Below are 270,697 nucleotides of genomic sequence, written 5' to 3'. Positions count from 1 at the left end.
GCACACTGAGCCATGGCCAGGTCGTTCCCACAGACAGCTTCACCGTCCAGTCGTCCAAAAAGCCCTCGCCGAGGCCTCAGGTAGGATGGTTCCTGACGCTGACCAGGTGAACCCCTCCCTGGAAGCCCGCTCCGCTCCTGCCAGGCACTGGGGCTCCCCCAGAGGGGCTTTGCCAAGCATCCAGTGGAAATTAAAATGACAGCCCGGGCAAAGGCGCTTCCCGCAGGACCGCTCCTGGCCAAGGCCACCGGTCCGTGCCAGTCAGCCCACTGACCGCCCGCAGTGGGGGGGGATTTTCAGGGGCACGCTTCCAGCTTTTATTCTCCAGAAACTCCAGTTCTTTCTGGCACCGCTTGCCAGAAAGTCTTCCCCTCTTGGAAGAGGTCACTTCAGTCTTTCGAGGGGCCAGATTGCCAAAGCCCGGCCAGTCCATTCCCACGAGGAAAGGCAGCTTTGTCTTGTACAGGATACTGGGGGGGCGGGGGGGGAGACACAAAATAAAAGTTTAATTTAAAACAACTGCCTAGAATAGAAAGCAATTCAAACATAAGGCAGACAAGACTCGTGCAAAACTGAATTACATTTGACTTCAAAGGAGAATTATTTCCCTCTGCACCTCAGAGAACGCAATTTTCACCCAGGTCCTGCTTACCATCGTCGCACAAAACGTGCTGACAACATTTTTCGTATCAATTTGACAGACACTTAGTACGGTAAACTCTTCAGCAGAGGAATTAATTGCTGCCTATTTGAACAGCAGGGGAGAGAAAATGACAGTCAAAGGGAAGACAGGAAAAGCAGACCTGGAATCAGCAGACTTTTCTTCCATCTCTCCCGAGAAAGTCGTATTTCTCTGTTCTAATGATTCTATGCCCTTTTCTACACAAAACTTAGACCAAGGCTGAAAAAACAACTAGGAAACACGGAGAGAAGCTTTTTAGAACGTCACGTGATTTTCCCAAACCGATCCCAGAAAAGCAGAACTCGGTAGAATGTACTCAACCCCCTCCAGGCCTTTGGTCTTTTTTTCCGTAAGCTTCGTCACCTGATGGAAAAAGCAGAGCAGACCTGGGATTTAGGCTCACAACGGGAAAACTTCCCCTTCCTTTCCTAAAAGAAACTACATTAATTTGCACAGCTGCAGGTGCGTATCCAGATGTTAAAGTCTTCCAGCTTTTCAGAGGGGGAGAATGCCCACCTAAGGAAGGCTGAAAAATGCTCGGAGCCTGCCCAGGTCAAAGACCACCTTGATTTTGTCTGTGTTCCAGTCCCTGGCTAAAGAAACGGTAGAACAACCGCAGTTGTTCCCTGGCTTTTCACTGAGGGGTTTTGCCAGGTGCTGGGCCAGCCCGGGCGCTCCGGGGGAAGGCCGGCAGGGCCAAAACACTGCCGCTTTCCCACGGGCGTCGCTTCCAAGCGCGCCCCCCAGCGCCGGGCCCTGCCTCACAGTCGCCGCCTGGCGGACACGGCCGGGAGCGGCACTGCAGCCGCGCGCGCCACTGCAGCCGCGCGCCCCCCCCCCCCCCTTGGCGAGACGCGCGGCGCTTTTCGCGAGTACGGGCCTTTCTTCCCTAAAACCTGCCCTCGCCTAGGAAAAGCTGAGCAATTCACAGAGTTGCTGTTTCCACCCCAGCTTCCCAAAGGATTTCTCTCTCCCGGCAGCACAGACAGGGTCCCCGAGGCAGCGCAGACCCTCCCCGCGACGGGGGGGGGAGTGGGGGGGGGGGGGGTGTGTGTGCAATGCCAGAGCACATCCGAACCCGGCCCTGCGGCGGCACGCAGGTGCAAGTTTCTCCGCAGAGGCGAGAAACTTGCCTGTCGCTTCCCCTGCCCGCGGTCCCCGCTGGCCGCGGGAGAGGCAGAAGAGCGGCGGCGCCCCCGCCGCGCCCCCGCCGCTTACCCCGGGGACGATCTCCGTCGGATCTGCCGCCGTGGGTCGCTTCCGGGGAGAAAAAGCGGCGGCGTAGCCCCGAGAGCATCTCCAGGGCACGGCGGGACCGAGGGGAGCGGGAGCGGGAGCGGAGCGGAGCGGAACGGGGCGGCCGGGCAGCGCCGCGTGCGCAGCTGGGAGTCGTCGCGCGACCGCCGCGCGCCGCGGCGCCGAGAGGGGGCTGCCCGCGCCGGTGCCTGCCGCCGCCACCGAACCTGCCGCCCGCGCCCGGAGCCGCCGAGCGCCCCGCCCTGTCCCCACAGCGGGAAGCGGCGCGGCGAGACGGCGCTGAGGGCGCGGGGCGGGGGTCCGGGTCGCGGCGGAGGTCAGGCAACAGGATAGACGCCTCTCTGAGGCAACAGGTCCTCTCGCCGCCATCTTGAGTGTGGTCTTCGGCTAAGTTCCGGTCCTGGCGGCGCCATCTTGAGAGTGGCCTGAGGCAAACTTCCGGGCCGGGGCCACCATCTTTAGTGTGGTCTCCGCTAAGTTCCGGTCCTGTCGTCGCCATCTTTACTGTGGGCTTGGCGGACTTCCGGGCCGGCGGCCTCGGAGGACTTCCGGTCGCTCTCTACTTCCGGCGACCGACTTTACCCAAATTAGCGTCCCTCGCTAATTTCTGCGCTTTCACCGCTAAAAATCTTCATGATATTCCCCCCACACACCCCCCGGGAGAGACGGGAGACCGCAAGTCCCGCCGTGCCGCCGGAACCGGCCCTTAACTCGAGCAGGGAGCGCTGCACCGGCACGAGAGCCACTGCGCATGCGTCGCCGGTCCCGCGCCTGGCCGCCCTTACTTTCCACGTGATCGCCGGCGTCTTGCCAACGACTGCGCAGGCGCCGGCGTCGCCACCTTGGCTGCCCCGCCGCCCGACCGCCCGGCTTCGCTTTCTTACTGCCGCTCCCCCTCCACTTTTTCGGCTCCCTGGGGTTCCCCCACCCACATTTTGGGGTCCCCTTCTCACATTTTAGGGGTGACCCCGCAATTTACGGTTCGGAGGGGGGGGAAAGGAAACGGGGTGCCCAAGAAGGGGTTTCTTTTTTTTTTTTTTTTCTCTTTTATTTCATTTTCATTTTATTTCCTTTTTACTTTTTGGCTTTTAATTTTTTTATTTTTCTTTTGTATTTTATGTTTCCTTTTTTATTTCGTTTATTTTTTATTCTCCTCTCCCAGTGCACCCCAGTAACACCCAGTGCTCCCCAACAACCCCCAGTAACACCCAGTGCTCCCCAAAAATTGACCCAAAACCCACCCAAATCGCCCCAAAAACTGACCCAAAACTGACCCCAAAATCTGACCCAAATCATCCCAAAAGCTGACCAGAAACTGACCCAAATCTCCCCAAAAAATGACCAGAAACTCACCCAAATCACCCCCAAAAATGACCAGAAATTGACCCAAATCACCCCAAAAAATGATCAGAAACTCTCCCAAATCACCCCAAAAACTGACTCAAATCTCCTCAAAAAATGACCAAAAACTCAACCAAATCTCCCCAAAAAATGACCAGAAACTGACCCGAATTACCCCAAAAAATGACCCCAAACTGACCCAAATCACCCCAAAAAATGACCTAAAACTCTCCCAAATCACCCCAAAAAAGGACCCAAAACCTCACCCAAATCACCCCAAAAAATGACCCAAAACTGCCTCAAATCTCCTCAAAAAAGGAACAGAAACTGACCCAAATCACCCCCAAAAATGACCAGAAACTGACCCAAATCACCCTAAAAAATGACCAGAAACTCACACAGATCTCCCTAAAAAATGACCCAAAACTGACCAAAATCACCTCAAAAATTGACCAGAAACTGACACAAACCTCAACAAAAAATGACCACAAACTGACCCAAATATCCCCAAAAAATGACCCCAAACTCACCCAAATCTCCCCAGAAAATGGTCCAAAACTGAATCAAATCTCCTCAAAAAATGACCCAGAACTCACCAAAATCTCCCCACAAAATGACCCAGAACTCACCAAACTCTCCCCAAAAAATGACCCAGAACTCACCAAACTCTCCCCAAAAAATGACCAGAAACTGACTCAAATCACCCCAAAAAAATGACCAGAAACTCACCCAAATCTCCTCGACAAATGGCCAGAAATTGACACAAATCACCCCAAAAACTGACCTAAAACTCACCCAAATCACCCAAAAAAATGACCAGAAGCTGACCCAGATCTCCCCAAAAAATGACCGCAAAGTGACCCAAATCACACCAAAAAATGGCCAGAAACTCACACAAATCCCCCCAAAAAATGACCCCATATTGACCCAAATCACCCCAGAAAAAGGCAAGAAACTGATTCAAATCTGCCCAAAAACTGACCCAAAAACTGACCAAAATTTCCCCAAAAAATGACCAGAAACTGACCCAAATCTCCCCAAAAAATGACCAGAAACTGTTCCAAATCACCCCAAAAAAGTACCAGAAACTCACCCAAATAACCCCCAAACATGCCCCAAAAACTGACTCAAATCTCCTCAAAAAAGAACCAAAAACTCAACCAAATCTCCCCCAAAAATGACCTGAAACTGACACAAATCACCCCAAAAAATGACCAGAAATTCTCCCAAACCACCCAAAAAAATGACCCAAAACTGCCTCAAATCTCCTCAAAAAAGGACCAAACTCACCGAAATCACCCCCAAAAAAAGCACACAAAACTCACCAAAATCTCCCCAAAAAATAACCCAAAACTCACCCAAATCTCCCCAAAAATGATCTGCAACTGACCCAAATAACCTCAAAAAATGACCAGAAACTGACTCAAATCACCCCGAAAAATGAAAAGAAACTGACTCAAATCACCCTAAAAAATGACCCAAAATTCACCAAAAACCTCCCCAAAAAATGACCCAGAACTAACCAAAATCACCCCAAAAAATGACCAGAAACTGACCCAAATCACCTCGAAAAATGACCAGAAACTGCCCCAAATCTCCTCAAAAAATGACCAGAAATTGACACAAATCTCCCCAAAAACTCACCCTAAAATGACCCAAATCACCCCAAAAAAATGACCAGAAACTCACACAAATCACCCCAAAAAATGACCAGAAACTCACCCAAATCACCCCGAAAAATGACCTGAAACTCACCCAAATTACCCAAAAAAATGACCCCAAACTGACCCAAATCACCCCAAAAACTGACCTAAAACACACCCAAATCACCCAAAAAAATGACCCAAAACTGCCCCAAATCTCCTCAAAAAATGACCAGAAATTGACACAAATCTCCCCAAAAACTGACCCTAAAATAACCCAACTCTCCCCAAAAAATGACCAGAAACTCACACAAAACTCCCCAAAAAATGACCAGAAACTGACACAAATCTCCCCAAACACTGACCCTAAAATAACCCAAATCTCCCCAAAAAAATGACCAGAAACAAACCCAAATCACCCAAAAAAGGACCAGAATCTGCCCCAAATCTCCTCGAAAAATGACCAGAAATTGACACAAATCTCTCCAAAAACTCACCCTAAAATGACCCAAATCTCCCCTAAAAAATGACCAGAAACTCACACAAATCTCCTCGAAAAATGACCAGAAACTCACCCAAATCTCCACAAAAAAAGGACCCAGAACTCACCAAAATCTCCCCAAAAAAAATGACCAGAAACTGACTGAAATCACCCCAAAAAAATGACCAGAAACTCACACAAATCTCCTCGAAAAATGACCAGAAACTGACCCAAATCACCCCAAAAAAATGACCAGAAACTGACCCAAATCACCTCGAAAAAGGACCAGAAACTGCCCCAAATCTCCTCAAAAAATGACCAGAAATTGACACAAATCTCCCCAAAAAATGACCCTAAAATGACCCAGATCTCCCCAAAAATGACCAGAAACTGACCCAAATCACCTCGAAAAAGGACCAGAATCTGCCCCAAATCTCCTCAAAAAATGACCAGAAATTGACACAAATCTCCCCAAAACCTGCACCCTAAAATGACCCAAATCTCCCCAAAAAAATGACCAGAAACTCACACAAATCTCCACAAAAAATGACCAGAAACTCACCAAAATCTCACCAAAAAATGACCAGAAACTGACTCAAATCACCCCAAAAAAAATGACCAGAAACTCACACAAATCACCTTAAAAAATGACCAGAAACTGACCCAAATCACCCCAAAAAAATGACCAGAAACTGACCCAAATCTCCACATAAAAATGACCAGAAACTGACCCAAATCACCTCGAAAAAGGACCAGAAACTGACACAAATCTCCCCAAAAAATGACCAGAAACTGACCCAAATCTCCCCAAAAAAATGACCAGAAAGTGACCCAAATCTCCCCAAAAAAATGACCAGAAACTGACCCAAATCACCTCGAAAAAGGACCAGAATCTGCCCCAAATCTCCTCAAAAAATGACCAGAAACTGACACAAATCTCCCCAAAACCTGACCCTAAAATGACCCAGATCACCCCAAAAAATGACCAGAAAGTGACCCAAATCTCCACATAAAAATGACCAGAAACTGACCCAAATCACCTCGAAAAAGGACCAGAATCTGCCCCAACTCTCCCCAAAAAATGACCAGAAACTGACACAAATCTCCCCAAAAACTCACCCTAAAATGACCCAAATCTCCCCAAAAAAATGACCACAGACTGACCCAAATCACCCCAAAAAAATGACCAGAAACTGACCCAAATCACCCCAAAAAAATGACCAGAAACTGACCCAAATCTCCCCAAAAAATGACCAGAAACTGACACAAATCTCCCCAAAAACTGACCCTAAAATGACCCACATCTCCCCAAAAATGACCAGAAACTGACCCAAATCACCCCAAAAACATGACCAGAAAGTGACCCAAATCACCTCGAAAAAGGACCAGAATCTGCCCCAAATCTCCCCAAAAAATGACCAGAAACTGACACAAATCACCTCGAAAAATGACCAGAAACTGCCCCAAATCTCCTCAAAAAATGACCAGAAATTGACACAAATCTCCCCAAAAACTGACCCTAAAATAACCCAACTCTCCCCAAAAAATGACCAGAAACTCACACAAAACTCCCCAAAAAATGACCAGAAACTGACACAAATCTCCCCAAACACTGACCCTAAAATAACCCAAATCTCCCCAAAAAAATGACCAGAAACAAACCCAAATCACCCAAAAAAGGACCAGAATCTGCCCCAAATCTCCTCGAAAAATGACCAGAAATTGACACAAATCTCTCCAAAAACTCACCCTAAAATGACCCAAATCTCCCCTAAAAAATGACCAGAAACTCACACAAATCTCCTCGAAAAATGACCAGAAACTCACCCAAATCTCCACAAAAAAAGGACCCAGAACTCACCAAAATCTCCCGAAAAAAAATGACCAGAAACTGACTGAAATCACCCCAAAAAAATGACCAGAAACTCACACAAATCTCCTCGAAAAATGACCAGAAACTGACCCAAATCACCCCAAAAAAATGACCAGAAACTGACCCAAATCACCTCGAAAAAGGACCAGAAACTGCCCCAAATCTCCTCAAAAAATGACCAGAAATTGACACAAATCTCCCCAAAAAATGACCCTAAAATGACCCAGATCTCCCCAAAAATGACCAGAAACTGACCCAAATCACCTCGAAAAAGGACCAGAATCTGCCCCAAATCTCCTCAAAAAATGACCAGAAATTGACACAAATCTCCCCAAAACCTGACCCTAAAATGACCCAAATCTCCCCAAAAAAATGACCAGAAACTCACACAAATCTCCACAAAAAATGTCCAGAAACTCACCAAAATCTCACAAAAAAATGACCAGAAACTGACTCAAATCACCCCAAAAAAAATGACCAGAAACTCACACAAATCACCTTAAAAAATGACCAGAAACTGACCCAAATCACCCCAAAAAAATGACCAGAAACTGACCCAAATCTCCACATAAAAATGACCAGAAACTGACCCAAATCACCTCGAAAAAGGACCAGAAACTGACACAAATCTCCCCAAAAAATGACCAGAAACTGACCCAAATCTCCCCAAAAAAATGACCAGAAAGTGACCCAAATCTCCCCAAAAAAATGACCAGAAACTGACCCAAATCACCTCGAAAAAGGACCAGAATCTGCCCCAAATCTCCTCAAAAAATGACCAGAAACTGACACAAATCTCCCCAAAACCTGACCCTAAAATGACCCAGATCACCCCAAAAAATGACCAGAAAGTGACCCAAATCTCCACATAAAAATGACCAGAAACTGACCCAAATCACCTCGAAAAAGGACCAGAATCTGCCCCAACTCTCCCCAAAAAATGACCAGAAACTGACACAAATCTCCCCAAAAACTCACCCTAAAATGACCCAAATCTCCCCAAAAAAATGACCACAGACTGACCCAAATCACCCCAAAAACATGACCAGAAACTGACCCAAATCACCCCAAAAAAATGACCAGAAACTGACCCAAATCTCCTGAAAAAATGACCAGAAACTGACACAAATCTCCCCAAAAACTGACCCTAAAATGACCCACATCTCCCCAAAAATGACCAGAAACTGACCCAAATCACCCCAAAAACATGACCAGAAAGTGACCCAAATCACCTCGAAAAAGGACCAGAATCTGCCCCAAATCTCCCCAAAAAATGACCAGAAACTGACACAAATCACCTCGAAAAATGACCAGAAACTGCCCCAAATCTCCTCAAAAAATGACCAGAAATTGACACAAATCTCCCCAAAAACTCACCCTAAAATAACCCAACTCTCCCCAAAAAATGACCAGAAACTCACACAAATCACCCCAAAAAATGACCAGAAACTGACACAAATCTCCCCAAAAACTGACCCTAAAATAACCCAAATCTCCCCAAAAAAATGACCGGAAACAAACCCAAATCACCCAAAAAAGGACCAGAATCTGCCCCAAATCTCCTCGAAAAAGGACCAGAAATTGACACAAATCTCTCCAAAAACTCACCCTAAAATGACCCAAATCTCCCCTAAAAAATGACCAGAAACTCACACAAATCTCCACAAAAAAAGGACCCAGAACTCACCAAAATCTCCCCAAAAAAATGACCAGAAACTGACTCAAATCACCCCAAAAAAATGACCAGAAATTCACACAAATCACCTTAAAAAATGACCAGAAACTGCCCCAAATCTCCTCGAAAAAAATGACCAGAAACTGACCCAGATCTCCCCAAAACATGACCAGAAACTGACCCAAATCACCCCAAAAAATGCCCAGAAACTGACCCAAATCACCCTAAAAAATGACCAGAAACTCACACAGATCTCCCTAAAAAATGACCCAAAAGTGACCAAAATCACCTCAAAAATTGACAGAAATCTCAACAAAAAATGACCAGAAACTGACCCAAATATCGCCAAAAAATGACCCCAAACTCACGAAAACCTCCCCAAAAATGACCCAGAACTCACGAAAACCTCCCCAAAAAATGACCAGAAACTGACCCAGATCACCCCAAAAAAATGACCAGAAACTCACACAAATCACCTTAAAAAATGACCAGAAACTGACCCAAATCTCCTCGACAAATGGCCAGAAATTGACCCCCATCACCCCAAAAGCTGACCTAAAACTCACCCAAATCACCCAAAAAAATGACCAGAAACTGACCCAGATCTCCCCAAAAAATGACTGCAAATTGACCCAAATCACCCCAAAAAATGGCTAAACTCACACAAATCACCCCAAAAAATGACCCCATATTGACCCAAATCACCCCAAAAAAAGGCAAGAAACTGATTCAAATCTGCCCAAAAATTGACTCAAAAACTGACCCAAATCTCCCCAAAAAATGACCAGAAACTGACCCAAATCACCCGAAAAATGACCAGAAACTGATCCAAATCTCCCCAAGAAATGACCCAGAACTCACCAAAATCACCCCAAAAAATGACAAGAAACTGACACAAATCACCCCAAAAAAATGACCAGAAACTGACCTAAATCACCTCAAAAAAGGACCAGAATCTACCCCAAATCTCCCCAAAAAATGACCAGAAACTCACCCAAAATTACCCCAAAAAATGACCAGAAACTCACCCAAATCACCTCAAAAAAGGACAAGAATCTGCCCCAAATCTCCCCAAAAAATGACCAGAAAGTGACCCAAATCACCCTAAAAAATGACCAGAAACTCACACAGATCTCCCTAAAAAATGACCCAAAACTGACCAAAATCACCTCAAAAATTGACCAGAAACTGACACAAACCTCAACAAAAAATGACCATAAACTGACCCAAATATCCCCAAAAAATGACCCAGAACTCACCCAAATCTCCCCAGAAAATGGTCCAAAAGTGACTCAAATCTCCCCAAAAAATGACCAGAAACTGACTCAAATCACCCCAAAAAAATGACCAGAAACTCACCCAAATCACCCCAAAAAAATGACCAGAAACTGACCCAAATCACCTTAAGAAATGACCAGAAACTGACCCAAATCTCCTCGACAAATGGCCAGAAATTGACACAAATCACCCCAAAAACTGACCTAAAATTCACCCAAATCACCCAAAAAAATGACCAGAAACTGACCCAAATCACCCGAAAAAATGACCGCAAAGTGACCCAAATCACCCCAAAAAATGGCCAGAAACTCACACAAATCACCCCAAAAAATGACCACATATTGTCCCAAATCACCCCAAAAAAGGCAAGAAACTGATTCAAATCTGCCCAAAAATTGACCCAAAAACTGACCAAATTCTCCCCAAAAAATGACCAGAAACTGACCCAAATCACCCCAAAAAATGACCACAAACTGACCCAAATCACCCCAAAAAATGGCCGCAAATTGACCCAAATCACCCCAAAAAATGGCCAGAATCTCACACAAATCACCCCAAAAAATGACCCAAAACTGACCCCAGAAACTGACCCAAATCACCTTAAAAAATGACCAGAAACTGCCCCAAATCTCCTCGAAAAATGGCCAGAAATTGACTCAAATCACGCCAAAAAATGACCAGAAACTCACACAGATCTCCCTAAAAAATGACCAGAAACTCACACAAATCAGCCCAAAAAATGACCCCATATTGACCCAAATCACCCCAAAAAATGGCAAGAAACTGATTCAAATCTCCCCAAAACCTGACCCAAATCACCCCAAAAAATGACCCAAAACTGACCCCAGAAACTAACCCAAATCACCCCAAAAACTGCCCCAAAACTGACCCACTTTAATTAGGACACTTTCAAGACCCTGTCCTTAGGAGCACACTGAGCCATGGCCAGGTCGTTCCCACAGACAGCTTCACCGTCCAGTCGTCCAAAAAGCCCTCGCCGAGGCCTCAGGTAGGATGGTTCCTGACGCTGACCAGGTGAACCCCTCCCTGGAAGCCCGCTCCGCTCCTGCCAGGCACTGGGGCTCCCCCAGAGGGGCTTTGCCAAGCATCCAGTGGAAATTAAAATGACAGCCCGGGCAAAGGCGCTTCCCGCAGGACCGCTCCTGGCCAAGGCCACCGGTCCGTGCCAGTCAGCCCACTGACCGCCCGCAGTGGGGGGGGATTTTCAGGGGCACGCTTCCAGCTTTTATTCTCCAGAAACTGCAGTTCTTTCTGGCACCGCTTGCCAGAAAGTCTTCCCCTCTTGGAAGAGGTCACTTCAGTCTTTCGAGGGGCCAGATTGCCAAAGCCCGGCCAGTCCATTCCCACGAGGAAAGGCAGCTTTGTCTTGTACAGGATACTGGGGGGGAGAGGGGGGGAGACACAAAATAAAAGTTTAATTTAAAACAACTGCCTAGAATAGAAAGCAATTCAAACATAAGGCAGACAAGACTCGTGCAAAACTGAATTACATTTGACTTCAAAGGAGAATTATTTCCCTCTGCACCTCAGAGAACGCAATTTTCACCCAGGTCCTGCTTACCATCGTCGCACAAAACGTGCTGACAACATTTTTCGTATCAATTTGACAGACACTTAGTACGGTAAACTCTTCAGCAGAGGAATTAATTGCTGCCTATTTGAACAGCAGGGGAGAGAAAATGACAGTCAAAGGGAAGACAGGAAAAGCAGAACTGGAATCAGCAGACTTTTCTTCCATCTCTCCCGAGAAAGTCGTATTTCTCTGTTCTAATGATTCTATGCCCTTTTCTACACAAAACTTAGACCAAGGCTGAAAAAACAACTAGGAAACACGGAGAGAAGCTTTTTAGAACGTCACGTGATTTTCCCAAACCGATCCCAGAAAAGCAGAACTCGGTAGAATGTACTCAACCCCCTCCAGGCCTTTGGTCTTTTTTTCCGTAAGCTTCGTCACCTGATGGAAAAAGCAGAGCAGACCTGGGATTTAGGCTCACAACGGGAAAACTTCCCCTTCCTTTCCTAAAAGAAACTACATTAATTTGCACAGCTGCAGGTGCGTATCCAGATGTTAAAGTCTTCCAGCTTTTCAGAGGGGGAGAATGCCCACCTAAGGAAGGCTGAAAAATGCTCGGAGCCTGCCCAGGTCAAAGACCACCTTGATTTTGTCTGTGTTCCAGTCCCTGGCTAAAGAAACGGTAGAACAACCGCAGTTGTTCCCTGGCTTTTCACTGAGGGGTTTTGCCAGGTGCTGGGCCAGCCCGGGCGCTCCGGGGGAAGGCCGGCAGGGCCAAAACACTGCCGCTTTCCCACGGGCGTCGCTTCCAAGCGCGCCCCCCAGCGCCGGGCCCTGCCTCACAGTCGCCGCCTGGCGGACACGGCCGGGAGCGGCACTGCAGCCGCGCGCGCCACTGCAGCCGCGCGCCCCCCCCCCCCTTGGCGAGACGCGCGGCGCTTTTCGCGAGTACGGGCCTTTCTTCCCTAAAACCTGCCCTCGCCTAGGAAAAGCTGAGCAATTCACAGAGTTGCTGTTTCCACCCCAGCTTCCCAAAGGATTTCTCTCTCCCGGCAGCACAGACAGGGTCCCCGAGGCAGCGCAGACCCTCCCCGCGACGGGGAGGGGAGTGGGGGGGGGGGGGGGTGTGTGCAATGCCAGAGCACATCCGAACCCGGCCCTGCGGCGGCACGCAGGTGCAAGTTTCTCCGCAGAGGCGAGAAACTTGCCTGTCGCTTCCCCTGCCCGCGGTCCCCGCTGGCCGCGGGAGAGGCAGAAGAGCGGCGGCGCCCCCGCCGCGCCCCCGCCGCTTACCCCGGGGACGATCTCCGTCGGATCTGCCGCCGTGGGTCGCTTCCGGGGGGAAAAAGCGGCGGCGCAGCCCCGAGAGCATCTCCAGGGCACGGCGGGACCGAGCGGGGCGAGAGCGGAGGCGGGAGCGGGAGCGGGAGCGGGAGCGGAGCGGAGCGGAACGGAAGGGGGCGGAGCCGCGCCTGGGGGGTCCTCGCGCTCCGGCGCGCGCCGCGGCGCCGAGAGGGGGCTGCCCGCGCCGGTGCCTGCCGCCGCCCACGAACCTGCCGCCCGCGCCCGGCGCCGCCGACCGCCCCGCCCTGTCCCCACAGCGGGAAGCGGCGCGGCGAGACGGCGCTGCGGGCGCGGGTCCGGGTCGCGGCGGAGGTCAGGCAGCAGGATAGACGCCTCTCTGAGGCAAGGGGTCCTCTCGCCGCCATCTTTAGTGTGGTCTCGGCTAAATTCCGGTCCTGGCGGCGCCATCTTTACTGTGGGCTTGGCGGACTTCCGGGCAGGGCCGCCATCTTTAGTGTGGTCTCGGCAAAGTTCCGGTCCTGGCGGCGCCATCTTTACTGTGGGCTTGGCGGACTTCCGGGCCGGCGGCCTCGGAGGACTTCCGGTCGCTCTCTACTTCCGGCGACCGACTTTACCCAAATTAGCGTCCCTCGCTAATTTCTGCGCTTTCGACCCTAAAAACCTTCATGTTAATCCCCCCCACACACCCCCCGGGAGAGACGGGAGACCGCAAGTCCCGCCGTGCCGCCGGAACCGGCCCTTAACTCGAGCAGGGAGCGCTGCACCGGCACGGGAGCCACTGCGCATGCGTCGCCGGTCCCGCGCCTGGCCGCCCTTAGTTACCACGTGATCGCCGGCGTCCTGCCAACGACTGCGCAGGCGCCGGCGTCGCCACCTTGGCTGCCCCGCCGCCCGACCGCCCGGCTTCGCTTTCTTACTGCCGCTCCCCCTCCACTTTTTCGGCTCCCTGGGGTTCCCCCAGCCACATTTTGGGGTCCCCTTCTCCCATTTTAGGGGTGACCCCGCAATTTACGCTTCGGAGGGGGGGGAAAGGAAACGGGGTGCCCAAGAAGGGGTTTCTTTTTTTTTTCTCTTTTATTTCATTTTCATTTTATTTCCTTTTTAGTTTTTTTGCTTTTAATTTTTTTTATTTTTCTTTTGTATTTTATGTTTCCTTTTTTATTTCGTTTATTTTTTATTCTCCTCTCCCAGTGCACCCCAGTAACACCCAGTGCTCCCCAACAACCCCCAGTAACACCCAGTGCTCCCCAAAAATTGACCCAAAACCCACCCAAATCGCCCCAAAAACTGACCCAAAACTGACCCCAAAAATGACCCAAATCATCCCAAAAGCTGACCAGAAACTGACCCAAATCTCCCCAAAAAATGATCAGAAACTCTCCCAAATCACCCCAAAAACTGACTCAAATCTCCTCAAAAAATGACCAAAAACTCAACCAAATCTCCCCAAAAAATGACCTGAAACTGACCCCAATTACCCCAAAAAATGACCCCAAACTGACCCAAATCACCCCAAAAAATGACCTGAAACTCTCCCAAATCACCCCAAAAAAGGACCCAAAACCTCACCCAAATCACCCCAAAAAATGACCAGAAACTGCCTCAAATCACCTCAAAAAAGGAACAGAAACTGACCCAAATCACCCCAAAAAATGACCAGAAACTGACCCAAATCACCCTAAAAAATGACCAGAAACTCACACAGATCTCCCTAAAAAATGACCCAAAACTGACCAAAATCACCTCGAAAATTGACCAGAAACTGACACAAACCTCAACAAAAAATGACCACAAACTGACCCAAATATCCCAAAAAATGACCCCAAACTCACCCAAATCTCCCCAGAAAATGGTCCAAAACTGAATCAAATCTCCTCAAAAAATGACCCAGAACTCACCAAAGTCTCCCCAAAAAATGACCCAGAACTCACCAAAATCTCCCCAAAAAATGACCCAGAACTCACCAAACTCTCCCCAAAAAATGACCAGAAACTGACTCAAATCACCCCAAAAAAATGACCAGAAACTCACCCAAATCTCCTCGACAAATGGCCAGAAATTGACACAAATCACCCCAAAAACTGACCTAAAACTCACCCAAATCACCCAAAAAAATGACCAGAAACTGACCCAGATCTCCCCAAAAAATGACTGCAAATTGACCCAAATCACACCAAAAAATGACCAGAAACTCACACAAATCACCCCAAAAAATGACCCCATATTGACCCAAATCACCCCAGAAAAAGGCAAGAAACTGATTCAAATCTGCCCAAAAACTGACCAAAATTTCCCCAAAAAATGACCAGAAACTGACCCAAATCTCCCCAAAAAATGACCAGAAACTCACCCAAATCACCCCGAAAAATGACCAGAAACTCACCCAAATCTCCCCAAAAAATGACCAGAAACTGTTCCAAATCACCCCAAAAAGGGACCAGAAACTCACCCAAATAACCCCCAAAAATGCCCCAAAAACTGACTCAAATCTCCTCAAAAAAGAACCAAAAACTCAACCAAATCCCCCCAAAAAAATGACCTGAAACTGACACAAATCACCCCAAAAAATGACCAGAAACTCTCCCAAATCACCCCAAGAAATGACCCAAAATTGTCCCAAATATCCCCAAAAAAGGACCAGAAACTGATCCAAATTACCTAAAAAAATGCCCCCAAATTCACCCAAATCTTCCCCAAAAAGGACCACAACCTCAGCCAAATCACCCCAAAAAAATGCCCCAAAAAACTGACTCAAAAAAAGACCAGAAACTCAACCAAATCACCACAAAAAAATGACCAGAAACCGACACAAAATCACCCCAAAAAATGACCAGAAACTCACAGAAAGCTCCCCAAAATATTACCCAAAACTCACAGAAATCATCCCAAGAAATGACCAGAAACTGACCCAAATCACCTCAAAAAAGGACCAGAATCTGCCCCAAATCTCCTCAAAAAAGGACCAGAAACTGATCCAAATCTCCCCAAGAAATGACCCAGAACTCACCAAAATCTCCCCAAAAAGACCAGAAAACGACCCAAATCACCCCCAAAAATTGACCAGAAACTGACCCAAAATTACCCAAAAAAATGACCAGAAACTGTTCCAAATCACCCAAGAATATGACCAGAAATTCACCCAAATCTCCCCCAAAAATGACCAGAAACTCAAACAGATCACCCCCAAAAAAGACCCAGAACTCACCCAAATCTCTCCAAAAAATGATCCAAAACTAACTCAAATCTCCCCAAAAAATGACCAAACTCACCGAAATCACCCCCAAAAAAATCACACAAAACTCACCAAAATCTCCCCAAAAAATAACCCAAAACTCACCCAAATCTCCCCAAAAATGATCAGCAACTGACCCAAATAACCTCGAAAAATGACCAGAAACTGACTCAAATCACCCCGAAAAATGAAAAGAAACTGACTCAAATCACCCCAAAAAATGACCCAAAATTCACCAAAAACCTCCCCAAAAAATGACCCAGAACTAACCAAAATCACCCCAAAAAAATGACCAGAAACTGACCCAAATCACCTCGAAAAAGGACCAGAAACTGCCCCAAATCTCCTCAAATGACCAGAAATTGACACAAATCTCCCCAAAAACTGACCCTAAAATGACCCAAATCTCCCCAAAAAAATGACCAGAAACTCACACAAATCACCCCAAAAAATGACCAGAAACTCACCCGAATCTCCACAAAAAAAGGACCCAGAACTGACAAAAATCTCCCCAAAAAAATGACCAGAAACTGACTCAAATCACCCCAAAAAAATGACCAGAAACTGACCCAGATCTCCCCAAAAAAATGACCGCAAATTGACCCAAATCACCCCAAAAAATGACCAGAAACTCACACAAATCACCCCAGAAAATGACCCCATATTGACCCAAATCACCCCCAAAAAAGGCAAGAAACTGATTCAAATCTGCCCAAAAACTGACCCCAAAACTGACCCAAATCACCCCAAAAAATGACCCAAAACTGACCCCAGAAACTGACCCAAATCATCCCAAAAACTGCCCCAAAACTGACCCACTTTAATTAGGACACTTTCAAGACACTTTAATTAGGAGTACACCGAGCCATAGCCAGGTCGTTCCCACAGACAGCTTCACCGTCCAGTCGTCCAAAAAGCCCTCGCCGAGGCCTCAGGTAGGATGGTTCCTGACGCTGACCAGGTGAACCCCTCCCTGGAAGCCCGTTCCGCTCCTGCCAGGCACTGGGGCTCCCCCAGAGGGGCTTTGCCAAGCATCCAGTGGAAATTAAAATGACAGCCCGGGCAAAGGCGCTTCCCGCAGGACCGCTCCTGGCCAAGGCCACCGGTCCGTGCCAGTCAGCCCACTGACCGCCCGCAGTGGGGGGGGATTTTCAGGGGCACGCTTCCAGCTTTTATTCACCAGAAACTCCAGTTCTTTCTGGCACCGCTTGCCAGAAAGCCTTCCCCTCTTGGAAGAGGTCACTTCAGTCTTTCGAGGGGCCAGATTGCCAAAGCCCGGCCAGTCCATTCCCACGAGGAAAGGCAGCTTTGTCTTGTACAGGATACTGGGGGGGAGAGGGGGGGAGACACAAAATAAAAGTTTAATTTAAAACAACTGCCTAGAATAGAAAGCAATTCAAACATAAGGCAGACAAGACTCGTGCAAAACTGAATTACATTGGACTTGAAAGGAGAATTATTTCCCTCTGCACCTCAGAGAACCCCAATTTTCACCCAGGTCCTGCTTACCATCGTCGCACAAAACGTGCTGACAAAATTTTTCACTATGCCAGTGGAGAGATATCAGAGCACGCTGCACAGGGAAGCCGAGGCTGCCCCTGGATCCCTGCAAATGTTCCAGGCCAGGCTGGATGGGACTTGGAGCATCCAACCGGGGATGAGAGGGGAAGGTGTCCCTGCCCACGGAAGACAGGGTGGCCTTTAAAGGTCCCCTTCAAAACAAATCGCTCTGGGATTCCCCTCCAAAATCACTACCAAAGAGACACAGCAATCAAAGCGGAGGGACTGCACTCCCAGCTTTTCTTACCTGCAGGCACACGGCACGCCGGACCTTAAAGCCACAGGGTTAGTCCTGCCAGAGGCGTCCGGCACGTCCACGGCGACCGAAGGAAAAGAGGGAGCCTGGGAACACGGAGTAAAAGACACTTTAATTAGGACTACACTGACCAACAGCCAGGTCATTCCCACAGACAGCTTCGCCGTCCAGTCGTACAAAAAGCACTCACCTACCAGGGCCTCAGTTAGGGTGGCTCCTGACGCTGACCAGGTGAACACCTCCGTTTGCCCCGGGGGGTCAAGAATAACATCCCTGGTAAGAAGTCACCCCGAACGACAAAAAGGGAAAATTAGTGAAGCACGGGGTCCTCTTCTGACTAGATTGCCATCGGCATTCAATAGCAAATGCCACGGCTGTTCTGTTACCGACGAGAAAACCCTGTTCTCCCAAACAAACAGCGAGGAGATTTATGGGCACGCCTGAAAATTTCCTGTGAGGAACTTTTTGTAACTAAGGAGCAGGTGCTATCTTGAGTTGAAGGCATCAATTTGACAGACACTTAGTACAGCAAACTCTTCAGCAGAGGAATTAATTGCTGCCTATTTGAACAGCAGGGGAGAGAAAATGACAGTCGAAGGGAAGACAAGAAAAGCAGAACTGGAATCAGCAGACTTTTCTTCCATCTCTCCCGAGAAAGTCGTATTTCTCTGTTCTAATAATTCTATGCCCTTTTCTACATGAAACTTAGACCAAGGCTGAAAAAACAACTAGGAAACACGGAGAGAAGCTTTTTAGAATTTCACGTGATTTTCCCAAACCGATCCCAGAAAAGCAGAACTCGGTAGAATGTACTCACCCCGAGGCCTTTGGTCTTTTTTTCCGTAAGCTTCGTCACCTGATGGAAAAAGCAGAGCAGACCTGGGATTTAGGCTCACAATGGGAAAACTTCCCCTTCATTTCCTAAAAGAAACTACATTAATTTGCACAGCTGCAGGTGCGGATCCAGATGTTAAAGTCTTCCAGCTTTTCAGAGGGTGAGAATGCCCACCTAAGGAAGGCTGAAAAATGCTCGGAGTCTGCACAGGTCAAAGACCACCTTGATTTTGTCTGTGTTCCAGTCCCTGGCTAAAGAAACGGTAGAACAACCGCAGTTGTTCCCTGGCTTTTCACTGAGGGGTTTTGCCAGGTGCTGGGCCAGCCCGGGCACTCCCGGGGGCAGCCCGAGCTTTCTGCGGTGGCCCCTTTTCCCCGGGAGGAATCTCCGTCCCTGTTCGATTCTGGGAATCGGACTGGCAATGCAAGCCAAGTCACCGGCAGAATTCTGGACCTTTGGTCTCCTCAGAGCGCCCACGGCGAGGGGAAAAAGCACCTTTGGGTCACTGTCCCGAGGATGGAAACAAACAAAAAACCACGACACCGGACTGAATTCCCCCGCAGAAGCCCAAATTCACCGAACGCCTGCTGAACTCAGCAGGGACACACTCCCTCGACGCCTCCGACTCCGGCTTTAAGCTCGGAGAAGCCCGGCAGGGCCAAACCACTGCCGCTTTCCCCCGGGTGCCGCTTGCGAGCCCGCCCCGAGCGCCGGGCCCTGCCTCACAGTCGCCGCCTGGCGGACACGGCCGGGAGCGGCACTGCAGCCGCGCGCGCCACTGCAGCCGCGCGCCCCCCCCCCCCATCTTCGCGAGACCCGCCTTTCGCGAGTACGGGCCTTTCTTCCCTAAAACCTGCCCTCGCCTAGGAAAAGCTGAGCAATTCACAGAGTTGCTGTTTCCACCCCAGCTTCCCAAAGGATTTCTCTCTCCCGGCAGCACAGACAGGGTCCCCGAGGCAGCGCAGACCCCGCCCCGCGGAGGGAGGGGGGGTGTGCAATGCCAGGGCACATCCGAACCCGGCCCTGCGGCGGCACGCAGGTACAATTTTCTCCGCAGAGGCGAGAAACTTGCCTGTCGCTTCCCCCGCCGGCAGTCGCCGATGGCCGCGGGAGAGGCAGAAGAGCGGCCGCGCCCCCGCCGCTTACCCCGGGGACGATCTCCGTCGGATCTGCCGCCGTGGGTCGCTTCCGGGGGGAAAAAGCGGCGGCGCAGCCCCGAGAGCATCTCCAGGGCACGGCGGGACCGAGCGGGGCGGGAGCGGAGCGGAACGGGGCGCGCAGGCGGCGCTGTGTGCGGGCCGGCGGCGCTGTGTGCGCGCCTAGGGTCCTCGCGCGTCCGCCGCGCGCCGCGGCGCCGAGAGGGGGCTGCCTGCGCGGGAAGCGGCGCGGCGAACAGTGCTGCGGGCGTGGGGCGGGGGTCCGGATCGGGGCGGAGGCCAGGCAACAGGATAGATGCCTCTCTGAGGCAATGGGGGGGGGGGAGAGGGGGGTCCTCTCGCCGCCCTCTTTCGTGTGGCCTCGGCTAAGTTGCGGTCCTTGAGGCGCCTTCTTGAGTGTGGCCTCGGGGCGAACTTCCGGACCGGGGCCGCCATTTATAGTGTTGTCTCGGCCAAGTTCCGGTCCTGGCGGCGCCATCTTTACTGTGGGCTTGGCGGACTTCCGGGCCGGGGCCTTGGAGGACTTCCGGTCGCTCCCTATTTCCGGCGACCGATTTTACCCAAATTAGCGTCCCTCGCTAATTTCTGCGCTTTCGACCCTAAAAATCTTCATGTTATTCCCCCACACACACCCCCGGGGAGAGACGGGAGACCGCAAGTCCCGCCGTGCCGCCGGAACCGGCCCTTAACTCGAGCAGGGAGCGCTGCACCGGCACGAGAGCCACTGCGCATGCGTCGCAGTTCCCGCGCCTGGCCGCCCTAACTTACCACGTGATCGCCGGCGTCTTGCCAACGACTGCGCATGCGCTGGCTTCGCTACCTTGGCTCCCCCCACCCCACCCAGCCGCCCGACCGCCCGTCTTCGCTTTCTTACTGCGGCTCCCCCTCCACTTTTTCGGCTCCCTGGGGTTCCCCCACTCACATTTTCGGGTCCCCTTCTCACATTTTAGGGGTGATGACCCCGCAATTTACGGTTCGGAGGGGGGCGGGGGGGAAGGAGGAGAGGAAACGGGGTGCCCAAGAAGGGGTTTCTGTTTTTTTTCTCTTTTATTTCATTTTCATTTTATTTCCTTTTTAGTTTTTTTGCTTTTAATTTTTTTTTATTTTTCTTTTGTATTTTATGTTTTCTTTTTTATTTCGTTTGGTTTTTATTTTGTTTATTTTTCATTTTCTCTCCCAGTGCTCCCCAGTGAAACCCTGTAACACCCAGAGCTCCCCAGGAACACCCAGTAAGACCTGGTGCTCCCCAGTGTCACACAGTAACTCACAGTGTTCCCTAAACATTGACCCCAAACTGACCCAAATCACCCCAGAAACTGACCCAAAATCCCCCAGCTGGGGTTTTTTTATTCTAACGCTAAAACTGTGGGAAAAATCCTGAAAGAGGAACAACACAAACACAAGGTTAGAATACTACATTACACACACCCAACCCCTCCATCCCCACACCTCCACTGCTCCTTTAAACCGCAAGCCAGCCCTGAATATCGGTGCACGCTCAAAATGCTGCCTCGGGAATGTGGTTCCCAGGAAGCCTCAAAAATCAAAAAATCAGCCTGCCTGACAAAACCCGGGTCCCGGGACAGCCTGTGCCCAAACCTTGGCGATGAACATCGCCTCGCAGACCGTCCGGGACCTGGGAAAAAGAACCCCAGTCGGGGGGGAAAAAAAAAAATCCCCCAGCTGGGGTTTTTTTATTCTAAATCTTAAGTTATCTAAGAACAACCTGAAATAACACAAACACAAGGTTAGAACCACTGCCAAACACACACAAACCTTTTCCATCCTCACTCACATTTCATGTGATGGCACCTACAACTGGAAAAGTTCGAGCCTTAATTGATGAGCCTCGTGGGACTAGGAGATTACTCACAAGGACACCTGAAGACCATCAAACCTAACTGGAAGGTGGCTCCGGCCCTCTGAGGCTGCACACATTCTACTGTAAAGTAAAGAAACCAAAGGCAAATGCACATACTGAGATACTGCCCAAAAGGATGGTTTTCCTGTGGTAACTCCTACCTACCTCTCCTCCACAGTGACCCCTTACCAGCAGGGGCCCTGAAGCCTTGGACTGTCTGTTAGAAGGTGGCAGACCCCCTGGAAAACACAAGAAACAAAGCATATGCACAGATTCACCACAACACCTGTAAGAGACCATCTAGTCCTGTCCTGGAGTCAGTGCTCACCTTGCTCACCGGTACTCACCCGGATCACCTCCCACCCGGTGCCTAGAGCCTCCTGGGCCCAGGGCTCTGCATCTGAAAACAAAGGAAAAAGAAACCCAAACAATAAAATCCTTAACACATGGAGTAAACATGGAGCCAAAAGCCACATCTTTGTGCTGATGTCAGGTGATGACCCACCTTCTTGCTCTGCTCCTCTGGCCTCTGTTCTGTTCAACTCTGCTTTACACCCTGTGCCTCTGACACTGTAAAGAAATGATTTACCAAAGTCACCCAGGTGCACAGGGAGAGCTGAAGGAGTCTCCCTTCTCTTTAGGCAAACCACCCAGGGTCACTGCCTGCAGCTGAAGAATGCGGCCATCATCACAGAGAATATCTGGATGAATGAAAGAAAAACCTTAGTGGCACATATGAAAACTCCGTGGATGTCTTCACAGGCACTTAGAGGGCTCTTCCTGGACACTGCTTTCTACCCATACTACCTTCAAAACACCCCTGGCAATTCCTAACCTGATACCCCAGCCCTCACTCTCTCTCTGGGCTGTAACCCCCCACTGACTACTTGAAAACCTGCGTGTCTGTAGCCATCTTCAACACAGAGCAGCTTCACTTCGGGGCTGGATCACACTTGTGAAAAAATGCCAAGCTGCAGATGAGATGATCAGGAGATCCCAAAAGATACAAGGCTCCTAAGGAAAAGAAAAAAGATAACAAATTACAAAAGCACCTTACCATCTCTGAACACAGGACACAAAACGATTAAATTTAAAAACCTTGCATTTGAGTGTAATCCTCTTCATTGCCATATACAGCTCTGCTTCTTTGGATACCAAAGCTGATGCTTCAATAAAGCAGAAATAGCTTCAGAAGTCCCATTCATTGAAAGAAAGGGACAGCTCTCACCTCATTAAAGCCCAGCTGCTAAATGAACTCCCTGAGCAAAGGCTGGGGTTCATATACCCCTGGCCTTGCCCACCTCCCTTCCCGTGAGGCCCCGGGGAAAGGGAGGAGCCCAATCTCAGAAGGTATAAAGGCTCTGGGAGCAGCAGCACCTGGTTTGCATCTCTGACTTAAAATCAGGATGGTACGGGCTTAACAGAGAAGAGGACTCTTAATGAGAACAGGTATTGTAGTGGTATTAGAATTCGTATTTGGGATTGTAATCTGTAAGAAAATGAGTATGTGTTTCCTGCACGTGTGTCTGTGGGTGCGTCTGTACACGTGTATGTCCTGCTCACGTGTATCTGTGTGTCTCTTGCACTCGTGTGTGAGGACATGCTAGGCCCATGTGCACTCACGTGTGAACGTGCCCACACATACGATGGGCTGACGAGCAGCTGCACAGAGGTACAGAGGCCGTGTGTGCCCTTGCTCACTCACACACACTCACATGCCATTGCACACTCACACACATGTGCCAGTGCACACGCACACTCGGGCACATGCATTTGTACACTCACACTTGCTCGTGTGCCATTGCACACACACACGTGTGCCATTGCAGTAATTCTCTCTCATACCCACCTGTTCTATTGCACACACACATTTGGGCACGTGCCTTTGCACACACACACACGTGTGTCATTGCACACTCATTCATATTCGTACATCCGTATGCTGTTACACGCTCACACTTACATGCCATTGTACACTCATTTACACACACACGTGTGCGACTGCACACTCGCTCTCACACGTGTACTGTTGCACACTTATTCACACGTGCCCACTCACTCCTGTGCCATCGCCCAACGACATCGTCCCACACTCACCCACCCCGCGGCCCCTTTAAGAGCCTCCTTAAGCCCCGCCCCACTTTGAGCCCCGCGTCCCGAAGGGGAGGATCCCCCCCCCCCCCCCCGCGCGGGGGTCTATTTTTAGCGCACGGGCGCCGTCACGTGACCCTGGAGTGACGTCACCGAATGTTGTTGTCGGGGCGGGCGGGGCCGCGCGGCGAAGATGGAGGAGGAGGGGGGGGCGCGGCGGGGCGCGCGCCGGGCGGCACTGGGGGGACCCCAGGTACGAGGGGGGCCCGGGGGGCCCGGGAAGGGGGGGTACCGCGCCTGGGGGGGGGCCGTGGCGGAGCGCGAGGGGGTGCGGTACCGGGGTCCCTCCTGTGCGCGTCCGGGGGGGGCCCCCCGTGCATTGGTGGGGAGGCTGCAATGGGGAGGCGCATCGGGGGTCCGGTGCGGTTTAGGGCGGGGGGTGTGTGTGTGCAGTGGGGAGGGGGGGTTGTAATGGGGGCTGCTGTGTGGTTGGGGGGGCTCGATGTGATGGGGCTTTGCACCGTGCGGGATGGGGGGGGGGGGGGGGGCTGCAATAGAGGACCCCTGTGCGGCCTTGGGGGGGGCTGCAATGGGGGGGACCCTCCTGTGAGAGTCGGGGTGGTGCAATGGGGGGGGCCCGTGCAGCGCGAGGAGGGGGTTGCAATGGGGTGGTTTGGGGGGGCTGCAATGGGGTTCTCGGTGCGGGTGGACGGGGGGCTGCAATGGGATCCCACTGCGGTTTGGTGCGGAGGCTGCAGTGGGGGACCCCAGTGCAAGTCGGGGGGGTCCTGTGCGTTACGGGGTCCCGGCATGGTTCGGAGGAGGGTGGGCCCACGCAGTGGTGGAGCCCTGCAGTCTAGAGGGGTCTCTGTGCAGTTCGGGAGGGCTCTGCAATGTTGGGGGTCCCGGTGCTGTTGGGGGGTCCTGGTGCGGTTCGGCAGGGCCCTGTAATGAGGAGCCCCGGTGCGGTTCGGGAAGAGGTCGGTGTAGGTTGGGGGGTCCCGGTGCGATGGGCTTTGCTCTGTGCAATGGAGTGGGGTGGTCTGTGTAATGGGGAGATCCTGCGATGTCGGGGGGCCCGTGCGCCAGCGCGGCGGCAGCTCCGCAGCGCGGCCCGTTTGCAGCGGGGGGGGCCCCGCTGCACCGCGACAGGCTCGGGGCTGCCGGCAGCCTGCGTGTCCTGTCCCCCCCTCCCCTCCGTGGGGTCCGTCCCGCCGCGTGGCCCCTATGCGTGGCACCCTCCGACTCCCATCTCGGGGCAATGCCTCGGTTTGGGGGGGCGGCAGCACCGGAGGCCTCGTGGTGTGGGGGGCAGCCAGAAGTGAGTGTGTGTGTCCCCTCCATCCATGTCCTTATGGGGGTCCCACCCGAGTCCTTTTGGGGTGGTACCGGGGGGGGGGTACTTCTGGGCTCCCCCTTCGTGCTCCCCCTTCTTTTCCTGCAGAGCTTTGTGTAATGCTGCCACCTCTCCCAAAGCCCCCTCAGCCCTCCCAGGTCCCTTCTAGGGGTGCCCACAGGTCCCCCCATCCCTGGGGGCAGCAGAGCAGAGCAGGGCCACATCCTGCCACTGGCGGGTGTTCAGGGGCTGGAGGGGGGCTCAGTGCTGGCTCCAACCCCCCTCTCACTTGGTGCTGGGGGGATTTTGGGGGTTCCGGGGTGCTGACAGGGCGCTTGGTCCCGCAGGGCTCCCAGGTGGCGCAGGCACAGCCGTGGTGCCCCGGGCGGCACTGACGGGCTCGCCGGACACGTGCCTCTCCGCACCCCCCTGGCACCCGCCACCCACCATGGACCCCCAGAGCGACACAGGTGAGCCCTGGGGACCCCGGGATGGGGGTGTTCCCCTCTGCTAGGTGCCGGTCACAGCCGTGTCCTCCCTGCACATTGTCGCGTCTGCACTGTAGCCCCAAAGCCCCTCGCCATGACACCCATGGGGTGTTGGGGTCCCACAGGGTGCTGTGGCAGTGTCCCACCCACCACGGCACGTCTGTGCCCGCTGCCGTGGGGGTGTCACTGTGCCAGACACCGGGGCGAGGGGGGGGATGGGGGTTCTGCCAACCACCCCCCTCCCCCAGGTATCCTGGGCCATGCCAGGTATCCCCCTTCCTGGTTTTCCCAGACCCCCGGCATTTCCCACCCCCAGGGGAAGCTGAGGCACAGCTCCTGTCACCGCCGTGGCACGGCCTACGTGTGGCTCTTTGCGCGGAGTCCCTGCGGTGCCAGGCGTGGGGGCAGCTGTGGTGACCATGAGGGCTGTGCCTGCGCTGTCCCGGCTCCTGCTGGCTCCCTGGCAGAGCCGCCCTGTAATTATCCCGGTGGGAACTCCAGCGACATCTGGGGGGGGGGGTTGGGTTGTCCTCTCCCCCTTCCCGGATGGGGACACGCGGCACCACCGACTCCCATGGGCTCTGAAGGGGAAACTGAGGCACAAGAGCCGTGGCGGAGCCCCCGTGTCCCCTGGATGGACTCGCCACCGGTTGGGGATGGGGATACGTGTATCCTCTCTGCCCCCAAACCGCCCTGGTTGCCACCAGCTGGTATTTTTGGAGCAGCCGCAGGGCTGGAGCATCGCCCGTCCGTGCCTGGCACGAGGCTGGCACGGGGACACGGTGGCATGGGGACACGGCCTGCCCGCCTCTGCCATCCCCGGGGCGCTTTGCTCGGGGTCCACTCCTGGCTGTGGCTTTGGATTTGCCTCTGGAAGGGGGGTTTGGGGCCCCCCCAGAGATGCTGTGACTCTCTGGCTGCTGTGATGAGTTGGGCAAGTCTCAGCTGGGCTAGGTCAATCACGGGGACGTGGCAGAGCCCACCCCTGAGCTTCGGGGTCCCCAGTCACCCCCTGGGGGGCTCTGTGCACCCTTTTCCCATGCTCATCCCAAAACGGGGTGGGGGGGTGGGGGGGTGTGTCCTTTGGGTGCCGGTACCATCCCTGGGTGCAGCCCCCCCGCCTCCCCTCCATCTCTCCAGTCATGCCTGGGGGTCCCCACTATTACTCTCCATCTCCTTGAGGGCCCCCCCGTCCCCCAGATATGCCACCACCTCTGGATGGGGCTCCATGGGGAGCCAGGAAGGGGGTCTAGGAGCTGTAATGGGGGTCTGGCCACCAGAAAAGGAATCCAGGAGCCGGGAAGGGGGTCCAGGAGCCAGGAGGGCCCATTCCCGTGGCCTCCTGCCCGCTGGCAACACCAGAAATATCCGGGCTGACGTCAAGCCCCAAAGCACCCTGTGGGGGGGGACGATGGGGGGGGCGGGGGGTGTCCCAGAAATATCCCAGCTATTAAAAGTCTTGGCTTGGGATTAACATGCTGGTAAATAAACGTGGCGGCTACCGGGGGGGTTACGCACGGCTGGGGTGCCGGGGGGGGGTCACCGTTCCCAAAAGGGGGGTCTCCACACCTCAGCCCGTTGTCATCCCCTGCTCTGATTTGTCCCCGTGGAACTGCTTTGGGGCACTAATCCCATGGGAAATGTGCTGAGTCGACATCTGCACCCCCCTGCACCCCTGTCTCCTTGGGGGGGGTCTTGTTGGGGGGAGTCACAGGGTCCTGGGAAGGGTGGGGGGGTCGTTTGCTTTCATTTTCTCAAAGCGGGGCTAATCGTTCTCTGCACATCCCAGATTTTATTCCTGGCAGTGCTGATGCGGATTAATGTCCCCAGCAATTAGGGGGATGTGGAAAGGGGGGTGGGATGAGGATGGGAGTGGTGTGGTGGGATCCCAGGCCCCCCACAGCCCCCCCGTGCAGGACAGCCACTGTGCCCTGTCCCCGGGGCAGTTTGGGGATGCAGCTGGGTGTTGGGGGGGACACAGCACACCCCATCCCACAGGATCCGCTGTGACACACCCCCCCCCCGGCACAATTCCCTATTTATAGCCAGCTCCTCCCGTGCGCCGGCTATTTCCAGGAGTTGGAGAGAATAGCCTGGATGGAGGGGGCTGTGGGCAAGGGGGGGCCCCTCAGCCCTACCCTGCCTAGAATGGGGGGGGGGGCCACATCCTCTCCAGTCACCCCAAACTCCAAGGGATGCTCTGTGACCCCTATCTCTCTGTCCCCCCTGCTGAGAGGGTGATGGAGGGGTAGGTTTGAGGGTGCGTGTGCCCCCCAGCCCCTCTGTGGTCCCATTGGGGGGGGACACAGGTCTCTCTCCGCAGAGGGGGTGTCGGGCCGTGAGCCCCCCCTGGAGCTCCTGCCCTGCACCCTGCTGCACACCCTAGGTGAGTGGGAGAACCTGTTTCCCTGTGCCCCCAAAACCCTGTGACACCCCCCCTCAAAACCCTGTGACATCCCCTCTCAAAATCCGGTGACATCCCCCCGCAAAAGCCGGTCATGCCCCCCCAGTGAGGTGTGAGTGTAGCATGGTGGGGGGTGCGCAAGGGGGAGAGCTGCTTTCCTTGCATGAGTGTGCACAGCTGTGCAAGGGGAGAGCTTCTCTTTTGACGCGAGTGTGTCAGGGGAGAGCTGCACCTGAGCGTTCAGGTGTGCAAGGGGTAGAGCTGCTTTCCTTGCATGAGAGTGTTCAGGTGTGCAAGGGGGAGGACAGCTGCTCCCCTTGTGTAGGTGTGCAAGGAGGAGAGCTGCTCTTTTTGCATGAGTGTGTAAAGGTGTGCACAGGTGTGTCAGGGGACAGCTACACGTATGTACAGCTGTGCAAGCATCCCCTGTCCGTGGGGGGGGGGGGGCACAGGGTGAGGGTCCCCTCACAGGGTGGGGTGGTGGCCCCAGCCTGGTGCCAGCCCAGAGCCACCACTGAACCCAAAGTGTCGGGTTGGCTCCTCTGGGGGCTATTTTTAGCCCCCTCGGGTGCTGCCCCCTCCCCCCTGAAAGGGCTGAATGCTGACCCCCACCCCCCCCATTGCACCCCAACACCCACCGGGGGCCTTTGATTACCCCCCAAACTGGGATGTGTCAGGTCTGGGGGACTGCAGGAGTACCCCAATGCACCCCTAAAAGTATCTCCCCCCCGAGATGTGACTTGGGGTGGGTAGGGGGGGCTGGGGGTTCCCCTCTTGCATGTCAAGGTGGGGCTGGCACTGACTGGGGGGGGCTGGTTGGTGTCTGGGGGTGCTGGTTCGGTTGGGGGGTTGCTGCCTGGCTTGGGAGACTGGCTCGTACTGGGGGGACTGGTTGGTTAGTGAGGAGCTGAGGCTGGTTGATACTGGGGGGGGGGGGGGCTGGTTGGCACTGGAGTTACTGGTTAGTTTGGGGGAATACTGCCTGACTTGGGGGTCTGGCTCATACTGGGGGGACTGGTTGAGATGGGGGGCTCGGGGGACTGGTTGGTATATTGGGGGACTGGTTGGCACTGGGAGGGACTGGTTATCTTGGGGGATGCTGCTTGACTTGGGAGGCTGGCTCATACTGGGGGAGACTGGTTAGTGCTGGGGAGGGAGGACCGGTTGAAACTGGGGGTGCTGCTTCGTGTGTTGGGGGTCTGGTTGGCACTGGGGGGACTGTCTGGTACATGGGGGGCTGGTTAGTTTGGGGGGGCGTGCTGCCTGGTTTGGGAGGCTGGCTCATACTGGGAAGGGGTGATTGGCACTGGGGAGGTGGGGCTGGTTGGTTTGTGGGGGCAATGGTTGGCACTGGCAGGGCTGGTTAGTTTGAAGGGGAGAAGCTACCTGGCTTGGGGGGCTGGTTAGCTTGGGGAAGGGGGGGTACTGCCTAGTTGGGGGGCTGGTTAGCTTGGGAGGGATACTGTCTATCAGGGGACCTGGTTGGCAATGGGGGGGTGCAGCAGGGTACTGTGCACTGGCAGGTTTTGGGGGGCTGGCTGTCCTCGGGGGGGGGCTGGCATGCCGCGGAGGGGTCTGTCAGAGCGGGGAGGGGGGCTGGGGGTGCCCCACCCGCGCGCACGGTGACGTCCGTGGGTCCGTCCAGGCACACGTCAGTACCCGACGTGCGACCGCGCCAGGTTGAGGGGGCTGCGGGGAGGGGAGGGGGGGGCCGCATTAACATTCAGCGCGTGCCCCCCGCCCCCGCCTTCCTGTTTGCGTGGGGAGGGGGAGGGCTGGAGGCGGGGGTGGCTGCGTCCCCTCCCCGTGTCCTTTGCTGATGGAGGTGAGGGGGGGATGTCTGTGCCCCTCGGTGATCGCTGGGGAGTTTAAGAGGGATGTTTGGGGGTGGGGGGGCTCGGTCTTGCCCCCCCCCCCCCGGTTGCCCTTTGGGTTGGTTGTTCTGTGTTGCAAATGCAGGAGCTTGGACTGGGGGGACCTCCATGTGTTTTTTTCTGGGGGGAGAAGGGGGGAATCCCGGGCTTATCCAGTGGGTTGGAAGCTGGGGGGAGACCCCCAGGAGCTTCATAGGAGGGGCTGATCACTGACCCCCCCGCGGCAACCCCCCAGGTGCCCCTGAGCTGTCCCCTCCCGTCCCCCCATCTCTGGGAATGCCCAGCCTCTTCCCCCATCCCTGGTACACCCCCAAACTGCCCCTAACACCTCCCCTCATCCCCAGGACACCCCCAAACTGCTCCCAGCTACCCTCTCCACCACTGGGACACTCCAAAACTGCACTGGGTTGACACCCCCATCCCTGGAACACCCCTATATTATCCCTTGAAGTTCCAGCTGCCCCCCATCATCACTGGGACACTTCCAAACCACTCTCAGTTCCCTCTCCACCACTGGGGCACCCCCAAACTGCCCCTTAAACAAGTCTTATCACTCCCATCATTCCCGGTACACCCCCAGCGCCCCCCTCCCATCATACCCGGGACACCCCGAAGCCACTCCCATTTCCTCTCTCCATCCCTGGCGCACTCCGAAACTGATCCCAGCTCCCCCCCGTCCTTAGGACGTCCCCAAAATGCCCCCAGCTTTTCCCCCTCTCACTGATGCTCCCAAACTGCCCCTAATTCCCCTCCCCCATCCCTGGGACACCCCAAAACTGCCCCTTAACAAAGTCCCAGCCCACCTATCATTCCTGGGACACCCCCAAACCACTCTTGTGTCTCCCCCACATCCCTGGGACACCCTAAAACCGCCCCTTAAACAAGTCCCTACCCCCACCATACCCCTGGAACCCCTTCCCCAAGCCGCCACCCCCCCCCCCCCCCCCCGGTAACCCGGTGTGGCCCCGCAGGGCCAGAGGGGCCGGGGCTGGAGGGGCCGGGGCTGGAGGCGGCGGGGCCGGAGGCTGCAGGGTTGGACGCGGGACTGGCAGCGGCACGGGAGCGGCAGCTGCAGCGGGAGCTGGTGGCCCTGAAGCAGCAGCAGCAGCTCCAGAAGCAGCTGCTCTTCGCCGAGTTCCAGAAGCAGCATGAGCACCTCACACGCCAGCACCAGGTCCAGCTCCAGAAGCACCTCAAGGTGTGATGGGGGAATGGAGCTGTTGGGGGAGATACTGGGGGTTGTGGAGCCGTGGGGAGGTATATGGAGGGTGATGGAGCTTTTGGAGGGGGGATAATGGGACTGATGGAGCAATGGGGGGTGATGGAGCTCTTGGGAGGGAGGTTGCGGGAATGGAGATTTGGGGGATCACTAATCTTGGATAATGCAGCTGTTGGGGGGATACTGGGGGTGATGCAGCTGTTGGAGGGAGGTTGGGGGAATGGAAATGTGGGAGATCACTGATCGAGGGTGATGGAGCTCTTAGGAGGTGATTGAGGATGATGGAGCCACAGAGGTGGATGCTGGGGGTGATGAAGATACAGGGTGTCACCTGTCTGAGGTGCTGGAGCTGTGGGAGGGGGATAGTGGGGGTGATGGAGCAGTTGGAGGGTGATGGAGTGATTGGGAGGGAGATTGGTGTGATGGAAATACGGGGTGTCACTGATTTGGGGTGGTGGAAGTGTTGGAGATGATAGTGGGGGTGATGGAACCAGGGGGGTGATACTGGAGGTGATGGAGATAAGGAGCAATGGAGCTGTTGGAGGGATATTGGAAGTGATGGAGGTAAGAGGTATCACCTATCTGAGATGATGGAGCTATTGGAGGGATATTGGGAGTGGTGGAGTTGGAGGTGAGATTGGGGGCGATGAAGCCACAGGGGAGGATACTGGGGTGATGGAGCTACTGGGGATGATGGAACTGCAGGGGATCACCTCTGTGGGGTGATGGAACTGTTGGGGGAGATCGGGGGGGGAAGGAGCTGTGGGATACCATTTAGCTGGGGTGATGGAACTGCTGGGAGGGTTGCTGGGGGTGATGGAGCTATTGGGGGTGAGGGAACTGTGGGGTATCGCCTCTATGGGGTGATGGAGCTGTTGAGAGGGAGGTTGGGGGGATGGAGCTGTGGGGTATCTGTAATCTGGGGTGATGGAGCTCTTGGGGGGCAGTTGGGGGTGATGGAGCCACTGAGGGGGTTTGGGGTGCCAGAGCCATGAGGCCATCATGTTCCTTGGGGTGCTGGAGCTGTGGGGTGTTATCCTGGGGTCCCATCCTTGTCCCCCCATGTCCCTCTGCCCTGCAGCAGCAGCAGGAGGCCCTGGCCGCCCGCCGGCAGCAGGAGCTGGAGCAGCAGCGGCAGCGGGAGCGGCAGGAGCTGGAGCAGCAGCGCCTGGAGCAGCTCCAGAGCCTGCGACCCAAGGACAGGGGCCGTGACAGTGAGCGAGGGAGCATCGGGGGCTGGGGAGGGGGCTGGTAGCAATCGGGGCTGGGGGTGGGTTGGAGGCACTGGGGGCAATGTGCTCAGAGGGGGCAGTGGGACTGGGGGGAATGGTGTCAATTGAGGGTGGGGGGTGTTGTGGGCTGTGGAGTGGATTTGGGAGAATGGGAGGCAGCAGGATCTGGGGGGGAAGTGGAGCTGGGAACATCTGTGGGGAGCTGGTAGTGATGGGGGGCTAGGGAGTGGGTGGAAGAACTGGTAGGGCAGTGGGCTCTAGGTGGAGGCAGTGGGACTGGGCACATCTCGGGGGGGACAGGTAGCAGTTGAGAGGCTGGGGGCAGTGGGGACGTGGAGGGCTGTGGGGGGAAGGGGGGCAATGGGGCTGGGGGCATCGGGGGGGGCCATGGGAAATGGGGACTGGGGGCATCTGGGGTTGGGGGGCTGGGGGCTGGTTTGGGGGGAAGGGAAGGCAATGGACCCTGGGAGGGTTGGGGGCTCTGGCAGGGACTGGTTGCAATTGGGACTGGGGGAGTCAGGAGGGTCTGGGGGCAGTGGAGTCTGAGGTGGGATGAGGGGCTCTGGGGTGGGTTGGGGGCACTGAGGGCAATGTGCTCAGAGGGAGCAGTGGGACTGAGGGTGCCTGGGGGCATCTTGGGGCTGTAGAGGGGATGTACTACCCCTCTGACCCCCCCGTGCCCCCCAGGTGCCATCGCCAGCACTGAGGTGAAGCTGAAGCTCCAGGAGTTCCTGCTCAGCAAGACGAAGGAGCCAGGCCCCGGCCCCCCAAACCATTCCCTCCCCCAGCACCCCAAATGTTGGTAGGTCCCCCCCCAACCCCACACGACCCCCCCAAACCACCTCGGGAGGGGGGACCCAGGTGTCCTAGCGGGGTCTCTGCCGCCTTCCCCTCCCCGCCCAGGGCTCACCACACCTCGTTGGACCAGAGTTCCCCCCCGCAGACAGGCAGCCCGGGGACCCCTCCGTCCTACAAGCTCCCTCTCCTCGGCACCTACGACAGCCGGGATGACTTTCCTCTCCGGAAAACTGGTGGGTACCGGCGGGCGGGGAGGGCATGACACACCTCCAGGGGAGGCGACACGTTTCGGGGTGACACGTTTGGGGTCCCCCCAGCCTCTGAGCCCAACCTGAAGGTGCGGTCGCGGCTGAAGCAGAAGGTGGCGGAGCGGCGGAGCAGCCCTCTCCTGCGGCGCCGCGACGGCTCCGTGCTCAGCGCCTTCCGCAAGCGCCACGTCGAGATCACCGGTGCGTCCCCCGGGGGCGGGTGTGATGGCATGGGCCACGCGGGAGGTCACGGGTGGGGACACGCCACCTGCCTCGCTTTCCCCAGGTCACCCGGTGGTTCCCCGGAGTGCCCAGGAGGGACCCGCGTCCCCGTCCTTGTGGCTGCACAGGACTGTGGGACACGTGTACTGCTGGACACGTGGGCACGTGTGTGCTTAGACACTCGCTGTCCAGAAGGAGTGTGCGTGTCTGCACACACGCTTGTGCATGTGCGTGCTTCTGCACATCTGTGTGCAATGTGGGGACACGCTGATGCTGCATTTCTACACGCGTGCTTGTGCAACATGTGTGCTCGTGCACGTGTTTGCAGCATGAGTGTGCACATCACACGTGTACTTGTGCAACAGGAGTGCATGCACTGCTGCTGCGCACGCTTGTGGAACATGTGCACACACGTGCGCTTGTTCCTGTGGGAGATTTTTCGCATGTACTTGAGCAACACTCATCCCCCCCAAGGCAAATGCTTGTGCAACAGGAGTGCGCGTCCGCGCACACACTTGTGCACGTGTGTGCTTCTGCGTGTGTGTGCTTGTGTGACAGGAGGGCACCATGCTGCTGCACGTGTGTGGAACATGCACACGCTGGTGCACACATGTGCTTGTTGCTGTGTGAGTTTTTTTACACGTGTGCTTGTGCAACATGTGTGCACACGCATGATTGTGGACACGCTTGTGCAGCATGAATGCATGTCCGTACGCACCTGCCTGTGCAGCACAGGTGCTTGGGCACGTGTTTGCAATGTGAGTGTATACGTGACCCCTGTGCTTGTGCAACAGGAGCACGCGCAGTGCTGCTGCACGCGCTTGTGGAACACGTGCACGCACGTAGGCTGGTTCCTGTGGGAGGTTTTTAACGTGCGTGCTTGTGCAGCACGTGTACACACGTGTGTTTGTAATGTGAGTGTGCACGTCTGCACGTGCTTGTGCACGTGTGTGCTTCTCTATGTGTGTTCCTCTGCAACACAAATGCACGTGTGTTCATGCACGCACTAATCCATGCATGTGCCTTTGCGGTGGTGCCACACGTGTGCACAGGTGTGCTGGTGCCCTTGCACACCTTTGTATCGCCCTGAGGTGGGTGGGGGTCCCGGTGTCTCCATCCCCGTGTGTGACACACGCATGTGCTGCAGTGTCCTCGGTGTGCAGCAGTGCCCCCGGGTCGGGGCCCAGCTCCCCCAACAGCTCCCACGGTGCCCACAACGGCCTGGCCGCCTCTGTCCCCAACATCCACGCCGAGGTACAGCCCGAGGGGAGGGAGGGGCACTTGTGTGTGCAGGTGTGTGCTGGGGGTGTGCTCAAGGTGTACATGTATATTCGGGTGTGTGTTGGAGATGGGCTCAGGGGGCACATGTCTGTGCAGGTGTGTGCTGGGGATGTGCTCAGGGTATACATGTACATTCAGGTGTGTGCTGGGGGTGTGCTCAGGGTGTATGTGTGTGTGCAGGTGTGTGCTAGGGGGGTGCTCAGGATGCACACGTATGTGCAGGTGTGTCCTAGGGGGGTGCTCAGGGTGTATGTGTGTGTGCAGGTGTGTGCTAGGGGGGTGCTCAGGATGCACACGTGTGTGCAGCCAGCATGTGTGGGTACACATGTGTGCTCAAGTGTGCGGAGCCGGTGTGTCCATGTTCAGGGGGCACGTGTATGTTCAGGTGCGTGCTGGGGGTGTGCTCAGGGTGCACACATGTTCAAGTGTGTGCAGCCAGCATGTTTGCGTGCACACATGTGCTCAAGTGTGTGCAGCCAGTGTGTGCATGTTCACAGTACACGTGTGTAACCAGGTATGTGCTGGAGGTATGCTCAGGGGGCACATGTGTGTGCAGGCGTGTGTTGGAGGTGTGCTCAGGTGTGTGCTGGGGGTGTTCTCAGGGTGCACGTGTGTTGGAGGTGTGCTCAGGGTGCACATATATGTGCAGGCATGTGCTGTGGGTATGCTCAGGGTGCACATGTATGCTCAAGTACATGCTGTGTGTTTAAGGTGCACACGTGTTCAGGTGTGCTATAAGTGTGGCTGGTGTCAGTGGCATGTGCTGGCACACACGTGCAGGTAATATGTCACTGATGTGCCCTGGCTCACACATGCTTATGGCAAGTTTTGCCTTGGCACACGCATGCCAATGGCATGACCTGCCCCCTACAAATGTGCTGATGACGTGCTGTGCCCTGGCACGTGTGCTGATGGCGTGACATGCCCCCAACACACGTGCTGATGACGTGTCATGCCGTGTGGTGCCGCAGCAGCTCCTGCCCCAACCCCATGCCCTGGCCCTGGATGGGGCCCAGCTCAGCCTCTACACGTCCCCGTCGCTGCCCAACCTGTCCCTGGGGCTGCAGGCCACTGTCACTGTCACCAGCGCCCACCTCCCCGTGAGTGGGGGGCACAGGGACCCTCTGGGGGCATGGGGGGCGTGGGGACCCCATGGAGTGGTCGCACAGGGACCTGGAACCCCATGGAGGGGATGTGGGGATGCTCTGCGGGCATGGGGACATGAGGACTCCATGGAGGGTGGCACAGGGACCTGGCGCCCCATGGGGGGGATGTGGGGACTCCCTGGGGACATGGGGACCGCACAGTGGGTGGCACGGGGACCTGGCACCCCATAGAGGGGATGTGGGGGTCCCCATGGGGACCTGGCACCAGTCCATAGAGACTGTGGGGGGACCCCAAAGAGGATGGCATAGGGACCACATTAGGATCAGGAATCCTGTGGGGAGGGATGTGGGAACACAACAGGGGGTGGCATGGGGACCTGATACCCTCCTATGGGGGGGACCCATGGGGACCATGTGGGGACCCCACGGGGGTGGCACTCCAGGGGGCGGTGTGGGGATCCCCCCGCTGCCACCCGTGTCCCCTCAGGCATCCCCCAAGCTGTCACCGCAGGCTGAGGGCGAGCGCCCGGGGGTGCCCCCCCTGCGCCCCGGGGCCACCCTCACCGGGAAGTTCCTGAGCACGTCCTCAATCCCGGGGTGCCTGCTGGGGGTGGCCCTGGATGGGGACCCCCCGGCCGGTCCCCCGTCCCTGCTGCAACACGTCCTGCTGTTGGAGCAGGCGCGGCAGCAGAGCACCCTCATCGCTGGTGAGGCCCCACTGCCCCCCAGTCTCGCCCTAGTTTCCCCTCAGTCCTTCCTCAGTTCCCCCCCAATTTTCCTCCAGTCCTTCCCCAGTTTTCTCCCAGTCCTGCCCTGGTTTTCCCCCCCCCAGTCCTTCCCCAGTTTATCCCTAGTCTTGCCTCAGTTTTCTCCCAGTCCTTCCATAGTCCCCCCACCCAGTCCTGCCCCACTTTCCCCTCAGTTTTCTCCCAGTCCTTCTCCAGTTCTTCTCCAGTCCTTCTACAATTTCTTCGCTGTCCTGCCCTGATCTCGCACTGGTCCTTCCCCAGTTCGCCCTCTGTGCTCCACTTTCCTCCCAGTCCTTCCCCACTTTCCCCCGCAAGTCCTTCCCCAGTTTCCCCCCAGTCCTACCCCAGTTTCCCCTGCCTACAGCCCCCCACCCTCACCCCCAGCTGCACTGGGGGTCCCAGGGGTTGTCGGGTGCCCCACTGACCCGGTGCCCCGCAGTACCCCTGCACGGCCAGTCCCCGCTGGTGACGGGGGAGCGCGGGGGGGGTCCCCGTGGGAACAAACTGCCTCGGCACCGGCCCCTGAGCCGCACCCAGTCGTCCCCACTGCCCCAGAGCCCCCAGGCCCTGCCCCACGGCCCCCTCCAGCACCACTTCCTCGACAAGCAGCAGGTCCAGCTGGGCAAGGTGGGCTAGGGGCAGCCCTGGGACTGGGGGTGGGCGTGGGGTGGGTATGGGGTGCGAGTGGGGCTGGCGGTGGGGTGGGAATGGGGTGTGTGTGGTGTGGGAAATGGGGTATGGGATGGGTGTGGGGTGGTAATGGGGTGTATGTGGTGTGGAGAATAAGGCATGGGATGGGTGTGGGTGGGCACGGGTTGAGCATGGGACTGGCGCTGGGAGGGCATGGGGTGAGCATGGGGTGGGAATGGGGCATGGGGTGGAATGTTGGGTAGCTGCGGGGCACCCTGACACCCCACTAACCCCCCAGATACAGCTGGGGGGGGTGAGGTTGCAAGCAGGGGAAGCTGAGGCAAAGGAGGGGGAACTGGGGGGAAACTGGGGAAGGACTGGGTGGGGGTGGGAGTGGGGCTGGGGGGAGTGGGGTGGGGCATAGGGTGGTTGCGAGATGGGAATGGGGTGGCTTTGGGGCACGGGATGGGTGTGGGGTGCATGTGGGGTGGGAATGGGGCATAGGGTGAGCATGGGCACAGGCTGCATATGGGGTGGGTTCCAAGGGGACCATGGGGTGGGTATGGAATTACTGTGGGGCAGGGGGTGACTGTGGGTTGGGCACGGGGTTCAGGCAGATGGGGTGTAGGGGTGCAGTGGGGTCACTAACACCCCCATGCCCCCCAGCTGCTCCCCAAGGCAGGGGAGCTGGCACGGCAACCCCCCACCCACCCTGAGGAGACGGAGGAGGAGCTGACGGAGCAGCAATCACCGCCCCCAGGCGAGGGGGGGCCCCCTGGCCCCCCCCTCGGTCCCCCCCTCACCCTCATCTCCCCGGAGGCTGAGGACCCCCCGGAGCAGCTGCAGGACCCCGAGGGCTGCCAGGGGACAGGGGACAGCGGGGATGAGGCTGAGGGCGCTGGGTACCCCAACGTCACCGAGCTGGGCGTCACCTACAAGCAGGTGAGATTTTGGGGGGGCCCAAATCCCCCCAGACTCCTTAATTCCCCCCCCACAAGCATCCTGTGCATCCCTTGCCCCCACTCTGCACCCAACTGTGTGTCCTCCCCCCATTTTTGGGGTGATGCCGCAGTGATGACTCGGAAGGGTCGGTGACTCATCCCCCCCCTCTGCATCCCCCCGTCCCCGCCACCCCTGCACCGGGACCCCCCCGTTCCCTGCCATGACTCATCCCCCATCCCCCCCCTTGGCCATGGGGGCTGATGGGGGGTCATGTTGGGTGTCCTCCCCCAGGTGTACCCCGAGGCACCGCTGCAGCTTTACCCCACGCCCCCTCTGGGGGTCCTGGCACTGTCCCACCCAGCCCTCGCCCGCACCCAGTCGTCCCCCGCCAGCGTCAAACCCCCTGTGCCCGAGGGGCCCCCCAAGCACCTCTTCACCACAGGTACAGGGACAACGGGGGTCGGGGTCCCTCTGTCCCTTGGGGTCCCATATCCCTCAGGGTGCTCCTGTCCCATGGGGTGTCACCTGTCCCATGGGATCCCCCTGGCCCTGTGTCCCATGGGTGCCCCATCCCGTGGTAGACCCCAGGGATGTCTGTATCCCCCCACCCTGAGTGTCCCATTCCTTGATGCGGTTGGGGGTGACCCTGTCCAATGGGGTTCCCAGTCTCTCAGGGTGTTTGGGCCCCCCCTGTCCCCAGGGGATGGGGATGTTCCCCATCCTTCGGGGTGCCTGTGTGCCATGGGCCCCTCTCCCAGATGGTTTCCCATCCCTCAAGGTGTCTGGGATTCTCCCTGTCCCCTGGGGTTCCTAATACCTCAGGGTGCCCAGGTATCCCCATATCCCATGGAATCCTCCTGTTCTGGGGTTCCCAATTGCTTGGGGTACCCGTGGGCTTTCCCTGTCCCTTGGGGTTCCTATTCCCTCGGGTTGCCCAGGGATCCTCCTATTCCACAGATTCCCCCTGTCCCTGGGGGTTCCCAATTGCTCAGGGTGCCCAAGGGCCCCCATATACTATGGGATCCCCCTTATTCCATAGGTTCTCTCTGCCCCTTGGGGTTCCCAATCCCTTCGAGTGCCCAGGGTTTCCCTGTTCTACAGATTCCCTGTCCCTTGGGATTCCTAATTGCTCAGAGTGCCTAGGGGTCCTCCTATTCCACAGATTCTCCCTGTCCCCTGGGTTTCCCAATCCCTTGGGGTGCCCAGGGTACCCCTATTCCATGGTTCCCCCTGTCACTTTGGGTTGCCCAATCCCTTGGAGTGCCCAGGGTTCCCCTATTCCACAGATTTTCCCTGTCCCTTGGGATTCCCATTTGCTCAGGGTGCCCAGGGTTCCCCTAATCCACAGATTCCTCCTGTCACCTGGGATTCCCAATCCCTTGGGGTGCCCAGGGTTCCCGTATTCCATGAGCTTCCCCTGTCCCCTGGGTTGCCCAATCCCTTGGCGTGCCCAGGAGTCCTTCTATTCCACAGATTCCCTCCCTGTCCCTTGGGGTTCCCAGTTGCTCAGGGTGCTCAGGGGTCCTCCTATTCCACAGATTCCCCCTGTTCCCTGGGGTTCCCAGTCCCCCGGGGTGCCCAGGGGACCCCCAATCCCATGGGATCCCTCCATCCCCTGGGGTGCCCATGTCCCTCAGTGCCCCAGCCCTGGGGGGGTGCCAGGGTCCGGTGCCAGGTGTGCTGCTGGCACAGGCGTGGTGTACGACACGTTCATGCTGAAGCACCAGTGCACCTGCGGGAACACCACGATCCACCCGGAGCACGCCGGCCGCATCCAGAGCATCTGGTCCCGGCTCCAGGAGACCGGCCTGCTCGGGAAGTGTGAGGTGAGGGGAGCACCCCGTGTCCTGGGGGGGAGCTGGGGTTGGCTTGGGGAGAGGGGGGCTCACCCCTGTGCCCCCTTTGCCAGCGGATCCGGGGCAGGAAGGCGACGCTGGAGGAGATCCAGACGGTGCACTCAGAGCACCACGCGCTGCTCTACGGCACCAGCCCCCTCAACCGCCAGAAACTGGACAGCAAGAAGCTGCTGGGTGGGTGCTGGGGGGGCCCTGAGTGTCTGGGACCCCCCTCTTTTGGAGCTGGGGTCACCCTGTACCCCCTATTCCTTTGGATCTGTTCCCTGGGGTGCCCTGTCCCTTTAGATGTCCAGGAGAGCCCGTGTCCTGTGGGGTGTCCTTATGCCATGGGATGCCCCAACCCTTAGGTGTCCCAGGAGTCCCCAGTCCCATGGGATTCTTCTGTCCCTTGGGGTTCCCAGTCCTTTGGAGTGGCTGGAGTTCCCCTCATCCTATGGGTTTCTCTTGTTCCCTGGGGTTTTCAATCTTTTTGGGGGGCTCAGAGGTCCCCGTATCCCATGGGATCCCCCTGTCCTATGGGGTTCCCAATCGTTTGGAGTGCTCAGACGTCCCCCTGTCCCATGGGATCCCCAGGAGTCCCCCTATCCCATGGGATCCCTCTGTCTTCTGGGGTTCCCCATCGTTTGGGGTGCTCAGAGGTCCCACTAACCCATGGAATTCTCCTGTCCCCCGGGGTTCCTAATGCTTTGGGCTGCCCATGGGATTCCTCAGTGCCATGGGATCCCCCAGTCCCATGAGATCCCTCTCTTCCCTGGGGTTCCCAATCCTTTGGAGTACCCCGAGGTCCCTCTGTCCCATGGGATACCCAGGAGTCCCCCTGTCCCATGGGATCTTCCCGTCCCCTGGGGTTCCCAACCCTTTGGGGTTCTCAGGGGTCCCCCTATCCCATGGAATGCTCCTGTCCCCCGAGATTTCTAATTCTTTGGACTGCCCATGGGATTCCTCATTGCCATGGGATCCCCTAGTCCCATGAGATCCCTCTGTCCCATGGGGTTCCCAGTCCTTTGGGGTGCCCAGGCGTGCCCCTATCCCATGGGATATCCCTGTCCCCTCCAGTTCCCAATCCTTTGGGGTGCCCAGGGGTGCCTCTATCCCCTGGGATACCCCTATCCCCGCTGTCCCCATCCCACCACACCGCTCCACCCCTCAGGTCCCATCACGCAGAAGACATACGCGGTGCTGCCGTGTGGGGGCATCGGGGTGAGTCTGGGGGCGCGGAGGGGGGGGGTCCCTGGGGTGAGCTGACCCCGCTGACCCCCGGTGTCCCCCCCCAGGTGGACAGTGACACGGTGTGGAACGAGCTGCACTCGTCGAGCGCGGTGCGCACGGCCGTGGGCTGCCTGCTCGAGCTGGCCTTCAAGGTGGCTGCAGGCGAGCTCAAGGTGAGCGTGGTCTTGCACACTTACCCGGACTGTGACAGTCCCTGTGCACACTCGTGTGCATGTGTGTTGCCTTGCACACTCACCTGGGATGTGATAGTCCCTGTGCACACTCCTCTGTGTGTGTGTGCTGCCTTTACAGTCATCTGAGATGTGACAGTCCTTGTACGCACTCGTGTGTATGTATGCTCCTTGCACACTCACCTGGGCTGTGACAGTCCTTGTGCACACTCAACTGAGGTGTGACGGTCCTTGTGCAAGCTCGTGTGTGTGGTCTTGCACACTCACCTGGGCTGTGACACTCATGTGCACGTGTGCCCTCCTTGCACACTCACTTGGGGTGTGACAGTCCCTGTGCACACTCCTCCATGTGTGTGTGTGTGTTGCATTGCACACTCATCTGAGGTGTGACAGTCCCTGTGCACACTCGTGTGCGTGTGTTGCCTTCTTGCACACTCCGCTGGGGCGAGATGGTCCTTGTGCAAGGCTGAGCACGCATGTGCTGTTCTCTTGCACACTCCCCTGAGTGCAGGGCTCCTTGTGCCAGCTCGTGTGCAGACATGCTGCCTTCTTGCATGTGTCCCTCCCTGTGCCACACGTGTCCCTTTCCCCTCTGTCCCATGCATATCCTTCTGTCCCACATGTGTCGTTCTGTGTCCCACAAGTGCCTCTGTCCCACACGTCCCTCTGTCTCCACGCCACTTGTTCCTCTGTCCCACGTGTCCCTTTGTGTCCCACACATGTCCCTTTGTGTCCCACACCTTCCTCTGTGTCCCCACCCCACGTGTGTCCCTCTGTCGCCACACTACATGTCCCTTTGTGTCCTTAAACCACTTCTCAGCATTGCAGTCGCAGAATATTCTGAGTTGGAAGGACTTACAAGGATCATCGAGTCCAACTCTTCAGTGGATGGCTCTGTGTGTTCCTCTCTGTCCCACACATCTCCCTGTGTCTCATGCATGTTCCGTTGTCCCTGTGTCCCACACGTGTCCTTGTCTTTCCCACACACATCCCTCTCTCTGTCCCCACAGAACGGCTTCGCGGTCATCCGCCCCCCAGGCCACCACGCCGAGGAGTCCACAGCCATGTGAGTGTGGGGACAGCGCTGGGACCCCCGCCCAGGGAGGGGACCCCACAGCATCCTGGGGGTCACCCCACCACTGAATGTCCCCTGTCTCTCATCCTCTTTTGTCCCCAGGGGCTTCTGCTTCTTCAACTCAGTGGCAATCTCGGCCAAGCTGCTGCAGCAGCGGCTCAGCGTGGGCAGGATCCTCATCGTGGACTGGGTAGGGGGGCAGGGGGACCCCCCACGGGTGATGGGGACCCCATGGGTGGGCAGAGGGGTCCCTGACATCACGGGTGCCCCCCCAGGACATCCACCATGGGAATGGGACCCAGCAGGCCTTCTACAGTGACCCCCACGTGCTCTACATCTCCTTGCACCGCTACGACGATGGCAACTTCTTCCCGGGCAGTGGGGCCCCTGAGGAGGTACAGGGGGGCTTGGGGGAGGGGTGGGGGTCCCCCTGTATCCCCCTAGCCCTGGATGTGGCACAGGGGGTCACCTGTGGCTGTGTCCCAGGTGGGCAGTGGGCTGGGAGTGGGCTACAACATCAACATCGCCTGGACTGGCGGCGTGGACCCCCCGATCGGGGACGTGGAGTATCTGACCGCCTTCAGGTGGGGGTCTCGGAGGGCGCCTGAGCCTTTGGGGGGGTCCCTGGGCTCAAGAGGAGTTGCTGGGTCCAGATGAGAGGGTCTCCATGTCCTTGGGGGGGTTTCTCCCTGCACCCTTGGGGGGGTTCTTGTGCCCTTAGGGGGGTCTCTACGTCTTGGGGAGAGGGTTCCTGCGCCCTTTTAGTGGGGTCTATGTGTCCTGGGGGGGTCTTTATGCCCTTGCGGGTGGTTCCTGCATCCTTGGGGAGGTGTCCCTGTGGAGGAAGGTCCCTGTGCCCTTGAGGGGTTTCTGCATCCTGGGAGGGGTGTGTCACCATGCCCTTGAGGAGGGGTCCTTGCACCCCAGGGAGTTCTGAGGGGGTCCTCATGCCCCTGGGGGAGGTCCCTGCATCCTGAGAGCATCCCTGTGCCCTTGGGGAGGGGTCCCTACAACCCAGGGGGATCCCCATGTCCTGGAGGAGGTTCTTTGTACCCTTGGGGTGGTCCTCCCAGAGGATCGCCATGTCCTGGGGGAGGACCCTACACCCTGGGGGTTCCCCTACACCTTGGGGAGGGTCTCTGCACTCCTGGGGGGGTTCCCCACTCCCCAGAGGGGATCCCCGTGTCCTGCAGGGGGTTCCCAAACCCTAGAGGATCCCTGTGTCCTGGGAGTTCTCTGTACCCTGGGAAGGATCCTTGCACTTTGAGAGGCTCCCCACAGCCCTGGGGGGGGGGGTCCCCTTGCCCCTGGCTGACCCTGTGTCCCCCAGGACGGTGGTGATGCCCATCGCCAAGGAGTTCTCCCCAGACCTGGTGCTGGTCTCCGCTGGCTTCGACGCCGTCGAGGGCCACCTGTCCCCGCTCGGTGGCTACTCTGTCACCGCCAAGTGTGAGTGGGGTCCGGGGGCGTCCCGGGCTGGGGGCCCCGGCTCAGCCACCCCTTACCCCCCCTCCCCGGTGCCCCCAGGTTTTGGACACCTGACGAAGCAGCTGATGATGCTGGCGGGGGGCCGGGTGGTGCTGGCGCTGGAGGGGGGCCACGACCTGACGGCCATCTGCGACGCCTCCGAGGCTTGTGTCTCTGCCCTGCTCGGCCTGGAGGTACAGTGGGGACCCCCTCAAGCCCTGAGGACCCCACCCGGGGGCAGGGTGTATTGAGGTGCCCACCCTGTGTCGTGCCTCAGTTTCCCTGTGTGTGTTGGTGAGGGGCTGTGGTTCCGTCCCTGCTCTCTCTGAGGGGTGCTGGTGGCAGTTTTGGGGGACTGATGTGTGTCCCCTCTCCCCAGCTGGAGCCCCTGGATCCATCCCTGCTGCAGCAGAAGCCAAATGTGAATGCGGTGGCCACACTGGAGAAGGTCATCGAGATCCAGAGTGAGAACAGGGGGCAGGGGCAGACCCTGATGGGGTCCCCTGGGGGGTCCCCAGGGCTGATTCTATCTTGGGGGGGCACAAAAGAGTCCCTGGGGGACCCCAGCGGGGGGGGCCCTGGGTTTGTCCTTGCTGTGGAAGGAGCTGGAGGGTCTCCAGTGCTGCCACTGGGATCCTGAGGGGGTCCCCAGGACTGTCTCTCTTTTGAGGGAGGACCGAGAAGGGTCCTTAGGGCTGTCCCTGACATGGGGGTCTTGAGGGTGCCCAGGGTCTGTCCCAGCATGGGGTTCCTGGGAGTCCTCTGAGTCTGTCCCTGCTGTGGGAGTCTCAGGGGTCCCCTAGGTCTATCTCAGCTGTTGGGGTCTCATGGGTCCCCTGGGTTTGTTCCAGTCCTGGGGGTCCCTGGGTCTGTCCCTGCCATGGGGGTCCCCCAGCTCCATCTCAGCCATGGGGTCCCTGGGGGTCACCTGCATCTGTCTCAGCCCTGGAGTTCTTGGGAGTCCCCCAGGTCCATTGCAGCCCTGGAGGTCCCCTGAGTCTGTCTCAGCCATGTGGTCCTTGTTCCCTGGGTCTATCTCAGCCATGGGGTCCCTGGGGGTCCCCTGACTTGTCCCAGCCCGGGTGTCCCCTGTCACGCTGCCCCCCGGCAGGCAAGCACTGGGGGTCCGTGCGGCGTTTCGCAGCGGCCGTGGGCCGGTCCTTGCTGGAGGCCCAGCGCAGGGAGGCCGAGGAGGCCGAGACGGTGACGGCCATGGCCCTGCTCTCGGTGGGCGCCGAGCAGGCCGGGGGAGACCCCCAGCCCAGGTACGGCCCCTGGGGACCCCGCTGGGTGTGCAGGCACACGGGTCATGGGGTGGGACACGTGTGTCACTGGGGTGGGCATGGAGCCACATTGTGTCGGGGGGGCTGCATGTTCCCTTGGAGATTTGCGTGGATCCGTGTGTGTCCTTGGGGGGGACACGTCCCTGGTGGGGTACATGGAGCCACATGTATCATTGTGGGGAGGGACACATATCCCTGGGGTGTGATGGAGGCACATGTGTGTGTTCAGGGGGGACACACGTCACTGGGGTGGGTGTGGAGCCACATGTGTGTGTGTGTTCAGGGGGGACATGTGTCCCTGAGGGGGGGACATGGAGCCACATGTGTCATTGTGGGGAGGGACACATGTCCCTGGGATGTGCAAGGAGCCACATTATGTCATGGGGGGCTGCATGTTCCCTTGGAGGTGTGCATGGATCCATGTGTGTCCTTGGGGGACACGTGTCCCTGTGGGTGTGCATGTCCCGAGGGCTCTGTATGGAGTCACAGGTGCGCCCTGGGATGTGCATGGAGCCACGTGTGTCATTGGGGGGGCTGCATGTTCCCCTAGGGGCATGCAAGAAGCCACCTGTGGCCTCTTGGACATGTGTGTCTCATGGGCTGTGCATGGAGCCATGTGTGTTCTTGGGGGATACTCGTGTCCCTGGGGGTGTGCAAGAAGCCACGTGTCCTCTTGGACACGTGTGTCCCCTGGGCTGTGCATGGAGCCACATGTGTCCTCGGGGGGAGGGAATGTATGTTCCCCTGGGATGCTCACGGAGTCATATGTGTGTTCTGGGACATGTGTGTCCCGTGGGGGCTGTGCATGGAGCCACATGTGTGTGTTCAGGGAGGACACATGTCCCTGGGGCTGTGCATGAAGCAGGTGTGTCCTGGGGGGAGTGACAGACATGTGTGTCCGGGGGGGGCTGTGGTGTGTGTGAAACACACGTGTCCTCCACTTTGGCATGTCCCTCCCCTTCCCAGGCCAGTGGAGGAGCCGATGGAGGCTGAGCCTACGCTCTGACCCACCCGCATCGTTCCCGTCTCCGAAAAAACCAAGAAACACCCAGAAGAGATGAAAAAACTCACACACACACGCACACACACACAGAGAGAAAAAAAATCACAGTAAAAGGGAAAAAAAAGCACTTAAAAAAAAAGACCAAAAAAAGACCAAAAAAAAAAGACAAAAAAAAAAGGCAGAAACCAGAAGGAAAACCAGAAAAAAGAGGAAAATATTTTCTTTTTCTATTAAAAAGAGTAGAAAACCACAAAAAAAATCCCCCCTACCTGTCCAGTGCCCCCCCCGGCTCCCCCGCGGTGTTTGCGGTTGTGTCTCTTGTGCAGCAGCGGTTCCACCAGCACCCCGTGTCCCCACCGTGTCCGTCGGGTCCCCCCCCGTCGCTGCCCGGACCCCCCCGGCACTCCTCTCTCTCTTTTTTAGGGATTTTTCCTTAATTCCCCTTCTATTTTTTGTGTGTGTGTGTCCCCCTTTGTTCCCTCCTCGGCTCTGGCATTTGTTTCCCCCCTGCTCCTCCAACCCCACCCCCAGGGGAGGCGATGGGAAATATTTGTGCCTTTAATTATTTTTTTTTAATGCCTTAATTTCCCTTAATTTTGGGTTTTCTTAATTTTCTTGTTTGTTTTTTTTCCCCTCGGCCTCCCCGTTTGGGACAGGGACACGAGACAAAGGGACGAGCTCTGTGTGTGTCCCCCCCCCATAATCCCTTTGTCACACCTTCGTTGGGATCAAATTTTTTCTTAAGAGGAGGAAAAAAAACAAGAGACACAAAAAAAAAAGAGAAAAAACCACTTAATTTTCCAGTTTTATCACCAGCCAGAGGGGCCTCGGAGCGATTTTAGCTTTAAAAGGGAGAAAACTACCCAACCACCCCCCTAAAAAGGGATATAATTTTATTACAGATGGATTATTTAATAGTATTTTTTTAATGGGGGGGTGGAGGGGTGGGGACAGGGACAACCCGTCGTGGGTTATTTTGGGGGTGACAGGAATTTGGGGGCGTCCCCAAATTAGGACGTGTCCTTGGTCACCTCTCCTAACCCGGGGTGGGGGGGAAAGTACCCCAGTTTAGGGTGAGGAAGGGAGGGGTGTCACTGTGAGGACCCCAGTGTGGGTGTCCCCAGTGTTGGGGACACCCCGTGTGTGGTGGTGGTGGGGGGGGGGGGGGGGGCCCAGATCCCCATCCCGGGAAGGGGAAACACCCCCGGGATGGGGGGGAAGGGGGTGCCGGCCCCCCAGCAGTGTGCCCGGCTTGCTTTGGGCTGGTGTCCCCTCCACCCCCGTGTGTCCCCCCGTGTCCCCCCCTCGGTTGCTGTCCGTCCCACCCCCCGCTCACGCTCGCTCTGGGTCTCGGTTCAGTATTTTGTAAGATGTCACCGATGTTCGTCCTTGTATAAATAAACTGTTTCTGGCAATACCCGCCGGCCCCCACTGCCTTTGGGGGGTGGGGAGGGGCCCCGTGTCCCTGTTCCCATCCCTTGGTGTCCCCAAGGCTTCCTGGTGTCCCCTTGTGCCTCGGTTTCCCCATCTACAGCAACTGGTGCAGGGAGGGGACCAACGTGTCCCCCCCAGCGTGTCTGGAGGGGCTCTGTCCGTCCCTGTCACCCCCCCCACACTGTGGCTGGGGGGGTTCTGTCCCCCTCCCAGCCCTGCCCTGGGACCCCCTAGCTCTGCCGTGTGCCCCCCCCCCCTCCCGTGTCTTTGCAGGACTCGGCCCGGTGGGTTGGTTTTGGTGCTTTATTTGGTAAGAAACGAGGTGACCCCCCCCCGCCTCCGGTGGTATAAGGGGGGCTCCCGGCGTTGGGGAGGGGTGTCCCATCCCTGCTCCAGAGAGGGGAGAACTGGGAGAACTGGGGCAGCTGGAGGTGTGTGGGGGGTGGCAGGTCAGTGACCCCCGGGCTGGGGCTGTCCCTATGCTGTGTCCCCAGACCTGCTGGGCAGGGGGCATCCCCAGCTCTGTCCCCCCGGGGGGGTCCTGCTGCCCGGGGGAGGGGGGATAGGGCTGTCAGTGCAACAACTGGGGGGGCCTGGAGGGGTTCCCCTGGCCTGAAGCCACCGGCGATGGGCACAGCAAAGGGCAGAGCTGGGACGGGGGGGTGGGAATCAGCGGGAGGGGGCGGGGACTCCCCAAATCGGTGGGGGGGTGGTCCCTGAGGACGAGTGAGGATGAGCCGGGACCCCCTACTTAGTGAGGGGTCCCCGGGGGCGGGTGAAGGTGAAGATGAGCTGGGAGAAGTGCAGGGACCCCCCTAATCTGCACTGGGGGGGTCCCCGGGGCAGGTGAGGGGGAAGATGAACCGTGACAAGAGAGGGATCCCTGCTCAGTGTGGGGGGGGGTCCCTGGGGTCAGGTGAGGATGAGCAGGGACTCCCCTCCTCAGTCTGAGGGGTCCCTGGGGGCAAGTGAAGGTGAGGATGAGCCAGGGCAGGAGGTGGGACCCCAACTCAGTGGGGGGGGGACCCTGGGCGCAGCTGAGGATGAGCCAGGGCAGGGAGTGGGCATCCCCCTACTCAGTGTGGGGGGCTCTCAGATGAGCCGGGGCAGGTCAGGGATCCCCCTACTCTATGAGGTCGAGAACAAGCCAGAACAAGGGCGGGGGGCTCCTAATTGGTGGGGGGGGGAACTTGGGAGGGCTCCAGGAAGCTCCTGAGGGCGATGACAAACCGGGGCAGGACGGAGACCACCAGGAAGGGCCCGGCCGCGTAGTGCACGACCACGTGCCTGTACAGGGCGGCCGCGTCCGAGGGCCTGGGCAGCCTGTGCACCAGCTGCAGGGCCAGCAGGGCCAGCACCGTGCTCGCCACCCGCAGGCGGCCATCCAGGAGCTGTTCCTCGTCCCGGCGGCGCGGGGGGGTCTCGGCGGCCAGGGCCAACCCCAGGGCACTGCCCACCACCCGGCAGAGCGAGGCAAAGGGCCGCGTGTCTGGCCGCAGCCACGCCGGGTCCGAGCACCAGGCGCTGGCCAGGCGGAGGGACCTGCGGGGGGGGCTCCACGGTTGGTGTTCCCCCCACCCCAAAAAGAGGCTGGGGGTAGGTCTTTGGGGTAGCCCCCTCCTCAAATGGGTTGGGGGTAGGTCAGAGTGGATCCTGACAGTCTGGGGGGCAGATCCCTAGGGATAGCATCCCCCCCATCCCCAGATGTCTGGGGGCAGATCCCTGGGGATAGGACCACCCCCCACCTCCCAAAAACAGTGTAGGGGGCAGATCCCTGGGGTTACTCCCATCCCAAAATAGTCTGGGGGCAGATCCCTGGGTATAGTACTCCCCGAAGAACAGCCTGGGGGTAGATTCCTGGGGTTAGTACCCCCCCACACATCCCAAAAACAGTCTCAGATGAGATCTCTGTGTAGCCCCCTCCCCAAATGGTCTGGGGGCAGATGCCTGGGGCTGGATCCCAACAGCCTGGGGGACAGATTCCTGGGGGTAGTACCCCCCGAAAAACAGCCTGGGGGTAGGTTCCTGGGGTTAGTACCCTCCCCTCAAACATCTGGGGGCAGATCCCTGGGGATAATACCCCCGCACTAAAACCAGTCTGGGGCAGATCCCTGGGGCTGTTCCCCCCAGCACCTCCCAAAAACTGCGTAGGGGGCAGATCCCTGCAGTTAGTCCCATCCCGAAATGGTCTGGAGGCAGATCCCTGGGGCTGTTCCCCACAATAGCCTGGGAACAGATCCCTGGGGATAACCACTCTTCACCCAGAGGGGCTGATCCCTGGGGATACCCCCCTCCACCCTGGAACGCTGATCCCTGGGGATATCCCCCATCCTCCCTGGGCACTCACCAGTCGAGGTCGATGCCAGCAGCCGTGGCCAGGCTGTGCAGGGCCAGTGCACTCAGCATCAGTACCACAGCCACCGCCACGAAGAACCGGAACGCGCGGAAGTTGGGGGGGCAGCGCTGCAGAGCCCAGCCCAGCGCCGACCCTGGCACAGGGGACAGGCAGGTTTGGGACTGGGATGGACTGGGAAAGGGGCTCGAGGGAAGGGGAAGGTGCCCCCAACGCCCTGAGCCAGGACGGGTGTTGGAATATGTGTGCCCCCCACTCCCCTCACCTGCCAGGATGCCGGTGAGCACCTGGTGGGGGAAGTGGGCCAGGACAAAGATCCGGGAGAGCCCCATGGCCACCAGGAAGAGGGTGTAGGCAAGGAAAGGGATCAGCTTCAGCACCCGGCTGGAAGGGAACTGGGGTCAGTGATGGAGGGAGGCAGCCTCTGGCTCCTGCTCTGGCCAGGCAGGGCAAGACTGATCCCACCGACCAGCAGGAATGGGTGAAGCAGAGGTGAAGAAGGCAAGAAAAAAATGTTAGGGGGGGGGGTCTCACAGTCTCTTCCCGAGCTGCCAGGGCATGTGTCCCCCTGGAGCTGCCCTGCTGGGAGGGGAAGGGATCCTACTCACCCCCTGCTGAGGAGGGGTCCACATCCCACCTGCCTCTTCCCAAAGGTGCTCTGGAAGCTTCCAAGCACTGCCCATCCCAGACTCCCCCTGCCACCAAGGAGGGGTCCCACATCCCATCTCCTCTTCCCACAGGTGCTCTGGAAGCTTCCAAGCATTGCTTTCCCCATCTTAGGACTCATCCAGCCCACCTCCCTCTTCCCAAAGATGCTCTGGAAGCTTCCAAGCTCTGGTTTCCCCATCCCAGACTCACCATGCCCACTTAAGAAAGGTCCCACATCCCACCTCCCTCTTCCCACAGGTGCTCTGGAAACTTCCAAGCGACAGTTTCCCCATCCCGGGACTCATCCTGCCTATCTCCCATGGGTGCTGCCTGCCAAGGAGGGGTGCCACATCCTACCCCTCTTCCCACAGGTGCTCTGGAAGCTTCCAGGCACTGCCCATCCCAGACTCACCTGCGGGTTCTCCGGGCCACCTCAGCTGTCAGTGCGGTGACAAGTGGCCACAGGGCCGCCCCGGGGATCATGCAGTGGCCTGAGGGGCTCCCTGGGTGGGGGGAAGCACATGGAGGGTCGGGGGGAGCTTGTCCCAACGGGATGAGAGCTGGGAATGTCGAGCCTAACCCTGCCTGCACCCAGGGATCCCTCCTGGCTGGGTCTGGAGGCTCAGGGATGGGGATGGAGCCGGTGCCCGAAACTCCAGGCATGTTTACAGGGAGCCCAGGTGGAGCAGTGACATTCCCAGACTCTCCCGTGGGTTTCCTGGCCCCGGAGCCGTTGGTGCCGCAGGGCTGTGCCAGCGCCGGCGGCGTCGGACCCGCTCCCTGCTGTTCCCTCATATTTCCTGGCTAAGGAACGGCTTTTCCCGCTTCCAGCCCGGCATTCCTGCAGGGGTGGAGCCTCCTGGCTCCTGTGGCTCCTCCCCAGGGATCACCGGGTTGTCCGGGACACATGGAGGCTTCACCTGCGACTCACCTGGTCCTGTTTCACAGGTGACCGGGAACTGGCGCAGTGGTAACTTCTCCAGCTCCTCCTGGGAGAACAACCCGGACTCATGGATCCACCAGTACGGGCGTTCCCCAAACAGGAACCTTGAGGGACGGAAAACACGGAGCCTTCCCACCCATCCCAGGGGATCCAGGAGGGCAGGATCCCTGCACCCATCCCGGGGGATCCATGAGGGCACAATCCCTGCTACCCATCCCAGAAGACCCGGAAAGGCAGGATCCCTGCCACCCATTCCATGGTATTGGGGATTTGGGAAGACAGAATCACTGCCAACCATTCTGGGATTTCCAGGGATGAAGCCAGAGTGGGATGGCAGGATTCCTGCACCCATCCTGGGGGATCCATGAGGGCAGGATCCCTGTACCCATCCCAGGGGAACCCAGCATGGAGCCACAGCAGGAGGGCAGGATCCCTGCCACCCATCCCAGAGGATTGGAAAGGGCAGAATCCCTGCCACCCATCCCATGGTATCTGGGGAATTGGGAGGGCAGAATCACTGCCAACCATTCCGGGATTTCCAGGGACAAAGCCCCAGCAGGAGGGCTGCCATTCATCCCAGGATTACCAGGGATGGAGCCACAGCAGGAGGGCAGGATTCCTGCCATTCTTCCCGGGATTTCCAGGGATATATCCACGGTGGGAGGGCAGGATCCCTGTACCCATCCCAGGTGGCCCATGAGGGCAGGATCCCTGCCACTCATCCTGGGATTACCAGGGATGGAGCCACAGCAGAAGAGCAGGATCCCTGCTAGTCCTGATGCCTCCCGGGGTTTCCTCTGCCAGGGATTCCTGGCAGATGCCTGGGGCAGCTCGGGTGACCCTGCGGAATGCTGCAGGGAGTCTGTGCCCAGAACTCCAGGAGTTTCCCTGAGCAGTGTCCCCATGCCAGTGCCACCCCCAGTGCCACCCCCAGTGCCACCCCCTCACCATTTGAGGACCACGTTGAGCCACTCGGCCACGAGCCCGATCCAGAGCACCATAAGCCCCACCCGGGCATCCAGCCCGTGGGCCAGCGGGAAGCAGAAGGTGTAGATGGATTTGGGATCGAAGTGGGATGTCAGGTAGACCCAGAACTGCTCCAGCCAGGGCGGCCCAGCCTGCAGGGCCAGGGCTGCCCAGATCCCGGCCTCGTGCAGGGCATCCATGGCACCCGGCTGGCACATGGGGACAGAGGTCAGCTGGGCACAGATCCCTCGGGAATCCCCCTGGGAAGGGGCTGGGAGGTGGTTGGATCCTGAGGGAATCCCTTGGGAAGGGGCTGGGAGGTGGCTGGATCCTGAGGGAATCCCTTGGGAAGGGGCTGGGAGGTGGCTGGATACTGAGGAATATGGGGGTGGGAGGTGGCTGGGTCCTGAGGGATAGGATGTCTTGGGAAGGGCCTGGGAGGTGGCTGGATCCCAAGGGATGTCTTAGCAAGGATCCAGGGAGTCATTCACCACCTGAAGTTTGCCCACAAGGGACTTCCAAACTTCTGCTTGGGGGGTCCCAGCGGAGCAGAGCTGGGAGTCAGGGATGGGGGCCAGGGCAGGATCCTGGGGGATCCCTGTGGGAATTGCTGGAGCAGCCAGGTTGCTCCAAAGAGCCCTGACCTCCCTGGGGACTCCTTGGGGTCTTCCCTTGGAAAGTTCCCTAGGGTCATTCTGGAGCAGGCCCGGGGTCTCCCTGAGGTCTTCCCTGGAGCCAACCTGGGGACTCTTTGGGGTTTCCCTGGGGTCTCTTTAAAGCAGATCCCGGGCTTCCCTGGGATCGCTTTGGGGGTCTCTCTGGAGGACTGGGATTTCCCCTGAGACTTCCCTGGAGCTGACCTGGGGTCTCTTTGGGGTCTGTCTGTGGTCTCAAGCGGGGAAACTCCTTGAGGTCTTCCTGGAGCAGGACCAGGGTCTTTCTAGGGGCTCTCTGGGATCTCTTTGGGGTCTCCCTAAAGCAGGTGTGAGATCTCTCTGGGCTCCCTTTGGGGTTTCCCTGTGGTTTCAGGCCTGGACCCTCCCAGGACTCTCCCTGGCTCAGACCCCGAGATCTCCCCGAGGTCTCTCTGAGGTCTCCCTGTATCAGACTCGGGGTCTCCTCGGGCCTCCCTTGGCCTCTCAGGCCCAAGGCCTCCCTGGGGTCCCCCTCACTCCAGACCCGCGACCTCCTATTGCCCGCAGGACCCTCTGAGACGCCCTGCCGCGCTCCTCGCCGCTCCCCGCTCACCCCGGTGCGGTCGGGCGGTACCTGCGGGGGGGTCTCTACGTCGGGGGAACCCCCCAAACAGTCCCTCCCGCCGCTCTCACAGCCTCTCTTCCGCCTACAACTCCCGGCACCCCCCGCGGCGCCGCGCGCTGACGGCGGCGCGGGCGGGCCAAACCCCGCCAGGCGCGGGGGAAGGGGGGCGGGACCCCGCGGGTGCTCGACCAATCACGAGGCGGGGCGGAGCAGATCGGCGGGGCGGAGCGCCAATCCCCGCCCTCGCCGCCGAGGCGGCCCCGCCCCCCGCCGCGCCTGGGCCGAGGCGAGCGGAGCCGCGGGCGCTGCGGGCGGACAAGATGGCGGCGCCGGGCGAGTACTTCAGCGTGGGCAGCCAGGTGTCCTGCCGCACCTGCCAGGAGCAGCGCCTCCAGGGCGAGGTCGTCGCCTTCGACTACCCCAGCAAGATGCTGGCGCTCAGTATCCGCCCGCCTGTGTTTCGTCCCGGTGGTCCCCGGGCCCCCGCCGCGGCCCGCCCGGGCCTCTGCGGCCCGCCCGATATGATGGGGGGGGGGGGGAGCGGTGAGGGAGAGAGGGAGGGGAAAGGGGAGGGAAGGGATGAGGGTCTGAGGGGATCGAGGTGGGCGGCGCCGGGGAGGGGTTTGGGGGGGAGCGGGGAGACCCCCGAGGAGGGAGTGGGGAGCGCTGTATTGGGGTGAAGGGGGTGCCCTACAGGGGGGTTTTGGGGGGGAGTGGGAAACCTCTTATTGGGGCGAATGGGGAGGTGTGAGGAGCCCTGATTTGGGGTGAATAGGGGGAGTGGGGGATGTCCTATAGGGTTTTTTGGAGGAAGTGAGGAGCCTTGTATTGAGGTGAATGGGGGGGGTGTAAGGAGCCCTGTTTTGGGGTGAAGGGAGGGAAAGGGGGTGCCCTATAGAGAGAGTTTTGGGGGGAGTGAAGAGCCTTGTATTGGGGTGGTTGGAGGGGAATGAGGAGCCCGGTTTTGGGGTGAATGGGGGAATGGGGTGTCCTATAGGGTTTTTTGGGGAGGGAGTGGGGTGATCTCTGTTGGAGTGAAGGAAGGGAAAGGGGATGCCCTATAGAGAGGTTTTGGAGGGGAGTGAAGAGCATTGGATTGGAGTGAGTGGGGGGAATGAGAAGCCCTGTATTGAGGGGAAGGGAGGGAAAGGGAGTGCCCTATAGAGAGGTTTTTGAGGGGGAATGAGGTGTCCTGTATTGGGGTGAATGGAGTGAATGTGGTGTCCTATAGGGTTTTTTTGGGGTAGGGGAATTGGGGAGCCCTGCATTGGGGTGAATGGGGGGTGGTGTGCCCTATAGAGTTTTTTGAGGGGGAATGGGGTGTCCTGTATTGGGATGAATGGGGTTGGGAGGTTTTGGGGGAGAGTGAAGAGCCACTGTGAGGTTATTGGGGGAGGCACCATATAGGGAGGGTTTTTTGAGGTCGAGTGAGGAACCCTGTACTGGGGTGAATGGAGCGGTGTGAGGAGCTCTATATTGGGGTTAAGAGGGGGCAAGGGGGTACCCCATAGGGTTTTTTGGGGGGCAGTGGGGAGCCCAGTATTGGGGTGAAGGAGAGGGCAAGAAGGTGCCCTATAGAGAGGTTTTGGGGAGGAGTGAAGAGCCTTGTATTGAGGTGGTTGGGGGAAGTGAGGAACCCTGTATTGGGGTGAGTGGGGGAGTGAGGTGTCCTATAGGGTTTTTTGGGGTGAAGTGAGGTGCCCTCTATTGGGGTAAATCGGGGGGGCAAGAGGATGCCCTATAGAGAGGTTTGGGGGGGGAGTGGGCTGGTTTTGGGGGAGCCCTTTAGTGAGGTGAATAGGAGAGAGTGGGGAACCCTTTAGTGGGGTTATTAGGGCAAAGTGGGGTGTCCTATAGAGGTTTTTGGGGGGAATGGGGCACCCTGTAGGGTAGTTTTGGAGGGAGTGAGGAGCCCTTTAGTGAAGTTACTGGGGGGGAAGGTGGGAGTGCCTTATAGGGAGGTTCTGGGGGACTCAGGAGCTCCAGAATGGGGTTATTGGGGAGCCCTCCAATGGGGTTTTGAGGGGGTGGGTGCCATATTGGAGGGTTCTGGGGGATCCCTGTAGGGGATTTGGTGGGGGTGTAGCTCCATAAGGACCTGGGATCGGGGGTTTCCCACAGGGCCGGAGGAGTTTTCGGGGGGACAGGGGCACCCTGTGGGGTTCAGGGAGGAGGAGGGAGGTCTTGAGAGGGGGCAGATTTTGGAGCCCTGGGGGGTTCCTGGAAGGGGTTGGGGACCTATTTTGGGGTGCAGAGAGGGCACAGAGGGGTCCTGTGTGGTGGGCAGAGCCTGGGGGGGTCCAGGGAGGATGGGGGAGGCCTGGAGGGGTGGGATCCCATAGGAAGGGGGTCAAGAGACCCCTGTGGGGGATTTAAGGGGAGTCAGAATGAGGTCTGAGGGTTGGGAGCTGCAGGGGGTGTAGGAGGGATTTGGGGACACAAGTGGACTCTCCAGTATGCTGGGAGAAGACCTTGGGAAGTGAAGGAGATGAGGGGGTTTAGGGGTGCTGTGGACCCCCCAATATACATGTATTTGGATATGCTTTTGTTTGGAATCTGCAAGGAGTGGGAAAAGCCAAGGGCTGTTGGAAAACTGTGGAGGGACCGTGGAGAGGGGGAAAAGGGGGTTCTCAGCCCTGGGTCTGGGGTTGGGGTTCTGAGAGCCCAAGGGTGAGTTCCAGAGGGAACGAGGGGCAGGGAGAGGGGTTTGTGGCAGGAGCTGTGGGAAACACGATGGGAAAAGCCTCCCTGGGTGCCTGGGATGTGGTTGGAGTTGGAGAAGCTCCCAGATGCCACTGGGGGCAGCAGGAAAATCCAAGAGGATTTCCAACAGGTGTCTCAGTGCTGCTGGTCTGCTCCAGAGGGGACTGAGTGCTTCCCTTCTGGCTTTTCCCTGAGCCTGGCTCTTCCTCATGCCAAAGCTGGGATGCTCCAGCTCATCCTCCTGAAGGAAGAGACTGGAATTCTGTGAAGGAATTCCCTGGCATCCCTTGCTTTCTTGTCATTATCAAATGGCATTTTTTAGGGAGGGCTCCACCTTGGGCTCACGGGGCTGGGAGAGAGGAACTGGGACTTCCACAAGGATCTCTTCCATGAGGAGATGGTATTGGCATGGAAGAGGGTCTCCATGCTGTGCTCCCTGCTCTGTCCATCCTCATAAGAACAGATAGTGCAGAAATCCGTGCAGTCCATGAATTGTCAGTTCTGGAAGGGGGTGGGGGTATTTGCAGCAGTGATACCAGCCTCGTGCGTGAGGGCAAAGAGGCCTTTCCTGGGAATTCTTTTCCATCTAGGTGAGGGAATGCTCCTCTGGCTGAGCCACTTCTTACCAGAGGAAATACTCTGGTGTAAAAAGTGCAGATTTGGTGGTGCTGGTTCAAACCAGTGACTGGGCTGTGCTGGGTAGGGCTGGAAAACTCAATCTGGAGTCCGGAAAACTGGGATCAGCATTAAATAACTCCAAAAAGAGACGTGTGGCTTTCCTGGGATCATGGATGACCCCAAGCTTGGCTGGGCAGGGACATGGGAGTGCAGGAACTCACTGGCAACCAAACCTTCTTGCGGTTTGCTCCTGGGCTGTGTCAAGCCCATAAATACCTCCCTCTGGATTTTCCTTAATTTTCCCCCTTCCAGAATGCCCTTCGTCCAGTGGGAAGCCCAACCACGCAGACATCCTGCTCGTAAACTTACAGTATGTGTCAGAAGTGGAAATAATCAATGACCACACGGAAACGCCTCCCCCCTTAGCTTCCCTGAACGTCAGCAAGGTAGGGGGGCACTCGGAATTCCCTCCTCCTGCTGGGATCCAGGGGGGATATTGGGCGCTGGAACTCACCTGCTTCCATCGCAACTGCCCATAGTTCTGTTTTGGGGTCTGGGTTTGGAAATTTGGGGTCTGGGTTTGGAAATTTGGGGTCTGGGTTTGGAAATTTGGGGTCTGGGTTTGGGGATTTGGGGTCTGGGTTTGGGGATTTGGGGTTTGGATTTTGGGTGGGTTTGCGGCCTGGATTTTGGGGATTTTAGATCTGGATTTTGGATGTTTTGGGGCCTGGATTTTGGTGGGTTTGCAGTCTGGGTTTTGGCATTTGGGGCCTGGATTTTGGTGGGTTTTGAGACTGGATTTTGGCACTTTAGGACCAAGATTTTGGGCATTTTGCGTCTGGATTTTGTTGGCTTTGGGTCTCAGTTTTGTTGGGTTTAGGCCCTGGATTTTGATGGGTTTGGATTTTGGTGGGCTTAGGGTCTGGATTTTGGGGCAATTGACCCTGGATTTTGGCAGTTTAGGCCCTGGCTTTTGGGCATTTTGGATTTGGATTTTAGCCATTTTGGGCCTTGGATTTTGGGTATTTTGGATCTGGATTTTGGTGGATTCAGGGTTTGGATTTTGGTGGGTTTAGGCTCCGGATTTTGGTGGGTTTAGGCTCCGGATTTTGGTGGGTTTAGGCTCCGGATTTTGGTGGGTTTAGGCTCCGGATTTTGGTGGGTTTAGGCTCCGGATTTTGGTGGGTTTAGGCTCCGGATTTTGGTGGGTTTAGGCTCCGGATTTTGGTGGGTTTAGGCTCCGGATTTTGGTGGGTTTAGGCTCCGGATTTTGGTGGGTTTAGGCTCCGGATTTTGGTGGGTTTGGGGCCTGGATTTTGGTGGGTTTGGGGCCTGGATTTTGGTGGGTTTGGGGCCTGGATTTTGGTGGGTTTGGGGCCTGGATTTTGGTGGGTTTGGGGCCTGGATTTTGGGTGGTTTTGGGGCCTGGATTTTGGGTGGTTTTGGGGCCTGGATTTTGGGTGGTTTTGGGGCCTGGATTTTGGGTGGTTTTGGGGCCTGGATTTTGGGTGGTTTTGGGGCCTGGATTTTGGGTGGTTTTGGGGCCTGGATTTTGGGTGGTTTTGGGGCCTGGATTTTGGGTGGTTTTGGGGCCTGGATTTTGGGTGGTTTTGGGGCCTGGATTTTGGGTGGTTTTGGGGCCTGGATTTTGGGTGGTTTTGGGGCCTGGATTTTGGGTGGTTTTGGGGCCTGGATTTTGGGTGGTTTTGGGGCCTGGATTTTGGGTGGTTTTGGGGCCTGGATTTTGGGTGGTTTTGGGGCCTGGATTTTGGGTGGTTTTGGGGCCTGGATTTTGCGTGGTTTATGTCTAGATTTTGGGCATTTTGGGTCTGAAGTTGTGGTGTTTTGGGGCCTGGGTTTTGGTGTTACAGATCTGGATTTTGGGTGGGTTTGGGGCCTGGATTTTGGTATTTTGGGTGACTTGTGTCTAGATTTTGGACATTTTGGGTCTGGGTTTTTGGTGCTTTGGGACCTGGGGTTTGGGGCCTGGATTTTGGTATTTTGTGTCTGAGGTGATGGCATTCTGGGGCCTTGATTTTGGCATTTGGGGTGCAGATGACAGTATTCTGGGGCCTGGATATTCTGGTATTTTTGGGCCTGGATTCTGGCAGTTTGGCTCTAAGTGATGGTGTTTGGGACCTGGATGAAGCTGAGTGGTGGCACAGCAGACAGGAGGGACAAAGCGCATGCGGATTTTGAGGAATCCCTGGAATGGGATCGCTGCTGATTCCCAGCAGTGCTGTCAGAGAAAGGGAAGGTGACCCCAAGCCCTCGGTGCTGGGATGAGTCTAGGTGTGGGGCCTGGCTGTAGGGGGCTCAGCTGTCACCTCCTCATCCCACAGGGACACTTCTCCCAGTGGTTGGTGTCACACAGGTGGCACCAGCCGGGTGTCCGTCCCTTCCCGATGGATTAGGGTTAGATTAACACGTCGGAGGAGGTCTCGAGTGACACAGCTGTTATCAAGATGTGACTGTTGGCTGTCACTGCATCCAGTGACATCACTGGGAGCGCAGCCCAAGGGGAAACCCCTCAGGAATTCCAACACTCTGGTCTTTTCCAGCATCCACGTAATTGTGGGAAAGTAATGGATGGTCATATTCCAACCACTGGAATGTCCATGTTCCCAATCCAGTGGCAGGAGGGGGGTTCTGAGAGGATCTGACCCCACGTTTCCTTCTCCATGGATGCACAAGCATCTGGTGTTGCTGCAGGACTGGAGTATGGATGGCTGATTCTGGTTGTACTGGGAGAAGATTTCAGAATTTGGGGTCTGGATTTTGGCGTTTGGGGGTCTAGATGGTGGTGTTTTGTGTGTTGGCACAATGGGAGTTGTGGTGCTCCAGGTACTCCTCTGGAAGGCCCTGGAGAGGAAGCAGAGCTCCAGAGAACCTCGCCTGGTTCTGAGTGGAGAGAGAGTGTTGGGAGCAAAGGCTTGGAAAACAGCAGGATCCAGAACCCCTGTTGGAAAGGGTGGGGGGGTGTGGTGGGAGGTGATCCCCCAAGCTGTGCTTGGCACCTGAGCGGGATAAGGGGCCATTCCAGCTTTGGGAGGCCCTGGAATGGCCCTTGGTGGCCCTCACCCTCTCCTTGTGCCTCCTGCTGCATATTCCCGTCATTCATCCAGAGGGAGCAGGGAAGTGACTCATCCATTCATTCCACCTCACACAAGGTGTGTGTCCCTATCTCAGCTTTTCCAGCAGCCCCAGAGATGCTCCCTGCAGGGGGAATACTGGGATTCCTTGGAATGCTTGAATCCAGAAGACTGGGGAACTTGGTGGTTCTGATCCGTTTTTTGTTGGGAAACATGGATGGGTAGGGAGAGCACACCCTGTTGCAGGGGGATGAGGAGCACAGGGATGGATCCTGATGGAAATGCTGGGATACTGTCTAGGCTGGCATCTCTTCATCCTCACCTCTCTGGTGTTTCCAGTCTTCCCCCGGTGGCCTCTTACCAGGGCTATTCTCAAATCCCAAATCTGGATGCCACAGCTGCTGGAAGAGCATCCCAAGGCCTGGGAAAGAGAGAGGCTTTGGATAAAGTGAATCTAAATCTCAGGCTGGGGAATGGTGATCTGCTGGATGGAAGGGGGATCTACTGGCTGGGAAGGGGGATCTACTGGCTGGGAAGGGGGATCTACTGGCTGGGAAGGGGGATCTACTGGCTGGGAAGGGGATCTCTCTGGGAAGGGGATCTCTCTGGGAAGGGGATCTCTCTGGGAAGGGGATCTCTCTGGGAAGGGGATCTCTCTGGGAAAGGTATCTGCTTCGGGGAGCTGAGCTGGGCACGGCAGAGGTGATTCCCAGTGCTCAGGGCCACAATTCCAGCCCATCCCAGCTCGATGGGGGGAAGCTTTGACACAGGTGATGGAGCTGGGGGTGATCACAGTTCTCCAGCCTTGGGGCATCCCCCCCAGATGGACAAGGGGTTGTAGCATCCCCACAGACAGCTGGGGATGACGTGGGGTGCAGGAAAATTCCTGTGGAATGTTGTGGTCAGTTTGGAAGCCTGACTGGTGGTCTTGGAATGAGCAATTCCCACATGGAACGGGGTGGGAGGCTTTGGGGCCTGCTTGTGCTGGGGGTGAGGAAGGATCCCATCCCTCCTGAGGTTTTCTTTGCTCCATGGAAGGCTGGGAAGCACGTGGGGAGCACCCCAGTGCTCCTTCAGTGACTCCTGCTTCCCTGGACATGGAGAGAAGACCTGAGATGGCTTGGACAGGGACACCTGTCCCTTGAGAGCACAAAAGTGTCCCCAGTCAGTGGGAGCTCGGGCTTTCTGTATCCAGAGGGGCTTTGGAAGGGGTGGAACCCCCCTCACACAGGAAGCCAGTCCGGCTTGGGAAGCAGGGAGATTCCAGGAGGAGGAAGAGGAGGGGCAATGGTAATGTAGCTCTTCTACTGTGGCAGCTCCAGCTGGGAAAAGGCCCAGGAAAAGGTGGCTGGTCCAGGGCTCCTGCCTCCACGCACTGTGTCCTTCTCCTCCCAAATCCATGAGATGCCAGGATTGGGCTTTCCTTTCTTTATTCCAGGACCCTGTGTGGAATCACACTTCCCCACACATGGATGCAACTCCCAGATAACCAATTCTGCCCTTATTTTGGGAACAGAGTAACTGCTCTGGGATAAAATTCCCCATCCTCCTGTGTGGAGCATTTACTCCCAACGTAATGGTTATTCCAGCTTCCTCTTCCCCATCTCCATCACTCAAGAAAACCAAGTAGTGAAGGTGGTTTGGACCTAAAATGCCAGAATTATTCTGAAAAAGGCCGAGGGGAAGGGACAGGGGGATGCTGGCAGTGCCTCAAAAAAGGAATTAAGACTGGAATTGTGCAGAGAAGGGATGGTGGGAGGGTGGGGATGTCACATTTGTTGTTATCCTGATTTAATGGGGAGTGGCAGAGCTGTGCCTGGGGGGGGTCCCTTTGTCCCCTCAGAGCTCTGGGGTGACACCCAGCCAAATTCCCTCTCCCTGTGTTCTCCCAGCTTGCCAACAAAGCACGGACGGAGAAGGAGGAGAAGATGAGCCAGGCATATGCAATTAGTGCTGGTGTCTCCCTGGAGGGGCAGCAGCTCTTCCAGACTATCCATAAGACGTAAGTCCCTTCCCTCGGGATCACTAGTCCCTCCCACACTCTGTTTTGGGGTCACTCGTACCCTTTTTTGGGGGGAATTCCCATTGCTTGGTCCCTTGGGTTTGCCATGGAATGGTGCTGATGTGTGTCCTGGGATGTGCTGGATGGAGCCATGGAATCCTCAGGGAGGGAGGATGGCTCTCTTCCTGCTCCCTGCCCCTTCCTGGCACATCCCATCCCCTTGACTCCCATCCCTCTCTAGTTGGATACCCCAGAGTGACTGAGGGGCTTTTTGCTCCCCCTCAGTGAGACACTGCGGGGCAGGTGGTGGCTTTCCCAGGTCAGGCAGCATTCCCTGATCCCGTTTTTCCCTCCCCTGCAGCATTAAAGACTGTAAATGGCAGGAGAAGAACATAGTTGTGATGGAAGAAGTCGTTATTGCTCCTCCGTACCAGGTGGAAAACTGTAAAGGCAAAGAGGGAAGCGCCCTGAGTCACGTACGGAAAATAGTGAGTATGGGGAGGACTGGGGATACTGGGAATACTGGCAGGGTGTCACAGCCCTGGGGACACCTGTGGTCCATTCCTGGGTGGGCTCCAGCCCCTCCTGGGCATCGCCTTCCCGCTCCAAATCCCCTTCCCATCATTTTTTGAGTCACATCACAAAATAGTGAGTACAGGTTGGGGGGGACTGGGGACACTGTGAGGGTGTCACATCCCTGGGGGCCCCTGTAGCCCATCCCTGGGTTGGTTCCAGCTCCTCATGGGGCTCTCCAGCCCCTCTTGTGGATCTCTTTCCCACCCTGAATCCCCTTCCCACCCTTTTCTGAGTCACATACACAAGACTGAGTAGGGACTGGGGATACTGGGAATACTGGCAGGGTGTCACATCCCTGGGGGCAGCCAGTATTCCTCCTTGTTTGGTCTCCAGTCCTTCCTGGTGATCTCCAGCCTCTCTTGGGCATCCCTTCCCACCCCATGGATCTCCTTCCTGCCCCAGATCCCCTTCCCACCCTTTTTTAAAATACATTAAATAGTGAATAGGGACTGGGGGGACTGGAGACACTGGTTATACTGGCAGGGTGTCACATCCCTGGGGACACCTGTGGCCCATCCCTGGGTAGATTCCAACCCCTTCCCACCCCATATCCCATCCCCCACCTTGTTTTTTTCCCCTAAACACATCTCTTTCTCTCCCCCATCCTGCCCTTCCCAATGCAGGTGGAGAAACATTTCCGGGACGTGGAAAGCCAGAAGGTCCTGCAGCGTTCACAAGCACAGCAGACACAGAAGGACACGTCCCTGTCATCCTGAGGCCATCTCGGGATGAGATCGCCCTGTCCCTGTTGTCCCCTCCCTCCCGGGAGGTGGGGCCGGGGGCACCTTCACGCTTTTATTTCCTTTTTTTTTTTTTTTTTTTGGAGGGGGGGAAAATCTCAACTCAAAATTCCAAACTTTAGAACTTAAAAAAAAAAAAAACAAACAAAAAAAACCAAACCAAAAACAAGAAAAAGAGAATAATTTAAAAGCTCCTCTTCACGCATTACTTGACTAACAGACTTTGGTTTTTCTCTGCCATGTTTCTCCCCTCCAGCAGGGCAGGCTCTGTTAATTTTATTTTTTGGCTTTTTTTTTTCCCTTTTTTTCTCCCAATTTCTACCTTTCCCTCTCCCCACCCAAAAAACGCCCAAAAAATAAAATTACAAGCTCACTGCGATGGCCAACCCAGGACCCTCGTGACCAACGTGGTCTCGTTTTAATTTTGTTTGCACAGGGCAAGGCTTGAATTAGTCTTATTTTTCTTATCTTTAAATATATATATGAATATATATTAAAATGTTCTTTAAATATTTGCTTCTAGCAGGATTGTGGCAAAAAATCCCCCCTAACGCCCATCCCAGGATCATCCAGAACCTGGATTTGGGGGTTCCCCCCCAAATAAGTTTTCCTTTATGTTTTTAATTTTTTTGCCCTTTTTCATTTAGTTTTTAATTTTTTTAATTTTTTTTTTGCCACAATCCTCTCCCTCCCCTTTTTTGTTTGATTTTTTTTTTTTTAAAAAAACAAAAAACAAATGGATCAAACTCAAAAAACAATTCAAGCCCTGCCTTTAGGAGAGTTAAAGATTAAAAAAAAAATTAAAAAAAAAAGAAAAAAAAAGGAAAATTTTTTAGTCTTGTTTAGCAAAAAAAAAAAACAATAAAAACCCGAAATTTTTTTAACCATCACCGGCGTCTGTTGGGGCTCAATGGAGGGGGCGGGGCCTCAAAGGAGGGGGTGGGGCTTAGGGCGAGGGGCGGAGCTTGGAGTGGGGGTCAATTTCAATGGAGAGGTGTGGATTAGGCACGAGGGGCGTGGCTTGAGAGGAAATAAGTCATTGATGGGGCAGGGCTTAGGAAAGGGGGTGGGGCTTGGGGCAGGGTTCGGGCTCAGGGCGGCACTTCCGGCGCGGCACTTCCGGCGGGACGGGCCCGTGATGGCGGCGGGTCGCGGGTGGCGGCGCCGGGCGCTGCGGCTGCTCACGGCGGGCGGCGGCGTCCTGCTCACCCGCTTCCCCTTCTGGCACTGCTTCAGCGGCCTCCTGCTCTGCGCGGAGCGCGCCGACCTGCGCCGGTGCGGGGCGGGGCGGGGTGGGGAGAAGGGGAGGGGATAAACCTGAGGGGGCTGCGGGGTCTGGGAGTGGTTGTGGGGCTGGGAGGGTCTGGGTGTGGTTGTGGGGTCTGGGAGTGGTTGTGGGGGACGTGGGGCTGTGGGGATCCAGGGGTGGTTCTGGGGTTGGGGCTGATGGGGGACAGTGGTGGGCTGGGAGTGGTTGCAGGGGTGGGGGTGGTTGGGGGGGTCCCAGTGCTGTGAGGGCCTGGGGGTGATTCTGGGGCTGGTGTGGGGCTGGGAGGGTCCGGGGCTGGTTGTGGGGTTTGGGGCTGATGGGGGACTGGGGCGGGCTGGGGGTGGCTGTGGGGTGTGGGGCCATGAGGGTCTGGAGGAGGGCCCCGGGGATCTGGGACTGGTGTGGGGCTGAGGGGCCTGGAGAGGGCTTGGGGCTGATATGGGGCTCTGTAGGGCCAGAGGAGGGTCCTGGTAGAGTTGGGGAGTGATGGAGAGTTTGGGGTGTCTGAAGAGTTTGGGGGGCTGAGGAAGGGTTTTGGCAGAATTATGACCTAGGGGAGGGTTTGGGGGGTCTGGGGTGAGCCTGGGGGTGCCCAGCCTGCCCAGGAGCACTGGGCACACCCTGGAGCTGCCGTGCCCGCAGGAAGCCGGACATCCCAGTGCCCTACCTGTATGTGGACATGGGGGTGGCCGTGCTCTGTGCCAGCTTCATGTCCTTCGGGGTGAAGCGGCGCTGGTTCGCCCTGGGGGCCGCCCTGCAGCTCGCTGTGGCCACCTACGCCGCCCACATTGGGGGGCACGTGCACTATGGCGACTGGCTGAAGGTGAGAGCCCCTCTATGGGCCGTGACAGACCCCCCAGAGCCCGGGGGTTGCGGTGACGGTAACAGTGACCCCCCCCAGGTGCGGATGTACTCCCGGACTATCGCCATCATCGGTGGGTTCCTCATCCTGGCCAGCGGCGCCGGGGAGCTGTACCGGCAGAAGCCGCGGAGCCGCTCCCTGCAGTCCACAGGCCAGGTGTTCCTGGGCATCTACCTCATCTGCCAGGTACGGGGGACACATCCCTGCCCCGCTGCTGCTTGGGGGATGGAGCCACAATTCCCTGGGGAGAAACCTCCTGGGGTGGGTGTTTCCAGTGCCACCACGCCCCAGCCCCGAATTGTCCCTGAGAGAAGCTCAGGTGGGTGCCACCAGTGGAACCATTTTCCCCCATTGCCCCTGAGAGAAACCTCAGGGCACTGTTACCAGTGGTACCAGTGCCACTACACCCCAGCCCGGCGTTGTCCCTGGGAGAAGCTCAGGTGGGTGTTCCCAGTGCCACCAGTGACACCATTTTCCCCCATTGTCCCTGCGGTAGGAGCCTTGAATGAGTGTTCCCAGTGCCACCAGTGGCACTTTGCCCCCTGTTGTCCCTGGGGAAGAAGCCTTGGATGAGTGTTGCCAGTGCCACCACTGGTACCAGTGCTACCAGTGCCACCACACTCCAGTTCTCCCATTGTCCCTGGGGGAGAAGCCTTGGGTGAGCGCTACCAGTGCCACCATTGGCACCAGTGCCACCCCCCGTTACCCCTGGGGTACACCCCTCACTGTGAGTGTCCCCAGTGCCACCCCACTGCCTCCTTTGCCCCACCAGGCCTACTCCCTGCAGCACAGCACCGAGGACCGCCTGGCCTACCTGGACCATCTGCTGGGAGGGGAGCTGGCCCTGCAGCTGCTCTTCCTGCTCTATGGGCTGCTGGCCCTGGCATTCCTGTCAGGATACTACGTGCGGGCAGCTGCCCAGGTGCTGGCAGTGCTGCTGCCCCTCGCCATCCTGCTCATCGATGGCAACCTGGGCTACTGGCATGCCGCCCGCCGCGTCGAGTTCTGGAACCAGATGAAGCTCATTGGCCAGAATGTCGGCATTTTCGGGGCTGTGGTGATCCTGGCCACCGATGGATGAGCGGGAAAACTGCAGGGAAGGGGAGGGAGAGGGGCAGGGTTTTTTTTTAAGGATTGCCACTATTTATTCGTTGGTTTTTTTGTTTGTTTGTTTGTTTGTAAATACTGTATTTGATAATTTTGGCAGAGGTCAGGGCTCCTGAGGGGGTGTGGGGGGGTCTTTCCTGGGGGGTGCCAGCCACTGTGTGGCCATAGCCCCTCTCCCCGCTGAGGGGTGTCACTGGCCCCCCCCCAAAAAGTGTATTTTTACTGATGAAAGGAGAAGTCTTTTATGTCATTTCCCCGGGAGAGCTTGGCTGTTGTGTGACAAAGGGTGAGGGGCTGCAGCTTTGGGAGGTTTGAAGGGAAAACTGTTTGGGGGGGCTTGGAAGGGGAGCTGCTTTTGGGGAGGATGCTTTTGGAGGGCTTGGGGGGAGTTGCTTTTGGGGGAAACTGCTTTGGGGGGAACCGCTTGTGGAGGTTTGGGGGAGATGCTTTTGAGGGGCTTGCAGGGGGGAACTGATTCAGGGGAATCCACTTTTGGGAGGTTTGGGGCGAACTGCTTTGAGGGGAGCTGCTTTTGGGGGGCTTTGGGGGGAACTGCAATATGGGGAGAAGCCTTTTGGGGGCCTTGGAGGGGACTTCAATATGGGAAGATGCTTTTGGGGGCCTTGGAGTTGGGGGAGCTGCTTTAGGGGAGCCACTTTGGGGGCTTGGAGGAGGGGCTGCATCAAGGAAGCTGTTTTTCGGGGTCTTCAGGCAAGGTGCTCTGGGGGGCTTGGAGTGGAGCTACTTTTGGGGGGAGCTGCTGTGGGGAGAGAAGTTTTGGGATTTTGAAGGGGGAGCTGCTTTGGGGGACTCAGAGGGGAGAGAAGCTACTTGAGGGGCTTGGGGGGGAGCCAATGTGAGTGATACTGCGTGTTCCCCTCCCTTCAGTGGGGAAACTTGGGCAGGGGGGCGAGGGGGGTCCCAGGCCGGGTGCCCTGCCCGTGCCCACCTGGGTTGCTCAGCTGGTGGGTTATGAGTGTTCTGGCACGGGGTGGGGGGTCCCGATTGGCATCCCCCCAGAGTCCCCACGGGCTGTGTCCTCGCTGCCCCCATCCTGTCACCTGGCTGGGCAGATGTCCGTCCCCCCCTGCCCCCTCCGGAAAAGCAAACAGGGCTGATAAGGGGCTTCCTCCGGGGTGGGGGGTGAGCGGGGGCCCCCTAATGCGCCTCCGGCGGAACCGGGGCCATAAAGCGCGGGGAAGCGGCAGAGCCCTGTTTGCTCGGGGTGGGGGGGCACTGGGGCTCCTCATCCTCCCGGGACCCCCCCCCCGGGACTGCAGCCACGCACCTTCACCCCCAGACCCTCCTCATCCTCCTCAATGCCCAGTGGAGAGATGGGGGGACCCCCCTGCCCTGTCCCCTTCGGGGTCCCACCTCTGCTGAGGGAGCCCCTCCACCACCTCTGTGTCCACCCCCTCCCGCTGTCAGAGCCATCCTGTGACCTTTGGAAAATGGCTGTTTACCGTCACTCGGAATAAATGGGGCAGAAAGTCCTCGTGTCCCTTCCCCGACCCCCCCCCCTCCCCGGGGGGCTGGGGGCCACCCGCACCCCGATATCTCCCCCGGCCGCGGCTCGGGGACGTCTGTGACACAACGCGGTGACATTGCCGGTGTGGTGGGGGTCGGTGGGGCTGTGGGGGTGGTGTGTGTCCTCCCCGAACGCCAGGATGGCTGAGACCCTTCCCTCGGGGCTCTCGTCTGCTGGGCAGATGCAGCCCCGCTGCCTCAGTTTCTCTGCACACGTGTCAGGACGCTGCGGGAGGTCCGGAGCCCCCTCAATCCAATCAGCCCCGCATCGACCGCGGGGACGTGAAAGGTGCCGGCCTGGGGGGGCTGCGGGGGCTGGGGGGGCTCAGCTCCCCCCCTCACCCCAGGCTGCCGTAAGCCCGGCACCGTCCGCCCGGGGCAGCGTGGACCCCCCACCCGTGTCCCCGCACACTGGCGCGTGTCACACCGCGGCCACGCCACGGGGGCGACCTCCCCCCGGGGCTGGGGACCCCCCCGGCGCTGGGACCCCCGCGGTGGACTGCCATCAGCCGTGTCCCCTCCGGCCGGGACTGGCACCCCGCGGGGTCCCGTGTGCCATGTCCCCTCCAGCCGGGCTGGTGGCGCCCCGCAGGGTCCTCGCTTAACCATGTCCCCACCATGCGGAACGGTGGCACCCCGCGGGGTCCCCAGGAGCTTTGTCACCTCCAACCGGAGCAGTGGCGCGACACCGAGCCGTGGTGCACACAAGCCGTGTCCCCTCTATCTGGGCCGGTGTCACCCCGCAGTATCCCCTGCGGAGACGATCCGTGTCCCTTCTATCCCACCGGCTGGAGATGTGGCTGCATCTGGCTGGGACCATCCCGACGTTTTTGGGGACCCCCTTCTACCACCTCTCCCCATCCCAGCACCCACAGGGTGGCTTTGGTTGTCTCTGCCCGGTGGGCACCTTCCCACCGGGTCCCTCCGTGCCTCAGTTTCCCCAGGAGCCGGTGATTGCTCCTTAATGGCAAATCCATACCGGATTAGTGTTCCCGGTGCTGGAGGCTGGAAAGGGCACCTCATCCGTCCTGGGGGTGGTGACAGCAATCGATGGCGGTGGCGAGGACTGCGGTGACAACGACTGTGGTGACGGGGGCTGCGGTGACAGGGACTTCGTGCCCCGTCTGGGGAAACTGAGGCAGCCGAGGCTTTGGGCTGGGACTGTCCCCTGCGCTGTCCCCCATGGGCGGCTTTTGCCAGGGCCGTGGGTGATGTCCCATGTGCTATGTCGTGGCTGTACCGTGTTTGTGTCCCTGGGTGTGGCTGATGTTCCTGTGTCACACTGTCACATCCCGAGACTGTCTTGGGGGCAGATGTGTGTGCCGTGGCTGTGTGTGACATATGTGTCCCTGTGCCATGGCTGTGTCACTTTTGTGCCCAGTTGCTGTAGCTGTATGTCACATTTATGTCCGTGTGCCATGTTCATGTGCCAGGCCTGCCTGTCGTGTCTGTGTTCATGTGCCACGCTTGCATGTCACCTCTGTGTTCATGTCCTATGCCATGGTTGTGTCACATCTGTGTCCATGTCCCGTGTCCTTGTGCCATGGCTGCCTGTCACTTCTGTGTCCTTATGATATATTCAAGAGCCCTGGCTACGTCACATCCATGTCTGTGTCCCATGCCCATGTGCCAAAGTTGTATGTCACATCCGTGCCATGGCTGCACGTGACATGTGTGCCTGTGTGCCATGGCAGCCTGTCACACCTGTGTCCACGCACCATGACTGTGTGTCACATCTGTGTCTGTGTCCCGTGTCCTTGTGCCATGGCTGCCTGTCACCTCTGTGCCTGTGTGCCCCGGCTGCATGTCACACCTGTACCTGTGTGCCATGTTTATGTGCCCTGGTGACATGTCCCATCTGCATCCGTGTCCTGCGCCCATCTGGCATTGCCACATCTGTGTCCTCTGGCTGCACTCGTGTCCCCATGTTCCCATATCCCTGTGTCCCATCTATGCCCCCCATGCTCTGTCCTCCCCAACCCCTCGGGGTCCCAGGCTGGGGTGCTCTGCCAAGGGATGGTGACAAGGTGCTGGCCGGGGGTGGTAGCAGGGGGGGGTCGCCGGGGTCCTGCGTGCCCATGGGTTGGTCACGCATGAGGGAGGAGCCAGGAGCCCCCTCCGAGGCTATAAAACCCCAGGCGGGTCAGGGAGCTGCCGTGTCCCTGGCACTGTCACCCCCCTGCCAGGCCCTGCCTGTCACCTCTGCCTCTGCCATCGTGAGTGCGGGGACAGGACTGAGGTCCTGGGGGGTTCCTGAGGGGAGGCTGGGATCCCGGGGAGGGAGAATCACCCCCCTGCCTTGGGGACATGTGGTGTCCCTTATGCGGAGGTGTCCCTTGGGGTGGACGTGGGCCTCTGGGGTCCTTTTGGGTGGGACAGCCCCTTTGGGACACTGGGGGGGGGGGTCTCTGGGACATGGGAGGGTCCCTGGAGGGAAGCAGTCTCTTGAGTGGGGCTGGAGTCCCAGGTGGTGGAGGGACACATCCCTTTGGGGGACAGGGGGGCGTCCTGGGGGTGTGACATTCCCACAGGGGTTGGGATCCTTGGGGGTGAGATACCTGGGGGGAATGGGGGTTTGGTGGGCGACAGAGCAGGGTTGGGGGTACCCAAAGGTGATGGGGATAGCTGAGGGTGATGGAGGTGACCTATAGAGGATACCTGGCAGTGACAGGGGTACCCCAAGGTGACAGGGTACGTGGGGGCGATGGAGGTGACCCACACGAAGCCGCAGCCGCCCCTCGCTCCCGTGTCCCCGCAGATGGTGCTATCCCCGCGGCCGTGGCACGCGCTGGTGGCCGTGTCGCTCTGCGCCCTGCTGTGCTTGGCCGCGCTGGCGGCCGCGTACCCCGCCAAGCCCGAGAGCCCCGGGGACGACGCGTCCCCCGAGGAGATGGCCCGGTACTTCTCGGCCCTTCGCCACTACATCAACCTGGTCACGCGGCAGAGGTGAGCGCGAGTGACCCTGAACGCGTGTGGGCGAACCCCGCGGTGCTCGTGCGAGCCCCTTTGCACGCGCGAGTCTCCATTTTCACGCCCGTGCCCGTCCTTGTGCGCCCCCAGGGGCTCCGGCGGTTCCTCCTTTGCACACTCGTGCACACCCCCGTGGGGTCCCCGTTGCACACGCGTGTGCCCCGTGTCCCGCAGGTACGGCAAACGCGCCAGCCCCGACGCCGCGGTGACGGAACTGCTCCTGGGGGCCGGCAGTGACAGGTCAAGGTGAGTCTCCCCGTCCCTGTCCCCACCGACCCGCGCACAGGGACAAAGGGTTGCACCGGCCCCCACACCCCGGGGTGGGGGTCCCGGGGTTGTTTGGGGTCCCAGGGGGATTTGGGGGTCTCGTTCCCTCTTTTCTCACATCAGCTCTTCCCGGCAGATACGACGACGACTCCGCATGGTGACGGCACCCCCCTCCAGTCCCTCTGTCCCCCAAACCCTCACCATCTCTCCACGTCTCCCCAGGGGACCCAGGGCCAGTGCGGGACCCCCCTCTGGAGGGTCGGGAACCCCCAGATCCCGGCCCGGGGGCGTCCCGCTGTCGGGGGGGGCCCCGACCCCATCCCCTCCCCACCGCTGTCGGGGGGGGTCCCGCGTGGTCCCTGCACGTCCCCGCAGCGGCAATAAAGACACGATCGTGGGCACTGCCGGGTTTGCGCTGTGTGTGTGGGGGGGCGCCAGGGGAATACAGGGGTACAAGGGAGATGGAGAGGTGCAGGGGAGGATAAAGGGATGCAGGGAGGATGCAGAGGGAATGGAGGAGTGCAGGAGGGATGTAGGGGTGCAAGTGGGATGAAGGGGAGGAGGGGAGTGAAGAGGGGATGGAGAGGGGAGGGGATGGAGGGGCACAGGTGGGATGGAAGGTGTGCAGGAAGGATGAAGGGGGGGATGCACGAGGGATTCAGGGGTGCAGGGAAGGATGGAGGGATGCTGGGGGGGGATGCAGTAGGGCTGGAGGGGTGCAGGGGAGGATGGAGGGCAGAGGGAGGGCTGGAGGGGTAGAGGGGTATAGGAGGGAAGCGGGAGGAATTGAAGGGTGCAGGGGATATGGACGGGTGCAGGGAGGATGCAGGAGATATGGAGGGGTGCAGGAGGAATGGAGGGGTGCAGGGGGGATGGAGGGGTGCAGGGAGGATGCAGGAAGGATGGAGGGGCGCAGGGGGGATGGAGGAACTGAGGCCAGGTGGAAGGAACAAGGGACAGGACATCCTTGGGTGCAGGGACGGGGGGTGGAGGGGTGGGTAGAGATGGGGGGTGGGAGGGTTGAAACGGGGAAGTGAATGGAGGAGTGGAAGGGGGTGAGGGGTGGGGGCTTGTGGGAGAGGGGTGGGGAGGGAGAGGTGGAAGTGGGGTACACTGGGGCACACTGGGGTTGGATACTGGGGTGCACTGGGTGTGGGGTAAGGTGGGGGCAGTTCTGGGGGATACACTGTCGATGGTGTTGGGGTGCATGGGGAAACTGGGTCCCCTGAGGCCGAGTGTGGGGCTGCAAAAGGTGGGGGGTGTTCTGGATGTGGGGGTGTGCTGGGAGGGCTGTGATGATGCTGGAGCTCATGGGCCACAGGGGGACACTAGTGGTGGGTGCTGGGGTGGAGGTATGGGGTGTGCTGGGTGTGGGGTGTGCTGGGTATGAGGTGCACTGGGTCCTGGGGTGCACTGGGTCCTGGGGTGTGCTGGGTGTGGAGTGCGCTGGGTGTGGGGTGCGCTGGGTGTAGGGTGCACCAGCAGTGGGTGCAGAGGTGCACTGGCTGTAGGAGGAACTGGGTGTGGGGTGTACTGGGTGTGGGGTGCACTGGGTGTTGGGGTGTACTGGTAGTGGTGCTGGGGTGTATGGGGGTACTGGGGTGCACTGGGTGTGGGGTGCATGGGCAGTGGGTGCTGACACCCATCGTGGGGTCCCCCTGCACAGGGACTGTGGCCATCGGGGCTGTGCTGGGGGTGGGGTTTCCCCGTCCCTCTGACCCCCCACCCAGCCATGGTGGGAGCAGGGGGACAGCCACGTCCTCAGACATGGCCTCAGTGGGGGGTGGTTGTGTCTCCCCCACCCCTATGCCTCTATCCCTCTGTCTTTCTATCCCATCCCTCACCCCAGCATTGCCCACCTCACCCCCTTGGCCCTCCCACCCCCCTGTCCATCTGTCTGTCCCTCCAATGTCTCCCTGTCCCACTCCCCATCCATCTCTCCACCCCTCCCACTACCTCCCACCCTTGTACCCCACCAGACGCCCTGGCTGTCCCCTCCTAAATCCCTCTGTCCCCACAACTGTCCCTCTGTCCATCCCTGATGCCGGAAACCCATGTCCATATCCTGTCCCCCCCACAGAAGCCCCCCCAGCCCAGGGTCAAACATTAACCAGTGTTGTGCAGGGGCCACCTGTCCCTGTCACCCCCCACGATGGCCCCTGTCCCCCCCAGCCAAATGGGCACCTGGCCACAGGTACTGCGTGGCAGGGTGACATCAGGGGGGACAGGGGGATATAAGGACCTGCACGGCAGTGGCAGCAGTGGCAGCGAGGAACCAGGGTGTCAGGTGCGTCCCCTCATCCCGCCGTGTCCCCTTGTCCCGCTGTGTCCCTGTGTCCCCACCCGTGGAAGCAGGTGAGTGGGGCCGGAGGGCTGTGGGAAGGTGGGGGTGCAGACGTGAGCAGCGGGTGGGTGTGTGATCAGTAGGGTGTGTAAGGGGCTGGAACGTGTGGAGGTGTGAAACGGGTGTGCACGCCCTTGTGCAAGGCCAGGAGTGGGGGTGAGTGTGTGGGGGTGGGACACGGGGTGGGCATGGGAGTCTGCAGGTGTGTTTATGTGGGAGTGTGTGCGTGTGTGTGTGCGTGCACATGTGTGTGTGTGCGCACGTGTGTATGTGCTTGAGTGTTCACACATGTATGCACATGTGAGTGAGTACATGAAGTGTGCAGGTGTGTGCGTGTGCACGCTGAGGCAGGCATGCCCTGACCTGTGTGATGCAGGAGGGGTGGTCTGTGTGGGTGCATGGAGCAGAGATGGGCGTGTGTGAGTGTGCAAGGGCGGTGCATGCTCTGATATGTGCATGTGCATGTGTGTGCAGCCAGGAAGTGTGCACAAGTGTATACGCGTGTATGTGTGCAGCTGGGTGGTGTGCATGTGTGTGTGCATGTGTGTGTGCATGTGTGTGTGCATGTGTGTGCAGCCAGTGCTGTGCCCGTATGCGTGCAGCTGGGTGGTGTGCATGTGTGTGTGCATGCGTGTGTACATGTGTGTGTGCATGTGTGTGCAGCCAGTGCTGTGCCCGTATGTGTGCAGCTGGCTGGCGCACACACACATGTGCATGTGTGTGTCTGTGTGCATGTGTGTGCAGCCAGGTGACGTGCTCGTGTGTGTGTGTGCTGTGCACTGTCCACGTGTGTGTGCAAGCACACAGTGCTGTCCACAGCCACGTGTGTGCTGTGTGCTGAGCACACAATGCTGTGTTTGCACATATGTGCATGCCACGTGCTGTGCACACACGTGTGTGACACACAGTGCTGTGTTCACAGTGTTGTGTGATCCGTGTGCCGTGCACACACGTGTGCTCACAGCTGCCCTGTCCCCAGCCATGTCTCCCCGCTGGCCGCCGTTGCTGCTGGTGGCCTGTGCGCTGGCGCTGCTGCCGCTGCGGCCCCGCGCGGCCCCGGCCCAGCCCACCTACCCCGGCGACGACGCGCCCGTCGAGGACCTGCTGCGCTTCTACAATGATCTGCAGCAGTATCTGAACGTCGTGACACGCCCCCGGTGAGCAGGGCCCGCCTGTCGCGATACGCTCCCAGTCGCAACACCCTCCCTGCTGGGACGCGCTTTGTGTCGTGACACGTTCCCCGTCGTGACACACTTCCCTCTGCGACACACTCGCCATTGCAACACGGTGTGCTACCCATTGCAACAGGCTCCCCGCTGCGACACTATCCCCGTCATGACACGCTCCCTATGTGACACACTCCCCGTTGCCACACACTCCCCATCACAACACGCTCCCCATCGTGCCAAAGCTCCTCATCACAACGTGCTCCCTCCCCGTCGTGACTCCCTCCCCGTCACAACACACTCCCCATCATGACACAGTCCCTGTCACGACACAGTCCCTATTGCGACACGCTCCCCATAGTGCCCCCCCCATCACGGCGTGCCCCCCCCGCTGCCCCTGTAACGTGCCCCCCCCCCCGTTCCAGGTATGGGAAGCGGGCGGGCGGGCGCGTCCTGGGCGAGGAGCCCTTTGGTGCTGCGGGGTGCTGAGTCCCCAGGTAAGGGGGGACAGAGGGGCAGCGGGGTGGGGGGACCCTCCCCCAGTGCCACCCGTGCCTCAGTTTCCCCAATGGGTGTCATCCTGGGGGTAGAAGGAAGAACCCTGGGGTGGGGGGCACAGGGCTGGGGGGATTCAGGGGGTCTCTGCGGTGTGGGCGAGGTGGGGGACACGGGGCCAGGGGGATCTTTTGGGGGGCCTGCAGGATAGGGGACATGGATCCAGGGACATCGAGGGGGCCCTTGGGGAACACAGGACAAGGGTGATATGGGGGTCCTTGCAGGGTGTTGAGTTGGGAGACATGGGGCTGGGGGGATCCGGGGGGGCCTTGCAGGGCGGGGGACATAGGGCTGAGGGGCCCCCCAGGGTCTCAGGGTGCTGACCCCCCTCTCATTGCAGGAACACTGCTGGGGCCGAGCGGGTGAAGAGGAGCCCGGGGAGTGCGGCCCCTGCCCCTCCACCGCACCATCGGCCCCCCAGAGCTGACCCCGCAGGGTCGGGACAGACCCCCCAGCAATAAACCCCCCTGCAGCCACCGCCTGTCCTGCCTCTGCCTGCTGGGGGACACTGAGGGGAGACTGGGAGGGGCTGGGTGTGCCTGGGACACTGTGAGTGCTGGGGACGCTGGGGATGCTGGGAACACTGAAGACATTGGGGCACTGGCACTGGGATCGCTGGGAACACTGGGGACATTGTGGGTGCTGGGGATGCTGGGGACAAAGAGGATGCTGGTGGCACTGGGGGTGCTGGGGATGTGGGACACTGGGCCTGGAGACGCTGGACGTGTTGGGATGCTGACTGTGCTGGGGACACTGTGGACATTGGGGGTGCTGGCACTGGGGACACGCCTCCGCGGCCGTCCCTCTGCCCGTCCCCGTCCCGTCGGTGCCAGTCACTCGTGTCCCGCCGCGCCCGCAGCTCCGCCGCGATGCCGGCGGCCATCCCCGCCTCGGTCACGGGTAAGTGTGCCCCACCCGGCGCTTGCACACGCACACACGGGGGCACACGTGTGTGCAATAACACGCCCCCGTGCACGTGTGCAGGGGCAGCTGCGGGTGGGGGGGCCGTGCTGGGACCACAGGGTGCGTGTGCTGTGGGGCACAGGATGGGCACACGCGTGTGCACGGGGCACGCCCAGGCTTGGGCGATTGTGCAAGAGCGTGGGGGTCACTCCTGCAGGGGTTGGCACTGCGGGAGGGGGATGGGCTCTGCGCGAGTGGGCTCCTGCGTGTGCGTGGTTGCGTGTGCGGGTGCGTGTGCGGGTGAGTGTGCAGGTGAGTGTGCACACGAGCGCGGTGCGGCCCCTTTAAATCCGCGCTCCCACCTCCCCACCCCCACTCCCCGCCCCGTTAAAGGGGCCGAGCCCCCGCTGTCCCCCCTCCCCACGCCGCGGGGGACGCTGCGGGGGGGCTCCCACGCGTGAGCGGGTGTGCAAGACACTCGGGTGTGCAAGGACGGGTGAGCGGGTACGGGGGAGGTTGCGCACGGGCAGGGGGAAGCACGGGGGGCCCACGCGGAGTTTGCACGCGAGCGTGAGCGCGCGTGGGGGCGCGCGTGGGCGTGCACGGTGGGGTGCGCGTGTCAGCGCGAGTGCGCGCACACGCGTGTGCGCTGAACGAGCGCGCAGCGGGGGCCCGCACGGGCGTGTGAGCGCGCACAGGGGGCGTTTGCACGCGTGGGTGCACACGCGTGAGGTGCGCGTGCACGAGCCGTGCCCGCGCGTGTGAGCGCACGCCCGCGCCCACGCCGCCGGGTGCGCAAAAGGCGGCCGGACCGTGCTCAGTGCACACGCGTGTGCAAGGCGACGAGGATGTGGGAAGGGGAGCGGGGCCGGCGCGGGTGGGGGCCCCACGCGGGGCCGGGGAGTTGCGGGGGGGGGGGCGGCGGTACCCGGATCTGGGGCGGGGGAGCCCGGCCCCGCAGCCATGAGCCGCCCCGGCCGAGGGTCCCCGCCGCCCACCTCGGCCCCCGCCCGCGACCCCCCGGGACCCCCAGGTACGGGAGGGGGCTGGGGAGAGCGGGAGGTGATGCCACGCGGGGTGGTGATGCCATTCGGGCGGGGTGGCGTGGGGATGGGGCGGTTGGGATGGGGTGGGGGATGAGGTGGGTGCAGGGAGATGGGGATGGCGGGGGGTTTCTCGAGTGGCCCCCCCAGAGGTGTGGGGGGGCTGATGGATGAGCCCCCCACCGCCCCCCCGGTTGCTTCGCGATCGTCCCCCGCCATTGCAGCGCAGCCGCGCAGCCGCTCCCGCCCCCGCGGCCCCGGATGCGCACCCCCCCATCGCAACCCCCCTTCCCATTCCGTCGTACCCCCAGCTGCATCACCCCCCGTCGCAACCCCTCATTCCATTGCCACCCAATTGCATCAACGCCCCAACTGCATCAAGCTCCCCCTCTCCCCTCCCCAATTGCATTCCCCTCTGGGAGGCGTTTTACTTTGGGGGGCTCATCCGTTTGTCCCTCCTGCTGGACGAGGAAGGGGGATTTCCCTGCTCCCATACGACCCTCGCACGGTGCCCACAATGGGGAGGGGGCCTGGGGCGAGCGGGACAGGAATGGGGGGGTGGGCGAACGAGCATCCCCGACTGCACTTGACTTTTACCCACGTTGCTGCTCTCTCCCTCCTCTCCGTGTCCCCCCATGTGTGTCCCCCGTGTCCCCACCGTGTCCCCGTGGATGTCCCCCACTCCGTACGTCCCCCGTCTGCCCCCCCCAGCCATGCAGCAGGTCCTGGACAACCTGATGGGGCTCCCGGGATCCCCGGGGGTGGCCGACCTTGACCTCATCTTCCTGCGGGGCATCATGGAGAGCCCCATCGTCCGCTCCCTGGCCAAGGTACCGCGGCACGGGGGGCACCGTGCCTTGCCCCGGGACCCCCAGGCTGTGTGTGGGGTGATCCACATGTGTGTGCATGTGTGTGTCGGCATGTCCACGCGTGCAAGCAGCAGAGGTGTGTGCTGGTATGTGTGTGTGTGCATGCGGGGAGGTATCTGTGCATACTTGCACATGTGTGTGTACACATGCACATGTATGTGTGCTTGTACATGTGTGCGGATGGATGTGTGCGTGCATCAGGAAGGGGTCTGTGCATGTTTGCACACGCATGGGTACACCTCCACACGTATTTGTGCTTGCACATGCATGTGGATGGATCCTTGCACATGTGTGTGCATGCATGCGTGTGCACTCGCACGTGTGTGCATGCATGGATCTGTGCTTGCACATGTGTGTGCATATGTAGGTGTGTGCTCATATGTGTGTGCGTACACCTGCACAGGTATGTGTGCTTGTACATGCATGTGGGTGAGCACTTGCACATGGGTGGGCACTTGCACATATGTGTGCATAACTGGATGTGTGCTCACAAGTGTGTGTGTGCAGGGAGCTGTCTGTGTGTTTGCGCACACATGTGTACATGTGCACATGTACGTGTGCTTGTACATGCGTGTGGGAGCACTTACACATGTGTGGCTGCAGGAAGGTGTGCTTGTTTACACATATGTGTACATGTGCACATGTACGTGTGCTTGTACATGTGTGTGCACAGAGGGAGGTGTCCATGCGTGTTTGCACATGCGTGTGCAAGTCCACATCTGTGCATGCGTGTCCATACGTGTAGATTTGTGCTTGCATGTGTGTGTGCCTGCAGGGATGTGCCCTTACATGTGTGTGTCTAATCCCCCCCCCCAAGGCCCCGGGAGTCCCTAACCCCCTGTTCTTGCCTCGTGTCACAAACTCCCCTGGCCCTGGGGGTCCCCAACTCCCCAGGGGTCCCTGTGTCCCTACCCCCCCCCCAGGGACCTCCAATCCCTGAGGGTCCTGAACCCCCCTGGCCCCCGCTCCAGCCCCCCCGGGGGTCCCTAATCCCTCTGGTCCCCAACTCCCCCGGGGGTTCCTAAACCTCTTGGCCCTTCCAGGTGTCCCTAATCCATCCTTCCCCCAAGGAATCCCTAATCCCCTCTGTCCCAGGAATCCCTAACCCCTCCCAGGGATCCCTAACACCCTGTCCCCTCCCGGGGGTTCCTGTCTCCCGGGGGGGGGGGTCCCTAACCTCCCGACCCCAGGGGGACTGTGTTCCCCCCGGGGGTCCCTAAACATCCTGTGCCCTCCAAGGGTCCCTAATCCTCCCTGCTCCGGGGGGTCCCTAACACCCTGTCCACCCGTAGAAGACCCTGTGCCCTCTCGAGGGTCTCTAAAATTTCCCCTGGTGTTCCGTAAGCTCCTGAGACTCTGGGGGTCCCTAATCCCCCAAGCCCCTGGGACTCCCTAACCCCTCCGAGATTTCCCAACCTCCCTGATCCCCTGGGAGTCCCTAACCCCCTGGGCGTTCCCTAACCCCCCTGCCACCTCCGGGGTTCTCCCCGCGGTGCCCCCCAGGCGCACGAGCGGCTGGAGGAGCGGAAGCTGGAGGCGGTTCGCGGGGACAACCTGGCGCTGGTGCAGGAGATCCTGCGGGACATCGGGCGGCTGGCGCGGCCCGACGGGCAGGGGGCGGCTGCCGAGCTGGCCCGGATCCTGCGGGAACCGCACTTCCAGGTGCGCGGGACACGCGTGGGACACTTCTGTGCTGGGGGGTGTGGGACAAGTGTGTGCTGGGGATGTGACACAGGTGGGATTCCCCTCCTGTGCTAGATCCCCCTCCTGTCCTGTGTGACACGTGTGTGTGCTGGGGGAGTGTGACAACACGTGCACCAGGTGTGTAGTACACAGGTGTGACCCCCCCTCCTGTACCAGAGGTGTGGAACGCTCTGAGTGCTGGGGGTGTGACACGTGTGTGCCCGGGGGTGTGACACATATGTGTGTGACACATACATGTGTCAGGTGTGTGGGACACACGTGGGACCCCTCCTGTGCCAGGGGTGTGGGACACTCTAAGTGCTGGGGGGTGTGACACAGGTGTGACCCCCTCCTGTGCCGGGGGTGTGTGACATGTGTGTGCTGGGGTGTGTGACACGTGTGCCAGGTGTGTGGGACACAGCTGTGACCCCTCTCCTGTGTGTCTCAGTCGCTGCTGGAGACCCACGACTCGGTGGCTGCTAAGAGCTATGACCCCCCCCCAAGCAGCCCTGGCCCAGAGCCCCCCCTGGGGTCCCAGCCCGTGCCCCCCGACGCCGTGCGCATGGTGGGCATCCGCAAGGCAGCCGGGGAGAACCTGGTGAGCCCAGCTGAGGGGGCTGGGGAGTCCTGGGGGCATTGGGGGGTGCTGGGACATTTTGGGGTGCTGAGGGTGCTACGGGGTGCTGGGGTACTGGGGGGTGCTGTGGGGTGTTGGGGCAATGCAGGGTGTGGGGATATTGGGGGCATTTTGGGGTGCTGGGGACATTGTGGGGTATTGGGGACGTTGCTGGGATGCTGGGGGCATTGCAGAGCACTGAGGGTCATTTTGGGCTGCTTGGGGACATTTTGGGGTTCTTGGAGGTGTTGTGGGGTGCTGAGGACATTGCTGGGATGACTGGGAACATTTTGGAGTGCTGGGGATATTATGGGGTGCTGTGGACATTATGGGGTGCTGGGGATATTATGGGGTGCTGTGGACATTATGGGGTGCTGGGGGTATTTCAGAGTGTTGGGTGCCTTCCGGGGTGACCGGTGGGTGCTGGGTGGGTGTCACAGGGTGCTGTGGTGGGTCCCTGTTGGGGGCTGAGTGGGGCTGTGCCCGTCAGGGGGTGACGTTCCGGGTGGAGCGGGGGGAGCTGGTGATCGCCCGCATCCTGCACGGGGGGATGGTGGCGCAGCAGGGGCTGCTGCACGTGGGGGACGTGATCCGTGAGGTGAACGGGCGTGAGGTGGGCAGCGACCCGCGGGCACTGCAGGACAGCCTGCGCCACGCCAGCGGCAGTGTCGTCCTCAAGATCCTGCCCAGCTACCAGGAGCCTCACCCGCCCCGCCAGGTACTGCCCCTGCATCCTGCCCTGCGTCCCACCCTGTATCCCACCCCGCATCCGACCCTGCATCCAACCCTTCATCCCACCCCACATCCTGCCCTGCATCCTACCCCACCAGGTACTGCATCCCACCTCGCATCCCACCTCGCATCCTTCCCTGTCTGGTACCATCCCTGCATCCCGCCTACATCCTGCCCAGTGTCCAACCCTGCATCCAGCCCTGCCAGGTAGTGCCCTACCATCCTGCTCCACATCCTGCCCCACATCCCGCCCTGCATCCCACCCTGGCAGGTGTCACCCCTGCATCCCACCCTGCATCCCGCACTCAGCACCCTGCCCACAACTCCCCCTGCCCTGTGGCCCCTATCTCTGTGTCCCCATCCCCATGTTGTCCCTGTGCTACCCTGCCAGTGTCCCAGTGCCTACGTGCCCCACATCCCCTGTTCCTTTGCCATGTTCCTCATCTCCCCATGTGCCCGCTGAGCCCCATTCCCCCCGTCCCCCTCTCCATGCCCTGTGCCAACGTTCTCTGTGGCTGATGGGACCCCCGTGTCCCCCACCGTGCCCTCTGTGTCTGGCACTGGTGGGCGCCAGGCTGTGGTTGTCCCTGCTCTGTCCCCATCCCTGCCTTCTCCCCGTCCTTACCCTGTCCGCGTGCTTGTCCTGTCCCTGTTGCCCCCATCCCTGGCCAGTCCCTGTCCTTGCCCTGTGCCTGTCCTATCCCCATCCCCGTCCTGTCCCCATCCCTGTCCCTATCCCTGCCCTTGCCCCGTCCCTGTCCCATCCCTGCCCTGTCCCTGCCCTCTCCCCATCCCTGTCCCCACCCAGGGTGCCGGGTGGCAAAGGGTGCCCACCCCGTGCCCCCCCCTCCCCGCCCCGTGCCAGCCACCCCCTGTCTCCATAGGGAGACAAAACAACCCTGTCACCACACCACATCCCCTGGCACCGCGTGTCCCCGCCTGGGCCACCCTCGCGACACCCCTCCGCCGCCAGCGCCATATCCCGTGTGCCAGCACACGCGTGTGTGCGCACACACGTCCCCGCACACACATGTGTGTCCTGGCGGGGGCGGCGCTGGCAGCGCTGGGCACATGCGTGTGCCTGTGTGTGGCCGTGGGGCTGTGCCTGGGGGTCGCCGTGGGGGTCCTGTGGGGCGCGGCAGCAGCGGCCGGGACCCTCTGCATGTGCGCAGGGGCCGCACGGGCCTGGCTGCACCGGGCACGGGGGGGGCACCGCGGCACAGGGGGCACCTAGGGGGGCACACGGGTGTCCCTGCTGGGGAAACTGAGGCACAGGACAGCGGAGTGGGGGCCCGGGGTCCCCCCCGCTGACCCCCACGGTCCCCAGGTGTTTGTCAAGTGCCACTTCGACTACGACCCGGCCACCGACAGCCTCATCCCCTGCAAGGAGGCTGGGCTCAAGTTCATGGCCGGGGATCTGCTGCAGATCGTCAACCAGGATGACCCCAACTGGTGGCAGGTCAGGGGGGCCCCCCTGGGGGGTGGTCTGGGGGGGTCGTGGTGCTTTGATCCCCATTTGGGGCTCCCCCTGGCAGCGGGGTCTGTGGAGGTGGGGGGGGGGTTGGGGGTCAGGGGTTCTATGGGAGATCAAGGGGTCCCTGTGGGCTTGAGGGGTACCTGGGAGGATCCCTGGAAGGTGGGGGGTTTGTGAAGCTGGGAGTGTCCCTGGAGCTGGGAAGGGTTCCTGGGAACTGGGAGGCATCCCTGGGAAAAAAGGGGTTTCCTGGGAGCTTGGAGGTGTCCCTGGATTTGGGGAGGGTGCCAAGAAACAGGGCATTCCTAGAACTGGGAGGGAGTAACTGTGGGCCTTAGGGGGTTCCTGGAACTGGGTAGGTCCCTGGATATTGGGGGAGACCCTGGAGTTGGAGGGGTTCCCTGGGGGTCTTGGGGGGTCCCTGGAGATGGGGGAGGTCCTTGGAGTTGAGTGTATGTCCCTGTAGGGATTGAGAGGTCTCTGGGAACTGGGGGTCCCTGGAGCCTGGGGGTGTCCCTGGAGCTCGGGAGGTTCCCTGTGTAGCTTGGGGGAATCCCTGGAGCTGGGGAGTGTTCCTGGGGGATGGTGAGTCCCTGTAGCTGAGAGGGTTCCCTGTGGGGCTGAGGGGGGGGCCCTGTAGCTCAGGAGGGTCCCTGTGGGGTTGAGGGGGTCCCCACATGTGACTCTGTGCCCCCAGGCGTGCCATGTGGAGGGGGGCAGTGCAGGCCTGGTGCCCAGCCAGCTGCTGGAGGAGAAGCGCAAGGCTTTTGTCAAGCGGGATGGGGAGGTGGCCCCCACGTCGGGTATGGGGACCCCAGCCCAGCCTCGGCGGGGGGGACACGGCTCTGGGGGTGGGGGACACGGGGGCACATCCTGGAGGGGGAGCACAGTGGGTCCCCTGAACCCTGTGGCAATGTCCCCATCGTGCCAGGGTGATGTCCCCATGGCACTGCCTCTGTGGCAGGTCCCTGGTTCCTGGGGTGATGTCCCCATGCACTGCCACTGCAGCAGGTCCCCAATTCCTGGGGTGAGGTCTTCAGTTCCCAGGGAGATGTCCCAATGGCACTATCACTGCAGCAGGTCCCCAGTTCCCGAGGTGATGTCTCCAATTCCTGGGGCGATGTCCCCAGTTTACAGGATGATGTCCCCAGTTCCCAGGGTCAAGTCCCTGTGCACTGTCCTTCAGACAGGTCCCCAGTTCTCAGGGTGATGTCTCCGTGGCACATGGCACTGTTCCTGTGGCAAGTCCCCAGTTCGTGGGTGATGTCCCCAGTTCCCAGGGTGACGCCCCCATGGCACTGTCACTGCAGGAAGTCCCCAATTCCCAGGGTGATGTCCCCAGTTCTTAGGGTGATGTCCCGATGGCACTGCCCCTGTGGCATGTCCCAGCTCCCCTTGCACTCTCCCTGTGCCACGGCACTGTCCCTGTCAGTGTCCCCAGCTCAGCTGGCCCCTTGCCGTCGCAGGGGCCCTGTGTGGCAGTCTCAGCGGGAGAAGGAAGAAGAGGATGATGTACCTGACAACAAAGAACGCCGGTGAGTGTCTGATGGCGTTCCCTCAGGGAAAGGGGGGAGCAGCCCCGGGGCTGTGCTCGTGGTGGCACCTCCTGGGGACAGGGTGTCCCCCTGGACGGGTGCCAGCCCTGCCCCTTGCCCAGAGTTTGACCGGCATGAGCTGCTGATCTACGAGGAGGTGGCGCGGATGCCGCCGTTCCGCCGGAAAACGCTGGTGCTGATCGGGGCGCAGGGCGTGGGGCGGCGCAGCCTCAAGAACAAGCTCATCATGTCGGACCAGGCGCGTTACGGCACCACCATCCCCTGTGAGTGGCCCTTGTCCCCGCTGGCAGCGCTGTCCCCATGAGCATCGCTGAGCCCACCGGCATCACCGCCCCTCACCTGCCTCCCTGTCCCCTGCCAGCAGCATCATGCATCACTCCCGTGAGATCGCTGTCCCCTGTGAGCAGCACCATCCTCGTGATCATCCCTGTCCCTTGGGAGCATCCCTATCATCTGTGAGCGTCCCTGTCCCCTTTGACCATCCCTGTCTCCTGCCAACATCGATGTCACCTGCAACCATCCCTGTCCCTTGGGAGCATCCCTGTCCCACTCCAGCATCCCTGTACCTGTGAACATCCCTGTCCCTCAGGACCATTCCTGTCCACTCCGGCATCCCTGTCCCCTGCGACCATTCCTGTCCCTTGTGAGCATCCTGTTCCCTGCCAGCAGCATCATTCCCATGAGCATCACAGTCCCCATGAGCATCACCATCCTCGTGAACATCCCTTCCCCCGTGACCATCCCTGTCCCTTGTGAACATCCCTTCCCCTGCAACCATCTCTGTCCCCCTCCAGCATCCCTGTCCCTTGTGATCATCTCTGTCCACCTCTAGCATCCCTGTCCCCTGTAACCATTCCTGTCCCACTCCAGTATCCCTGTCTCTTGTGACCATCCCTGTCCTCCATGACCATCCCTGTCTCCTGCAACCATGCCTGTCTCCATGACCATCCTTGTCCCCTGATGGCATCCCTGTCCCGACCCCACCAGCATCCCTGTCTCCTGGGGACATCCCTGTCCCCTGCAACCATCCCTGTCCCTTGTGAGCATCCCTGTCCCCTGCGATCATTCCCACACCCTGTGAGCATCCCCGGGATGGGACCCCAGGTGGGTGGGTGTCACTCAGGTGGGTCCCCACTGCCGGCAGACACATCTCGGAAGCCGAAGGAGAGCGAGCGAGATGGGCAGGGATATCGCTTCGTGTCCCGGGGGGAGATGGAGGCCGACATCAAGGCTGGGAGGTACCTGGAGCACGGCGAGTACGAGGGAAACCTGTACGGAACCAGGATCGACTCCATCCGAGCCGTGGTGGAGGCTGGCAAGATGTGCATCCTGGATGTCAACCCCCAGGTAGGGGAGGGGGATAATGACTGTTGTTACCCAACAAGTAACAAAGTGCAGCCGTGGGGGGGGAATTGTTGAGGGGAGATTTAATTAGTGGAATAGATAACAGATGATGGGCAAGCTCTGGGTGATGCCTGTGTGTTCGAAGAACAAATGGAAGGTTTAGGGCCTGACATGGCTCAGTGCTCTTAGAGCTGGGAGAGAAATTTCATGTTGACATCAAATGCAGAATTTATATAAACCACAAAGATGCAGAAACAAGAGGTGAAGAAGAAACAAACACAGATAATTTCCCAGAGACTCTCCCTCCCTGGGAAAAAGTAATAGAATACTGAAAATGGGGACTGATTAGCGTGAGAAATGAGAATTCAATTAGCAATAGAAAATAGAATAATAATTAATGAAGAGAACTGCATAAGCTGATGAACACTAATTCCTTTGTTTGCTAAAATGTATAAATACTTAAAAGTTTTAATAACTGATGTACAGGTTTTGTGGAGCCATCCCCATGTACCTCAATGTTGAATAAACCCTCTAACCTGACAAACTGGGTTAGAGGGTTTATTTCCCAGGATTTTGGTGACTCTGTCTCCTCCCACCCAGGCAGTGAAGGTGCTGAGAACAGCTGAGTTTGTGCCATATGTGGTGTTCATCGAAGCCCCCTGCCCTGAGACCCTGCGGGCCATGAACCGAGCGGCCCTGGAGAGTGGTGTGGCCACCAAACAGCTCACGGTAGGTGTCCTGGGGGTCTGGGGGGCAAACTGAGGGAAGGTAAAACTGAGGCAGGGCTGTGGGGGGCTGAAGGCAGATGGTGAGTGTCCCCCTGCCACCCTGGGGGGCAATGGGGAAACTGAAGTAGGGTTTGAGGGGCTGAAGGTGGATGGTGGGTGTTCCTCTGCCATCCCTGGGGGGCAGTGGGGAAATTAAGGCAGGGTTTGGGGGGCAGGAGGAAGACACACAGCTCATGGTTGGTGTCCCTCTCTGTCCCCAGGGGGGCACACAGGGTCTTGGGGAAACTGAGGCAGGTCTGTGGGGGCAGGAGGTGGGTGGGCAGCGGATGGTGGGTGTCCCCCTGCCATCCTGGGGATGATGGGGAAACTGAGGCAGGTTTAGGGTGCAGGAGGCAGATGCCCAGAGAACAACAGGCATCCCTCTGCCACCCTAGGGGGCAGTGGGAAAACTGAGGCTGGGTTTGGGGGGCACAAAGAGGAGACACAGCTCATAGCGGGTGTCCCCCTCTGTCACAGAGGAGTGATGGGGAAACTGAGGCAGAGTCTGGGGGGCAGGAGGTGGACGGTGGGTGTCCTCCCTCTACCCAGGGGGCATGGAGGGGTGATGGGGAAACTGAGGACATGGTTTGGGGGACAGGAGGAGGACACACAGCTCATGGTTGGTGTCCTTCTGCCACCTTGGGTGTTGTTGGGGAAACTGAAGCAGGGTTTAGGGTGCAGGAGGTGGGTGGGCAGTGGATGGTGGGTGTCACCCTGCCATCCTGGGGAGTGATGGGACAGGGCTGTGGGGGCAGAAGAAGAACATACAGCTCATGATGGGTGTCCCCCCTGCCACCTTGGAGGGCAGTGGGGAAACTGAGGCAGGATTGGGGGGCTGAAGGCAGATGATGGGTGTTCCTCTGCAATACTGGGGGGCAACGGGGAAACTGAGGCAGGGTTGCTGGGGCAAGAGGAGGACAGAGGGTGCTCCTCTGCCATCCCTGTGGGGCAGTGGGGATCCTGAGGCAGTTGTGGGGTGCAGGAGGCAGATGCCCAGCGGACGGTGGAGGAGAGCAGCCGGATCCAACGCGGGTACGGGCACTACTTTGACCTGAGCCTCATCAACGACGACCTGGAGCGAACCTTCGGGAGGCTCCGGGAGGCCATGGACCACCTGCGTGTCCAGCCCCAGTGGGTGCCTGTCACCTGGGTCTACTAGTGACCACCCCACCCCGCGGGGGAGGCCATAAAACCCTCCCCTCAACCCCCCCAGCCCACCCAGGAGGGCTGTGGGGGGTGGAGGGGGGTTGTGCCTCACCCACTGGTGTGATGAGCTTGTGCTCAGCACCGTGGGGGGGTGTGTGTGTGGCTCTCTGTAGAGCCCCCCAACCCAAGCCTGACCCTTCTCTCACCCCTACTCAGCCCCAGATTTGGGGGGGGGAGGCAGAATCAGCCACTGGGGGCCACATGGGGGGGCACAGCCACCCCCCACCATGCCCAGCACCCACACAGCTAATTCACTGCCAAAACCTCACCCCCTCCCCAAATTACCCCAGGGGGTTGTGCCACTTCTCAGATGGGGGACATGGGGAGGACAGGGGTCCCTCCCATTCTTCAGAGCCCCCTGCCTCAGTTTCCCCATGAGGAAGCCCACCCTGTCCCAGATTGGGACCCCCAGGATTGGGGTTGGGGGAGCTGTGGGGTTTTGGGTGGGAGGGTCACACCCAGCTGGAGCCTTAGAAGCTGCTGTGGCCCCAAGTGTCCTGGCCCACCCCTCCACCCCCCCAGGCCACAACCCCCCCGCGGGACCCCCTTTTCCCTTTACCGGGGTGGGAGGTCCCTCTCTGTCCTTTGTGGCCCTCCTCCCCCTCCCCAGGTAGCAATAACCCCTCCCTCCCCCCTCCCCGCTCGGGTTCCTCCCTGTAATAACTCTTAATTAACCCTGTAATTAACCCCATGGGGGGCTGTGGCTCGGGGCTCACTGAGGGTGTCTGGGCTGGGGATGGTGACACATGGGGTGACCCCAAGGGACAGGGACACGGGTAGTGCAGGGTGTGTCCCCATGTCCCTCCTGCCCCATGTCCCACACCTCGCCCCCCTGGCCCCTCCCTGGCCCCCCCTTGCTCCTTTTTGGTACTTTGCTGTGGATTTTATTAAAGGAGAGAAAAATGGTGGGTTCGTCCCTCGTGGTGAATGTGGGGGGCATTGGGAGACCCCCGGGGGGCACTCGGTGTCACCTGTGTCACATGTGTCACCTCTGCCCCTCTCCCACCTGATAGTGATGGTTTTTTATCTGGAAATCCCCATTTTGCACCAGTTTGGGGCTGGAGGGTGTGTGAGTGTGCACATACGTGTGTACACATATGTGTGTTTGCACATGTGTGTGCACACGTTATATTTGGGGTTTGGTGACTGTGGGTGTGTGGTGTGTTCGGTTTGAGGAGATTGTTGAGGGGATGAGGGGAGGGGATGGGGTTTACATAGGGTATACGTGGGTGTGCACACGTGTGTGCGCACACGTGTGTGCGTGTGTCACGGTGCACACACGGGCCCTTCCTTGGTGCTGCCGGGAGAGGTCAGCAGAGCTGCAGGCACAGGGGGAGGGGAAAGGGGAGTGTGGGGGATTGTGTGTGGCTGTGCAAGTGTGTGTGTGTTTGCATAGATGTGTGTGTGCGCGCGTGTGTTTGCACAGGAGTGAGTGTATGCATGGGTGTACATGTATGTGTGCACATGTGTGTTTGCACAGGAGTGAGTGTGTGCATGAGTGCACATGTGTGTGCACATACATGTGTGTGTGCACATGTGTGTTTGCACATACATGTGTGTGTGTCCCCATGTGTGTTTGCACAGGGTAAGTGTGTACGGACATGTGTGTGCACATGTGTGTTTGGACAGTCATGTGTGTGCACGTGTCAGCTCGTGTGTGCACATACATGTCTGTGTGTGTGTGCACAGGGTGACTGTATGTGTGTGTGCACATGTGTGTTTGCACAGGGTCAGTGTGTGCATGGGTGCACGTGTGTGTGTGTTTGCACAGATGTGTGTGTGTGTGTGTGTGTGTGTGTGTCAGCCTGTGTATGTGTGTGCATGTGTGTTTGCACAGACGTGTGTGTGCGTGTCAGCCCATGTGTGTGTACCCGTTACTCTCACAGGTGTTTGTGGGGCGGGTGTTCCCTTGCACAAGGGTGGGTGTGCACACATGTGCACAGCTGCCTGTGTGCACACACACGTGTGTGTGTGTGCAGTGCCCAACACACCAGTGTCCCACACACCTGTGCTCCATGCACACGTGTGTGCACCTCCCACGGGGAGCCACTGGGTGCCATAAGGAACCATAACGTGCCATGGGGTGACATAAGGAACCATAGGGCGCCACAGACTGACATGGAGTGCCATGGCCACGGGGTCACATAAGGAGCCGTAGGGCATCATGGGGTGCCACAGGGTACCATGGGGTGTCATTGTCATGGGGTGCCACAGAGTGCCACAGGGTGCCATGGGGCATCCGAGGGTGCCATTGTGTCCCATAGGGAGCCATAGGATGCCATGGCCAAGGGAACTGTGACCATAGGGTACCAGAGGGTCCCACAGGGAGCTGTGACCATAGGGTGCCATAGGTTGCTGTGGCTATAAGATGCCATTTCCATAGGGGGTGTGTCCATGAGCTCCAGTGTCTTTAAGCAGGGGTGTCTGTAAGCCTGTCCATAATCCCCTTTGTCCGTAAGCTGCTGTGTCTATAAGTGTCGGGGCTGAACGTGCGGGGCTGTAGTGTGTCCTTGCCGTGTCGGTACCTGTCCATCCCGCCTGTGGTGACAACCATGTGGCCCACGCTGCTGCTGCTGGTGGCCCTGGGTGTGCTGGCCCTGGGGCGGGTGGCCCACAAGCTGCTGGCCCCGTCCGGCAACCCCTTTGCTGGGCCACCCCTGGAGCCCCCCCGGCCGCTGGTGACGGACCAACGTGCCCGGGACAGGGTGCTGAAGCGGGGTGAGTGCTGAGTGTCCGTCGGGTATCTGTCTGTCCGTGTGTCCATCTGTCCTGTGGAATGCTGGGCGTGCTGCCTATTGTGTACCCTCGTGTTGCCTCTTGCATGTGACAGCGTGGCCGAGCACACGCGTGTGCACAGGGTGCCCAGGGACGGCCACTGGCAGGGGCTGATCATGTGCACAGGGTTCAGTGCCCAGTGGGGATCGTGGGCAGAGGCTGAGCAGGTGTGTGTGCACAGGGTTCAGTGCCCAGTGGTGGCCACAGGCAGGGGCTCATCATATGATTGTGCCCAGGGTTCAGCACCCGGTAGGTGCCAAAGAGGCTGGATGTGATTCCCATGGGCAGTAGTTGATCACATGTGCAGGGCTTGGTGTCCTGTGGGTGCCAGAGTGGCTGGACATGGGCACTGCAGGGTCACTGTGGGGTCTGAGCACACTGTCAGGTGCACTGTGCCTGCACAGGGTTCAGGGTGTCTGGTGGTGATCACGGGCAGGGGCTGATCACACGTGTGTGCCCAGGGTTCAGCACCCAGCAGGTGCCAGAGCGGCTGAACATAGTCATTAATCCCACACGTGTGTGCCCCGGTTCAGTGCCCAGTGGTGGCCATGGGCAGTGGTTAATCCCACACATGTATGCAGGGTTCAGTGCCCAGCGAGTGCCGGAGCAGCTGGACATGGTGACCATGGGCAGTGGTTAATCACATGTATGCAGGGTTCAGTGCCCAGTGGTGGCTGTGGACAGTGGTTAATCCTACACATGTGTGCAGGGTTCAGTGCCCAGTGGTGGCTGTGGACAGTGGTTAATCCCACACCTGTGTGCAGGGTTAAGTGCCCAGTGGTTGCCATGGGCAGTGGTTAATCCCACACCTGTGCCCAGGGTTCAGGCCCCAGCGGGTGCCAGAGCAGCTGGACGCCGTGGTCATCGGCAGTGGCGTGGGGGGGCTGGCAGTGGCCGCCACCCTGGCCAAGGCGGGCCGGCGGGTGCTGGTGCTGGAGCAGCATGACAAGGCCGGCGGGTGCTGCCACACCTTCCAGCAGCACGGCATCGAGTTTGACGTCGGTAAGGACCTCCAAGACCCCCTGACACTCCCCAAGCCCCCAGCATCCCCTGGCACCGCTGCTGCCCCCACAGCGCCTGTGTGTGTGCCTGAGTGCGCAGGGCTGTGTGCAGGGCTGTGTGCAGTCTATGTGTGCACTGTCTGCATACAACACACGTGCTGTTGGCACGTAGTGTGTGCGTGCACAGTGTGTGCTGTGCATGTGTGCTGTGTTGATGGCATCTGTGTGCCATGTCCATGCCGTGTCCATGCTGTGACCATGCCATGTTCATGTCTTGTCCATGCCATGCCCATGCCATGGGCGTGTCATATGTGCTCTGTGTACATGCCATGTGCTTTCTGTGCCTGTGCCATGCACATGCCTTGTCCATGCTGTGTCTGTGCCAGCAGCCCATCCCACCCCCTCCCCTCAGTGTGACCCACAACAGGTGAAAGCCAAGCCCTTTTCTCCCCCATTGCCCCCCGGGTGCTCCCATCACATGTCCATGTGACCCCCCCGGTGTCCCCCTGCCATGTCCCCTGTCCCTGTCCTGCAGGCATCCACTACGTGGGGCAGCTGCACGAGGGCAGCCTCCTGCGTGTGGCACTGGACCAGCTGACGGACGGGCAGCTCTGCTGGCAGCGCCTGCCCGACCCCTACGACGAGGTGACCCTGGGACCCCGGCGCTACCAGCTGCGCGCCGGCAAGGTGGCCTTTGTCACCGCGCTGGAGGAGCAGTTCCCTGCGGAGAAGGCGGCCATCAGGGAGTTCATGAAGATTTCCAAGGTGGGGACACACCACCCCCATGGGGAGGTGACCACAGGGTCAGGGAGGGGTGGTGGGGTCGCTCTGGCTGGGAATGATCAACCTGGAATAGGGGGGTGGGTGTGGTGGTGGCACTGGTAGGTTCTGTGGGGACATGGGTGATGGTGGGGAAGGGGCAATGGGAATGGTGGGGACACTGGTAATGGGTGTGGAGGGGACAGAAGTGTTGGGAATGATGGGTACAAGAGTGGTTGGTATGGAGGGGACATGGGTGGTGGGTGCAGAGGGGACAAAAGTGATGGGTGTGGAGGGGACACAAGTCGTGGGCATGCTGGAGACACAGGTGCTGGGCATGGTGGAGGGAAGTCCTGGGCATAGTGAGAACACGGGCGTTAGGCATGGTGGGTGTGGGTGCTGAGCCACAGGTGGTGCTCATGGGGTCATGGCAGTGACAGTTCTGATGACACGGTGGCCAGGCAAGGAGGTGTTGGTGGTGACAGTGGCCTAGCTTGGTGTCCCACACGTGGCCTTGGGCATGTACCACTGCTGACGGTGCCAAATCTGGTCTTACAGTGGCAGTGGTGATTTGGGATGATGTCAGTGGTGACACAGGTCAGTGTCACACAGGTGATCTGGCAGCACGTGGCACTGCTGGCCGCGCTGAAGCTGATCCTATGCTCGTGGTGGTGGCAGAGTGGTGTGGTGTCAGTGGTGACAGTGAAGTGGCAGAAAGTCCCCCAGGTGGCACGTGGCACTGCTGGCCATGCCGAAGCTGACCCCGCACTAGCAGTGGTGACACAGGTTGATGTCCCACAGGTGGCCTCGCGGCACGTGGCACTGCTGGCCGTGCTGAAGCTGGCCCCACACTGGTGGTGGTGGCAGGGTGGGGTGGTGGCAGTGGTGACAGTGACATGGCACAATGTCCCCCAGGTGGCCTCGCGGCATGTGGCACTGCTGGCCGTGCTGAAGCTGGTCCCACGCTGGGTGACCACCCTCCTGCTCCGCTCTGGCCTCCTGTCCCTTCTGTCCCCTGTGTTCCGCCTGGCCACCACCAGCCACAGCCAGGCTGTGGCCCAGCTCACCTCTGACCCCGACCTGCGTGCCCTGCTCGGCTACCTCTTCTATGGTCAGGAGCTGTCGCGATAGAGAGGGGTCTGTCGTGATAGGGAGAGCACCGTCGTGGAGAACAACAGTAGTGTTATATAGGGGAGGGCTGTGTCATGATAGGGGAGGGCACCATCGTGATAGGGGCATGCTCCATCGTGATATGGGAGGGCCACGTTTTGCTAGGGGAGGGCTGTGTTGTGATAGGGGAGGGATGGATATATTGTGGTGAGGAGGGCCTTGTCATGATAGGGAAGGGCTGTATCATGATGGGAAGGGCTGTGTCACGATAGGGGAGGCAATGTCTTGATAGGGGAGGGCTATATCATGATAGAGGAGGGCTGTATTGTGATGAGAAGAACTTTGTCATGATAGGGAAGGGCATATCACAACAGAGGAGGCTATGTCGCAATAGTGGAGGGTTGTATCATGACAGGGGAGGGCTACATAGTGATGAGGAGAGTCACATCACGACAGAGGAGAGCATGTCATGATATGGGAGGGCTGCCCTGCACTGGGGCAGGGTCCAGCCGTGCCCACCTCCCCCTTACCTCCTCCAAAGGAACGGCCCCGCGGGACTCCAGCTTCCTGGTCAACGTGCTGATGGTTCACCACTACCAGCGGGGGGCCTGGTACCCGCGGGGGGGGGCCAGCGAGATCGCCTTCCACGCCGTGCCCGTCATCGAGCGCGCGGGGGGGGCCGTGCTGGTGCGCGCCCCCGTCACGCGCGTCCTCGTCAGCCCCGCCGGCACCGCCCTGGGTGAGCGCCCGACCCCCAGCCCCGCCCCGGGGCGTCACATGTGTGTGATGGGGACGGGGTGGCAGTGCCCGGTGCCCCCTGACCCCCCACCCTGGCCCCCAGGGGTGGCGGTGCAGGTGGGGTCCAGCAAGGAGGAGCTGGAGATCCGCGTGCCCCTTGTCATCTCCGATGCTGGAATCTTCAACACCTTCGGCAAACTGCTGCCCCCCCGGATCCGCAGCCACCCCGGTAACATAACCCTGTGTCCCCATGTCCCTGGTGCCCTCAGTGTTCCCAGGATCCCTGTGTCTGCAGCATCCCTGTGTCCCCAGCATCACCAGTGTTCCCAGCATCCCTGTGTTCCCATGTCTCCAACATCTCCATGTCCCTGGTGCCCATAGTGTCCTCAGTATCCATGTGTTTTCAGTATGCCTGGTGTCCTCAGCATCTCCATGTCCCTGATGTCCCCAGCATCACCAGTGTCCCCAGCATTACCGGTATCACCAGGGTTGCTCAGCATCCCTGGTGTCCTTGGTGTCCCTGGCATCACCAGTGTCCTCAGCATCTCCAGCATCCTTAGCACCCCTGCTGTCCCCAGCATCCTTGCGTCCCCATGTTCCTAGTGTTCTCAGAGTCCCTAGCACCCCTGTTGTCCTCAGCATCCCTGTGTCCGTATGCCCCCAGTGTCTCTGGCATCCCCAGAACCTTCATGTTCCCAGCAGTCTCATGTCCCTCGTGCAGGCAGGGTCGGGGTGTCACCCCCGTGTCCCCGCAGGTGTCCAATCCCGCCTGGCCATGGTGCGGCCGAGCATGGGCTCCTTCCTGGTGTTCGTGGGGCTGCGGGGCAGCGCAGCTGAGCTGGGCCTGCCCCCCACCAACTTCTGGATCTACCCCCACAACGACCTGGACACTATGTGAGGGGTCCTGGCACCCTGGGGTGGGCATGGGGGCGGGGGGGGCATGGCAGGTGGGTGGGCACACACAGGGTGGGTGCGTGAGGGGTGCCTGGGGGAGCACAGTGGGTGGGGTGGGTGCAGGGTTGTGCGTGGTGAGTGGGGTGGGTGCATGGGGGATGTGTGGGACCTGCACTGTGGGTGGGTGCACAGGGAGTGCATGGTGTGCACACGGTGGGTGGGTGTACGGTGGGTGCACAGTGGGTACATGGTGGGTGGGTGGGTGCACAGGGGGTGCACAGTGGGTACACCACAACCCTCTCTGCCCGCAGGATGACCCGCTACGCTGCCCTGAGCCGTGACGACGTCCCTGAAAACCTGGCCATGATGTTCATCACCTTCCCCGCTGCCAAGGACCCCACCTACGAGCAGCGGCACCCAGGTAACAGCACTGGGGATCCCTCAGGCCACTCCCAGCTCTGCACCCCTGATCTGCTCAGCTTCGAGGGGTCAGAGGCTCCTCAATGCCACCAGCCTGAGGTGGGCACCACCACTGTCGCCATGTCCCTGGCTGGCACCCCCATTGTGGTCCTGTGGTGGCACAGGGGGTGTCACCAGCTGTGTCCCCCTCCCAGGCCGGTCGTGCATGACCATCCTGACCATGGCACGGTACGAGTGGTTTGAGGAGTGGGCCGGGAGCCTCCCCAGGCACCGCAGCCCCGACTACCAGCAGTACAAGATGTCCATCGCCCAGCAGCTGCTGGAGAGGGCCCTGCTCCGCTTTCCACACCTGAGGGACAAGGTGACCCCATGGGGAGCCCTGCCACGCCTGGGGGTGCCCAGAGGGGAGGGGGCATGAGGGGCACAGAGTGATTTCCAGGGAGGGGAGGGAGTGTAGGGATGCAGCATCCTGGTGTACTGTGGAGTTGGGGTGCCCCGTGGGGTTGGGGTGCCCCTGAAGATTTGGGGTGCCCCTTGAGATTTGGGGTGTCCCTTCAGATTTAGGGTGTCCCACAGGGATGGGCAAACACAGTGGAAATGGGGTGCACAGTGGGGACTGGGTGTCCTGCAGGGTTGGGGTGCCCAGTGGGGAATAAGGTGCCCTGTGTGGATGGGACACCCCATGGGGTTTGGGTGCCTTGCAGGGATAGATGCACAGTGGAAATGGCACGCTCAGTGGGGAATAGGGCGTCCTGTGTGGGTGGGACGCCCCATGGAAATGGGGTGGTCTGTGGGGCGGGTTGAGGTGTCCCACAGGGGTGGGGTGCCCCATGGGTATGGGTGCAGAGTGAAGATTGGGTGCTCAGGTGGGATGAGATGCCCTGTGGGATGAGTGCCCTATGGGATGGGTGCCCAGGCAGGATGGAGTGCCCTGTGGGAGCACTCAGCCCTGCAGAGATGTGCTTGGTGATGACAGGGTACCCTTTGGAGCTGGGATACCCAAAGGGAATGTGCCCAACAGGAAGGGGTGCCCGTGGGTTTGGGGTGCCCAATGAGGACAGGGTGCCCTGTGATGCGGCTCCACAGCCCCAGCACCTCCACACGGGATGGGCTCAGACCTGTTGTGGTGGGATCTGCTGTGGGGTGGGATGGGTCTATCCATGCCCCCCATGCCCGGTGTCCCCCGGCACGCCCCGAGCACCCTGTGCCCGGGCAGGTGGAGTTCGTGGAGGCGGCATCACCACTCACCAACCAGCACTACCTGGCAGCCCCGCACGGGGCGATGTATGGCGCCGAGCACGACCTGGGCCGCTTCTGCCCCGCCGTGATGGCCACCCTGAGAGCCGACACCCCCGTGAGGAACCTCTACCTGACAGGTGAGGAAGGAGTGTCCCCACGTCCCCCTGTCTTGCTGTCCCCGTGACCAGCTCCAGGCTGTGGATGGTGTCCCCAGGGGCTCCCTGCAGTGAGGGGTGTCTGGATGCACCATGGTGGTGACCAAGGTGTGACTCTGTTACCCCTGAGAGTGGCCATGTCCTCCTTGGTGGTGGCCAGGTCCCCCCCTGGGGTGGCCGTGTCCCACGGTGGCCTGTCCCCAGGGCAGGACGTGTTCTCCTGCGGGCTGGCAGGGGCTGTGCACGGGGGGCTGCTCTGCGCTTCGGCTGTCCTGGGCCGCCTGCTCTACCTGGACCTGCTGCTCCTCAAGAGGAAGATCAAGCGGCGCCAGGACCGGCACACGGCGTGAGGGGGACACCGGCCATGAGGACACCGGGTGTGGGGACACCTGTCCTAGGGAATGGCTTTGGGCTGGGAGTTTGCTCCCAGCTCAGTAAACCCTGATGTCCCACTGGCCTCTGCCTGTCTCTGGGAATGAGGATAGAATAGGGGTGGGGATGGAGATAGGATGGGGATGGAAAAGGATGGAGATGGGGATGGAGTCAGGGTGGGGACAGAAATGGGGTGGGATGGCGTGGAGATGAGAATGGGATGGGGACTGGAATAGGAATCGGATGGGATGGGGACTGGAATAGGAATCGGATGGGATGGGATGGGATGTAGGTGCAGATGGGGGTAGAGATAGGGATGGAATGGGAATGGGATGGAGACAGGAGTGGGGATGGGAACAAGATAGCATGGAGATGGAGATGGGATGAGAACAGGAGTGGGATGGGATAGAGATAGGGATGGGGATAGGAAGGGGGTGGGATGGAGTTGGGAATGGGAAAGGGATGGGGACTGGAATAGGGATGGGAATGGGAGGGGAATGGGGATGGAATAGAGATGGGGATGGGGATAGAGATGGGAATGGGATGGGGATGGGATGGGGATGGAGAGGGGAATGGGATTAGGATGGAGACAGGACTGGGGGCAGGATGGGGAGAGACACAGGGATGGGGACAGGGTGCCCCCACAGCTGGGGGTGAATACAGGGTGCAGAATCCCCCTTATACTTCCCCCCTTGTCTCCCTGTGCCTCGTGAGCCTCCCCAGCCCCCCAGCCCAGCGCAGCCAGGAATCCTTTTACATTTTAAATATAATAAATAGAGGAACCCAATGAGATGGTTTGGGATGGGGGGCGGACACAGACATGGGGGGGGGGCATGGACCCAGGCATCCGGATGCCTCAAAGGGTCCATGTCCCCCCCCCCCAGTGAAGGGTAGCGTTGTCACCAGGTTGTCCTTGAGGGGGGGTCACCCCTAGGTCTGGGTGGTGAAGGGGGGTGGAGGTCTGGGGTCGTGGCCACATTCGGGGCATGGCCCCAGTGGCAGCGGGTACAGGAAGGGCTTCGCTGTCACCTAAGGGTGAGGGGGGTCAGTGGGGGGGGAACATGTGGCACCTTCATGGCTCCCAGGGGGCCCCAAGAGAAGAAAGGTGTCCTCGTTGAGGGGCAAGGCGGGGTGTGTGGGAGTAAGGGGGGAGCCCTGGTATGGGGAAGGGGTTGGGGGTCTCACCCATGCCCTGCTGAGTCCCATAGGCCACCCACCACCCCATATCCCAACCCCCCCCTCATATCCACCATCCATCACCCCAATGTCCAATCACCCACCACCTCATATCCCCAGCACCCACCACCCCATAACCTCAGCACCCACCACCCCATAAGCCAGACCCATCACCTCATATCCCAACACCCACCACCCCATAACCCAGCACCCACCACCCCATAACCTCAGCACCCACCACCCCATATGCCAGACCCATCACCTCATATCCCAACACTCACCACCCCATAACCCAACACCCACCACCCCATATCCCAGCACCCACCACCCCATATCCCAGCACCCACCTCCCCATATCCCAACACCCACCTCCCCATAACCTCAACGCCCACCACCCCATATCCCAGCACTCACCACCCCATATCCCAGCACCCACCACCCCATATCCCAGCACTCACCACCCCATATCCCAGCACCCACCACCCCATATCCCAGCACTCACCACCCCATATCCCAGCACCCACCACCCCATATCCCAGCACCCACCACCCAATAGCCCACCTCGACCCCCCCTCCAGTCTCAGCCCAGCACCCTAACCCACCTCGCTGTAGGGTGGGGGCTCCAGCCCCACTGGGATGGCCCCACTGGGCAGACTGGGCAGCGTGGGCATCGGTGCCAGCGGGGGGGGCACAGGGCCACGGGTGTCTCCATCAGATGGGAGGGACATGGGGCCCTGGGGCATCCTGTAGGCTGGGGGGGGCACAGGATCTTGGCACAACTTGTAGCAGAGGCGGAAGGTGAGGATGAGGAAGGCGATGACTACGATGGTGACGGCGATGATGAAGAACGTAGTCCTGGGAACACCGGGAGGTGTGTGCTGGGGGCTGGCACATACCCCCTCCTTGGCACTCAGGGGTGTCTGCCCACCCCAGCCCTGTCCCCACACCCACAGGACTCACGGCGTCTCTCCATCTCCTCATCCCACAACCCCCATCCCCACGGGCTCCTTCCAGGCATAGCACCCTCTGCGGGGTGCCCGTGACTTCTGTGCCCCCCGGCCCCCTGCCAACGAACCAGGTGTCCCCCGGCCCAGCCATGTCACTTCCGTGCCAGAGCCGCCCTCTGGACCCGGGCGCACCCTACTCCCTGTGCCCAGCACCCCACACCCGGTGCCCTTTGCACCCTCCCTGCCCCACTGTGGACCTTGCACTGGGTGGGGGCTCAGGGGGCACCCCTGTGGTGGGGCAGTTTGGGGTAAGCTGGGCTTTTTTAGGGGTGGGACCATGCCAAGGGGTGCTGGCACCCTGTTGAGGAGAGGAGCCTCCAAACTGGGGAGGGCATGAGGGGGTGCCCAGGGTGACAGGGACTACTCAGGGTGACAGGGTGTTCTTGGGGTGGCAGATGGGGTGTCCGGGGTGACAGGTGGGGTGCCAGAGTAACAGTAGGTGGCTGGGGTGATACAGGGGGTGCTCAGGGTGGTAGGTGGGGTGCCAGGGTGACAGTGGATGCCCAGAATGGTGCTCAGGGTGATGGCACAGCAGGTGCTCAAGGTGACAAAGAGGTTTCCCAGGGTGACACAGGGGATGCTCAGGGTGACAAAAGGAGTGCTTGAGGTGATAGAGGGGATCCCCGGGTTGGCACAGGGGGGCCCTTCACATCCTGAGGTTGTGCCCTGCTGCCAAGGCCAAGGTGAGGATGAGGAGGAGGCAGCAAGGCTGAAGGCACAATATCCCCCCGCAAGTGTGAAGAGCCGTCGAGCTGCCAGCTCAGCACGATAAGCTCCCAAATCCAATCAGCTCCCTGAGCCCCATGCCAGGCTGAGCCGGGTGACACAGGGGCTGCCCCACACTCTGCCCCCCGGCACCGTGGTGGCATTGGTGAGCAGGTAAGTGGCCCAAGGGCAGATGGGGAGGTGGTGGAAGAGGGAATGTGCGTGGGGGGACAAGGGGGCAGTTTGGAAGAGAGGGTTAGAGAAATGGAGGGTCGAGGGGGGAATGAGCCGTGGGGTGCCCTAAGCAGGATCATCCCCCTAAGGAGTTTAGGGCTGCCTGAGGCACGAGGGCTTTACCACAGGGGTCACAGGCAGCTCCAGCCCCATAATTAGCTCAAGGGTTTAACGAAGGATTTGCCACCACGTGTCTTCCCATGCCCTGATGGGGACCCCCCAAAATCAACCTCTTGCTCAGGCAGAGCCCCCTAGCCAGGTGAGACACCTCGTCCTGACTACACTGAGTTTGTCAGTCTCAGCTGCAGGACACGGGGCTCCTTCACCCCCTCGGGGCCAGGTGTTGCCCCCTGAGCCCAGCCTGGGGTGCTGGGTGGGTGCCCCCCCAGGGCATGAGGGGAATGGTGCCCGGGGCTTCTTTTGGGCTCCTAATTACACACCAGCCACAGAAAGGGTGGAATTAAATCCCGGCTGGAGGCAGAAACATCTGCGTCGCCAGGTGGGTGCTGGCAGCCAAACAGGGCGGACACGCGGGCACCAGCACAGGGGGTGCACACACATGTGCACACATGTACACATATGCACACACACACACATGCATCCCTTGGCACACGGCGCCCCGTGTGGAAGTCTCCCTGTGCCTGCAGGACACCGCGGTGCCAACCCTGTGCCCGCTGCCAAGGCTGCCACGGTGCCACCAGCTCCGGCGCAGGGACAAGCGCCATCCCCAGCCGTGTCCCCGAGTGACCTCGTCTCGCCCGCTACCCGTTTCCCAGGCCAGGGTGGTGTCACAGGAGGGGACACATGGGACAGCCTGGCACCGGTGCCACCCTGGCACAGCCACGCCAGGGCGGGTCACGCCCCCGTCGCTGCCAAACTCTTGTCGTGGCAGGAGGCAGGGAGGACCCCGGGCCCCCCCGCGCTCCCCCTGCTCGCTTTGGGCTGCCTTGGCGGCGCTCGCAGACACGCGGTTGCGTAAGGGGCTGTGACAGGCCCCCCCCAAAACGTGAGAACCAGCTGCGGCGGTAGCGGGAGCCCCATGGCGGGGCAGGGACGGGACCCCGGGGGCATTCTCGACGTGCCTCAGTTTCTCTGGGAGGACGGGGGGCCGAGATGCCCCGTGCGGATGGATGCGCCCAGCCGTGTGTCCCTGTCCCCTCTTCGGGGCTGCTCAGGTCATCGAGGGTGCACACATGCGCTATGCTCACTGCCCTGTGCACACATGCGTGTGCAAGCCTGTAACAAACATGTACAAACGTGTACGAGTGTGCACAAGTGAGCACGGTCACACGCATGACCGAGGTCCCCGAACGGACCCGGCCGCCTCTCCCTTGGCCGCCGTGACGCCGCAGAGGGAACATCTCGTGTCCCCCTGTCCCTATCCCCCCACCCCGTCCAGGCCACCGTCCCTTGGACCCCCTCCCCGCCCCCGCCTGGCCCCGTGCCCCCCTTCCCCACCACGGCCCCTCTCCACTCCCTCGGCCCAGCCTTTTCCCTTCCAGCTCCCTGTTTGAAGCTATTTTTTCCACAGCTCCTGCCAAGAGCCGCTAATGAGAAACAAACGGGCTCCTCGGCCGCGGCTGCTCCCGGCCCACACACCTCCGGCTGTGGGGACGGGGCTGCACCTCCCGGTGCCCTCCTGGCACCGTCCTCCCGCGGGCACCGCCGGCCCTCCTGGCACCGGCCCTGGGCACCTGCGTCTTCCCCATCTGGCACCGGCCCTGGGCATCTCTGTCCTCCCTGTCCAGCACCACCCCTGGACATCTCCATCCTGCCCACATGCCACTATCACTGGGTATCTCTATCCTGCCTCTGTGCCACCACGCCAGGCATCTCCATCCCCCCATCCAGCACCATTCCTGGGAATCTCCATCCTCACTCCATCCAGTATTGTCCCAGGGCATCTCTGTGCTGTCCATGAGCCACTGATCCTGGGCATCTAATTTGTACCCATCTGTCACCATCCCCAGGCATCACCAACCTCCCCATCCAGCACCATCCCAGGGCACCACCATCCTGCCCGTGTGCCATCGTCCCTTGGCATCTCCATGCTGCCCACGTGCCACTGACCCTGAACAACTCCATCCTTCCCATTCAGCACCGTCCCTGGGCATCTTCATCCTCTCCCTCCAGTACCATCCCAGGAATGTTCATCCTGCCCATGTACCACCATCCCTGGGCATCTCCATCCTCCCCATCCAGCACCATCCATGGGCATCTCTGTCCTGTCCATACGCCACCATCCCTGGGCATCTCTGTGCTGCCCAAGTGCCACCATCCCTGGGCATCTCCATCCTCTCCATCCGGCACCATCCCCAGGCACTTCCATCCTGCTCCTGTGCCGTCACCCTGGGGGTCTCCACCCCCCCGCAGGGCAGAGCTGGGCCAAGCACAGGTCCCACTGTGTGTCCCCTCTTCCCCTGTGTCCCTCCCGCGGGGCCGCAGCCAGCGCCGGCTGCCGGAGCGGTGTCGGATGGATGCTGAAGGTGGGAGGGAATGAGGCGGGAGGGAGTCCCGAGCTGTCCCCCCCACAGGGTCCCCCGCCCCCCCCCTCGGCTGCCCCGGGCTGAGCCGGAGCCGCAGCCAAGCCCGTGCTGTTCCAGTTGGCCCCATCCCGGCCCCAGTTATCGGCAGCTCCTCGGCCGGTCACATTTTCCACTGAGCCGTGTTTGTGTTTAAGCGGCGGCAGGGAGGAGGGGAGGGAGCACGGGAAAAGAGCAGGGACCCCCGGGTTCCCACCGCGGGAAGGGGGACGAGGTGGGGGGAAGGAGGTTATGGAGACGGGGATGGGAGTGGGATTCTGACACAGGGAGGGAGTGCTGTCCAGGGATGGGAGCAGTACGAGGGGATGGGATTGGCATGAGGATGGGAGCAGCGCCCGGAATGGGAGCATGGATTGGGGTGAGCACATCACCTGGAGATGGAGCTACTCGAGGATGGGGACATCACCTGGAGCGGGGACATGACCCGGGGGTGGAGGGGACAGTGTGGGGATGGGAGCACTGCTCAGGGCTGGGAGCAGCACCCAGGATGGGAGCAGGGCTCAGGGTGGGCACATCACCTGGAGATGGAGTGGTACCCAGGGACATCACCTGGGACTGGGGGGACAACAGGGGTGTAGAAGGAGTACCTAGGGTTGGGAGTGGTACCTGGGGATGGGAGCAATGCCCAGGGATGGGAGCAGCACACAGGGATGGAACACCACAGGGAGACAGTGCAGGAGCTGCCTGACCTGAACCCTCTGCTCCCCTTCATCACACCCTTGAGCCCCACAGCGGGTCACCTCCCTCCTCATCCTCAGGCTGTGGTAGCCCCCGGGGGGGAGAAAACGCCCCCGTTTGGGGCTTACCCCCTGTTTGGGGCCCAGCGGGTTCCTTGAGTGCGTTGGCCGGGCCGTGAGCGCCGGAGGGACGTCACGGGGCCGGATCCTCGCCCTGCTTCCTCGAAGGAGCCGCCGCCGCTGCCGCTGCCAGGGTGACGCTGGCGGCTAGGGGCTGACCTGCTTTCTCTCCTCCAGCCCTCTCCCGCTCCGGCATCCCTCCGGCATCCCTCCGGCATCCCTCCGGCCGGGCCTGGCCCCGCTGCAGAGCCAGTGTCGACGGCTTCCTGCGGAGGCGGAGGAATTTGGCACCCGGCCCAGGGCTGGAGCTGGACACTGCAGGCAGCACGGCCACCCAGCACCCAAAGGCAGGAGAGCATCCCACTGGCAATGGGAATGGGGGTCGGGTGCCACCGTGGAGGTGGATGGCGAGGGGAGGCCCGTGTGGGTCTGTCTGTGGGTGCACACGCGTCCGGCCGGGGCTGATTCATGTGCCTGTGTCACGCATGTGCATGAGCAGTGGTTGCACGTGCCGGGGTTGCACACGCAGGGGCTGCACCCAAGTTTGTGTGGAGGGATGGAGAAGGGATGGAGAAGCAGAGGAATGGAGGGATAAATAAATAAGTAAAGGAGTGTAATAGTGGGAGGGATGGATGGATGGATGGATGGATGAATGGCAGGAAGGATGGTGGGATGGATGGATTCATGGATGGATTGAAGGGTGGAGGGAAGGATGGAGAGATGTAGGGATGAATGTATGTATGGAAAGCAGGATGGATGAATGAAGGGAGGGACGGATGACAGGACGGATGGGATAAAGGACAGACAGTAGAGACCAGAGGGGCAGCTGGCATAGGGACAGCTGTGCCATAGCCAAGGGGACATTTCAAGGCACGGCAGCAACAGCCCCTAAAAGCAAGAAACCACCCTTGGGTTTACCACAAACCCCTTTTATTCCCCCAAAACCCTTCCCTGCTGTGGAGCAGCATTGACCCCCTTGCCCACCACCGGGGTGAGCCCATGGGTGCCACAGGAGTCAGTGATGTGACACAGCTCTCTGGGATGACACCCAGCGTGTCCCCACGGTGGGGCCCCACCTGTCCAGGCCTGCCAGTGCCCGTGGGACATGCTGGCTGCCTGCTGTGCCCGTGGGCAGGGGTGGGGGACTCACCTTAATCTCACCCTGACCTACATAGAGGGCTCAGTAGCACCTGTGGAGCCGGGCCCGGCTGCCCCAGCGTGTCCTGCCCTGCGGCACCGGCCTGTGCTGGCACTGGGGATGGGCACTGGCACATGAAGCAGGGTGGGGTCTGCCCGTGGTATGGCCAGGGGGGTGCGGCCGGGCCATGGTGCCCCTGGCACAGCTCCAGTCCTTCCCCTGCCATGGCTCCAGCATTGCCCATAGTGTGCCTCCAAGGACTGCCCGTGGCACAGTGTGGCATGCCCCTGTCCCTTCCCATGGCACAGCATTCTCATATCTTCCCATGGCACAGCATGGCACAGTGTGGCACACCACAGCCCTTGCCATGACACTGTCCTCATCTCTTCCCATGACATAGTGTCCCCAGTCCTGCCCCTGGCACAGTGTGGCACATCCCAGCTCTTCCCATGGCACAGTGCCCCCAGTACTGCCCATGGCAAAGCATTCCCAGTCCTGCCCATGGCACAGCGTGGCACAGTGTGGCACACTGTGGCACATCCCAGCCCTGCCCATGGAACAGTGCCCCCAGCCCTGCCCATGGCACAGTGTGGCACACTGTGGCATATCCCAGCTCTTCCCATGGCACAGTGTCTCCAGCCCTGCCCATGGCACAGCGTGGCACAGTGTGGAACCTCCCAGCCCGTCCAGGTCCCTGCCAGCTGCTCGGAGAGATGCCCAGGTGGGTGGTCCCTGTGCTGCAGCCCCCCCCCCGGGGGGTGAGCAGGGTGGGAACCATCCCGGCACAAGGCGGGGGGCCCTCCCCAGCCCCCCCAGCTCCTGGCACAGCCCTCGGGCCCCCCCTCGCCTGCCGACGTGGAGGCTGTGCCGGAGACGTGTCAGCGGTGGGATGGGAGCCAAGGGTATCGCCTGCGCCTGCCCCAAATGTCGGGGGGGCAGGGAGGGGGTGAGGGCCGTCAGCAGCCGTCCCGCCAAGGGAGGAGGCACCGGCCGGCAGGGCCAGAGGAATGTGCCGGGCACCGCAGACACTCAGCCGATCCACCGTCCCTGTCCCCACGTGGGGACACGGCTGCTCCCCGTTAGGGCTCGTGGGGCGGTGGGCTGGGGGATCCAGGGGGGTTGGGGTGGGGGAACCCCCCTTGCAGCCCACTGCTGCCTTTCCTAGGGGTCTGTGTGGGCAACGAGGGGGGATCCCGGCGCTGGGCACAGCCCGTGACATGGGGACACTGTGGACCACATCTGTGGCCCCGCCGTGCCTCAGTTTCCCCTCCCAGGCGGGTGCACACGTGTGCAGGGACAGCGACGGGCCGAGCCCGGCGGAGGGTGGGGTTGGGTTGCTTTTTTTTTTGGGGGGGGGGGGGAATGTTTTAAGTTTTTTTGGCTTTGCCCCAATTTTATCCCTTTGAAATCCCTTTGTGGATAGCCCCGCCCCTTCCTACGCAAGCCACGCCCACACTTTCAGACCACGCCCCTGACCCCCCATCGTCCCCCCCTCCATCAACACCCCCCCCGCTCTATTTCCACGACGGCCGGATCCTGCTGCCAAAGGGACGTGGCGGGGATGGGTGCGGGGATGCCGAGGGGACAGGGGGACACGGGAGGGATGGGGGGGATCCCATCAGGAATGGGGAGTCCGTGGAGATTGGGGGACACTGTGGCGATGGAGGGGGACCCCGTCGGGATGGGGGGACACTGTGGGGGTGGGGGGGGCATAGAAGGCGTGAGGGGACACCCTGGGGATGGGAGAATGTTGTGAGGATGGGAGGATCCCGTCAGGAATGGGGACTCTGTGGGGATGGATGAAACATGGAAGGAATAGGGGGATCCCATCAGGAATAGGGACCCTGCGGGGATGGGGAATAACGGTGGCGATGGGGGAACCCTGTCAGGATGGGAGACTCCGTGGGGATGAGGGACACGGCAGGGAAGGGGGGGACACTCCCATGGGGAGAAGGAGGCCGTGAGGGAAGGGTTAACCCCCTACCCCCCTTAACTGTGCTGGTCCCATCCCCTGGCAGGGAACTGGGATGAACTGGGGCGAGAGGGGAGGGAGGCCTGAGAGGAAGATGCTGACGTGGGGCCGGAGAGGAGGAGGAGGAGGAGGAGGGGGAGGAGGAGGAGGAGGAGGAGGAGGAGGAGGAGGAGGAGGAGGAGGAAGAGCTGACGCTGGGCTGGAGCATGGCTGCTGTTGGGCCGAGCTCCAGCTGGAGGGACTCCTCATCAGGGGCAGCAGAGCCGGGGGGGCTGGGTGAGGAGGGCTGGGCAGGGGGCACCGGCCCCGCTCCCCCTGCCAGGCCCCAGCTCTTCCTATGGGGTGGACAGATCCTGATGCCACACTAGGCTCCAGAGCCCCCACCACCCAGGAATCCCCAGCCCTGGGGACCCCCCACCCTGGAGATCCCCTTTTCCAGGACCCAGCACCCCCAGCACCTCCCTGGAGCAGGGGGTGCCCATGGCTGGGGGACCCTCTGGACTGTGGGACTGTCCTCACACTTCTCTGGGGACATTTACTGCCTGGCCTCTGTCTGTCTGTCTGTCCCTCCTGCCACCCACCCCTGCCACTGTCCACCTGTAGGTCTGGAGGACCCTGACCCCCAAATCTAAAGGAAATCACTCCTAGTGAGCTGGACCATCCAACCATGCTCCAAACAGCCCAACCAGCAAAGTCAACCCAAATACCCCAACCCAAATACCCCAACTCACAAACCCCAACCACCAACCCAAATGCCCCAACCCAACAACCCAAACAGCCTCACCAACCCCAACCCGACAACCCCAACAACCCAAATAATCCAACCCATGAACCCCAACCACCAATTGCAACCCAGCAACCCCAACCCAGCCCAGCCCCAGTCCCAACAACCTGAGTTTCCCAGCTCAAAAACCCCAACCACCAACACAAATACCCCAATCCAAAATCTCAAATACTCCAACCCAACTGACCCCCCAACACAAACAGCCCCAACAACCCAAATACCCCAGCCTGACCCACCAACCCCAACCACTGACCCAATACCCAAAGGCCCTGAGAACCCCACCCAACAACTTCAACCACCAGCCCACCAACTCAAATACTCCAACCACCCACCCCAAACGTCAACCCCAACCCAACAGCCCCACTCAGTGCCCGATTTCCCACTGGAAAATGAGACCCCTGAGCCCAGCAGTGGCGGCAGGTTGGTACCAGGCGTGCCCTTTGGGACCCTGCCACCCTTCCTGCTGGCAGGGGACACCCCACAGTTCTGGCCCCCAAAAACCACCAAACCTTCACCCCGATCCCTACCGGGGGGCACTTGGCATTTTCACACCCCCCCATTTTGGGGTGCAGCACCCCCAGGGCACCCCCAGGACACCCCCTGCACCTTGGGGTTGGCAACTGGGGGGGGCTGGAGGGTGCGAGGCTGGTGCTGGCAGCCCCACGCCCTGGCCACGTGGCACCAGAGCCATCGTCCCCACCAGGCCCTGGGCTCTGGTCCAGCCACGGCCGATGAGGTCACCAGGAGAGATCCCAGCCAGGCTCTGGAGCGCGGGAGCTCTCGCGTTCCCATTCCTGTCCCTCTCCCATCCCCAGGCATATTCCCAGACCCAACCTATCCCCATCCCGTCCCCAATCCCATTCCTATCCCCATACCATCCTCATCCTTGTCCCTGTCCCGTCCCACCCCAATCCCCATCCTTGTCCCCATCCCCCTCCTTGTCTCCAGTCCTGACCCCACCCCCTGCCCCAAGAAATAAATCCAGCAGATCCTGGGGATGCTTTTCCTGGGGGTTCAGGGATGAACAACCCCCTCCCTAGGGGGTGTTTGGGAATGTGGGGTGCTCAGGGTCCCCCCACATCCCTTCCAGTCCCACATTCTGGCTGGGATAGGGCTGGGGAGCATCTCCCTATCCCTGAACTGACCTGGGGAGGTTTGGGGAGGGCAGCAAATTCTTCAATGAAACTGAAGAAAAAGGGAAAAAAAAAAAAAGAAAAAAAGGAATAAAAAGGAAAAAAAAAAAGGGAACAGGGAAGCGAACTGGGAACGGAAAATGTTCAGCATGGAGCTCGTCCCTCAGAGTTTCCATCCTGGCTCTGTGAGCCCAGACTGTGGGGGCCCGGGCTGGGCTGCTGCTCCCTGCCTGGGAATCCCCCCTTCCCCCAAATCCCCCAAGCCCAAAAAGCCCCTGTCCATCCCCAGCCCTGCTCAGGACTCAAGTCTTGGGATGAGGGTGAAGATGAGGGAATGAGGCCCCCAGAAGTGGGATGTGGGAGTGCAGATGGGTGAGGGACGACTTCCCCTGCCACGGTCTGAATATGGGGGGATTTGGGGGTACAGATGGGGGGAATGAGCCCCCCCCGGATGGATCCAGGCCTGGAATTTGGGGGTGCAGATGCAGGGGGATGAGCCCCCCAGGAGGGTCCCAGCCCTGAATGGGGGGATGGAGATCTGGGGAGACGACCCCCCAGGAAAGACCCAGAGCTGAACACAGGGGAAATGTGGGGGTTCAGATGGGGAAGAGGACCCCCTTGAAGGATCCCAACCCCGGATGTGGGGGTTCAGATGAAGAGAATGAGCCCCCCAGGAGGGTCCCAGCCCTGGGAGGGGGCTTGCCCGAACCCCCAATCCTACTGGACCCATCCCAGGCAGAGGGACCTGCCAAGCAGGATCAGGTTCTCTCCTCAGCCCGGGGGTCCCTGTGCCATCCCGGTGGGGACACGACCATCCTGTTCTGCCCCCCCCCCCGGCCGCCGGTGCCCCCGCCGAGGCACGGCGTGGCGTTGGCATCCCGGAGGCCAATTTAGCAATTTTCCCTGGAAATAGCCGGGGAGTCGCGGCCCGTGATTACGGGGTTCTGCCCTGACGCCACAATTGAGGGCGCCGAGGGCCGGACGGGCCACCAGGAATAGCCGGGGCGGTGCCGGGCTGCGGCCGCGGGCGGGGGGAGGACACTGGGGCAGCGAGTCGCCCACCACGTCCCCATGGAGCGGGGGAAAAGTGGGGGGTCGAGGTGCTTCGGGTCCGAGAAGGGTGGGGCGTCCGGGAACATCCCCCTCCAGGGGTTCTTGGTGCTGGCATGGCGGGTTTGGGGACACCGGGGACACCCTTGGGAGAGGGGGGGTCCTACTGTGGAGACATCAGTGGGGGGAATCCCCCTTCCACGGGGACAAACACCTGCGTGTCACCACCTTGCAGGACACCATCCTCATCCTCACTGCGACCACCACCGAGGTGGGGGGCCCCGTCTTTTGGGGGGTGAGAAGGGGGCGATAGTGGCGGGATGGGGGAGACATATGGGTCGGAGCGGCTCCCGGGGCTGTGGAGCGGGGAACAGGGAAGCGGGGCGGGGGGGGGGGGGGAGAAAAAAGGGAATTAATCCGATCCATGTGTCTGGGCTGTCGAGGGGAGTTAACTCGCTCCAGATGCCGGCGCCTGCTCCAGCTCCTCGGCAAACAAACCCCTGCGCCCTCCCCTCCCTACCCCCCCTGCACCCCGCTTTTCAGTAGGTCCTACCCAAAAGGGATGGGGGAGCTGCCCCCTTCCACCCTTCCCACCTCCCCCAGGGAGCAACCTCTGTCCTGGAGGTGGTTGGACAATTTTTGGGGCATCCACCGATTTTTTGGGGGCCCATAAACTTTGAGGGGCATCCAGCAAATTTTTGGGGTGTCCACCAAATTTTTGAGGTGTCCACCAGATTTTTGGGGTGTCCACCAACTTTTTGGAGCATCTGCTGTATTTTTGGAGCATCCACCACCTTTTGGCATGACCGGTGAGTTTTTAGGGTGACCCCCAATTTTTTGGGGTGACCTCCATCTTTTTAGGTGTGCCCACCTCCATTCCCACACTGCCAGCCACATGCCCAGTTTGCACCAGTAAAACCAGTCTGGGGTGTGCAGGAAAGGCTCTGGGATTCCCCCAAAACTGAGGGGAGGCTGCATGTGACACCAACCCCCCCCAAACACCCCCTAAGAGCAGGAGGATCCCAGGTGGGTGCCACCCCTCTCAACATCCCACGGGAGCCCAGGCCTGTGCTTGGCATCTCCCATCCCGCTTCCGAGGATTCTAATGACTTTTCCAGCCTTTTTTTTTTTTATATTCTTCTTCTTTCTTTTTTTTTTTTTTTATTTAAAGTGGGAATTCTTCCCTTTTCCCAGCCCCCAACCCTTTCTCCAAGTCCTCCTGCATTCCTGGGGCGGGTGTCCGGGGGCTGATGAGGTGGCATCATCCCGTCCTTCCCCCCCCCCCTTGCTTTTTTATTTCCCCTCCCTCTCCATACATATATATTTATTAAAAAAAATAAAAAACCCTCCGATGACATTCTTTTCTTTTCTGTCATGCTGCAAAAATTAAAGACACATCTTCAGGCTGGAGCCTGGCCAGGCTTTTCGAGTCGCCGAGGCAGGATTGGAGGAGGCTTTGCCTGCAACGTGTCTCGGATTCGTGGATACAAGGCTGGAACGGGGGCCAGCTGCTGCCGGCCCCATGGACACGCGTGTGCGTGGGCATGTGTGTGACCCCCCCCCCTCCTCGGGTGGCTTTGATTTTGTTGCATTTTATTGAATTTCATCGCAGGGAAAATAAAAAGTCCCCCGGACAAGTTGGTGGCGCGAGGAGGGGGCGATGTGTCAACCCCGCCCCCCCCCCCCAGCTATTTCATTGTTAAATTGTTTTGACTTGTGTTTTTCCTGAAGAAAAATAAGGAAACGTCTTAGTGGGAGCTGCTGCTCCGACGTGGTTTTGCTCTGCAATGAGCTCAGTGCTCCCAGTGCTCCCAGTAATCCTTGGAGCCTTCAAGCCCTCGGCATAGTGGTAGGTCAGACAAGCGGAGTAACCCCAGTACTCCCAGTATTCCCAGTGTTCCCAGTACTCCAAGTAATCCACTGAGCCTGCAAGCCCTCAGCATAGTGGCAGCAGAGATAAGGAGAGTGAGCCCGGTGCTGCTGGTATTCTAAGTATTCCCAGTATTCCCAGTAATCCACTATGCCTGCAAGCCCTCGCAGAGTGGCAGTGAGGACAAACAGAGTGCTCCCAGTTCTCCCAGTATTCCCCGTGCTCCCAGTATTTTGCTGAGCCTGCAAGCCCTCAGCATAGAGGTCGGGGGAATGAGCGGAATGAGCCCAGTGCTCCCAGTATTCCCACTGTCCTGCTGAGCCTGCAAACCATCAGCACAGCGGTGGGGGGAACAAGCAGAGGTGCAAGAGCAGAATTCAGCTCTCCCACTGCTCCCAGAATTCCCAGTATTCTGCTGAGTCTGCAAAAATCCTCAGCATGTTGACAGGGGACCAAACAGAGTGAGCCCAGTGCTCCCAGTATTCCCATTATCCTGCTGAGCCTGCAAACTCTCAGTATAGTAGTGGAAGGGCAAGCAGAGGTGTGAGGGCTGGACCCAGCTCTCCCAGTGCTCCCAGAATTCCCAGTATTCCAATTAGCCTGCAAGCTCTCAGCATAGTGGTGGGAGGGACAACAAGAGTGAGCCCAGTGCTCCCAGTACTCCCAGTATCCCCAGTATCCTGATGAGCCTGCAAGCCTAGTGACAGGGGGTACACAAGCTAAGTAAGCTCCATTCTCCCAGTGCTCCCAGTATTCCCAGTAATCCAATGAATCTGCAAGCCCTCAGCACACTGGTGGAGGGGGACAAGAGTAGGTGTGAAGGCTGAGCCTAGTTCTCCCAGTGCTCCCAGTATTCCCAGTATTCCATGATCCCACAAACCCTCAGCATAGCATGGGGGGCACAAGCACAAGCACAAGGGCTAAACCCATCCCTTCTCTTCTTCCCAGTCCCATTTCCCACCCCACTCCCTAAAAATCCCCCCTGAAACACGGGAGTGCCCCCCCCGGGGTGCCACATTGCCCATGCGGGGTTCCTTCCCCCCCTCCATTCCCGAGCTCCCGGCCTTGGTAAATACGTCGATTTTTTTGGCATGTAATTACACCCTCCCCAAATTGCACGGTAGGTTGTGGATTATTGTCCAGGAGCTTTTGCTTTTTCCAACCAACGTGGCTCCTTCAAATGTGGAAACGGCGGTGGAGGCGTGCCAGGAGGGGAGAGAGGGGAGAGGGATGGCCAGGAGTGAGGGGATCAAGGGAAAGGAAGGGAAAAGACGGAAAGAGAGGGCTAAAAGAAAAAAATCAAGCCGATGTTTTTTGGGGTGTTTGTGGCTCTTGGAGGGGTTTTGGGGTGTCCATGGTTTGGGGGGATGCCCATCCAAGGGATGCTCTGGGGATTGAGGGTTGGTGGTCTTGGCCCTGCACTGTGATGGGGGTTTAGATGAAGGGGGATGGTGGGTGGGTGGGTTTTGGGGATCCCCAAGTGCAGGGTTGGGTGGCAGGTAGGGGTTTGCAGGGCCTCGCCCCCCCTCCTTGGTACAGCACCAGGCATTGCGTGGCACCGGGGTCCCCAAAGTGCCACGTGCCACATCTCCTTGTCCCCACCCTGCCCCGCCACATCCATCCCCCCAAAACAACTCAGAGTGTGCCAAAACCCCCCCAAAAATCACAACCCCCCTCAAAAAACCACCCCAAACCCCCTTGAAACCCCCATCCCACCATCCCCTTCCCATCCACCCCACAGCCGCCACTGCAGCCCTGCTTGGGGACAACACGCGTGTACATGTCCGTGTGCGTGTGCATGGACAGACGGGAGGGGGGTGTGCAAGGGGTGCCCCCCGACTCGCTGGGTGCCTCTGATTGGCCGAGGGGCCGTCCAAAATTCCCTGGTTGCAATGGGTCCCACCTCTCGCCGCTGCCGCACCGTATATAAGGGCAGGCAAAGAAGTGGGCAAAGGGCAGTAGGAAGTTTCTGCTGGGGTCTGGATTTGGAGCTCCAGGGTTGGATCGGCCCCGTATGACCCCAACCTAAGAACAAAAGAGACCCAAAGAGTCTACATGTCTAATATTTAGACATGTTCAGCTTTGTGGATTCTCGGTTACTGCTGTTGATAGCAGCGACTGTACTACTCACCCGCGGGCAAGGAGAAGAAGACAGTGAGTAGCCGGCGCTGGGTGATGGTCTTCACCCCGGTGGGATGTGGGGTGTGGGGTGGGATGGGGTCTGGTGGCATCAGCGACCCTTGGTCCGGCTGCCTTGGTGTGGGGAAGGAGGAAATCAGGGTTGATGTGCAGAGCAGAGAGGGAAAATCAGGGGGAAAGTAGGGAAATTAGGGAAAAACTTTAAAAAAGAACAAACAAAAATGGTCTTGAGGGGATTTGGAGTTGGGGTAAAAGGGGTTTAGGGGGGCTGTGGCCGTGTGGAGAGTCGGGGCGCCCTGCCAAGAGCAGGGAGGGAAGAAAGGGTGGAGAGGAGCCGGCGGGGAAGGAGGGAGCCGGGACGGAGGGGAGGAGGAGGAGGAGGCCGGGAAAGGAAAGGAAAGGAAAGGGGGGAAAGAGCGCGGGAGAGAGGAGAGGGGGGAGAGGAGGGAGAAGGGGGGGCCCAGCCCCGGGATCTGCGAAAGCCATCAGGAAAGAATTAGAAAAGTCTCAGATGATTCATAAGCAAAATGTTTCGGCAGCCGAGGGAGCTGCCAGGGACGGGGGACGGGGGCACGGCTGGGGTCACCCCCCCACTGCCCTGTCCCCTCTGTGCCCCACTGCCACCTGCAGGAGGGGGACACGGGGGGACGCTGGGGCAGCGCCAGGCCCGGGCGCCCATCGCTTTTTACCCAGTTTTGTAGGGTTTGGGGGGGATTTTTTGGTGCGCTTTTTTTAACACCTTATTTTTTTTTTAATTCTGCATTTTGCATTGACAACATCCATCCTGCATTTCCCATTCTTCGTTTCCCATTCCCCTTTTCCCAATCCTGCATTTCCCATTCTACATTTTTTACTTTTTTTTTCTTTCCAGTTTCTGCCTTTTTTTCCATTGGAATTTTTCATTTTCCATCCCCTCCCCTTTTTTTAATTTTTTTTTTTGACTTTTTATTTCCCTTTGCCTTTTTTTCCTCGTTTGCTTTTTTTATCCCCTTTGCCTTTTTTTTTTTTCCCTTCCCGAGTGGGCTTCCACGAGCTGACCCAGCCCCTCGCCCCCTCCCCAAGACCCTTCCCCACCATGGGGCCACCCCCGGGCTCTGGCGCGCCGCCCTGCCCTCCCCTCCCCACGCCAGCCCCCGCCTGCTTCCACTCTCTGTCCTCCCATTCCCCAATCCCATCTGGCCTGATCCAGCCCTATCCCGCAGCCGCCTGGATCTAATTTCAGCCCAGACGTTGGGGCCAACCCACCCCGTCCCCTCCCAGTCCCATCCCCGTCTCATCCCGCCCCATCCCACCCCATCCTTGTCGCCGTCCTCCCGCGGACGGCGGGGACCCCCCTGCCTTTTTTTGGGGGGGGATGTTTGCCTTGGCCCCATCCGCCCGCGGGACGCAGAGAGTGGCTGGAGGGATTTTTTTTTTTTTTTGTTTAAATTCCAGCGTATGTGGGAAGAGTTTATTGTGGAGCTTTTTCCTGTGTCACCGCGATGGGCTGATGAGAACCAGATGAAGGGAGAAACACTGCAGGAGCAAAGAGGGGGATGAAGGGAGGGGAGAGGAGGGGAGGGGAGGGGGAGAGCCAGACGGGATCCACTCTCCCCTCCGTCCTGACGCTTCCTCCTGCCCTGCCCCTGTGTCCCAGTCCAAACTGGGAGCTGCGTACAGGATGGTCTAACGTACAACGACAAGGATGTGTGGAAACCAGAACCCTGCCAGATCTGCGTCTGTGATAGCGGCAACATCCTCTGCGACGAGGTGATCTGCGAGGACACCTCCGACTGTCCCAACGCCGAGATCCCCTTCGGAGAATGCTGCCCCATCTGTCCCGACACCGACGGTACAGTGGCGTGTCCCCCAGAGCTCTCCGACCGCCGAGTTATCCGTCCAGGGGGTCCTTGAGGACCAGCGGGGCTCAGTGTCCCCCCCACTCCCCACGTCTGGGCTGTCGGGTGGGTGTGGGATTGGTGGGTGATGTTGGGCTGCTCTGAATGCCCCTTTTTCCTCCCACAGCCTCCCCTGTCTACCCAGAAAGTGCTGGAGTAGAGGTAAAGGCTCCCCCAAAATTAATCCCCCAAAACCTCCCGACATCCCCCCTCCCCCCGTATTTTGGAGACCCCCTTTTCTAACCATCTGTTTTATCTCTCCACCACAGGGTCCTAAAGGAGACACTGGCCCCAAAGGAGATAGGGTGGGTATCACCCCTGCCCCAGGGTGGGCATCACCCCTGGGACCCCCGGCCCGCTGGGGCTCACCCTTCTCTTCTCTCCCCCCAGGGACTCCCCGGCCCCCCTGGCAGAGATGGCATCCCTGGACAGCCTGGTCTCCCGGGACCCCCAGGCCCTCCAGGCCCCCCAGGCCTCGGCGGAGTGAGTATGGGGGGTCCTCAGTGATGCAGCCCCCCCGGGGGTCCCACACCCTGCTCACCTCCCGCTCTCTCCCTCCTCCCACAGAACTTCGCTCCCCAAATGTCCTACGGCTATGACGAGAAAGCCGGGGGGATGGCCGTGCCTGGGCCCATGGTGAGCATGGGGGGGGACATGGGGGGGACACAGGGGGGCACAGGGGGACATGGGGGGGCACAAGGGGCACGGGGGGCACAGGGGGCACGGGGGGTGGAGGGTCAAGCTGGGTGAGGCGCCAGAAGTGCTTCATGTGTTGATGATGCCGCTGAGTGGCACGAGATGGGAGGACTGGGGAGGGATGTTGGGCCTGGAGGGGATAGGGACAGGGATGGGGACAGGGATGGGGACAGGGATGGGGACAGGGATGAGGTGGTGATGGGGTGGCAATGAGGACAGGGATGGGGACCAGGACGGGATGGTGATGGAGTGGCAATGAGGACAGGGATGGGGACAGGGTCAGGGTGGTGATGGGGTGGCAGTGGGGACAGGGATGGAGTGGCAATGGGGGGGGATGTGGTGATGGAGTGTCAAAGCCAACGGTGATGGGGTGGTAATGAGGAACTGGGAATGGGGGGTGATGGGGACAGGGAGGGGAACGGGGTCAGGGTGGTGATGGGGTGGCAATAGAGGCAGGGATGGGGACAGGGAATGGGGGGTGATGGGAACAGGGATGGGGTGACAATAGGGACAGGGAATGGGTGGGTATAGGGACAAGGATGGGGTCAGGGACAAGCACAGGGAATGGGTGGGGAGAGGGACAGGGATGCAGACAGGGACAGGGATGGGGACAGGGATGAGGTGGCAGTGGGGACAAGGAATGGATGGAGATGGGAACAGGGATGGGGACATGGTGTGGGGGTGGCAATGGGCGCAGTGATGGGATGGCAATAGGGGCAGGGATGGGGTGGCAGTGGGGACAGGGAATGGGGGTGATGGGGACAAGGAGGGAGTGGTTTTGGGGCAGTGATGAGTGCAGATGTGCAGAGCAGTGGGATGGTGGTGGGGTGGCAGTGAGGCTCACTGGGTGCAGCAGTGGGGTGGTGATGGGGACAGGGAAGGGTTGGCAATAGAGAGAGGGTGACAAGGCACCCCCTCCTCACTTTTCCATTCTCCCCTAGGGCCCAGCTGGTCCCCGTGGTCTGCCTGGCCCTCCCGGTGCTCCTGTGAGTGTCTCCTCTTCCTCTCCTCTTGATTTTGGGGACAAGAAACCCCCAAGGCCCCTCTGGGTGGGATGGGCAGGGGGATGTCTCATCCTTCCTGGCAACTACGGAAGCATGTGGGCGCACACGTCCTCGTGCCACCATACTGGAGGACACTTCCACTGTCACTGGGGGCTTCAGGCCCAAACTTCTCACTTTCTAACCCATTTTCTCATTTTTTTCCCCCCTTTTTTCCCCTCAGGGTCCTCAAGGTTTCCAAGGTCCCCCTGGTGAACCTGGAGAGCCTGGTGCTTCTGTGAGTCTTGCCACCTCCTGCTGCAGCTGATGTCCTCTGGGCATGGGGACAATGCTGCTGGTTCCCAGCCCTGGCTGTGGCCACACTGTCCCTGCTTTGGGATCCGTGGGAAGGGGGCCGGCAGAGCCTGGCTCTGCCCAGGGTGGGTGGCAGGGTGACAGGGGACAGCTGTCACCCACAGCATCCTCACTGCTGCCCTACATCTCTCCTAGGGTCCCATGGGTCCCCGTGGTCCTGCTGGCCCCCCTGGCAAGAATGGAGATGACGTAAGTGGCCTGTCCATGGGGTTCCCCCTCAGTTTGGGACCCGGTGGCCCTGACAGCCCCTCCAGGTGAGCAGGAGCTGCCTGGCTTGGGGACATACCACCAACCCGGTGTCCTTCTCCCTAGGGTGAAGCTGGAAAGCCCGGCCGCCCTGGAGAGCGCGGTCCCCCCGGCCCCCAGGTGAGGTGACCCCTCAGGACACAGGGACACAGCAGGGGACACCCCTGCTGTGCTCTGCTGGTGACACCAACTGTCTGTCCCCTTGGGGACAGGGGTAATGGGGTGCAGGGACAGCCCCCGCAACATCTCCATGATCATTTCCACTTTCCTTCTAGGGTGCCCGTGGTCTCCCAGGCACTGCTGGCTTGCCAGGCATGAAGGGACACAGAGTGAGTCCCCCCTCCAGTGCTTGTGTGATTTAGGGGATGTGGGACTCCAGCATCACCAAAGATCCCTTCCTGACCCCCCCACCCCTTCTCTCTCTTGCCACCCAGGGCTTCAGTGGTCTGGATGGTGCCAAGGGTGAGCCTGGACCTGCTGGCCCCAAGGTGAGGAGTGGTGGCAGTGTCACCCCGTCCTTGGAATGTCCTCGCTGTTCCCTCCTCCCTCCAGAGCAGGTCCCTCATGTTGTCCTTCCCCCCTCCTAGGGTGAGCCTGGTAGCCCTGGAGAGAACGGTGCTCCCGGGCAGATGGTGAGTGCTGGACCCCTGAGGGGCGTGGGGGGGGGGGTATGGGCAAGAGGGGATGGGGATGGGGGTCAAGACCTGATGGGGAATCAGCTAATCCTCAGGGATGCTTTCCCAGGGATTCACCAGGGTGGGAGGGGGATTAACCCCTTGGAAATGTCACTGTGGGTAGGAGTGGGGAGAGACAGGGGGCACAGGGATAGGAGGAGGCTCAGAAAGAGGTAAGTGCCCACCTAGGTGACCCAAACATGTCCTAAACGTGTCCTGTCCCCTCCCAAGGGTCCTCGTGGTCTTCCTGGCGAGAGAGGCCGTCCTGGTCCATCCGGCCCTGCTGTGAGTATTCGATCTGGGCAGGGCTGAGACCCCCTGCCTGGGGTTTGGAGGGGTTGGGGGTCACCTCTCCAACCTGTGGGCATCACTCATGGATGTGTCCTCTCCCACAGGGTGCTCGTGGCAACGATGGTGCTCCTGGTGCTGCCGGTCCTCCCGTAAGTAACCTCAAACCCCAAACCCATTCACCCTTCTCCAGAACCTGGAATCACCTCCAGCTTCTCCAGAGAGAGATCCCATCCCAGCTCCACCACGGAAATCCCGGATGGCAGCCAGAGCTCTGCTGCCTGGAAATCCCACCAGTGCCAGGTGTGGGAGGTGGGATCCCTCTTCTGACACGCAGCCTCTCTCCCATTTAGGGTCCAACTGGTCCTGCTGGTCCCCCCGGCTTCCCTGGTGCTGCTGGTGCTAAGGTAGGACCTGCCTGACCATCTCCTGGGCTGGGAGAAACTGGTGGGAACTGGAAGAGTGGGATGGGGAAGAGGACTGAGCATGGCATGGGTTCCCAAGCCCAAAATGCTGTGAGCTGACCACTGCTTGGGACAGATGGGGATGTTCCCAAACAACTCCCGTGGGCATCTCTCCTGGTTTTGCCTCCATGGGGAAGGAGCTGCAGATGGAGGGGAGGTCAGCCATGTTGGGGATCAGGGAAACCCTCATGCTCATGGCTCTTCCTCCCTCCTCTTCCTCCCCAGGGTGAAACTGGTCCCCAGGGAGCTCGTGGCAGTGAAGGTCCCCAAGGTGCCCGTGGTGAGCCCGGTCCCCCTGGCCCTGCTGGCGCTGCTGGTCCTGCTGTAAGTGACATCTGATGGCTCCTTGTCCTTTGGCCTCACGTCTTGCCAACCCCGCCATAACCCTCCTCTTCCTCTTTCTCTCCACAGGGCAATCCTGGTGCTGATGGTCAACCTGGTGCCAAGGGTGCAACTGTGAGTGTCCCTCGCTTCCCCCTCCAGCTCCAGGATGAAGGGCTGTGCTGCTTTCTCACACCCTCCTCTCCCTCTTCCAGGGTGCTCCTGGCATTGCTGGCGCTCCCGGCTTCCCCGGTGCCCGTGGTCCCTCTGGACCCCAGGGTCCAAGTGGTGCCCCCGGTCCCAAGGGTAACGCTGTGAGTATCCCTGGACACCTCCATCTTCTTCTTCCTGGGGTTGGATCCCTTTCTCTACTCCAGCAAGCTGATGTCCTACCCGGAGGTGCCTCCTCTGCTGTCCCCTGGTCCCTGTCAGGGCAGGGTGGTGCTGGGGGGTGACAGATGCTGAGCACCCTCCTGCCTCTGAGGGGTGATCAGGATGTGGCTCAGGTCTCCCTCTGCTCCTCAGTCTGGTGTTAAACGGCTTTTCCTTCTTCTCTCCATCCACTTCCAGGGTGAGCCCGGTGCTCCAGGCAACAAGGGTGACACTGGTGCCAAAGGCGAACCCGTAAGTGATTCCCCAATGTCACCTTGGGGTCTCGGTCCCTCTTGACCCCAGCACATCCTGTGGGTGCTCATCCCTGTGTCTCCTCTCCCAGGGTCCCGCTGGTGTCCAAGGTCCCCCCGGCCCTGCTGGTGAGGAAGGCAAGAGAGGAGCTCGTGGTGAGCCCGGCCCTGCTGGGCTTCCTGGCCCTGCTGGCGAACGTGTGAGTAGGAGCATCCCTGTCCCCTCCCTGCCATGTCCCCGTCCCCATCCCCATCCCCGTGCTGTCCAGCAACTGAACCTTTGTGCGTGCTCGACGACACCGTGGTGACATCCTCAGCCCCTCCTCAGGCTACTCCCACCAGTGGCCATGTCCCACACCAGCACACCCTTCCCCTGCACCCCCAAGCCCCCCGAGGCCACCCCGTGTCCCCACGCTGACCCCTCTGGTGTCCCTCGCAGGGTGCTCCCGGCAGCCGCGGTTTCCCTGGCGCTGATGGCATCGCTGGTCCCAAGGTGGGTGCCCGTGTCTGGATGAAAAAGTCGCGTCATCGGGACTATGGGGACGCTGAGCATTGTCACCTGTCCCAGGCAGTGGCCAGACCGGCTCTGTGCCGCTGCCACCTCCGGTGACACTGCTTCTGCCCTGCCCCCGGGTGCTGTCCCGCAGTCAGAGTAACCCCTGTCCCCTCTCCCGCCCTTCCCAGGGTCCCCCCGGCGAGCGCGGCTCCCCCGGCCCCGTCGGCCCCAAAGGATCTCCTGGTGAAGCTGGACGCCCCGGGGAACCCGGCCTCCCCGGTGCCAAGGTGAGCGTGGCAGGGTGGCGGGCACGGTGACACGGTGGCAGCGGCAGCAACGAGCCACGTTGATGAATGCTGCTGTCACACTCCCCGTGCCAACGGAGAAGCTGCTTTCCAGGATGCTCCCGTTCTCTGGAGCATCTCCTGGGATACCTGAGCTCCTGACCCACTTCCCATTCCCTTGCAGGGTCTGACTGGAAGCCCCGGGAGCCCCGGTCCCGACGGCAAGACTGGCCCCCCTGTAAGTTGTCCCCACTGATGTCCCCTCCTCCCTTGGCGCGCCGCGGGCTCAGCTAACGGGGCTCTGGCTCCCCCCATAACAGGGTCCCGCTGGTCAAGACGGTCGCCCCGGCCCCCCCGGCCCCCCTGGCGCCAGAGGTCAAGCCGGTGTGATGGGATTCCCTGGTCCCAAAGGTGCTGCGGTGAGTGTGACACCCCCCCTGGGGGGCTGCCAGGGTGATGCTGCACCCTGGTCCGTGAGGGATCCCACCCAACGACCACTGCCACCACCCGGGACGGTGGCTGTGCGTGGGCAGGTGGCTCAGGGGACCTGTCCTGTCCCCCCCCGGTGTCGTCACAGGTCTCATCCTGCTCTCTTTTTAGGGTGAGCCCGGCAAACCTGGCGAGAGAGGCGCTCCCGGTCCCCCCGGTGCTGTGGTGAGTATTTGCTGGAGCACAAACGGTCTGGTGGGGGCTCGGCAGGGAGAGTCACCCCTGGGTGAGGTGACAGGGGGCATCACCCCAGGATGGGGTGGCAGGGAGAGTCACCCCGGTGTGGGGTGGCAGGGATGGGGTGTGAGATGGCTGAGCGGTGCCAGGGAAAGCCCCAAGGACGAGGAGGGCAGTGGGATGAGGTGTTTGGGACTCCATCCCGGTGGCTACCGGCAGCTTTGGAGCGGGGACAGCAGGGAGGTGACGTGGCCGTGGGCAGCTCGCCCCGCGGTGTCTCCCGTCCTTCGAAGGACGCCGTGTGGCCACACCCTTGTTTTGGGGAGGCGGGGGGGGTGAGGGGGGGGACTCACAGAGCTCTGCGGGGGCTGCAGGTCGGGGCCGTGCTCTGAGCACCCTCTTATCCCTCTTCCCCAGGGTGCTGCTGGCAAAGACGGTGAAGTTGGTGCCCAAGGTCCTCCCGGCCCCACTGTGAGTATCCCCCAGCCCGTGGCCACCCACGGCCGTGCTCGGCCACCGAAGAAGGGGCTCAGAAGCTGAGCCTCAATACTTGTCCTGCCTCCCCCAGGGTCCCGCTGGAGAAAGAGGTGAACAAGGTCCTGCTGGTGCTCCTGGCTTCCAGGTGAGGGGTGTCCCCTTCCGTGGTGAGGGGATAAACCGCCCGGGCTGGGGGTGATGTTACCCTTTCCCTCGTCCTCTCTGGTCTCCCACCTCCCTGGTGGTTCATTGCTCCTCTTCTTCCTCCCCAGGGTCTGCCCGGCCCCGCTGGCCCCCCCGGAGAGGCTGGCAAGCCTGGTGAGCAGGTGAGTGTGTGGGCGACTTGAGACCCTCCCTTTCCCCTTCCCATGTCCCCTCTCCCAGCTGTGGCTGGGGGGTGTTGATGGGGGATCCCCCCAGTGCCCCCCCAGGTGATGTGCTCCAAGCAGTGGGGGAGCAGTGGGGATCCCAGCCCTGCCCCAGGGATTGAAAGACCCCTGGGGGCACCCTGTGGACCCCTCTGGACCCCTCTGCCCGTCCCCAGTGCCTCCTCTGACTCCACACCCTCTCCTTCCCACACAGGGTGTCCCCGGAGATGTCGGTGCCCCCGGCCCTGCTGGTGCCAGGGTAAGTTGAACCCCACGGACTCCCCATCGGTTCTTGGCACCCCAAAGTGCCTGACATCCCCCTGATGGCCTCGGCCCTTCTCCTGCCTCCCCCCTCCAGGGTGAGAGAGGTTTCCCTGGTGAACGTGGTGTCCAAGGCCCCCCCGGTCCCCAAGGTCCTCGTGGTGCTAATGGTGCTCCCGGTAATGATGGTGCTAAGGTAGGTGCCAGCTTGGGAATGTCGGGGTGGTGGGTGACTGTCCCCAGCTTTTGAGTGCAGCTGTAAAGGGCGATGGGTTTGGCTTTGCTTCTTTGGCTGGGGCTGGAGCCAGGAGGGTTTTGCTGTGCCGGGGTCTTGCTGATCCCTCTTTTCTGTCTCTCTTTCCCAGGGTGATGCTGGTGCTCCCGGAGCCCCCGGGAGCCAAGGGCCCCCTGGTCTGCAGGGTATGCCTGGAGAACGTGGTGCTGCCGGCCTGCCAGGTGCCAAGGGTGACAGGGTATGTGTCCCCAAACATCTGTGCCCCCCTCATTGTCCCCTGGGGACTGGATGCATCCCCCAGAATCCTGATGTCCCCATTGTTCCTCTGCTCCCCACCACTTCTGTGCCCCCCTCATCATTCCCTTGGGGCTGGATGTGTCCCCCAGAGCCCCAGTGTCCCCACTGCTCCTCTGCTCCCCACCACCCCTGTGCTCCATCTTAGTCCCCTCAGGGCTGGATACATCCCCAAAACCCCAATGTCCCCATTACTCCTCTGCTCCCCACTATCCCTGTGCTCCCCTCATCAACCCCTTGGGGCTGGATGTGCCCCCAAAACCTTGATGTCCCCCTTGGTAGCCTGCTCCCCACCACCCCTGTGCCCCCTCCTCATTGTCCCCTCAGGGCTGGATGCGCCCCCAAGCCAAGGCTGGGGGGAAGCAGTGCCCTGGGGAAGGGGGTGCTCAGTGTCACCTCTGTCCCCCTCCGAGCGTGGCCCTTGGGAACAGTCTCTCACTGAGATCCCAGATCTGGTGAGGAGGAGGAGGATGGTCCCAGCCTCTCCCAGGGACAATGAAGAACCAAAAATGGCTCAGTGCACCCAAGAGAGAGGGAAGAGGGGGCAAATCCCAGTTACCTCCCCAGTCACCCACCATGCTCTTCCTCCCCAGGGTGACCCCGGTCCCAAAGGTGCTGACGGCGCTCCTGGCAAAGACGGTCTCCGAGGTCTGACCGGTCCCATCGGCCCCCCCGGCCCCGCTGGTGCTCCCGGTGACAAGGTAGGGACGTCCCCTGGGGACGGATGTGTCCGGCACAGGCTGCCACCTCCTCGCCGCAGCCCTGACCTCCTTTTTTTCCGGTTTTCCTCCCCTTTTCCAGGGAGAAGCTGGTCCCCCCGGTCCTGCTGGTCCCACTGGTGCCCGTGGGGCTCCCGTAAGTGTCTCCCCACCCTGAGTGATGGCCCTACTGTTTGGTTGCCCTTTGGTGGCCCTGGTGGCCGTCCCCTGCTCGTCTGACTCCGTTCCCTCCCAGGGTGACCGCGGCGAGCCCGGCCCTCCCGGTCCTGCTGGATTTGCTGGCCCCCCTGTAAGTGCAACAGCCTCACTCCTCCCTGCCTGGGGGTCTGATCCTGCCCCTGCCGGGGTGATGCTGAGCCCCCCGAATCCACCCCTCTCCCTCTCCCACAGGGTGCCGATGGCCAGCCTGGTGCTAAAGGTGAAACTGGGGATGCTGGAGCCAAGGGTGATGCTGGTCCCCCCGGCCCTGCTGGCCCCACTGGTGCTCCTGGACCTGCTGTAAGTTCTTCCAACCCACCCCACACCCCCTTGGGGTCCAGCCCCATGGCACAGCTCACCCCTCACCTCCTCCTCTTCCTCCTCTTCCTCCCCCACAGGGTGCTGTTGGTGCTCCTGGTCCCAAAGGTGCTCGCGGAAGCGCCGGACCCCCTGTAAGTACCGGTCTTGTGGGGATGGGGGATTTTGGGGACCCCCCCTGGGGCAGGAACACTCCCCACTGTGTCTCACTCTGCTGCCCCAACACCGTGGGGCACCTCCATTCCTGCAACCCCAAAACTACCTGGGACATGGCATCGATGTGGGGTGGCTTCATCCCAGGAGGGGGAAGAGCAGAGGGGAAAAGGGGGGGGGTTGCTTTTATGCCCAAAAAATCAGCTCTCCAGATGGATCCTGCCCTCTTGGCCACCAGCCAAGGGGTTCCCCCGTGGCTCCCAGCCAGGGGACAGTCCCCTGGCCCTGTGACACCTGGATCCCACCCCGCTGACTCCAGCTTTTCTCCCTTCCAGGGTGCTACTGGTTTCCCTGGTGCTGCTGGAAGAGTTGGACCCCCCGGCCCCTCTGTGAGTACCCCCAGGGGGTGAGAGGTGTGGGGGCCAGGAGGGTGCCTGCGACGGGGAACACGGGAGGTGCTGGGCACCCATCCAGGCTGCTCCACGTGGCCTCCCTGTCCCAGCTGGCACCGGGATACCCCTGGCCGCCCTTCAGCTGGCAGCCGGGGGGGTCCCGGCCTGCTACCTGATGGCATCGCCTCCCCTCCCGCCCAGGGGAACATCGGCCTCCCCGGCCCCCCCGGCCCCAGCGGGAAGGAAGGTGGCAAAGGACCCCGTGGTGAGACTGGCCCCGCTGGCCGCCCCGGCGAGCCGGGACCCGCCGGCCCCCCCGGCCCCCCCGGCGAGAAGGGCTCTCCTGGCGCTGATGGCCCCATTGTAAGTCAACCCTCCGGTCAGACCCCCTGTGCCGGTCACCCCCCCAGCTGTCCCCTCCGCAGGGAGGGTGGACCCCGCCGCTGCCAGCACTCTGAGGCGCTGCTTGTCCCCGCAGGGCGCTCCCGGCACTCCCGGACCCCAAGGTATCGCCGGCCAGCGCGGTGTCGTTGGTCTCCCCGGACAGAGAGGCGAGAGAGGCTTCCCTGGGCTGCCCGGCCCCTCTGTGAGTACCAGAGGGGTCCCCAGGAACAGACAGCGCTGTGACCCCCGCCGGGGTCTGGCTCACCCCGTGGCCGGGGGTGGGATGTTCAGCCGTGTCTGACACCCCCTGTTCCTTCCCCTGCACAGGGTGAACCCGGCAAACAAGGTCCCTCCGGTTCCCCCGGTGAGCGCGGCCCTCCCGGCCCCATGGGCCCCCCCGGCCTGGCTGGACCCCCCGGAGAAGCTGGACGTGAGGTGGGTGGCCGTGGGCATCCATCGGTGTTTGGTGACACCGACGCCCCCGTGTGTCAGCGTTGGGCTCGTTGTGCTGAGGACTTGCCAGCTCGTGGCACTGGTGGATGCTGCCGTGGCTGGTGCATGGAGAGGCCCGTGTTGAGCTGAGCAGAGACCCCTCTTCACCCCCCACCATCCCTAACGAGGGTCTTTCCTCCTCCACAGGGTGCTCCTGGTGCTGAAGGTGCCCCCGGCCGTGATGGTGCTGCTGGTCCCAAGGTGAGTGGGCTGTGAGGGGGGTACAGTAGGGGGTGATGGGGTTGTACTGGCCCACACTGACCTCTCCTCTTCCTCTTCTTCCTCCTCTTCCTTCTCTTCCTCTTGCTTCTCACAGGGTGACCGTGGTGAGACTGGCCCTGCCGGCCCCCCTGGTGCTCCTGGTGCCCCCGGTGCCCCCGGCCCTGTCGGTCCTGCTGGCAAGAGCGGAGATCGTGGTGAGACTGTAAGTGCTGCTCTGCTCAGAGCCCCCCTTGTACCCCTCCCTGGCCCAGGGGCACTCCAAGATGGATCCTATTCGGGGGGTCTGGACTTGGGCTCAGCTCTTGCCGCTGAAAGGGGCTTCCCCAGGATGCCAGGGGTCCCACCACCCCTCTTGGGGTGATGCCAGGGGTCCCATCATTCCTCTCAGGGTGATGCCAGGGGTCCCACCACCCCTCTCAGGGTGATGCCAGGGGTCTCACCATTCCTCTCAGGGTGATGCCAGGGGTCCCACCACCCCTCTCAGGGTGATGCCAGGGGTCTCACCATTCCTCTCAGGGTGATGCCAGGGGTCCCACCACCCCTCTCAGGGTGATGCTGCCCCAAGCCAGTGGCAGTGGAAGGTGGAGGATGGTCTAACCTGTCCCATTCTCTCCTGTCCCAGGGTCCCCAAGGTCCTGCTGGCCCTCCTGGTCCTGCTGGTGCTCGTGGTCCTGCTGTAAGTTGATGTTCTCCTCCATCCTCCTCGGTGTCTCTGTGTCCCCATGGGTGTGGGGGCAGTGGTTGGTCTGGACCTTACTCAACACATCTTCCTCCTCCTCCTCCTCCAGGGCCCACAAGGTCCCCGTGGTGACAAAGGTGAAGCTGGTGAACAGGGTGACAGAGGCATGAAGGGTCACAGAGGCTTCTCTGGTCTTCAGGGCCCACCTGGTCCTCCTGTAAGTCCCGTGGGGTGACGGTGGCCCTGGGTGCTGCCCCATGTCCTGGAGGCAGCACGAGATGCTGATGGCACCTCTTCCTCTTCTTCCTTGCTTGGCACAGGGCTCTCCTGGTGAACAAGGTCCTTCTGGTGCTTCTGGTCCTGCCGGTCCACGAGTAAGTCCCTGGATGAGCCGCGATATCCAGTATCCCGAGAGGGAACGGGAGTCCCCACCACCATCGGGCTCCTCGTGGGGCTGTGGGTCAGGGCGTGAGGGGGCGACTCTGCCCGGGCAGGACGGCCATGCTCACCCTTTCTCCCACCCCGCAGGGTCCTCCTGGCTCCGCTGGTGCTGCTGGCAAAGATGGTCTCAACGGGCTGCCCGGCCCCATCGGCCCCCCCGGCCCCCGCGGCCGCACCGGCGACGTTGGCCCCGCCGTACGTACCGGCCCCTCCGCCGCCCGCCCAGTGCCGCCTCCTTCATCATCTGCCTGCTCACCGTCCTCCTCCTCCTCTCCTCCCGCAGGGTCCCCCCGGCCCACCTGGTCCCCCTGGTCCTCCCGGCCCCCCCAGTGGTGGATTCGACTTCAGCTTCCTGCCCCAGCCGCCCCAGGAGAAGGCCCACGATGGTGGGCGCTACTACAGGGCTGACGATGCCAACGTGATGCGTGACCGCGACCTGGAGGTCGACACCACCCTCAAGAGCCTGAGCCAACAGATCGAGAACATCCGCAGCCCTGAGGGCACCCGCAAGAACCCTGCCCGGACCTGCCGCGACCTGAAGATGTGCCATGGAGACTGGAAGAGCGGTCAGTGTCCCATGCCCCTCTGTGCCTTCACCTCCATCCCTCTGTCCCCTCTACCTGCTCCTCACCTCCAGCCTTCTTCCATCCCCATGGTTGATTCCCATCTTCCATCCTCCATCCTGTCTCTCATGGCTGCTCTCACCTCCATCCTCTGCCCCTCCATCTCATGTTTGCTCCTCACCTCCTTCCTCTTCTCCTCCTTGTGGCTGTTGCCCAGCTCCATGCTCCATCCCTGAGCTTCCTCCTACCTGCTCCTCATCTCCCTCCTCCACCTCTCACAGCTGCTCCTCACCTCCCTCCTTCATCTCTTCATTTTCAAGCTCTCATATCCTTCATCTTTCCATCTCATATCCCTCAATTATCCCTCCATCCACTGTTCCTGCCACTTGCTCCTCACCTCCATCTTCATCTGTGGCTGTTCCTCACTGTCATCCTTCATCCCTCCTGACTGCTCCTCACCTTCATCCCTCCTGACTGCTCCTCACCTCCATCCCTCTGGCTGCTCCTCACCTTCATCCCTCCTGACTGCTCCTCACCTTCATCCCTCCTGACTGCTCCTCACCTCCATCCCTCTGGCTGCTCCTCACCTGATCCCTCCTGACTGCTCCTCACCTTCATCCCTCCTGACTGCTCCTCACCTTCATCCCTCCTGACTGCTCCTCACCTCCATCCCTCCTGACTGCTCCTCACCTTCATCCCTCCTGACTGCTCCTCACCTCCATCCCTCTGGCTGCTCCTCACCTCCATCCCTCCTGACTGCTCCTCACCTCCATCCCTCTGGCTGCTCCTCACCTGATCCCTCCTAGCTGCTCCTCCTCTGTTCCATCCTGGCTGCTCCTCCCCTTTTTTTCCCCGGGTTACTCCTCTCTTCCATCTCTCGTCTGCTCCACACCTCCATCCCTCACCCTGATCCCCCTCCCTTCATCCCACAGGTGAATACTGGATTGACCCCAACCAAGGCTGCAACCTGGATGCCATCAAGGTCTACTGCAACATGGAAACGGGCGAGACGTGCGTCTACCCGACCCAGGCCACCATCGCCCAGAAGAACTGGTACCTCAGCAAGAACCCCAAGGAGAAGAAGCACGTCTGGTTCGGCGAGACGATGAGCGACGGCTTCCAGGTGAGCAGGGGGGCCACGAGGTCAGGGGCCAACCAGGCTGGGGGACCTCCACGGTGACCGACTGCTCTCCTCCCACAGTTTGAGTACGGCGGTGAGGGCTCCAACCCCGCCGACGTCGCCATCCAACTGACCTTCCTGCGCCTCATGTCCACCGAGGCCTCCCAAAACATCACCTACCACTGCAAGAACAGCGTCGCCTACATGGACCAGGACACCGGCAACCTGAAGAAGGCTCTTCTCCTCCAAGGCGCCAACGAGATCGAGATCAGGGCCGAAGGCAACAGCCGCTTCACCTACGGCGTCACCGAGGACGGCTGCACGGTGGGTGCTCGGGGACGGGGGGTCCTGGCGGGGCGGTGGGACGTCTCCTGGGGATGGGGATGACCGTGGTGTCCCCACAGAGTCACACCGGCGCGTGGGGCAAGACAGTCATCGAGTACAAGACGACGAAGACGTCTCGCCTTCCCATCATTGATTTGGCTCCTATGGATGTCGGCGCTCCAGACCAGGAATTCGGCGTTAACATCGGCCCAGTCTGCTTCTTGTAAACCGGACACCCTCCCCCCCGAAAGCGTGACAGGAGAGAGTAATAATAATGATAATAATAATAAAAAAAAGAAAAAAAAAACAGCCAAAAAAAAAAGGAGAAAATTTCACATGGACTTGAATTTGTGTCGGTTTTCTATCCAGCGTCTCTAAAAGAAAGAAAAGAGGAAAACCTAAAAATCCCTCCCCCCACAAAAAAAAGCATTAAACCAAAAAAAAAAAAAAGACAACACCAAAAAAAAAACCAAAATAAAAATAAATTACTTTTTCAAACAAAATCACCAGGAAGTGGGTTCGCTTGCTTGCCCCCCCCCTCATTCCTCAGCCCCGGAGATGGAGCAGCTCAACTCACCAAAAATCCCTGAGACCCCCCTGGGACTGGTCAACCCCCACCCTCCAAACCCCCCCTTTCCCCACCAGCCCCTTTGCTTTTTGCATCTCATTCAAATATTAATTTTTTTTGCTGCCAGGAAGATGTTTAATTCTTGGTTATAATTTGCTTTTTCTCCTTGTTTTCCCCCTCTCTCCCCTCCCCTCCTCTTGAGTTTTTTTATTCGGGTACCAGCGTTTTGAGTTCTTGCCGTTTCTTATTATGAATCTTTGGGTTTTATTATGAATTCTTTTTTTTAATTTTATTTTTTCATTCAGGCAACAAAACCAATTCATTCCCAAGCACACGAGGGGAGCCCCTGGCGCCGAGCAGACCTGACCCTCCGCTGCATCCCTCCTTTCCGGATGGCTACCTCACCACTTTCGGGGTGTTTGATTGTCTTTTTTAGTTTTAATTTGGGGGTTCTGTTTTGTTTTGTTTTTTAGCTTCGTTTGGAGTTTTTCAGCCGTGCCGGGACTTTCCTGCCAGGTTCAGAGCAAAGGTGCTAATTTTTCCCTATTATCCTCCTCCCCCCAGACCTTTCTCTTCTGTTGCTCTGTAGATCTTTTATTTCCATTTTCTTTTGGAGGTTTCTTTCCCTCAGGATTTTTATCCTGGTTTTGGGTTGGTTTTCGTTTTTTTTTTTTTTTTTTTTTTTTTTTGGTTGGTTTTGTTTGTTTGTTTGTTTTATTATTATTTTTAGATATTCTCTTTAATTTTGGCCCCGGAACACCCAAACCCGGGACCTCCTGGTGCTACAACCTCCAAAGACACATCTCAGCTCAATCTATTTTAATTTCCCTCTATTTTCTGCTTTATTTCCCTCTTTCTTTGCTGCTCAGTTCCACTTGGGAATTTCCTAAAGGTGCTATCCTCCCCACGCCCTCCACCCCCCCTTTCCATCATCCCAAGAGCAAATCACGGAGCAAACACAAAGCAGAGCCAAGAAATTAAAAGGGATTAAAAGGGAAGAAAGGAATAAATGAATTTTCCAGGTTAAGCAGGTGGATCTTCAGCTCCGCTGTCAACTTGCAGCAGCTTTTCCTCCATCCATCCATCCCTCCATCCATCCCTCCATCCATCCCTCCATCCATCCATCCATCCATCCATCCATCCATCCCTCTCCATCCCTGCATCCCCCCCAGGCACAGAGGGGCACGAACCCACTCCCTCTTGCCGGGCCCATCTCCCGGTGGATACTCCGGGTTTTTCCCGGAGTTTGTACCTAGTTTGTATAATGTATAATAATAATAATAATAATAATAACAATAATAATAATAATAATAATAATAATTTTAAGTGGTTTGGGGGTTTTCTTTTTTTTTTTTTTTAAAAAGAAAAAGAAATTATTTTTTTTTTCTTGACTGCTGAAATAAAGCATGTGAAATGATCCAACAAACCTCGGGGTGCTCTTCCACGCCGCCTCTCGCTCTCGGGGGGGCTCGGGAGGGCGTCCAGGGCAGGTGGTGGGGTGGCCTTGGGAGCTCCTTGTCCCCAATCCCGCTCTCATCCCGGCTGATCCCACTCTGCTCCCGCCGAGCTTTTGCACTCCGCTCCTGCCCATCCTCCTTTCCAGCCCCCCAGCCCTCCTCCTCTTCCAGCCCCCCTGGGATGAGGGGGGAGAGGAAGGAAGGGGGAACCACCCCCCCGGTAGGAGGGTTGGGCTGGGTTTAGTGGGGCAGAGTTGCTGGGCACCCGCAGTGGAGGCAATTTGGGGGGGTCTCTGTCCCCTCCCCAAATGGAGGGAGAAATGGGGATGGTGGATCAAGGGGAGAAAGGGTTCGGGGGCAGCTGGTGCCAGGGTGGGGGACACTGGGGGGCTCTCAGCTCAGGGTGAGCCCCCAGAAGGAACGGGGGAGTGGGGTGGGCACAGGGAGACACCTCAAAATTGTGGCAGGGGGGTGGGCAAACAAAAGCCGTGCAAGAGGGGTGGGTGGGTGAGTGTGGGGGTGCTCTGCTGTGGGGGTACCCCGGCCTGGGGGTGCCTCAGTGTGTGGGTACCCTAGAGTATGTATGCCCTGGTGGGGGGGGGTCTCAGTGCGTTTGTGCCCCACCACAAGTCCCCCCTGCTCCCCTGGGTGCCCCACACATCCCAGCCCCATCTACACACCCCATACCCGCTCATTCATGCCAAGGCACCGGCAGCACCCCCACGTGTGCCCAGGGAGCAGGTTGTACCCACCCAGTGCCCCCCTCCCCAGGGTGGTGGGCACAAGCAGGACCCCCACAGCCCGGGGGGGGCTGCTCTGGCCGCGGGACAAGCCCTCAATGCTGCCATTCTCCAGCCCGTCAATGGGTCCCCTTGTTCCTCCCGGGCCCCCATGTTTTCCTAACCCCCACCCTGGCGCCTGCCCCGTGCAAGGGGGGGGGGGCTGCGGTGAAAGAGGCTCTTTCTTTGGAGGGGTTGGGCTGGGGGACCCCCTGGGGGGGTCGGGGAGGGGTTAGGGGGGTGCTGAGCGGGACGCTGAGTGGGATATCCAGGTCTACGCGGTGCGGACGGAGGATTTGGGAGCTCCAGGAGAGATCCTGCTGGACACGGACACCCAGGTGAGCGGGGGGGGCATTGGGGTGCCATCATGGGTCCCAGGGACTGTGTCCCCCCCGTTGTGCCTATTCCCATCCTCTTCCTGCTCCCCTTTCCCTCTACAAGGCTGAGGGATGCGCAGAGTCATCCCAACCCTTACGGAGGTTGCAAGCCTTTCATGGGGATCATGGCTGGAACAGGGTGGGCACTCCAAAACCTGCTCTGCAAATAAAGCAGAAAAGCCTCATTTCATCACTAAATGGTCAATTTATCCTCCAAAACTCACCCCAAAGAGAAGACACCCCAAAATCCTCCAGGCAACAGCCCGGCAGCGGGCAGAGCTCAGTCAGAAGGGCTGAACTCTGCCTGGGGGGGCTTCTGTACCCCCAAAAACATCAGGACACCCCTTTCCCATCCCTGGGATTGTCCCCCTCCCCCTGGCACACCCCTGGGTGCCCCTCACTGAGGGAGGAGGGGCACACGGGCCCCGTCCCGGGGGCTGGGCATGGGGTTGATGCGCTGGCCCGTGCGGACGTTGAACATGGGCAGCGTGGAAAGGGGCCGGGGCACATCCCGGATCACATCCCGGCTCCCGGCCATGTGCCGCAGCTCCTCCGTGTCCCCATGGATGGTGGTGTGGTGGACCAGCTGGATGCTGAGAGGGGAAGGAGAATGGGATGAGGCACCCCATGTTTTCACCTGTGTCCCCCTGGGGAGGGGGTTGGTGCCCCATTATTAGGGTTTGTCTCCCCTGCCGTTGGGGTGTGCTCACTCATCATTTGGGCTCGCCTCCCACAGTTGGGGTCTATGCCCCATCATTTGGGTTTTTCCCCTCATCACTGGGGTCTGCATCCCATCACTGGGATTGCCTCCCCATAATTTGGGTCCACCCACCCTTCATTGGGGTCTTAATGCCATTATTGGGATCTGCACCCCATCACTGGATTCCACTCACCCATCACAGGGTCCTGTTCACCCATCATTGGGGTCTGCCCCCCCAAATCAGAGTCTGAACCCCATCATTTGGGTCTGCCCATCCATTATTTGGGTTTGCACTCCATCATTGGGGTCTGAGTGCCATTATTGGGGTCTGCACCCCAGCATTGGGTCTGTCCCCCATCATTAGGGTGTACTGCTCATCACTGGGTCTGCCCATCCTTCACTGGGGTCTGAATGCCTCACCATTGGGTTCTACCCACTCACCATTGGGGTCTACCCCCCAAAATTGGGTCTACACTCCATAATTAGGGTCTGGCCCCCATCACCAGGAATTGATCCCCATCATTTGGGTTTGCCCTCCTGTTATTGGGGTCTGTATGCCATCGTTGGGGTCTGCACCTCATCACTGGGGTCTGTTCATTTATCACTGGGGTCTGTTCACCTATCACTGGGGTCTGTTCACCTATCACCGGGGTCTGCCCACCCTTCATTGGGGTCTGCACCCCAGCACTGGGTTCTACCCACCCATCACGGGGGTCTGCCCAAACATCTTTGGGGTCTGGACCCATCCCCAGGGTGTGCCCCCCAACCTCGGGGTCTGCCCCCCATCCTCGGGTACCCCATGCCCAGGGTACCTCCTGGCTGCTGTTGGTTCCACCCGAGGCTACTGGAGAAGTAAAGCAGCTCTTGTGCTCCAACCCGTGTCTCAGGGGGGTTATTGGGGGGTGCCAAGGGGTGGGGAGGGGAGGAGGGGGGCTGGGGGGGCCTTTTGGGATGGGGGGATCCTTTAAGCTCTACCACCTCCGGGACACCCCCCAAACAGTTCCCTGTCCCTCTCTCCTCTGTTGTCCCATCCCCATGACAAAGCCCCCCGAAGCAGCCCTCCCAGAGTAGCCCCCCCAGCTCGGTCTGGGGTGTCAGGGCTTACTCAGACGTCTGCAAGTCCCGTTTTTGCCTAAAAAACAGGGGAAAAAGGGAAAAAAAATCGATAATTATGGTGAGAAGGGCTCTCACCATCCCCAGCTTGTCCTGGGGCCACAATGGCCGGGAAAGGGGCACCCAACCTGGGGTAGGGGAGACCCCCACCCTGAGCGTGCCCCCGACTCACACTCCCTCCCTGCGGCAGCACATGAGGTGGCCCAGGAGCAGACAGAGCAGCGCAGCCACCACCAGTGGCACCAGCAGCGTCACCAGGAACCCTGGCAGCAGGTCCTGGGGGGGCACCTCGGTGGGGGGCTGGAAATCCCCATCCTCCTCCAGCACCCCAGACCCCCAAACCGGCCCCGGAGTCGTGGGGCTGGGCCAGACCCGCAGCTGCAACGGGGTTGGGGGTGGTTAGGAGGGGTGGGGGGTCCCCACGGGGGGTGTTGTGAGAGGTGGGGGCACACGTGGGTCTCACCAGGGTGAGGTTGCACCAGCGGATGGAGAAGTGGGGGGCAAAGGTGTCGTAGCAGGAGGCGAGGGGCTGCTGGCCCAGGTTGCAGCGGAAGCGGCTCTGGGGGGACACGGCCGACTCCAGGCACGGGGAGAAGGGGCTGTGGGAGCCCACCTTCACGTACACCCTGTGGTGGAGGTGGGCCCCCAAAACCCACCCATGGTGAGAAGGGGCCATGGGAACCTGCCTTCATGTACACACTGCGGGGTGGGGGTCACTGGCTGCAGGTGATCCCCAAACCCCACCCATGGGGAGAAGGGGCCACGGGAAACTACCTTCATGTACACCCTAAGGCAGCTTCAGGTGAGCCCCCAAAACCACACTGAGAAGACCCCATGGGAACCCATCATCATGTGCACCCTGTGGGGCGGGGGCACTGGCTGGAGGTGACCCCCAAAACCCACCCAGGGTCTGCCCAGGGAGCACCCCCAGCCCCCCCAGCCCTGCCTGTACCCCTCCTTGCGCCCCTCGATGGGCAGCGGGACGCGGCTGCCCCGGTCCAGGGCGGAGGTGACGTTGATGACCTGGAGGTCTCCGCGCTCCCAGACTCCGGCCGAGCCCTGCAGGAACATCTCCCGCGCGGCCTCCGGCAGCAGCTCCTCCACATTCCTGTTCCCCACCAGGAACTCAGCCTGGTACGGGGGTTCCCCACCTGTGGGGCGACACGCAGCACCCATGGGGAAACCCCTGGCCCATCCTGTGGGGTGTCCTGGTGCAACTTGGGGGTGCCCAGCCCTCACCTGGGGCGGGGACGACGGTGATGACGAGGCGCTGGGACACCGTGGCGTAGGTGCGGCGGTTGTAGGCCAGCACCTGCAAGGACAGGGGACACCCCTGAAGATGTCACCCCTTCCTGTGCCACCCCAGAAGCAGGGGGTGTGAGGGTGGGCACCTACCTCGATGGTGTGGGTGCCCACCTCGCTGGCCGTGGGGCAGCCATACAGGTAGCCGGGCTGGCGGGGATCCCGCTGGAGGTACCGCAGCCACCGCGGCAGGTCCGGGTGGTCCCGCAGGTGGGCTTGGAAGGTGATGGGGGCTGCTGGGACACACGGGGGGTGGGGATGGACACACACATGGGCACAGCACAGGCTGTGATGCGCCTGAGAAGTCCTTCCCCATCCAGCTGGTCCCCACAAGGAAACAGGGATGGTCCCTGGGGGTCCTGATCCCCCAAAGGGAGGGAACCCCCGGGGGAGGGGACACTCAGTGATGCTCTGGGGGGGTTGACACTGCCCAGGGGGTCTCAAATGGGTGGAGGGTGGAGAGGGAGGGATGGAGGGTGGGATGGAGGGTGGAAAGAAGGGAGGGATGGAGGGTGGGATGGGATGGGATGGGATGGGATGGGATAGAAGGATGGATGGATGGATGGATGGATGGATGGACAGATGGATGGATGGATGTTTACAGGACTGGATGGTTGGAGGGATGGATGGACAGATGGCCCAGCTGGGATGGGGACTGGCAGGGAGGATTATCCAGTGCCCCCATTATGAGTCCCATCCCCTCAGTCCTCCCATGCTGGCCCTTACCATCATCATCCTCACTCCCAGTGGGAAAGGCCTCCTGGAACAGCTCCCGCTCCAGCTCATGAACGAAGACAGTTCCAGTCTCGAAGGAGATGCGGTGGTCAGGGAGGACGTGGTGGTCGGGGAGGGTGGTCTGGGACACCCCCAGGGCCATGGCTGTGACCACACACAGGGCTGGGGCCGAGGCTGGGGACACACGGCCCTTCCCTGCCTCAGATTCCCCTTTTCCAGAGACCCCGGGACAAGCCACAGGTGCCCACAGACCCCCTGGGACAGAAACGTGTTCCTGCAGTGCCAGGTGTCCCAAGGCAGTGGAGTGGGGATATATTTAGGAGAGGATGGGATAGGGACAGGGACAGGGACAGAGACAGGATAGGGACAGAGACCAGGATGGGGATGGGGACAGGATGGTGGCAGGGACAGAATGGGACCAGGGATGGGACAGGGATGAGGAAAGAAGCAGGATGGGGACAGGGACAAGATAGGGACTAAGTGGGGATGGAGTCAAAGGTGGAGATGGGGACAACAACAGGAAGGGATGGGGCCAGCACCTTCCCTTTCCCTGCTCCTGTCACGCAGAGGTCCCACTCGCTGTCCCCCGCCCTGTCCCAAACCCAGCTGGCATCCGGGACAGGACGGCTTTATTTAGCTCTGTCACGTCCCAACCCTGTCCCCACGTCCTCTCCCACTTACACCCCCCGTGCCCACCCTGTTCTGGGGGTCCCCCCCTACCCTCCCTGTCGGGGGTCCCCCAAGCCCAGTTGTGTCCCCCCGAGGGGGTGACAGGGCTGTCACTCGCCTGCCAGCACCCAGAGCCGGAGCAGCTCGGGCACCTCCATCTTCGCCAGCGCTGGGAATGGGGCCAGGGCTGATTGACAGAGGCAGCAGGGGCTGCCCAGGATGGGAGGGCCCTCCTGGGGGGGTCCCACAGGGGACACCCTGCCACAGCCACCTCTTGCCACCAAGGCACGGAGCACCGGGGCTGCCGAGGGCCTCCCGTGTCCCCTGGTGGCGTCCGTGGGGTGTCCCCTGGGTGGGCTTGTCCCAGTGCCCCACTGAGGGTACCGGGGTGGCAATGAGGGGACGGGATGGGGGACACTTGGGGATAGCCCCCACCAGCGTGGCCACCACCACTGCCCTGCACACGCATGTGGCACCAAGATGGGAACACGTGTGTGCACACGCGTGGGTGCGTGGGGACAGTGACATGGGTGGAGGGCACTGGGACAGCAGGGGGTGGCACTGATGGGGACCAGACTCTGTGGTGGGGCTTGGGGGGGCAGGTGGCAGTGGCAGAAGGGAAAGGGGGTGGTCGTGGGGGGGATGTTGCACCATGTCACGCCTCGTCACGCCTCGTCGCGCCTCGTCACGCCTCGTCAGGCCATGTCACACACAAAGGGTCGGGAGATGCCTTGGGTGACAAAGGGGACACACACACATCTGCAGGGTCCTGCTGCCCCAGACTGGGGGTGCAGGGGTGCCCCCCACCCTGCCCTCCACCCCCTCGGGGGGCTCCTCACACAGCAAGGACCCCCAACACAGCCATAGGCTGTTGTGTCTGCCCCTCCCCTACCCACCAGTGGGAAGACAAGAACCCCCCAAACAGCCCCCCAAAATATCCCCTGGTCTCTGCAGGAATGAGGGGAGCACCACCATAGCCCCCCCTCCGGGACCCCCTGCCTCAGTTTCCCCTCCCGCCACCCCTGAGTGGAGGTGTCAGAGGGGATGTGCAGCACCCCCAGGATGGATTTAGGGGGACAGAGAGTAAATGGGGGACACCGCGGGACACCTGGAGGTGGGGGGTGCTTCGGGCATGGGGGTGTGGAGGTCCCAGGGAGGGACACGTGGATAAAGCTGAGGGGACACAGGGAGAGGAGCAGGAGGACACAGGGACAGACCCAGGAAAGGCACGGGGACAGGGTGGGGAACGTGGATAGAAATTTGGGGGGACACGAGGATCAGATGGAGGGATGTAGGTATGAACTTGGGGGGGTTGTGGGTATAAACTTGGGGGGGATATGAGGACACGATAGGGGAATACGGGGACAAACTCGGGGGGACATAGGGGTAATCTCGGGGGATATGGGGACAGGATGGGGGGACATGTGGGGACAGGGCAGGAGTGGATGTAGGGGAAGACCCACGGGGTGTGAATACAGAACTGGGGGGTACAGGGACAGGACCGAGGGGACACGGGGACCAGCCTGGGGGCCACGGGGACAAAACTGGGGAGGGGGGGACAGGAGCAGAATCAGACAGACACGGTGGGGAGCAGAGATGGGGAGGTGGGAGACACACGGGGACAGAGACGGAGGGGACAGAGCTGGAGGGGGGGACACACGGGGACAGCGCTGGGGGGGACACGCGGGGACAGCGCGAGGGGTGGTAACAGCGGCCAAGGCGGCGCGGGGGGGGACCCACACTGCACAGCGCGGATGCTGGGGGGGGACGCGCCGCAGGGAGGGGACCCCCGGGCGGGTGCGGGGAGGGGACCGTAGGGGGAGAGGGGGCTTTGGGGTAGGGGTGGTGGGGGGTCCCCATGGCCGGGCTGAGGCGGCGGCGGCGCTGAGGCCGAAGCGCGGCGCCGAGGAAGAGGAAGAGCGAGAGAGCGCTGCTAAGACCCAGAGGGCTCTGCGGGCAGCGGGGCGGGCAGAGCGCGCAGGCAGCGGCGGCTCCATCACCAGCCACAGAGAAAGGGGAAGAGGAGGAGGAGAAGGGAGGAAGGAAGAAGGGCCGCGGCGGAGCAGGGCGGGCGGGGGGGCCCCGCCGAGGATGGACATGGCCTGACGGGGCCTGGCAGCCGGCCGGTGCAGGTGTGCCGGCGGCGGCCCCCCCCGGCAGCATCCTCGCCCTCCCCGATGCCGCTGTAGCCGGCGAGGGGCCGCGGCGTGAGCGGGGGCTCGGCGGGGGCGGCGGCGGCGAGCGATGCTGCGGGGAGAGGCGGCGGAGCCATGCTGAGGACGGAGGCAGGCGGAGGGGCGGCCGCCGGGGGGGGGTCCCCCTCCTCCGGCGGGGCGGCGGGCGGCGGGGGGCTGCGGAGCGCGTCCCCGCACCGGAACGCCTACGAGGCCACCATCCAGGCCCTGGCGCCCACAAAGGAGGCCGACGGCGGCGAGGACGGCAAGAAGAGCCGGGGCAAGAAGTATGGCTCCAACGTCCACCGGATCAAGAACATGTTCCTGCAGATGGGGACGGCGCCCGGCCCCGAGGGCGCCTGCGACCTGGCCAAGGCCAAGGAGAAGCCGGTGCGCCTCTCCTTGCCCCGCGCCGGCAGCCTCAGCGAGACCATGGACCAGGGCAGCCTCCTCAAGCTGGGCACCAGCGTCTCGGAGCGGGTCAGCCGCTTTGACTCCAAGCCCGACAAGCCCTTCTCCAAGCTGCAGGAGACCCGCAAGATCTTCGAGAGGAGCCCGCAGGAGAAGGCCACCACCACCAAGCTGCTGCTCCGCAAGGAGCGCGCCGGCTTCCAGGACCGCAAGCTGGACGTGGTGGTGAGGTTCAACGGCAGCACCGAGTCCCTGGACAAGCTGGACGCCGACGCCGTGTCGCCCACGGTCAGCCAGCTCAGCGCTGTCTTCGAGAAGGCCGATCTCCGGAACAACCTGCACAAGGCGCAGGGCAGGGCGGGAGCGCCGCTCAACGCCAAGGTGGTGGGCAAGCAGCCGCGGGTCTTCGCGCCGGGCGCCGAGGCCGGGCGCCAGGGCGATGGGCACCCTGCCCCAACCCGCGCCCGGCCACCCGAGGAGGAGAAGGCGCCGAGCAAAAGCGTGAGGCCGGCGGAGAAGGAACCGGCCGCCCCACGGGTGCAGGAGGTCTGCAAGATCAAGCCGGTGGAGGTGGAGGAGAGCGGAGAGGGTGAGGATGAGGAGGAAGAGGCGGCGGCAGCGGGAGAAGCGGTGCCACCTGTGCCCCAACTGGCCAAGGGGGACGAGGGTCCAGCGGCCACCGCCCCACGGCTGGATGGGGGCGCCGGGGTTGCTGCGGGCGAGGAGGGCGTCAAGGGCGAGCGGGCGGAGGAGGGCGATGGCTACGAGGAGGCCAAGAAGGAGGACTTCTCTGAGGCGGACCTGGTGGACATAAGTGCCTACAGCGGGCTCGGGGAGGACTCGGGGGGCAGCGGGCTGGAGGAGGAGGAGGAGACCGAAGGGCTGTACGAACCCGAGTCGGGCTGTGTGGAGATCCCTGGGCTGTCTGAGGAAGAGGAGCCTGTCCCCAACCGCAAGATCCAGTTCAGCACAGCGCCCATCCAGGTGAGACTGGCTGGGGGTGGGGGGCAGCTGGGGAGGAAGGGAACCCGGGGTGATGGGTACCCTGGAGTGAGGGGTACTCAGAGTGACAGATACCTGGGGTGAGGGGTAACCGGGGTGAGGGGTAACCAGGGTGACGGGTACCCAGGGGACAGATACCCAGGGTGAAGAGTACCCAGGGTGAGGGGTACCCTGGCTGTACCCAAGTGGGCCCAGGTGGGCAAGCAGCCCAAGATGAGGGGTACCTTAAGATGAAGGGCACCCCAGGGTGAGGGGCAGCCCAGATTGGTGTATGGGACCCCCACAAAATCACCCATTTGGAGGGGACAGAAAAATGGGGTGCAGGTCTGTGCCCCCCTGCTCTGTGCCCTCCACAGACAGGGCATCCCTCCTGGCCGTGCCCTTGCACTGGGGGAAGGTGGGCCTGGGCCTGGCTAACGAGCTGGCTAATGAAGGGCCAAGCCCGGGCATGGGGCCCCCCCTGCCAACAAGGGGCCCCCCGGGGCTGGTGCAATGGGGTCAGGTACCTGCTGGGGTGGACTGTGCACAGCACCCAGTGCCAACCTCCCCATCGTGCCCGGGACGGGCCAAGACCTACTCCATATTTTGGGAGGGGATGCCTGAAATATCCGTGTACGAGGTGCTGGGTGCCGGGGCTGTGCCACCCTTGGTCCTGGGTGTCCCTCGGTGCCAGGACTCCTCCCAAACCGGGGGGTCCCCTAGGACAAGGTGGCACTGGGGGGGTTGTGCCCCCCCTCGTGTGCCCAGCCCGGTGCCCAGAGCCGTTTCGGGAAGTGGAGGAAGGGGAAGTGCCGTGGCAGCGTGGCTGGGTGGGCGGCATCGCCCGAGCACCCCCTGCTCCCTGCCGGGGATCCTGGCAGGGTTTGGGGTCCCTACCTGGGATGCTCCCCCCGGGGAAGGGGGGGCTAAAGGGGCCGTGCAGCTATTTTGGGGTGTTCTCTCCCGCACGGATCCCCCCGACCGCGGGAGCAGCGGTTGCTTTGTGCCGGAGCCGGGTTATTTTTAGAGCCCCGGCCTATATTCTGGCTCTGAGTCAGAGCGGGTGGGTGGCCCCACCTGGGACAGGGGGACAGGGGGACAGGGAGCACTGTGGCCTGGGCAGGGGGCAGTGGTGGCCGTGTGCTGGGGTGGCTGCATGTTGCAGGGAGTCTTGATCCTGTGGGAACCAGCCAACCCGACCCTGGGAATGGTGCCCTGGCCATGGATGCGTTTTTGGGGTGCTCTGCTCACCCCAGCACAGCCTTTAACCTCTTGCTTTTACCTACCTCGGGGAGGGGTCCCACCTGTGGGGGTGGGTGGAGAGTGGGATCCAGGTCCCTGCCCAGGTACAGGGGTGATACTGAGCCCCCCAAACCCGCTGTAGGGCTTGGAGACGTTGGGGACCCCCCCAGCCCAGTGCTGGGGGCACACACCACCAGCCCCTTCCCTTGGCTTCGGTTGCTTCTCCCTTGGAATCTATTCCAGACCCCCCCCACATCCCAAATCCCCTAGGACCTGGGGGTGGGGTGGGAGGCACAGCAGGGTGAGTGGGGACATGTACCCACAGCCCCCCAGGGACCTCATATGGACGGGGGGACATTGGCACGTCTCCTGCCCTGCTCCTCCCTGTCACCCCTGGGTGCCACCCGTGTGGGTCCTACCCTTCTGTGGGTGTCACTGGGCTTTGTCCCCTGACACTCATCCCTAATACCCTTTGTGTCCAGGCTTTATCACCACGGTGTTATCCCTAATCCACTCGCTCTGGCGGCATCGAGGGGCCAGGGCCCCTCCTGGGACATCTGCCAGGCCCAGCCCCTGCCAGCCCCTCCCCAGCAGCCCCCAGTGGACATGGCACCCACTCCCTCCGGCTCCAGGCTGGGGACAACATCCTGGAGGCACATCCAGCCTCGGCCAGGGAGGGTTTAGGGGTGCCCCATGGTGGGGGTCAGCGTCCCCAGGGATTTGGCACGGGAGGGTGAAGAGATGCCCCACAACAAGGGTCAGTGTCCCTGAGGATTTGACACAGGAGGGTTTTGGGGTGCCTCATGAGAGGAGTCAGCATCTCCAGGGATTTGAGGTGCCTCATCCTTCTATTAGTCCTTCATTTCATCCATCCATTCTTCCACCTATCCTTCCTTCCTTCCTTCCTTTTTTCTAGTCATTCTACCATCTGTCCATCCATCCATCCATCCATCCTTCCATGGGGTGCAGGCACCATCTCCTCTCCCAGAGCCACCTCCAAACCCTTTGTCCTTCCTCATCTCCCCCTCGCTCCATGACACGATGTGGGGAGGGGGATTCTCTGGTGTCTTACAGGCTCCCTGCCCTGCCCATGCCTGGGGCTCTCCCACCCGGGAATTCCCATTGCCATGGGTGTCCCTGGTGTTTTCCCACCTGGCTGAGCAGCTCCCTGTTCCCACCAGGTGTTCAGCACTTACTCCAACGAGGACTACGACCGCCGCAATGAGGACGTCGACCCCATGGCCGCCTCGGCCGAGTACGAGCTGGAGAAGAGGGTGGAGAGACTCGACCTCTTCCCTGTGGAGCTGGAGAAAGGTGGGTCCTCACCCCATCCCACACCCCAGGACCCTTGTGGCACCTTGGAGGTGACTCTGTGGCATTGGGTGGCTGTGGCCACCCCGCCAGGACACGTCTGTCTGTCCCACAGACTCCGAAGGGTTGGGGATCAGCATCATCGGGATGGGAGCGGGGGCCGACATGGGCCTGGAGAAATTGGGAATCTTCGTCAAGACGGTGACGGAAGGAGGGGCGGCCCACCGGGATGGCAGGTACGGGCTGGGGGGACTGCCCACCTATATGGCTGCTCCTGGCACGGGGGTGGGAGCAGGGACACGGTTCAGGTGTTCCCCGGGATCAGGGAGATGATCCAGGTGTTCCCTGGGTGGGAGCAGATGATGATCCAGGTGTTCCTTGGGGTAAGAGCAGGGAAATGGTCCAGGTGTTCCCAAGATGGGAGCAGGGGCATGATCCAGATGTTCCCTGGTGTAGGAGTAGGCAGATGGTCCAGGTGCTCCCTGGGGTGGGAGCAGGGAAATGGTCCAGGTGTTCCCAGGATGGGAGTAGGCAGATGGTCCAGGTGCTCCCCAGGGTGGGAGCAGGGACATGGTCCAGATGTCCCCATGACAGGAGAAGGCAGATGATCCAGGTGTTCCCAGATAGGAGCAGATGATGACCCAGATGTTCCCTGGGGCGGGAGCAGATGATGATCCAGATGTTCCCTGGGGTGGGAGCAGATGACGATCCAGCTGTTCCCTGTGGTGGGGGAGGTGGGCGAGGGGTGGCCCCGTTGTGACGGTCCCCTTGTCCCCAGGATCCAGGTGAACGATCTGATTGTGGAGGTGGATGGCACCAGCCTGGTGGGGGTGACCCAGAGCTTCGCCGCCTCCGTCCTCAGGAACACCAAGGGCCGCGTCCGGTAGGACCCAGGGCTGGGGGGTTTGAGGGGCTGGGAGACCCCCAGAATCTGTGCTGAGACCCCTGTGGTCCCTGCCCCATAGCCTGTCCCCAGGCTGGGCTGTGCCCCAAAATACCACTCCCCCTCATAAATACCACTCCCTCCTCATGCCCGCTGCCTGCCCTGTGCCACCTGAGCACCCCCCAAAACGCCCCCAACTGCTCCCCATGACACCCCCTAAACCCACCACTCCCAGGAGGACTGCAGGGATGTCCCTCAGCTGTGTCCCCTGCCCTGTCCCCCTGCGGCCAGGCCCCCCCGTCCCTGCTGACCCCCCGTGCCCCGCTGCCCCCCAGGTTCCTGATCGGGCGGGAGAAGCCGGGGGAGCAGAGCGAGGTGGCACAGCTGATCCAGCAGACGCTGGAGCAGGAGCGGTGGCAGCGGGAGATGATCGAGCAGCGCTACACCCAGTACACCGAGGACGATGAGGAGGTGAGGGGACAACGCCCGCCCACCCACCCACCCAGGGTCCCCCCGCCTGACATGGGGCCGGTGACGCCATTTCCCCGGGTGGGGATGCCAATGGTGCCCTGTGCCCTCCCCAGACGGGCGAATATGCGACGGACGAGGAGGAGGAGATGAGCCCCATGTTCCCTGGTGGGGAGATGGCCATCGAGGTGTTCGAGCTGGCCGAGAATGAGGACACGCTGTCCCCCGTGGAGATGGACCCCGAGAAGCTGGTGCACAAGTTCAAGGAGGTGAGGAGGGGCTGGGGGGAAGCCAGGGGAGAGGGGGCTGCCCATACGTGTGTGCCCACCCCGTACCCACACCGGCTCCTCCCGCAGCTCCAGATCAAACACGCTGTCACCGAGGCCGAGATCCAGCAGCTCAAGAGGAAGGTGAGTAGGGGTCTGGGGGTCCTGGCTGCCCAGGGGTGGGGGGACACCCTGACATCTCCCCTGGCACTCCTGGATCTCCATCTCCACCATCCTCTCCGAATTCCTCACATCCCCACCCCTGCCCTGCACGTGCTGTGCCGTGTTCTGCCTGTCACCTGGCTGTGCCATGTCATGCCTGTTCCCTGTTTGATCCTTGCTGTGCCATGCCATGCCACACCACGTGGAACATGCCATGCCATGCCTATTCCCTGATTTGTAATGCCATGGCACACCATGCCATGCCATATCCTGTTCCCTGACTGTGCCATGCCGTGCCATATCCTTATCCCTGACTCTGCCGTGCCATACCATGCTGTGCCATGCTTGTTCCTGACTCTGCCATGCCATGCTGTGCCATATCCCACTCCCTGACTGTGCCATGCTGTGCCATATCCCACTCCCTGACTGTGCCATGCTGTGCCATCCCCAGCTGCAGTGCCTGGAGCAGGAGAAGGCACGCTGGCGGGCTGAGAAGGCCCAGCTGGAGCAGAGCGTGGAGGAGAACAAGGAGCGGATGGAGAAGCTGGAAGGGTACTGGATGGAGGCCCAGAACCTGTGCCAGGCTGTGGACGAGCACCTCAAGGAGACCCAGGCCCAGTACCAGACCCTGGAGCGCAAGTACAGCAAGGCCAAGCGGCTCATCAAGGAGTACCAGCAGAAGTGAGGGCAGCACCCACCCCCTGCCCATCCTCCCCTGGGCACCCCATGTCCACCCGGGCATGGACCCATCCCCTGGGAACTGACCCCTCCTCGGGCACCCCTGGTCCCTGGGAACATTGGGCTGGGCCAGGCCCTCCCTGGGCATCCCTGATCTCTGGACACAGACCATGCCATTGGGCTGAGCTGCCCCCTGGCCATGGATCTGTCCCCCAGGAACCAGATCCTTCCCTGGCACCCCCTGTCCCTGGGCACAGCCACATAACGTGGGCACAGATCATGCCCTTCGTGTGGACCCTCTTGTGGGGCTCTGACCCCTTCATGGGCACCCTTTGTCCCTGAGCACTTAACATCCCTTGGGCAGAAATAACATCTCTTGGGGCACCAGATCTTTCCTGGGCACCCCCTGTCCCTGGGCAGGGACATTCCACTGGGCAGGGACTCCTCCCTGGGGAAACAGCTCCATCCTGATCATGGATCATGCCCTGGGAAGGAACCTTCCTCTTGACAGAGACCCATCCCTGGGGCACCAAATCCTTCCTGGGCACCCTTTGTTCTCTTGGCATGGACCATTCCCTGTGCAGGGACCTTCCCTGTGACATGAATCCATCAAGGCCAGGTTGGACAGGGCTTGGAGTAACCTGGTCTAGTGGAAGGTGTCCCTGCCATGGCAGGGAGTGGGATAAGATCATCTTTAAGATCCCTTCCAGCCCCAACTATTCCATGACTTGATGATTCCATGATCCCTGGGGCTTGTGTGCATCCCTCATTCCCTGGGCACGGCCCATCCCCTGGAAGACCCCTGGACACCATCATCCCACTGGGCTGGGTGTCCCAGGATGCCCCTGCCCTGGTCCCCCTCCCTGGGGTATCCCCAGTGCCGGGGGGGGGGGAGGCCGTGCACCCACGCACCGATTCCTGCAGGGAGATCGAGTTCCTGAAGAAGGAGACGGCGCAGCGGCGGGTGCTGGAGGAGTCGGAGCTGGCACACAAAGAGGAGATGGAGAAGCTGCAGGAGAAGGTGGGCACCGGACGCCGGGACCAGGGGTGTCCCTGAGCCCCCCAGCCCCGCCCGGCCACGGCCACGCCGCTCCCGGGGCTCCGTCGCCGATGGATCGCGGGGGATCTGCTGGGCCGCCGGATCCCGCGCCGGGGGCTGTGGAGCCGTGTGGGGCACCGGCTCCCTCCGGACTGAGCTACGGATCCCACCCCGGGTCACGGTGGATCTACCTGAGGCTCCCACCGGGATTGTGCTCCCGCCACCGGATCACAGCGGATCTGCTCGGGCACTGGGCAATGCCCGGGCTCCTCCCGGCGCTGGATCCCATGCTGGATTGCAGGGGATCTGCCTGCAGATCCTGCTCCGGGGTCTGACAGCCCACAAAGAGATCACCTCGGGCACCAGATCCCAGGCTGCTTGCACGGGATCCCACGAGGGATCCCCAGAGATCATCCCACACGATCCTGTTGGGAGCCGGATCCCATGCTGGTCATGCTGGATCCCCCAACAGACCCCACTGGATTCCATGCCAGCCACACTGGATCCCCCCCAGCCGTTGGGTCAGAGCCGTGCGGGGCCACAGCGGATCCCACATGGGCTCACCGGATCCCAAAGGATCCCAAGGGTCTGCTGTGGGTCACAGGGGGGGGCATCCCCTGCCCAGCTGGGGGGCACCAGGGCACAGCGGGGAGGTCCCTGGCACCCAGCAGAGCCCCTCCATGCACCCGCCTCCATCACCCCAAAATATCCCCTGACATCTCACAGAGACTCACCCACCGCCTGCCTGCAGCCCCCTCCCCATCCCTGCCCCCTCCCCATCCCTGTGCCCCCAGTCTGCCCCCCTATTCCTACCCCCCCTCCACCCGTCTCTGTGCCCCTGTCCCTGTGTCCCCAACCTGCCCCCCATCTCTGTGCCCCCATCCCTGTCCCATCCACCCCTCCAGTCTCCTGCCCCTCTGTGCCATCTCCCTGCCCTCCCCCTTGTCCTTCCCACCCCCCCGTGTTTCCCCCCGCCCCAGCACCCCCATGTCCTGCCCCCTTTGTCCTTCCCCCCAGTCCCATCCATCCCCCCCGTCCTGTCCCCCCATCTCCGTGTCCCCATCCCTGTATCCTCATCCTGTCCCCCCACCCCATGTTCACAGCCATGTCCCCCCTACTGCTGTGTGTCCCCCCACCCCACGTTCACAACCGTGTGCCCCCCACCCCCCATGTGTGCCCCCTCCCGGCCCCCCCCGCTGAGACCTGTCCCCTTTGCTGTTTTTCAGATCTCCGAACTGGAGGCCAAGCTGCAGACTTTGAAAAATTCCAACCCGACTTAAACCACCCTCAAACCGCAGCGATTTCGGGGTGGGGGGGGCCCATTTCTTCTCCTCAAACCACCCCCCCAGCCCTGCCCCCCGCCCCTTCCCCACCTCTTCCCCACCGGGGAGGAGATGAGACCCCCGCCAAGGCCTCCTGGTGCCCCCCACTCCCCCCCTGGGGGCACAGGCAGTGTGTGTGTGGGGGGGCGTCTGACAGAGGGGGGTTTTGGGGGGGGACACACCCTGCGTTCGTGTCTGTGTCCAGTGTGAGTCTCGTGGTGACGTGATGGACCGATGGGGGGGGGCACAGCTCCCCCCAGGCCTCCCCCCTCCCCTCGACGTGACCCCCCCGCCCCCAGACACAGAGCTGGCACCCTGGTTGGACACTGTGGGGGCGGGGACCGGACAATGACACCCCCCACCCCCCCAAATTGTGAGCCATATTGGGGGGGTACGCTGGAAACCCCCCCAATCCCCAGCTCCTTCTCTTGGGACTCACCTGGAGCACGGGTCGGGGGGGCCGGTTGCCTTGGCCCTCCCCACCCCACCAACGGACTCACCCCCAGCCCCACAACGAGGTACCCCCCTCGGGGTTGGTGCCCGGGACCATCGCCATGGAGGGGGGACCCCAAGTGCCCCCCTCTCACTCCCCTTCAGTGCCACCATCGCCGGGCAGGAGGGACACCCCCCCAGCCTTTGCCAACCCCTGCAGCAGGACGGGGGGGCACCAGCCCCACTACCCCCCTGGCAGTGGGGGGCTGCCCAGCACCCCACTGTGGGGGCCCCCAGTGCCCCCCAGCACCCTCTGCTACCCTCCCTGAGCCCGGGGCTTTCGCCTTCCCTGGGCGGGGGGGGACACACGGGGGTCCCCCTCCAGGGTGAGGGTGATGCCCTCACCCCCCAACTGTAAATAACCCCCCCCCAAATCACAGTATTTCTCTGGGGCTGGGACACCCCCCACTACTGGCCACCCCCAGCCGGGTCGGGGGGTCCCACCCCCTCGGCCCGGGGGGAACCCCATTATTTTTCATTTCTATTTTGCCCCCCTCGCCCCCTGCCCCGAAGTACCGAGTCTCCGACAGTAACTGGATGTGGGGGCAACTGGGAGCCAGAGCTGGTTATACTGGGAGTGGGAGGCGGGGGGGGGCACGCGGGGGGGGGAAGGGGGGTCCGACTGGATTGGAGCCACTTGGGGAGGGGGGAGGATATTTAAGGGGGGGTCGGGGAGCGCGAGCCCCGGGGGGGGCCGGGGTTATTTAATCTCACACGTGTACCTGTGGGTGTATATACTATATATAATGTACCTATGTATGTACTGGTCCTCGTTTTGTAACGCAGCGTCCGCGGCCCCCCCACCCCATAAACGCGGCCTCGGCTTCCCCCCGCCTCCTTCTGCCCGCGGATGGGTCGGGGGGGGCGGCTGGGGGGGCTCGGGGGCGATGGGCGAGACTGGGAAGGATGGGGGGAATAGGGAAGACTGGGAGTGATTTGGGGTCATGGGGAGGAATGGGGAGGGTGGGGGACCGAGGAGGATGGGGGACACTGGAAGGAGTGGGAGGGTTTAGGGGGAACTGGGGGAAGTGAGAAGAACTGGGGGAACTGGGGGGAGTGGGCACGATGTGGGCACTGAGAGGAAGGGATTGGGGGGAAGTGGGAAGAATTGGAGGGGAGTGGGCAGGATTGGAAGGCACTGGGAGGAGCAGGAAAGACTGTAGGGCACTGAGAGGAATGGGAAGAATTGAGGGGCACTGGGAGGAGTGAGTAGCATGTGGAGGACATTGCGAAGGGTGGGGGGCACTTCGGGGCACTGTGGAGGATGGGAGACACTGGGCACCGTGGGGGCCACCGGTGTGTCCGTGCCCGGTGTCCCCGTGCCCGGTGTCCCCGTGCCCGGTCGCTGTCCGTTCAGCACCGCCGTGTGTGCGCGTCTGTCCGTCCGTGCCCGGTGTCCCCATGCCCCCTCCCCCGGTACCCCCCTCGTCGCTGTCCCTTCAGCACTGTCCCCGTGTGTGCGTCTGTCCCTCCCGTGCCCGCTGCCCGCCCCCAGAGCCCCCCCGCCCTTGTCCGTTCAGCGCCCCCGTGTATCCCCCCACGCCCCCCTCCCGGTGCCCCCCCGCCTCTGTCCGTTCATCACCGGCCCCGCTCCGGGCGGGGCTGACCCCGCCCCCCCGCCCCCGCCGTTTCCGGGTTCCTGTACCCCCCCCGCGGCCCCCGGCCCGGCGGGGCGGCCCAGCCCGGCTCGGCAGCGCCCTCCGCTCCCACCGGCCCTGCCACGGCCCCGGCCCAGCCCGCGGGAGGCGACCAGGGGCGACCAGGATGCCCCAGAAGCGCCGGTGAGTCGGGGGCGGGGGGGGACAGGGCGTCACCCCCGGACAGCGGCCCCGGCATGGCCCCATCCCCCGGTACAGCATCCCCGGTACAGCATCCCCAGGACAGCCCCACCCCCGGGACAGCATGCCTTGTACAGCCCCGGTACAGCACCTCCGGTAGAGCCCCTCCCCCGGGACAGCCCCGTCCCCCCCGGTTCAGTATTCCCGGTACAGCCTCATCCCCCGGGCAGCTCCCCCAGTACAACCCCGGTAGAGCCCCTCACCCCAGGGACAGCCCCACCCCTGATAACAGTGTCCCTGGTACAGCCCCCGGTACGGCTCCAGCCCCCGGTACAGCCCCGGTACACATCCGGTACAGCCCCCCTGCTCCCGGTACAGCCCCACCTCAGGTACAGCACCATCCCCCGGGACAGCCCCGGGACAGCCCCAGCCCGGTTCAGCCCCCCAGCTCCCGGTACAGCCCCACCCCACGTACAGAAGCATCCCCTGGGACAGCTCCGGTACAGCCGCATCCCGGTACAGCCCCATCCCCTGGTACAACCCCATCCCGGTACAGCCCCATCCCGGTACAGCCCCATCCCCTGGTACAGCCCCATCCCGGTACAGCCCCATCCCGGTACAGCCCCATCCCGGTACAGCCCCATCCCGGTACAGCCCCATCCCAGTACAGCCCCATCCCCTGGTACAGCCCCATCCCCTGGTACAGCCCCATCCCAGTACAGCCCCATCCCAGTACAGCCTCATCCCAGTACAGCCCCCCAACTCCCGGTTCGGCGACCCCGGGTACAGCCCCATCCCCCGGTACAGCCCCGGTACAGCCCCAGCCCGGTACAGCTCCAAACACCGCTACATCATCCCCGGTCCTGTCCCCTCCCGGTGCCGCCTCCCCTCAGCCCGCACCGGCGCTGGACCCGTTCCCCGGGGGGAGGGAGGGGCTGGGGGGGAGCCAGGAACGGATCTGCCCCCCCTTACCCCGCCTGCCCCCCCGCCCCGATGCTGCCAAGGCATTAGGAGTCCCTGTCCCCACCTCGAGACCCCCCGAACCCCGGGATACGGGGATCACTGGGAGGCAGGGGGGGGCACTGGCATCACTGGGAGAGGGTCTGGTCCCTCTCCTGACTGTCCCCTCTGTCCCCAGCTTTGTCCCACCATGTCGGTCTCCAAGCTGCAGGACACGGACGAGGTTTTTGGTGAGTCCCAGTGGGCACATGGGGTGCAGACGCCCAAATGGGGTGCAGACCACCCTGGGGGTGCAGAGCTGCCTGTGGGTCCCCACCCACCCTCAGTGTCCTCCTGTCTTAGGAGGGGACAAACTGAGCTTGGGGAAAACGTGTACTTGGGGACACAGGGATGTGTATGGGCAAGGGGACACGGGGACACATACAGGGGACAGGGGCATGCAGAGAGTGTCAGGGACATGGGGACACGTCCAGGACACACAGGTGTGGGCATAGGGATGTGCACAGGGTGACAGGAATGTGGGGACATGGGGAGAGGCACAGGGAGGTGCACAGGGTGGCAGGGACATGGGGTCATGGCCCAGAGCCACCCCTTGTGCTGGGTTGGGATACAGGAGTCACAGCAGGGCAGGGACATGAGTGGGATCCCAGCTGGACCATGGACAAAGCGTGGCCCCCCTGGGTGACAGGAACATTCTGTCCTCGGGGTCACCCCACTGCTTCTCTGCCAGGGCACCTCTTTGAACACTTCTCTCTGTCCCCCTGTTCCCTGTCCTGCCCCACTGGGGTGCCCCATCCATGTCCCCAATGCTCCCCTCTCCCTGTGCCCCCTCCAATCTCCCTGGGACCCCCCTCCTGCCCTTTGACTCTCCTGCCCTGTCCCCAATGTCCCTCTGTCCCCTCTCCACTGGGCTGACCTTCTCCTGACCTTCTGTCCACCTCCCTCCAACGCTCCCCCGTCCCCTTCTTGGCCATCCATCCCTCCATCTCCCATCAATCCATCACTCCCTCCTTTTCTCCCCATCTGCTTGGCCCCACCCATCCACCTGTCCACCATTTCCTTTTCCTTATCCATCCGTCCGTCCATCCATCCATCTTCCTTCTCCCTACCTGCTTCTCTATTCCCCCCTCCATCTCTCCCCATCTTCCTTCTCCATCCATCCATCCATCCCTTCTCCCTGCTTGTCCATCCCTCCATCTATCCCCATCGTCCTTCTCTCTCCTTGTCCATCCCATCCCACCCCGTGTCCGTCTGTCCGTCTCTCTCTCTCTCTCTGCCCCGGTCTCTCTTTCACCCCCAGATTTTACCGCTGTGGTTCCAGAGACGCCGCGCCTGGACAGCAGCCTGCACAAAGCCCGGGCCCGCCTGCTGGCCAAGGGCCGCCGCCACCGGCCCTCCCGCTCCCGCCTGCGCGACAGCGCCAGCTCCACCGAGGGCGACGAGGGGGACACCGCGGTGAGACCGGGGGGCGGCAGGGCCGGGGGGCACCGCGGACACCGGGGATGGGGTTGGGGGACGTCAGGGCTGGGGGCGCTGAAGGGGTGGGGGGCTCTGTGGACCCCAGGGATTAGAGGGGGGAATCCATGGCTTGGGGCACCGCAGACCCCAGGGACTAGAGGGGAATGGCCGGGCTGCAGGGCTGGGGGCACCACAGACCCCAGGGATTAGAGGGGAATGGCTGGGCTGCAGGGCTGGGGGCACCATCTACCCCAGGGATTTGAGGGGAATGGCCGGGCTGCAGGGCTGGGGGCACCATCTACCCTAGGGATTAGAGGGGAATGGCCGGGCTGCAGGGCTGGGGGCACCATCTACCCCAGGGATTAGAGGGGAATGGCCGGGCTGCAGAGCTGGGGGCACCATCTACCCCAGGGATTAGAGGGGAATGGCTGGGCTGCAGGGCTGGGGGCACCGCAGACCCCAGGGATTAGAGGGGAATGGTTGGGCTGCAGAGCTGGGGGCACCATCTACCCCAGGGATTAGAGGGGGGACGCCATGGCTGGGGTTAGGGCAGGGATGGGGGTCTAGGGCACAAACCCGAGAGAGTGCAGGGGTCTGACCCCCCCCTTCCCTTGCTGTGTGCCCCCCAGGGCACCGAGGGTGATGGCAGCCCCCCGACCCCCTCGCCCTTCTCCCGTGCCGGCGACTTCTCCTTCGACGGGGGCGCGGGACGGGCGGCGCTGGGGGACCCCCCGGCCCCCACGACGCCCCTCAGCCGCTACCGGCCCCTCACCAACACCTCGTCCCAGGAGGGGCTGTCAGGCCCCACTGTGCCCAAATCTTGCCCCAGCTCCGACAGCTCCCCCGGCTTCGCCCGCCACGATGCCCGGCCCCGGCAGCACAGCGAAGGTGAGACCCCCCCCGACCCCCCCGGGGCGCACAGGGACCCCCGGGACATCCCCCGGCACTGTGGGGACGGTGGGGGACACCCTGGTCCTTCTCCCGCAGATGACAGCAGGGACATGAGCCCCCCCGAGCCCGCCAGTCCCACCGTGGGGCTGGACAAGAAAACACGGAGGAAGTTCTTGGATTTGGGGTGAGACCCGGCCCTGGGGGAGCGGGGGGGTACACAGAGGAGGGGTGGAGGGGGACGGGGGGGATGGAGTGGGCCACGAAAGGATGAAGGAGGGGATGGAGAGGAGATGGAGGAAGGGATGCAGGAAGGGATAGGGAGGGATGGAAAGGGGATGGAGGTGGACAGAGGGATGCAGGACAGGATGGAGAGGTGGAGGAAGAGATGCAGGACGGGATAGGGAGGGATAGAGAGGGAATGGAGGGGGACACAAGGATGCAGAGGGGATGGAGAGGGACAGAGGGGTGCAGGGAGGGATGCAGGAAGGGATGGAGGGTGGATACAGGGAGGGATGGGGGGAAAGATGGGGGATGGAGGGATGCAGGGATGCAGGGATGGAGGGAGGACGGATGCAGAGATCGAGAGGTGCAATGGAAAGAAAGATGGAGACACAGCTGGAGAGATGCCTGAAGGGAGGAAAAGACAGCAGGATGCACAGAGAAGGGATGCACGAGTGGAGGATCCTCTGGAGGAAATGGAGGGGTCTCTGAGGATGGATGGATGGATGGCTGGAAAGATGGATGGATGGGTGGGTGGATGGAAGGATGGATGGATGGAAGGATGGGTCCTGGGGCCCATGGGGGGAGCACAGCCCTCAGGACTCCCCCCTCTCCCCCAGGGTGACCCTGCGCCGGGCGTCCTCCGGCAAGAGCCGCAAAGAGAAGAGCAGCAACCGCCTGTCCACGGGCAGCAGGTGAGGGACCCCCTCAGCCGGGGCAGGGGGGGCTGCCTGGGCACGGCCCCCACCCCCTGACACGGCTCTGTGCCCAGGGAGGCAGCAGAGGGTCCCGGCCGCCCCTCGGGCTCCCCCTTCCTGCCCTTCTCGTGGTTCTCGGACAGCGCCAGGGGCTCGGGCTCCCCCGGCTCCGCGTCCCCCTGCGGCTCCCCCCGGCACGAGGGGCTCAGCCCCGCCAAATCCGCCTCCCAGGTCAGTGCCCGGCCAGGGGAGGGGGGCCTGGCACTGTGGGGATAAGGGAGGGGATGGGGGCCCTACAGGGACGTCGATGCTCCCATGCATTCGGTGGCTACAGGAGAGGAGATGACACCAGCTGTAGGGACAGACAACAAAGCCCCATAGGGTCAGGGTGGATTTGGGGGGTGTCAGAGCCCTAAAGAGTCAAGACAAGTATTGGGGGCGGCAGGTCCAAAGCCCCATAGGATGAAGATGGATATGGGGGGGCTGTGTCAAAGCCCTAGAGGGTCAAAGCAGGTACTGGGGGTGGGGGCAAAGCCCTATAGGATCAAGATGGCTGGGGTGGGGGGGTGTCAAAGCCCTATAAAGTCATGACAGGTATTAGGAGGGGGTCCAAAGCCCTATAGGGTCAAAATGGCTTGGGAGAGGGGGGTGTCAAGACCCTAGAGTCAAGACAGGTATTGGGGTGGGGGTCCAAAGCCCCACAAGGTCAAGATAGCTGGGGTGGGGGCATGCAAAGCCCTATAGAGTCAAGACAGGTATTGGGGTGGAGGTTCAAAGCCCCACAAAATCAAGATAGATATGGGGGGGCTGTGGGATGAAAGCCCAGGGGGGTTTGGAAGCCCTATGGGTGTGGGAGGGTGCTGTAGAGGGGTCCGGGGGGGCAGCCCTGCCCTCACCCCCCTCATGCTGCCCCAGGACTCGACGCTGAGCGAGGACTCCCCCCCGCCCAGCGCCAGCCCCCGCCTGCCCGGGCCCCCCCGCGCCAAGTGCTCGTACCCCTACCACACCCTGTCCCAGTCCTCGGACGAGGTGAGACACGGCGAGGGGGCGAGGTTGGGGTGTTCCCCCCCCCCATATCCCACGGGGACCCCCCATTAACGCCCTGTGCCAGTTCCTGGAGGAGCCCCCCGGCGCGGCCGCGGGCTGGACGTGCCAGCAGGTGGGGCAGTGGCTGGAGAGCCTGAGCCTGGAGCAGTACGTGCAGGACTTTTCTGCCCACGGCGTGGACGGGCCCCGGCTCCTGCACCTCGACGGGGCCAAGCTCAAGGTACGGGGCTGGGAGGCTCTGATGAGGGGGCACGGGGGGGGTTCTGGGTGCTGCAACGGGCTCTGGGGTGGGGCAAGAGGTTCTGGGTACCCCGACAGAGCAGAAGATCTCAGAGGGTTCTAGGAACCCCAACAAGGTGCCTCATGGAGCAGGGGGTCTTAGAGGGTTCTGGGTACCCCAGTGGAGCGTTCCATGGAGCAGAAGGTCCAGGCAGGTTCTAGTTACCCCATTAAGATACAGGGCAGGAAGGTCTGGGATGGTTCTGGGTACCCCAAAGGGCTCATCAAGGGGTACCTAAACCCCCTCGCCCAAACCAGTGGCTCCACGGGGCAGGAAGTTCCAGGCATCCCAAGGGACGAGTCCAGGAGGCGGATGGGAGGTTCTGGGGCCCCCAAGGCGCTGCCGCACCGGGGGTGTGGGTACCGAGGATCTGAGGGGGGTCCCCGTACCCCAAAGGGCTTGGGGGGCAGCGTGGCCCCCCTGCCAGACCCTGCTGTGCCCACAGGCACTGGGGGTGGGCAGCTCCCAGGACAGGGCGGTGCTGAAGAGGAAGCTGAAGGAGCTGAGCCTGGCGGCCGAGAGGGAGCGCAAGGCCCAGGAGAAGGCGGAGAAGCAGCGGGAGAAGCAGAAGAAGAAGGACCTCCAGGAGCAGCGGCGGAGTTAAGGGGGGGCCTGGGAGTGCCCCTGCACCCCTTCCCCACCCACAGCCCCCCCGGGACGCCCCGGGGGACCCCCGGCGTGGGACACACTGGCGTGGCTGAGGGACGGTGCCAGGCTGAGACGAGCATGGAGCACCACGTGCCCCCCTCCTCCAGCCCCCTCCCCGCCTGCACCCCTGCACCCCACGGGCACAGCCGGGTTCCCCCTCCAGGGGCCCCTTTTCCAGATGCAAGTGGCACATTGGACACCCCCACCCTGCCCCGTCACCTCCCACCCCGTCAGCAGCACCCCAAGGGGGGCAGGGGGGTCACGGCCAGCATTGGCTGGGGACAGTGTGTGGCCTGACCCCCCCCCCCACGGGGACACCCCCCAGTTGGCGTGTGGGGGGTGACTGCTGACCTCCCCACACCCCCCCAGCCCCAAATACGGCGCCCCAGAGGCCACACCAGGAAATAAAAGGGTACCAAGGGCCAGTGCAAACCAGTGAGACCAGTGTGAGGCTGACTGGGGTGGGGCTGGGGGGCAAGATGGGGTGGGGGGAGCTCGGTGCCAGGCTGGGGGGGCATGGACGATGGATGGTCCCCATTGTGTCCCCAAGTGCCACCCTGTGACTGTGCCCAGCCCCCTCCCAAGCCTGGGAGTGGGTAAACTGAGGCACGGGGGGGGTCAGTGACCCATTTGGGGGGTGCAAAAGGGGGGGCATTTCCAGGACCCCAAAACACCACACGAGGAGCTCAACCAACAACCAATTTACTGACAGTGGGGAGGGACGGTCTGGGGGGTGGAGGGGGAAAGAGGAGAATTTGGGGGAGGAGGGGGAGGTTTCTGAGCAGGTCACAGCATGTGTGGGGTGGGGAACCCACCCCGGGGGAGTGCAAGGGGTGCAGGGGTGGGGGGCACACGCAGGTGAGAACAGCTCAGTAGTGCAATAACAGGGATGGGAGATGGGAAATGGGGGGGAGGGTGGGTCAGGCCTGGGCCCCCCACCCTGTCAGGGCTGGAGGGGCAGGGAAGTGCTACTGGTCATACTGGGAAAGGAGACCAGTCCCCTGCTGGGCTGGGGTGCACCCCCTGGGGTGGGTGTGAAGGGAAGGGGGGTGGGAGGGGGGGCAACAGGGGCTTTACCCCCTCCACGCTGCTCCAACGCCCCCCCAGCTACATACCTAAGTGCCACCAAGGTAGGGGGTGCTGGGACTCCCCCACACCCCACTGGGACCCCCCACACCCCACCGGGACCCCCACACCCCACCGGGACCCCCTTCCGCTGGAGCCACGGAACCAGGATGCTCCAACAACCCCCCGGGGCACTGGGGGCCACCCCGGGAGGGCCCTGTGAGCTGGGGCAAGGGGTTCCCTGCAGCCTGGGGGGGCTGTGAGCCCCGGGGGTTTAGGGCACGCGGTAGGTGGAGGTGTTCTTGGGCTCGGTGCTGGGCACACACCAGTCCCCGGCCTCCTGGCTGGCCTGGTAGTGCCGCCACGCCGACTTGTTGTACACGGGCAGCCGCTCCACTGAGTCCGTGGACAGGGCCTGGGGGCACACAGGGGGCTGGGCAGGGTCCTGTGCCCCCGCCCCGAGCCCCGAACCCCCCACTTGGAGGGAGAAAGCCCCACCTTTAGGTAGATGACGGCGTCGGTGCCGAAGCCCTCCATGGAAAAGAGCTGCAGGTCCCCCTGGAAGTACTTGGCGTAGAGGCGGGAGATGGGCAGCCCGTAGCCAAACCCGGCCTAGGGGGTGGGGGGGTCTCCAGTGCTGGGGTGGCACCCCCGGGGCACCCCAAGCCCCCCCCCCATCACCACAAGCAGCACCATGTGCAGCCCAAAGTGTCTGTGCCCCTGCCAGTGGTCACTGTGCCACGTCCAAATGTCCCCCGGCAACCCAAAATGTCCCCTGGCAACCCAAAATCTCCCCATGCCACCCCCAAAACTCCCCATGCCGCTCTATCCACTTCCAAACTTCCCTGTGCCATCCCCAAAACACTCCCATACCACTCCATCTCCCCCAAACCACCCTGTGCCACCCCCAATGGACCCCGAAACCTCATACCATGCCCAAAGCACCCCCGTGCCACTCCAGCCACCCCAAAACACCCCAGGACACCCCCAAAGGACCCCCAGAGCACTCCATGCCACCCCCAATGGACCATAAAACCTCCCCATACCACCCCCAAAATACTACCATGCCATCCCAGTTCCCCCAGACCACCCCATGCCCCTCCTAAAGCACCCCCATGCCACTCTGGCCCCCCCAAGCCACCCCCAAACAGCCCCTGCCACCCCCAAACCTCCCCAAGCCACTCCACCCACCCTGAAATATCCCCACCCTCACCAGACACCCCCAAAACACCCCCAACCACCCCCACCTGCAGACCCACCCTCCTCTCCCCAGGACCCCGTGGGACCCCCACAGCCCACGCCAGGGGGGTCACCTACCAGGGGGGTGCCCCCAGTGCCCATCTGGGGGGTGGGGGCCGTGGAGTACATGTAGCTGAAGAGACGCTCGATCTTCCTCAGGGGGACCCCCATGCCCCTGTCACTCATCTGTGAGACACCACCGGGGGTGACAACCCTGCTCCTGGCCCCCCACCCCAAACTGTACCCCCTCGGGGCGGAGCTGGTGGTCCCTCACCCTGATGGAAAGGTCCTCCTGGCCCAGGGCCACCATGACCTTGATGGCAGGCAGGCGGGGGCTGCTCTCGTGGCTCTCCACGGTGGCTCTCATGGCATTCTGGGGGCACGGAGGCATCACTGGGTCAGGGGGGACCCCCAGAACCCCCCCTCGGACCCCCCAGCAGGGCTGGGGTTACCTTGAAGAGCTCGAAGAGCATGTGGTAGAGGTGGGAGGGCACGTAGACGATGCTCACGGGCTGCTGGGAGTTGGTGGCTGTGGGGAGGGGGAGCAGCCGTTGGCATCGCTGTGCTCCCCCAACCCTGGAGCCACCCCAAAATCCCCCCACCATGGGGACCCCCAACCCTAAAGGAGACACCCCAGAATCCCCCCAGACGGGCCTCACCGTTCACCTCCTCGATCTCCAGGTCGGGCGAGGCCATGTAGTACTTGTCACACAGGAGCTTGGCCATGTTGTAGGCGTCTGGGGGGGGAGTAGAGGGGTCAGTACCCCCCAAAACGGAGCAGAGGGAGCATTTAGGGTCCCCCCCTTTGCCCCCTACCCCCAAAGATTTTCCAGCAAGTTTTTGGGGTCTCCCGGCGTGACCCCAAAGCACAGGGGACGCTTTTGCTGAGGGCAACTCAAACTTGTGACACAAATGGTTCCCAAACATGGTAAGAGGAGGATCAGGGGGACATTCAGTGACCCCCTCCCCCGCCAAATTCACCCCCCGTGGGGGTGGGAGCCCCCTGGACCCCACCAACCTCTCACCACGTTGGCCACGTTGCAGTGGGGGTCGATGCTCCCGATGTGTTTGGGGTGTGCAGGGTTGGTGCTGCCGTCGAAGAGCAGAGCTGGGGGTGGGACAACGAGCTGTGGAGACCCCATCCCGACCCCAGAGACACCCGGGGACACCCCCAGGGGGCTCAGGGCACTGACCCTGGGGCTGGGGGTGACATTAGGGGAAGGGGAAATTTGGGGCAGGAGCCCTGGGGGTGGAGGGATCATTGAGTCAGGATGCCTGGGGCTGGAGGGGACAATTGGGGTGGGGGGACCCTTGTGGCAGGACCCCTGGGGCTGGGGGTGACATTTGGGACAAAAGAATGTTCAGGGCAGGTCTCTGGGGTTAGGGGGGAAACCTTGGGGCAGGAATACTGGGGGAGGACATGTGGAGCAGGACCCCTGGGGCTGGGGGGCACATTTGGAGCTGAGTGGGTCACCCAGAGCATGATCCTTGAGGGTGGGGGGGATCCTCAAAGCAGATCCCTGGGGTTTGGGGCGATGCTCTGGGGGGCACAGGGGAATGCCAGGGCCGGTAGGGATGTTCAGAGCTGATGGGGACCCTTGGGGCAGGGGGTGCCAGGGCAGGGGGACACTCAGGAGCACCCTAAGGGTAGAGAGACCCTCAGGACAGACCCCTGGGGCTGGGGGGACACTCTGGGCGGTGTGTAGGGACACCCAGTGCTATCAGGGGTGCTCAGGGGTGCTGGGAACCCTCGGGGCTGGGGACCCTCGGGGGACACTCAGGAAGACGATCCCATCCCCAACCTCAGGACAGACCCCCCGGAGCCGAGGTGATGCCCTGGGGGTGCTCAGGGCTGCCAGGGATGCCCAGGGGTGCAGGGGACCCCCGGAGCCCCCTGCTCACTGTGCTGGTTGATGAGCATGCGGATGGAGATGCGGCTCAGGTAGAAGCGGTCGAGGAAGTACTGGATGTTCTGGTTGGAGACGGGATCGTCCCCATAGGCCTCCTTGTACTCGATGACCCCCTGGGCCATGGTGGGCACCACGTCGTTGTGCCGGTTGCGGATGGTGACCAGGGCGTCCGTGAACCTGGGGAGGGCACAGGGGTGGCCCCGGGGACACCCGATCCGGGCACGGCCCCGATCCAGGCCAGGATTCCCCTGGTGGCACCCAGGAAAACCCGGAGCACGGTCCGGCGGCACCGGGATGGGGTGGGGGCAGTTTGGGGGGGATACAGCCCCGGGTGACACCAGTTTGCACCAGGGGAAGTCTGGGAGGAGGGGACACCCCGGGACTGGGGACAAGGACATGCTGTCAACCCCCAACTTACTGTCCCAGCGTGGCCTGGTCCTCGGGGTCCCTGTCCAGGAACTCCATGATGTCCAGCAGGCTCTGGACATACCTGGGGAGGGACACGGTTACCCCACAGCTGGCACCCCCCAAAGAGAGGGGACACCCTGGGGACACCACACCGGGGGGCACAGGGTCCCCTGGGGCACTGCCCCATGCAGGGTGAGGGGTCAGCACCCCTCAACCAGGACTCCCCACCCCAAAAACTGTTCTGCTGTGAAACCACCCTGTGCTTGGGTCCCTGTCCCACCCCTCTGCTGGCACGGTGGACCTGGGGGACACCTGGGGACAAGGTCCCTCTGATGGGGTGTGGGGCATGAGGGTGGCTGTGACCTGAGGTGGCTGTGGGAGGGGTGGCATGGCTGGAATTGCCTGGCATGGCCGGACCCCCCCTGCCCCAGTATGGTCAGATCCCGCTGGCAGGGGACCAGGACAGTGGACAAACAACCTGTCACGTGGTGGCACTGGGAGAAGGGTCACACTGCCACTGCTGGCATGGGGACAGGACACTTAAAGGCACACCCAGACCCCCCCACCCCAGGGACACAGACCCAGCACCTCCAGTGCTGGCTCAGTCCCTTCGGGAGCAGGAGGCTGGGAGGTGGCACTGTGACCCCCTGATGGTTGGGGACACCCCGTTGGCACGGGGGTGTCCCCAAAGGGCCAGCAGCCCATGTCACCAAGGGCATGGCATGGCACCAGCTGGGGGCTGTCCTGCCTGTCACCACCCCCTGTGTCCCCTTTTGTGTGCCAGCTCCCTCGGGACCCGCTGGGGAGGGCAGTTGGTGACACTGGTGGGACACACAGTGGGACATGTGGTGGCAGCAGGACCCCCCGGGTGACGGCAGTGGCAGGAGTCGTGGTGGCAATGGGAGTTGTGCAGGTGACAGTGGGGGGACTCAGGGGGGCACCCGGGGGGGTGACCTGCAGTAGTGTCACCCCAGGCAAGTGGCAGTGGTGGGACCCCCGTGAGTGACAACAGTGGGACCCCTGGTAGTGGGACCCTCAGCAGGACCCGTGGTGGCAGCAGGACCCACACACGTGACAGTGGTGTGGTGGCTGTCCTTGGCTGGAGGGGGACCCTGGGGGGCAATGGGGGGGACTGAGAGGACTGGGGCAGAGGAGGCAGGAAAAGGTCCCTGTCCTTGGCTGCAGGGAGACCCTGAAGCGGCTGGGAGGGCTGGGGGACACTGGGGAAACTAGGAGGACTGGGGGACACTGGGGGGACTGGGGGACACTGGGGGGAACTGGGCAGTGGAGGCAGGAGCAGGTCCTTGGCTGGAGGGGGACCCCAGAGGGGTTGGGAGGGCTGAGGAGGGGGCAGTGCTCAGCCCACCACTGAGGGCAGGCTGGGTGCCCAGTGCCACCCAGTACAGCCCAGTAAAGCCCAAACTGGGGCTGGAACACCCCTGAGTGCAATGTGAAGGCGAGAAGGACCTGGGCCACCACCAGAGCCCAGACCAACAGTGGTGGCATCTCTGCACCCAACGTGACCACAGGACCGGTGGTCCCGGAGCCCACGGACCCCGTGGCCGTGTCCCCGTCCCCCCCCGCCCCCCCAGCCCCCGGGGGTCTCACCAGCTCTGCACCAGCTGCACAGAGGGCGTGCGCAGGACGCGGTCGGGCAGCAGGTTGATCTCCTTCATGATGTTGGAGAGGCGCACGGGCAGCTCCTGGCGCAGGAAGGCGAAGGACGTCTTCTCACAGGCATTGCTGGAGCCTGGGAGGGCACGGGGGACACGGGGTGAGCCCCCCAGGACCCCTCGGACCCGGGACTGGCGTCACTCCCACCCCTCTGCTGGGTGGGACTGGAGGGAACTGGGAGACACTGGGGCAGAGGGGGCAGGAGCAGGTCCCTGCCCTTGGCTGCAGGGAAACCCTGGAGGGGCTGGGAAAGCTGGGGGACACTGGGAGGACTGGGGCAGTGGAGGTAGGAGCAGGTCCTTGGCTGGAGGGTGATCCTGGAGGGACCAGGAGGGCTGAGGGGGGGGCAGTGCTCAGCCCACCACTGAGGGCAGGCTGGGTGCCCAGTGCCACCCAGTACAGCCCCGTAAAGCCCAAGCTGGGGCTGGAAGGCCCCCAGGTGCAATCTGGAGGTGAGAAGGACCTGGGCCACCCCCAGAGCCCAAACCAGACCCTGGTGGCACTGAGAGGTAGAGGGAGTGACGCAGGGGACAGAACCAGGGGTGTGGGGTCCCCAACCGGGAGCTGGTGGCCAGCAAGGCGGGGGGGCACAGCTGGAGGGGGGCCAAGGGACAGTGGGATGGAGAGTCTTGGTGCTGGTGGGACAGGGCAGAACTGGGGGGGTCAGAGAGGGGGGGGGACCCTCAGGGTGCAACCAGTGTGGCACCAAGGGGACGTGGGTAAACACAGTGATGACACTGAACACCCCCGGGGGGGGGACAGAAGGGGGCTGGACCAGGGGACGGGGATGGGGGGACATCTCCACCTGCCTGAGGGTCTGGCTTGGGGTGGGGGGCTGTGTCCCCCACCCTGGGGGGGGGCCAGGCAGTGGGGGGGAGACACTGGGGGTCCCACACACAGGATTATTTAATGTGGGGGGCAGGGGGGACTTACCAGGGGGGAGAGGGGGATGAATAACCCCCTGAGGGTGGTTACAGGGAGAGGTGTTCAGAGGAGACCCCCCCCCAAAATGGTGCATATTAGGAAATCATGTTCCAGCCTCACTGATTTACCCGGGGGGGGGGTTGTTTAAATACCACCACCCCCAAATAATAATGGGGTGTTTGTAGGGTTAGAGTTACCCAGGCTCAGATACCCATTAGAGGGGTCCTTCCTGGGGGTGGCAGCCCCCCGATCCCTCAAGATAGTTATTTACCAGCTGGGGGGGGAGCTGTTGGAAGGATTTCCAGGGAGTGGGAAGGGTTTCCAGGGAGGGCTGGAATAGGATTTCCAGGAGTGTTGGAAGGATTTCCAGGGGGGGGTGGAATAGGATTTCATGGGGGAGTGGGAATAGCATTTCCAGGAGTAGTTGGAATAGGATTTCATGGGGGGGGGGAATAGGATTTCCAGGGGTGGTTGGAATAGGATTTCCAGGGGGGTGGGAAGGATTTCCAGGGGGTTGGAATAGGATTTCCAGGGGGGTGTGCACGGAGCTCCCTCCCCCAGCACGGGTACCCCCGGGGTTGGCAGGAGGGGTGTCCCCATCCCGTAGGCTGTTGGGGGGGAAGGAGGTGCCGGGATCGGGTAGGAGTCCCGGAGGGGGGGTTGTTTATTTACCGAAGTCCAGGAACTGCTTCATGGAGAGCGGCGACGGCGAGAACTTGCTGAAGTGTTCGATGTAGGTGGGGACGCCGGCCAGCGCCGCGCGCTTCCCCAGGCAGCGCAGCAGCCGCATGGCCGCGGCCCCGGGAGCGCCCCCGGTGTCCCCCGGTGTCCCTCGGTGTCCCCCGGTGTCCCCCGGTGCCCCCCGCTGTGCCCGGAGCCCCCGCAAGACCCGAACCGGCCCCGCCGCCCCCGGGCCCGGCCCCGCCCCCGCCGCGCCGCGCGCAAACAACACACCCCGCTGTCAATCACCGCTCCGCCGCCAATCAGTGCCCGCTCCGCGGCAACACCCGCCCCCCTCCATGCCAATGAGGTCTCTCCGCTGGTCCCGCCCCGCCGTCAACCACCACCCCAAGACCAATCAGCGCCCGCTCTGAGGGAAGACCCGCCTCCTTTATGCTAATTTTGCCTCCCCGCTGGTCCCGCCCCGCCGTCAATCACCGCCCCACCGCCAATCACCGCTCGCCTTGATGTGGGTCCCGCCTCTCCATCGAGATAGCCACGCCCCCATAGTTGGATCGCCACGCCCCTCTAGGCTAGCCACGCCTCCTTTAACGCCCTCCAGCCCCCCCGGTGCCTGGGACGCCCCAAGAGCCCTGAAGGGAGATGGGAGGGAGTCTGAGCCCACCCCAGACCCGTCATTACCCCCCCCCCCCCACGGTATTACCCTCCCACCACACACCTATAACCCCCCAAAAACCCCCACTCCCTCGCCCTCTCTAGGGAATATCATCGCCCCCCCTCCTTTTTGCCCCCTACCCCCCAAAAACTCCTTTCTTCCCCCCCCGAGCACCCCTCCATCAATTGTCAGCCAAGACACAGAGTGGACATGAAGTTACAAATCATGGAGCGAGGCTTTATTTGGCCCCGGTGGGGAAGGAATGAGGGGGGGTCGAGCAGGGGCTGGGGGGGCGCAGGACCCCCTCCTCCCCACTCACCCCCAAGTACCGACGGGACGCTGGGACTCAACACCAAAACACCGACAAGAGACATGGAATAACTTAACCCCCCGCGGGGGTGGAGGGTGAGGGGGACGGGGGGGGGACACACGGCCTGATGCTCTGTACCCCCCAAAGCCAAAGCTGCGTCCGAACACGGGCTGAACACACGGGGGAGGAGGAAGAGGAGGAGGAAGGAATGAGCTCCCAAAGGCCCCAGCCCGGGGGTGAAAGCAGAGGGTCCCACACCCAGCGACGAGGGGAGGGGGGCGAGCGTGTCCTGGCGTGTGAGGACGTGTCCCCACGTGCCAGGACGTGCGTCTGGGACACACGAGAGGAGTGTGAAGGCACTCGGTGAGCCCAGCAGCACATGGGGAAACACGACAGGAGGAAGGGGGGGGCACATTTGAGGGGTCTCCCCCCTCGGCGTGCAAGGCACGAGCGTGCAAGAGGAAGGTGCAGAAGCCAACGCCGGATTGCAGCCGCATCCGAAGGGGGGGAGCAGGGAAGGGGCAGGGGGGAGATGCACTTGTGCAAAGTCAGAGTCCCCTGAGGGTCTGGGGGGGGTCAGGGGGTCAGTAGTACTTCTCCGGCTCCTGCCACTTGGTCACCCAGTGCTTCTTGCGGCGACGGGGCAGGAGCCCCCCGGGCTGGTAGCGCTGCTCCTGCCGGATCCTCACCGCGTGGTACTTGGGCATGATCCGGTAGTAGCGGGTCCGCTGGAAGAAGTCACACTGGGAAGGGGGGAACAGAGAAGGCAGGAGGGTCAGTGTGGGGCTGGGCATGGCTGGAGAGAAGGACAGAGACCCCCCACGAGGCGGCGAAGAGCAGAGGCAAAGGGAGCGGCAGTTCCTGGAGCCACTCGGAGAGACCCCGCGCCCTACAGCGACCCTATAAGACAGAGGAGGAAGAGGAGAGGAGGAGGAGGAGGAGGATGCCGCTGGCATTACCAAGCGGGCGGCGCAGGGGCCCCGGGGGGGCAGTGGGGGTGCCCCCCCCATTAGTAGTCGTCCGTGAGCCGCTCGGTTTCCGACGGCTGGATCCTCATCTCCGCCTTCTGCCCCTTGGCCTCGTACATGGCCCGGGTGTTGGCCCGCCGGAAGAACCCGCACTGCGAGAAAGGGGACAGGGGTCAGGGGGGGCTGGAGAGGGCTGGGGGGCTCCTGGTCACCCCTCGGAGGGTGAGATGCCCCCCAGAGTGCCTGCGGGGTGGGTGGTCCTGCAGACCCTTCTGGGCAGAAAGTGGGGGCTTCAAGGAGGCCACAGGGGTCCCCTGTGAGCTGAAGGGTCCCCAGAGGGCTGTGGGGGTCCCCCAGTCCCTGCAGCAGAGGGGGAGGAGGGAGCCACAGGGAAGGAGGAGCCATCATCCAGCCCTTCTTTGAGTGGGTGTTTTTGTGGATCCCAAAAGGTTTTGTGCCCCAAGAGAAGTTGGGAATCTCTGTGCTCCTCTTCCTCATCGCTCTGCAGCCAGGCACCTTCCAGCTGGGGGGGAAAATCTTCCTCCTGGGAGGATCATCTTCCTCCTGGGGGGGCACCTTCCACCCACAGGGGCACCTTCCAGCTGGGGGGAGAACCTTCCACCCGCTGCTCCCGCTCACCCCTCACCAGGCAGGGAGGATGGCAGCCCCCCGTGGCACGAGCCTGTGAGGTTTCAGCACAGGTCCTGCACCCTCTCCTTCCTGGGAAGGGAATCCAGGTCCCCCCTCACCTTCCAGAGGAGGAGGATGATGATCCCCAGCAGCAGCAGCCCGGCTGCCACCGACACCAGCACCAGCCACAGCGCGATCTCGGCCGGCTGCTCCTCCTGCAGCTCCGAGTCCACATCCACGGAGAACTGGAGGGGTTGGGAAGAGCCTCGTTGGGGCACAGAGCTCCCAGTGCATCCCAGCACATCCCAGTGTGTCCCAGTGTGTCCCAGGAAAGGCCCTGGTGCCGCTCACCCGCACGGTGTGGTTCCTCATGGTGATGGTGGGGACGTGGGAGCGCAGGAACAGCGTCGCGGTGCCCGTCACCTTCACCCGGTCAAAGTCCCGGAACTCCTGGGACACGGGGGACACAGAGAGGGGACACGGGGGACAGAGAGGGGACATGGGGGACAGAGAGGGGGGACACGGGGGACAGAGAGGGGGGACACGGGGGACAGAGGGGGGGACATGGGAGACACAGAGAGGGGACACGAGGGACACAGAGAGGGGACATGGGTGACAGAGAGGGGACATGGGGGACACAGAGAGGGGGGACAGGTGACAGAGAGGGGAGGACACACCACGTGGGGAGGACACCGATGATGGAGGGGGACACACACACACATGGATGGGTGTCATCTTCTGAGCCGAGACCCGGCAAACTCGTTGCCCTGTTCAAGCCCATCCCCACGGGCCCAGCCCAGCCCTGGCCCCCCCTGCAGCCCCCCCAGGCACTGACCTCGATGAAGGTGCTGTTCCAGACTCGGGCCCGCAGGGTGAAGGTGTTGGGGTGCTGGGTGTGGAGCAGGGGGCACTCGAACCACACACAGCGCGCGGTGCCCTCGGAGCAGCTCTGGGGGACACGGGGGAGCTCAGGGGGGCACCGAGTCCCCAGAGCACCACACTGGTGCCAAGAAGCAGCAGGAACAGTGGTCCCAGTGGGGGGAAAGTGCTGCTGGACTCCCCCTCACCCCCTACTCACCAGCACCGTCTCCGACTTGGCTTTCTTGGCGGTGGCCAAGGTGATGGGGGGCTCTGCCGGCTCGGGGGGCTCCAGCTCCCGTCTCTGTCGGGAGGGAGCCTGGTCCTGCAGGAGCTGGGGGGAGGGACACGAGCCCCATCAGAGCCCAGGCAGCTCTGTGGGGCTGGAAGGAGCCACGGAGTGGGGCAGGGACACAGGGCCAAGCAGCGGGTGACTCACGGTGAGGTTGAGGGGGTTGATGACCCCCCCGGGGGGCTGGCAGCTCTCGTTGCCATTGACCAGGATCTCGGTGGGGTAGAGGAGCCATTTACCGTTGGGGATCTCGTAGGGCCACTCAAACCCCAGCAGGATGGTGCCCAAGGAGCCCAGGGACTCACCCTTGGTGGTCACCTGCAGAGCAGAGCGGGAGGTGGAGACCAGGATTCCCAAATCCACCCCCCTCTGGCACCGGCCACCCCTGGCTCACCTGGAAGTCGAAGGTGAGGGGGCTGCCCACGTCCTGCTCCTGCTTCATGGCTGACTCGCCCACCACCACCCCACTGAAGTAGGACTGGACATGGGAGGAGGCTCTGGGAACGGGATGGGGACAGGAATGGTGTGGGGGGCAGAGGGGGCAGCCCCTGCCCCATTCCTGGGACACGGGGGGCTGTGCCTGCTCCCGACACAGCCACACTCAGGTGGGGGGGACACAGAGGGGTGGGGGGGATGCCAAGGGATGGAGGGGACACAGAGGGGTGGGGAACACCCCAAGGGGTGGGGGGACACCCCGGCTGTACTCACATGCTCAGTGAGGACTGGATGCTGTAGTCCACCAGCAGCTTGACGAGCACAGGCTGCAGGTCCTCCTGGGTGCTCTGCCTGCCAAGGCACCAGGATCAGCATCTCCCACATCCCAACAGCCTTCACCCTCCCAGGGGGAGCAGGGGGTCCCCGTCCTGCCCGCCAGGCCCCCCCCTTCCCAGGGCGTTCCCACTCACGTGGACAGATCCAGCCACACCAAGACCTCCCGTGTGTCCAGCATGATCCCAATGGCCTCGAAGGTGATGATCAGCTCTGCCTGCACCCAGAAGGGACGTGGAGCAGCTCAGCCAGACCCCCACCTGCCTGCTGACCCCCCAAAACGGGTTGGGGGTGGGTGGGGGGGGAGCACTCACCCTCTGGTTCCTCTTAAAAGGGTTTCCCAGCTCGCACAGCACCGTCTCCCCGAACGTGCAGGCTCCGCTCTGCGGGCAGGGGAAGAGGGTGAGGAACCCCCTGGCAAAGCCCACCTTGCTCCTGGTGCCTCCCCGAGCTGGGGAGGGGTCCGGGGGTCCCCCCCACGTACTGGGCGGATGGAGGAGGGCAGCAGGCTGGGGGGCACGGTGACGTTCAGCAGGGCCTCGTGGGCGTCCTCGCCATTGGAGGGGGTGGTGGGTGTGTTGGTGATGTTGATGCTCAGGTAGAGCTTCCTCACGTCCCGGCTGTACTGCAGCACCTGAGTCCCGTTCAGCCTGTGCACGGAGGGGGGGCTCAGCACATCCCAACGGGACGGGGACCCCTCCCAGGGTGGGTGGGGACATGGGGGCCCCGCTGTCACCTGGGCAGGGGCTGGTTCTGGTCGGTGACGAAGCTGCTCTGGAGCTGGAGGTTGCTGTAGCACTCGTTGTCGGAGCCACATTCCTTCTGGAACTCGATCTGGAGGGACAGGGATGTCCCTGTGAGCCCCCGTGGCCCCCCAGGACACCCCAGAATCCCCCTCCCCACCGGCACACCTTGGTCTCGTTCTCGTGGGACTGGTCCTGGTTGAGGACAGGGAAGGAGTCGAGGGAGTGAGGGCCCAGCTGGAATGTTCTGGGCTTCTCCTGCAGCGAGTAGTTCATGGAGAGCACGATGGGGTGCAGCTTGTCCCGGATGTTGTCCTGAGGGGTGGTGGGAGTCACAAAAAAGCCTCTCACAGATCCCTCCCTGGCCCCCACTGCAGCTCCAACCACAGCCAGGCAGCCCTGAGACACTTTTGGGGTACCCCCTCCTACTCACAGCCTGCTGTGAGACCCAACAAACTCATCACAGGAGGGAGGGAAACAAGGGAGGGAAGGAGGGAGAGAAGGTGGGATGTAGAGAAGCAATGGAGGAAGGGAGAGAGGGAAGGGGAGAAGAGGGAAGGGGGAGAGGGAAGGGGGAGAGAGGGTGAGGAGATGGGTGGAGAGAGAGAGAAGGAATGGAGGGAGGAGAGAGGGGAGAGGAAGAAAGGGGAGGGAAAGAGGGTGGGATTTCGCTCTTTCCCGAGCTTGCCATTCCCACCATCCCTGTCCCCACTCCCAGGAGCCAGTCCCGCAGCCCCAGCCCCGCTCCCACTGCAGTCCCACCCGCTCACCAGCAGCAGGAGCTCCCGGGTCTGGCAGCGGGTGTCGGGCATGGTGAAGCTGCCGGTGTAGGTGGCAGACGGGGACCCCGCAAACCTCACCCTGGGCGGGTGCCGGTCCTTGTCCGCCTCCAGCGTGTACTCCAGGGCTGCGGGGAGGGCAGGGCCAGGGTGTGACACACGCGTGTGCCCCCAGCACACACCCGGGCACCCCCAGAGGTGTGCACGTCCTCCCCTGGATGTCACCCCCCTGCAGGAGCACCGGGGGGGACCCGCTGCCACCCTCGCACCCCCCGCACTCACTGATCCTCTCCTGGTACTTGGGGTCCCCTGCGCTCTGGTTGTAGGAGAAGCAGAGGGTCACCGTGATGCTGGGGGGGCAAAGGGGCCGTGAGTGGAGCCAGGCGTGCCACCAGCAGCACGGGTGGCACTGGGGGACCGGGGGGGGCTCACCAGGACTTCTGTGTGCACTGAGCGGGGTCCACCTTGCTGGGGGTCACCGTGAAGGTCTTGTCCAGGATGTTGATCACGGGGCGAGCTCTGGGCAGAGGTGGATTTGGGCTGAGCCCCACTGGGGGTGGCAGGGCCTGCAGGATGCCTGTCCCCATCCCTGTCCCCCTGTCCCCGTCCCTGTCCCTGCCCCTGTACCTGAGCAGGACGATCCGCTCGTTCAAGCTGCCCACCAGGAGATCCGGGTAGGAATTGTCATCCACGTCCAGCCCCCCGCTCAGCGAGTACCCGAAGGTCTTTATTTTGGTGGGGCCCAGGTCTGACCCGCTGATCACCTGGAGTTGGGGGGGCAAGGGGGTGTCACCCATTGCTCACCAGCCCCACAGATCCAGGGACTGACCCGCTGCATCCTGCCCTGGAGCATGGGATGCTCGGGGGATATCTGGAACCCTGACACCCCGGTGAGGGGGTCCAGAGCCCTGACCCCCCACAGTGAAGGGACTCCCCCCCATGGGGCCATTACCTGCCGGGGTTTGTCCTGCAGCCCCTCAGCACTGCTGTGGTAGATGTAGACCTTCCCATACCCCTCAAAAGGAGCCCCCACAGCAATATCTGGGGGGAGAAGAGCACGGTCAGCCCCTCAGGGATGGGGTTCCCCACACCTCCTCAAGCCCCTCCCCTCCACTTTAAATGCATCCTCCCCCATCTCCATCTCTTCACCCCAAACCTCTCCAGGGACCCCCCCAACCTCCCCTCCAGTGGGGGGGCTCTCCAGCCCCCCCCCAGAGAGCAGTGCCCAGCCCCTCACCCTGGAATCCATCCTGGTTGACATCCCCAATGCTGGCCAGGGCGAAGCCGAACCCGGAGTAGCTGGGGCCGGTGAGGACCAGGCTGGGGTGCAGCTGGAAGCCCCCCACCTCGTTCATGTACACGTACACCGCGCCCCCCACCTCCTGCTTCCTCTCGAAGTAGTAGGGAGCCCCCACCACCAGGTCCTGCCACCTGTGGGGACAAGGGGGCGGCTGGGATTGGGGTGCTGTGACACAACCCCACCCCGACACACCCGGCGTGGTGGAGACCCCCCCAGAGCCACCAAAATAGTACTTCCCTAAAAAACCTCCCCACCCCCAGAGCTGTGCCCACCATGACAGGACCCACAGAGACCCCAGGTGAGCTGCAGGGTGCCCCCAGGTGAGACCCCCACCCCTGGGAGCTGCAGGGTGCCCTGGGTGAGACCCCAGACCCCCCAAAACTGCACAATGCCCCAGGTGAGACCCCCCACCCCGAGAGCTACAGGATGTCCCAGGTGAGACCCCCACCCCTGGGAGCTGCAGGATGCCCTGGGAGCTGAGGGGTCCCAGCCCAGGTGAGCCGCAGGACACCCCAGGTGAGCCCCCCGGCCCCTGCCCGCCCTCACCCGTCGTTGTTGAGGTCCGCCAGGGCGATGGCGCTGCCGAAGTAGGAGCCGACCTGCGGGCCGGGGAGCAGGAGGCTCCTGTGCAGGCTCTGCTGGGGGCTGCGGCTCAGCAGGTACACGGCGCCCGTGTGCTGGTACCGGGGGGCGCCCGTCACCATGGTCACCGCGTCCTGCTGCAGCACCGCGCTGCCCACCTCGGCCGTGTACCCTGTGCCAGCGCCGCGGTCAGGGGGGCAGCGCGGACCCCCCGACACCCCCACACCCCGTGTCCCCCGACACCCCTACAGGGAGGGGGAGACAGCGCGGACTCCCCCGACACCCCCACAGGGAGGGAGGGACAGCACGGACCTCCAGAGACCCCCACACCCCATGTCCCCCCACCCCAAGCCCCTGCAGCCCTCCATGCACCCTGGTGTCACCACTTGGGTCTCCAAGCCTCCCTAACTCCCTCCACCCGTTTAACATCCACCCCAAAGGTTGTCCCCAAATCTACAACCCCCAAACCTCCTCCTATCAAAAACTACTCTCCGTGACACCCCTCAAGCCTCCTAAACACCCTGATGTCACCACGGTGCCACCACTGCCCCCAACTCACACCATTCCCAGGAGGTCTCCAAGCCTCTCTAAACTCCTCTCACCCCTTTAACATCCACCTCCAACATTCCCGCTAAAGCCACACCCCCCAAACCTCCTCCTTGCCCTGAATTCCCCCCCATATTCCCCCTCTGTGACCCCCTCAAGCCACCTGAACACCCCAACGTCCCCATGGTACCACCATCACCCCGCTCACACCACCCCTTAAACCTCCCTAAACCCTCCCACCCCTTTAACATCCCCCCCGACATTCCCCCTAAACCCACAGCCCCCAAACCTCCTCCTCACCCCAAAGCCCCCCCGGGGAGGCCCCCCCTGCCCCGCTGCCCCCACCTATGTAGGTGTTGCCATTCTTCTGGTTGGGGAAGGAGAAGTCGTGCAGGTCCCACATCTCCCGCTGCAACATGTAGTCAGTGCCTGCGACAGCGAGGGGGGTCAACCCCACAGCACGGGGGGGCAGCCCCTCTCCCCCCCTTTGGCACCGCTCCCTGGCACGTGAGCACATGTGTGGCCACGTGTGTGTGTGTGTGTGTGTGTGTGTGCAAACACATCCATGTGCAAACACATCTGTGTGCAAACACATCCATGTACAAACACATCCGTGTGAGAACACATCCGTGTACAAACACATCCGTGTGCACAGGGTGTCCATGTGGCCACGTGTGTGTGTGTGTGTACAAACACATCTGTGTGCAAACACATCCGTGTGCAAACACATCTGTGTGCAAACACATCCGTGTGAAAACATACCCGTGTGCAAACACATCTGTGTGCAAACACATCCATGTACAAACACATCCGTGTGCAAGCACATCCATGTACAAACACATCCGTGTGCAAACACATATGTGTGCACAGGGTGTCCATGTGGCCACGTGTGTGTGTGTGTGCAAACACATCCGTGTGCAAACACATCTGTGTGCAAACACCTCTGTGTGAAAACACATCTGTGTGCACAGGGTGTCCATGTGGCCACATATGTGTGTGTGTGTGCAAACACATCCATGTGCAAACACATCCGTGTGCACAGGGTGTCCGTGGGGGTGCGGGTACCCTGGGGAAGGGGGTCCCATAGGGGCACAGGCACCATGGGGAAGGAGGTGCCCGTGGGGGTACAGACACTGTGGGGAAGGAAGCACCCACGGTGGTGCCCAGAGAAACGTGAGCATCCCAGGCAAGGGGGTGCCCACGGGGATACGGGGACCCGGGGGAAGGAGGTGCACACGGGGGCACGGTCACGCCAGGAAAGGGGATGCCTGCGCTGTGCTCGGAGGGCACGAGGGGGTATGAGGGTATGAGCATCCCAGGGACGGGGATCCCCCAGGTTTGGGCACCCCGGGGAGGGGGCACCGCCCCTGCCCTCCCCAGCCGCCCTCACCCTGCCAGTTGTAGGCGCCGGGGGCGCCGAAGTAGATGATGTTGGCGGTGAAGCCGGCGCTGGTGCCCATCTGGCACATGCCGGTCTCGTCGCTGTCGGTGTTGGCGTTGCACATCTCGTGGTGGTACGTCTGCCACTCGTCGCTCAGGTCCAGCCGCAGGTCGTTGCCCCGCACGTAGCACCGGCCCACCATGCGCCGCTGGTCCTCGCTGCCCGACCACAGCACCTTGGTGTAGCGGTGGGCACAGGCCTGCGGGCACGGCGGGCGCCGCTCAGCACCCCAAAAGGGAGGGAGCACCCCCAAAAGGGAGGGGGAACCCCTCGCCCTGAGCCCCGTGTCAGGATGGCGAGAGGGAAGTGGGAGGTGTATAGGATTTGGGGATCTATAGGGTGTAATCCCCTACAGGTGCTCTGTAGGGTGTGAGGGTCTCCACGGGATGAGGGTCTATAGGATGTAAGGGTCTCTAGAGCTGGATGTTGTCTCGCCACCCGAGAGCTTCACTTCACCCCCACCGGCATCCACCACCCGTCACCCCACAGCGCCCACTCCAGGGGACACGGAGGTGACAGGAGCACCTCTGCCTGGTGCCACCACGCCGGGGACACGTGCCAGGCCCACATGGAAGCACTGGCAGCTCCCTGGTGTCCCTGTGCAGCCGTGCCCAGCAGCAGCTGGGTGGTGGCACACACAGGGTGGTGGCACACACGGGGTGGTGGCACACACTGGGTGGTGGCACACACTGGGTGGTGGCACACACGGGGTGGTGGCACACACGGGGTGGTGGCACACATGGGGTGGTGGCACACGTGTGTGCACATGGACTCACCAGCACCCTCCCCGCCGGCTGCCGCTGGCTGGCCACCGTCACCCCCAGCCACATGTCATCGATGATGGCCTTGTCTGGTTCATCTGGGGGGAAGGGACGGTGTGAGAGCGGGGCCTCCCCGTTCCCAGAGGGGATTTGGGGTGCCCTGGGGTGCTCTCGTACCCTTGAGCTCGATGTCGAGGCGCTGGCAGTCGCGGGTGGAGGCGGTGAGGGGACAGGCGTAGACGGCGCCCGTCCGGGTCCCGTTCACGGGCTCCGCATCTTGGGGGGCCCCCACCAACAGCCTGGGGGGGCACAGAGAGAGGGAGGTGGGTGGGTGGGTTGAGGGGAGCAGGTCCATCCGCCCCAACAAAGTCCAGCTCATTTTAGGAGGGGAGAAAGCCCAGCATGCCCTGGGGAGGGGGTGGTGGGGTGAGGAGGTGCTCAGAGGGGACCTGGAGCATATGACACCTTGACCCCCAAATTATGGGGGCTGCCCAACACCATCTCTGGAGCTGAAAGGCCGCACAAGGAGCTGAAAGGTCTTAGAGGACTGGGGGGTCAGGCTGATGGATTCACTCCTTGCCCTCTCCTTCCCAAACCTGATCCCAGCCCCGGCTCACGGGTGAGCCCCCCATACTGCTGCACAGTGGGGTGCAAGAAGGAGTCAGGTTGACCCCAAAGACCTCAGAGAAAACAAAACTGGGGCAGGGGGTGTTGCTCAGCACCCCATCACCAGCCCCAGGGCCCCCGTGTCTGTGTAAACACCCACGGCCCTTCCCGGCCAACCTTTGAGCCGGGAGCGGGGCCGCGGCCCCCCCGGCACAGCCCCGGTACAGCCCCCAGCACAGCCCCCGGCACAGCTGTGCCGTGTCCCGCCGACAGGCGATCCCTGCGTGCCAAGGAACGCTGGGACAACCTTCCGGGATGGGGAGGGCGAGTTGGGATGAGCTCCGAGCTCCCCTCATCCCACAAGGCATCCGGGCAGCACTGGGCATCCCAAGGGAGGCAGCGCCATCCCGGGGGTGACTCAGACCCCTGGAAGGGCAGGGACGGCCCGGCTGAGTCACGGCACTGCCATGCGGGGGGGGGCATTGCCATTCCAGGCTGGATGCAGCACCCACCCCACAGCGCCCTATGCTGATGCTGAAGGGACTCCCCACACACCTCCCACCCCCAGGGAGATGCCAGGGACCCCCGGCAGCAGCAGGACCTGGGGTTGGGGGCTGGTAGGCGGACTCGGTGTGCCCGGGGGTTCCGGAAAGGCCAGCCTTTCCGCCAGGAATTCCTTTGGGATCGAGAGGACAATGGTGTGGAGGAGGCCGTGCTAGCAGAGGAAGTGTGTCCCTCCTGGCAGGCAGGACACGGGGCGGGGGGCACAGCACCCAGGTAGTGGCTGCAGCCCCCAGATCCGAACAGGGGGGCAAAGAGCTGGTCAGTCCTCAGCAGGGCCACTGGCGAGGACAGGGACAAATCCTGCTGATCCCATCCCACTGACACTGGGAAGGGTAGTGATGGGATGGGGACCTTGTCAGAAAGCACTGGGGTAACCAACTGCTCAGTCCTCAGTAGGGCCACTAGCGAGGACAGGGACAAATCCCGCTGTCCTCATCCCATCGCCAGCGGGCAGGGAGTGCCGGGAAGGCTGAGCAATGCGGGGCCGGGAGCGCGGGCACGTCCGGGCGGGCCGGGGCGGGCTGACTCCGAGCCCAGGCGCCGGAGGAATGTGGGCCCCCAGGCAGCCCCCGCCCCGGCACGTCGGGGCCCCCCCGCGCCCGTGACGGGCCCCACCGGCGGCACCGGCTGAGTCAGCCCCGCGCTGCAGGTGGGGGGGGGGGGCGGCATTGCTCATCCCAAATAGGGGTGTCTGCCCCCCTCCCCCCCAGGAATGCCAGGATGGAGATGCCAGCTGCTCCCGGGAAAGGGGGAGCCACTGGCTGCGAAGGGAAGGGAATAACGGGGGACGATGCCTCCGGATTTTTTTTGCAGCTCGGCACAAAGGAATTCTCCCCTAATTCCTGCACCCCCCTCAATAGGGGGGCACAAGGGGCACCATTGTCCCCTCTTACCTGGAGGGGAAGTGACTCAGTGCAGCTGCTGTGACTCAGGGCTGGAGGGAGAACCCGGGGGGGTCCTGCCCCCACACCTCAAACCCCAGCGGGACCCTCGGGTGCTGCCCCGGGGGTGCCACGGGCAGGGGGTGCCCCCAGACTCCCCCGGTGGTCCCGGCTCAGCCAGACCCCCGCCGTTCCCAACCACCACCGTGGCTCCCCGCGGGTCCCGGGGGGTGGGAGCCCACCCAAGCCAAGCAGCTCCGGCATCCTGCTGCCTCCAGCCAAGACTTCCCGGCACGGCAGCCCACCCGCAGGCTCTGCTCCTGGGAAAAGGGGGAGTGTGGGATGCTGGGGGCTTCGGAGTCCCACCAGAGACACGGGGGACACCCATGGGCATCCCCCACCCCAAGGTGCTGCGTGTCCCCACAGCCACCTGGAGAGCCGGGGTTGGGGGACTGGAGCTCCCATCCCGGGGAGGCCGGGACCAGTTTGTGGCACTGGTCCCGCTGGGGTGAGGGGACGAGGAGCTGGGATTAGGCTGGACATGGTCAAACAGCAGCGCGAGGGGGAAGCCGGGAAGGGAGGGAGGCAGGAATGTGAGGCCGTGCTCCGTCCTAATCCGCCCTGGTAAACTGGGGGGGTTGGACAGCGGCGGGGGGGGCTCCCTGCCAGCGCTGGCTGAGCTGGAAGGGGGGCTGTGGGAGGGTCTGGGCACTGGGACCCCAAAATGAGGCCACTCCTGCAGGGGTGACAGAGGTGAGGATGGCAGAGGATCCCACCCAGACTCCACAGCACAGACTGTAATGGGGGGGAGTTGTGTTCCCCCCAACAGCAGCACAGCCCCACAGCCTCAGAGCCCCCTCCCCAGGGAGCAGTTGGGCAGTGTGGGGAGCACCTCATCCCTCTCCCAGGGGTGAGGGTGCCAGGACAGGAGGAGCAGGCAGGAAGGGGGGGGCTCCACACCACACCCATCCTGCTCTCCCCACCCTGGGTAAAGGCAGGAATGGCACAGTGGACCCTCCCCAAACTTCCCCACCTCATACCAGGGCTGGAGGATGCTCCAGGTTTGAGCGCTCAGCTCCACAAAGGGTCCCAAACAACCCCTCTGAGCCCCCAAAAGCAGCATCCAACAGGGATCTCCAGTATAGCCCACCCACCCCAAGGCTGCGGGGAGAGGATCGTCCCTCAATGCCACTCTGCTTACAGTGGGGGGGGCCCTAAGCAGGTAAATCCACTAATGTCCCCTCAGGAAACCGGCAACGGCTCCTGGACACCACGAGGGATGGCTGGACAGACGGAAGGACGGACAGATGGATGGATGGATGACCCCCGGGATGCCGGCCCCACATCCGCCCCCCTCCTCCGCCTGCCAAGCAGCCACAACCCCACAGGACCCCGGCGGACTCGGGCCAAGGCAGGGGGAGCTCAGCCAGCTCCAGCAATCCGCAGAATCCCAGCCGAGGGGGAGGGAAAACCGGGAATCCAGCCAGGAGAGCGATCTCCTCCTCCCCATTCAGCTGGGAGCAGGAAGACCCCCGAGCATCAGGCACACACAGAGGGAAACTGAGGCACACGCAAGGGGGGCAGATGTGGGTGCTGCCTCCCCCCCGGGGGCAGATTCGGGGGGGTCTTCGGTTTTCCTGGCACGGATGGTCCGTGCCTCAGTTTCCCCGTGTTTTTCAGGGAAGGGTTGGATTCGCCGGGTCCCACCAGCACAGGCCAAACCAGCCCTCCCAGCAGGAGCCCAGGGGAGCGGCCGGAGCCCACGGGAGCGGCCGGACACGGGCAGCAGAAGGAGTTTCCTAATCTCGGGACGGCTGATAAACACCCGCGCTTCCAGCTCGCCTTCACCTGGCCAGGGGAGGGGCGAGCAAACAAACCTTTGCAAGGGACACGAAAAACACGGCGGGGTTGGAATGGGGAAGGAGGGGGGGGGGAGTGCCGTGCCAGCCTGGCCCCCCGCCAGCGCCCGGCCGGGAAGCGGCTCCACACCCCACCGGAAGGCTGGGAATGCCAGCGGCATGAATCCACGCAAGAGCATCCCTCTTGTCCTGTTCTCATCCCTCGCAGCGAGGGCACGGGGTGAGCCCCCCAAAAAAAGCACAGACACCCCCCCTCCCCGCGGACCGTATCAGGGATGACGGTGGCAGGAAACGTCCCTTTCCTGTCCCCACCCTGCACCTGAGAGCAGAGGGCAGAGGAGCCTTCATCCGGCACCGGGGTGACGGGGGAGTGGCGGCACACCCATGGGGCTGCGGGCCCGAAAGGGGAAGGATGGGGGCGCTCAGGGGGCACCCCCGCATCGGTGCCACCCCGCCACACCCGCCCCAAACGGCTCTGACACCCCAGTTTGGGGGAAACACCCCCGTGGAACGAGAGAACCCCGCGCCATTCCAACCCCCGCCACCACAGGGACGGGCAGCAAAGGGCTCCCAGGGGGATGGGGGTGCAAATTCCCGGCTGGATCCCGGCTCTGAAGCCTTTCCCCCACAGCCGGCGGAGCCTCCACACCCCACCCGGATCACGCCAGGACTCGCACGGGCCACGTGGCACAGGTGGAGGGATCGCAGGTCCCTGCCTAGGGGGGCCAAGGCCCCCCAGAATCCCGCCCCGAGCCACTCGGGGAGGCATGAGCCGATCTGTCCCGGTGCCAGCCAGGACCCCCAGCTCGGTGCCCCCCGGCAGCTGCTCCCGTGGCACCGGAGCAGGGAGAACCCGGCCCTGGGTGGGAGCCAGCGTGTCCCCCGTGGGGGAGGAGGGGTCCTGCACCCCACCAGCTGCTCCGCAGGGAACAGCTTCACTCCCTCCCGGGACAGGAGCAACAACAACCCATCCCACGGCGGGGCCGCCGGCCCAAAATGCATCTCTGGAATGCGGAGCAGCACATGCCTTCCGTCCAAGCAGCTGCTGCCAGTCCCTTCTCCGTGGAAAAAAAGAAAAGGAGCCCTCCGGGTCTCCCAAGGACCCCCCGGGAGGTGGGAGTTCCGCGGGAGGGTGATCCAGCAAAAAACCTGTGCCCTTGAGCGGGAAAATCCCAGCCCAAGCCCTGCGGAGGAGCGCTACCCCGGCAGGGACACGCGGCTGGAACCTCCGGCCAGGAGGGATGGGGGACAGGGATGCTGGAGGTGGGGGACTGGCAGGGCGGGGGGGCAGCGGGGGGACACGGCGGGTGACAGCGGTGGGATCGCACGGGGAATGCTCCGGCTGAAAAGGGCTTTTGTTGGGGCTTTGCCTGGCAGCAGGAACCACAGTCCAACAGGTTCCCCGGGAACGGGAATGGGGCCTCCTTGCCAGGAGCGGCTGGAGCCGAGGGGGGACACGAGGGACTTCGCAACCGCCCCGGGGAGGGTCGGTGCCGGCCGGGACCCCTCCGGTGGGAGGGGATTCCATCTCCCGGGGTGGCTGTCGGGCTCCCAGCCCAGCAGGGGTGACACGGGGTGTCCCCGCTGTCCTGCCAGACCCCCCTTCCCCGTGTCACTGGGACTCAGGGAATAATGGGGGGGCGGGGGGGGCGCGTCACCCCACCACTAACGGGGTGCAAAGAAGCCACGAGCAGGGGACGGGGGGGGGACAAGCCCCCGAGGAGCCACTGGAGAGTACGGACCCCTCCTCAGCTGGGCTCTGGGCCATGAGGGTGCCCCCCCACTCCCGCCCCAGCACCTGGGCCCCCCGGGCACCCCTCTCTCGGCACGCAGAGTCCCCCCTCCCACCTCCTCCTCCTCCTCCTCCTCCTCCTCCAGGTGCACCCCCGCCCCCACGGCGGCAGGATCGGGACCTTTGCCCTCACACAGGGACCTCCCACTCCCATGAGGACCCCCCCTTTCTCCATTCCATGGGGACCCCCCACCACTCCACGTGGGACCCTCGTTCCATGGGGGGACCCCTCACCCCCACCACGGGGGACACTCCCCGCTCTCCCCCACCTCACGGGCGACCCAGACCCTTACAGGGACCGCTCACAACTCCCCGCCACCCCACGGGGGACCCTTCCCCTATGGGGGACCCCCCACAAACCTCACAAGTAAACGTCTCCTCGTTCTTCCCCAGCGCACGGGGGTCTCAACCACCGCGCACATCCCATCCCACGGGAGAGCCCTTCGATCCACGGGAGACACCTCTACCCTCGAACCCTCCCCCACTTCACGGGGACATCCCTGCCCTACAGGTAAAACCTCTTCTCGCCTTCCCCCACCGCGATCCCACCGGGCATCGCACCCACCCCGCACCGCCCCGGGCGACCCCATCCCGCTCTCCCCCATCCCACGGGAGACCCTTCCCCGCCGGGGGACCTCTCCCCGCTCTCCCCCATCCCACGGGGGACCCTCCCCCTGTGGGGGGTTTCACTGCCCAGGTAAACCTCTCCCCTCTCTCCCGTACCACACGGGACCCCCAACCACCCCCACCATGCCCCCCTCCCCGCATCACCGGCTTCCCCTCCCCGCGCTCACAAGCTGCGCTCCCTCCGCTCCGTCTGCCGGTGCAGCGCCACCGAGAAGCCGAACAAGGCGCCGGCGGGGCCCCCCTCCTTGAGGACGGGGAAGGTGCGGTCCAGGTTGAAGGCGGCGGCGGTTCCGAGCAGCACCGGGCCGAGCCCGAGCAGCAGCGCCGGGAGGGGCGGCAGGAGCGGCGGCAGCAGCAGCGGGCGGTGGCGGCGCCGCGCCATGTCCCGCACCGGCCGCCGTAGCCGCGGCTGCCGCCCCACCGGGCCCGGTGCGCTCCGGGGGGGCGGGGCCGGGCCGGGCGTGGGCGGGGCTTGGCACCACCCGGACACGCCCCCTTTTAAAGGGGTCGCACCCCCTCCTTCACCCATCACCAACTCCCCGTACCTGCGTGCGCAGGTGAGGGGAGGGAGGGGCGTGCGGGCACACCCGTGTGTCCTCCTCCCTCTCCAGTTGTGTCCCCCCCATGCCCACGCGGGGGCACCGCAACTCCCACCCCAAATTTGCAGCCTCTCCCCCCGGTACCCACGCGCGGCAACGTCCCCCTCGCCGCAAACCCGCAGTCCCCACGCCCACGTGGGGTATTATGTCGAGTCTCCCTCCCCTTCCACAGATAACTCCCAAAGCCCACGCGGGGGGCACCGAGTCTCTCCACGCCCCTGCCCCCAGTCCGCAGTTTCCCCCCAAACCGACGTGGGAGCATCACGTCGCGTGTCCCCCTTCCGCTGACCCCCCTCACGCCCACATGGGAGGAACCGAGTCGTCTGTGTTCCCCCCCTTCCCCGCATCCCCCTCTCTCCCGCCCCCACCCCAAATTAGGACCCTCCATGGGATGGAACCGCCGGGATGGGACCCCCAATTTAGGACACCCCATAGGATGGGCCCTCGAGGCTCGGACCCCCACCATGGGATGGGACCCCCATGGAAGGGGACACCCCCTCCCCCGTTACAGGAGGTCACGGCGGGACCCCGAGAGCGGCTGTGCCGTGGGACAATCCCATCCCCGTGGTGACCGCGACGGGGACGCCGCGGTGGCCCTGGGGACGCGACCGCAGCCGCAGCATCGCCACTTCCCTGCCGGGGAGGGCTGGCGGCGGTGACAGCCACCGTCCCCGTCCCCGACCCGGCTGAGGTCACCGGGAGCCGCCGCGCCGCTCCCACCCGTGCCAGGAAACCCGTGGGTGGGGTGGGCTGGGCTGGGGGGGCCTGCAGGATGTCCTGTGTCCCCCACCCCGATGTCCCCGTGCCCCTGCGCCGTGTCGCTGGAAAGAGTGACGGCACAAGGGGACAGTGCCACGGGCAGCGCTGCCTGCGGCCGGCACACGGCTACGGCACTGGGACCTGCCCTCCTCCCTTATCCTTTGTCCTCCGTCCCACGCTCCTCGTCCCCTGTTCCTTGTCCCCTGTTCCTTGTCCCCAGTCCCTAGTCCTTCGTCTCCACCCCCATCCCTGTCCCTCGTGCCCGAAGGTGACATCACCGCACAGCGGTGTCACTACCCCAAAATACCACTAGATGACGCCGTTCCCCCAAGGATGCTCTGGGGGATTTGGGATTTGGGATTTGGGGTCGGGCAGGTCAATCGGCAGCGCCTCCCTCGACACCTCCATCCGCCGCGGCTGTGACAGAGCTGAGGGGACACGCGGGGACCCCCGTGGGCGCTGCCGGGCTCGGGGGACGTTTCCAAGCAGGACCCCCCCACCAGTGTTGGGGGGACACGGGGGGACCCTTCAACTTCCGGGGGCTATGGGAGGGATCCCCTCCAGCCTTGGGGGGGGCACATGAAGTGAACCCGCCGACCTTTGGAGGCCACAGGGGAGGAAAACCCTCCAGCCTTGTAGGGGGAATGGGGGGGATCACTTCAGCCTTGTGGGGTGGACGAGGGGGGGCCCTCCAGCCCTATGGGGGGTATGGGGAGGGGACCCAAACTTGTGGGGGGCACAGGGGACAGCAGGGGTGTGCTGACCTGACCCCGTGGTCAGCCCTGCCCCTGCACCGACCCACAGAGACCCCCGGGTGCCCCAATACAGTGACTTTTGCCATCCCCACAGTGTCCCAGTTCACTCAAACTGGTCCCCCCAAGTCCCCCCACCCCTCTCCCCCATCCATGAGCTCCTGGATTTGGGGCTCCACAAGCGCCAGCCTGGCCCAGCAGCCTCCGGCAGCACCAGTGCCTCCCAGTCCCAAACTGGTTCAGGACTGCACGGACCTGCTCCCCGCTTGTGCCCCACTCCCCAGCCGCCCTCCCTGGCCTCCAGCTCCCCAACCGGCTTTTCCTGCTGGCACATCCCTCTCCCAGCAGGAGCCGGCCCCGGTGACAGTCCGGCTGGAGGGGGACAGCCGGGCCAGGGGGCCGGGGATGTCCCCGCGGCTCCTCGGGACTCTGGGAATGCTCCCCGGGACCCTGGGAATGCTCCTCAGGACCCTGGGAATGCTCCTAGGGACCCTGGGAATGCTCCTCGGGACCCTGGGAATGCTCCCCGGGGAGGCCCCGCACAGCTCCCAGGGCTGGGCTTGGCCCAGACGCTTCTGTCCCCTCTGAATGACCCCCTCGAATCCCCAGTTACAATTCCCACGTGGGAAGTGAGTCCATGCCATTCTCCATGCTTTGGGGTCATGCTTTGCCTCCTGCAGAGGCTCCTGCTTCCCTCCGGGATTCATCTCCAGTTCTATTTATTTCTTTAGAGCTATTCCTATTATTTCCATTTCTATATTTCTATTTCTATTATTTTTATTTCTCCTTTTCCTATTCTTCTTTCTATTTATTCCTATTCCTATCCCTATTTATTCCTTTTCCTATTCGCATTTATTCCTATTCCTATTTCTATTTCTCCCTGTTCCTATTCTTATTCCTATTCCTATTTATTCTTACTCTTATTTCTATTCCTATTTATTTCTCTTCCTAATCCTATTTCTATTCACTCGTTTTCCTACTTAAACCTATTCCTACTGCCACTCCTACTCCTATTCTTATTCCTATTCCTATACCTACTCCTATTCTTATTCCTATTCCTATACCTACTCCTATTCTTATTCCTATTCCTAATCCTATTTCTATTCATTCCTTGTCCTGCTTATTCCTATTCCTACTGCCACTCCTATCCCTATCCTTATTCTTTGTTCCCACCCCTATTCCCGTTCCCATCCCACTCTTTCTACCCCCAGTCCCTCCACATTCCCGACGATTATCCCGTTTTCCTGGCGGGCCCGGCGGTGGCGGCGGTGCCGGGACTCGAACCCCTGGCGAAGGGGGGGCGCAGTTCCCCCTGTGTCCGTCAGGTGGTGCCTTTGCACCGCAGTGCGGGCCCGGGGGGGCCCGAGGGGCGCAGGGGGGACAATCCCGGGGCTGGGGGGACACAGGGTGGGACAGGAGGGCGCAGCCCCCGCCGGGCTTAAGGACCCCCAGCCCCCTTCCAACCCCCCCCTTCAGGGTAAAGACCCGCCTGCAGAAGCGGAGACCCCCCTCCCGCAGATAAAAGCCCCCCTCCCAAAGCCCCCCTCCCAAAGCCCCCCGTCCTCCTGGGGGCAACCCCGGGAGTGGCCGGGGGTGACCGGGGCTGGCTCGGGACCCTGAGCTGGGCGATGCTGCGGGGGGGCTCTGAGGGCAGCGGGGGGGGCAGGACCCGGACTGGGGATGGGAGAGACACGGAGCCCCGGGGGGGGGGGGGGCAGAATCAGGGCCTGTCACTGCCCCGAGGTCCCCACAGGGCAGGTGCAGCACGGCAAGTTTTGGGGTCCTCTGCTCCATGAGGATGGGGGGGCTCTGCCTTGGGGATGGTGTTGGACTGGGAGTCACTTCTGGGAGAAGGTGGGATCTGGGGAGAAGGGAGGACACCACAAACACACCCCTGGAGCCCCCCAGCCCCAAGCATGGATCCACCCTACTCCCAACCCCCAACCCTCCCTGCCACCCAACAAACATCCCCCCCTCGACTCCTCCTCCAAATCCCCCACAGCCCCAAAAGTCCCCTTGCAAACCAGCCCTCCCTGACTCCCACAGTGCCCCCTGCATCCCCAGGGCCCCCCCTCCTGCAGACGGGACCCTGTGCTCTGTATTTACTCCTTCGCCCTCCTTCACCCACTCTTTGTTGTTTCTTGAGAGAGGGAAAGAAGGGAGGGAAAAAAAAAATAAGGGAGAGAGAAAAAAATAAAAAAGAACCCACACAGGAGGAGGCAGGAGCCTATTTTGCCTCCCAGGCAATATTTCTGGAGCCAATCGGAATGCGCACCCACCCTGCCCTGCTCCCTAATTAAAGGCTTTAAGCAGGCGGCCGGGGCCGGAGGTTTGGGCACAGTCTCTTTGGTTGCTCCTCGCAAAGAGCCGCAGCACAGGATCCAGCTCCGGGCACGCCAGGCCTGACGCGGCAGCCGGAGCCGCCAGGTTGGGGGGTCCCCAGCCGGGCAGGCAGCTCCCCCCTCGCCAGCGATGAGCGGCTCTTTCGATAAGAAGCTTTCCAGCATCCTCACGGACCTGTCGGGCTCGCTGAGCTGCCATGCCGCCTCCAAGGACTCGCCCACCTTACCGGAGTCCTCCGTCACCGATCTGGGCTACTACACCAGCCAGCACGACTACTACCCGGGCCAGTCCTACAGTCAGCCCGTGAGCCACTACCCCTACCACCAGTTCAACCTCAACGGCATTGGCGCCGCCGGCACCTACTCGCCCAAATCCGACTATTCCTACAGCCCTTCCTACCGCCAGTACGGCCACTTCAGGGACCAGCAGCTCCCGGCGCAAGAAGCAGGTAGGATGCTGTGGGGAGAGGGGGTCGTGCCCATCCCGCTGCTCCCTTGGAATTCCGGAGGGAGTTTTATGGAGCTGTGCGTGTCTAAGTTATCGCCGAGTTGGGGCGGGGGGTGTTGCTGCTGCTGGCGGATGTTGGGGCAAAGCTCGTCCCCCTCCGGCATTCCCGGAGCTGCCGGGGGGACGCGGTGGGATGGATCCGTGCTGGATGCGGCGTCCGGGGGATATCCCAGGGGCTGTCCCAGGGGACATTCCAGGGGATGGGGTAGTGCCAGCACCTCGAGCGGGATGGTCCTGAGTTGGGGACGGGGGGTGGCTGAGACCCCTCCACCCGCCTCACCCCTGCGCTCTCTGCCCAGTGTCGGTGAAGGAGGAGCCGGAGCCGGAGGTGCGGATGGTCAACGGGAAACCCAAGAAGATCCGCAAGCCCCGCACCATCTACTCCAGTTACCAACTGGCTGCCCTGCAACGCCGATTCCAGAAAGCCCAGTACCTGGCGCTGCCCGAGCGGGCTGAACTGGCCGCCCAGCTGGGGCTCACCCAGACCCAGGTAAGGGCTGAGACCCCCCGACACCCCAATTCCCGACCGCGGGCAGGAGGGATCGGCAGAGGGGGAGCCAGAGCTGCCCTGCTCCTCGCAAATGCGAACTGGGGGGGTCTTGGGAGGGAGTTCTGTTCTCGGGCAGCTCAGAGGGGGTCTGGGGGTCCCCGGGAACGGATAGTCCCCCTTTGTTTGCGGGTGCAAAGCGGGCAAAGCAGATTTCCCCGCGCGGAGCAGATATACTTTGCCGAGGGAAAACTGGAGAGGAGGGAAGGAACAGGGAGAGGAGACGGACTCCAGCCGTGTCCCACTCCCCAGTTTTAGGGTTTATCCTCCTCTCTTTGGAGCCGGCACCATCCCAGACCTCGCTCTGCTCAGGCACCCCAGGGGTTGGGGGCTGAATCCTGCCCCGGTGCCTGGGAAGGTCCTGGGTCAGCAGCGCACCCGGTGTCCCGGGAATGCGGGGCACCAAGTCCCGGGCGGGACGGGACGCTCGGGAAGGGACGCTCGGGACGGGGTGTTCGGGACGCCCCATCCCGACACCGGGTCCTGATCCCAAGTCCAGCAGGAGCACGGGGACATGGGGCCGAACCCTGCTCCTCCCGTCTGGACTTCCCGAGGCTCCCCGACTGCGCTGTCCTGCCTGGCTCAGGCAGAGAGAAGGGATTTGGGGACCGGCTCCACACCCCGCCGGGACCCTGCGTTGGGGTGGCAGTTCAGGCTGGACTGGAAGAGCAGGGACGTGCGGGACGGGCTTCTCCTCCCCACGAACCACCCAGAGTCGGGGCTAACCCCTTGGTTTTGGGGTTCTGCCCGGCGAGGGGACAAACTGTCCCGGCGGATCTGCTGGTGGGAGGGGAGTGGGTTGTCACCACTGTCCCTGCAGCGTGTGACTCCCCCGCAGCCCGGCCCGGGTGCCCTCCCTGCCTGCGGGCCGGCGCCGGCGCCCTTGTGCCGCCCTTGGCGCGGCGCTCCCAGCGCCCGACCTTCCTCCTCCTCCTCCTCCTTCTCCTCCTCCTCCTCCTCCCTTGGGCGATGAAGCAATCGAGGACACTCGGCAAAGGGCTGACGGAGCGCGTCACCCGCTCCCAGAGGGACATCCTGTTTGGGTGACAACTGCCCCCGCCCCGTCCCCGCGGGGGCCGAGCGCGTCCAGCGCCGCCTCACCCAGCCCTGGCACGCTCCCGACGCCCGGCGTGATGCACCCAGTGACGGGCTCCCCGCGACACCCGTGTCCCCAGGGGGGCTTCCTGTGACACCCGCGTCCCCAGGGGGGTCCCCACGACACCCATTCCACGGGTGCTTCCCGCAGAGCATCGTGTGTCCATGTTCTCCGTGACACCCACATCCCGGGTGACCTCCTGTTGTGCACCCACCGTGTGTCCGGGGTCCCCACGACACCCGGGAATGCTTCCTGCCACCCACCGTGTGGGGTGCCCACGGTGTCCGTGTCCTGGGTGCCTTCCAGCGGCACATGGTGTGTCCAAACTTCCCATGCCACCCTTGTTCCTGTGGTGCATCGTGTCTCTGGAGTCCCCGTGACACCCACGTCCCAGGGCTCTTCCAGCACTGCACTGTGTCCCTGGGATCCCCGTGACGTCCTTGTCCTTTACCCCTGGGATCCCCGTGACACCCTTGTCCTTTATCCCTTCTCCTGTCTTTGGGGTCCTCATGACCCCCATGTCTCATCTCCTTCCCATGTCTCTGGGGTCCCTGTGACCCCCCTGTCCCATCTCCTTCCTGTGTCTCCGGGTTTCCTGTGACCCTCACGTCTTCATCCCTTCCCGTGTCTCTGAGGTCCCCATAATACCCATATTCCAGGTGCTTTCCTGCATCTCTGGGATCCCTGTGACACGCATGTCACTTATCCCTTCCCTCGTGCCCGAGCTCCCCACACCACCCCGCCCCCTCTCCCGCTCTCCCCATCCATCCCACACCCCCAGTTCCACGCCGGGGCTCTGACCCTTGTCCCTCCCTCCCTCAGGTGAAGATCTGGTTCCAGAACCGCCGCTCCAAGTTCAAGAAGCTGTACAAGAACGGCGAGGTGCCTCTGGAGCACAGCCCCAACAACAGCGACTCCATGGCCTGCAACTCGCCCCCCTCCCCGGCCGTCTGGGACAGTAACTCGCACGGCAGCGCGCCGGGCCGGACCCCGCTCCCGCAGCCGCTCCCCTACAGCTCCTCGCCCGGATTTCTGGAGGAGCACAACCCCTGGTACCACCCGCAGCCCCTCGGCGGACCCCACGGACCCCACCAGGCACAGCCGGCCAGCACGATGCACCACACCTCCCCGGGGCCCCCCAACGCCGGCGCCGTCTACTAACGGGGAGAGCCGGGGCTGAGAGACAGTGGCACAACTCCTTTGCCTCCTTTTTTTCCCCTCCTACTTTTTGCTTTTTCTTCTTTTTTTTTTAAAAAAAAAAAAAAAGGAAAAGAAAGGACACCCGTGTACACGCACCCCTAGACACACTTACCTCCCCTCTCCCCGCTCATCTCAGGAACCAGAGGACTGCAAAGGGTTCAACTCCTCCACTCCCAGCGCGGGAAAAGGTGGAAAATTCTTCTTCTGCATTTATTTTTTTTTTATTTTTCCATCGTCTTCCCCCCTATAATAAAACGGGACCCCCAGAGGCCTCATCCCACTGCAGGTCCCTCTCCGGAGCTTTGCCTTTGGGGGTCACCCCACTGAGTGAGCCCCGAACAGGAGTGGGCACCCAGGAGGGGCACCCGGAGCCTCCACATTCCATGGGGATTGAGGACACAGTGTCCCCGGTCAGGATGGAGGACACACTGTCCCAGGTCAGGATGGAGGACACTGTCCCAGGTCAGGATGGAGGACACTGTCCCAGGTCAGGATGCAGGACACTGTCCCTGGTCAGGATGGAGGATCCACTGTCCCAGGTCGGGATGCAGGATCCAGTGTCCCAGGTCAGAATACAGGACACTGTCCCAGGTGGTCGCCGACGCCGGAGGAGCGGGATGTGCTTCGTCCTGGCTCCAAAATCCGTGGAGTGGGAGTGATTTGGGGGGGTGACAGACACCCCACAGGAGCAAACCCAGGACCCTCAGCCCGGCAGCTCCGTGGGAATCCCCCGGGACGATGCTCAGACAACAAGGTGGTTATTTAAAATTAAATAAAAAGTGGGTGGGTGGGGGGGATTATTTTAATATTTAAACAGTTCAGGAATGGTTTAAGTTATTTTTGAAAGAGGAAAGTTGTGCTAATCTCCGTTTTCTGGCGGTGCCTCTGGGTGTGGGTTAAGGAACGGCAACAAAAATGCCTATTTTTTAACTAAATCGACAACATATTTTAAAGGAAAAAAAAGCCCAAACTCTTTCCTATTTTTTAAGAGAATAGTGCTATTTTTTTAAGCTGAAAGTGCCGTTTTAAGGAGTGTTCATACGTGTTGTACAGTCCCGGGGACCTTATTTATGTTGCCTTATATAAATAGGGGTGTTTGGGGGGAAAAAAAAGCGAGTGTACATAAGGTTTGTTTGTATAAAGTTGTTCCAAACCAAACTGGTTTCGGTCTGGTTTTTTGTCCTTTTATTTTTGTTTTTAAGGAAAACCCCCCCTCGTTGATGGGACACCTCCCCCCCCCCCAGGACAGGGTGGGGGTCCCCCTGAATGTCCTTTGCTGCTTTCCAAGGGAACCAAGTTAGAAATATTAAATAATAAAAGTGTTTTGAACTTGAATTTCCAAACACCAGGGTTTTTTCCCAGGTTTTTTTTTTGGAGCAGAGTTTTTTTCCCACCTTTGGAAATGCACAGTTAAACCCTATTTTTTTGTGCCCTGTTTTCGGGGGGCAGCTGGGGGGTGGTCGGGGCGTGGGATGGCACTGGGTGACGGGCACAGATGGCGCTGGCTCGCCCCAAGTCCCACTTTGCCCTGCTGAGAGGGAATTTGGGGGGAAAGGATTTTATTCCTGGGTTTCAGAGCATTCCCTGAACTGCCACGGAGACCTGGCGCTTCCTCCCGCTCCTCTCACTGGGACCAGTAAGGCTCCCAGCCCTGCAGACTGGGAGGGTGGCTGGGCTGCCCCGGTGTCCCTTTTGGGGACACCCCATGAGCCATGTGGGGGACAGGACACCCCAAAAGCCCGATCCCACAGGACCAAGGTGCTGCCCCTGTGGAGACGGTGCCTTCCCCAGTGGAGTTATGGGGGTGGGGGGCTCGAGTGACCCCAAGACCCCCCAGATCTGGCCCTGTCCTGCTGCTCCCGCTGTCACCTGTGTCATGTCACGGGTGGGGGTGATGCCCCATTACCCCCCCCGGACCTGGACCCTACATCTCATCCCCTCTGGCTGTGGGGACCCCTCAGTCCCCCCCAGTCCTCCGTGGGGACCCCCCAGCACGGCACGGGATGCATCGAGCTCTCAGAGTCCCCAGATCTGTCTCCCCATCTCCCCTTCCCATTCCCAAGTCCACCCAGGCCAACCTTGCACCCTTGGGGGGGTTCCCTAACCCCCTCCATGAGCTGCACCCACTGCCCTGTTCCCATCCCAGGCTCCAGGATGGAAGAGGAGGAATCCAAGTGTCCCAGCCCGGCGTGAGAAGCTCCATGGCTCGAGCTGGCGCCAGGGAGTTTTAATTTTTTTAATATATTTTTAATTTTTTAAATGTTTTTACTGTTTGGGGTTTTTTTAATTTAGAGGTGAAGGAAAAAACAAAACAAAAAGGCAGACGATTACATATCCATGGATTATATAAATTCCAGGTGCCTTGTGCCCATGGACAGGCTCTCACCCTGCTCCCTTCCAGCACTGCCTGGGAATGGGGCTCCCCTGGCAGCCCTGACAGCACAGGGACAGGCACTGGGAAGGTACTGAGCTCCTGGAGTCTCCAAATCCCTCCTGTCCCACTCCTCTGTCCCATCCTCAGAGACTTTTCCAGAGGGTCCCTGGGGCTGGGAGTGCCCGGGGGATGCAGGACCCCTTGGCACTTGCCTGGGCACGGCCCCCCCGGGCTGCCTATCCCCCTTTCCTCCTCTCTCATCCCCATCTCCAGCACCCCGGGGGGGGTCCCCACTGGGATCACCTCCAGCTCTTCCAGCCCAGAGGTGGCCAAGACCCCCAGAGCTCCCCAAAAGGGGCTGTGGGATCCAGACATCCCTCCCGGGGCCAAGCTCGGCATCCCAGCACATTCCCAAGACCAGGAGGGGGTCTGGGAGGATTCCCAGAGCGATGGGGACATCATCCCATCACCCCACTCCTCCCAACATCCCTGTCCCGCCCTGGCACAGGGATGGAATGACCCCCCCTCGTTATCCCAGTTATCCCAGTTATCCCAGTTATCCCCGGGTGGGACGGAGCACGGCACCGGGGTGGCAATGCTGTGACACTGGGACACCCACCCCTCCGAGGGGATTTTCCCAGTGGCCACGGGCAGGGTGGGGGCTCAGCTGTGTTTTGGAGCCCCGGTGGGGCCGAGCCGGGGGGTGGCAGTGCCCGTGTGCCCCCGGCATCGCCCACGAGCCCCGGCACAGCCCTCCCAGCGCGGCACGCGGGTCCTGCCCGGTTACAACACGTCCCTTCCAGCCTCTTGCGTCACCCCAGTGCCAGCACAGGGAGCGGGGGCAGCTGCCCACCCACGGCCCGGCCTGGCATCCACCGCGGCCCCGTGCCCTTCCCAGCTCTTGGCTAACCTGGAGCGACGCCGGAGCCACGGCACTGCCGGGGCTCCACTGCTGCTGTTGGCCCCTGGAAAACGGGCCAGGAGTGCTCCTGGGAGGCCTCGGGGTGTCTCTGCTCCCTGGGTGTCCCCATCCGTGTCCGTCACCCTGCTGGGGACGGGGAGGTGACACCAATGGCCCCACGGCCCAGACCTGATTTCCAGGCAGTGTGGGTGAAAGGAGGAACAGGCCCAGGGACACCCCGGTCCCCCAGTGGCATTTCCCCCATCCAGTGGGTTAAACCAGACCAGGATGAATTGGCCTTTCCTGTGTCCCCAGCCAGGGACACTTTTGGCTGGTGGAGAAGGGTGACAACCATGGTCAGCGATGCCAGGCTGGCTGTGCTGCCCCTCCCCTGGGTGCAGAGGGAAGTTGGATCCCCATCCAGCTGGGAAAAGGCAGAACAGCCCCCAAACTCCTTCCTGAGGGCATCCAGGGCCCCCCCATCCATGTCCCCATCCCAGCACGACCTGGGATGGCAGCAGAGACCTGATTCCCATGTGTGCCTAAGGGATTTCCCTACATCCAGGGATGTCCTAACCTGACTCTGCCCCCCTCTCCAGGCAGTGGGGGGTGGGCTGTGGCTCTCCCATGGGTGTGGGGGATGCTGGGATCCCCCCGCAGGGTCCAGGCGCCAGCCGGGCCCCGGAGCCGAGGCTGCTGCCTCCTTCCCTTCCTCCTTCCCTCCTTCCCTCCCACTGCAAGACAGGACCTGTGAGCGGCTCTGGCTGCAGGTCCTTGGCAGCACATCCATCGGGAATGCCGAGCAGGCGCCACGGCCTCTGCCTCCTGCTCCCCCATCCCGAGGGATCCTTCCCTCCTGGCACCGCTGGCTCTGCAGGTCACCCCAAATCTGCAGGGCTGGGATGTGCCCAGCACCCGCCTCCTCCAGGGCAGCATCCTGAGCCTTTCTATCCAGACAGGACCACCAGCCCCCTCCCATGGCTGTGAGTGATTCCCAAAGGAAAGCCACCCCTTCCAGCCCAAGCTCCTGTCCGGGGTAAATCCCACCCAAGGAGTTGGGTTATCCCAGTTCCTGGATGGGAAATTCTCCTATTTTCCAGTGTTGCCACAAAGCAGATCCATCTCCTTCCCTAAAGCCTCAGAGGGGCGGGTGGGCTCCATCAGTCTGGGAAAATCCCACTGGGAACATCATCCACCATGCACCTGGTCCTGGATCACAGTCAGTCCCAGTGTCCCAGGGTGCTGGGGACACATCACCCACGTGCCATCGCTGGGCACAGCTGGGGACAACCATCCTGTGGGATCACTGCCAGCACCCCAAACCTCTTGGCCGAGGGATCTGACCTGGCAGGGTGGCAGGGAATCATGTCCCACCCTGTGGATGCCAGCAGGGACCTGGGGGTCCCCAGTGCCACCACCCCCAGACGTGCCATTCCCAGCTATTGATCCCGACTCCTCAGGTGGGAGCCAAGTGCTGGGAATGACTCCAGCCCTGTGTGATGCTGAAGGTGCAAAACAAACAGAGCTCCCAAAATGGGGTCCCCACGGTGGGAAAGGATCCTTGGAGCAGGGGAATTACAGAGTGGGAATACCTGAGTGAGGATCACGGCGTGTTTGTGCTCAGTGTGGAATCGCTGCCCACCTCAGCAGGGGGAGCCCCAGGGGGGGTCCCAACCCCACCATGGGTGACAAACACTGAGCAGGATCGGGAAAGGTGGGAAATAATGACATGGGAAAAGGAGGAAATCACAAGAATGTATTTTCCAGCCCGGTTCTGGCCTCTGGAAGCACAAAGGGAGGAGGGGAGAGGTTATCCACTGCCAAACCTGCAGCGGGCAATTATCCCCTGCTCCCAAAAAACCCTCACTCCCAGGGCCAGGTATCCACAGGACTGCGGGGGACCCAGGGCAGGAACCCCTGGCCTGTGTCCCCCCACCCTCCTGCTCCCACCCTTATTAAAGGAGACATCTCCAACAGCTCCAAATTGCCTGAAATTGCCCGGGGGAGGTGGCGAGAAGCCCCTCACGGCCCCCTCACGGCCCCACAATTACGGTAATTGTGGCTCCATTCAGGGGAGCACAAACAGCAGGTCCTGCACAGATGGGTGGGGTGGGGGGACACAGCCCCAGCCCCCTGTTCCAGCACCCCCAGCCCCTCTGGGCTGTTTTCCCAGGAGCTCTGAATGTGGGGGTCCCCCGAGGAGCAGGATAGAAGTGTCTCCCCCAAGGCAGGGACACCCCAAAGCAGCGGCGGGTGAGGAGGAGCAGAACCAACCAGAGTTCAGTCTGTTTATAAAGGGGGGCACTTACAATAACGGACACTATATATAAATAAAGCCAGCCTAGGGGGGTCCAGGGACTCCCCAGCCCCTCTTGGGGTCCCCCTGTCCCCTGTCCATGAATGGGGGGACCCAGGGCTGCTGCTGGAGGCCGAGTCCTGTCCCACAGGGGTGGGCGCTCCAGGGCTCTGTGTCACTTCGGACCGTGACAGAGCAGGTGGTCCCCAGGTTCCTGCAAACTGTGGTCACCTTCATCCTCCTCTTCCTCCTTCTCCACTCGCTGGGATCTCCCAGGGCTTCTCTGGGCTTCCCAGTCCTTCAGGGGGTGGCAGCAGAGCATCCCCTCACTGTCCCTCCTGCATCCGGCGGGTGCTGGAGCGGTGGCACCGTCACATCATGGGGGTCCGGGGGATGGTGTCCTGCGGGTGTGGCTGGTACCAGGCTCCAAAGCTGTTGATGTAGCTGCTGGGGGCCAGGGGGGGTCCTTTTCCCGGCACGGGGATGTCCCAGAGCGGGGGGATGTTGGGGGAGCAGGGGGAGAGGGAGGGGGTGGTGTGGAGGTGCTCCCCGTCGGGTGCACTCGAGCCCTGCTTCATGATCTTCTTGTACTTGGAGCGTTTGTTCTGGAACCAGATCTTCACCTGGGGGAGGGGAGAGAGAGGAGTGAGTGGGGAGGATGTGGTCAACACCCCCCTCTAAGCCCCCAGCACCAACAAGGACAGACCCCTCTGCGGGGTCCCCATGCACATCATTTCTGTGAGATAAGCTGGGCTCGGAGCCGCCAGAGACTCCACTCAGGGCAGCGGGAGGAGAACGTGGGAAGAGGCAGAGGGAGCCCAGACAGACGGAGAGCGAGGCAGGAATCCCCACGTCCCCCCCTCTGTGTCTCGGGCTGTGGCGCCCACCAGCCCAGCCGGGTGCCGGGTGCCGGGGCTGGGCTGGGCTGCGCCCGCCGCGCTGGGGTGGTGGCCCCGCTCATTCCTCCCCGCGGTCCCCCCCGCGCTGCCGGCAGGTTCCCACTTGTCTCCTCTTCCCTGGCTTTATGAGCTCGCTTCGCCCCTGGCTCCGGGCTGCACCGCTGCCGCCTGCCTGTCTCTCCCCATCGCCTTCAAAAACCCACTCGCCTCGTCCCACGGCCCGGGGCCGCCCAGCGCCGGGCACGGCCGGGCCGGCAGCCAGGCTCCGGGGCTGGGAAAGTCCCGGTGCCGCTGGGAGGTGCGAGCAGGGGCGCCCCAAACCCGAGCCCTGCGGGCCCACCGGCGCCAGCTCCCCCGCCGCGGCACGGCCCGGCTCGGCACGGCTCCAGCTGCGCCCCGGCGGCGGGACTCGGCCCGGATCCGGAGTCGCTCCGGAGCACGTGGCACATCCCGACGGCCGCGGCCGTCCCCGCTGTCCGTGGGTGTCCTGTCCCGCTCGGCGGGGCCGTACCTGGGTCTGGGTGAGCCCCAGCTGCGCCGCCAGCTCGGCGCGCTCCGGCAGCGCCAGGTACTGGGTCTGCTGGAAGCGCTGGTTGAGCGCCTGGAGCTGGAGGTTGGAGTAGATGGTCCGCGGCTTCCGCAGCTTCTTCCCCTTCCCGCTGATGCGCAGCTCCCCGTTGGGCACGGCCAGGGGCTTCTCATGCTCTTGGGGTGGGAGAGGAGACAGAGTTAAGCCAACATGCTGGTTAAAAAAACACCCCAAACCCCCCAAACCATCCCCCCAAAACAATCATTGTTTGGGGGATGAGGAAGGGGGGAACCTGCTTTGGCTTCGCTGCTTGTTCAAGCCTCGGGGGAAGCCACAGGGACAGAGCAGGAGGAAGGGAGGGATGGGATTATTCATCCAATATCACTATTCATAAAGTCCAAAAGCACATGGGACAAGGACCCTTCTGCCCTGCACCCAGCTGGGGGGGGGGAAGGCAGGGCCCCCCGGGGGGATGGAGGGTGCAACAGGAGGGACTGTCCTGCCCTGGGGCCCTTCCTGTGGGCACACTGGTGGTCCCTAGCTCAGCAGCACATGGAGGGTGTGGGTGAGCTCCGGGCACGGTGTTGAGGGTGTCTGTGCATCCAGGTACCACAGTCACGGCTCCCCTGAGCTGATGGGGGGCCAACAGGGCCCGGGGGGCTCAGCCGGGCTTGGGACCCCTCCTTGGGGCAGCCCTGGGGCCGCTCCTCTCCGGGGTGGCTCAGCTTGCGGGTTCCTGCATCAGCTTTTGGGGAAAACAGTGGGGAACAGGGATGGAACTGGCAGGGAACTGAGATGGGAGTGTGGTGGTGGTGGGGAGAGGGGAGAAATGCCCGGCCTGGGAGGGCACAGCCTGCAGGGGTGGGCAATTGGGGGTCTCGAGGTGCAGGTTATGGGCAGCCGGGGGTCTCTGGTCAGAGGGCAGGGGCAGTGTGGGGCTGATGCTGCCCATGCCCGGGGTTCCTTGAAGCCAAGGGTTTCCGGTGGGTCAAGGCCCTCTGAGGAGAGAGAGGACATCACCCCGGGCCGCGCAGACCCCCCCGCCGTGCCCAGCCCCGCCGTGCCCAGCCCCGCACCGCCGCTGCCCCCATGGGGCGGCGCAGCCCCGGAGCGCTTCCGACGGCTCCGTCCGGGCGCAGCCCCGGCGCTCCCCGCCGGGTGGGTGCCCCGAGTGGGGGGTTCGCGGCGCCGACCCCCCCGCGCCCCCCTTACCTGTGTCCTGTAGCCTGGCGCCGGGGGCCGGGGGGTGTGGGGTGCCGGGGGGCGGGTAGGGCAGGTAGGGACCCCCATGGGGCGGCGGGGGGGCCCCCCCGGGATACGGATAATGCCCGGGCCGGCCGTAGGAGGCGAAGGGCGGCGGGTCGTGCTGGGGGTGCCCGGCGGGGGGGAGGCCGTGTAGCGGGTAGTGCTGGGGGGGGCCGAGCTCCAGGAAGGCGGCTTTGGAGGGGTCGGACCCCAGCAAGCTCTCGGCCACGGAGCTCATGGTCATGGTGCGGGCCGGGCCGGGGCGGGCAGCCCCCGCAGCCCCCGCAGTGCCGCGCCGAGCCCCCGCCGCCCCCCGACGGGCTCCGCGCTGCCGGGGCCCCGAGCCCGGGGATGCCCTGAACGCCCCGCCCCGCCCCGCCCCCCCGCGTGACGCCACGCCCCGGGGCACCCCCTTCACCCCGTGCCCACCCCCCGGGGGTGCAGCCCCCTCTGTGTGTGCGATCCCCTTCGAGGTCGCCCACCACCGCCTGTACCAACGCGACCCCCCCTGGGACTGGGGGGACACCCCGACCCCCCCATGTCCTGGCGGAGCCTCCGCGGGGGTGGGGGGTTGACCCACGTGCGGCGTGATCCGTGTTTAGGGGGGTAACCCCTTCTCAAGGACCCCCCAAACTTCAGGGGCGAAGGAGCAGGACGGTGACTCCCTACACACGCACGACCCCGGGGGGTTCGTCCCCCCCAGGGGGACGCGGGGCAGCCCTGGGGACACACCCCGCGCACGGGGCAGCTGAGGCCGGGGGCGCTCAGCTCATCCACGAGGGACAGACGGACACGGGAAGGACGGACACGCGGGCGCACATCCCGTCCCTGCGCTCAGGGAGGCTGCGGGGGGGGCACCCAGGGTGCCAGACGGGGGTGGGACCCCCCGAGCCACCCCCCGACAGACGGGAGGCCCCTTCCCGGCGTCGGCAGCGCCCGGTCCCCGCGGGGCCCCGCTCCCGTGGCAGGCGATAACCTGCCCGGCCGCTCCCTCCCTGACCCCGGCGGGTGTGCGGGGGGGCCCCGGCCCCCACCCCAGCCAGGGTACAACGGGGGGAAACCCCCCCGGCTGGGGCTGGGGTCTGCCGACACCGCCTTTGGGGACACCAGCGGGCCCGGGGGTGCAATTCGCACTGGGCGGGGTCTGAGCTGCACCGCGGGGTTTGGGGACACTGCGGGGTTTGGGGACACTGCGGGGTTTGGGGACACCGCGGTGACACGGGGGGAGGGAGCGGGGTGGCCCGAGTCGGGCCGTGGCCGCAAGGTCTGTCCCCACTGCCACCCCCGCCGCGGGGTTTGCCCAGGAGGAGCAGCCCCGAGGGAGCAGTGACAGGAGGCCGGGGGTGCTGGCAGGGAGGGTCCCCCGTCCCCACCCTCCCATTAGACCATCTTCAAAACATGTTTCCATCTGGCCATCGGGGCTGAGTCACCCCGAGCTGGGGCCAGCAGCTCTGATATAAATAGCTGAGCTCCTGGGTAACCCCGGGACACGCAGGGACCGTGTCCTGCCCCAGGCTCCCCGGGCAACCCCTCCCCTCGCCCGTTGTAGCTGGTGGCTTCTCTCCCCATCCCCACATCCTCAAACCTTCCCTCATGGCACCATAAGGGTCGTTTCCAGCACAGCCTTAGTGCTGGAATCCCCATGTCTCTCCATCCCAGCACAGCCGTGTCCCCGGGATGATCCTCAGGGATGACATGGACTCAAAATTCAACACGAGCCTTAAATTTGGGCAGAGGGAGAAGCCATCCCCACCATCTCTGTGGGGCCCACCAAACTCCAGGGACGGATGTGGAAAATCCCCCAACCCCACCCAGGCGAGCGTGGGGGCGAAGCAGCGAAGGAAGCAGCACGAGGAGAAATCCAGATGTTTCCAGCCCTGCCCGGGCCGGCTGAGGCATCCCCGGGGAGCCCGGCCTGGCCAGTACCGAGGGCAAGTACCAAAGGAAACCTGCACTGATCTGCTTTTATCCCGCTCCTCACTTTCCCTGTCCGGGTGACTCAGCTCCCACCGGCTCCGGGACGGGTGTCGGCTTGCTGGGATGAGCTCCCGCGGCTCCGCTCGCTCTGGGGCTCCTCAGCCCGGAGCTGAGGGTGGGAGGGGGATGCTGGGGCGGGGGTCTGTGTCCCCCTCCACCACAGAGGCTGCCGTGGGGCAGGGAGGCTCCCAAGGCTGGATCGGGGGGACCGAGCACCCCCTTCCCAGCTTCCTGTGCCCTCTGCTGCGAGGGGGATGTTTTAAATACCCATCGTTAAATAGCAGTACCCCCAAATGTCTGTCCCGAAGCAGAGGGACCCTGTGCTGGCTGCTGGGGGAAGGACGGTGTCCCCATGGGGGCTTGGGGGCAATATTTGCCCTCTGGCAGAGGTAGGGGGACCCTCAGGGTCGAATCCCCCCCTGGGGCAAGGGGTCACAGCTCTGTTTTATTTGGGATGACAAGGAGGGACCCCCACCCACCCCATCCCACCACGCCTGGGGGCTGGAGGGAGAGAGGGTCCCCCCACTTGGGGGTCTCCAAGCGGGACACATGGCATGGGATGGCCCAGGCGAGCATCGAGGCAGTGCTGACACCATCCTCCTCCTCCTCCTCCTGCTCCTCCTCTTGCTCCTCCTGGCGCCAATCTCAGCCCCATCCTGTGCCAAGGGGACACCCCACTCCCGAGCCCACCTGGGATGGGCACAGGGACAGCACTACCTGCTCCACGTTCCCTTGGGAATGTGGGACCGGTCCTCAGGCTGCACAAAGCTCCGGGGGCTGGTTTTGGGGGGAGAGGGAGGTCCCAGCTCGGGGGCGGGGGCCGATGCCCCCCAGGGATGCGGGCACGGGGCACAGCAGGGTCAGGTCCCAGCCCCCCGGTTGTGTCGGCGGGGGCAGGGGCAGGACGGGCTGTTTTAGCAGAGTTTGGGGTTTGAGGGGGAGCCCGCTGCCAAAGCAAATACATCGAGTCAACTCGTATTAAATTAAAAAAATAAATCAAGGCCACGCTCGGAGCCAACTCAAAGTCTCGGGCTCGGGGCGGGAAGGTGCTGGCACACGCCGAGCCCCACGCGGTGGCCGGGAATACGCCGGGACACGCGGGATCCACGGCGCTGCTGCCCGGCACCTGCCCGGGGACGCTCCCGCCGGTGGGCGCCGGGATGCGGATTCCCTGGATTCACCTGAGCGAAACCCGGACGACGGAGACTCCGGATTTTCTCCCTTCCCGTCTGCCGAGGCTGATGAAAGCAGGAAGGATTAAAGGGGTGCAGGGAAGGGTGTGTGGGGCGGGGAGGTGGTGGCGGGGGGGAGGGCAGGAAAGCATGTGCCAGGTAACAAACCTCCGAGATGCGCCGAGATAAAGGGAGATCCCAACAGCTGTAATTAGGCGCTGCAGATAGAGCGGCGCGGGGAAAGCCTGAAGCCAAGTACAGGAATTCTGGGTTAATGGCAGCCCAAGGAGAAGTTAATAACAAGCCGAACAAAGTGGGAGCAGACAGCCTGGCGTCTGCCCTCCCACACGCCACCGCTGCCACACTAACGAACAACCGCGCTATCTCCAGCCCGGGAATAATCCCGGGGGAACGCGGGGAGACGGGGTGCCGGCACGAGCTGGGCTCCGCTGCGGCGCCCCGGGCACCACCCCCGGCTTTTCTGGCACGTTGGCAGCGGTAAAATCCATCCCAGGGGGAACAGGAGGACGAGGGGAGCATCCTCTGGGAAGGGGCTGGAGATCCAGCAGATAACAGAGATAAGAATGGGACACCTCGTGTCCCAGGGGCTGGTCCTGCCCCAGAGGGACGCAGGATTCGTCCCCTGGATGGTGTCAGACACCTCCAGAAGCACCCAGGACCTGTGGAATGAGGGCACAGGGGTGGCCCAGAGGACACACGGAGCCAGGAGGTGACAGTGACATCCCAGCAGGGTCTGGGACTTCCACGGGGCAGTTTCAGAGGGACACAAGGAAGGAGAAAGTTCATGTCCATGTTTTTCCCCCCTTTTACCTTTGCAGAGTTCCAACAGCTCCAGGAGGGATTTGAGAGGGGTTTACTGTGAAAAGATGCTCAGAAAGTGGCTCATCCCAGGGGTTGGAGCCGCAGTGACCAGCCTGGATATGCTTGCTGGGTGCCAGCCCAGCTCCCACCCAGGGCTTGGGGGGTTCCCTGGTTCCCAGCACCCAAAGGTTGGGTGTGGGTCAGCCTGGTGCCATCCAAATCACCAGCCAGGGGTGTAAATCAGCGTTTTCCCAACACCACAGCCGTGGTCAGAGCCACTGTGACATCCCGGATCTGTTCCCTGCTCCATCCCCACCCTGAGCTGAAACCATAGGGATGGGAACAAAATCCTTAAAACAAGCCACGACTCCCCCCACTCCCCACCTCGTCCCCCCTCCATAAAGCAAATATTTTGGTTTTAGAACTTAAAAATGTTTTCCAGGACGTAGATCTGGGTTTGATTTTCAGGGGGACTGTCGGCTGGAAATCAAAGGAATCAAAGGACCCTGATGGAAATCAGCAGTGAACATTGTCCCCTGCATTTCCACCCCGTCAGCCCTTAGTCCCTGCTGGGAGGGATGCATGAGGGAGCAGAGGAGAGGGGAGAATTCCCCAATTCCTCTTTGGAAAGGAGCAAAACTGGCGCCGGCTTTGCTGCCCCATAAACACCGAGGTGACCATTTGCTCCATCATCCCAAGCTATTCCCAAGGGCCAGCCCCGAGAGGGTCTCTCCCCATCCCAGCTATTCTTTGGTGAGTTTATTAAGTGCCTGGGATTAATTGTGGGAGCAATTTTGTGCTGTCTGAATTCCCCATGTCACCGTTTCCTCTCCTCGTGCCCTGGCGTGTGAAGCCGGTTTGGGGGATAATTATGCCCCATCTGGAAACCTTTGGGGAAGGTGTGAACCTAAATATGACATATTTAATCAATTATTCCATTCATTAGCCCCGGCCTCAGCGCCTTGCCCTGCTAATTTGACAAGAGAACCAGTTAAAGAGGCTTTTTAACCTTCATTTGCTTCCCTTCTCCCTCAATGCCGAGAGCTGCAGAGGCTGGAAAGGAGCTGAACCCTCTGCTGTCCCTTCAGAGGTCACTCAAGCCATGCCCCAAACAGCAAAAACATCTTGTCTGCTCATGCCAACCCCAGAAAAATCCTTTGGGATGCTCCGAAAAGAATTTAAAATGTGGTTATATTTGACTTTTGTTCCGCTCACGTGGAATTCCATCGCTTGGGCTCTGGTTGGAATGTCACGGCTCTTCTCCCACTTGATGCTCTTCCACTCCTGCCCCTTCCCTGCCTCTGCTGCCTTTGCTGGAATGGTGGAAAATTGCTTCTTTATGGGTGGAGGAGATAAAAAAGATAACTTGAATTTATTGGGTTTTAACTGAACAGTTAAATAATCATAGAATGAAGCAGTGGTTTGGGGTGGAAGGGACCTTAAGGATCATCTCTTCCATCCACAGGGACAACTTCTGCTATCCCAGATCCATCCAAGCCCTGTCCAACCCAGCCTTGAACACTTCCAGGGATGGGACATGTGAAATATTAATCATGTTCATTTTTTTAAGAAAATTTGAATTTATCGTGCATTAAATTAACAAAACTATCATCTTGGATTGAGGTTTTTTTCCCCAATAACAGTTTGGAGATGGATTTTCCCCTCAGGGGGAGCCTCACAAGCCCAATTAAGACCTGGCCCAGGTTCTCTGCACCTTTCCAGGGGACTCTTCCTCGCATAAATGGTCTTTTCCTTTCCCTCTTCATTTGGGAAGCTGTTATTTCCCTTCAGTGAGACCCATTAAGGGTTTAACGACACCATGGTGAGGGTGAGATGCTGCCTTTAAACCAAGGAGTCCCCGAGCCTGGCAGGGAATTCGATCCAATAAACCCCATTAATTTGCTCCCACACAATCTCTTGCAGGCAGTGGAGAAACTTCATAAACTTTGGGATTAGGACTCAGATGGTGAGCACCTTTTTCACCACCTTATTAGCTGCCAACCCAGGATGGGGAGGGGGGGTTAACGTGGTGGTTTTGGCACTGCCTCCTCTTGCTGCCATGAAGGACTTTCCTACCCCTCATCCTCCCCCGTGCCAGGAGGGGATCCATCCATCCCAGAAACTGCAAAAGCCCACGAGCAGGTGAACAGAAGAAAAAGGAGGGGGAAAAAAACCCCCACCCCTGTGACGTCTTAGTGGTGGAACAGAAACTTTTCAACAAATACTTGGAGAGAAAAACAAATATTCTGTTGACATTTCTCGTCTTTGGCGAAATCCCAAAACTCCCCAAACCCCCAAACACTCGCACGGAGTCCCCGGACCCTTTAACGAAGAGCAGCAGCCCCAAACATCCTCTTCTTTTTGGTGGTTAAGGCTCTGGAAAAATAAAAAATATTATTTCAGGAGTTTTTTCAGAGGGAAACGCAGCAATAAATGGGAAAAGCTTGGACGCCTCTGGAGAAAAGGGTATTTTCTGACCCGTCCCAGTGACTCGCCCCTGTGGGTTTGCTGCTGGAAGGTGCCAGGGAGGGTGGCTGTGTGTGCCCTCGGGGCACTGGGGATGCCCAGCTCATTCCTGCCCCCGGGAATGGCGCTGGGGGAGCAGGGAGAAGCTCCCTGGGTTCAATCCACCCCATTCTCCGTGTTCCAGCTCTGATGAAAACCACCCCCCGGCTCCTTTCTCCCAGAATTTCCACAGGGGGCAGAGTCAGGTCAAGCCTGGGAGTAAAATGCCCCCTGAAAGTCCCCGGTTTACCCAGAGAGGGGGTGACAGCTCCCCAAATCCAGCCCTGGGTACCCCCAGAGCTTCCCAGGGTCTCCTCCTGCCCCCCGCAATTCCACAGCTCCGGGGGACCCGGGGAGGCTCAGCCCTGCTGTCCCCAGCCAGGACCTGCGGGTTGGGAGAGATTCTAATCAGTGCCCCCACAGTCTCGTTAATTAACACAGAGAAAATTAGTGGTGAAGGAAATTGTTCCTCTTCTATTGCTGTTTCTGGTTTGCTTGTTTTTTTGGCTTGGTTTTTTATTTGTTCTCGGCGTGTACCATTGTAGGAGGAATTATTGGAGCCTCTGGGGCCGAATTCCCAGGCTTAAACAAAAATTCTCTGTTAGTTTTTGCCTCGGCAAAGGAGTCGGGTCTTGCCTGGCAGCAGGGGGAGGGCAGAAACCAACGCTCCTCTTCCCTGAGCCCTCAGTGCCAGGGGATGCTCGGACTCTCCCCTGTGGGAAGTGGGTTCAGTCCCCGCCAAATCCTGGAAAAGAAAGCTTGGAAAAGCCACCTGGGCAGCAGAGAGCGGGGTGGGAGGAGGGTGGCGGCTGGCGGAGGGGGCAGTGTGGCATCTGGAGCTCGGATCCCCCTTAGGGCAGAGGTGCCCGGTGGCCACCTCCATCCCACGGCTGGTGGCCCGGTGACATCGTCCTGCTGCGCAGGAACAACACAGGAACAGCCCTTCATCCCCGGCCCCCCCGGGTCCCCCGGCCCCCCAAATCCCAAAGCCGCGGAGCCCTTCCCTGCGGAGCTGGGACAAAGCAGGGACAGCCCCGGCGAGCCGGGGGAGCCGCAGCCGAGCCAGTCGGGGCAGTGTCCCCTCCCGTGTCCCCTCCCGTGTCCCCACGCCACCGTCCTGCCCCGCGGGGGGTCATTAGTGGTGCTGCCGGTCCCCGCAGCACGCGCCGGGTATTTACATCCCGGGAAAGCTGAGCTGGGCAGGGAGAGAGGGAGAGAGGGAGGGAGGGAGGGAAAAAGGGTGACGGTAAATGTATAATTAAGAGTCCCATTAAGAGGCGCCCAGGAGTCTCCCGGGGAGCAGGACGGGCGAGATCGCTGCCTCCCCGACGGCTTTTGGGTGCAAAAGTCCCCCCAGGCACGGCCAGGAGGGCTCGGGGAGGTGCCCCGGGGGATGTGGCATCAGCAGGGGCTCTGTGGCACCGGGACATCCCTCCCAAAGCCAGGCTGTGGTGTGGGAAGACCATCCCTGTCACATCCCAGCCCAGCCCGTCCCGTCCTGTCTCATCCCATGGCCCCGGGAGATGCTGGGAGCAGGTGCCCATCCCAGAGCTGGCTCTCCTGGCAGCCCTGTGTCCCCAGAGAGCTCACACAGGTGACATTGTCACCTCCCTGACTCCAAAACCCTCGGAGTGGGATGGAGCGAGGGGTCAGCAACTCGGATGAGCGAGTCCAGCCCGTGTCCTGGGCTTGGCCTGGAGCTGGTGGAGGACACAGGTATTTTAACAGGCAAAAAGAGGGAGCTGCTGTCACCTCCCCTACGTTGGAGCTGTCACAGACTCGGGGTTTCACCGTCTCCTCCACCCTGGTACTCCCTCTGCATCCTCAGCCCTGTCCATGGGTCACATCCTCGCCCTCGCTGGGAGGTCCCTGTCACCCTCTGAGAGCTCACAGGCCGTGTCCCGCTGTGTTCCCTGGCACCCCATGCCCAGGATGGAGCCCGGGATGGATCCCAGCTCTGACCCATCCCAGCAATCCACCTGCACCAGGTGATTGTTGTTCCCCTCCCCGGGAGCATCCCCGTCACAGAGGTGACACCTGAACCCCCCTTTCCACCCTGCCACCTTCACCCAGGGCTGTCCCCGCTCAAAGGCCAAAACCAAAAAGCAGGTTGGGGCCAGGTTTGCTGGTCAATCCCACTGTTTCCTCACCTCCCCCCGAATTCCAGGCTCCCACCGCCCTCCCTCACAGGTGCCCTTCCCATTCAACACCTCCCAGCCCTCCTGCCCCCTGCTCTTTGCAGCTCCCACATTAGTTGTGGTTCACTGGGCACTGAATGGGGCTGGAATTCCTTAATCCACCTGCGACCTGTGGAGGAGCTTTCCCAGCCCCCGTCCCGTAACCCAACCCCAGAACGGTGTTAACAGCTCCAATCCCACCTCCTCCTGGTCCAGGGAAGGGGAGGCACTGCAGGCACTGCTCCCTTTGAACATCCTCCCCCCGGACAGATTTGCCAGCTGAGCTTTTGTCTTGCCTTTGGTTTGGAAAATTCCACCTGGTTTCGGTGGGGCTTTCCAGCGGGTCCCGTTTCACCCCGACCCTGCCTGTGGGTTCCAGCCCGGTAAAAATGACCCAGGGAGGGTTTGGAAGTGTTTTGTTTGGGGTTTTTAACAGGAAAATGCTGATTCATCAGAAATGGTGATTTTTTTTTTTTTTGCCAGGGATGTGTCTGCTTACTTTATGCTGGGCAGAACTTCTCCTCAAAATACTGCAGAGGTGTAGGTGTCTGGGTGGGACGGGGATTCCCAGATGGATTTGCCCCAGTTTTGACACCTGGAAAGCCTCTCAGAGCCACAGTCACCCCCAGCTCTTGATGCCAAAAGATTTGCCTTGAAAGATGTATTTTCTGTAAAAATACCTCAGCGTCTTCTGTGAAGATTCCAGCTTTCCCAAACTCTCCTGTCTCTTCCTTCCTGCTTCCATCCTCATGGAAGCTCAGATTCAGTAGGAAAACCTGGCTTTTGGCAAGGCAGAAGTTCTGGATGCTGCCATTAGTGAAATGGGGTGCTCCAAAGAAACCTTTGAGGTGGGAAGTGAGTCTTTCTCCAGCTCACAGGAGGTGAATTGTGAAATCCTTTGAATTTGTGGCAACACAACCAGCAAATTCAGCGGCTCAGTGCAGCCATCCTGCCAGGAAATCCTGCTGTTGGGAAATAGGGATGATGCTCCTGATTTTGGAAAGTTTGGGGTGGGGGATCATCATGATGGGCTGGGGGTGGGTTTGGTTTCAAGGTGGTTTTGTGTCACTGGGGCTGGAGAAGGGCTCAGAGCTCAGGGGGACCAGGCGTGGGAGAGGGTGTTCAGGCAAAATCCAGCAGGGACAGGACAGGTTTTCCTTCTTTCCTTACTTTTGGGATTGTTTTTGGCATAAGGTGAGTCTGGAAAGCCCTGGTCCCTCCATGGCAGAGGGATGAGTGGAGGAGCTGAGGGGGGATCCAGTGGCATGGGATGAAGGGGTGAAAACATCTGGAGATCAGTGGAACCACAGAACATGCTGAGTCAGAAGGGACCCCTCAGGACCACCGAGTCCAACTCCTGGCCCTGCACAGATGTTTGGAGATCACAGCCTTATCCATTTTCCAGCAAACCAGCAGGAAAGCAGGGATTAGCTCAGGTTGTAGCTCGAACCAACTCCCACTTTCCAGCTCCTGTGCCCCTCCTGCCTCCGCTTTGCAGCGTCTTCCTCCAGGAAGGGAGCAGAGCTGCTGGACCCGGGGGGGCATGGAACTGTTTTGGGGGGCAGAGAACCCCCAGTGGGTGCCAGTCACCCGGGGAGGGGTGGATATGGATGTCTGGGCGTGGCTCCACACGGCCCAACCTGTGTTTGACGTGTGTGTGTGCGCAGCAGTGTGTTCTGCACACGTGTGTGACACGGACCCCGCTGTCCCCGTGCTCGCTGTCACCTCCCCGTCCCCCCCAGCCTGTCCCGGATCAGGACACGGATCCCCCTCCATCCTCCCACCCCCTGTTCCCCGTGCCTGGCTGAGCTCAGCCCCAGCTGCAGCCCCGGGAGGACAAGGCCAGTGCCCACTTTCCATTTGCTCCGACTTTCCGGCCCCTCATCCCCCCATCATCCCATCATCCCATCATCCCATGAGTAATTGGGAGCGGCCGCTCCCGGCTGTGCCAGCGGGAGACGGGGCCACCCAGGGCCACCCTTGGCAGGCAGTGAGGAGGAGGAGGAGGAGGGTGATGAGGAAGGAGGCTCTGGGCTTTCCTGTTCCTCTGGGCTCCCTGGGGTTGTCTGGGGTCCCGGAGTGGCTCCCTGGGATCTGGCCAGCCCTGTTAGTCACACAGGGAGGCTGGAAAGACCTGCAGCCCCAACGGGTGTGGAGAGAGCAGGACTTTGCAGGGAGCAGCCCCGCTCCCTCTGGGAATGGAGCCACGAGGAGACACCTGGGCTTGAGACCTCCTGGGCTTGAGACCTCCTGGGCTTGAGACCTCCTGGGCTCTGCTCCTTCCCCAGGCCCAAAACTCCCTGTCCTGGGCTGTGCCGGGGGCGTCTCTGCTGGGATCGGTGTCCCACCCCCAGAGCTCCTCTCAGAGGCTCCAGCCAGGAGGTTTGGAGCTGGAAGGAGGCAGGAGATTTTCCAAACTTACAGGTTTCAGAGCTCAAAGGGCAGTGGGTGGAGGCTGAGGGACAAAAGCCCTGAAAAAAAAGGAGGAAAAATAATACTGAGCACCTGGAGGCACCACACGGAGCCTGGAGGGCTCAGGGGTGAGGGCAGAGCTGTCTCCGGGGCTCCTGCCTCCCTCCCCAGCTGATCCATCCTCTCCAGGCTCTGCAGGGAATGACACAGCACTGCCTCTCACTCCCTGTCCTCAGGTGTTTATTCCATGACCTGTTGCAGCACTTCAAGCTCCGACTCAGGACTCCCATCACCCTTTCCCGGGATGAGCAGCACATCCCAGCCCTGTTCAGGGCTGTCCTTCCACACCACGCCACAGTTTCATTTCCTCCTGCTCCGTGGCCCCGCTGGGATGGTTCATCAGCCAGATAATCCCACATCCACCTGCCTTGGAGAACTGTGGCACGTGCTCCTCCACCCTCTTCCTCGTTTTAGGGGAAGCAGGGAAGGATCATTCCATGGGGAAACCGAGGCATGTAACTCAGCTCAGTGGCTTCTCTCTTGCAGTGGGATGGATACTGTGCCCGAAGCACTGCCAGGCTTTTGGCAGCCTGTCCCCTGCCTTTCCAAGGGAAAAGGCCCAGGATAAGATGGATTTCACAGCTGTCCTGCTCCTCTGCTCCAGTCTAAAAGGCTGTGCTGGTCTGACTGGGCAGCACCGATACCTGGTGGGAGCAGGGAAAGGTTCAGGTGTTCCCTGGCAGGGCAAATGCTGCCACACATCCCAGCACTGCCTGGCTCACTGCCAGTTTGGTTTGCTCATGCCTAAAAAAACCCCTCAGCACCACCAAAATCACCTCCCAGCCCCAGCAAGGACAGCAACTCGTGGGAAGTGAATGAGCAGGGAAGTGGAGGGGCAGTACCAACCTCTGCTCTCTGTGAGCAGTGACCCAGGGAACGGCTGGAGCTGTGCCAGGGGAGGGTTAGGCTGGATTTTGGGAAAGGTTCTTCCCCCAGAGGGTGGTTGGCACTGACCAGGCTCCCCAGGGCAGTGGGCACGGCCCCAAGGCTGCCAGAGCTCCAGGAGCATTTGGACAATGCTCTGAGGGACAGGGTGGGATTGTTGGGGTGTCTGTGCAGGGCCAGGGGTTGGACTGGATGGTCCTTGGGGGTCCCCCCCAGCTCAGGAGATTCCATGGCTCTGTGAGAGTTTACAGGTCTCTGCAGGACACCGAGGGCTGGACACCCTGCACGGATCCCAGTGTCCCCAGGGTCACACCCACTGGGTTTGCAGGGGACACTCTGGGGATTATCCGAGACATTCTGCAGGTCAGGAGTCTCCAGGGGAGGCAGCACGTGTGTCCCTGAGCACGGACGTGCATCTGTGTCCCCTGGTGCTGTCACCTCTGCCCGGGGATGTGACACCTCAGAACTGCTGCCACCAGCCCGAGGGTGAAACCACTGACCTGGAATTGAAGTGGTTTTAAGACAATTTGCTTCCTTTTTGCAGGCTGACAGGTGGCAGGTAAGAGGTGACCCGGCAGCCCGGGGTCCCCCCGTGCCCCCCATCCCGGGAATGCGGCCGCGCTGCAGGAACGTTGCCATCTAGTGGCTTCCCACCCCGGCCGAGGGAAGGGAGACGCTTTGGGGATTGTTTGGGAAGAGGGTGGGGTGGTGGAGCAGCACAGGTGAGCTGGGACACGGTGACACCCCGGTGGTACCCACGCCCGGGGGGGCACAGGGAGCAGCACGGGCTTGGATCAGCTGAGGATGGGATGGGGAAGCTTCAGCCTCTGCTCAGAGAGCAGATCCCACCCTTGGATGGTCCAGCAGCTTGGGCTGTGAAATCATGGAATGGTTTGGGTTGGAAGGGACCTTAAAGACCATCCAGTCCCACCCCCTGCCATGGGCAGGGACACCTTTCACTGGCCCAGGTTGCTCCAAGCCCCATCCAGCCTGGCCTTGGACACTTCCAGGGATCCAGAGGCAGCCACAGCTTCTCTGGGAAATCCATTCCAGCCCCTCACCACCCTCACAGGGAAGAATTCCCTCCCAGTATTCAATCAGTGTCTGGACAGCCCAACCCAGGGCTCAGGGGGACCAGTGGCAGCTCCTCCAAGCTGTGCCAATGCTCGGAAGCAGCTCAGAGCCCCGAATCCTCCAGGCAGGGGAGAGGGGAGCCCTGAGCTCGGAAAGGATCCTGCCCCCAGCCCCAGGGCAGAAGGTGGAGGCTTGGCTTAAACCTGGCAACACCTGAGCTCCTGGAGCTGCCAGGGCTTGGTCAGGAGTGACATCCAGCCAGCTGGGGATGGTACCTGACGGGCAGGATTCCTGCCAAAGCATCTTTCTTGACAGAGCTTAAGATCAAAGGCGGATGGGGCCGAGTACGTGGGAGCTCCACTCCACATGGGCTGTACCTGAACCCAGCTCAGAGTGGCCCCTCTCCCTGCCTGTGGACTGGCAGGAGTGGCAGAAGTGGCAGGAGCAGAGGGGCAGGGTCCTGGAATGTTGTGGGGACTCTCTCCTGCTCCCCATCCCCTCTCCCACTGCTCATCTCCCCTCACCTCCCTGTGCCACCTCCCTCCCAAACCATCAGAGGGGGGAACAGGCCTTGCTGGATGCACAGAAAGGAAAATCCCCACTCCACAGCCCCCATTTGGGAGGAACAGGGTCATCCCCAGCCAGCCCCATCCCTCTGGCTCTGCAGACAATGCTGTTTGGGATGGTTTTCCAGAGAACAGGAATCTCAGGTGTTGGTTCTGCATTCTCTGGGCTGTGCCCTCACACGAGCCAACCTCACCCCCTGCCATGGGGTGGCATCAGGACAACAAAATCCTGCAGGGTCTGCACAAATGTGGGGCTTTTCCAATCCCAGAGGGAACTGTGCTGTGCCAGGTCGGCACCAAGACCTGTTTCCTCCTACAGGAGCAGTTTGATGCTTCCTTGCCCTGTCCAGAGGAGTAAATCCAACATCAGCACCAATCTCAAAACTCGTGAAGGAGGAGAACTATTCCAGGATGACCTGGGATCCCTCCAGTTCCTAACCCTAAAGGAAGTGGTTTGGGGATTACCTGGCCTGGAATAAGCTCCTGCCTGTCTCTTCCTCCCCTGTGCTGCCACTCACACAGTGTGAGGATTTTATCTGTGCTCAACCCCTTTATCCTTTTACGACTTCCCATTTGAAATTCCTCCCTGTCCTCACTATCCCAACACCTCTCCAAAAGCTTTGCTGTTCCTGCTCAGCCGCTTGCAGCACCAGTGCCCTGTGGTGGTGAGTTCTGCACCACTTCCACGTTATTCCAGGCTCATGGGGGTGCTGAGACTGACCCTCCCTCTCACTTTTTGGGAGCCAGCATGGTGGCTGTGCCAGCAGAAGCCTTTCCAGCTGCCCCTCTATCTCCTCCCTGCATCTCTCACACCACAGCCTGTGCATTCCTCACCACGTAGTCACCTTGTTTGGCTGGTGCCTGATCCATCTGGGTTTCTCTCCTGCTCTGGAAAACACACCCACAGGAAGGCCACCACCCCCTCCTTCCCTGTCACCCCCTCTCCCCATGGCCCACACCGGGACAGGCACTGCTCCATCCATCCTGGCTGTGGCAGAGGATGCAAAGGGAGGGTGTTCCCCCCTCCTGCCCAGGATCTTGATCTCCTCAAGGGAAAGAGGAAGTGCAGAAAATTTAAATTGGGAGCTGGGAATCAGAGCCATTCCCTGTGTCCCGTCTCTCCATCCCTTGTTCCAAGTCCCTCTCCAGCTCTCCTGGAGCCCCTTTAGGCCCTGGAAGGGGCTCTCCAGTCTCCCTGGAGCTTCTCTTCTCCAGGAGAACATTCCCAGCTCTCCCAGCCTGGCTCAGCATCTTTCCCTTTGCTTGTGTAGCACCTCCAGCCAACCTCAGTCGTGCCTGGTAACCCAAAAAAACCCAAAATAGAGCTGTCCCATCCCTGAAGACCAAGGGCCACGTGGGTTTTGTGGGAGATAAGCAGGAGAGCAGCCGTGTGAGACAAACAAGGGTGACACGGTCACGCCGTTCACGCAGACTCCGAGTGATTAATCCCGGAGCCTGCCAGGGAAGCGAGCAGGGAAGCACTCACAGCCTTTGATGTGCAGCGTGGGGATTGCTGAAACCCAAGCACATACAGAGCAGAGTCGCTCTGGGGAGAGGGGAGGAGAGGGAGGGGAGGGAGGAGCAGTGGGCAGATAGTCAACCTGTCTCTCCTCTGTGTTCCACAGCTCGCCCCGATGGACTCAGAGCGATGCCTCAGGTGTAAAATAGTAATAATATAATAAAAAAAGATGCTACAGAAATTTAATTTCATTTAATTAAAAGAAAAAAAAAAAGAAAGAAAGAAAGAAAGAAAAGAAAAAGGCCGATGAGAAGAAAGGATTGTCCCAGGAAACTTCCCCGTGCCCCAGGGAGGGAGCTGGTCCCGCGGGAGGCAGAGCAGCCCCGGGGTTTGGGGTGTGCTCCAGGGAAGGCTGGGAGCCCCTGGGTGGTCTTGGTCATGTTCCTGCTCCCTGTCCCAGTGCTTTGGGTGGGATGTTGGCCCCCAGGAGCCCGGCTGGAGAACCACCCTCCACACAGGGGGGGCTCAGCTGGGATTTCCTCCTCACGGACCTCAGGTGGGACAAAACCCTCGTGCTGCCTCTGTGGGAGCAGAGGATGGGGCTGGGCAGCAGGAATGCAGGAGGTCACCTTGCTCATGGTGCACCCGCAGCAGGGACAGCTCAGCCTGTGTCAGCCCTGGCTGGGGCTTCTCCAAACCCTCCAAACCCAACCCCCAGCGCTGGAGACTCGACCCTCTCCCCACACCATGGACCCGAATTCCCAGATGGAGTCAAAGGCAGGGCTCTGACTCCTCTGAGCAAGGAAAGAAGGTGGGATGTGGAAACTCCTTCTGGCACAACACGAATCTGGCCACCTTTGCTCCCTCCCTGTTTGCCAAATTCAAGGGGCCACACAGAGGTCAACTGCCACCCAAGGCTCCGGCTCAGATCCCACTGGGAGCCCAGGTCATTCCTCCTGGAGCACCCAGCACAGAGGATGGATGACCTGCCCTGGGGACTTCCTTTGGCTCAACCTCACGGCAGGAATTGCAGCAGCTCCGTGATTAAGGCTGAGCAAAGATAAACCAGGGAAAGTAAACTATACCTGGGTTTTGTAGGGAGGTGATGTCAAATCCCAGCCCAGCTCCATGGTTTGATCCTGCTGTGTGTCCCAGCACTCCTTAGCTGGACATTTAAACTTCTCTGGTGTGATGCTCTTTAATCTGAGTATATACACACACACATATATATGTGTGTTAGATTTTGAGGATTCAAATCCCAAACAAAACACACCAAAAATGGTCATTGGCTCCTCATCAGCTCCAAACTAAACCCAGAGGTGCAGCGTACACTGGATGGGATAAAAAAAGGTGTGGCTGGATGTCTCCATGGACACACTTCACCTCTCGTGGTGGCAGCAAGGTTTGGTGGGTTCTTACTGTGCCTTTTCCCAGCCCAAAGCTGCTTTCCCATGCTCCCATCCCCACCCAGGACGAGGTCCCAGAACGATCATCCAAGGGCTCTGGAGCCCAAGGGTGATTGAGCTGAAGGGTTTCCTGCTGGCTGTTTTTGCTGTGGTTTGATTTAATTTGGGTACAAATGTCTGTCACAACAAGAGCAATCCCAGGAAGGCTCAGACAAAATCCAACTTGTGTTGGAAAAAAAAACCCCCACGTGGTTCTCTGGCACAAACAGTTTGATGAAACCATTTTCAAACTTCTTCTTCTTGCCCAAAGTGAGATGTTTCCCTGTGATCTCCTCCCCACAACGACACGCACACGGTTTTCCAACCAGCTCTTCTCAGGGCTCTTTGCTTCACGCAGCCCAACACGCCCTCCAGTCAAAAAGATTGGGAAAACCTCCCTGGGAACATGGACACTGTGATGGGGGACACTGTGCTTTCCATCCTCACACCCCCCTCTGACTCTCTGCGGGCTCCAAACTGCACAAGGCTCTGCATCCCAGTCTCCTGGAGCTGCATCCCAGTCTCCTGGAGCATCCCAGGATTGCTCCTGTCCCCCTGGAGCGCCGCAGGACCGTGACTCGTTTCCCTGTGAGACAAAATCCACTCCTCTCTTTTGGTGGGAGACACTGTTATGGCCCAGAGTGGTTTAAGAAAACAAACTCCCTCACCCCTCACCATCACTCAGAGCCCGTGCCCGGTTCCAAAACGGGGCCTCTGTGGTTCTACAAAGGCTTGACCTCCTCCTAATTTCAAACGTTCTCCCAGTTTTCTTCCAGGACCAACAGGAAATGTGCTGAAACACCGTGAGAAAGCTTGTTCTTGTGGTTATGTCTGGCCCTAACCAGAAACAGAAGCGCCAGGAGGTGGGATGAGAGTGCTTGAAACCTCTCCAACTTCCCGTTCCAAACGCTGAAGGTCTGCAGAGCTTCAGATGAACTTTTGGATGCTCCCATGGAGCTTTTGATGTCTACCTTTCCCTACTCTGAGACCAAGGGGAAGGCAAAGGCTGGAGCACTGACCCCCAAGGACTGGGGATGACCCTCGTCCCCCCGTGTGAGGACAGGAGCACCCAGGGCTGTGCTGGCTCAGCAGCCTCTGCCTGCTCCGACGGCCCCCACTCCGTTCCCTGCCCGCTGGCCCAAGAGGGAATCTGCTGGAAGAGCTCCTGGGGTTGCTGCATCAAGTCTCAACCTGAGTGTTTTCACAGCTCTGCCCTGTCTGAGGGAATCACATCACGCTCCGACGGGGATGAGAGGCACGACAGCACCCACCCCGCCACTCCTGGGGTCCCAAACACCTCCCCTCCTCAGTCCCAGTCCAGCAGAGAGTCAGCCAAGGGTTCATCTCTTGATCAGATGAGGGCAAAGAGAGAAACCCAAAGAGAGAAGGGAACCCCACACAGTCTGCACTGACGTTGAGAGGCATCTCTTTAACACCTTCAGTTCCCTTGTCTAACCCTCTGCACCGGCACCTGGAGGCCTCCCTGCAGCCCACAACTTCCTCAGGAGGGGCAGAGGAGGGGCAGGGACTGAGCTCTGCTGTGAGGGGACCAGGGAACAGGACCCAGGGAATGGCTGGAGCTGTGTCAGGGCAGGCTCAGGTTGGATCTCAGGCAAAGGTTCTTCCCCCAGAGGGTGGTTGGGCACTGCCCAGGCTCCCCAGGGCAGTGGGCACAGCCCCAAGGCTGCCAGAGCTCCAGGAGGGTTTGGATGATCCTCTGGGGCACAGGGGGTGACTCTTGGGGATGGTTCTGTGCAGGGCTGAGGGTTGGACTGGATGATCCTTGTGGGTCCCCCCCAGCTCAGCATATCCTGTGATTCTGTGATGCTGCAAGAGCCGCGCGTCAAAGGGAGACCAAAGGGCTCCTGGGTGGCTCCGAGCAGCCCAGGCCATACAGGAATTTCGGCATCCCGCTCTTATGTAAGCACCAGGGCCAGATTTATCACGCCAGGTGATTCAAAGCTCCATCAGCTCCCTCTATGGGCTGTGGGAGAGGTGGCCTCCACCACGGAGGCTGTTCCAGAGCCCGGGCACAGTGACTCATGTCTGGGGACAGCTGCTCTCCCCGGCCACTCCAGCTGACCGTCCTCCTTCCTTTGGCACCTCCGGCACTCCGTGGAGGGCGAGCCCTGGCCCCAAATCCTGCTGGGCTCCAGAGAGGTCAGCACCCGTGTGGATTTAACCCCAAAAACCTCAGGCAATGACGCCGTCCCTAAAGCAAAAGGACCATCAACGCTCCTGGAATTTCTCGTCCAAAACAACGCGTCACTGCCAGAGCGGGAGCAGGACCAGCTCCGGCTGACTCGTCACCTGCCCAACACCCCTGGGCAAAGGTGGAGCGGCTCCCAGTGGTCCATCCCTCGGCTTCCTGTTTGCTCTGCCCACAGCACACTCCTGGAATGGCCGGCAGTGCCCTTTCCTGCACCCCGAGTGTCGTGTTTGATTAGGAACAGGTTACCTGGATACGACGCTCCATCAAAGGGAATCCTGCGTTGATGGCATCCCGGAGATGCCTGGATAATTGCAGGTTCCTGCTGCTTGGAGCCAGTCCAACCCCCGGCCTTGGCTCTGCTGGAAATTGTTGTGCTGGAGAGGAGCAAGGCATGCAAAACACAGGGGGAAGAGCAGAGAGCTCCGTGGATTCATGGAATGGGGTGGGGTGGGAGGGATCTTAGAGACCATCCTGTTCCAACCCCTGCCACGGGCAGGGACACCTTCCACTAGCCCAGGTTGCTCCAAGCCTCATCCAACCTGGCCCTGGACACTTCCACTGCAGAGATATTATCATAAAAATATCACAACCAGGTGGCCCCAAGAACCACTTTTACCCTGGAATCCCAGCTGTTGCCTTGCCAAGGGAACAGGGAAAAGGAAAAGGCAGCCCTGCCCAGCTGCTGGGGCCAGATCCCGGGTCCCTCCACGGTTTTCCATGGACCTGCTGCACAGCTCTGGTTAAATCACCTCCCTCTCTGTTGTACCATACCTTGTGGAGTGGCACCGCTCGGTACCAGCACAGCACAGGGGGTTCAGCCTGTTGGCTCTAATTCACCTGGGAGAACCCTCCTCCTCCTCCTCCTCCTCCTCCTGAATATTACTGGACATGTTTCCATAAAAGAAAGTGAAATTAAATCAGATTCACAACTTGGAACAGCTCATGCTGCCTCGTCTAATTTTACTCTTTCCCAGGCCAAACCTCCTCAGCCGAAGTACTTATTTAATTACTGTATTTTCTATAATCATCTGCCATAAATGCAAGGAAGACACCAGGCTCCAGGTAGCGCAGTCACCAGGGAATTATGATGTGCCTGGAATAAAGAATCACTTCAGACTGGGATGGTTGGCACCCTTGAGACATCGGTTATTATCTCATTTTCACCTCTCGGTAATAACCTCAACCTTTTCTACGAATGCAGAGAAAGCCCGAATGCCTCAGGTGTGAGACACCCACAGCTCGATTTGGCTCTTGTTCACACGGGGATAAATCCCAGGGTTTGGGCTGGAAGGGACCTTAAAGGCCACCTCATTCCACACGGGACACCTTCAGCCAGACCAGGCTGCTCCAAGCCCCGTGAGGAACACGTGGATAAATCCCAGGGGGTCAGGAGCAGCTCCAGCAGCTGGCTCTGCAGGGAATGGCACCCGAGCCAAGGGAATGGGATGTTCTCTCCAGCAGGGACAGGTTTACCAGCTGACAGAGGGATTGAGCCCTGCTTAGGGAGAAGCTGCTGGAAGTGGCCCTTTCCAGCACCTGGGGATCAGCGCGATCCCAGAACGTCACACCCTCGTGTAACTCATCGGGAGGGCGGAGGTAGGAACAGAGAGAGTTGAGCAAGAACCAGCTGGTTCCTTTTGGGAAGAGTTTCAGCATTTTGAAATTTCTAACTCTTTCGGAAAGGAAAGAAAACAACAACAAAAAAACCCCAAAAAACCAGCCCAACAGCCGATGTTGACGTTTCCCAAAAATCCAAAGCTGAATAAACAGCAAAGAACAAATTCCCTCCCAGCCCCGAGCACAAACCCAGCTACCCGAGGGCTGGCAGAGGATTTTATTTCAGCAAAGTCTGGCCAAACATGCCTGTTTCCTTCTATACCATAATATTTTCTTTTCTGGAATGGTTTCTTCCCAAAGGTCAAACAGTTTTCAAAAATATTTTCTTTTTAGCTCTTTTTTATTTTTTTTCCCCTTTCTTTTGCACTGGGAGGTTTCTAAAGGCAGATCTAGAGTTGGCTGAATCCTGCTGGTTTTCCACAGGCTGTTGGGTGACTCTTGAGATAAGGTTTTTTCCACCTGGAGATAAGTTGTCCAGGTATAAAGCTTAGGTCAGAATAAAACCTGAGCATTCCAGATTGGAGCAGATAGAAACTGCCTCCAGCAGAAAGAGAGGAACACCCCTGTGCATTATCCAGCCCTGGGACAACCAGGAATTGCCATGTGGTGCAGGTCAAATAATACCAGGATCAACGTTTCCAATAGGAATAGAGGGGCATTCCCTCAATATGGCTTTGAGGGATCTCACCTGGAATATAATATGGGTTTTTTTAATCACCCCTTGATCAAGAAACTAGGGGTGGAGGAAGACTCCAAGGATGCTGAAGGGATCCCTTCTGACAAGGAAAAGGCTGGAAGGCCTCGGCTTTCACAGGGAGATGAAAGGGAATTGTCCTGTTCTGCCTCAAGAGAGGCCCAGCCCGAGCACCCGGGGGTGGGAAAGCAACATGAAGGTGAGGGACAAGGTGGCAACGAGGCCAGATTTGTATAAATTGGACATTAATAAATGTGGCAGGTTCCTTATCAGCCCCTCGGGCTTTAATGTATGTGAGAAAGGCAGAGGGTGGTGGTTGCCTGGCCCAGCCTCAGATGTTCAGAGCAGGGATGTCTGCACTGGGAGAGGAGCACCCGGGGCTCTGTCTGTGCTCCAGAGGGGGAAATGGGCCCCGGGATTCCAGCGGCGCCTCCGCGGGGACGGCCCAGAAACCCGGGAAGGCTCAGCTACAAAGGCAGGCAGGGAGCTGGGACAGACAGGGAGGGATGTGCGAGAAAGGGAGGGCAATCCAGCCTTGGGGTCACCCAGACCTCCAGGCAATGCCCTGTGCACACAAGGGGAAGCAGCACAAACTCCGAGTGCACGTCCCTGGGAGACCCTGGACAAGTGTCACGGGGAGATCCAGAGCCCAGGTCAGAACACAGCCCGGGGATGCTGAGCAGAAGCAGCTTTTTGAAGGGGAAAAAAGGGCAAAGTTGGAGCTGTGAGGACAAGAACACCCAAGGCCTGTGGGCTGGGATGAGCTCAGGGTCTCACCCTCCAGCCCGGAGAACTGGGAAAATCCCAGACAGCTCAGGGACCGGGGAAAACTTCTTCCAACCCTTCCATGAGGGGTGGGAACAGGTCCTAAAACCTGGTGGAGGCTGGCAGGACGTCCCCCCACGCTGCCTGGTGCCAGGACAGTGGGTGACCCCTAACCTGCCCCGTGCCCAGCCCGCGGTGACCAGCTGTCCCCACAGAGGTGCCACGTTGCTCACGAGCGGGTGTCACCGCCCGCTCCATCCTGTGCAGAACGAGTTCAGGGGCCTGATGCAATTCCCAGTGGGAGAGCAGTCCCTGGTGGCAGCATTCCTGGGCACAGAGTCACGGGGTGCTCATGGGAGAGGGCACCGGGCGTGGGTGAGTGTGTGAGTGTGGAGCGAGGCCGGAGCCGGCGTGGGGAGCACCCACTGCCAGCCCTGCACCCACAGCACCCTCCCTGCACCCACTGCCAGCCCTGCACCCACAGCACCCTCCCTGCACCCACTGCCAGCCCTGCACCCACTGCCAGCCCTGCACCCACTGCCAGCCCTGCACCCACAGCACCCTCCCTGCAGAAAGGGATGGGGAGGAAGGCTCAGCTGGCCTGGGGAAAAGGCATCTATTCCAGCCCTGCCCCAGAATCCTTGGGAGAACACATCTGGGAGAGGGACAGGGGTACGGACTTGGCTTCATCTGAGTCCTTCCTCAGTCAAGTAGAGGAAATCGTGTTTCCTTAAGAAGCCCAAAGGATTTTGGAAGAGCAGGGGAGATTCCTTTGGGCCTGATTCCAGAGCATCACCATGTGTAAGAACCTGAGCTGGATCCCTAATTCACCCAGCTCAGGAATAACTCCCACAGAAGTTACCGAAGCTGTAACCCCATATGGCACCACTGCCAAAGAACCAAATCCAATCAGTGGTTTTGTTAATTAAGTACAACTTAATCTCATTAATAAGTTGTTAATAACAGTGCCCTTGGTGCACCTGCAGAGGGATCACGAAGCTCCTGCAGAAGGCAGGTGTTGAGAACCTGAGCAACCCAAAATAACTGGCTGTGGTGGGTTTAGGATTCCCCACCACCCTGGGAAGTCATTCCACAAATTTCACATCCATGCACTTCCCACCATTTCATTCATTTTTAGGTCATTTTTGGGAGTTCCCCCCCCAAAAAAAAAATTATTTCAGGGGGTCTCCCGCTGAGGTTTTAAAGAAGCAGCTGCAATTCCTCGGGTGCCCTTGGAAAAAAAACACGTGCTGGGAGTTGCCAGGACCCAAACGCTTCGGAAAAACCCGGTCCCACCTTGAAAAACCAGCTCCCATCTCCTGAAAATCTGGTCCCCACAAAGCAGCCGTGGCTGCTCTCCTCGCGAGCGGAGCCGCCTGTCTGGCCCCCCGCGCCTCCCTGCCGGGGCCGAGCCTTCAAAGTTCAGCTAAAAAAGCAATTTCGAGGCTTGACAGATAAGGAGCGTGAAAACGCCACGGGGAGTGATTGGCATACGCTCCTCTGGAGACACCAGGCGAGGGGAGCTCTAATTACAGCCCGGCCGGTGGCACTACCTGTCAGATGAGTCACTTCCAGCGCATCCCGCGAGGTTTCTCCTCTTCCCTCTCCCCCTCGCGCCTCTCTCCGCTGGGCTCTTTCATCAGAGCTTGGCTCCCGCCTCCCCTGCGAGCCTGCAGGCGTTGAGTCACCTGTCAGCAGGCAGGAACCCGGCAAAAGGAGCACCTCGTGGGCCACCTGACACCCGTGTCATGCAGCTCCTCCGCTGGGGACGGCCAGAAACTGAGACTCGGGGAGGGGGGGGATAAACAAGGCATAAACAGAGGCAGGGAATGGTTTGGAAGAGACCTTGAAAGGCACCCGACCCCGCTGGAACGAGCAGGGACATCTCCAGCCAGGCCAGGAGGGAACAGGCAGAGACCAAACAGCTAAAGGGTTTCTTGCCTGGAAGAATTCAATACCTGGGATTGATGGGAAAGCTCCAAGGAGCATCCTCAGGTTGCCCACAGTCCGTGGAATCCTCTTCCTCCTGTTCCTGTGTAACAAGTGGAGCCCTGCAAACCACAGAGGGTTTGATATCTGGGCAGGACTCAGCAGAGTAACTGATTTTATTGTTCCCTTCCCTCTTCAGGGATGGTTTTTGTTCAAATCCTTCTTATTCCAAGTCCTGGCTGTCAGTCTGAACCAGCATTCTGGGAAGGAAGGGAAGGTGCCACCCATCACACGGATGTGGAAGGAATATGTGGTTTGCAATTCTTATTTCAGAAGGAAGAAAATCTTTGATTTGTGGAGGCAAATATTGGCCTTTATGGGAACAGGCACCCAAACCAGTAAGGAAGTGGAAATGGGAAGGAAGTGCGACTGGGGAAGCTGGTGCCAGACTTACCACTCATATAACACTTCAAAAGATCAGACTAAATTAAATATTTCGAGTTTATTGAAATATTTTCGTGGAACAGAAGAATTTCATTTTCTGCCCTTCTGCTTTAAAAAAAAAAAAAATTAAATTAATATTTTAGATCTTTGCTTTTCTTTTATCCAGGAATATTCCTTGGACAACAAATCCATCTCCCACTCAGGTCTTCTTCAAGACTGTCTCTGTTATCCTGGGTACACAGATCCCCCCAAGAGAATTTTCCCCGTTCAGGAAAGGATTTTATACATTTTTTTCCAAGAGTAGCTCTAGGTGGGTCTGATCCAGCACGGAGATAACCTGGGAATATGCTGTATCCCAATCCAGCCAGTGTCCCAAACCAAGACAGGAGATTTTCTATTTTTTTTTTACTGTTCTAGCTCAGAGAGGCTTTTTTTCCTTCTCCAGGTCCTGCTGGAGCCGGTGGGATGTTTGCCATGGACCTCAACAGCCCTCCTTTGGCCTGTTATCCCTCTTTTGTTTTTCCCCTTTTCTTCTGAGGGGTCAGGAGTCAATGGGAAACAGATTCCCTTGGCACAGAGAGAGCAGGAAAAATGGGAAGCACATGTTTCCCGCTCCCACAGAGGTACCTGCTGCTGATCCTCTCCAAGGGTTCCTCCCACTGAAGGAATGGCAAATTCCTTCCAGGCTGACTCTCCTCACTGTCCTCAATCCCCCTTTCCATCCCTGCTTCCCTCCTGTCCCAGGGCTGGAGTTCAAAGGGAGCTCAGCTCCAGTTTAAGCCCTCGAGGTGACCAGACCTTATGGGATCTCAGTTTTCCTGTGGATCCCAAGCAATTTGGGAAAAGCTGGGTGCTCCCCCTCCAGCTGGGCTCACAGAGGGAACTGAGCCATGGGAAGCTTCTCCTTGGCCGTGAATCCCAACGAGTGTCTCCTGATGCACCTCCTGCACTGCCACAGCGACAACTTTAGTTTTTATGATGGTTTTATATCCATTTCTATGGAAAAACCAGCTGGGGAAGCCCATGCACTGGAAAACCACCGGGTTCCTGCAGTTTATTAAAGACTCAACAACCCCCTTCCCAGCGGAGCAGAGAGCGGGAGGTCCACGGGCTGTGGCAGAACCAAGGCCAAGCATCGGATGGAAACCCAGAGGAATTGGTGCCTCCCCAAGGCTGCCTTGCCCAAGGAGAGGGAGACCCTGTGTGGAGACACGGAGCAGCACAAGCCCTGCAGGTCCAGGAGGGAGGAGGAGAACCAGGACTCACCTGGCTCCGAAGGGACTCACCTGGCTCCGAAGGGACTCCCCGTGTGCTCAGCACGGCCCAGCCCAGCTGGCCTTCAAACCCTCGTGCTGAAAGAGCTGAAAACCCCCCCATTAATACTTTTCTCATTGAAATTTCTGCTCAAAACCCAACATGAACCCAGATTCCAATCACTCAGCTTTTACCCTTTTTTTTCTGTTGCAGTTTTACCCTTAAAATGGTGGTGAAAAATGGGAAACAGGAGAGCAGGAACAGCAGAGAGGCTTCAACTCTCAGTACTAAAATATTCAGCTTTAATTTTTAAAAAAATGGGTAAGTTGCATCGTGTGTACATGTATTTTAAGCAAATAAATTACACTTTTTTGTGGAAAAAGATCATTTTTAATAGGCAACCAAAGCCTTTTGGGTGCAAGGAACATAATGAAGAGGCACCAAAGAGCAGTAAACCAGTTCTTCCTTCCCTTCACTCCAAAGACTCACATTTACTTTGGGTAAGAAAAAGGAAAGCAGGAGATTCTCACAGAATTCCCACAGTATCAGGAAGGAGAGGATGTTCAGCAGAGACAAAGCCCTGCCAGGATCCCAGGAGAGACCAAACCCCAGGGAATTAGGACAGGCTTTGGTGTCGTTCAGCAGCAGAGCCCCGAGCTCTGGGGGGGATCCCCTGCAGGGCAATTCCTTTGCTTCCCTGTCTCCTGCCTGTCCCTCCAGAGGGTGCAGAGATGATTAAAGGAGGTTCCTGCAAAGGTGACTCAGCTCCCAGGGCAGCAGATGAAGGTTTTGGGGGAAGCACCATCGTTTCTCCCCCGTTTGTGCCTCCACACTGACGAGCTCCAGCGAGGAGCAAAAACCCCCGGGAAGGGAATCCTGGGTCACAGGTCAGCCCTGTGGCATCTCCTGACGGCAGGAATGTCCCAGGCCAGCACAGTGACACAGATCTCCAAGTACCTGACCTATTTCCCCCCGGGCCCATCGTCAGAAGCGCCCTAAGAACCAACCAAGGTGTTTAACCTGAATAACTTTGGCAGTACCCACAACACACCTGAGCTAAAGTGGGTCGTGCCTTCAGCAGAGCGTGGACTGGGTCCAACCAGCACCTGCAGCCCAGTTGCCCCGGTGCCAACACGAAAGGGGATTAAACTCCCAACATTTCTGAGTAAACTTCCCAATAAACCAATCCCACCTGAGGAAACGAGGCAGCCAAGGGGAGGGTCAAGAGGTGAAGGCAACAATTCAACAATTCCCCAAACTAATCCAACCCTTCTCACAGAATGGTTTGGGTTGGAAGAGACCCTAAAGATAATCTCATCCTCCCCCTGCCATGGGCAGGGACACCTTCCCCTAGCCCAGGCTGCTCCAAGCCCTGTCCAGCCTGGCCTTGGACACTTCCAGGGATGGGACATCCCTTCTCTGGGCAACTTCCACGTTCCCAGGATGGGTCACACTCCTGATCCACTGAGATGAGAGAGTGAGACAGAAAGAGGGAAAGCAGGCACATGAAAAGTGAAAAATGTGGCATTTTCCACGTTGCTGAAGTGGGAATTTCTGTTGCAATCAGCAAAGTGGCTCAGGCTCCATCCAGCTCTGCCAGCCCCAAGTGATCAGAAGTGACAACACTCCCCCATTCCCCCTCCCCCTCACAGAGAGATTTGTTTGAATATGGCAAGAATCAGACAGGAGCCACAGAAACCCAGTGTTGCTGCTGGATCACCACCGGTATCACCTTTGCAATCCATGATTCTCCCCTGCTCCCACTGGGAGTCAGAGCCTTTCACAGAAGCTGAGAGATCTCGAGGTCTTTACCCAATTCCAAGAATTAGGACTTAAAAAAAAAACCAAAACCCCAAAAAAACCAACCAACCCAAGTACAACACAGAACAAATGTGATGAGACAGAGCTAAAAATCATGAAAGTTTTCAAGGCTGGTGTTGAAAGAGGAGCCCTTTGTATGTTAATGATCTTTCCCCTTCTGTGCCCAACCGCTACAGGGCGATTCAAGCATTCCCTGCTCTGGGAAAGGGGAAATTAGACATGTCCAAGGACAGCCACACATTCTGGCATGTTGTTCAAACCTGCCCCACCCCAGGAGGCCACCACGAGGGAGCTGGGTTGCTCCAAGCCCCAGAAAAGGAGAGGGAACAGCTCCTCTGGCAGCCTGTGAACCGGGAGAGCTGGGAATGCCGGGGAGGGAAGGGAAGGGACTGGGCTGTGCATGGGCTGGGGGCAATAAGGACCCCAAAGTGGCTGCTCCATCCCTGGCAGTGCCCAAGGACAGGGCTTGGAGCAATGTGGAAGGTGTCCCTGCCCATGGCACGGAGCTGGGATGGGATGGAGTTTAAGGTCCCTTCCATCCCAAACCTCTCTGGGATTCAAAGCGGTGGAGACCGAGGCCGTGGTGCTGTCACTTCTCCTGGATCTATCCCGTTTTCCCACCCACAAAGGAGGCTGCACACACACATTCCTGCATGCATGGGCCCATCCTGGTAATCCCTCAGGATTCCCACTTGGGGATTTTTGCTCTGCCTCTCTGCTCCAAAGCCCCACGGCAGCGAAGCCCAGAGCGATTTCCTTTTAAAAACAAAACCCCCAAAACCCCAAACAGGCAAAAAAACCCCCAACCCAAAACAGCTTTACTCATTCCCCACCACCCTGATGGCCTCATGTGCTTGGAGACGGGGATATAATGTCACCATAATTGTATATATATATATATATATAAAATATCATATAATATTGTGATATAATGAGGGTGCAATGTCAGCCACAAGGTTTTCCTTCATACCCATGTGGCTCCCAGGACAAGGACCATCCCTGTGCTGATCATCACCGACTTTCTCCTCTGCTTCTGTGGATTTTGGTGTCAAGCCCCACCAGGCTCCCCCCCAGGACCTGGGTGTCAGTGGCAGCTCCTCCCCATGGCACAACCTCAGTTCCTCAGTTCCCTTTCCAGCCCGGACAGGGACACGGGAGCTCCTTCCCTTCCCTGCACCCCGAGATTCCAGGACTCAGAGGAGCCTCGAACGGCGAGTCTGGCTCTCCCTGGGCTGCAGTGCCATCATCTCCAGGGAGTTATTCCTGCTTATTCCAGCGCCAGGGAAATGGTAATGAGCCCCTGTGATAAAATAAGTAGGACTCCACACCCACGGGAGTTCCAGCCTGGCAGAGCCCGGCCTGGCACAGCTCCACAGCTCTGGAGGAGCCTCCTTCCCTGTGCCCACTGCGACAGCAGCAGAGCCCCAGCCCTGAACCTGCTTTTCATTTGCACGGAGCTGGGTTGGAGCTGAGCCCCTTTTCCCCTGAGCCCAAACCCGGGTGGGTCCTCCCACCTCTGTAATTTCAGTGGGGACCAAGCAGCCAGAGCGAGACTCCAGGCTTCACAAACCACAAGCCCTACAGTAAATAAGGGTTAAAGGCATTTCCAGGCATGTCTATCAATTTTCTGGTGACTGTTTCATCCTTGATTTTTATTTTTTTTTAATTTTTTTTTTTTTTTTTTTAAGATGAGCTCCCTGCTCAGCTTCAAACACACAAACAGGTCCTCGTGCAAATCGTTCTTTAGGCTTTCAGCATCGACTTTTCCCCAGTCTTCAAGTGCTCTCTTGGGCTGGGAGTTGGAAAAGGAAGCGATAAAACGGAGCTGATTTTGAAACGAGCAGCTTTGAGCTGTGTTTTACAACGTTGGATCGCTCCAAAGAAGAAACTAACACCCCAGAACTGATCCTTTGGGATATTTCCCATGTGTTGTTGGGGTAGTAAAGTATCATCCAAGCTTCTTTCGGTCTTGGCAGTGTAATTTTGGGTTATTTGATGGCAGAGAGCAAAACTCCTTTCCCCCTGAAGTCAAGTTATTTGGGGAAGCCACATCTGTTAAGTGCCATGGCTGGAAATAAAACCCAGCAGTCCTGAGCCCTTGGGCTCTGTCTTATCCCAGAGTATTTACCTTTCTAAGTGTTTATATTAAATAAACCCTTTCTGGAGTTATTCAACATGATAATTATTGGTAGATAATTACCCGTAACGTTATACAAGTAATAATAATCCCAGATACAAAATCATTTTTAAATGATGCCAGGTCATGACACCACCCAAGGAAAAAAAAAACAACAACCTTTCCTAGTTTACAAAGCACATGTTGTGTCTCAGGTAATCAGACCTTAGTGGCCTGCAGAGCACGGGGTTCTCTGCAGGAATATTGTGGCAACACTGGGATATTCCCCAGCCAGGGGGAAGTTGCATTCCTGCTTCACAGGTGAGGGAGCAGGGAAGGGAGGGAGGGGAGTGACCTTGTGCTCAGCTCTCAGGGGCACACAGAGGTTCTGCCATGAGCTCCTTGGGGTAAATCCAGCTGTGTTAAACCCAGACTCCTAAAAGAAGGGGGTATCCACTCATTTGGCTCTTGGGTGTGAGGTCTCCGATGCCAAACCCGCCTCCTGAGTGGTTTTAGCTGGTAAAACCCACTCAGGCCTCTGCAAACCCTGCTCAGATTTAGCCTGCAGGGGAGGTTTAGCACCCTAAGACCCCAAAGAACCAGCACTGGAGCCTGTTGTCCCCAAAGCAGTGTCTGGAGGCAGCAGGGGAGGAGAGGAGCAGGCAAGGAGGGGAGAAACGAGCCTCTAATGAGATGCAAGACAAGTCTGCACCACACAACGAGCCCCAAGCGAGCTCGGAGGAGGCTGGTGCACCCACACAGCCCACACAGGGAGCACTTCCTCATACTCAAGGTCAAACACCCCCCTCCCGAAAAACATGCAAAAATGAGGGGCATGGAGGCAATCCCTGGGATCCTGGAGCACCAGAGCACAACAGGGTGGCTGAGCAACTGGGGTGGGGACTGGGGGGACACAGGACCCCACCAAGGCACACGACAGCTCCCAAACCTGGGGAGCTCGAGACAGCAGCAGGAATATGGGGTGGGTCTGTATGGGAGGGAAAGCAGGAGGATAAGGAAGAGATGAATCCTTCTCTGTACCAAAAGACCCCAAGAGTCAGGAAAACATCCTGGAAGAGGAGAGCACTGACGTTCTGATCAGCCCTCAGCCCTGGGAGGCTGAGCTGGCTCTGCACAGCACAGGGCAGGCAGGGAGGAGGGTGGCCAAGGTGACACGAGGTGGCCTTGCTGAGGAGCCCTGATACTCCTGCAGGAGGAGGTGGCCAGAGCTGCCCCCCCCAGGAGGACCAGTCTCCTTGTTCTCCAGAGGAAGAAGTGGAACAAAACGAAAGAGCCCCTTGTGACGATCTGAGCAGGGCAAAGACACCCTGCAAAGCACAGGGGGAGCTGTGGGCACTCCCGGGGTGCTCCAGTAGTGGGTGCTCACGGGGACAGAGGGCTCACCCAGCCCAGGACGTGGCACCAGGCTGAGGGATGGGGGAGGAAGCCTGGTGGGAGCTGAGAAGGGGCTCTTTGGCAGGAGGAATCCCTGAGCCCTGTTGCCACAGACATTTGGGGCTCCCTGGGGAATCCTTGGCTGGGAATTGGGGACCCCTGGAGATCTGTTTGCTTCCTGTCCTGCTGACCCAGCACCGTCCTTAACCCAGACCAGGGATCCCCCTGAGACCAGCCCTGCACTTGTAAACCAGGAGCAACCACAGAGTAACTGTAAAGGTGTTGTGGCTGCCCCATCCCTGGAAGTGTCCAAGGCCAGGCTGGACAGGGCTTGGAGCAACCTGGGACAGCGGGAGGTGTCCCTGCCCATGGGACTGGACGGGTTCTTCCAACCCAATCCACACCATGCACACTGGCCCTGCTCTGTCCCACCGGGATCTGCTCCCGGAGGGATCCAGGTGTTGTCCACGATGGGACCACCACGGGCCAGCAATGCCTGTGGCAGCAGTGCAGGAGCCCCCTCAGCCTGAGCACAACTCCCCCCGCAGAACCAGGGCTGCCCTCGCTCCCTCCTCCCACCAAACCCAGCCCGAGCCCCTGGAGCAGGAGCCCCCAGAGCAGGAGCCCCCAGAGCAGAAACCCCCCGGAGCAGGATCCTCCGGAGCAGGAGCCCCCAGAGCAGGAGCCCCCAGAGCAGGAGCCCCCGGAGCAGGAGCCCCCAGAGCAGGAGCCCCCGGAGCAGGAGCCCCCAGAGCAGGAGCCCCCGGAGCAGGAGCCCCCGGAGCAGGAGCCCCTGGAGCAGGATCCTCCGGAGCAGGAGCCCCCCGGAGCAGGAGCCCCCCGGAGCAGGAGCCCCCCGGAGCAGGAGCCCCCAGCAGGTCCCGGCGTGGTGCGTCAGCAGCAATGAGCCGTGAGGTGCCAAGGCTGGCTCTGCTGCCCCGGTAGCCTTGGCAGGGCCCCGGGCTGACATCACCCTCCCCAGCCCAGGGCAGAGGCTCCGAGCCGGCGGTGCCCACGTGAGGCAGAGCTGTGTCAGCAGGAGCGTGTTGTGGCGTGAGACGACACCGCCGTGTCCTCCCTGACATCACCCCGGGCTCGGGGCCAGGCCCAGCAGGTCGTGCCACGAGGGGTTACGACATCCCTGCCACAGCTGGCTGGTGGGGGGACCCCGGGCAGGGTCACCCCCAGGGGCAGCAGCAGCAGCTCCGCTCAGAACCCTCCCGGCAGAGCTGTGCCCTCCACACCAAAACTGGGCATGTCCTGGGGTTCAGTCCCTGCTTTAACCCTTCCCAAAACACCCAGCTGGGTTCTGCTCCTCAGCATCACTTTGTCAGTGCTCCCTGTTCACATCAGCAGGGGCTCTCAGGCCATGGGGGGAGGGCTGTGAAGACACTGGTGCCACTGTGGAGCCAGGAGGAAAGGAGGTAAATTCCCCCCAGAATCCCACCCATGGGCTGGGATGTCCCCTGAGGCCTTTGCTGATTTGGTGTCATGTGCTGCTGGGGGGGTTGATTTTTTTTCTTTCATTGCAATATAGGAGCATGGAATGGTTTGGGTTGGAAGAGACCTTAAATGTCTTAAATTCCACCCTCATCCATGGACAGGGACACCTTCCACTGTCCCAGGTTGCTCCAAGCTGTGCCCAACCTGGCCTTGGACACTCCCAGGGATGGGGCAGCCACAGCTTCTCTGGGAATTCCATTCCAGCCCCTCACCACCCTCCCAGGGAAGAATTCCTTCCAAAAAGATATCCATCTATATTATACATCCTTGCAGATAAACAGGCTGATAACGAGTTTGATGACCACAGAAGGAACAAGGAAGCCTCACCCATAAGCTCATTAGCATTTGGGAAAAAGGGAAATCTCTGCTCTGAGGTTTTCCCTTGGTTCTGAGCAAAGCAGTTCAGCACTCAGGGAACACCCTGGGGACACCACTTGGAAGGAAATGGTGGAGCAGGAGGACAGGGATGAAGGGGAACTGCTGCCACATCTGCACTGAGACTCCAGCACCCACAGCAGCCCTGAGGAAATCCTCCTGCCCCACGCTGGGGCCCCAGTCCTGTCAGCTCCCACTTGGGCAAGGCAAATAACTCCCACAGCACTGAGCTGCACCAGGAAAATCCCCCTTTTGTCTCCAAAGGACTTTCCTGGCTTGTAGACATTGACCCTCGGGCAGTGGAGGTCGGGAAAGGTCAGCAAGGTGGGCTTTGAGCATTTGGTGGCAAACTGGAGCAAGGAGCCCGTTCCCAGCTATTCCCAGTCTCTCCACAGGCTCCTCAGAGTGGGGGATGTCAGAGCATCTGGGAAGCAGGACACAGGCACCCCTTGGACTTTGTTTGTCTCCAGGAACAGAGAAAACCCTGCAAAGGGCATTTTAGGATACAGAGCCAGGCTGGGACACGCCTGTAGCTCCTCTCCAACAGAAACAAGCCCCAAAACGTGGGGCCACAGATTCCTTCACAACATCATTTCCACTTTCTGGGTCACTTTACTGCTACAGGCTGCAAAATGCTCCATAAACAGGAGGAGAAGCAGCTTCCCAGCCCACGTGGAGACAAAGGGATGTGCTGCCTCCCCAGCACGGAACAGGCCTGTGGAGGAGGCAGCTGGTGAGTTTGGAGCAGGGGAGAAGCAAAGGAACAAGCAGGATCTGTGCCCTTTCCTTAAGGAATCAGTGATGTGCATTTGTGTGCCTTGGAAGTGCTGACAGAGCCCCGGTCTAGACAGGATTCATCCCCTTGGAGCACACGAGGCAGCTTCAAAGACCCGTCCCAGCTCCACTGCACAGATTTAAATACCCAGGGAGGATTCCTTAAGCAAATATCCCAGGAGAACGACGAGGGAGACAGGCCAAAATCTGGGACCTGACTCCCTGAATGCTCAGGATGTGCAGGGGGAAGAACCAGGCAGGACACCTGCCCTGTTCACGGAGAGGAGAATCCCAGGAGGTTTTTATCATGGAAAGACAGGTGAAAAACAACCAGTGGGACACAAATACCAGCAAAGCCTTGGCCCCAGTGAGGACTTGTACTGGTATGACACTGGGCAGGACTTTGAACAGGAGGAAGACAGACCACAGTCGTGTTTTGGAGATGGAGAGCTGAGGCAGGAGCAACACGAGAGGTCACAACACCTTTTACACCCTGGGATTAAAGTGGGATTCTCCTCCAGTGCCTGGATCTGCCCAAGGGCAGCTGGGCTGTTCCCTCCAGCCCCAGCCTGCTCCACCCACAGGTTTTTAGGGGAGTTTTTGGGGCCAGTGGGATGTTGTCATCACAATAAAAGAGCAGCTGAAACTTGGGCCACTGATCCAGGGAAATACTTGGCCAGACTTTCCAAAACTCTGGGCTGGGGCTCTCCTCAGGGAAGGAAAAACCCACTGGGTTTGCCCACTTTAGGGACAATTAATGCTGTTAAAGTACAGCCCCCCTGGGTTCACCATCTTTGTTTGGACTCCAGACCTTCCCAGGAGACCTTGGCAGAGCCATCAACGTGAAACCCGCCTTCTAAATGTTATAAAAAGAGAATGCAGTCAGGCTTTAGCACATCACAGCTTTCCAGGACAAAAATAGCAGAGGGACCCCTTCCCTGGACATAAATCTCCAGCTAGAAACATCCTCCAGGCCCAGAGGACAGAGGAGGGAGACCTGGATCCCTCCTTATCCCTGGATCCCTGCTTATCCCTGGCTTTCCCTCCGACAGCCGCTCCCACCCCGCCCAGCACGGGACAAACACGATGCACCAGCACCACCCAGAGAGGAGGGAGCCAAAGGGTTAAGGAACAGATCAGTGCCTGTCATCACCAGCCCTGGATGCGCCCCAAGTCTCCGGGGTTGGTACCTGGGTGCCTGTCCCTGTCTCTGGGGTGGAGTCCTCCCAAACCACAGGGCAGCCTCGCCTGCATTCCTGCTCCCTGAGTGACAGCTCGGCAGCAGCTCCTCCAGCCCCGGCCTTGGCAGGAGAGAAGATGCCTCCTGCAGGGCCAGGTCAGACTCGCCCTGGAAATCTCCTTACTTAGGAGAAACAGGGCAGGAGCAGGAGCCAGGGCTTGGCACCGGCGGCTGTTTTGCTGGAGATGTTTAGGAGTGAAATCGCCAGCTTGCATCTCCTCAGATGTCTGAGCAATATCCTAGCGCGGAATTAGGCAGGTAATAAGGGCTTGGAAGCAGGAACAACCGCAGCTGGATTAAGATCCAGGCACTTTGCTGGGCTGCCTGGCTCCCAGAGCCTCGGGATGACATCAGGCCGGGTAAAAGCGTTTCTGGCACTGTTTGCAGAGAGGAGCTGGAAGGAGAGAGCTGCTGCTGCTGCTGCTCCTGTGGCACTTCCCAAATCCAAGGGCAGGGTCCAGCAGGGGGAAAAGCAGCCGTTGGTGTTGCTGGAGCCAGCAGGAAGACTCACAGAGGTGGGTCCATGACCCCCTTGGTTGGGAAGCATCAGGAGAGCTCCACACCAGCTTCCTGTGGATCCCAACTCCAGCTCCCTGTGGATCCCAACTCCCAGCTCCCTTCCTGCCTGGCTGCTCTCCAGCCACTCTGTCCCAGCCTGTGGGGCTGCAGGGGGTTGTTGTGGCCAAAGGGCAGGACCTGGCACTTGGCCTGGTTGAACCTCATCCCCTTGGAATCAGCCCATGGATCCAGCCTGTCCAGGTCCCTCTGCAGAGCCCTCCTGCCTTCCAGCACATCAACACCCCTCCAGCTTGGTGTCAGCTGCAAATTTGTTAATGATACTCTCAATCCCCTCATCCAGATCATCAGTAAAGACATTAAACAGGACTGGGCCCAACCCTGATCCCTGGGGACACCACATTTTGGGGTGATTTATCCATGGAGAGGAAGGAACCAACCAGCTGGAGGTTCACCAGCAGTTTTGCCTCCTCTGGAGGTTTCATGGCCTTGAATCCAGAGCAGGGAATGTTTTATAACTCCCCTCCCTGCATTGCAGCCTCCACAGAACTCCAGGTCCCTCTGCCCATGTTTCTCCTGAAGATTTAGGAAATTCGGGGGTTTCATTTCCTCTGTGAGATTTTTTTGGTGCTGCCACAACTCGGTGCATTTTTGTGGGGCTTTCCTAAAACCTTCCCTGGTGCAATGCCAGGAAGAGGAGAGGACAGGAGGTCCTGGGAAGGCTGGCAGGCTCCTCTCAGCCTTGCCACGCTCTCCAGAACTACCTGAAACTGTGTTATTAATGAGAGCATTAGTAAGGAGAAGGGTGACATCACACCACGGGAATTTGGTGGGCAAGACACGAGGGTGTTGGTGGAACCTGCTGGGGAGAGGTGGGAAGGCAGAAACGGCCTCTCAGAGCCCAATTCCCATAAACAAACCCTTAAATCCACTTGTGCATCTGAAAACAAACAAACAAACAAACAAATAAACAAAAACCCTTTAGAGTAGCTGCAGGCTGGACATGTCCAGATTTATGGCAGATTTAATCTCTCGGGTGGTCACAAAATTCCAGCCTGACTCACTGAGACTCACTCCCCACTGGTAATTTGGGCAGGAATGACCACGAGGGGATTTTGGGATGCTGGGAGTCAGGCCCTGGCACCCGCTGAGGCTATTGCTGCCTGAGATATTGAGGAGATAGACTTGGCCCAAGTGGATTTTTCCTCTCATTCCACCTCCATGCTGGTATTTAAACCCGACAGTCGGTGGTGGTTTGTAACACCACGAGCTCCAGGTGGGAATGGGAATGGGAGAGGCCAATCCTACAAGTTGCCATCTGGCTCCAGTTCTCTGTGGGATCAAGCCAGGTGAAGGCTGGTTATAATTGACCCCAATTCCTCAAATAGCCCCAATTGCTGCTAAAAAGCAGCTCCAAATCCTCTTGGAATGGCCCCAGGTGTCCCGTGGGCTGGGACAGGAACCTTTTAGCACCCCTGTCCCCCTCCAAAGAGCCCCCCCAGCATCTGTCAGTCCGAGGGGCTGAAAAGCTCTGGATCAAGTTCTTAATTCCCCTGGCTGGACACAATGGGAGCTGTCAGCACACAACAGCTCGGGCTGGCACCCTCAGAGGGACCCAAGGGCTGAAACACCACCTGGATTTGCCAGGGAAAGTTGACTCCTGGGGAGGGGCAAAGCCTGGGTCGGGTTTTTTTTTTTTTTCCTTTATAAAAAGGTTAAACCCAGGTCAAACTTCCCAGGGGAAGAGCTGGGCAACACCTGTGGGACAAAACTCAAGTTAGGAGGCAAAAAAAAAAAAAAAAGGCATGTCTTGTTTGTAAATAATCGGGAATTCTCATCCATCCCAGGGGCTTGTGGTAATTCCACATGATTCCCTTCATCAGAGCAATAACTTAAAGCATGAAGAGATTTTGTTTCATATTAAGGTCTCAGAGTTTTCTTCCCATCCCAAATCATGTCCCACCAACAGATGGATTTTGGTTATAGAAAGGAGACACCCCTCAAAATCTTCCCTTTTGAAAGAAAACTTTTTACTTTTAGTCCCCCCCAAAAAATTTTCACTTTGGCTTAACCCAAAACAAAGGCAAGGGGAAAAAATCCTCAAACAGCCCAAGAGTGAAAACACCAAACATTTGCAAACTCCAGTTTGGGGCAGTTTTTCCAAGGCTGGCTCATCTTGGTTTTTGGGTTTTTTTCCCCATCATGAATTCCAGGTCTCCAAAGCCTGGAGTGTGTGCTGGCATTTCACCTGGAACAGGGTTTGTCAGTTTGGAGCTGTGACACCCCTGGCAGCTCCATTTCACACCTCTGGGCTGGAGGGAGATCCTGCTCTGGTTGTCATTGGGGTGGGGTCAGCACACCTGCCCCAGGTGACCTCCTCACCTGCCCTTCCAGCCCCAGCCTGGCAGCAGCTCCTGCCGCTGCAAACGTCCCAAAGCCAGCGGATCCCACCCCAAAAACCCTGAAATACGGGCGGGGGGGCTCGATCTTCGGGGTCAGTCCTTCTTTCCAGATTTTGGAGCTTCGGGAAGCACAGAGGGTCACAGAGGCAGGGAATGGTTCGAGGGAAGGGAAGGGAGCGCTGGGATGCTGCCGAGGAGAGGCTGCACCGCTGGGCAGCCAAGGACCCGTCACCAAGGACCTGTCACCGGCCCTGCCAGAACCAACAACAAAGACAAATGGGCCCATCACCCGAAATGGCCCTTAATGGGCTGCAGGAGCCCCACGTGTGAATTCCTCCCTAATCGCCCCAAATTGTCCAATTTGTTGCGGAGCCGGGGAGGAACTCGCTGCTGCAGAGTTTTCTTGGTGTCACCGGCCCCGCATGGAAATAATTTTGCGCTCGTGTGGGGGTTTCCTGGCGAAAATGGAGGGGGGGGGGGAAGAAGCAGCGCAGGGGAAGGGGGAGCTTTCAGCTGAACGACGGCGGCTTTTCATCGTTTCTCACTTAATGCTCCCTGTCTCGAGGAGGGGAGAAAGGACAAGGATCTGAGGGGGTTGGATGGGAGTGGACAGGACAGGGAGGCTCCAGGTGGGGATTAGGAACAGCCTGGATCCAGCACTGGGAATACCCGGGGAGCAGGATGAGCCCCTGCCCGTGGGAGATCCATGAGGTGAAGCTGAAAAAAAAAAAGAATTCTGGGGGGGAAAAGAGCCTTAAGGAAGAACTTCCATGGGTGCCAGGATATCCATGAGGAATCCGTGCTGGGACAGCGATGCAGAGGGTGGGTTCCTGCTGCATCCTGGGAGCCTCTCCCTCTCTGGAAGCTCCAGCTCCTGCAGGCACTGCTGGAGAGGAGAATTTCTCTTTCTGGCACCAGCAAAGCTCGGGGATGAGGCCTGTGCACACCGAGAACACACCCAAAAGGTGTGGACTCTGAAAAAGGTCTTGTTTTGGGGAGAGAGGGAAAAGATTCTGAGGGTTTTCAGTGCCTAAAACCAAAATTTGAGAAATGTGAGTTGAAACTCCCGTGTGAGGCTGGGCCAAGCACTTGGTAAAACGTGGAAAATCCCTCATGGGCCGGGGAAAAGGCCGGGGGAGCAGCAGGACAGGCAGCAGGACAGGCAGCAGACCGAGGAAGGTGGGTCCCAGAGCACCCATGTGCCCCAGTAGGGAGATGGTCACACCTGCAGCCTGAATGGCTCTGGGGAGATAACAGCCGGCTTCCTGCCCCCTTTATCCCAAATTAAGCTCCTTAACCCCCCTTTTAAAGGCTGGGCTGGGCTGCCCCCCCCCCCCCCCCCCCCCCCCCGGACCATCCCCGAGTCACACCCGCTATTGAAAAGCCCCATTGTCCTGCCCTGAGCCTCCACCTCTGCTGTGATCAGATGCTCCGGCCCCAATTATCCTGCTCCTGCCTTCGGGACTATCGAGACATTCAATCAGAGGTCACCTGGGTCATCTTTCATTGGGAAGAAGAGAAGCCACCGGGAAGGTAAAGTTTCGGGGCATCCTTTGATGCTGAGCTGGCAGGAATTACAGCCCAGCTCTCCCGGGATATTCCCCTCTGGAGCCTCCGAGCCACTCAAAGGTCTCTCTCCTGGGCTTTTTTTTTTTTTTAATTATTTATTCACTTTCTTGTTAATTATCAAATGATTGAGGGTTCTGCAAGTCCATCCAGAAACAAGAGTGGCCTCCTGGAAAACAACTGTCAAACAACTGTCACCCTCCTGGGCCCCCCCAGGTGTCAGGGTAGGTCCTGGGGACACCTCGTGTCCTCCTGGCTCTTTTGGAGCAAGATCCTGAGTCTTCTGTTGATTTTGGCTTCTAAACACTCCCAGGCACGTGGTAGGATTTTGGGGTGTCCTGTGCAGGGCCAGGAGCTGGACTTGCTGGATTTGCTCTATCCTCCCTCCCGAGGATTCCAGGGACTGGAGTTTCAGAACTTTCCCATCCATGTGGAGTTTGAGACTGGGAGAGGAATCTCTGGCTGGACTCAGACTCACCACACAGCCCCTGGGACAAGGTTTTTTCCTATTTGGTACCTTCTTCTTTGCCTGTTTTTCTTCCTTTCCTTCCACCCTCCTCTTCCTGCTCCTTTGAAATCCACAGCTTTATGGAGGTGCCAAGGCTTGGCACCTTCTCTGTCCTGCTTCCCTCTATTATCTCCTCTCAGATAAGACTCTTCCACCTTGAACAGGAGAGAAGAAGAAAGAGCCAGGAGAGAAAAGAAAGAATAAACCAAAATGGCCTGGAGGGATTTGGTTGTGACCCACCATTCTTGCTAAAAACAATGCTCAGACATCAAAGCAACAGAAAACTGGGGAATTAATCAATGTTTTTACCTGGAAAAGCCTCTCCAGGTGATGTGTTTCACTCAATGCTGGTATTTTAATTCAGAAAACAGTGATTTCAAGGGAATGTTTGAATTAAAGAGATGGGAAACACTCACTAAAACCTCACCTGAGATGGCACAAGTGAATCCCAAAAGACAAGTGGACAATAAAGGGGATTAAAGAAACACAATATATGAGGAAAGATTTGGTGCCTCCTCATGCCAGGAACTGCATTTGGCCTTGGGCAAAGAGGCTGGAAAGTGCTGGGTTTGTAAGGAAGGGAAGAACTGTGTCCACCCTGTGGAAATTGGAGTGGCCTGACACGGGCCAGGCTCAGCAGGGAGGTGCAGGAGTGGGACAGAGCAGCCCTGGGTTATTCCACAGACCCCAAAAAGAGCAGAGAAGGGGGCCAAGGTCTGTCCCACCAGGGAGACAAGCGGTGCCCAGGCTTCCCCTGGCATCCAGAGGATGTAAAGTGGGACGAGCCACCCTTTGGAGCATCCATGAGTGCATGAGGGAGACTCCAAAGGTGCACTCCTGACTCAGCCACCTCAGGAGGAAAACCAGGTGGCAACGAGCCCTGGGACAGAAGTGCAGGTCCACAGCAAGGGGTTTCCCCTCCTCTCTCTCAGTTCCTTGGCTCAGGGGAGGTTTCCACCTGCTCCACCAAAGGGATGGGAACCCTGTGGTCCTGCTGGCGAGTGGGGCTTGGGTGAGACTGAGCCCAGGGGTGTTTGGGATGTTCAGACCCAGCCCAGATGTGCTGAGGATGCTCAGAATTAGTCCAGGTGTTCTGAGGATGCTCAGGATCAGCCCAGGTGTGTTGGGGATGCTCTGAACTAGTCCAGATGTGCTGGAGATGCTCAGACCCAGCCCAGGTGTGTTGGGGATGCTCTGAACTAGTCCAGATGTGCTGGAGATGCTCAGACCCAGCCCAGGTGTGTTGGGGACACACCAAACCAGCCCAGGTCAGCCCAGGTGTGCTGGGGATGCTCAGAATCAGTCCAGGGGTTCTGAGGATGCTCAGACCCAGCCCAGGTGTGCTGGGGATGCTCTGAACCAGCCTGGACATCCCTATCCCAGGGGAGGATCGTGCTGGAATTCTGCAGACTGGAGGGGACACTCACTCATGTCCCTGTGCCCGTGTGAAGAGTTCTGGAATTTTTCAAGGAGAAGCCACAGGTAATTTAAAAAAAAAAAAAAAAAAAAAAAGGGCACAAAATCTTGACATGAATAAGCCTGGAAAGGGAGAAGAGACAAGACTTAATCTGATTGTGTGGGAGAACATAATCACAAGGGACTTGGCGCCAGGGAACGGATCCCAACCGTGGCTGCAGGGGCTGGAAAACCTGTGGATTTCTCTAATTCCCGTCGATTTTGGGGAGCAGGGGAGCGAAGGGAGGATGGGGTGGGACGCAGCCAGCGGGGCTGGGGGAAGGAAGGGCCGCCTGTGCCTTTAATTTCTGCGGCCCAGGTTTTAGAACTGCAGCTTTGCTTGGAATGCTGCTGAGTGTGTAGCCCTGGGACAAGTGCGATCCCTTTGATTTGGCAGACTGGAGCCTCTGCAGGTTGCTTTGTGGGTGCATTTCATAAGAAAACAGAGGAGGCAGCAGTCCTGCCCTGCAACAGCCTCCAGACATTCTGGCCCGGGTGCTGCCAAAGCAGCAGCCAAGAAAGGCACCGCCTGGAAGAGTGGAGTTTCAAGAAAGCCTTCTCCGGTCGGGATGTTTGCCCGGCTTGCAGAAACCTTGGCTGCAGCCTGGTTTCTCCATTCGAGGCTGAAAGGTTCCTGCAGGTAATTACACAAACTCTGCCTCCCTGCCCCCTCTCTTCCAGCAGCCTTCGCTGCTCGGTGCCGGGATGGAGCAGGAACATGCACGTTATGGGAACTGCAGATTTCCAAGGATGGAGCCTCAGCTCCACCACGAGGAGCAGCGGCACTCAGGGGTGCAGCTCCCCGAGCCCCAGCCCTGGCATCCACCCTGCAGCCTCCAGAGGTGTTTGGAGACAAACACCTGGGAGAACCTTAAATCCAGGCCCTGAGATGGGTAAATACAAAATGTGGGATTTTCTGATTGCCCCAGTGGGATCTTGTCTGGGGGTGCCCAGAGCCCAGCCCCGCACCAGAGAGGGATCCTCGGGGTCTTTTGCCTTTTCATGGAATCACAGAATATCCCAAGCTGGGAGGGACCCCCAAGGATCACTGGAAAACTGAACCAAGTTTCCCTTGGGCCAGGCCATGGCTTTAGGAAGGAAGCACCACGGGCACGGTGTCACAGGAGGGTGTAAGTTCAGGTGTTGTGATCCAGTGCCAGGCAAATTCTCCCTGGCTGGGGAGGATTAACAACATGCCCTTGGGGTGACTCAGCCTTTCCCTGGAGCCCTTAATCCCTGTTGCTCCCCTGCCCCCGGGACTGAGGGGCATCCTCAGGAACCCAGGGAGAGGAGTCTGTGCTGAGTGTGTGTCCCAACGGGCCTGGGATTCCCTCTCCCTCCAAAAGATGTTCAGTGCTGGACACTGGGAAGGTGGTCGGGCACTGGGAAGCAGTGGGTGATGTTCCTGTGGGATGCTGTTCCTGCTGGGATGCTGTTCCCGTGGGATGCTGTTCCTGCTGGGATGCTGTTCCCGTGGGATGCTGTTCCCGTTGGGATGCTGTTCCTGCTGGGATGCTGTTCCTGCTGGGATGCTGTTCCTGCTGGGATGCTGTTCCCGTGGGATGCTGTTCCCATGGGATGCTGTTCCTGCTGGGATGCTGTTCCTGCTGGGATGCTGTTCCCGTTGGGATGCTGTTCCCGTTGGGATGCTGTTCCCGTTGGGATGCTGTTCCCGTTGGGATGCTGTTCCCGCTGGGATGCTGTTCCCGCTGGGATGCTGTTCCCGCTGGGATGCTGTTCCCGCTGGGATGCTGTTCCCGCTGGGATGCTGTTCCCGCTGGGATGCTGTTCCTGCTGGGATGCTGTTCCTACGGGGATGCTGTTCCTGCTGGGATGCTGTTCCTGTGGGATGCTGTTCCCGTTGGGATGCTGTTCCTGCTGGGATGCTGTTCCTGTGGGATGCTGTTCCCGTGGGATGCTGTTCCCGCGGGGATGCTGTTCCTGCTGGGATGCTGTTCCCGTGGGATGCTGTTCCCGTGGGATGCTGTTCCTGTGGGATGCAGGGTGAGATGGATTCCCACCCCACACGTGTCCCCCCGGAGCAGAGGGAGGTCTGAGCCCAGCACGGTGCCAACGCCGCTGCCCCTCTCCAGGGAGCTCCTGTCCAAGTAAATCAGGCTGGAAGTGGAGCTGAAACAAAATCCCGTCTGCAAACACCTGAAAAAGCTGGAAAAGTTTGAGGGCAGCTCCAGAATCAAAGGCTTGGCCCCAAACACGTCAGTGCTCATGGAAAGACTCCCAGGGACTGGCCTGGATTTTCCATCAGGTCCGCGCAGCTCGGGCCGAGCGCTGCATCACTCTGGCTCTCTCACAGCCCAGGAAGGTTCCCTGGCTCCGAGTCCTGGCTCTCCTCCCTCCCCAGCCTGGCAGCCTCTGGATTGGGATGTGCTGCTCCACCCGTGACCTGCCCCGCCTGTCCCCCCAGCACTGATCCTGCACCACCCCGAGCTGGCTCCAGCCAGAGGGGACAGGAATTCCTGCGCCTGGAGAAAGCCCTGGGCGGGTTCAGGGGGCTACAGGGGTTGCTGTGGGATGGGAGACATTCCAGCACCCACCACTTTCCTCGGGAGAGCTGCAAGTCACTGTTAGTCACGGCCTTGGCTCGTCTGGGCACCGAAAGGGCCAAACAAACACTGGGCTGGAGTGAGACCAGCACAGAAAGAGCCAGGAGGGGGCTCGAGGGCCCTGAACTGCCCTGGCAAAGGATTTGCTGCTGGGCAGGGGCTGGTGGCACCAAGCTGGCACTGCTCCTGCCGGGTCCTCCCCACCTCCCGTGGCTGATCCTGGTGTCCCCCAGGTCCTGAGGGGGTCAGAGAAGCCCCCCAGGCTTGTGTGGAGCCTTTCATGCCACAAACAACTGCAGCCAGCAATAGGTAAGTTGGGATCCGAGGGAAAAGCTCGGAGCAGCCGTGGCCAGGGCTGTCCTGCTGTTCCTCCAGGAGCAGATCGTGGTCTGCAGCTCCCACAGACGTGCTGGTGTCCCAACCCAGGCCCTTATGGAGGTGCCCAAAGGCCATTTCCATGCTGTACAGTGGCATTCCTGATAAAACCTTCTCCCTGCTCCCATCCAGAGCCTGGCAAAGCCAGGCAGCTCCGAGCTGGGATGCTCCCAGGCCTGACTCCAGCACTGCAGCGGAGCTGGAGCGTGGACAGGGAGCAGGATGGGTGAAGGGAGGAGTCAGGGAACGTGTTTTACAAGAGGGTTACACAACCCTGTGCCTGGGACAGAGGCCTCTGGCTCCCCCACGGGTCCCCCAAGGTTTTAGGAAGGAGAAGGAGACCTGCACATGGTGCTGGGGGGAGTTTTGCCTTTTCCCAGTTAAAAGTGCTGTAAATTAGATTTCCAGGGGGAAATGTTATAAGACAGAGGCAGAGGGAGGTGTTCCAGGAGGGTAAGAACAAACCTGGGGGTAAGACAGGGAAACCAGGTGCCCACCAGGCACGTGGGAAGGGACCTTCAGGGCCACCACGTCCAGGTACGACAGGAACTGGAAAAAGCTGTGGAATCCTTTCCCTAAGTGCCATCCCGGGGTTTTGCCCCCTCTTGTTCTGCCTCGGACACTTGGAGGGTTGGAAACCTCATCACCAGCAATCACAAGTCACTGCTGTCCAGCCCTTCTCCCCACCCTGCCTTTGGAGAAGCTCAGGAAAGGGGGATGGAGGAGAGGGCCCCGTTCCCACCCGTGCCCAGGGCTCTGCAGGCACATCAGTCCCTCCACGGGGAAACTCTGCTGGCTGTGCCTGGGCAGCTCCAGGAGTCCCCCAGGCTCTGGTACAACCAGTTCTGCTCGGAGCTGAGCCTTCCCTGCACCCCCTTCTGCTGGGAACACCGTTCTGCTGGTGAGTTCTGCTGGGAACCCCGTTCTGCTGGGAACTCCATTCCTCTGGGAACCCTGTTCCACTGGGAACCCCGTTCTTTGGGAACCCCGTTCCACTGGGAACCCCATTTGGGAACCCCATTCTTTGGGAACCCCGTTCTCTGGGAACCCCATTTGGGAACCCTGTTCTTTGGGAACCCTGTTCTCTGGGAACCTCAGCCCTTCTGCCAGCCGCTTTTGGTCTCGTGACCTCCCAGCTTGGTGTTCCCAAAACAACCCCACGGCTCAGCCCCTCGGATCCTGCTGCTCCCAGCCCCCGGCAAGCCCCCAGAGTGTGCAGGGGGACAAGAGCCCACAGTGGTGGCTCGGGAAGGGCTTTGATGTCGGTCCCCAGTGGAGAGGGCGCCGGTGCCACGACGGCGCGGCCGGAGCTGGAGCGGAGCCCGGGAGATGCTGCCACGTTTCCCCTCCTGCCTGACAGTGTCCTTTGGGATATCTGTGTGGGATTCGGGCAGCACCAGGAGCAACGTGACCCCGCTCCCCGGCTGGGGCTTCCTGGGGCTGCCACAACACCAACAATAAATAATAATTAGGGCGGGCTCAGCTGCCAGAGGAGCGGCTTGGCTGGAATCACCCAGCCCGGCGCGGGCCTCGCTTATCCCGGGCAACTGGGGCGGGGAGGAGGAGGAGGAGGGAAGAGGAAATCCACGGCAAACAGCCACCCTCTTCCTCCTGCGTGGGAGGGAACGTGCGGAGCGAGAGTCGAGGCTCGTCTTCCTCCTGATACGGAGCCAATTTGCTGCTCCTGGGATGAGCTGGGCCCGCTGTTTACACAAATTATTATTATTCATTAAGATTATCTTGTGGTTAAAACACGGCAGAGGGAAGTGAGCGATCTGTTCCTGGCTCTGCCCTGGGCAACTCACTTTCCCCCGGAAACACATTTTCCAGCGAGCAAACGGCATTGAAATGAGGGGAGAATGACACAGATTGTGAACATCTGCAAATACCTGATGGACACCCAAAATCCTGGGGGAAACGACACCACAGCCACCTCCCCGTGCAGCCAGAGCTCCTCTGTTTGCTGCTGTATCCGTGGATGGGGCTGCTGGAAGGGCTGCAGCAGTTGCTGGGGGCCTCGGGTTGTGGAAAAGCAACAGCACACTCACAGGTTTTGCAGCCCAGAAAAGTCGAGGGAACAGGGATAAATATATTAAACCTGTGAAAAGGAAAAGCCTCGCAATGACAAGGGAGGGTGCAGTGAAATATTGGATTTCTCAGTGAAATATTGGATTTCTCAGTGAAATATTGGATTTCTCAGTGAAATATTGGATTTCTCAGTGAAATATTGGATTTCTCGATGTGGCCTGGCCACCTCCCACCGTTCACGTGGCCTTGGGAGTTCTTGTTGAATCCAAACTGAGGGGAACCCTCTGGCCTCCCTCTCCCCACCGGAGCAGGGAGAGATGGAGGGGATCCCAGCTGGCTCCTGGATGGGCTTCCCTGCTCTGCTGTCCCAGTGGGGGATGAAAGGAGCTTCTTTCTGCCCAAATCTGACAATTTTACATCAAATAAAAGGCCGGGGTTGCCTTTCAAAGAAGTAAAAAAAATAAAAAACCCAAATCAAATCCAACTATTTTAATTGACTCTCCCTGAGGGGAGGGAGAAGAAATGATGCAACCTGAGGAGGGAGGTGGGGAGAGGGGCAGGAGCACGAACTGGGTCCAGTTTTGGGAACCAAATGGTTGAGAATGTCCTCAGAGCTCCTCCTCCAGGGGCTGAGCACGGCTCTGGGAGGAGGGTGCTGCACCCTTCCCCTCCATGATTTATGGAGATCCCTCCAAAAGCCCTGCTCTGCTTTCAGCACATTCCCTCCCTCAGCTGGGGCATCCTTTAATTATCCTGTTTGTAAATTTGCAATTAATTAATTAGCCCGTGTCTGAAAGGACTTAGAAAACGTAAGTGTGGCTGGGTATTGTTAATGTCAAGTTCAATTATTATCATTAAATATTTATCTGGAGCTGTAACCAGTGGCTGGTGTTTGAGAGAGATGAAGGGAGATATTGCTCCTGCCTGGAAGGGCTTTCATCCAAATGAGACAGAGGGAGAACATGGAGACCGACAAAGGAAAGGACCGAGCTGGGAAGGGTTGAGAGCCCGTAAATAAAGATAATTGTGAGTGCCACTGTAAGCAACCACCTCAAGCAGGAGTGGAGAGAGGCAGAGCAGGGACCCAGCGGGATCAGAGCCAGGGAGGTGCCGCTTTGGGGGGCGTGAGGAGCTCCCTGGGGAGGTTTGGATACCTGGCACTGCCCCTCTGCAGGATAACCTGGAACATGGAGAACACTCGGGGCAGCAGGTTCTGCCCCAGACCCCTGCAGGTAAATGCAGAACACGGATCCCCTGCAGCCCTGGGCTCGGGAGGGAGCGGCCGGACGGATCCCCCGCGGGGCCAGGGGGGTGCTGAGGCTTTGCCGCAGAATTCCAGGAGACACAGAAGCACACGACTATTTTTGGGGCTCTCAGGGAAGGGCAGGTTTGTCCCCACGGAGCAGGATTAACGTGCCAGCCCTTCCCTCTGCTCCACACACCTCTGCAGCCCCTTCCCTGCTCCCTGGCCCGGCTCCAGGGATCTCTGGGCAGGAGGGAGGCGGCTCCTCTGAACCCCAACCCGGCTGGGGGAGGTTTGGCAACGGGAGTGCCCACTGAGGGTGGGGTGCACCCCTTCCCTGCCCACCTGGATGTGTGTCCCTGTGTCCCTGCCATGCCAGGAACACTCCCTGGGTGACACGCTGCCTCCAGGACGGCCTTGCCCAACGATCCCGTGGTGAGTGGAAAACAAACAGGATCCCGTGCTCCTTATTGCACCTTGGGAGGTGACATGGTCAGAAAAACACAGATTTGCCAAGAGGGGAACGGCAGTGAGCAACAGGGGAGCTGGTTTCCTCCACGTGTTCACTCCCTGGCCTGGTGAAAACTTGGGTTTTCTCTTGGTTCAGACTCTGACGACAACAGCTCTGCTCCCCTGGGCACTGAGAGCTGCTCCAGTTGGGTCTAGGTCCTGATTCCCCATGGGAATCACACAGGTCTGTCCTGTATCCGCTCACAAATTCTATAACTGGGGCTTAGGAATCACAGAATCACACATTGGTTTGGGTTGGAGGGACCTCAAAGCCCCTCCAGTGCGACCCCCTGTGCACACCTTCCACCAGCCCAGGTTACTCCAACCCTGCCTTGGACAATTCCAGGGATCCAGGGGCAGCCACAGCTCCTCTGGGAAATCCATTCCAGCTCCTCCCCAGCCTCACAGGGAAGAATTTCTCCCCAATATCCCATCTATCCCTGCCCTCTGGCAGTGGGAAGCCATTCCCCTTATCCTGTCCCCCCATCCCTTGTCCCAAGTCCCTCTCCAGCTCTCTTGGAGCCCCTTTAGGCCCTGGAAGGGGCTCTAAGGTCTCCCCAAAGCCTTTTCTTCTCTACCCCCAGCTCTCCCAGCCAGTCAAGCCTGGTCCAAACAGGGCTCTAGAGACTTATTCCTGAGAGCAGGGAATTTTCCCAGCCTTGGCAGTTTCTATCCACTTGGGACAAAGAGAGCTGGGTGGAAAACAATCCTCGATTTCCTGGTCTTGGCTGCAGCTGTTGGTATTAAACCACCTGGAGCGCTGAGGAATTGTCCTGGGTGATAAGCACCGTGTAGATAAATTGGGTTATAATGAGCTTTAATGGTTATCTGGTGCTTTATAACGCCAAAGAACTAATCAAATGGTAATTAATCCTTACAAGGGCCACCTAAGCATTATCTCAGAGCTGGGGAAGCCCGAGGCAGGAGCCCGAGGGTTTGTGCCCTCAGAGCTGGTCCTGCCCACCCCGAACCCATTCCCTGTGCCCACAACACCATGACCTGGATTTCTGAGGCTCCTCGGCTGGAGGGAGGCAGGGAGGGGCGTGTCGAAATCCCAGGAAGCTGTGTTTACTGGAAGCAGCCTCCACACGGGATGCCACACGCTGGGATGTGGCAGCCTGGTCAGAGGTGACACGTGGTGGTGGCCGAGGTGGCCCCGTCCAGCTCAGCCGGCCATCAGATGGAAGGAATGCAGCAGGGCAGTGACAGCCACCCTCTGCATTCAGGGACAAGGGGGAGGGAAAAAAAACAGCCTCAAAATGGGCAAAGCAGGCTCCCAAAATCTGCTGCCAGCGAGTCCCTGCGGGGTTTCTCCTGCCCCACCACTGCCCACACGGCCTTGCCTTAAATACTTCCTGGGGGAGATCCAAATCCCTGGAAACCAACAGCCTGGAGAGGCTCCACGGGGTTGGGTTTTGCTTCAGCAGAGCTGGCCCAGGACTGCAGTGGGCTCAAAGATGGCCAGGCTGGCTCCTGGTGCCGAGCCAGCTCCTTCAGAGCCCGTTCAGCTCCAGCCCCATCCCGCTCCAGCCCTGGCAGGGACGGAACGCCGACGTTCCCGCAGATAGGAACGTGATCCCACAGATCCCAGCTGGGCCCCTGTGGTTTTCTCTCCCCACCAGGCCTGTCGACATGGAGCCACTCCGGAAAATTAATTCGAATGAATTAAAAGCATGAATTTGAAGTTGATCAGTTAAAGCCCGTTAAACTCATGATTCAGATTCGAGAATGAAAATGGGTTCAATTTAATCTGGTTCAACACACTCTCCAAGTAAATTAAACCAAACCACATTAAAGCCATTTTAATTCTCTATAAGCATGTTTAATGTGGTTTAATTTATCCACTTTCAAAGTGAATGCAGATTAACTCTCCCCAGTGTCCCCAGGTACACAAACCCTGCTCTAGGAAGCGAAGATGCAATTTAAGGCCACCAGTAAAACCCACCAGGAGTTTGGATCTGGACTGGGACCAAGCCCTGATTTAACACTCCCTCCCAGGTAAATCCACGCTGCAATTCCAGGTCTGGAAGCAGCAGGTAACTGTCACTTGGAAGGAGTCAGGATTACAGGAGGATTCAGGGACCCTCGGGATGTTGGGATGAGTGGGGGGGGGCAGCCCAGATCCTCCAGGGGGGTTTTGTCCGGAGCTGGGATCATCCCTGCGGGACAGCCGAGAGGTTGGGATGCCATCTACAGGGGTAACCCTGCTCAGCACCAGGGCCACACTCAGCTCCCTGGAATGCAGGGCCAGGTACATCCCAGGAGTCACTACAGGATCAGGTACATCCCAGGAGTCACTGCAGGGCCAGGTACATCCCAGGAGTCAGAGCAGGGCCAGGTACATCCCAGGAGTCACTACAGGATCAGGTACATCCCAGGAGTCACTGCAGGATCAGGTACATCCCAGGAGTCACTGCAGGGCCAGGTACATCCCAGGAGTCACTGCAGGGCCAGGTACATCCCAGGAGTCACTGCAGGATCAGGTACATCCCAGGAGTCAGAGCAGGGCCAGGTACATCCCAGGAGTCACTACAGGATCAGGTACATCCCAGGAGTCAGAGCAGGGCCAGGTACATCCCAGGAGTCAGAGCCTGGCACTGGGATGAGCTCGGGAGCTCAGGTCTTTGTGTGGCTGCTGAGGAAGGAGCTCTTTGCACATGCAGAGCCTGGGGGGGATGGATGTGGAGCTCTCCTGGAAACCCAGACCTCCAACTGCTTCAAAGGTATCAGCCAGGCAGCTCTGAGCACTTGCAAGAGCAGAACAGGCTTCTCCAAGCACATTTTTCCAGCATGCTCCATTCCCTCTAAAAGACCATCCCTTTATCCCACAGGAGCAGAGCACCAGCTCTGGTGCTGATGGGAAACCTCTGATCCATCAGGAATCAGCTCCTGATCCCGGTGAGGAAGGTGAGGGACTGGGAGGGCACCCCTCCCTCCCCAGCTCTGTGCTCAGCCAGCACTGCTGACCCCACAGGCTCCTGTCAGTGGGATCAGGGTGGCTGAGGGCTTGGAAAGCTGAGCCTGGGGCTTAGTCCCTTCTTACCTTGGGCTGGGCTCAGTGCCAGGGAGCTTTCTGTGCACACGAGGTTCGCAGGATTTTGTACCAGTGTGTACTTAACCCCAGAGGTAAATAACAGCTCTGCATTCAGCCGGTAATGCCATTAATTGCCCTGCCATTACCTTTCCCTTTCAGGCTGCACAGGAGGAGTCCCAGCCCGGTGTCAGGGCAGGATCAGAGCGGCCCCTGAACCGCCCAGTTTTTGTCCTGAGCAGGAGCCCTGGTGAGGCTGGAACTTCACAGATCTTGTCCAGCTCCAGGCTCCTGGTTTTCCCAGCCACGTACCAGTTTGGGCTTTACCTCCCATCCCGTTGGCCTTGATGATCTTGGAGGTCTTTTCCAACCTTAATAATTTATGATTCTACAAACCCTCCCTGCAGGGGCACCAGGAGCTCACACAGGTCATGGATTTCTCTGCACAGAATTCCTGCTCCACTCCCCTCCCATCCCTGACAGGCAGCTCGGGCTTTAAAGGGGTTGTGGACACCCCATCCCTGGAAGGGTCCAAGCCAGGCTGGACGGGGCTTGGAACAACCTGGGCTAGTGGAAGGTGTCCCTGCCCATGGCAGGGGGTGGGACTGGATGGGCTTTAAGGTCCCTTCCACCCCAAACCAGCCTGTGATTCTGTGATAAATGACTTCAGGCACCCAGTCCTCTCTTCCCAAGCCTACCCTCATCCCCATCCATCCCACAGGGGAGCAGGGAGGTTTTCCCCCCGTGGTCTTTTCCCTTGGCTACTCACGGATGGCAGCACCAGGAGTCCCACAGACACCCCGGACCTCCAAGATCTGGGACATCAGTTACAGCCCCCAAAACATGGACAGCTCTGGCTGGATGAGCCCCAGAGCAGGACAAGGAGGATGGAGGAGAGGGAGAAGAGGTGGCCCAGGGTATCTGCTGCTCAGGGGCTTCACTGGGGCTGCACTTGCGGGCTGCTGAGGAATTAGGGGAGAAGATCTTTGTCAGCCCGACCTGGGACTGGGCAGTGGTTCCTGCTGTTGATACTGTGGCAAAGTGGTTACGAGGGGGTGAGAGGAGAGAGGAAAACAAGTGTGATCCCTGTAGCCACTGCTGGGATCCTGGACCCCTTGGCTGACTGATCCCACGGGATCCAGCAGCTGGACGAGGCTCAGCCCTCACCCTCAGGGTGTGGGCACAAGGGAAGTGTTTCCTCGCACCTCCTCGGGAGCACAGGGCCTTGGATCCCCCTCCTCCAGACTGGGAAGGCAGCGTGGAACTGGGATGTGTCACTGACCCAGGGAGATACACCCACAGAGAGGTGTCACAAGAGACACCTGGGTCAGGACACACAGACCTGGATCAGGAACACACACACACCTGGATCAGGACACACAGACCTGGATCAGGACACACACACACACCTGGATCAGGACACACAGACCTGGGTCAGGACACACACCTGGATCAGGACACACAGACCTGGATCAGGACACACCTGGGTCAGGACACACAGACCTGGATCAGGAACACACACCTGGATCAGGACACACACACCTGGATCAGGACACACACCCCTGGGTCAGGACACACCTGGGTCAGGACACACGTGGCTCCAGCGGCAGTGAAATCCCTGTGTGCAAACCCAGCCAAGGCAGGGATGTGCATCCAGGGAGCCAATGTCCCTTTGCAGTCAATGTGCTGCCTCCCCCTGCCACAAAGGTTAAAAACAGAGCTTTGCCTCCCAGCTTTGCTCTCCCTGTTCCCAGCTGGCTGAGCTGGGGACACGAGCAGGGGCCACCAGCTCAGGGTCTAACGCAGCCCTTCCTCCTCCGAACCCAGAGCCCCTGCCCAGGCCCTGCAGGGCTGGTTTTTCCCTTGGGCTCACACTCCCTCCAGGCCTTCCCAGTCCTCCCAGCACAACCTCCTGAGCTCCACTGCCCTCTGCCAGCACGGGCCTGCCCCTGGCTCTGCTCTGAACGCTGACACAGCCACGGGTGAGGGGTTAGGAGAGCTGAGGTCTCCTCCCAGCTCCTGTCAGCAGGAGGATGATGCTGATGGAAAGGACACGCTGCTTTCTGTCCCCATTTCCCAGCGGGATCACGTGCAGGGCTGGGCCATGTGGTTGTTCCTCACTCTGCTCTTTACAGCACCAAACCCCACAAACCCTTCACCACAAGGGCTTTAAAGCCACCTAAACCACTTGTTGTCCCGGTCATTCCCTGTCCCCTCCCAGCCTCAGCAGCCCCTCTGGCCTCGTTGCTCCACGGATCCACCTCCATCCCGGCCGGACGGGCTCCGGCAGTGCCACCACCGGCCCCTCATGTCCACCCTGGTGACCCGACGTGCTGCTCCTCATTCCAGCAGGATGAGGAGTCCCAGAGTTTCCATGGGCTGACCTTGCATCACCGGCAGGGAATTTCTCCGGGGCGCTTTGCTGGGAGCAGTAAATCAACCCCTGCGGGAACCTGAGCCCGGTTCCATCCCGAGCCTGCCGAGGGGGTCACCCAGAAACTGCCCTCTGTGCCCGGGGGTGGTCGTGCACAGGGCTGGTTGTGCACGGGGATGGTTGTGTGCAGGGATGGTTGTGCACAGGGATGGTTGTGCACGGGGATGGTTGTGCACGGGGATGGTTGTGCACAGGGCTGGTTGTGCATGAGGATGGTTGTGCACAGGGCTGGTTGTGCACGGGGATGGTTGTGCACGGGGATGGTTGTGCACGGGGATGGTTGTGCACAGGGATAGTTGTGCACGGGGATGGTTGTGCACAGGCTGGTTTTGCACAGGGCTGGTTGTGCATGGGGATGGTTGTGCACAGGCTGGTTGTGCACAGGCTGGTTTTGCACAGGGCTGGTTGTGCATGGGGATGGTTGTGCACAGGGCTGGTTGTCCATGAGGGTGGTTGTGCACGGGGATGGTTGTGCACGGGGATGGTTGTGCACAGGGATGGTTGTGCACAGGGCTGGTTGTGCATGGGGATGGTTGTGCACAGGCTGGTTGTGCATGGGGCTGGTTTTGCACAGCACCCCCGGGCTCCAGCACAGGCTGGGAGTGCTCTGTCAGCACTTGGGAACACAGGGCTTGCCAAGAGTGCCAGCAAACCCCACCCCTGAGCCTCATCTCCCTGGAAATGAGCAGGAGAGGGTGGCCGGGCTGCCCCAGACCCAGGCGGTGTCTCCGCAGCTCCCTGGGCGGGCTCGGCGCTGGCTCCGGGAGCTGTCCCGGCTCCCGGCGGGGAGGGATCCAGATCAGCCGCATTCCAGGGCACGAGGTGCCCTGTGAAGTGGGAAGGCCCCGGGCCAGACCGCTCCTCGCTCCCCACGGTGCCAGAGCGGTGTGGGTTGGAGGAACAGGTCGGGGCTGCGCGGGGACCGTGTTTGTGCTCGCGGTTGGGAAAGAGGGGAGGGGGGTGAGGGAGGGCCCGGGGGCGGCGGGGGGACCTCGGATGTCACCTCTGCACCTGAGCCATCCCCCGGCGGGGCAGGGCTGGCACAGACCGCTGGGATTGAGGGGGAGGAGGAGGAGGAGTGCTGCACGGGGTTGTGTTGGGTGTTGGGCACAGGACACCCTGTGGGGAGCACAGGGGCTCTGGCACGGGGCTAAGCCCGGCTTAGCTGGCCTGGCTGGACTAATTCCACCTTGGTACCACACTAACCCCCTCCTCTGCCATTGGGATTGAAGTGACTTTGTGCCTGGCAGGCTTGGAGACTTGGGAAAATGGCCGTGGAGAAATGTGGAGAAATGGGTTTCAGAACCTTTGGGAAAAGGACCATTTAGGCACAAAATTGTGGAGAAATGGGTTTCAGACAGGCTTGAAGGGGGTAAATTTGGTTCCAGGAGTGATCCCAGTGTTGATCCTTAAAAGCTGAGCTGCCACAGGGTGTTCTGGCTGCCCCATCCCGGGAAGTGTCCAAGGCCAGGTTGGACAGGGCTTGGAGCAACCTGGGCTGGTGGAAGGTGTCCCTGCCCATGGCAGGGGTGGGACTGGATGAGCTTTAAGGTCCCTTCCAACCCAAATCTTTCCACGATTCCATGATCCTGCAGGCTCCTGGCTCCTGGACAAGGATCTCCCTCGTCTCCAGGAGGCACAGACGGACCAAGATCCGGGGAGGATGAAAGATCCCTCCTCGAGCCTCGGAAGCAGGACTGTGCTCCTGCTGCACCTTCCCTGCAGCGGGATGAGCCTCACCCTCCCCAAAACCACAGGGCCCTGGCACACCCACCCCGGCACCCTCCATCCAGCCCCACATAATTGCCCCAGCAGCGAGTCATTCCCGCGGGAGCATCCCGACAGCCGGCACCTCACCACACAGGCAGGGACTCGGGGAGAGGGCTCACATTTCTTTACCAACAAACTTGAAAGCATTTAATAACAATAATAATAATAATAGCAACAACAATAATAGAGATAAATAAATAAAGGCAAGAAAATTATACCTTCCAGCCAAGGCTCTGTATCTGGAGGGATCCTGCTCCTGCTCCCGCTCCCACCCGGCCGGAGTGCTTTGCCCATTCCTGGGGCCTTGCCAGGGTGTTTCCGTTAGGAGGGGGAACTGATTGGGTGAGTCAGGTGGTGCTTTGGCACCACTCTGGGTGTTTACTGGGTGCCCAGAGGCAGCTGCCTCTTCCAGACACTCCCCTCTGCTCTACCAGGTGGGTTCTGCCCTCAAAATGTAGCTTTTCCTTGTTCCTGTGCCCAGATGGAGACAATTGGCCTTGGTTTTGCTGGATATCCCAGCAGGATGGGACCAGCTGTGCCATGAGGCTCCCGGCTCCACAGGATCATCGTGGAATGCTTTGGGTGGGAAGAGACCTTGAAGCCCCTCCAGTCTCACCCCAGGGATACCTCCCACCAGCCCAGGGTGCTCCCAGCCCCGTCCAGCCTGGCCTTGGACACTCCCAGGGATGGGGCAGCCACAGCTGCTCTGGGCAGCCTCTCTTCATCCTCCTATTTCAGCTGTTCCTGTATGAACAGGCAGTAATTTCTTCCATTTTCTTGGAATACAAGATTTCCAGGAGCCCCCTCCACGTTTCCACCCATCAGTCTGGGTGGGGATTCATCCATTTGCTGGCTGAACAAGAAGGGAAAATGTTCTGTGCTGGAGCGTAACCTTCACCTGGAGTTACTTTATTGTCTTTTTCACCTTGAAAAAAACCCAACCCAGCTTAATTTGAAACCAAAACACTGCTTTGAACCCCCAAAATTTAATTTCAGTTCTGATCTTTCTGAAACAAAGCAAACATTTGAACTTCCTCCAGGTTTTCCCTCCTGCCTTCTCCAAACTAAACTGCCAAGTTCAATCCAAGCTCAGGAGCAGTTTTGGGCTCTCTTTTGATCATTGTGCCCTGAAATATCATTTCTGGGGCAGTTGCTTCCACCAAAAAGGCTTTGCTCAGGTCTTGGAAAAACATCTCTGCCTGTTCCAAAGATCCTGGTGTTTCCAAAGCATTCCCAGTGCAACAGGACTGTGCTCCAAGGTACAGCCCACCATGGATAACCAACAGGGACCATGGCCCAGCCCGGCCCCGCTGTGCACAGACAACTCCCAGAGCCCAGCCCTTCCACACAAAGGGAATATTGTGATCCCTTCACCCCCACTCCACAGGGACTCGGGAAGCTCCCAAGGTCACGGAGGGGTTTCCACCTCCAGCCCCTGTTCTGTTGCCTTGAGCTGAATTCCCAAATGGCCAAATCTGTCCTGACTTCCTGGCGTTGCCTGGAGCTCAAAGGAGCTGCTTTGTCCCCCTGCACAGTGTGGGGCAGAGCTGAGGGGAGCAGCAGGAAGGCTTTAAGGTCCCTTCCAAATCCTGCTGAAGTCCCGGAGAGGCTCCTTCCCTGAGCTCAGCTCACGCTGGGTCGGGTCTCCTTGGGTGACTCAATCCTTCGTGACTCAGTTTCCCTGTGCCAGGATCACGGAATCACAGACTGGTTGGGGTTGGAAGGGACCTTTAAGGACCTTGAAGCCCCTGCCCTGCCATGGGCAGGGACCCCTTGCACTGGGCCAGGCTGCTCCGAGCCCCGCTGGTGGAACTGGGATCCTGCAAAGCACAACATGGGTTTGGTGCTGCGGGCACAGGCAGGGGCAGAGCAGGGTGAGATCACCCAGGAACGTCCTGGGAAGCAGAGGAGGACTCGGGATGTCTCCAGCCCCACGAGGGAGGAAGTGGAAGGGATATAAATCACCGGGGCTCCTCCTTATCACACATCAGCATCTCTGCAGCTGATCCAAGCCCAGACTGCCGTGGGCATCCCAGAGCTTTTCCTGTCAGCTCCCTGGCTGCTGGAAAGGCAAGTACAGAACAGCACATGCAAACAGCACAATTAGGATGGGCCCTGCTAATGAGGCTCTCGGCACCATCGGAGCGTTTTTCCCTGGCTCCTCTCCCCTTGGAATTGTTTGCTCCGGAGCTCTCAGCACCTCGCTCAGGCAGCATCCTGCACCCAGCCAGGCCACCTATCGAGGTGCTCCCCCTCAGCAGGGAGGGAAAACATCGCTCCAGACACGTCTGCAGCCTCTGCCTGCAGCCCCTGATCTCGTCTCGCAGTCTGGGAGGTTCATTCCCAATGGGGCTCCCTCCAAGGTGCCCCCAGATGTGCCAGCAGCTGGCACCTCCTGGAGGTTGGCACCAACTCTGGCAGGATCCGAGCTGGCAGTGGGAAACCGGCACAGTGGGATTGTGGAGCAGCTACGGGCTGTGGGACAACAACCCTGAGCACCCACGGGCTGTGGGACAACAACCCTGAGCACCCATGGGCTGGGGAACAACAACCCTGAGCACCCATGGGCTGGGGAACAACAACCCTGAGCACCCACGGGCTGTGGGACAACAACCCTGAGCACCCATGGGCTGGGGAACAACAACCCTGAGCACCCACGGGCTGTGGGACAACAACCCTGAGCACCCATGGGCTGGGGAACAACAACCCTGAGCACCCACGGGCTGTGGGACAACAACCTTGAGCACCCACGGGCTGTGGGACACCAACCCTGAGCACCCACGGGCTGTGGGACACCAACCCTGAGCACCCACGGGCTGTGGGACACCAACCCTGAGCACCCACGGGCTGTGGGACAACAACCCTGAGCACCCACGGGCTGTGGGACAACAACCCTGAGCACCCACGGGCTGTGGGACAACAACCCTGAGCACCCACGGGCTGTGGGACACCAACCCTGAGCACTCACGGGCTGTGGGACAACAACCTTGAGCACCCACGGGCTGTGGGACAACAACCCTGAGCACCCATGGGCTGGGGAACAACAACCCTGAGCACCCACGGGCTGTGGGACAACAACCTTGAGCACCCGGGGCTGTGGGACACCAACCCTGAGCACCCACGGGCTGTGGGACAACAACCTTGAGCACCCGGGGCTGTGCTCAGCATCAGCTCGCCCTCCTCATGGGGGGAGGCCAGGAGGGATTCCAGGATGGGAAAACGAGGCCCAGGTTGGGAAAAGGACGTCCAGGTTGGGAAAATGAAGACCAGGTTTGGGAAAGGAGGCCCAGAGCAGGGGACAGATCTCGTGCCAGCGTTGCCCTGCGGGGACAGCCCAGCACTGGGGGTGGGCTTTGGCTTTGCCGCTGCCTCTTGTGCTGTCCTTGGGTGTGTCCCCTCCCCCTGCACAGGTTTTGGGTGGTTTTTGGCTTCCTGAGTCACTGTGGAGCCTGTGGATGAGGGAGGCTGTGGTAGGGGTGACATGTGAGGGACCTCGTCCTGGTCCCAGCCCCACGCCTCGGCTGCACTCCGGAGAAGTTCTTCAGACATTCCCATCTCAAATGATTAACACACATAATTAAGGGGGATTTGGTCCCTCTGGGTGCTGGCAGCAGGTCAGCAGAGCCAAAGGCATTCTCCCCATTCCCAGGCCTTGCTCACTGCCAGCAGGGACACAGCAGAGCAGGAGATGTGTTCTCTCGAGGCTTTTGCTCAAAGGTTGTCTCAGGAGGCAGAAGAGAAGGGGGTGGAGGCCACTGGACTCCAGAATAATGAACTTGGTGGTGATTTCTGGCCGGTTTGGGATCTGGGGAATGCCCAGGGGGAGTTGCTGCTGCAGCTGGGACAGGACTGGGGGCACAAGCCCAGTGTGAGCCCCGGACAGCAGAAGGGTCACAGCACCACCACCTCCTGTCCAGCCCGGCTCACACGGGGGGCTGCCCTGCCCTGAGCCTCCCTGCTCCTCCCAGGAACCAGCAGAAGATCCATGGAAACCTCATATGGCTGATATTCCCTCCACCCATCCCTCTGGAATCCTCGTTTTTCCCTCTGGAAAAACGCTGGTGCAGCTGAACAGGGACATCTTGCGGTGAGGAGGCTCCTGGTGGAGGGGGAGGAAGGTCCCACCTTGGGGCTGAGAGGTGCAAACACACCCCTTGGAGGGGAAAAAACTCCTCCCTGGGGCAGGACAGGCTGTGGTGCTCCGGGAGATCCCTTGGAGTGCTCAGGGGGGAAATATTGGCAACCAGGATCAGCTCCTGTCATCGGGGTGCCCAGAGGAGCTGTGGCTGCTCCGTCCCTGGACGTGTCCAAGGCCAGGTTGGAGCAACCTGGGACAGTGGAAGGTGTCCCTGGGGTGGAACTGGATGGGCTTTAAGGTCCCTTCCAACCCAAACCATTCCCTGATTCCATGATCTGGGTTTATTATGGCACTTGCACACTTTGCAAGGAGTGGAAGGAATTGTTCCAGAGGCACCACAGCCCCTGTTTTCCTCTCTCCTACACTTGCTGTGGAGAAATTCCAGGGGTAGAGCCCAGGGGAAACACTGGTTTTGTGGAGAGGGGCACATCACTGGGAGCTGGGATGGAGCAGGAACAAAAGGCAGGATCTAATCCTTCTCCTGCTCCTCCCAGCCAGAGAGGAAAGGATTTTTTCTAAACCTCAGCCCAAATTCCTGCTCCCCAGGCCTAATCAAACCCGGCTCCCAGAAGTATTGGCTGGCTGGGGGCTAAGTTTGGGAAGGTGTTTCCTTCCCTGCCTCCACTTTCAAACTAACCAGGATGAGGAGGAGTTCAAAGGCCTCAATTGTTTGTGGAACACTTTGAACACGGAAAGGGCCTTGGGCAGGGAGATGGATCGTGGCTGAAGCAGCCCCGGCAGGCAGGAGGCCCTGCCTGCATTCCCTGCTCCCACAGGATCAGCATTCGGCCCCGGGGGGCTGCTCCTGCCTCAGTTTCCCCTCGGAGGGGATCGGGTTGCTGGAGCATCTCGGAGGCTCAGCAGCTTGTTTGGGTGGAGAGTGGAAAATGTTCTAATTCCAAGGCTTATTCCTTGCTTTAAACGTGGTGATTCCACGATTCCGTGGTGCTCTGAGCCCCTGCCAGGCTGGGGACGTGCCCAGAGCTCTTGTCTGGAGTGATCCCACTGGGGGGATTTCCCTTGTCCCGAGATCTCCCCGACCCAAACACACAGAGGGGGCCAGGGAGAGGAGATGACTCCCCAACAGACTGAGGGGAACGAACCAGAGGGATGATCTGACTCCAGCAATCCAAGAAAAACACCCTGGCGAGATGCATAAACATCCTAAACACACGGGATTGCTTCCCATGCCCTCCCCTGGCTGAGCTCCCTGTTCTTCAGGGCAGAGAGTTCCCCTCCTCCCCATCTCCTCCTCTTGTTTCCCTTTCCTTTATTCCATGAACAGCCCTCTGAGCAAAGTCTTTATCAGAGCTTTGCTGGCAGCTCACAGCGTTCCCTGCCAGGAACAGACCCAGCAAACCCGCCCCAGGCTCCGGGGTTTGAGGAATCCCAGCTCTGCTGCCTGCTGGCTGCCAGCACTCCCTGCCCAGAGCAGGTGGGAAAATCCACGTGGAGAAACTGGGAACCTGAACGTGCCTCAGAGGAGACCTCAGCTGTGCACCAGGCACAGCACCAGGCACAGCTCCCGGCTCCTCACGGCGGGATTTTTGGTCTGATGGAGCCCCCGGGGTCAAACCGGGTCATGAACTTCCCCAGGAGGTGATTCCTGGAGCCTCCCGCTGCTGTGGGAAAGGCTGGAGGGATTCTTTAGTGCTTCCAGTGAGGAAAATCCCAGCTGGAGTTGCCTGCTGGTGGTGCCACCCCAGCAAACCTGCCCACCCCACCGGTGAGAGGTTCCACAAAGGCAGGGAAAAGCCCTGAAAACAGGGAGACCGGGATTATGGGAGCTGTGTGATGGGCAAAGTGAGGGAGAGACAAAAATCCGCTCCTGAGTCACAGAGAGAGGCCGTTCATCCCCCTGATGGAGCAGAAGAGAACCCCGAGCTCCGGGAAGGGTTAATCCCATCCAGGTAAGTTCTCCGGGTGTTCCGAGGCACATCCCGTCCCAACCGCAGACATCTCCAACCCCGACGGAAAAGCTCCCGCTGCGAAGTCGGGACTTGCCGAGCGGACCTGCCCGCTCCGTGTCACCGTCAGTCCCCCCCCGGGGACGGGAGGCTCCAGTTACCGGGGCTGGGACAGCTCCGGGCCCGCGCATTCCTCCCCCGGCCCAAAACAGCCGGCTGGGCTTTGATCTCCCTCCGTCTGCACCGCGGGAGACAACGGAGAGCGCCCTGGGGAGCAGGAGGGGGACATTCCCTCCCCAGCCCTCTCCAGGTCCTGCAATCAAAGGCTGAGGGGGCGGGCACGGAGCGGGGATGAAAGGGGAGCTGGAGCCTGGCACGGGGGAAGATCCCACAAAGGGCCTCCTTCCCAGGCAGGGAATTCTCCGGCGACCAAGGACCAGATGGCTGCAGGGGACGGGAAGGAGCCCGGAGATGTTTCCTCACTCCCCTGGTTTGGGTGGTGGCCAGGGCAGGAAAACTGTGGTGGCCATTCCTTGGGAACCTGAACTGTCACTCAACCTTCCCAGCAGTTCCCAGAGATTTCTATAAACCCCCCTGCACACACCTGAGACATCGTGGCTCGGGAAGCTTCAGGCCCTGGGCCTTATCCCCACCCTTTGCTCTCGTTAATCCTCCCTTTTTTTTTTCTATTCCTTCCTCACATTCATAAAGAATCTCCCCTCCAGGGGGGAGGATTGGCCTTGGCTCCTTCCCTCTTCCCAGGGAGCTGCTGGAAAGGAAGGGGGTGCTGCCCTTCACCTCCTTCACTCCCTTTTCCCCCCTTTCCCCCCATAACTCCTCTTCCACCTCCCTCTGCCCCTCGTCACCCCCCTTCCTCACCAGACCCCACTGCTCCCACCATCCCAACCCTCACCCCATCCAAATGCAGATCCCTTGGGGATTTTTCCCCCTGCCACCACCCCCTGGGGGTCCCTGCCCTCAGCCCCCAGCAGAGCAGAGTCTCCCTCGTGCTGCTGCACAAACGGGGATGCTCCAGATGCAGGAGCAGCTGGAGCCGCTGGAATGGGGCTGGGAATGTGGTCGTGCTCCCCGGCTCCCTCTCCGGCTCCTGCACAGCCCGGGGCAAATTCATTCTCCTCCTTTGTGCTTTGTTTGGTATCAGGAGGGAACAGTTCCCACATCCCAGTGTCCATCCCGCTTTCCCCGTTCACGTTTCCCAGCTCTGGGACCGTCCCTCCCTTTTCACGGGGTTTCTGATCCCAGATTTTCGGACACATCCTGCCTTTGGGGGGTGTTGAGCTGTGGCTTTCCGTGCTCCAAGCTGAGCTTCCCTGCTCGGGGGGGGGAGCAGGGAACGAGCCGCCCCCGGGGCTTTTGTGATTCGCGAAGGGGCCCCCGGGCCACGAGCCGCTCATTCCAGAACTGCTCCCGCTGCTTCCCCCTGTGCCGAACCTGCACCTCCCCGCGCTCGAGCTCGGCTAAATTGGAATTGGCAGCGGGAAGGCACCAGCCCCCAGATTCCTTTGAGTTTTTCCGCAGGATCCTGGGTGATGTCTCTTGCCGTGGGTGGCAGAGACCTAAATAACCCCCGGAGCGCTGGGACGTGCTCAGGAGGTGCCCGTGTTCCCTCTCCGGCTCGGAGGCAGCTGCAGGATTTATGGATTTATGGCTCCAGCCCTGCCAAGCTGCAACACCCGGCCCCGGCTCCACAGGGATCCCAAACCTGGAAGAGCCTCCCCGGCTCCACAGGGATCCCAAACCTGGGAAGAGCCTCCCATCCCCTCCCCGTTCCCTCCTTGTTTTGCTGCACAGGGTTTGTTGTCATCCCCTTGGACAACAGATATCCCTTTTTGGAGGGGTTTTACACCTTTAGAGCCTCCAAGAAAACCCTTTAAATCCCAGGAATTCCTGTTGTGTCCAGCAGGGATGGGATGCTCAGCCTTAAGGAGTCAGGTCCCTAATTTTGGAGACACAGATTTGAGGATCGGGGGCAGAAAATACAGTTTTCAGCTTGGACTGTCTGATATTAAACACTGAAACCTAGAATTCCAAAGAAAACCCCAAGGTGTGGCCAGGAACGTGGAGCATCCCTGCAAAATTATGTGGATTTAGGGACCATGTTGAGAATTCCAAACCTTTTTTCTCTCCAGGGAGCTCAGAGACTTCTTGGAGTGACATCAGCCCTCAGTGCTGGTCAGGGGATGGAGCAGATCTGGCTCCAGATACATAAATCTGAAAAATATTCCTGCCCAACTCTCAAATTCCTCATGGGAATTTCCTTTGCTTCCGGACAGAAAAAGTTCCTGACTTCCCAGAAGCTTTGGAATTAAAAATCTGTGGATTAAAGAGGAACCATTTCCCACTTTCAAGCCACTTCCCTGTGGAAAGCTGGTTCAAGTGGGAGATAAGGAATAAATAATAACATGCAACACTTGAGGCCCAGCCAGAGCACTGGACAGGGACCCAGAGCTCCTGTTTCCAGCTCTGCTCCTCTTTTCCTGGACAAAATCACCAGGACAGAGCTGGGATTCAGGAACATCACCTCATTTCTGGGGGGAGGATCCCACTCCTGGTAAGTTCTGGATACACCTGGATCCCATTTAAGGGACAGAGCAGGAAACAAAGGTGTTTTCCTTCCTTTTAGTCCAAACCAGTTGCATTTTGGAAACAACACCTGGAATGAATATGGAATATATTTGGATCAATATATATCCATCTATGTAGAGAGAGATACATATCAACAGTTGCAGACACTGAAATAAACTGAAATTATCTCTGGGGTTCTGACCATGTGGTGGAAGTGGGAGTTCTTTGGGAACTGACTCCAGAGTTCCTCTGGGAACTTTAAGCTCAGGAAGGAGCACACAGAGACTCCTCTAATTAGAAGAAGAGTCTGCAGGACCTCAGCCCAAAGCAGGACTGTCCAACACACCACGAGCTCCCAGGCCATGGAATTGCTTTAGAGGTTGATCAAAATATTCCTTTACTGTGTCTATTTGTTTTGTGGCTTTTCAGCTCGTCGGGTCGATGTTTTTTTTCCAGGTTTGCTCTGCTGTAGTGAGGATCAGTAAATAACACATTCCTCAGTTTGCTGGGCTTCCCAAGCCCATCCCAGCTCCAGAACGTGGCTCCAGGAGCACGTGGGAGATCCCCTCGGCCGTGAGAGTTGGCAGCACAATAAAGGACTAAATAACAGGACAGGGCTCTGGCCCCAACAGGGGCTGATTTGTCATTAAGTTTAATGGAGGCAGGATTTGGGGATGGGTTTCTCGGGCTCCAAAAAATAAAGCTGCCTCCCCTTGAACTCCACACGCTCCCACCAGAAGATCTGGGATGAAGCAGAGCCACAGGACTTCAAAGATGAGCTCAGGCACCACGGGGAGGTGAATCAGGCCTGGGATGAGCACGGAGCGTCCACAGGAACTGGGAATTAAAGCTCCACTTCTTTGGGTCGTGCTTGGCTCAGCTCCTGACCAACCCCATCCTCCCAGACGCCTTCCCCTCAGTCCTAGAAAGCTCCAGCCTCCCCGGGTTTGTGTTTTCCCAGCCACAGCAGCTCCTGGGAGCGGGCACAGTGCTCATTAACTCCGGGGAATATGGCAAAGGCAGCGGGAAATTGCAGCTTTCCCCAGGACACCCATCTGTCATTTCCTTCCCTCCGCCCCCAGGAAAAGCTCTGCTGGCTCAGGGGGGATTCATGGATTGGATCAGCCCCCCAGCACCCCCTCCCTGTGCCCCCAGTGCATCCCTGCCTCCCCACGTGCTGCCAAGGCCATGGATTAAAGGATTAAAGGGCAGAGCCCAGCCCTGCTCTGGGAGTGGGGCAGCACTGAGGGAACGGCCAAAAAACAACTCCAGGTGATTCCCAGAGAACCCTGGTGTTCTCCTGGGATGGGACTAAAGGTGGCCTCCAGGAGGGCAGGAGGGTCCAGGGGCTGGAGCAGGGCTGGGGTGGGAGGGGGATAGGAGGGGAATCAGGAGCCAGGATGGGGGATTCCAGTCCTGGCCTGAGGGATTTACAGCTGAGGGATTGGGCACCTGGGGCTGGGAGGTCGGTCCAAGGTGCCAGCGTGGTCAGAGGTGGGGACAAGGGGTGGAGGTTCCTGGGGGCAAACTGAGGGGGGGAATTTAGGTGGGATATCAGGAAGGAATTGTTGGCTGTGAGGGGGGAGAGGCCCTGGCACAGGTTTCCCAGGGAAGCTGTGGCTGCCCCTGGATCCCTGGAAGTGTCCCAGACCAGGCTGGACGGGGCTTGGAGCAGCCTGGGCTGGTGGGAGGTGTCCCTGCCCGTGGCAGGGGTTTAGGGCTGGATCTTTAAAATCTTTTCCAACCCAAACCATTCCATGGTCATCAAATCCAACCTTAACGACACTGTGCTGGATCCAGCCCTGGAGATCTCCCTGTCTTCCAACCTGCAGGAGAGACCCCTCAATGATTAACAAAGGTAAGAGTCTCCCTTTCCAGCCAAGGCACTAAAGGTGTTCTCCTTCCTTTTAGCTGCATTTTGGAACCAGGATCAGTAACTGGAATAAACTGAAATTTTCTCTGAGATGATGATTGTGTGGTAGGAGTGGAACTGGGAATTCTTTGGGATTCTGGGAATCTTGAGAATTCTCTGGGAATTCTTAAAGTTTCTCTGGGAATTCTTAAAGTTCCTCTGGGAACTTTAAGCTCAGGAAGGAGCACACAGAGACTCCTCTAATTAGAAGAAGAGTCTGCAGGACCTCAGCCCAAAGCAGGACTGTCCAACACACCATGAGCTCCCAGGCCATGGAATTGCTTTAGAGGTTGATCAAAATATTCCTTTTATTGTGTCTATTTGTTTTGTGGCTTTTCAGCTCGTTGGGTCAATGGGGTTTTTTTCCAGGACACGGCGTTAGTTTGGGAATTTCTGGGAGCCCTCCCTACCTGTTCAGGGCAAAGAAGGACCCCAGGAGATGGGGGTGACCCCACGGAGGGTTTGCTCTCCCTCTTTCTCTCTCACCCGCGGAAACCCGGAGCCTGGGACAGGGCGAGGCTCCTCTCGCAGCAGATTCTCCTGCAGACCTGCAGGCACCGCTGGGAAACCACAAACCGGGAACCAAACAAACAACGGGGCGGCTCCAGCCCCGGCCCCGCGGGGGCTGCGGCGCTGCCGGGCTGGGAAAGGGGCTGGGAAAGGGGCTGGGACGGAGAGGGGGACCCACGGTGGGCTGGGAGGGGGAACAGGGATGGGACGGGTCCTGGGGTGGTTCCTGGGATAGCTCCTGGGATGGCTCCTGGGGTGGCTACCGGGATGGCTCCTGGGATGGCTCCCGGGATGGCTCTTGGGATGGTTCCTGGGGTGGCTCCTGGGGTGGCTCCAGGAGTGGCTCCTGCTGTCCCGGCGGGAGCGGAGCCAGGACAGGCACAGGAGGCAGTTCCAGGGTGACACAGCGGGCAGGTGAGAGCTGCGGCTGCTGATCCCACGGGGTCAGAGACTCATGGAATCATGGAATCATGGAATCACAGAATCAGAGGATCAGCTGGGTTGGAAAAGCCCCCTGAGATTATCGAGTCCAACCCTCGATCCAACCCCGCCGTGGTTCCCAGCCCATGGCACTGATGCCACATCCAGTCTCACATCCGAAAATTTGGGATTGGGGTGGTTCAGACTGGGGAAATGGTGAGTTTGGGATCAGGGGTTAGTTCAGAGCAGGGAAGCAGAACATTTGGGATCAGGGAAACAGGACTCTTCCTGCACAGCCCCCCCGGGATCCTGGAGCAGCAGGAACAGTTGTGGTCACTGGGATGGTTTGAGGGCAGCCTGTGGTGACACCACAGGACACCCAACGTGCTCCAGGGGGGGACTGTGATCCCTCCATCCCTCACCTGACCCCCCCCAGGTGGGAATGCAGGAGCAGCCCAGCCCATCCCCACCCTCCATCTCCTCCACCCTCTGCTGTCCCTGCCCTTGTTTTGTCCCTCCTGCAATCCCTGGCTCTGCCTCCTCCCCTCCCTTCCCGGTGCTCACTGAACCTCCCGGTACCTCCAGTGCCTGGAACCGGGAACTGTTTCCCGTGGCTGTGGAACTGCTCCTTGTTTCCCCATCTCAAATCCACACTCCTCGGTTCAGGGAGCCATCGGAGGTCATTCCTGTGGCAGGAACGCCCTGGAGACCCAAACCCAGGGATTGGTGCTGCTCCTGAGCAGGTACACCAGGTACCCCCTACTTCTCCTGGGCTTTTAAACACGATTTTTATCACATTGTCCTTACCATCCCCTCTTTCAAATCCCTCCCCCAAGCAGGAGACTCTTGTCTCTTCCCGTGTGGAAGCCACTTCCCAGCTCCAGTCCTGCCAGTCTGAGTCACACACCAGGAGTTTCCCAACCTGTGCCTGTCCCGAGCAGGAAGGGGCTGGAAAGGAGCAAATCCAGTCATTTAAAATAAACAGCTGCATTTTGCATCACTTTTAAGGAAGGAAAACCCATTGCACAAGCAAACAGAACACAAAACCAACCTGAGGTGGCCCCAAGCTATAAAATCTGGCTCAGGGAATGTCCATGTTCAAGGGAATGAGGATTTAGGCGTGAAAATAGACTGGGATTAAATCAGTGAGTGAGTATTGAAGTGTCTTTGGTGGGGTTGTGGCCAGGCCAGTCCATGGGAAAACTTTAATTGATTGATTGATTGATTGATTGATTGATTCATCAGTGTTTGGGTTTGCAAAATCAGATTCAAATGAGTTTCAGGCTCCTCCAGACCTCCCAATTTCCAATGAGGGATTCCCAATCCCAGCCTTGCCTGGATGCTGGAACAACCACCAAGCTCCTGTTCTCCAGAAGCTGCAGATTCAAGAGCCTGATTTCCAACCCCAGATTCCTGCAGGACATCACTGGCACTTCCAGAGCTGCTGGAAGTCACACACACACATCCAGAAATTCCCCAGCTGGAAGTATCTGCCTGACGATCCAGAGATGTGAAACCTGAAACCAGGGAAGTTCAGCCCAGTTTCAGGTTTTGTAACTGCTGTTGCACAGCTTGGGGAATGCTCAGCCTGGTCCATCCTCTCCCTTATCCCAGTACTGTGTCCCAGGCTCCTTCCTGGAGGAATCCAGCCTTTCCTCTCCGTGGAAATCATAAAGGACAGACCCAATTCCTCCCCCTGTGTTGCTGAGGAAGGACAGGGAGTGTTTGGCCCTGAGAAGTTGAGCATTAAATTCCAGGATCATCTCCCCAGGGCATCACCCCGGGGGGAGTCACAGCAGCTGCCAAACAAAACTGGAACTGGGAAATGGAAATGGGGCTTGGAAGTGGCTGCTGGGGGTGGCTCAGGGAAAACTCAGCCCAGCAGCCACTGGTGGGCTCGTCCCCACCAGGGAATTGTGCTGGGAGGGAATCCCAGGGGGTGTTCAGGGGATAACCCCCCCCCAGCCATTCGTGGGAGGGAATTCACGGCACAAAAAGTGGGGGTTGTGAAGAAATAATGGCTCTGGATCCCACCTGGAGACTGGGATGGAAACTCCAGTGAGAGTTAAATCAACAGATTCCTCCCTGTGCATCTCCCTGTTCCCCTCAGTGGGAAAGTCACCCCTTTTCTGTTCCCCAGAGCCCTTGAAATCCAAAGGGCTCCAAGTCTGGGGAGCTGTGGAGGAGGAAAATACTCTCCAGTCACAAGAGCAGATTTTTCTGGCGTGTTCCCAGCCTTTCCCTGCAGCCCCTTTCTCCGGGATGTGTGGCCAGGCTCTGCATTCCCTATCTGTGTTTGCTCCTCACAAAACAAGGATGGTGGCAGTTCCAGTCCGACCCTTGCACCTCTTCCCAGAAAAGAAGAAACTTTCTCACTGTGAAGAAAAATAAATGTTTCGTTTTCTGTGTTTTTCTGGGAGCTCATCCAGGCACAAGGAAGAGAAGAGAAAGAAAAACAAAACACACAACCCCAGTCTCAATATTCCCTGTTTTCAGATCAACTGGAAAAATAAAGTTCATTCTTGGAAAGAGAGCAAAGGAAATGGTTTAATCTCAGACTGGTTCCAGTTCCAAACTGGTTTTGCTTGTGCACACACAGAGCCCCTCCCAAGTGTTTCCCAGGGGAGGGAACCTCCATGGAATCAGTGCAGTTCCAGGTGGGTCCTGCTGGCCCAGAGCTGGGGCTTCCCCCAGGACTTTGGGAATCATCATCCTTGGAGCCCAAAAACTCCCCCTCTGCCACTGGTGGTGGCAATTCCATCCCTGGAACGAGCCAGGACACTCCGGGGCTCCAAACCCATCTGTGGCCATCAAAACACCACCAGTGATGCAGAGCCTTTGGAAAAGCCAAGGGAATTGCAAGGATCCAGTGCCCTCCTGCTCCCAGCAGGGCTGTGAAACTCAGGAACAGGGTCCAAGTCCCCTCTCAGCGACGCCAACACAAACCTGGAGGAAATCCACTGGAATTTCTCCTGGCCTGAGGGAGAGGAGCTCCCAGCCAAGAGCCTTTTCCTGTCCTTGACAGCAGGTTCCTCCTCCCCGGGGTTTTTCTGGGCCATGGATAAAGCACTGGAGTGGCAGGAGCAGCCTGGCAGGAACAGCCTTCCCAGGAGGAATTCCCTGGTGTTTGGGGGGTTGTGCCAGTGACAAACACACAGCCTGGCCTCCAGGGGCCTTTGGAGCACAGAATCATGGAATCATGGAATGGTTTGGGTGGGAAGGCACCTTAAACATCCATTTCCATCCTCTGTCCCATCCTTTCACCATCCCAGGGTGCTCCAACCTGGCCTTGGACACTTCCAGGAATGGGGCAGCCACAGCTCCTCTGGGAAATCCACTCCATCCCATTCCCATCCTCCCAGGGAAGGACATCTCCCCAATATTCCATCTATCCCTGCCCTCTGGCAGTTCACACCCCTGATCCCATCACCATCTGCCCTCTTTGTGTCCTGTCACTATTCAGGTTCTGTTCCATAAAGCACATAAAAATCAGGAAACAGGCACCAAGCTGGGTTTGAATCCAGCAGGAGACCTTCCCAGTGTCCTGATGGTACCTCCTGTTACACCTGACCTGTTATAGCTCATTAGAAAACCCTCCTCACCACCAGCACCTTCCCTTTGGGCCACCTCAGCTTTGACCCTGGTGACCCTGGGAGCAGCAGGATGGCAGGATCCTCCCACCCCTGAGGGCCAGGGGACACCTCAGAGGGCTGGGCACTGGGCCCCTCCTCAACACCCCAGCACATTGACAGCCCAGAGCCACTGGGCTGCTGCTCCAGCTGGGATTTGTTGGTGGAAACCAGCTGGGAAAATCCCCAAGGGCAGTTTCCATTCCTGCAGGAGCAACAAATGGAGGATCAGGGCTCCGGGGCAGCTCCGAGGCCACGATGCCAAGCCCTTCCCTGTGCTGCTGGTGCCCCTGTCCTGCTGTGTGTCCCTGATATCCCTGCCCTGCTGTGTGTCCCTGATATCCCTGTCCTGCTGCGTGTCCCTGATGTCCCTATTCTGCTGTGTGTCCCTGTCCTGCTGTGTGTCCCTGCCTGGGTGATGTCCCTGTCCTGCTGTGTGTCCCTGATGTCCCTGCCCTACTGTGTGTCCCTGATGTCCCTGTCCTGCTGTGTGTCCCTGATGTCCCTGTTCTGCTGTGTGTCCCTGATGTCCCTGCCCTACTGTGTGTCCCTGCCAGGGTGATATCCCTGCCCTGCTGTGTGTCCCTGATGTCCCTGTCCTGCTGTGTGTCCCTGATGTCCCTGTTCTGCTGTGTGTCCCTGTCCTGCTGTGTGTCCCTGCCAGAGTGATGTCCCTGCCCTGCTGTGTGTCCCTGATGTCCCTGTCCTGCTGTGTGTCCCTGCCTGGGTGATGTCCCTGCCCTGCTGTGTGTCCCTGATGTCCCTGTCCTGCTGTGTGTCCCTGCCAGCTCCCGTGTGTCCCTGCCAGGGTGATGTCCCTGCCGGGCTGTGTGTCCCTGTCCTGCTGTGTGTCCCTGTCCTGCTGTGTGTCCCTGTCCTGCTGTGTGTCCCTGCCAGCTCCCGTGACCAGCCCGGCCCGGGACTGGCGACCAGAGGCGCGGCCGCAGCGATCGCCCGTCTCTGGAGAGCCCTCCCAGGAGGAAATGTGGTTTCGCAGTGGCCGCTTTTCCTTGGGATCTATTTGGAGACGCCACCCCGCCCTCCCCGGGGCTTGATGGATGACCAGCCACGAGGATAAAAGGCTTTCCTCTTAAAGCGGTCCTGCTAAATATAAACCCGGCTTTAATGTGTCTCGGCTCTAACTGGAACCAGCTGCGCGGCCGCTCCGGCCCTTGTTCCACGGCCCCGGCCCCTGTTCCGCGGCAGCTCCGGAGGCAGCAGAGATGGGAGCGGGATGCAGGAGCAGCCCCGGGTCACGATGGAGCAGCTCCGGCTCCTCCGGGCTCCCGTGGGAGCCGGGAACAACCCCGGGCGCTCCCAGGGCTGTTTAAATCCCTGCTGGGAGGAAGGGGCTGGTTCGGTCTGCCCAGGGGATGCAAAAGCAGCTCAACACCTCTTCCCTTCCTCCCCTGGCCTTTGCAGGGGCTGTTCCCTCGGGAATCAGGGAACCCACGCTGGGGTGGCCGCTCTTGGAGTCTCTTGGCAAAAACTCCACCGTGGATTCCCCCCTCCAGAGCTCAGTCAGCAGGAAGGGGTTCCCTGGAATCGGGGAGTCCTGTCTTTGCAGCAACCCGGGAATGATGAGCGTGTGTGAGCCCCAAGGTGCAGGGGGTGAGGAGTCTGGCTCAGGAGGGAGCAGGGAGGAGAAACCCCACTCGTGGTGGTGGGATGAGTGTCCTCTGTGGGGACACGGGTGGGACCCCAGGGGGAACAGTCAGAGCAGGGGGAGAGCCCTCCCAGGGCTCGGAGGGGCCTGTGAGCAGTGGAAGGGGGCTCTCCCGACCTCCTGCTGCCCCTTGGGAAATGTGTCCCTGTCACAGTGACATGTCCAACCCACCGAGTGCTGAGCAAGCCCCCAGACCAGCTCATATAAAAATAAAGAAACGGGGGACTTACAGAGAACAAGAAAAGAAAGATTTAAAGAAAGAGGAGCTTTAAAGAAAGAGAAACCCCATTTCCAGTGGACTGGGACAACCAGCATGTCCCGAGCTGGAGCTGAGCCCACCCCCAGTGCCACGGTCAGGCATCAAATCCATCACCCAGTAAAGTTTTTGGTGCCAACCCGCTGAGGATTGGACCCAGAAGGGACAAGATGAGCTCCACGGGGCACAGCCCCACCCAAAACCCCCCCAGAGCCCCCTTGTCCCAGGCCTGGCACAGCCCAGTCCCCCCCATCCCGCTCCCCTCCCGCGCCCTCCGGAGCCACTGGGGCTCTGGCAGCTCCAGACTGGGAGAGCTGTGGTCTGTGCTGGGCCAGGGCTTCCTGCCAGCCCTGGCCAGTGGCTCCTACGCCTCCGAGCCGGGTTTAGAAGCCTCGTTTTGCTGCTTCCCAACCCCAGCGGGTTCGGCTCCGAGCACCTTCTCCGGTTCACCCTGCGGAGGATGCGGAGCCCGGAATAGCAAAAGGAAGGGACACCTAAAAATAACCCATAATTACAGAGGGAAGGGGTGTTTGGAGTTCAGAGCTCTTGGCCCTGCTGGGGAGCAGGAGCTGAGGCTCCTCCAGGCTCTCTGTGCCCTGGAGATGGGAAGTTTGGAACATTTTGGGGAAAAACCTTGAGCCCCAAAATC

General features: G+C 60.2%; 16 protein-coding genes and 3 long non-coding RNA genes across 30 annotated transcripts; 11 read left to right on the top strand and 8 right to left on the bottom strand.

Annotated features, from left to right (window-relative positions):
• Window positions 1-17,324: 17,324 nt before the first annotated feature.
• LOC116798570 (serine/arginine repetitive matrix protein 1-like) lies at window positions 17,325-20,841 on the bottom strand. The gene is made up of 4 exons (XM_032711071.1): window positions 20,763-20,841; window positions 20,099-20,646; window positions 18,109-18,203; window positions 17,325-17,626 (listed from the first exon to the last, which is right to left on the bottom strand). The coding sequence occupies exons 1-4, from the start codon at window positions 20,839-20,841 to the stop codon at window positions 17,347-17,349; spliced, it is 1,002 nt and encodes a 333-aa protein (XP_032566962.1). The 3' UTR covers window positions 17,325-17,346.
• A 1,297-nt stretch (window positions 20,842-22,138) lies between these two features.
• LOC116798770 lies at window positions 22,139-23,011 on the bottom strand. Its single transcript, XR_004360941.1, has 3 exons — window positions 22,866-23,011; window positions 22,299-22,370; window positions 22,139-22,209 (listed from the first exon to the last, which is right to left on the bottom strand). It is a non-coding gene; the product is annotated as an uncharacterized LOC116798770 (long non-coding RNA).
• A 383-nt stretch (window positions 23,012-23,394) lies between these two features.
• On the top strand, window positions 23,395-46,769 carry HDAC5 (histone deacetylase 5). Of its 7 annotated transcripts, none has more exons than XM_032711388.1 (26): window positions 23,395-23,419; window positions 25,745-25,867; window positions 31,135-31,361; window positions 32,464-32,596; window positions 33,302-33,416; window positions 33,518-33,645; window positions 33,730-33,861; window positions 35,030-35,136; window positions 36,138-36,263; window positions 36,757-36,976; window positions 37,458-37,645; window positions 38,315-38,590; window positions 38,882-39,032; window positions 40,283-40,416; window positions 40,500-40,620; window positions 41,597-41,646; window positions 41,721-41,828; window positions 42,857-42,912; window positions 43,024-43,111; window positions 43,197-43,316; window positions 43,408-43,505; window positions 44,252-44,370; window positions 44,449-44,582; window positions 44,768-44,852; window positions 45,500-45,653; window positions 46,638-46,769. In XM_032711388.1, exons 1-26 carry the CDS (start codon window positions 23,410-23,412, stop codon window positions 46,675-46,677), a joined length of 3,243 nt encoding a protein of 1,080 aa, XP_032567279.1. In that variant the 5' UTR covers window positions 23,395-23,409; the 3' UTR covers window positions 46,678-46,769. The 7 variants fall into 7 exon arrangements, with proteins under 7 accessions (XP_032567279.1, XP_032567278.1, XP_032567282.1 ...); XM_032711387.1 differs by having other exon boundaries at window positions 36,135-36,263; XM_032711389.1 differs by lacking the exon at window positions 23,395-23,419 and adding an exon at window positions 24,280-24,314 and having other exon boundaries at window positions 36,135-36,263.
• A 692-nt stretch (window positions 46,770-47,461) lies between these two features.
• Window positions 47,462-54,385, bottom strand: G6PC3 (glucose-6-phosphatase catalytic subunit 3). 2 transcript variants are annotated; one of them, XM_032711458.1, is made up of 7 exons: window positions 54,267-54,385; window positions 53,001-53,227; window positions 52,041-52,156; window positions 51,522-51,612; window positions 50,727-50,845; window positions 50,456-50,597; window positions 47,462-49,650 (listed from the first exon to the last, which is right to left on the bottom strand). In XM_032711458.1, exons 2-7 carry the CDS (start codon window positions 53,216-53,218, stop codon window positions 49,278-49,280), a joined length of 1,059 nt encoding a protein of 352 aa, XP_032567349.1. In that variant the 5' UTR covers window positions 53,219-53,227; window positions 54,267-54,385; the 3' UTR covers window positions 47,462-49,277. The 2 variants fall into 2 exon arrangements, with proteins under 2 accessions (XP_032567349.1, XP_032567348.1); XM_032711457.1 differs by having other exon boundaries at window positions 54,288-54,385.
• Window positions 54,386-54,538: 153 nt separating this feature from the next.
• Window positions 54,539-64,809, top strand: LSM12 (LSM12 homolog). The gene is made up of 5 exons (XM_032711509.1): window positions 54,539-54,719; window positions 57,912-58,045; window positions 62,584-62,693; window positions 63,055-63,181; window positions 63,893-64,809. Exons 1-5 carry the CDS (start codon window positions 54,599-54,601, stop codon window positions 63,983-63,985), a joined length of 585 nt encoding a protein of 194 aa, XP_032567400.1. The 5' UTR covers window positions 54,539-54,598; the 3' UTR covers window positions 63,986-64,809.
• Window positions 64,810-65,125: 316 nt separating this feature from the next.
• Window positions 65,126-67,482, top strand: TMEM101 (transmembrane protein 101). Its single transcript, XM_032711256.1, has 4 exons — window positions 65,126-65,284; window positions 65,922-66,102; window positions 66,181-66,327; window positions 66,914-67,482. Exons 1-4 carry the CDS (start codon window positions 65,148-65,150, stop codon window positions 67,220-67,222), a joined length of 774 nt encoding a protein of 257 aa, XP_032567147.1. The 5' UTR covers window positions 65,126-65,147; the 3' UTR covers window positions 67,223-67,482.
• Window positions 67,483-71,385: 3,903 nt separating this feature from the next.
• Window positions 71,386-72,211, top strand: LOC116798759 (pro-neuropeptide Y-like). The gene is made up of 3 exons (XM_032711370.1): window positions 71,386-71,721; window positions 71,920-71,991; window positions 72,149-72,211. Exons 1-3 carry the CDS (start codon window positions 71,480-71,482, stop codon window positions 72,171-72,173), a joined length of 339 nt encoding a protein of 112 aa, XP_032567261.1. The 5' UTR covers window positions 71,386-71,479; the 3' UTR covers window positions 72,174-72,211.
• A 3,126-nt stretch (window positions 72,212-75,337) lies between these two features.
• On the top strand, window positions 75,338-76,520 carry LOC116798874 (pancreatic hormone-like). Its single transcript, XM_032711558.1, has 3 exons — window positions 75,338-75,513; window positions 75,948-76,019; window positions 76,418-76,520. Exons 1-2 carry the CDS (start codon window positions 75,338-75,340, stop codon window positions 76,009-76,011), a joined length of 240 nt encoding a protein of 79 aa, XP_032567449.1. The 3' UTR covers window positions 76,012-76,019; window positions 76,418-76,520.
• Window positions 76,521-76,921: 401 nt separating this feature from the next.
• On the top strand, window positions 76,922-89,176 carry MPP2 (membrane palmitoylated protein 2). 4 transcript variants are annotated; one of them, XM_032711523.1, is made up of 12 exons: window positions 76,922-76,977; window positions 78,735-78,853; window positions 80,396-80,554; window positions 81,024-81,173; window positions 81,682-81,909; window positions 83,251-83,382; window positions 84,095-84,200; window positions 84,864-84,932; window positions 85,055-85,216; window positions 86,098-86,300; window positions 86,898-87,026; window positions 88,047-89,176. In XM_032711523.1, the coding sequence occupies exons 1-12, from the start codon at window positions 76,947-76,949 to the stop codon at window positions 88,221-88,223; spliced, it is 1,665 nt and encodes a 554-aa protein (XP_032567414.1). In that variant the 5' UTR covers window positions 76,922-76,946; the 3' UTR covers window positions 88,224-89,176. The 4 variants fall into 4 exon arrangements, with proteins under 4 accessions (XP_032567414.1, XP_032567415.1, XP_032567418.1 ...); XM_032711524.1 differs by lacking the exon at window positions 76,922-76,977 and adding an exon at window positions 77,364-77,476; XM_032711527.1 differs by lacking the exon at window positions 76,922-76,977 and adding an exon at window positions 77,368-77,484 and having other exon boundaries at window positions 88,047-88,223.
• Window positions 89,177-90,822: 1,646 nt separating this feature from the next.
• On the top strand, window positions 90,823-97,886 carry LOC116798569 (all-trans-retinol 13,14-reductase-like). Its single transcript, XM_032711070.1, has 11 exons — window positions 90,823-90,988; window positions 91,817-92,047; window positions 92,582-92,811; window positions 93,721-93,916; window positions 94,457-94,654; window positions 94,757-94,882; window positions 95,409-95,547; window positions 95,859-95,968; window positions 96,162-96,328; window positions 97,184-97,343; window positions 97,566-97,886. Exons 1-11 carry the CDS (start codon window positions 90,823-90,825, stop codon window positions 97,709-97,711), a joined length of 1,869 nt encoding a protein of 622 aa, XP_032566961.1. The 3' UTR covers window positions 97,712-97,886.
• A 4,448-nt stretch (window positions 97,887-102,334) lies between these two features.
• Window positions 102,335-104,807, top strand: LOC116798726. The gene is made up of 2 exons (XR_004360938.1): window positions 102,335-102,650; window positions 104,373-104,807. It is a non-coding gene; the product is annotated as an uncharacterized LOC116798726 (long non-coding RNA).
• A 9,285-nt stretch (window positions 104,808-114,092) lies between these two features.
• Window positions 114,093-131,489, top strand: COL1A1 (collagen type I alpha 1 chain). The gene is made up of 51 exons (XM_032711400.1): window positions 114,093-114,296; window positions 115,918-116,112; window positions 116,286-116,320; window positions 116,428-116,463; window positions 116,549-116,641; window positions 116,726-116,794; window positions 117,796-117,840; window positions 118,079-118,132; window positions 118,345-118,398; window positions 118,522-118,575; window positions 118,731-118,784; window positions 118,890-118,943; window positions 119,043-119,087; window positions 119,361-119,414; window positions 119,525-119,569; window positions 119,771-119,824; window positions 120,107-120,205; window positions 120,293-120,337; window positions 120,418-120,516; window positions 120,773-120,826; window positions 120,918-121,025; window positions 121,265-121,318; window positions 121,510-121,608; window positions 121,790-121,843; window positions 121,926-122,024; window positions 122,206-122,259; window positions 122,689-122,742; window positions 122,840-122,893; window positions 123,021-123,074; window positions 123,331-123,375; window positions 123,475-123,573; window positions 123,743-123,850; window positions 124,500-124,607; window positions 124,708-124,761; window positions 124,861-124,914; window positions 125,016-125,123; window positions 125,222-125,275; window positions 125,630-125,683; window positions 125,888-126,049; window positions 126,165-126,272; window positions 126,398-126,505; window positions 126,710-126,763; window positions 126,879-126,986; window positions 127,407-127,460; window positions 127,573-127,680; window positions 127,784-127,837; window positions 127,992-128,099; window positions 128,188-128,470; window positions 129,400-129,590; window positions 129,669-129,911; window positions 129,992-131,489. Exons 1-51 carry the CDS (start codon window positions 114,215-114,217, stop codon window positions 130,136-130,138), a joined length of 4,362 nt encoding a protein of 1,453 aa, XP_032567291.1. The 5' UTR covers window positions 114,093-114,214; the 3' UTR covers window positions 130,139-131,489.
• Window positions 121,260-126,922, bottom strand: LOC116798778. Its single transcript, XR_004360943.1, has 3 exons — window positions 126,825-126,922; window positions 125,190-125,273; window positions 121,260-121,332 (listed from the first exon to the last, which is right to left on the bottom strand). It is a non-coding gene; the product is annotated as an uncharacterized LOC116798778 (long non-coding RNA).
• Window positions 131,490-133,277: 1,788 nt separating the features above from the next.
• Window positions 133,278-138,132, bottom strand: SGCA (sarcoglycan alpha). 2 transcript variants are annotated; one of them, XM_032711398.1, is made up of 9 exons: window positions 137,730-138,132; window positions 136,934-137,086; window positions 136,301-136,443; window positions 136,145-136,217; window positions 135,858-136,056; window positions 135,369-135,531; window positions 135,078-135,283; window positions 134,898-134,924; window positions 133,278-133,685 (listed from the first exon to the last, which is right to left on the bottom strand). In XM_032711398.1, the coding sequence occupies exons 1-9, from the start codon at window positions 137,767-137,769 to the stop codon at window positions 133,490-133,492; spliced, it is 1,200 nt and encodes a 399-aa protein (XP_032567289.1). In that variant the 5' UTR covers window positions 137,770-138,132; the 3' UTR covers window positions 133,278-133,489. The 2 variants fall into 2 exon arrangements, with proteins under 2 accessions (XP_032567289.1, XP_032567290.1); XM_032711399.1 differs by having other exon boundaries at window positions 136,301-136,440; window positions 137,730-138,129.
• A 1,311-nt stretch (window positions 138,133-139,443) lies between these two features.
• PPP1R9B (protein phosphatase 1 regulatory subunit 9B) lies at window positions 139,444-157,098 on the top strand. Its single transcript, XM_032711069.1, has 20 exons — window positions 139,444-141,180; window positions 143,601-143,733; window positions 143,846-143,966; window positions 144,509-144,613; window positions 144,949-145,084; window positions 145,198-145,350; window positions 145,438-145,491; window positions 145,961-146,190; window positions 147,112-147,208; window positions 148,453-148,475; window positions 150,536-150,821; window positions 151,957-152,008; window positions 153,079-153,233; window positions 153,866-154,124; window positions 154,224-154,311; window positions 154,967-155,041; window positions 155,119-155,275; window positions 155,960-156,073; window positions 156,156-156,311; window positions 156,817-157,098. The coding sequence occupies exons 1-20, from the start codon at window positions 139,882-139,884 to the stop codon at window positions 156,973-156,975; spliced, it is 3,852 nt and encodes a 1,283-aa protein (XP_032566960.1). The 5' UTR covers window positions 139,444-139,881; the 3' UTR covers window positions 156,976-157,098.
• A 607-nt stretch (window positions 157,099-157,705) lies between these two features.
• Window positions 157,706-165,112, bottom strand: PDK2 (pyruvate dehydrogenase kinase 2). Its single transcript, XM_032711297.1, has 11 exons — window positions 164,912-165,112; window positions 163,250-163,391; window positions 161,652-161,723; window positions 161,226-161,410; window positions 160,342-160,431; window positions 159,983-160,060; window positions 159,776-159,852; window positions 159,598-159,696; window positions 159,402-159,509; window positions 158,583-158,696; window positions 157,706-158,499 (listed from the first exon to the last, which is right to left on the bottom strand). The coding sequence occupies exons 1-11, from the start codon at window positions 165,027-165,029 to the stop codon at window positions 158,359-158,361; spliced, it is 1,224 nt and encodes a 407-aa protein (XP_032567188.1). The 5' UTR covers window positions 165,030-165,112; the 3' UTR covers window positions 157,706-158,358.
• A 674-nt stretch (window positions 165,113-165,786) lies between these two features.
• On the bottom strand, window positions 165,787-182,264 carry ITGA3 (integrin subunit alpha 3). Its single transcript, XM_032711068.1, has 25 exons — window positions 182,050-182,264; window positions 175,731-175,852; window positions 175,569-175,651; window positions 174,742-174,991; window positions 173,697-173,780; window positions 172,770-172,977; window positions 172,161-172,354; window positions 171,876-171,964; window positions 171,551-171,687; window positions 171,356-171,442; window positions 171,206-171,273; window positions 170,915-171,051; window positions 170,313-170,459; window positions 170,138-170,235; window positions 169,886-170,051; window positions 169,716-169,784; window positions 169,539-169,618; window positions 169,342-169,419; window positions 169,028-169,130; window positions 168,781-168,951; window positions 168,562-168,675; window positions 168,319-168,432; window positions 167,835-167,933; window positions 167,603-167,728; window positions 165,787-166,628 (listed from the first exon to the last, which is right to left on the bottom strand). The coding sequence occupies exons 1-25, from the start codon at window positions 182,262-182,264 to the stop codon at window positions 166,470-166,472; spliced, it is 3,198 nt and encodes a 1,065-aa protein (XP_032566959.1). The 3' UTR covers window positions 165,787-166,469.
• Window positions 182,265-186,464: 4,200 nt separating this feature from the next.
• DLX3 (distal-less homeobox 3) lies at window positions 186,465-189,646 on the top strand. Its single transcript, XM_032711344.1, has 3 exons — window positions 186,465-186,783; window positions 187,142-187,332; window positions 189,308-189,646. Exons 1-3 carry the CDS (start codon window positions 186,465-186,467, stop codon window positions 189,644-189,646), a joined length of 849 nt encoding a protein of 282 aa, XP_032567235.1.
• Window positions 189,647-195,627: 5,981 nt separating this feature from the next.
• On the bottom strand, window positions 195,628-198,173 carry DLX4 (distal-less homeobox 4). The gene is made up of 3 exons (XM_032711345.1): window positions 197,897-198,173; window positions 196,667-196,860; window positions 195,628-195,879 (listed from the first exon to the last, which is right to left on the bottom strand). Exons 1-3 carry the CDS (start codon window positions 198,171-198,173, stop codon window positions 195,628-195,630), a joined length of 723 nt encoding a protein of 240 aa, XP_032567236.1.
• Window positions 198,174-270,697: the final 72,524 nt, after the last annotated feature.

The sequence above is a fragment of the Chiroxiphia lanceolata genome, chromosome 26 (assembly GCF_009829145.1).
Source record: "Chiroxiphia lanceolata isolate bChiLan1 chromosome 26, bChiLan1.pri, whole genome shotgun sequence".
In the NCBI taxonomy this organism is placed as follows: Eukaryota; Metazoa; Chordata; class Aves; order Passeriformes; family Pipridae; genus Chiroxiphia; species Chiroxiphia lanceolata.
The sequence above is the reverse complement of the archived record's forward strand: the minus strand, read 5'-3'. Positions and strand labels throughout refer to the sequence as shown.

Excerpts from the sequence above, each read along its gene's own strand:
- DLX4 (XM_032711345.1), bottom strand. The coding sequence starts at position 198,173 with ATGACCATGAGCTCCGTGGCCGAGAGCTTGCTGGGGTCCGACCCCTCC. Across the intron at positions 196,861-197,896 it reads CGCCAGGCTACAGGACACAG|AGCATGAGAAGCCCCTGGCC; the intron begins GTAAGGGGGGCG and ends TCCCACCCCAAG. Across the intron at positions 195,880-196,666 it reads TGGGGCTCACCCAGACCCAG|GTGAAGATCTGGTTCCAGAA; the intron begins GTACGGCCCCGC and ends CCCCTCCCCCAG.
- DLX3 (XM_032711344.1), top strand. The coding sequence starts at position 186,465 with ATGAGCGGCTCTTTCGATAAGAAGCTTTCCAGCATCCTCACGGACCTG. Across the intron at positions 186,784-187,141 it reads GCTCCCGGCGCAAGAAGCAG|TGTCGGTGAAGGAGGAGCCG; the intron begins GTAGGATGCTGT and ends CTCTCTGCCCAG. Across the intron at positions 187,333-189,307 it reads TGGGGCTCACCCAGACCCAG|GTGAAGATCTGGTTCCAGAA; the intron begins GTAAGGGCTGAG and ends TCCCTCCCTCAG.
- G6PC3 (XM_032711458.1), bottom strand. The coding sequence starts at position 53,218 with ATGGATGCCCTGCACGAGGCCGGGATCTGGGCAGCCCTGGCCCTGCAG. Across the intron at positions 50,846-51,521 it reads GTGGCCCGGAGAACCCGCAG|CCGGGTGCTGAAGCTGATCC; the intron begins GTGAGTCTGGGA and ends GTTCCCTTCCAG. Across the intron at positions 49,651-50,455 it reads GCTGGCATCGACCTCGACTG|GTCCCTCCGCCTGGCCAGCG; the intron begins GTGAGTGCCCAG and ends CCCCCCCCGCAG.
- HDAC5 (XM_032711387.1), top strand. Across the intron at positions 33,646-33,729 it reads CTTTCCTCTCCGGAAAACTG|CCTCTGAGCCCAACCTGAAG; the intron begins GTGGGTACCGGC and ends GGGTCCCCCCAG. Across the intron at positions 37,646-38,314 it reads AGCAGGTCCAGCTGGGCAAG|CTGCTCCCCAAGGCAGGGGA; the intron begins GTGGGCTAGGGG and ends CATGCCCCCCAG.
- LOC116798874 (XM_032711558.1), top strand. The coding sequence starts at position 75,338 with ATGTCTCCCCGCTGGCCGCCGTTGCTGCTGGTGGCCTGTGCGCTGGCG. Across the intron at positions 75,514-75,947 it reads AACGTCGTGACACGCCCCCG|GTATGGGAAGCGGGCGGGCG; the intron begins GTGAGCAGGGCC and ends CCCCCGTTCCAG.
- PPP1R9B (XM_032711069.1), top strand. The coding sequence starts at position 139,882 with ATGCTGAGGACGGAGGCAGGCGGAGGGGCGGCCGCCGGGGGGGGGTCC. Across the intron at positions 145,492-145,960 it reads TCCAGCAGCTCAAGAGGAAG|CTGCAGTGCCTGGAGCAGGA; the intron begins GTGAGTAGGGGT and ends TGCCATCCCCAG. Across the intron at positions 156,074-156,155 it reads TGTCCCAGTCCTCGGACGAG|TTCCTGGAGGAGCCCCCCGG; the intron begins GTGAGACACGGC and ends GCCCTGTGCCAG.
- LOC116798569 (XM_032711070.1), top strand. The coding sequence starts at position 90,823 with ATGTGGCCCACGCTGCTGCTGCTGGTGGCCCTGGGTGTGCTGGCCCTG. Across the intron at positions 90,989-91,816 it reads GGACAGGGTGCTGAAGCGGG|TGCCCAGTGGTTGCCATGGG; the intron begins GTGAGTGCTGAG and ends TGCAGGGTTAAG. Across the intron at positions 95,548-95,858 it reads CACAACGACCTGGACACTAT|GATGACCCGCTACGCTGCCC; the intron begins GTGAGGGGTCCT and ends CTCTGCCCGCAG.
- LSM12 (XM_032711509.1), top strand. The coding sequence starts at position 54,599 with ATGGCGGCGCCGGGCGAGTACTTCAGCGTGGGCAGCCAGGTGTCCTGC. Across the intron at positions 62,694-63,054 it reads TTCCAGACTATCCATAAGAC|CATTAAAGACTGTAAATGGC; the intron begins GTAAGTCCCTTC and ends CCTCCCCTGCAG. Across the intron at positions 63,182-63,892 it reads TGAGTCACGTACGGAAAATA|GTGGAGAAACATTTCCGGGA; the intron begins GTGAGTATGGGG and ends TTCCCAATGCAG.
- MPP2 (XM_032711523.1), top strand. The coding sequence starts at position 76,947 with ATGCCGGCGGCCATCCCCGCCTCGGTCACGG. Across the intron at positions 78,854-80,395 it reads TCGTCCGCTCCCTGGCCAAG|GCGCACGAGCGGCTGGAGGA; the intron begins GTACCGCGGCAC and ends GGTGCCCCCCAG. Across the intron at positions 83,383-84,094 it reads ATGACCCCAACTGGTGGCAG|GCGTGCCATGTGGAGGGGGG; the intron begins GTCAGGGGGGCC and ends CTGTGCCCCCAG.
- TMEM101 (XM_032711256.1), top strand. The coding sequence starts at position 65,148 with ATGGCGGCGGGTCGCGGGTGGCGGCGCCGGGCGCTGCGGCTGCTCACG. Across the intron at positions 65,285-65,921 it reads GAGCGCGCCGACCTGCGCCG|GAAGCCGGACATCCCAGTGC; the intron begins GTGCGGGGCGGG and ends CCGTGCCCGCAG. Across the intron at positions 66,328-66,913 it reads GCATCTACCTCATCTGCCAG|GCCTACTCCCTGCAGCACAG; the intron begins GTACGGGGGACA and ends TTGCCCCACCAG.
- SGCA (XM_032711398.1), bottom strand. The coding sequence starts at position 137,769 with ATGGAGGTGCCCGAGCTGCTCCGGCTCTGGGTGCTGGCAG. Across the intron at positions 136,444-136,933 it reads TGGGAGTGAGGATGATGATG|CAGCCCCCATCACCTTCCAA; the intron begins GTAAGGGCCAGC and ends CGTGTGTCCCAG. Across the intron at positions 136,218-136,300 it reads TGGGCACCCACACCATCGAG|GTGCTGGCCTACAACCGCCG; the intron begins GTAGGTGCCCAC and ends CTGTCCTTGCAG.
- ITGA3 (XM_032711068.1), bottom strand. The coding sequence starts at position 182,264 with ATGGCGCGGCGCCGCCACCGCCCGCTGCTGCTGCCGCCGCTCCTGCCG. Across the intron at positions 170,052-170,137 it reads CAGAACCAGCCCCTGCCCAG|GCTGAACGGGACTCAGGTGC; the intron begins GTGACAGCGGGG and ends CTCCGTGCACAG. Across the intron at positions 169,420-169,538 it reads GTGTGGCTGGATCTGTCCAC|GCAGAGCACCCAGGAGGACC; the intron begins GTGAGTGGGAAC and ends GTGCCTTGGCAG.
- PDK2 (XM_032711297.1), bottom strand. The coding sequence starts at position 165,029 with ATGCGGCTGCTGCGCTGCCTGGGGAAGCGCGCGGCGCTGGCCGGCGTC. Across the intron at positions 161,411-161,651 it reads GACCAGGCCACGCTGGGACA|GTTCACGGACGCCCTGGTCA; the intron begins GTAAGTTGGGGG and ends TGCCCTCCCCAG. Across the intron at positions 160,061-160,341 it reads CGTGGCCAACGTGGTGAGAG|ACGCCTACAACATGGCCAAG; the intron begins GTTGGTGGGGTC and ends CTCCCCCCCCAG.
- LOC116798759 (XM_032711370.1), top strand. The coding sequence starts at position 71,480 with ATGGAGGTGACCCACACGAAGCCGCAGCCGCCCCTCGCTCCCGTGTCC. Across the intron at positions 71,722-71,919 it reads AACCTGGTCACGCGGCAGAG|GTACGGCAAACGCGCCAGCC; the intron begins GTGAGCGCGAGT and ends CGTGTCCCGCAG. Across the intron at positions 71,992-72,148 it reads GCCGGCAGTGACAGGTCAAG|ATACGACGACGACTCCGCAT; the intron begins GTGAGTCTCCCC and ends TCTTCCCGGCAG.
- COL1A1 (XM_032711400.1), top strand. The coding sequence starts at position 114,215 with ATGTTCAGCTTTGTGGATTCTCGGTTACTGCTGTTGATAGCAGCGACT. Across the intron at positions 126,764-126,878 it reads ATGGTGCTGCTGGTCCCAAG|GGTGACCGTGGTGAGACTGG; the intron begins GTGAGTGGGCTG and ends TGCTTCTCACAG. Across the intron at positions 128,471-129,399 it reads CCATGGAGACTGGAAGAGCG|GTGAATACTGGATTGACCCC; the intron begins GTCAGTGTCCCA and ends TTCATCCCACAG.
- LOC116798570 (XM_032711071.1), bottom strand. The coding sequence starts at position 20,841 with ATGCGCAGTGGCTCTCGTGCCGGTGCAGCGCTCCCTGCTCGAGTTAAG. Across the intron at positions 18,204-20,098 it reads CGACGGAGATCGTCCCCGGG|GCTCCCTCTTTTCCTTCGGT; the intron begins GTAAGCGGCGGG and ends CCGTGTTCCCAG. Across the intron at positions 17,627-18,108 it reads GGCGTGCCGTGTGCCTGCAG|TATCCTGTACAAGACAAAGC; the intron begins GTAAGAAAAGCT and ends TCTCCCCCCCAG.